The 288,358-nt window shown below is 43.6% G+C and overlaps 2 protein-coding genes, 1 non-coding gene and 1 pseudogene across 11 annotated transcripts; 2 read left to right on the top strand and 2 right to left on the bottom strand.

Moving 5' to 3' along the window:
• The first annotated feature begins 11,059 nt into the window (after positions 1-11,059).
• PDPN (podoplanin) lies at positions 11,060-45,371 on the top strand. Its single transcript, XM_054451408.2, is given in 7 exon segments — positions 11,060-11,219; positions 11,221-11,399; positions 34,644-34,777; positions 37,850-37,979; positions 41,132-41,170; positions 41,743-41,854; positions 43,333-45,371. Coding segments are annotated over 7 exon segments (711 nt in total). The 5' UTR covers positions 11,060-11,109; the 3' UTR covers positions 43,340-45,371.
• Positions 45,372-70,383: 25,012 nt separating this feature from the next.
• On the bottom strand, positions 70,384-71,740 carry LOC129009141 (histone-lysine N-methyltransferase SETMAR-like; annotated as a pseudogene).
• A 50,000-nt stretch (positions 71,741-121,740) lies between these two features.
• On the bottom strand, positions 121,741-121,869 carry LOC129023915 (small Cajal body-specific RNA 11). The gene has a single exon (XR_008496973.1). It is a non-coding gene; the product is annotated as a small Cajal body-specific RNA 11 (non-coding RNA).
• A 2,480-nt stretch (positions 121,870-124,349) lies between these two features.
• PRDM2 (PR/SET domain 2) lies at positions 124,350-250,804 on the top strand. 9 transcript variants are annotated; one of them, XM_054437854.2, is made up of 9 exons: positions 125,890-126,006; positions 141,298-141,371; positions 156,290-156,407; positions 158,091-158,194; positions 167,282-167,434; positions 174,621-174,747; positions 198,304-198,414; positions 203,668-208,084; positions 241,770-241,907. In XM_054437854.2, exons 2-9 carry the CDS (start codon positions 141,363-141,365, stop codon positions 241,888-241,890), a joined length of 5,160 nt encoding a protein of 1,719 aa, XP_054293829.1. In that variant the 5' UTR covers positions 125,890-126,006; positions 141,298-141,362; the 3' UTR covers positions 241,891-241,907. The 9 variants fall into 9 exon arrangements, with proteins under 9 accessions (XP_054293846.2, XP_063515608.1, XP_063515635.1 ...); XM_063659550.1 differs by lacking the exon at positions 241,770-241,907 and adding an exon at positions 211,897-213,471; XM_063659547.1 differs by having other exon boundaries at positions 125,955-125,997.
• Positions 250,805-288,358: the final 37,554 nt, after the last annotated feature.

Raw genomic sequence — 288,358 nt, 5'->3', positions numbered from 1 at the left:
CAACTAAGCCAAGACATGTTAAAGAAAAGTTTGAAAAGAAAGCTGTAAGGAAATACAAGGGGAGGGATTGTTAGGTATGAGTTCTAAATTTCTTTTCAAAAAATTAATATGTCAGTATGTTCAATTCTTTGCCTTCTACTTTTAAACTTAACTTCCTCGTAAAGCAACCTTTTTCGATTACCTACTCCACCCTGGCTCATTCTGATCACCTGCTCCACCCTAACTCATTCCAATTACCTGCTACCTGCTCTGCCCTGACTCCCGCCAAAGCACTCACCCCGTCATTCTCTTTAAATTAGCCAATCAGAATTCGTTTAGCCTGTGTGGCTAAATAGTTTAGCCCCTATTGGCTAACCCTAGCCAATAGGGGAACAACACAACAGCAGGGGCCATGTGCGTCAGGAATAAGAACCCCTCCCCCTCCCTTGTCAAAGTGTGCGCTCACCATGGTTCCATCTGTAAAGGCGCACCCTTCTGTAGAGCAGTAACTTGCCTTGCTGAGAATTAAAAAGAAAATTTTATATTCAAGTGCTATTTCTTTTGTGGCACCGAAACTTTATATATAACAAGATTAACAACAATAATAAAATAGAACAATTAACATACCAGCATCACTACTCTTGCGCTTTGGGGGCAATTATTAAGTAAAATAAGGCTGGAACACAAGCACTGCGATACCACGACTGTCAATCTGATCACCTAAGATGGCTACAAAGTGACTAAAAGGCAGGTAGCATTGACAATGTGAATACGCTGGACAAAGGGGTGACTCAAAGACTTTGGTGTGCTGAGAGCAAGGGAGCACAATATCGCAAGATTTCATCACGCTACACAGAAAGGTGCACAACTTAAAACTTATGAGTTATTTCTGAAATTTTCTATTTTATACATATACATTTTTTTAAAATTAAGACAGACTCTCACTCTGTTAGTGTTAGTGGTGCAGCCTCTGCCTTCTGGACTCAAGGTATCCTCCCACCTCAGCCTCCCAAGTAGTTGGGACTACAAGCATGCACTTGTAGTCCCACACCTGGCTAATTTTTTTTTTGTATTTTTGGTGGAGACAGGGTTTTGCCATGTTGCTCAGGCTGGTCTGGAACTCCTGAGTTCAAGCACTCGGCCTCCCAAAGTGCTGGGATTGCAGGCTTGAGCCACGGCGCCCAGCCCTACATTTGATATTTTCAAACCGCAGTTGACTACAAGTAACTGAAACCTTGGAAAGCACAAGTGTGGATAAGTGGGGACCATTAAATCACCAGGACTTACTAGATGACTACACATTTACCTATTATTCTTTCACTTAGAGGTCCTTAGGTTAATTGGATATACTCAAAAAATAGGAAAATGAAAACATTTCTAATCTCAAGAGAACTTTGCCAATGCATTTAAATAAATTGATTTTATCTTATCATATGCTTTACATCTATTTTCTTTCTTTCTTTCTTTTATTTTGAGATGGAGTTTCGCTCTTGTTGCCCAGGCTGGAGTGCAATGGCGCCATCTCGGCTCACTGCAACCTCTGCCTCCTGGGTTCAAGTGATTCTCCTGCCTCAGCCTTCTGAGTGGCTGGGATTACAGGCATGCGCCACCACACCTTACTAATTTTGTATTTTTAGTAGAGATAGGGTTTCTCCATGTTGGTCAGGCTGGTCTTGAACTCCTGACCTCAGGTGATCTGCCCGCCTTGGCCTCCCAAAGTGCTGGGATTACAGGTGTGAACCACCGCCCCCCCGCCCTCTTTCTTTCTTTATATGTGTTTTAGAGATGGCGTCTCAGTATATTGCCCAGGCTGGTTCCAAACTCTTGGCCTCAACCGACCCTTTCATCTCAGCCTTCCAAGTAGCTGGGATTACAGGTATGAGTCATGGTACCTAATTTACGTTTATTTTTATTTTTTTATTATTTATTTATTTATTTTATTTATTTTATTTATTTTTTGAGACGGAGTCTCACTCTGTCACCCAGGCTGGAGTGCAGTGGCACAATCTTGGCTCACTGCAAAAGCTCTGCCTCCCAGGTTCACGCCATTCTCCTGACTCAGTCTCCCGAGTAGCTGGAACTACAGGTGCCCGCCACCATGCCCAGCTAATTTTTTTTGTATTTTTAGTAGAGACAGGGTTTCACTGTGTTAGCCAGGATGGTCTCGATCTCCTGACCTTGTGATCTGCCCGCGTCGGCCTCTCAAAGTGCTGGGATTACAGGCGTGAGCCACCGCGTCCGGCCCCTAATTTACATTTATTTTTTAAAAACCCATAGAGCTGCAAATTTTACTCATTGAATTAATGGCACATCTCTCCCATGACATAATTGTCAAAGCCAGTCTTTATCAAATCATATTTCTTTCTGTCAAGAGTCTAACTTTATTTTCAATTCAAAATAACTTTATTATTATGTGAGGCAAGGTCTCCTCTGTCACTCAGATTGAGTGCAGTGGCTTCATCTCAGCTCACTGCAACCTCCATCTCTTAGGCTCAAGCAATTCTCCCACCTCAGCCTCCTGAGTAGCTGGGACTACAGGTGTGCACCACCATGCTCGGCTACTTTTGCATTTTTTGTAGAGACAGGGTCTCACCATGTTGCCCAGGCTGGTCCCAAACTCCTGGGCTCAAGTGATCCTCTTGCCTCAGCCTCCCAAAGTGTTGGGATTTCAGGGATGAACCACGGCGTCCAGCCCAAGATAACTGATTATATACCTTATTGAGAATTCAAACAGCATCCGAATTCTAATTCTAACATGGATACACGGATAAGGAAGGGAGCCTTGGCCATGACCTTGTCTCCTGTTTGAAGTGTTTGCTGCAGACTCCACGGTTTCTTGTCATTCTGTGTTCGCTTCAGTCTTTCAGGCTCTCCCTTGGCAGCAACACATCTGAGTCAAGAGCCAGGTTTTGGAAGAGGTCAAGTCATAAAATTAAAATTGTCATCACTCTGGCCGTCTGAATTCAGAATAACCCAATGAGGGTCAAAATATCCCAATTCTAAAGCTGGATTTCACACCTAACAGAATATCCACACGTGAGGAAAAGACAGAACGCTCTCCTGCTGCCCACCGTAGGGTACTCTGCTTAAGGGAGGCTGCGCACACACCGGTATTTCAAATTGTCCCTTAAATGCCCTTAGAAGGTTTTTAACATCCCTTAGGCAATGCACTATTCTAGGATTAAGGAGGACTGAGAAGTTTCTCTTTTTTTTTTTGAGACGGAGTCTCTCTCTGTCACCCAGGTTAGAGTATGGTAGCACTATCTCGGCTCACCGCAACCTCCACCTCCCAGGTTCAAGCGATTCTCCTGCCTCAGCTTCCCGTGCAGCTGGAATTACAGGCATGCACCACTACACCCGGCTAATTTGGTATTTTTAATAGAGACAGGGTTTCACCATGTTGTTCAGGCTGGTCTCGAACTCTTGACCTCACGTGATCTGCCCACCTCGGCCTCCCAAAGTGCTGGGATTACAAGCGTGAGCCACCGCACCCGGTCAGAAGTTTGTCTTTGTATAGCAAAGTGGAAGAAGAAACAATGGGATGGGGAAGTAGATCTGTGTTGAAAAGAACACATATGTTAGTGGAGAATTTGGAAACTGATGCCCTTTGAACTTTCCTGTGTGCATATGTGTCACCTGGAAGGGTCACGCTGCCTTCCCGCTTGGAAGACTGCTGCTCTACTCCGTTGACTTTTATTTTTTCTCAGAACAGTCAGCATAACCTCTCCTTACCTTTTTTTATTTCTGCTCCTATCATCTGTCTCCCACACAGAATCCAAGAGGCTCAGAAACCAGGACCTGGATGCCTTGTTCCCTGCCTTGTCCATGGAGTCTAGGACACTGCCTGGCACACAGCTGATATTAAATAGATAGTTGTCAAATAAAAGAATAAGTAATCGGTGTGGTAGCTCCCTGCTGTTGGTGCCAGTAATAAATATGTGATCAGGCTCCTTGGCCCTGCTAAAGAAAACAGTTAAATATCTCCAGTAACATCTTCCAGAAACCCCATGCCTCTCGCCTATCTCCAGAAACTCTAAACAGGCTGCTGCCATGCAAGGAGAGTTCCACCCTCTCCAATGCCCAATTCTGCCTCGCTAAAGGCAGCTTCGAGGCAGGGGCTCTGGAAATCAGATGCTAACACAAAAGCTGTTTTCTTCCAACTTTATTAACTTTTAAACCTTTTCCTGTTTTCCTGTCATGGCCAAACCCACCTCTTGGCAGCCACTGAAGTCTGAATATTTGAATTAGATTCCTGAACAGTGATTAAAACAGATTTGGGACCTCAACAAGACATTCCAAAATACCAACAAGATCCCAACTATTCCAAAGGGATTGCACCCATTGGAGGGAGGCAGGGTGGGGGCTCACCTGAGGGCCTCATGGCCTCATCTCTAGGGGGGCACCGTCTGTGCCGGGGAGAGAATTCCAGGCTGGGATGGCATGAGGCTTGTGGCGGTGGTGGTTTGCTGTCATCACCTCAGCTGGCAGGATGAAGGGAGAAGTTGCTCTCATCAAACCTCCAGCAGAGTGAAGCTCCTGCTTAGGTGTTACCAGGGACGCGTGGAGACCTTACCACCATCATTTTCACAAGCCCAGTTTCCACCCAGGGAAACTGAGCGAAAGAAAGGCTGGGACTGGGATCTGCAAGGCCACCACCCTTCCAGAGGGCAGGAAGGTAAATACCAGCCTCCCTCCTGCCCTCCCAGACTGTCCCTGTGTGACTTCCCCGTCTCCCACACTGAAACACATTCATTCAGATTGTTTTCCAAGCAGGGTACCGAGTCTTCATAATCAAGGGCTCTCTGAACACACCAATGAAAGGAGCTTTCTGTGTGTATTGGTCTGAATTGTAAAAAAAATCAACCTCCCCAATGCTTGTCTGTCCATTAAAACTCAGTATTTATCTTAAAAAAAAAAAAATCCACTCCGACTCTATGCTCCCAACCCATTAAAGACTTTCATGTCCATCAGAGATACCTGATTCAAATCTGATGCATGGGTCCAGCCAATTTTTTCTTTTGGCTTGGGGGATGGGTACTTTGTAAATAAGCAATGTGTTGTTGTGAAGAAAAATTACCAATGGTCTGAGTTCCTTTTTTGCGTTTCTTTGGTGCAGCATGGAGCCCAGCATCAGATGCGGAGTAAATAAAACGCGGCGTCTCACCTTCCCTGCGAGGGGATCACGTTCACCCCCTTGACCAGGTCGGTGCTCTTCGTTCTCCTGGAGCATGTGGTGCTCACTCTGTACACACAGCTACATCCAGCAGCGGGGCCCAAGGCTTCCCTGGGATGACAAACAACACAGAAGCCTGTTGATCTGCAGAGATGAATGTTTTCCTTTCTGCTTCATGCAAAAGCCCCATGCTTTTAATAGACCAGTGGAAAACTAAACGTCGCACCTTGTTCCTTGTCCTGAGATGCCGCAGGGCCCCGCCTCAGCCACAGAAGATGCAATTGGTGAAGACTCAACCTTTCCCTACCAAGTGAGTGGGTAGAGCTGCCCACTGAGGGGTTGACCACATGTGACGTCTGTTAGATAAGAGGACAGAGAGAAGGTGACTGGCTCAAGCCAGACTCAGGAGACATCACAGCTAGCAAATCCTGTTTGATCAAACTGAAGTATGAAATGGATGGGACGGGCGCGGTGGCTCATGCCTGTAATCCCAGTACTTTGGGAGGCCAAGGTGGGTGGATCACGAGGTCAAGAGATTGAGACCATCCTGGCCAACATGGTGAAACCCTGTCTCTACTAAAAATTCAAAAATTAGCTGGATGTGGTGGTGTCCACCTGTAGTCCCAGCTACTCGGGAGGCTGAGGCAGGAGAATCTCTTGAACCTGGAAGGCGGAGGTTGCAGTGAGCCAAGTTTGCACCACTGCACTCTAGCCTGGTGACAGAGGGAGACTCCGTCTCAATAAATAAATAAATAAATAAATAAATAAATAAAAAGTGTGAAATGGGTACAATGTGTCTTCAGCAGCTCCAGGCTTTCTATTTTGTGCGCTTACTCCTTGGCAGTATCCAAGAATCAAGTACCCATGGTACCTCATCGAAACATCCTCCTGGGAAAGGGAGAGAACCCCATGCACGTCGAGGTCTGCGAGACCAACTGTGCTAAGTGTGTGTCCTTTCCAGGTGTACTGGCAGCCTAAAAGGCATCCTTAGCCATCAGTGAGTTTGCAAGGGGGAGGGGAAGTGTACTGAGATTTGGGGAGGTGCTGGCAGGGCTCTCCCAGCAGCCCCCAAAAACACAAAAGTTACTTACTTGTTTTGTCTTTGGCTGATTGTACATTACATGTCATTGACTCCACCTCCAGCCTCAGGTTGGGCTGAGATTCTTTTATGGTGAGGGTCTTCCGGTGGGCTAAGGAAAATTACAAGCTTGACTTTCACAAGTATTGATGGAGCAGTGGTAGAGGCAGAGGCCAGACAGAGAGAGAGAGATAGCTCTCAAAGCTAAGCTCCTGGCTTTGGGAGCTTAGGATATCATCAAAGAGGGCAGAGATAAAGCATAGCTGGGAACACACTGGGCTCAATCCTTTAACTATAGTGGGGTGGCATGAGACAGCCCTATTGCTGGGAGGAGATCCAGCTCCGCAGGGGTACAGGGCAGGGGCCTTCAAATGGTAGATGCACACAGATTTCCCCAGAAGAATGCCAGCAAGGATGGGTCCAAGGGGATCAATTTCCAGTGCCTCAATGTTCCTAAGTTTTGTTCTATTTTATAATTTTTTTTTTTTTTTTTTTTTTTTTGTAGAGACAGGGTCTTGCTATGTTGCCCAAACTGGTCTTGAACTCCTGGCCTCAAGCAATACTCTTGCCTTGGCCTCCCAAAATGCTGGGATTACAGGCATGAACCACTGCCCTGGCTCCTAAGTTTTCTTTTCTTTTTTTTTGAGACAGAGTTTCGCTCTTGTTGCCCAGGCTGGAGTGCAATGGTGCGATTTCGGCTCACCGCAACCTCCGCCTCCCAGGTTCAAGCGATTCTCTTGCCTCAGCCGCCCTAGTAGCTGGGATTACAGGTATGTGCCACCACGCCCGGCTAATTTTGTATTTTTAGTAGAGATGGGGTTTCTCCATGTTGGTCAGGCTGGTCTCAAACTCCTCACCTCAGGGGATCCGCCTGCCTCGGCCTCCCAAAGTGCTGGGATTACAGGCGTGAGCCACCACACACGGCCCTGGCTCCTAAGTTTTCTACTGAAACTTCTGGGAAAATGCAGCACCTTCCCAATAACCCATCCCCAATTTACCAAAAGACAAACAAAAAAAGCAGATTCTTATCCATCCCATATCTTCTTATGGAGCATTTCCTGGGGTGAAAAAAATCTCTTTAGTCCCAGGTTGGCAGTGTGAAACTGTGTCTTTCCCTGTGTCATCCAGAAAACCACCAGGATGGCTCATATTAGAAAGGCTAATATTAGTGGCGATGTCAGTTTACAAATGAGGAAGAGACTGTCTCCAGCTGGACCAAAGTTTCTCTCTTCAAAGATGGCAGGTTGAGTTTTCTGCCTTCCAGGGCCTGTGTTCCTATTTAGCAGGTTTGAAGGAAAGGCTGTCCATTTACATGAGAGGAGCCAAGTGCGTGCACAATGGGTAAACATACTTGTAACTTACATCCCATATTCACTTTGGAGCGGGGTTTTAGTTAAAATGAGGTGGCATTTGGTTCTTTACATCAAAATGTGAACTATAGGACACAAAGATAGTTCGTATGCAGCCTCTCTTAGCTGCTGAAACTGGCTTGAGGTGTGCAGTAGCTTAACAGGAGAGAAAGTTTGTAAGGCCGGTCCTCTGTCCAGTCAGTTGTAGCAGTCTGGGTTATAAATCAGAATTTTGGTCCCACTCAAACCCATAAGTGTTACTTATTCCTGGGCCATAGAGCTGCCTTTGCTGTCAGAGATTCAGCTGGGGGTATATCAGCTCTGGAACATTGCATATTGATTTTTAAAGTTATTATTATTATTATTATTATAGAGTAAGGGTCTTGCTCTGTTACCCCAGCAGGAATGCAGTGGCATGATCGTGGCTTACTGCAGCCTTGACCTCCTGGGCTCAAGTGATCCTCCCAACTCAGCATCCTGAGTAGCTGGGATCACAGGTACGTGTCACCACACCTGGCTAATGTTATTTTTATTTTTTATAGAAGCAGGGTCTTGCTATGTTGCCTAGGCTGGTCTCAAACTCCTCGCCTCAAGTGATCCTCTCCCCTCTGCCTCTCAAAGCATTGGGATTACAGGTGTGAACCACCTCGGGTTGGGGGGCTGGTGTCCCATTGTGTGTTGAGAAGCATCTTCCCAGCCAGGTCAGCCCAGGCTGCCTGGAGCAGCTCAGCCAGGTGCTCTCTGGACTATGCAGAGCCCTCAGGAAACACAGAGCTTGAGGAGACCCTGACGTGTCATCTCCAGCATCCCCCAGGGTGGAAGGTACCAAACTGGCAGCTCTGGCTCAGATCCTCATTCCACTGCTGGTCCCACCTTTTGGGGGTCCTCTTGCTTCCTAAAAGCAATTTACAGATGTTTCCCACTCAGTCCTGCAAGGCACAGGCACAGTACTAGTAACAGGCTCAACTCCTGCTCTGCAATGGAAATGCATGACCCCACGGCTCCTACCTTGTAGGATCCCAGACAATTTGCATGGTGGCCTCTAACCCACAGTCCTCAAAGTGGGGACCCAGGACCAGTAGCTTCAGCATCACCTGGCAACTTGTTGGAAATGCAAATTCTTGGGCCCCACCCCTTAGCTATTGAATCAGCACTTTGGCAGTGGAGCTCAGCAGTCTTGCCTTCCAGGCAAGCAAGCCCTCCAGGTGAATCCACTCTCAACCTCACTTGTGTAGGAAATGGGTATCATCAATGTTCGGAAGCCAAGGGTTGTTTTGGGACTGAAAGGAGATAGTGCATGTTCCTGGCAGGAAGGTGAAGGCCAGTATGTAGCAGCTGCTGTTATGTCACCAATAACGCATCATCATTCACAGCCACGGCTTTCTGAGCTTAAGCTGTTTGCCAAGAAGGGAGCCACATACCCTCCTTCTTTCCCTCTTCCCCTCAGCTGAGCCGGGTCTCATGCTTCCAGATTCCCCTGTGTTTCACTTCAGCTCCTTTAGCTAACCGAGTCTCACCGCCCAAGGCCCATATTCCTTATCTCATGAGCTGCTGGCTCTATCTGGTCCAGGAGGGTGAGTTCTTTCTTCCCTCTGGTCTTCAGATTCCCCCTCCCAAGACCCAGCCTTTCTCCCTAGGTTTTCAGACCAACAGCACCCAGAGCCCATCCACAAACTCCTTCATCTTGGCCCCTCTCCCCACCACAGGACCCCCAGCTGAATGCAATTCCTTATTACCTCGCACTCCTCCGTCGTGATCAAAAGGTCATGTGACCAACCTTCTAGATTCTAGACACATCTGGGGGTGCGGGATAGAAGGCAGGTGTCCTTGAATCATGACCTAGCCTCAGCATCCCTCTAAATTAGTTGCATGTCACCCAATCTCCCCCACCTAGGCTTCATTGTGTTTCAATCTTTTAAATAAAGCAGGCCATCTTTCTTTCTGTGTGTGACCTTGGAGTTACACATATGCAAAATAGATGTGCATCTATTCTCCATCTAACAGGCTCAACAGACAATGCACAATTCCTCCTGTCAACAGACATTATTGACAGTAGAGTCAAAAAACTCATCTCCAAGATGGGGAAGTCAGTTCAAGAAAGAGTATCTGTATCAGGAGTCTTCTCTTTACATTTCCAACCCCTTGGCTCTAGGGGTGTTGCCGCTACCCCTCATCTTCTAGGTTCAGGTGCTCAGCTCCTGTTTGTAGCCCCAGGACAAGACGTTACCTGGGAGATCTTTAGAAATGCAGAATCTCTCCCTACCCCACAACAGAATTGCACCTGCATAACCAGCGCCCCAGGTAGATCCGACTGAGAAGCTATGATGAAGGGCAAGGTTTGCCAAATGTTCCTGGGGACAAGTTCTCCAGTGACACTGGTTTAAAATAGGAATTCCCAAAAGGTCTGATTAATGAGTTTGGGGGTGGAACCCAGGAAACTGGGCATTTAAAACAATCTCTCCTGTGATTCTTAGAAAGTAAATTTATAATGGGGCGGGGTCAAAGATAAGCATCTGAAAACAATTTTCACCCAATGTGGAGCTTTGAGACAGCATTAGTCTTCAGGTTCTTTTGTTGAATGGAATTTGTGGCATCTGGGAGTGGAGCAGAGACCACTTCCCAAACTCCTGTTCTTCTTCTTATTTTTTTTTTAAATTCCAGCAATTCAGAAGGAATTAAAGTAAAAGACGTAAGTTCTCTGGTTGCTGATATCTGGTACCTGAGATCAAGGCAAGATTGCTTAAACCAGTAAGTGAGGAATATAGGGGCAAATTCAGGAATAAAGAGGGTGAGCCGGGCCTGGAAGGAGACACAGGTTTGGCGACCAGACGGGTCACCGCTTGGCCCGGCCTAATCCAACTGCGCACATCGGTGGGCCACAGCATCGCAGCGCTGGATCCCCGGGTCGGGAGAGGCGGATGGAGTTCAGCCTCTTTTTCAAAACTGCCAAAGCCACCCGGTCTGCCAAACTCCCCCACCAGCCAGCTCTGGGGCAGCCCCCCGGAGCCCGCCCGCTCTGGTCCCCGGGACAAGGGCGCAATTGACCAGCGCGGGCCGCCTCCGGCCCACCCAGATGACGGCCAACTTTTCTTTTTTTTTTTTTTTTTAAGCCATCAAATTCAATATTTACAGGAACAACCCCATGCTTGGTTCTAAAACTACTGGCCACTCAAGGAACAGTTTACTTCTCACTTCTGCCCATAACAAGAAAAACATAGACTTGTGCCTTACTCTTAAAAAAAAAAAAAAAAGAAGAATAAATATAGGTTTTTAAAAATTTATATATAATTTTTAAAACTCCGTTTGTTGCATGTGGTTCCTTTCCCTCCTGTTGTTGAGCAGAATAAAAGCCCATTTTGCCAGGGCCCGCAGTCCTGGCGGCCCCCGCAGCTGCGGCCCTGTAACTTTAAACCTGGCCTGAGATCATCGTTTTGGCGCCGGCCAAACAGAGCCCGAGGGCGGGCCTAGCGCGCCCTGACGGAGACCACCTTGCAGCCGACCCTGCTCCCCCGCCTCCTCGGGAGAGATAAATGCTGACTCCGCTCGGAAAGTTCTCAACTGCAAAGTTTGCTGTCCGGCTGTCTGGGGTCTGGGAAGCTCGGGCACTCTCCCGCTCCGGGGCTCCTGCTCCCACTCCTCCAGCCCCCACCGTCACGCTCCTCCAGGCTGGGCCTGTGGCCGCGGTACTTTTTAATCTTCCCCCAGCTCAGAAGCTTGCTGCTCGGCCCGCAGGAGAGCAACTCAACGGGAACGATGTGGAAGGTGTCAGCCCTGCTCTTCGTTTTGGGAAGCGCATCGCTCTGGGTCCTGGCAGAAGGAGGTAAGACCCAGCAAAAGTGGCTTCCTGCGGTCGCTGATGGGGACGAGTGAGTAGAGACTTGCTGGACTGCCCGGGCCTGGTATTATTCGAGGTTGTCTCGGGGAGCGCGGGGGAGCTGAGGGTGTGTGCGTGCCAGGCGGCTGAGCGCCGGAGGAGGAGAGGCAGCGGCTTAGCCGGTGCCAGGTCCCAAAGACGCAGCTGCGCGGGTGTGCCGGGAGGAGCCCCGGAATCCACAGGCTGCGAGGTGGGCAGCAGAGGCGGCCTCCCTCCGTGTCGGCAGCGCCAGAGAGATCGGGTGGAAGGTTCACAGTAGGCAGCCCCGCTTGCTGGCAGCAGTGACTGGGGTTTCCTTCCCGTAGGGCGGTGTGTTGGAGGAATACGCACGCCTCGGGAGAAGCTGGCCCCGTAGAATCAGGAGGGACGTTCAGGAGGGCTTGGGCCAAGAGGAGGGTTCTCCGCTCTGCGGTGGCCCTGGTCCCCCTTGGGACTACCTAGTCTGGCGCCCTGCCTGTTGGACACACTCAGTACCCCGTCACTGGACTGGAAGAGGCCTCCTTTATCCTCTTTAGAGAGGATGGTGTGTGTGGAAAGGACCCAAGTGGAGGCTTCTGCGGAGTGTGAGTGCATGAGGATTGTTACGCGTTACGAACATTGAGGTTTAAGTGGGTTTGAGCCACGTGTTCATCTTGGGCAACAACATCAGTGGCTGAATGCCTGTTGGTGACTCCTTAGGCTTTAAATATATTGGATCCCATGTTGGGGTGGGGCGTCCATAGCTTCCATTACCCTTTGTCCTCTCCTGGAGCCTTACCTATTCCTGCTGGGTTGCTGTGTTGGTGGTCTCCATTGTCATCTGTCAACATTTTGTTTCTTTTCTTGGGTTTTTATTTTTATGTTTCCTCAATAGAACATATGTTCTGCAGGACGCAGCTACATCCAGCTTTGATTCCCCACGGCCAAAACAATGCCTGGCACATAGTAGTTGCTCACTAAATGTTGGTTGAAGGAATTGTAAGCTAACTCGTGATCTTTGGGGCTGGAGGTTGCTGAGCTGTGCTGTGAAAAGTAAACATTTTCCAAAAATTGTGGATCAAGGTAGGCCTAGGCCCAGAGGAATGCTTCTTGGAGAGGGAACGGTTTGAAGGAGGGGTACGCCTGACCTGGGCTCCTACAATGGTCCACACAAACTAAAATACCCAATCTCAGGGAAATGATAGAGTACTGCTCTGTGCTGGGCTGTCTGCTTCAAAGGGACTGAGCAACTCTTTTTATAGGGGCCGTGGGTTATTCGTAGCAGTCCTATCTTTGGAACTTCTCTTTCCACTGGAATATATACAGTTCTGTATTTTCAGTTACGTTTCCTTTTTGGCGAGACAATGTGCAAATGACACCGTTTTGTGCTCACCAGGGCAAAGTAAGGGCGCGCCCTCCCTTCAGCATCTCAGCCCTGCTAAAGGAAAAGCTGCTGGGTAACATCCTTTGTTTTTGCCCAGGGAAGCTTTAGCTGTGATTCCCTTCAGCCAGCTCCTGAATGTCAAAGGTACTCCTAAAAGATGGCGTTAAAACCGAAAAACCATCGTTGGTGCTGGAAACTCCACTACTAAAGAAAGAAGTGGTATGAGGGGCTGGCTGAGTGAGGGTGGGTGCTGAGTTGCCTGGCTGCCAGAGGAGCAGAGGCCCAGCAGGGTTTTTGTCTGAGAATAATGAGCGAGGCGACTTGAATATGGATGAATAACATCACTGAGCGAAGCTATTGTCGGCTTTTGTTGGGGAGCTGGGCTGGGGGGTAATTATGGTGATGAATTTTATGATCCTTTTCATAAGATCCTACGCCCTACTGGGTTTCCCTCCTCCAGGGTTGTAATCTGGTTCAGTTTTATAATCTGGTCCCATGTGTCATCCCTTTGGGTGTTAGTAGATTCAAACGAGGTCTGTTGTCCACACATCTGGTGTTTTCTTCCATTGTCAGGCCCCACCCTCATGCTGAAGTTTCATCGGGAAGGCATGTTTTGGGGGCCTCTTCATTAGAGAGTTTATTTTGTGAGATTCTGCAAGCTGCTGCTCGCTGCTAACCCACATGCGCTTTTCCGGGACCAATCCACCCAGGATTAATCATGCAGCCAACAAATTTCCCTGTGATTTCCCCGAAACGCTTGCCAGTTTGGAGGCCCTGAAATCCTCATGAGTTGTTAAGAGTTTTTGTTGCACTGAAGGCAATTAATAAAGATCAGGTCTGTTAGAGGTTTTGTGAGGGAGGCCTCTGCATTGCACTGGTGTATAAGATCCAAAATAGCATTGAATATAGAGAAGCACAATTTAAAAAAATGTGTCCGGGCATGACAAGGCTAAGTCTGGACATGGCCAAAGGGACTAAACTCCTTCCTTTCTTTGGCTTCTGTAAAATGAGCAGCACGCGAGTGACTCTCCACGGTAGAATTAGAGGACCCCAAGCCTTGGCATGACAGTGGATGGTCAGGCCAAGAAAAAAGGACACGACCATCCTCTCATTCCCATCGCCTGCCACGTGCTAGGAATGTTTCTAGCTACTTCTTTCAATCCTCATAATACCTGTAAATTACACACTGTTATCTCGGAATATACCAGAACTGGGTTTGAAAAATAGGTCTAACTTCAAACCGCAAGATCTTTTTACTACACTACTCTGCCATTTAAAAAAAAAAAAAAGAGGCTGGGCATGGTGGCTCACGCCTGTAATCCCAGCACTTTGTGGGGCCGAGGCAGGCGGATCATGAAGGTCAGGAGTTCGAGACCAGCCTGGCCAATATGGTGAAACCCCGTCTCTACTAAAAATACAAAAATTAGTTGGGCATGGTGGTGCGCGCCTGTAGTCCTAGCTACTCGGGAGGCTGAGGCGGAAGAATCGCTTGAACTCGTGAGGCGGAGGTTGCAGTGAACCGAGATCACACCACTGCACTCCAGCCTGGCAACAGAGCGAGACTCCGTCTCAAAAAAAATAAATAAAAACAAAGTAAAGAGGTTGAACTTGAAATTAAAGGTTAACCTCACTTTAAGCCTCTTAAACGTAGAAACAAAATTTTCTAAAGATAGGAGAATTCCTTTACATTTAAATGCTCCCCATAATGTCCTTTTAAGAATGAAATTGTCACAGTACATTAAAATAGGTTTTATTAATTCATTCTGCAAATAGTTATTAAGCATTTCCTGAGTTCTTGGTGTGTTACTAGATGCAGAATTTGAACTGCGTGCACTTTTGAGAGAGGCACACCTCACATTCTAAAGTGTGCCCTGCAGTCCTCACCAGCAAAGCAATGAACATGCTCTTTCAAATTCCATCGGCTTATCTGAATATTTGTCATATTTCTGGCTTTGGAAAGGAGGCATGCCAGGTTATAACTTGTGGAAATACGACGGGGGAGGAGGAGGAGGGAGAGAGAACTCAACTACAGGATTACCCTGGTGAAATTTATTTGACGAATCTGAATCAGATCCTGTAGGGCTTTTCCAGGAAGCCTTGCCACTCTTGGTGCCCCAAAACCTCTCAGAAATACCCAGTGTGCACGTTTTATTGAAGAGAATCAGAGAATCAACTGATGGAGGGTGCTGGACACTTCCAAGTGGACAGTTACTGTGATGAGTCTTAGGATTCTCATTTGCTGGGCAAGAGATAAAGCTCCGTGATTAGGCATTTTATCGGGGGCTGTGAGCTAGAGCCCCCGGTAGGGAATAACTGGAATTCTGCCAATTCCATCCAAGGCAGGAAAACAAGGTGACTGTTTCCTTCCCACATGTCTAAGCCCAGTGCCCGTCCACTGGCCTGTTGGCAGCCAGCCAGATGATGGCAAGCTCCCCTGAGTGTCAGCCGAAAGAGGTAGGAGGGCTCACCCTGTTTGTCTGGCTGAGTGTCTGAGTGTCTTTGCCTTGAGAATTGCTCAGAGATGGATTTGTCCTTTGAAGTGAATCAAGCTAAGTCCAGGGGGAAGTACGCAGGTATGGCCAACTCGTTCATGTAGTTTTCTGAGGAGCTGAAAGCTGACATTGTGAGGCAATGCTAAATTTAATGAACCCCCCCGCCGCCCAAACACACACACACCCCGGAGAAAGATGTGATGTGCTCTTGACTGCCATCCAGAGAGGCCAGGACACACACACACACACACACACACACCCACACACCCACCCACCCCCGGAGAAAGATGTGATGTGCTCTTGACTGCCATCCAGAGACACACACACACACACACACACACACACACACACACACACACACACACACACACACACACACACACACACACACACACACACACACACACACACACACACACACACACCCCCCCCGGAGAAAGATGTGATGTGCTCTTGACTGCCATCCAGAGAGGCCAGGCCACAAAGTGCTCCAGGCAGTAGAGGGAGACCAACCCTGACCCACTGGGGTAACAATCACCATCGTTAATGTTTGCAGCATGTACAAATGCCAGTTACACAGAGTGTAAATGGGAAGCAGGAAAGGGGCATGCTAGAATATTTTTAACATATTATTGATGAGAACAGGGCACTTCCCACAATTCATCAGGGTGTCTCCATCCAGGAGAACACAACACAACTCATATTAAAAAAGCTGTGATGTAGTGAATATTGTCCTGCCCCAGAGAAGGGAATCAGTTTGCCTAGAAGAGGAGAAGAATGAGAATTTGTTGATGTTTAAACCTTCCCTGCCCAAAGAATTAACTGATTTAACAAATATTTTTATTATATATAATATAAATATATATAACTATATATTATATATAATATAAATATATATAACTATATTGTATATAATATATATATAACTATATATTGTATATAACTATATGTAACTATTATATATTTACATATATATAAAATATATATATAATATATATATTTTTTTGAGACAGGGTCTCACTCTGTCACTCAGGCTGGAGTTGAGTAGCACTATCTCGGCTCACTGTAGCGTTGACCTCCCGGGCTCAAGCGATCCTCCCACCTCAGCCTCCTGAGTAGCTGGGACCACAGGTGTGCACCACCACACCCAACTGTTTTTGTATTTTTAGTAGAGATGGAGTTTCACCATGTTGCCCAGGCTGGACTCGAACTCCTGAGCCTGCCTTGGCCTCCCAGAGTGCTGGGATTACAGGTGTGAGCCACCATACCTGGCCAACAAATATTTATTGAATAGCTACTGTGTAAGTCAGGCAGTGCGGAACAAGGCAAACCCTATCCCTGCTTACAGTTAGTAGGAAAGGTGTCATATGTGGTGACTGGGGATATTCTGATCTCAATCAAGGTGGTTTTGTGATGAATCAGAGATCTTTGTTTTGTCACAGTCTGGAAATTTATTCCACCCAACAGCTCCACCCTTTGCTTTTGTTGTAAATAGGAAAAATAGCATCTTGGGGGGTATCTCACCCCTGAGAAGGGCATGCCTTGGACAGCAAATATGCATACAAAGCGTTGGAAAACAGTTTCCTCTTCTAAATAAACTATTTGGTTTTCTGGCCTCTTGTGAGCTTGGCTAATGGGAAACAGTTTGTTCTGAGCCAAATCTCCCCATAAGATTAAATGTGAATCTGTAAAGCTAAGGGATCTAGATTCTGAATGGCTGGTGTTAATAGCGCGAACAATATAATAACAGCTAGCATTTACTGAGTGCTTAGCGTGTGTGAACCCCTTTCTAAGCTCTGTTTCATTCAGTCCTCACAACAGACTACTCGGCTGGAGCTTCTTGTATTTTATAGAGGAATTAAGAGACTCAGTGAGGTTCAGTAGCCCACACACAGACACGGAGCTTGTAAATGGCAGCAGTGAGACTGAACCCAGGCTGCTCAACCCTAGAGCCCACGCCCCTAACCACTTAGCTACACAATCAGCTATGCTTGGAATAGCTTGAATCTGTGCCACTGAGGACACCCAGAAAAGGGAGAGGTTGATTCCTTCAAGTACTTCTTACCTTAAGGCAGCAAACCACTTGTATTGATTGATTGATCGATTGAGATGGAGTCTTGCTCTGTCGCCCAGGCTGGAGTGCAGTGGTGCCATCCCAGCTCACTGCAACCTCCGACCCCCAGGTTCCAACCATTCTTCTGCCTCAGCCTCTCTAGTAGCTGAGATTACAGGCATGTGCCACCATGCCTGGCTAATTTTTGTACGTTTAGTAGAGATGGGGTTTCACCATGTTGGCCAGGCTGTTCTTGAACTCCTGACCTCAAGTGATCCACCTGCCTCAGCCTTCCCAAGTGCTGGAATTACAGGCGTGAGCCACCGCGCCCTGCCACCACTTGTTATTTTTACATACATGATTTCTTTCCAGCTTGTATTAACTTTGTTGGTTGCATACATAATGCTGATGATGTGTATACCCAGTGCTGGGAGTACTGAATCGAAGGATGCTGTCCCTGTCCCCTTAAGCATTTACAGAGCACACATATTAAGTTAAAGAGGAAGCATATGCTGTGATTGCAGCTTGCAAAGAGGCAAGACAGGTGCGTGTTTTCTACACATGTATAAAGAACATACAAGCAACAGATAAAGTCGTGTCCTGCGCGGCACACGCTGTTGTCTGTTGCTAGGGATTTAGAGATAAGAGAGAATCTTGGGATTGGGAGGAGCTAGAAAAAGCCTTGTGGGGAAGATGTGACTTTATCTTGGCGTGAAAAATGGTGGGGTTGGTTGGAGCAGGTGGCAGGGACAGTTGGTCTAGGCAGAAGAAATGGCTTGAGCAAAGGCATGGAAATTGTATCAGTCCGGGTTTTTTGTGGGAATAGGCGTGGGCATTGAGGGCTGGCAAGAGTGGTGGAGGCTGGGGGTTAGAAGGGTTGAGTTGGGCAATGACAGGAAACTGGGGAGACAGATGAGTCCGTGCTGAGTGGAAGAGGCGGGACCTTTTTCTGTAGGCAGGAATAGAGAATGGGAGTGGCCCATGAATGCGGGTTGTCAGAAGATAATGAAGAAGGAGCCATAGGAGATTGAATCTCGTTTGTGGGACCAGTCTAGGGGCAGGTGCGGTGGAGGGGTGGGTGGGGGTCATCAGGAGGTAAAGAGACAAAATGTGGTGACAACAGAAAGTGGGAATGAGACCAAATTTCTTTTCTTTTTTTTTCAGACGGAGTCTCGCTCTGACACCCAGGCTGGAGTGCAATGGCGCGATCTTGGCTCACTGCAACCTCTGCCTCCCGGGTTCAAGCGATTCTCCTGCCTCAGCCTCCTGAGTAGGTGGGATTACAGGCACGTGCCACCACACCCGGCTAATTTTTGTATTTTTAGTAGAGACGGGGTTTCATCATGTTGGTTGGGCTGGTCTTGAACTCCTGACCTCGTGATCTGCCCACCTCAGCCTCCCAAAGTGCTGGGATTACAGGCGTGAGCCACCATGCCCAGCAAGACCAAATTTCTAGGAATAAAAGCCAGCAAGACTTACAGTTCAGCATTTCTTGACTTGTTACTAGTCACCTCTTATAGCACTCATGACTATATTCACACGTTTAAATTGATATGTAATTCACATACCACAAAATTAACCCATTTAAAGCAAACAATTCAGTGGTCTTCAGTAAAGTCGCAGAGTTATGCAACCATCACCACTATCAATTTTAGAACGTTTTCATCACGCCCCTTCCCCAAAAGCCCCAAACTATCAGCAGTCATTCCCATTTCCTCCTCCGCCTAGACCCTGACCACCATCGATCTACTTTCTGTCTCTATGGAATTGCTTATTCTGGATATTTCTTATCACTGGAATCATACAATATGTGGCCTTTTGTACCTGGCTTCATTTACTTAGCATGATGCTTACAAGGTTCATCCATGTTATAGCATGCACCAGAATTTCATTCTTTTTAAAAAAATTTTTTAGAGATGAGGTCTTCCTCTGTCACCCAGGCTGAATAGCAGTGGCACAGTCATAGCTCACTACAGCCTCAGATTCCTGGGCTGAAGCCATCCTCCTGCTTCAGCCTCCCAAGTAGCTGGGACTACAGGCTTATGCCACCACACCAATTTTGTTTAAGTTTTTGAGGAACTGCCATTCTGTTTTCCAAAGTGGCTGCACTATTTACAGTTCAACCAACAATACATGCTGTTCTGGTTTCTCCACATCCTCACCAACACTTGTTTTCTTTCTCTGTGTGTGTGTGTTTACGTTGTAGCCATTCTAATGCGTATGAAATGACATCTGGTAGTTTCAATTTGCATTTTCCTAATGATTAGTGATGCTGAGCATCTTTTTATGCACTACTTAGCCAATTGTGTATCTTTGGAGATATGTTTGTTTAAATCCTTTGCTCACTAAAGTTGAGTTAAATCCTTTGCTAACTTTATATTGTTGATTGAAAGCCTCTTTTCTATATATTCTAGATATTAGACCCTTAAATATATGAATTGCAGACTTTTCTCCCATCCTATGGACTGGGTTGTCTTTTCAATTTCTTGATAGCAACCATTGAATAGCGTTTAAAATTTTGGTGAAGTTAAATGTATCTGTGTTTTGTTGCTTGCACCGTTGGCGTCATCTAGGAAGCTGTTGCCTAGTCCAAGCTTACAGCGATTTACTCTTACAGTTTTAGCTCTGATATTTGATTCATTTAGATTAGAGAGCTTTGATTCATTTAGAGTTCATTTTTGTGTGGGCTATGAAGTAGAGGCCCAACTCCATTCTTTTGCATGTGGGTATCCAGTGGGCAAGGTACCATTTGTTGAAAAGATGATTTTTTTTTTTTTTTTTGAGACAGAGTTTTGCTCTTGTTGCCCAGGCTGGAGTGCAATGGCACGATCTTGGCTCACCACAACCTCCGCTTCCCGGGTTCAAGTGATTCTCCTGCCTCAGCCTCTGAGTAGCTGGGATTACAGGCATGCACCACCATGCCCGGCTAATTTTTTTTTTTTTTTTTTTAGTAGATTCGGGGTTTCTCCATGTTGGTCAGGCTGGTCTCAAACTCCCAACCTCAGGTGATCCACCTGCCTCTGCCTCCCAAAGTGCTGGGATTACAGGCGAAAGCCACCGCGCCTGGCCGAAAAGATGATTCTTTCTTCACTGAAGAATCTTGGCACCTCTGTCAAAAATCAATTACCCGTAAATGTATAAGTTTAAATCTGGGTTAAATTGATCTATATGTCTATCCTTCTACCAGTAGCACCATCTTGATTACTGCAGCTTTGTAGTAAGTTTTGAAATGGATGTATGAGTCTACCTTGTCTTTACCAAGATTGCTTTGGTGATTCTCCTGTCTGTATTTTAGTTATTTGTGTACATATCTTGTCCCTTAGAGAAGAGAGCACTTAAAAGAGCACGTGGTAGGTACATAGTAAACATGTGGCAGGAAGAAGAGGGAGGAAACAGGATAGATGAATAGGAATGACAGAAAGCAGATAATAAAAGCATAAAAATCAGGTAGGAGGGATGAGAGATTGGGAACCAACTTGGTAAGGAAAAGGCATTTAAACGCCCGGCTCTAGATATGGTGAGTTTGAGGTAAATAGTAAGACACTCAATTTGATGTATCTGATGAGTACCTGGGAAGATAGTCATCTAAAAGAGTGTCAGAGCTAAGCCCTGGAGATGAAGTTTGCTGCTTGAATTTCCCCTACATTAGAACAAAGGGAGAAAAATGGCAAGGGAAGAACAGAAGAGATCCTCTTAGCCAAAAACAACTATTTTCCAAAAATCTACCAAAGCACACTTCAAGGTCCCAAACCAGGCTTGGGATCGAGGCCAAGGGACGCTAGTGGAAACGGCCACATTCTGCACATTCCTGCAGGCCTGGTCCTCCTGGGCTCACAGCTGGGCTGTCTGAGCTGCGTGGGGTGGACGGTGAGGTCAGATGCAAAGGGGCTTCTTTTCTCACTCTTGCAAAATCAGGGCCTGCTCAGCTGACAGCCATGAGTGAATCAGCTCAGATTTCCATTCAGTTTCCGAGCAGACGGCAAGTGCTTCCCAAACACATCCCACTGAGAAGCTCTGCTCCAGGACAGCACTTCTAAAGCAGGTTTTTGTCATTTGGTACTAAGTGGCCCTCCCTAGAAAGGGAATGTTCGTGACACCAGCCCTAGCTGAGTTCCAGAAAAGTTTATTACAGAGCTGTGATTTCAGTCTACAAAACTGTGAACTCATTTCCTCTTGGACTGAGAATGTTCTGCTTTGGTCAAGAGAAAAACGTCTCCCCAGGTTGAGTAATCTTGGTTGAGGTTGTAATCAGCAGCCTCTAATGTGAACACTGAGCAGTTCTGAGCCATGTTTGTGCTTGAGGAGTGTGTTGATTCACTCCCATGAACTCTGAAAACCACGAATGTCATTCATCCATTCATTCAGGCAGCAGAGACTGTGCTAGTGGCTGGGCCATAAACTTACAGCAGGATGGGGCCTTGCCCTCAAGGAACTTGTAGATGCTGGTAGGGAGGAGGTAGTAAATGCCAAAATGTTATCAAATTCTATACTAGTTTAGAGGAGATTACTTTCTCCTGGCAACTTGGAAGAGCTCTGAAGGGAAGGGGATTTTACCTGGGCAAGGAAGGAGAGGTGGGGTTTGGAAGGGCACTGATTGAGCTAAAAGGCGAACCTGCAGGTGCCCTTGGCAGCCCCTCCTCAATAATCTCCTACAGAGATTAATCTAGGGCAGCTCAGTCTACTCCAGACCTTTCTTTAGAAGTAGAGAGGAATATAACAGGGAGCTGGTCAAGAGTATTCGGTGCCTGTGAAGACACAGTGGTTGGGAGCATGGGTTTGAGAGTCTGAACAGATGGCAATGTCTAATCCATGCATTGGCACTTGCTCATTTCATGGGCAGTTGACTTAACCTCAGCCTCACCATTGTCAGCTAAAAAATGAGGATGATACTAGTTTGCAAGACTTCTGTAAAGAACAAGAGAGCGGCCGGGCGCGGTGGCTTACGCCTGTAATCCCAGCACTTTGGGAGGCCGAGGTGGGCGGATCACCAGGTCAGGAGATCGAGACCACCCTGGCTAACACAGTGAAACCCCATCTCTACTAAAAATACAAAAAAAAAAAAAAAATTAGCCGGGCGTGGTGGCAGGCACCTGTAGTCCCAGCTACTCTGGGAGGCTGAGGCGGGAGAATGGTGTGAACCTGGGAGGCGGAGCTTGCAGTGAGCTGAGATCCCACCATGCACTCCAGCCGCCTGGGCGACAGAGCGAGACTCCTTCTCAAAAAAAAAAAAAAAAAAAAAACGAGAGCACACACCTGACGCCACAGTTTGCACATTCTCCCATAAATCCAACAAATAGCACTTGTTATTAAAACACCTCGTGGATTGTCTAAGAGGTTAAATGCAAAGATCTGTGAAAGATACACATGAGATTTCAGTTCTTTCCCTCTTGAAAGGGGAGAGAGGATAGATCTGATTGAGAGATAATGTCATACCTGTATTATGTCGTAAGGATCTTATATCCTGTCCCTTCTTGCTGGTGTGGCTGTGAGCAAAACATCAATATTCAATTTGTCTAGTGACTTAATGTGACTCCTTGCTATTGAAAGGAAAATGGAGTCCCTCTCATTGGCCCCTCTTCTTCATTGCCCAGTTCAGCTGCAGAAACCCTCAAAGTGCTGCCCTCAACTTTGGGAGGTGACCCAGAGGGGACACCTCCCCCCGACCCTCAAGACCCCAAAGCAAACTCTGGGGCAGGGGGTACTGTGCAGACTGCCTCCCAGTTTGTAGTCAGGGAAAGCGGTTTCCCATCTTCACGTGCTGGATTTCTCCTAATTTCTCCAGAGGAACTAGTGACACATGTCTGATCTCCTCAGCTTTGACATGTTTCTCTTACATTTTACAGAAGAGTCACACGCCCCCAGTGCCGTTAGCACACAGTCAGGTCTCATCTCGTCATTGGTCTCATCCCACAGGGGCTGACAGGACCTGCCACGGTGAATGGGCATGGCGCTGCTCACACGAAATCGAACGGCAGGGTAGCCAAGTTCCCCTTCGCAGGTGCCGTGCTATCTTCAGCTATGCTGTCTCTTTCATTACGGGGGAAGGCGTTTAACAACTCGCGGGTGAAGCCTGGTGGACAGCGGCAGGGACATTATAAATACAGAAGATAATTTTAAAGAAGTGTTCCGGCCGGGTGCAGTGGCTCACAACTGTAATCCCAGGACTTTGGGAGGCTGAGGTGGGCAGATCACCTGAGGTCAGGAGTTTGAGAGCAGCCTGGTCAACATGATGAAATCCTGTCTCTACTAAAAATAAAAAAAATTAGCTGGACGTGGTGGCAGGTGCCTGTAATCCCAGCTACTTGAGAGGCTGAGGTGGGAGAATCGCTTGAACCCAGGAGGCGGAGGTTGCAATGAGCCAAGATCTCGTGCCACTGCACTCTAGCCTGGGTGACAGAGCGAGACTCCGTCTCAAAAAAAAAAAAAAGAAAAAAAAAAAAAGTTCTACCTGAATGTATAAATGTACTTATGCTGTCACTCAACAGGCATCTGCTAAATACCTACCATGGTGCCAGACTCTAGGAATCTACGGGGCGGTGTGGACTTCAGTTAGCGCTATGTATACCTGGAGGAGAATTCAGTGAGGGGACATGTATGTGGGTACAGAGTGGCAGGCAGGCCGAAGCCTAGATTAATTCACAGTTCTCTAGATTTTCCAGAGCCAAACTTTTGGTCCAGTAAGCAATTTACCAGACTCCATGGAAGGGGTGAAGGGGGAAAAAAGTTCACTGGCCACATCAGTGATTATGTCGATCACGCCCAGTGGCTGCTCGAAGTTGAGGGCACACAGCTCTGGGTTAGGGAGTGGCTTTCTTCGTGTAAAGCTTTGGGACTTCAGAGGTTAGTGGTTGCATCAATATTCCACACGAGGTCAGGTGTGTTTAGGGTCGTGTGGCTGTAAGCAAAACATCAATATTCCAAAGGAAGGCTTCAACACTAGGTCAGGAGATGGGCCAGGCTATGGGACACAAGGGGCAACTCAAAAGATAAAGCTGATAGAGGGAAAATTCTAATGCCTTTCTCCTGATTGCCAGAACCCACTTCAGGATGACTGAGGGAAGCAACAGCAAACAGCTAAGTTGGGACATTTTTGAACTCAGCTGAAGGACTGTAGAGAGATATGAACACCTCAGTGACTGCAGTGGGTGGTCGGCACAGTGCTGGAAAATGTTGGAGGCTGGCACCTTTCTACTCTTTGGGGTGTGTTTACTTTCAGGCTTCTGGGCTCAGTTTGGAGACGTGATAGAAAAATAATATACAAAAGCCTGTGTTTGGGCAAAGAAACAGAAGTAGGTGTTTTTGTTTTTCAAATAGACATTTTAACATCTCTTCAAAAGCATAACTTTATCTCAAATGTAATTGGGGAGGTGCTAGAATTAATTATTAGTTATCCTAGAGTTTGTTCTATAGGGGAAAACCAGAACTTCCTAGAATATGAATTTTAAAAAAATTCTGCTTCTCAACAGCCACAAGTCATTCCAACACCATTTCGTCATCCATCTACAAAGACATTTATTTGTGCATTTAGACACTAGGGCCGCCCAAGATGCTAGAAAACACTGAGCAACATGAAAGTCCCCTTTAATCTGTTGACTAATACCCTAGATTTCCTTTGAAAATCCCGAGGGTAACTCAGCTTGTATCTTGTTTACTTTAAAAATCAGCATCACCAGTTCAAGATAAAATGCTGTAGAAACTGCTTCTCCAGCGGTCAGATTAGGGAGCTGCAGGTCCGCAGAAATAGGAGTGAAAGAAACTAATCACTCACGTCAAGATGGAAATGGCACAGGAGCTCTTTAGCTAAATTTTATATAGAGGACTTAACGAGAGGAAGTCCCCATCTAAAGACTCAGCATCACAAAGGGGCAGCCTTCTTTGTTCAGTAGATCTGTTTCTACTCTAAATGTTGTTTGTCAGTAGAGCTATAACAGGTGGTAAAATGAATTCTCACTTTGGGAGGCCAAGGAGGAAGAATCGCTTGAGCCCAGGAGTTTGAGACCAGCCTGGACAACACAGTGAGACCCTGTGGTCTACAAAAAAATAAGCCCAATTAGCCAGGCATGGTGGTACGCACTTACAGTCCCAACTACTCGAGAGAGGCTAAGGTGGGAGGATCACTTGAGCCTGGAAAATTGAGGCTGCAGTGAGCCAAGATTGTGCCACTGCACTCCAGCCTGGGTGACAGGAGACCCTGTCTCAAAAAAAGGATTCTACTGGGTTAGCATTTCTTTTCTTTTCTTTTCTTCCTCTTTCTTTCTTTCCTTTCTTTGCTTTCTTTTCTTTTGTCTCACTCTGTTACTCAGGCTGGAGTGTGTGGCACTATCTTGGCTCACTACAACCTCTACCTCCCAGGTTCAAGCAATTCTCATGTCTCAGCCTCCCAAGTAGCTGGGATTACAGGCACAAGCCACCACGCCTGGCTAATTTTTTGTATTTTTAGTAGGGAGAGGGTTTCCCGATGTTGGCCAGATTGGTCTCTAACCCCTGACCTCAAGTGATCTGCCCTCCTCGGCCTCCCTAAGCACTGGGATTACAGGTGTGAGCCACCACACCTGTCCCACATTTATTTCTGATTGTCAGTGGGTAATGACTTCAAATGCTCCCCAGCCGTCACCTGTCCAGTTCTTTCCCTCCTCACTGCCACTGTCCTGGTGTAAGGACCAACCCCTCTCCCCTGTCTTTCTTAGACAAGAGAAAGAATCTAAGCTTCTCCCTGCTTCAGCCTGATCCTGGCACCTTCCCTGATACACACACACTCTATTCACTTACTTGAGTTAGGGTGGCCTCTGGGACTCAACTGAGGTCATCCCCTCCTCATCATCTCCTGGCTTCCCTTCACACGCCAAATGCAACTGAAACCCCATCCTTAAAACAGTTCTACCGAACCACCGCTCCACACCTCTCAGCCCCATCTCTGTCCTCCTCAGCCCCTCCATCCGGCCACACTGACCACCCTCCCTCCCGTGCAGCGCCCCATGCTCGTTCTGGGCTTCGGGGTTACTTAGCACCAGCTGTTCTCCTATCTGGAACTCACCCATTCACTCAGCAGCTACTTACCGAGTGCCTGGTATGTGCCAGGGATTTCAGACATTGTGGACATTGAGATGAGGCAGGCTTTATCAAGCTTATATTCCAGTAGGACAGACAAGTAGCGAGTAGGTAGCAGGGTGGGGGTAAGCATTCAGGTATATGTGCCGTGGAAGAGGGGAGGGGTACTCGCTTAAATGGACAGTCCAAGAAAGTGCCCCCCCTCCTTTTTTTTTTTTTTTTTTTTTTTTTGAGATGGAGTCTCGCTCTGTCGCTAGCCTGGAGTGCAGTGGCGCAATCTTGGCTCACTGCAACCTCCGCCTCCAGGGTTCAAGGGATTCCTTTGCCTCAGCCTCCTGAGTAGCTGGGACTACAGGTGCGCACCACCACGCCTGGCTAATTTTTTGTATTTTAGTAGAGACGAGGTTTCACCATGTTGGCCAGGATGGTCTCGATCTCCTGACCTTGTGATCCACCTGCCTCAGCCTCCCAAAGTGCTGGTGGGATTACAGGCGTAAGCCACCATGCCCGGCCAGAAAGTTCCCTGAGATCTGAAGGCACGAGGGAAGCTATCTTGATGTGTTCAAGAAGCTATCTTTTTTTTTTTTTTTTTTTTTCAGACAGAATCTTGCTTTGTCATCCAGGCTGAAGTGCAGTGGCTCAATCTCAGCTCACTGCAACCTGCACCTCCTGGGTTCAAGTGATTCTTGTGCCTCAGCCTCCTGAGTAGCTGGGATTACAGAGGCCCACCACCACGCCTGGCTAATGTTTGTATTTTTAGTAGAGACGGGGTTTCACCATGTTGGCTAGGCTGTGTTCGAACTCCTGACCTCAAGTGATCTGTCTACCTTGGCCTCCCAAAGTGCTGGGATTAATAGCTTATCTGATGTGTTGCTTATTTTTTTATGGTGACCGCACCCCACTCCAAGAGTACTCAAGTCCTTAAGAGTGGAGATCTTCCTTACCTGTTCACTTCTCTGTCTCTAGTGCTGAGAATGTGGCCCAGCGCATAGCAGGTGCTTGGTAAATATTTGTGGAAGGAATACAAGTGCTGGGAGCTGGGGCTGTAGAGGTGAACTCATGCAGGCTTCAGTCTTGGTTTTTGCTGCTGCCTTAACTTGCACAGTTAAGAGGAGAGAGGGCTGCTGCTGCTCAAAAAAACACCTCCTTTTAGAGCGAGTCATTCCTTCCTTCTAACCTGCCATTGCTCAAAGTTTAGATTCGTCCAGATTTCTCCTAGTAAGGGGACACACTGGAGGAGGTCAAGACTGTGGTCATTAAATAAGACTGGAAGTTTCTAACAAGTTGGGATTTCATAAGAGGCAGTGAGGTGCCAGGGGAAGCGATTGTTCCTGACTACCAGGAACGTGATTTCTGGGAAGATGAGGATGGCACGTGGGCAGAAGGGGAAGGATCTCAGAACCCAGGGAGGGAGGCAAGCGGGTATTTTAGCCCAAAGCTGCCAGGAGAACACATCACGAAAATGTACAGCTGCTTTTTAGTTGTATGTTGGTGAGTCTAGGGATGTGGTCAGAACATTTGGCTTTGTGTCCGCTAATGAATCACATGAACTTGGCGCATCACTTAACTTTTTTTTTTTTTTTGAGATGGAGATTCACTCTTGTCACCCAGGCTACAGTGCAGTGGCACAATCTCAGCTCACTACAGCCTCTGCCTCGGTTCAAATGATTCTCCTGCCTCAGCCTCCCGAGTAGCTGGGACTACAGGCCTGCGCCACCATGGCCAGCTAATTTTTGTACTTTTAGTAGAGAAGGTGTTTCACCACGTTGGCCAGGCTGGTCTTGAACTCCTGACCTCAGGTCATCCACCTGCCTTGGCCTCCCAAAGTGCTGGGATTACAGACATGAGCCACCGCGTTGGGCCACATCACTTAACTTCTGACCTTGTTAAAGAAACAATAATTCTGACACTTGTTAAAACTGTACGGAAGACTTTAGTCAAGACCACTGTAATAAGGGGCATTGCAGTAGGGAGGAGAGCTCAGGTTCACCTCTGGGTGAAAGGAAAAGTGGAGATTTGTAGCCCACAAGCAGAATGAGGGGATCAGTGGGTGGAAAATTCCTAAGAGATGGGGTTGGGGGGACTCTTGCTAAACTGGCCTAACAAGATTCTTTCTGAAGGCAGGCTAAGGGCCTAGCCACCACAGCGCTGTTGTGAAATAAAGTCAACTGGGAGACACCATGTAAACCCTACATTGTGAGTAGCAAATGTGAGTGAGAGGGTATTAGGGCAATGAGGTATCTTCCACGTTAAGTGGAATTTACAATGCTGCGTCGGTGCCAGATCTTGAATGACCCCAAATGCACCTTTTGAATACTTACTTTTCCTCCTTGCCCTAGACACTGAGTTTTATTCTAGCTACTCCCTGGTCACTGATTTAACTCAGCAGCTGTCAGCTGATGTGAGGAGGAAGAGGGAGCTTACAGTGAAGAGAGCACGGATTTAGGATTTAGAAACAGGTTCTGGAGACTGCAGACAGAGGGCCATGTGGAGTGGGGATAGTTGGCAGTGTCCAAGCCACTTAAGCTGGGCCTTGTGCTAAGAAGTTTCTCCTGTAACTGTGACATAGTATTTGTTTGTTTGTTTGTTTTGGGACCATGTCTCGCTCTGTCGCCCAGGCTGGAGCGCGGTGGCACAATCTTGCCTCACTGCAACCTCCGCCTCCTGGGTTCAAATGGTTCTCCTGCCTCAGCCTCCTGAGTAGCTGGGACTACAGGCATGTGCTACCATGCCTACCTAATTTTTGTATTTTTAGTAGGGACAGCATTTTGCCATGTTGGTCAGGATGGTCTCAAACTCCTGGCCTCAGGTGATCTGCCCGCCTTGGCCTACCAAAGTGCTGGCATTACAGGCCTGAGCCACTGCCCCCAGCCATGACATAGTATTGGAAAGAAAAGATTTGTCTCAATGAGAGCTGGTTTTGAAGCAATGGGGAAAAGAGGATTTATCAGAGTGATTGGCTAATCTTTTGGGGGGAAATTATATTTCTCTTTTATTATAATACTTAAACATAAGACAAATAGAAATATTAAACGTAAATACAATACCATAAGGAAAATATAGGTGAATATTTATGTGATCTTGAGGAAGGGTTTGTGAGTGTGATGTCAAAAAAACAAGTTGAAGAAGTTTGACTACTGATCGCTTGGTCATTTGCAAAAGAAAGATGTAGGCCGGGTGCAGTGGCTCATGCCTGTAATCCCAGCACTTTGGGAGGCCGAGGCGGGCGGATCACAAGGTCAGGAGATTGAGACCATCCTGGCTAACATGGTGAAACCCCGTCTCTATTAAAAAATATAAAAAATTAGCCAGGTGTGGTGGCGGGCACCTGTAGTCCCAGCTACTTGGGAGGCTGAGGCAGGAGAATGGCGTGAACCCGGGAGGCGGAGCTTGCAGCGAGTTGAGATCGTGCCACTGCACTCCAGCCTGGGCGACAGAGCAAGACTCTGTCTCAAAAGAAAAAAAAAAAAATGCCAGCAGCGTTTAAGCCAAAGAATACATTCTTAAGCTACGAACAGTGCTTATAAGAGGGAATGCCGTGTGACCATTACAAAAACGGTCACAAAAAAAGACAAATGGATGAAACTCGTTCCACAAGTCAAAGAAGTGTAAATGAAACCAAAAGACTGAAATCACTTATTCAAAAGATTTTTATTAAGAATTTGGACTATTACAATAACAGCCTGATTGAATGTTGCATCTAAACTCAAAAGTACTCTTTTTTTTTTTTTTGTCTCCCAGGCTGGAGTGCAATGGCTCAATCTCAGCTCACTGCAATCTCTGCCTCCCGGGTTCAAGTGATTCTCCCACCTCAGCCTCCCGAGTAGCTGGGATTACAGGCGTGCACCATCATGCCTGGCTAATTTTCTTTTGTATTTTCAGTGGAGACGGGGTTTCACCATGTTGGCCAGGCTGGTCTTGAACTCCTGACTCAGGTGATCCACCCGCCTCAGCCTCCGAAAGTGCTGGGATTATAGGCGTGAGCCACCATGCCCCGCCAACTCTAAAGTATTTTTAAAGAAATGGCAGGCTGGGCACAGTGGCTTATGCCTGTGATCCCAGCACTTTGCAAGGCTGAGGTGGGAGGACTGCTTGAACCCAGGAGTTTAAGAGCAGCCTGGGCAATGTAGTGAGACCTCATCTCTACAAATATATGTATATATATCAATAAAATGAGATGTCAGATGTCATCTCTATAAATACAAAGGAGAGAGAGAGACAGAAAAGAAAGAAAGAAAGAAAGAGAAAGAAAGAAAAGAAAGAAATTCTGTTTAAAAAAGAAATGCCCACTTTGGGAGGCCGAGGCAGGTGGATCACCTGAGGTCAGGAGTTCGAGACTAGCCTGGCCAACATGGTGAAACACCATCTGTACTAAAAATATAAAAATTAGCTGGGCGTGGTGGTGCACACCTGTAATCCCAGCTACTTGGGAGGCTGAGGCAGGAGAATCGCTTGAACCCAGGAGGCAAAGGCTGTAGTGAGCCGAAATTGTACCATTGCACTCCAGCCTGGGTGACAAGAGCGAAACTCCATCTCAAAAAAAGACAAAAGAAATGCCATCCTGTAATGTATGCAATCTAATAAGTTAATAGACATGAATGCAAAGATAAAAGTTATTCATAGTGATTTCATATAAATAAGCATTGCTTAAGTTCATTTGTTCTCAAAAATTAAGAACCTCAAGAGACAGTTGATTTATCAAATCATCTTCTCCTAGGAAGTAGAAACTAAAGCCTAGCTTTTTTTTTTTTTTTTTAAGACAGAGTCTCACTTTGCCGCCCAGGCTGGAGTGCAGTGGCATGATCTCAGCTCACTGCAACCTCCGCCCCCCGAGTTCAAGTGATTCTCCTGCCTCAGCCTCCCGAGTAGTTGGAGTTACAGGCGCCTGCCACTGTACCAGGCTAATTTTTGTATTTTTAGTAGAGACGGGGTTTCACCATCTTGGCCAGGCTGGTCTTGAACTCCTGACCTCATGATCCACCCACCTCCACCTCCCAAAGTGCTAGGATTATAGGTGTGAGCCACCGTGCCCAGCCCTGCCTAGCTTTTTAAAATAATCACAAGAACAAATTTCAAAGTAAGTGGATCGTTTGCTGCCGCATTTGGAAACTTCCACTGAGCCGTGTTTGGCTGAGGCTGGGTGTGGCAGGAAAGGGTGTTTATGTGAGCACAATGGTACACCACTCCAGAACTGAACCTGCAAGCTAGGCTGTGGGTATTGGTTTATGATGGCAAATTCGTCACTCTACGCTTGTAGAAACAATTGTGTGTCTGCACATATGTGCATCCCTGAATGTGTGTGTATATGTGTGTGTGTGTGTGCGTATGTATGCCTGTGCACACATGTGTCTTGGGGAAAAGAGGATTGGAAAGTGAAGGCATCAGTACATGATTTGAATTTCACGAGGAAGGGGAAAAGACATGAGATGCTGGTTGGAACTCTAGGAACTCTTCACCCAGGGAAGCCTTCAGGCAAGATAATAAGAGGGACAATTGGGGATCTCTTGTTAAAGTTCAACTTTCCCATGGAGCAAAAAGAATGCCAGGGCGGTGAGACAAAAGACATGCATCTTAATCCTGATTGTCATTCATAAAACGCCTTTTGTCCATTCAGAGCGATTTTAGTACTTGGCTCTGTGGGCCAAGGGTGGAAAAGAACAAGAAGGAATTTTTATAAAGTTACACTTTCAGTGAACTGAGCTTTCTATGAAAGAATTCAATCTAACTTCATTGAGCACTTGATCTTTTTTTTTAAAGCAAGAATTGTTTTAAGTTAGATACACCAAATAAGTAAGTGATTGTACTAAACAGCTCCAGAAAACATTTTTAAAATTGATGATTTGTTAACTAAGTTCAAACCAGGCGAGGAAGAAATACAATGGGAAGCTTAATAAGTTTTTTAATAAGGACTACTTGTCTGGAAAGGGATATTTCCCATTGAGCTCAATAAATACACAGTAAATGTTTGCCTACACCACAAGTCATACATTTTTGTAGGAGCCAATCACCAACCCTCACCTCTACTCCTACTCCAGCAAAAGGCCACATGGAGAGGCAAACCATTTGCATGCAAAGAAATATTCAGTTATTGCTAATTGGTAAACCCCTCGCTGTACACCTACAGATTAAAATAAAATGCGTAGGTAGCTCATCCAAAGCCATCTCTACTGGATTAGGACTCTAGAATCAAAGAGCAGACTCATAGAACAAGTGAATTTACTTCAGAGGCTTCCTCCCCCTAGGCATCAAAGAAGCTATAATCAAATATTTATTAGCTGTGCCTCTGGCTGGGCTGTCTAAGCAGTGGGGAGAATAAGGTATCTTAAGGCAAGGAATGGATTGCTAATGTAAATGCTGCCTAGAGACAAACAAACATCTGCTCTTTAATTACACGAAGAAATCTCCAAGCACCTCCCTCCCCTTGCTCCTGGGATGTGTATGCTTGTTTATTTTGCAACTGTATTTAGTCGTGGAATTTCCAGAACCACTGGAGTCTAGGGAAGAAGCCCATGGCCAGTGAGTCACATTTTTAATGCACGAAGAGGGTTGTTTGGTGATTTTTTAGAGATGATGAGCACGGTCATGAGTAGTAGTTTGGGTCACTTCAACAGAAGTTGAAGAAGAGAATACTGCTGTTATCTGCTCTATCTCTCATTGTAGAATTCAGCCTGGTAGTCCACTCCAATTCCCTGCTCCAGCAGAAACCTTTTTTTTTTCTTTGAGATGGAGTCCTGCTGTGTCATCGGCTGGAGTGCAGTGGTGTGATCTTGGCTCACTGCAACCCCCACCTCCCACGTTCAAGCGATTCTCCTGCCTCAGCCTCCTGAGTAGCTGGGACTACAGGCATGCGCCCCCATGCCCAGCTAATTTTTGTATTTTTAGTAGAGATGGGGTTTCACCATGTTGGCCAGGATGGTCTCGATCTCTTGACCTTGTGATCCGCCCGCCTTGGCCTCCCAAAGTGCTGGGATTACAGGCGTGAGCCACCACACCTGGCCCAGAAACCTTTTTCATTGGCATGACACATTATTTGTCCAAATGTTAATGCAGAAAAGCCAGGGCCAGGGGCAGTTCATTAGTTTGGCTCTTTTTCTTTTTTTTTTGAGATTGAGTTCAGGCTGGAGTGCAGTGATGCAATCTCAGCTCACTGCAACCTCTGCTTCCTGGGTTCGAGCAATTTTCCTGCCTCAGCCTCCTGAGTAGCTAGGATTACAGGTGCCCACCACCACACCAGGCTAATTTTTGTATTTTTAGTAGAGACAGAGTTTCACCGTGTTGGCCAGGCTGGTCTCAAATTCCTGACCTCAAATGACCCACCCACCTTGGCCTCTCAAAGTGTTGAGATTACAGGCGTGAGCCACTGCACCCAGCTAGTTTGGTGTACTAAGTGTTCTATTGGTAACTTGGCATCCCTAAGCATATTACTGACCGTCCCCTGTAGACAGTAATCTCAACTGTAAAGTAAGAGGTAAAACTCCATGTAATCTACGAGGTCTGTGGTCAGAGCCTATGGTTCTAATTGTCCAAGTGAACAGCAGTCTCAAAATTAAATGGAGAGAGAGTTTGCTTTTAAAAAGATGGAAGTTGGATGTGGCGGTGAGTCCCTGTAGTCCCCACTACTTTGGAGACTGAGGCGGGAGGATCGCTTGAGCCCAGGAGTTTGAGGTTATAGTGAGCTATGATTGTGCCACTGCACTCCAGCCTCAGCAACAGAGGGAGAGCCTGTCTCTTAAAAAACATTAATTTGAAAAGGTAGGGAAAAAAAGAATAAAAAGATGGAGACCCCACATTGGCATGGAGTCTGCAAAGGGGTATGTTTAGAAATCTTTCCTGTTGACTCTAATTTAGAGTTTTTAGGTCTAGATGAATATATTAATTCATCATATGAAATGACACCAGGAAGAATCTGGTTCCTTATTGAAAAGGAAAGACGTACGTCCCCTGTCCAGGCCACCTCGGTGGGGCCCCAGGGAGGGGCTGGCTGCTCTACCTTTTAATGTTTTCATTTTCCTTTGCTTTGCAATGGAGATAACCAGGGTGTTGATGTACCAGAAGTGCTGCAAGGAGAATGGTTTGGTTTCTGGCACCACAGTAAGCCACAAAGAGGACCAAAAATAAAACAAAAATTTCCAAAAGAAATGGAAAAGAAAATAATCCAAATGTAGCCGACAAGTTTCAGTCTGCTTTGTAGCCGACAAGTTCAGTCTGCTTATGCAATTTCCACCTTAAGCTCTGACTCAATCTTTCTTCTTCAGCCAGCACAGGCCAGCCAGAAGATGACATTGAGACTACAGGTACGGAAGGCGGTGTTGCCATGCCAGGTGCCGAAGATGATGTGGTGACCCCGGGAGCCAGCGAAGACCGCTATAAGTCTGGCTTGACAACTCTGGTCAGTGTCCTGGGAAGAGGAATTTTTTCTGTAGGCATGTGATCACATGCAAGGCTATGATGTATATTAATTTACTTTATATAAAAATATATCTATCTATAAAACCAGCATGAGCCACCATACCAAGGAATAGTTATGTGGCTCAACAAAGAGGAATAAGTCCTCACTTAATGTTGTTGATAGGTTCTGGGAAACTGTGACTGACTTGAAGCAAAATGACTTAGAAAGAAACAACATTATTTGAGGACCCTACTGCATGTCATTTTCCTTAAAGTCGCAGTTTCCAAGAATCTATCAGCAAAGTTAAGTGAGGACTTACTGTCCTTCCCAATTTCATCCACTTAGCTGGTGTGCTGATCACAGGTGGTTTGAGAGTAGAAGCCAGAGCTTCTCAAATTGGTAAAAGCAGCCAGGATTTTACATTTCCAATCTGTTACAGCCCAACTTTCAATACAACGAAAGTTTTCGTGGGTGTTGTGGCAATGTCATTGCTATAAAGGGTTCTAAATATGTCTTCTGGGCCGGGCGTGGTAGCTCACACCTGTAATCCCAGCACTTCGGGAGGCTGAGGCAGGTGGATCACCTGAGGTCAGGAGTTCGAGATCAGCCTGACCAAGATGATGAAACACTGTCTCTACTAAAAATACAAAAATTAGCTGGGCGTGGTGGCGTGCACCTGTGATCCCAGCTGCTCAGGAGGCTGAGACAGGAGAATAGCTTGAACCCGGGAGGTGGAGTTTGCAGTGAGCCGAGATCGCACCGCTGCACTCCAGCCTGAGCAACGAGTGAAACTCTGCCTCAAAAAATAAATAAATAAATAAGTAAGTAAGTCTCAATTTCTTTTCTCACTATAGACTGGTAATAAACAGGACTAGAATCAGTCCACAGACCACAAGATTATAGACTATTTAGCCTCTCGACCAACACATTCTTAACCTGATGAATTTTAATTAACTCATATGTGTTACATACCTACCATAGACAAGACAAGGTGCCAGGCATTGGGAAGGATTGAGGAGGTCAGTGAGCCACATCCTCGACCTTTGAGGGAATCTATGATTTCCTTGGTAACAGAACGGAGGTTCCTGCCTGCCTGTCTGACCTGTACACCAGCATCTCCTTCACTTTGTCTTTTTCTGCCGTCTTGGCCTTTCTGACCTTTGAACACACTAAGCTTGTTCCAACTTAGGCTTTTGTTTTCTCTGCCTAGAACACTGCCCAGATCTTTCCATGGCTGACTTTTTCTTATAATTCTCAAGTTTGATGCCATCTCAAACAACCTAAAGTAATCTCACCCCCACATCTGTTGGAAGTAAAGCTCAGAGTCGCAGAGAAAACGAACACTTAAACAAGAGATTCTTCACCAAGGCAAATTTATTTCTGTAGAAGGGTGTTTCTCACAGGACTGGTTGTCACAAGAGCACACCGAACAAAGGAGGGAAAGAGTTTTTTTATTCTTAACGCAGTTTTTCCCTACGACTGTGTCCGTTGGCTGGAGTTGGACCGCACAATTTAAACTGAGGCCGACTGGCTAACTTGACAGACAGTTTTGGAGGGAAGAGTCCTTACAGCGGGAGGGGTAAATTACAGAATGGTGGCTGACTTTTTCTTACACTTCTCAAGGTTGATGCCATCTCAAACAGCCTAAAGTAGTCTCACCCCCACCTCCATCAGAAGTCACCTCTAGCCCTTAGGTCAGCAAACTACCCACCAGATTTGGCCCACCTACTGTGTTTATAAATGAAGTTTTATTGGAACACAGCAATGCCCATTCAGTTGAGAATTGTCTGGCTGCTTTCCTACTGTAAGAGTAGAGTTGATTAGTTAGAACAGAGACTGTGGCCTGTACAGCTGAAATATTTACTCATCTGGCCCTTTACAGAATAAATTTTCCAAAGGCTAGTCTAGTCTAGACAAGGCTAGCTTGTATTTCTTTCAAAGCACTCAAAATCATATCAAACCACCCTTTGTACTTATTTACCTACTAAATGTTCACAGTCTGCTACCCCACCCCAGAATGCCAGCTTCAAGAGAGCAGAGAATTTATATTATTCACATTATAGTACCAGGGCTTGGAACCATGCTGGGCCCATAGGAGGTGCTCATTAGCATATGTTTTTTATTGTGGTTAAAAAAGTAACATGAAATTTATCATCTCAACCATTTTTAAGTGTACAATTCAGTAGTGTTAAGTATATTCACATCATTAAACTGATCTCCAGAACTTTTCATCCTGTAAAACTGAAACTCTATACCCATGAAACTAACTCATTCTTCCGTTCCCCAGCCCCTGGCAGCCACTATTCTACTTTCTATCTTATGAATTTGACTCCTCTAGGCACCTCATGTAAGTGGGATCATACAGTACTTGTCTTTTGTGACTGGTTTATTTCACTTAGCATAATGTCCTCAAGGTTCATCTGTGCTATGGCATGTGTCAGAATGTTTGTCCTTTTTAAAGCTGAATAGGCTGGGTGTGGTGACTCACGCCTGTAATCCCAGCACTTTGGGAGGCCGAGGCGGGCGGATCACCTGAGGTCGGGAGTTCGAGGCCAGCCTGACCAACATGGAGAAACCCCATCTCTACTAAATATACAAAATTAGCTGGGTGTGGTGGCGCATGCCTGTAATCCCAGCTACTCGGGAGGCTGAGGCAGGAGAATTGCATGAACCTGGAAGGCAGAGCTTGCGGTGAGCCGAGATTGCACCATTGCACTCCAGCCTGGGCAACAAGAGCGAAACTCCAGCTCAAAAAAATGAAAACAAAAAATAAAGCTGAATAATGTTTTGTTGCATGTACAGACCATATTGTGTATCCATTCTTCTGTCCGCAGACGCTTGGGTTGCTACCACTTTTGGCTGTTGTGAATAATGCTGCTATGAACATGTGTGTACAACCGTCTCTTCGAGATCTAATTGTTTCTGTTCGTTTTCTTACTTCTACTTGCAATTCATGCCATCATATGTTCCATATTTTTATGCCACCTTAAATCCTTTTATAAGGCAGGGTATATATTTTAAAGACAGTAGGCTTTATTTCCTGTTTTTCCTCATTTACTACACCTACAATAGGTAGCAACAAATGTCAACAGTGTAACAGGCATTCGCATCGAGGATCTGCCAACTTCAGAAAGCACAGTCCACGCGCAAGAACAAAGTCCAAGCGCCACAGCCTCAAACGTGGCCACCAGTCACTCCACGGGTAAGAAAACCAGCCACCTCCATGGGGGCTGATCTACTTTTGCGTGATCGGTGCATTCCAAAGTCCATCAACAAATACAATAATCAATAGGGGACATATTGGGATGCAAGAGTGACTTCTGAACCAAGCTTTATATGGTAGGTTCAGAATTCGATTTGAATTGATACATTTGTAGTGGGTTGCTGAACATACCTCTCTACCTAGAATAACTAGTGATAACACCCGCACAGGGTGAGTTAAGTAGCTACTGAGGTTGCATGGTGGACCCCAAGCAGATAAAATGTGACGTGAACAACTTGTGTTGACATCCAAGGGCACGACACTCAGCCATCCTCTGTAAATCTTAATAGATTCTATATGACTACTTAAGTACCTTACCTTGAGTTCATGTCTGTATGCATGGTACAAGAATCTGTTCTCCGCCTGGCGCGGTGGCTCACGCCTGTAATCCCAGCACTTTGGGAGGCGGAGGCGGGCGGATCACAAGGTCAGGAGATCGAGACCATCCTGGCTAACACGGTGAAACCCCATCTGTACTAAAAATACAAAAAATTAGCCGGGAGTGGTGGCGGGTGCCTGTAGTCCTAGCTACTTGGGAGGTTGAGGCAGGAGAATGGCCTGACCCCAGGAGGCAGAGCTTGCAGTGAGCCGAGATATGCCCACTGCACTCCAACCCAGGTGACAGTGTGAGACTGTCTCAAAAAAAAAAAAGAAAAGCCTTTTTTTTTTTTTTTTTTTTGTACCTCCATGTTTATAGCAGCATTATTCACAATAGCTAAAATACAGAAACAACTCAAGTGGCCATGGATAGTTGGATAGATAAGCAAAATGTGGTATATATGACGGAATATTATTCAGCCTTGAAAATGAAAATGCAGACACATAATACAACATGGAGGAACCTTAAGGACATTATGCAAAGTGAAATAAACCAGTACAAAAAAAAATACTGTATGTCTCTACTTATATGAGGCCCCTTGAATAGTCAAATTCATGGAGACATAAAGTAGAGTGGTGGTTGCCAGGGGCTGGGGGAAGAGGAGAATGAGGAGTTACTGTTTAGTGGGTAGAGTTCCAGTTTTGCAAGATGAAAGGGGTTCAGGAGGTGGATGGTGGTGATGATTGAACAACGGTATGAATGTACTTAATACCGCTGAACTGTACATTTAAAAATGGTTAATTTAGTACATTTTATCCTGTATGTTTTACCACAGTGTTGGCGGGAGGGAGCCTTATAAAGGGCTTTGAGATAAAACCTGAAGCTCACTCCAAGCTGTTAAAGAAATGATTAACATTTAAACACCAGAGAAAGCCAAGTTGAGCTAAGCAAAGAACGAATAATCAATATAAATGATCATTGGAAAACATTTCAAAATTTTGGAGAATTGCTCATTTGTAACATGGGTTGACAGCTAATTAGCAGCAGAAAATTGTGCCATCCATGTTGAGTATTCTGTCATACTTCATACTCCTTTTCTATTCCTTTAAAAAAAATTCTCAGTTGCCTGGGAAGTAACTCATGTTACTGTTTCTTCTTGTCCCCTGCCCCACCCTGTCACAAAATTGCCCCTTCCTGTCACAAAATTTGTGACTTTGTGCACATTCCTACTTAATACAGCATTATCCCAAGACATTTTCACATGTGAGCCAAAATGTCATTATAAGCACTCAGTTTTGAAGGGGTAATTTTATTAGAGCAGCAGATGTTCAGTTTTGCTGTGAAACACCCAAATACGATGACGTGCACATGTATGATGCATGCTCATGATCACAGTGCCATTGGGAGGGAGATGGGAAATATGGCACTGATAAGCTCTAATTTAATAACAAATCCTTCACAAACTTTAGTAATATATTTTTTAACCAATGGTGTCTTTGATAATGGTATATTAAGAGCCTGGAATCAGCAGCCACGTGGTAGGACGTGATAAGCAAATGATTGACTTATCTCTGCGGGCAGTTGACCTAGCAATGACATTTGGGGAGTTGATTTGATCCCATCTTTATTCTGGGAAAGCTCAAACCCAGCCCTGTCCTATATGGTGGGGTAGCACAGTCAGCATGAGCTCTTACATGCTCTATACCCATGGGCTCAGCTTGTGCAAGGAGTGCTGGCTTCTGGCACCTGTACCCTGGGGCCATCTTGAGGAGGCGCCTTGTGCTGAGGAGAACCTTGGTACAAAAGAGATGGTTTTCAAACCCAACCATTAGAAAAAGTGGGCATCTTCTATGTGATAGTTGGCTAGTTTTACCACTGATTAGAGAAGCTACTGGATATCTGGGGTATTTTGCAAGCTGTGAACTAAGATTTTAGGACAGGGCCTGATTGATGATTAACTTCTCCAATTTCTTATTAAATCAAGGCATCTTGACTTTTTCTCTATCTGCAAACTAGTCAATAGCCACCACCCAGAGCAGTTAAGGACTCATTATATAAAGAGGTCAAGAAGAAAAGACATTTTTATTTTTAAATAGGTTATTGCATAAAATTATTCAAAAGAAACTCACAATGACAAATACTCACATGTAACTATTAGACTAGGTTTGACTGCAGATAGAAACCCCTAAAATAACAGTGGCACAAACACAAAGGGTGTATTTGCTCATGAAACTTAGCTGGGCCTATTGTTGCCTTGTAAAAATCTAGATTTTGCTACCAAAGAAGTAGCAGGAAATAATATTGAGATTTAATCACAATCTTGGTCACATCTTCCCAAACTAAAGTATTAATCTCAAAGTGAGTAATACCTCTTCACAGTCTGTCCCTTCTCTGTGATCTTGACATTGGACTCAGAATCCACAGCTCTGGATTCTTCTACTACCTTAACCTCTGATACTTCTTGATCATTCATTTAAGATCTTTGTGGCTCAGTTTCCTTTACTCTGCTTTCTAAACTATAAAATTAATACATAGAAAAGTGCTATGAACCCATTGGTGTGAATAAGGGTCCATAAATTAGATAATACTAGTTACAAAGACAGTGTCACATCGGGGCTTGTTTAAAAATCCCCGGATCCAATTTATTTAAGAAGCCATCCTCTTGGTTTATGTTTTGCTACTTTCCACTTGGGTAAATTCATCTTTTGCCAATTGTTAAATTATAGTTATTAAACCCTAATAATTCTACATTATTATATCTTTCTATTCACAGAGAAAGTGGATGGAGACACACAGACAACAGTTGAGAAAGGTAGGCTAGATTTTGGCATCAGAATACTCTTACTGGAGGTTTTTAAAATTTCTTTGAAGCTAATTGTTGAGATGAATTGCATTCTTTTCTGGATTGCAGTCAATGAGAGCAGAATAGAAAACATTCTGAGAACAGATTTCAAGCTTTTTTTTTTTTTTTTTTTTTTTAAAGAGAGAAAAGGGAATTTCTTGTATTTGAAACTAAGCAAACCTCAGATGAGTCTATTCCCTTAATGTCAGATATGGGGAATGGTATCATTTGACAGTTTATCATTACTAAGGATGAAAATAGGGGCCAACTTAATAGTCATATGTAAACAGTACCCAAAAATTAACACTGAAGCCAATGTGAGTGTTATGTTGATAGATCCTCAGGCCCAGAAATCCTCCCATTCGTAAAATAGGATTAGACTAGCCCAAATTTTCTGCTTTTGGAAGAAATGCTCCATGCTCAAATAACATAGAGCAATATTTGCTATGTGCAGTAGGGCATTGGCTTTGTTTATATATTACATATTTTCACTGATGTAATTTTTCTCTGGGGCTCATGCTTTTTTCCTCTCTCTCGTTCAGATGGTTTGGCAACAGTGACCCTGGTTGGAATCATAGTTGGGGTCTTACTAGCCATTGGCTTCATTGGTGGAATCATCGTTGTGGTTATGCGAAAAATGTCGGGAAGGTACTCGTAAGTAAATAGCTTACACCCATGTGACAGGTAAATGAAGGCCATCATGTCTAGAACTCAAATCTTTGAACTAATAGAAATCTCTAATATAAGCTGGGTGTGGTGGCTCGTGCCTGTATTCTCAGCTGCTGGGCGCCTGTAGACCAGCCTGGGCAACATAGTAAGACCCTGTCTCAAAAAAATAATCTCTGGTACAATGGTCATGTTCCAAAGTTCCTTACTTGGGGCTCTGAGTGCAGTGGCTTACACCTGGAATCCCAGTGCTTTGAGAGGCTGAGGCAGGAGGTTCACCTGTGCCCAGGAATTTGAGGCTGCAGTGAGCTATGATTGTGCCACTGCACTCCAGCCTAGGTTGACAGAGCAAGACTGTGTCTCTTAAAAAAAGAGCCTCTTAATCTTCAAAAGGACTACATCTGAAATTTCCCCAGAAGGACAAATGTCTACTTAGACCTTATAAATTTCCAAAATAAGAGAGTCAGAGCCACAGGTGGCTTGTAAGTTGACTTCTGTTGAGATCTGACCACATTTGATCTCTTGTTTTAATTTTCCAACTAACTGAACTGGGAAGAAAACCCAAACCAAGTTTTAACCTGATGCCTAATCAGCCTGTCTCCAACCATCCAAGATAGGTGGCTTCTAGAAAACCACCTGTCACAGAGTTAGCAGCCCATTCTGATTTAGGAGTTCCACTGAGGATGGGGTCTTTTTCATTGAGATCTTTTACTCTTGCCCTGCGTGCACCCACATACGTGGTCATAGACTCCTAGCTTTGACTATTGATGAAGGCAAGGAGTTTTTTCTCCTTATTAAACTTCCTTAAGAATTCAGAATATCTACACACATGGCCAGAGGGAACCTTTTTCTTTTTCTTTTTTTTTTTTGAGAGAGTCTTGCTCTGTCACCAGGCTGGATGGAGTGGTGCGATCTTGGCTCACTGCAACCTCTGCCTCCCAGGTTCAAGTGATTCCCCTCCCTCCGCCTTCTCAAGTAGCTGGGACTACAGGCATGCACCACCACACCTGGCTAATTTTTTGTATTTTTTAATAGAGATAGGGTTTCACCATGTTGGCCAGCATGGTCTCAATCTCCTGACCTCGTGATCCACCCACCTCAGCCTCCCAAAGTGCTGGGATTACAGGCATGAGCCACCACGCCCGGCCAAAAACCTTTTTCTTATATGTGTTGGAGAGATGATATATGATGGAAGGGAGGGGAGAGGACAAATGATAAACACCTGGAGGGTTGAAGGATACAGGTGACAACACAGCTGTGGACTTAGCGTGTTTGGAAAAGCCAGGAGGTTTGACCCTGCTGTGTGAGGACGAAGGCATGGAGGAGGAATGTCAGGAACAAGAGATGATCACCAGGTGTCAGAACTTGAAGATTTAGAGCAAAGGACAATAGGAAAAAGGACTCACGGGGTTACTATTCACAATGCCAGTAAGAGACACGACTGTCACCCTTCTCTATTTTCACAGGCCCTAAAGAGCTGAAGGGTTACGCCCTGCTGCCAACATGCTTAAAAAAGACCGTTTCTGACTCTGTGCCCTGTCCCTGAGCTCGTGGGAGAAGATGACCCGTGGAACACTTCCCCAGCCCACTCAGAATCCATGGTGACCTCTCCGCTTGCCAAAATAACCGAAGGAAAGACCATTCACCAGACTTGGCTCCTCTAAATATTTGCTTTTCAAACATATTTTTGAATATACATTCTATAAAAGATTATTTGAAAGACAAAATTCGTAGAAAATGGAGCAAAACTGTATAAACTGATTTGTAACTAAGACTGGACCATTGGATCGATATTATATGCTGTAACCATGTGTCTCCGTCTGACCATTGTTATTGTTAAAATGCAGAGGAATCTGGAAATATTTATATTCACGGAGTCCTTGGATCCAGTGCTACGTCAGTAAATAGCACCAGCATTTTGCAATTGCTGATCTGCTGAAATGTACACATTCTGGTCTAGTTTGGTCTATCTTTTAAAGCCTGATCTGGTGTGAATAATCAAGTAGAAAATCTAAACTTGGATAACACGTGATGAACAACTGCCTTTAGCTGGTCCAGATTAATCATTTCAAAGACATCCATTTTAGATCACAAGCAGGAAGTCTGTAGTCTCAAAGGCACTTTGTTTCTCCCAAGTAGGGCACCAGGCAGCCTCTAGAGTTGCTTTACCCAAGTCCTTCTCCAGCCATGACTTGGTGACTCCAAGCTAGCTCCCACCTGCCTCCTCCACTTCCCTCAGATGATGAGGAGCCCCAGGGCTAAGGGGGCAGCCTTCTATCTTCCCAGTGATGCACATCCTTCAAATTGGCTGCATTGTTCTGGAATATGGATATCTCAGCCTGGATGCCGAGGAAGCTGCTGCATGCTTAATGGTGCTAGAGGCTCAAGTGTTTTTGAAACCAAGAGCCAGTTGGCCCCCGTGCAGAAAGAAATCCTATGTGAGCCTCTGGTATGAGAAATAAAATCTGCCAGTTTTATAACATTCACTTTCTGCCTCTGAGGGCAGAGAATAAAAATCAATTTGTACAATCTTAATTTTAAAAGCAGCTTGACTAAATACCTGATTTAAAAATAGAAGATATCCCCAGTCCTCATGACATGCCATAAATATCTGTGGGATCCTATTGAAAAGAACAAAATAAAGGAGCCCAAAGGGGTCATTCTGTCTCAGCACCATCCAGCTTGGCACTTCTCTTCCCATATATCCATTGGATTTTTTTTTTCTAAACAAAGTTTTCATACTGAGCAGATGCTCTGTCATGATTGCGGTTGTGCAATTCTGGTATCCTCTAAATTTGTAAGCATTCATAAAACAGGAAAAAGTAAACTATCATTCGGAAGCACAGCCCATTCCTCCCATTTTTTGCAATAATGTGTGGATGTTATTTTAAACAGTGTGTCTGTGTGTTCCCAAATCCAGCTGGCCCCACCGGCTCAGATTGCATATTTTTGTGTGTGTGTGAAATGTAGTCTGCAACCCTGCCTCCCGGCAATTGTACATGTGTCAGGATGTCAAAAAGCAATTCTCCTGCCTCAGCCTCCTGAGTAGCTGGGACTACAGGATCCTACCACCACACCCGGCCAATTTTTGTATTTTTAGTAGAGATGGGGTTTCATCGTATTGGCGAGGATGGTCTCTATCTCTTGACCTCGTGATCTGCCCGCCTCGGCCTCCCGAAGTGCTGGGATTACAGGCGTGAGCCACCGCACCCAGCCTCAGATTCCATATTTGAACACCAGCTGATGGAGAGAAGGGGAATGAGAAGAGCTGGATGAGTTTAAATAACTTTCATTGTTCAGATTCCTGAACAGGAGTTGGGATAATGGCCATCTTTTCTTTCCTATCCTTTCTTCCCTCCTCACTGTGAAAAATAACGGTCCACCCCAAGTCATACACTGGACCCAGTGCCTGCGGGGACAGGACTGTGGGTTTCTTGGTCACACCTGTGTTGGTGCTCAATGCGGTGTAGACATGTTTTCAAATAAAACAAATGATTGTGTACAACAATGAGTCAGACTTTTGTTGGAAAAAGCAAGTCTGGGCCACACTTGGGAACATCTCCAGATAAGATTACAACTTAGGTAAATGCCTGCCTGTTGCCTTGCTTGAGAGTGGATTATAGATGGACAGGGGAAAGAATTCCACAGGAGGAAAACACACCTACACCTTTCAGCTAGGTCTGCCAAAGTAGAGAGGTCAAGCAGAAGCATGGGCATGGGAGACACGTGGCACCTGGGGGCGCTCTCCCTCTCTGGTCCCAAAGGGTTAATGAGGTTTTGCCTGATTTTTTTGTTTGTTTTGAGATGGAGTCTCGCTCTGTCGCCCAGGCTGGAGTGCAGTGGCGCGATCTCGGCTCACTGCAACCTCCACCTCCTGGGCTCAAGCAGTTCTGTCTCAGCCTCCCGAGTAGCTGGGACTATAGGTGTGCACCACCACGCCCACCTAATTTTTGTATTTTTAGTGGAGACGGGGTTTCACCACATTGGCCAGGATGGTCTTGATCTCCTGACCTCGTGATCTCTCCCTGCCTCGGCCTCCGAAAGTGCTGGGATTACAGGTGTGAGCCACTGTACCCGGCCACCTGATTCTTAATTTCTCAGCACTGGAGGGTAAAACCAGGTGAGGGAGCAATTTCATCTTGCCCCTGCTAGTGCTCCCTAGAAACCTCACCTCGAGAGAGGTAAATCCCTGTTGCTGGGGGATGCCCCACGGTTCCTTGCTCATCCCGACCGAGTCTGGAGATTGCCCTGGCCAGCTCCTGGGTGGGTGCTGCAGATCTGCTCCTCCCGACCCCACCTCACCGCTCCATGTGGATTTCATCCTCCTGATGCAGGTCCCTTCCCTGCCAGCTCTATCCCCACTTGTAAGGGTCAGGTGCTAGGAGCAGGAGAGTAGTTAGCCCCATGACTTTCCTCGAAATAAATATTCAATATTGTTAAATTAGGATTGTTGAATTTGTCTGTTGTCAGTAATCCTGGGTGCCCATTTGAGTTCCAAACGAGGAACCATATTGTATGCCTGTAGTTCCAGCTGTTTGGGAGGCTGAGGTGGGAGAATAGTTTAAGCCCAGGAGTTCAAGGCCAGCCGGGGCAATAAAGTGAGAGCCCCATCTCTTAAAAAATGGACCAGGGTGCTAGTCCTGTTCTGCTCCTCCACACCTGTAACCCTTCAGGGAAGTCATTTAACTTCTTTGGGCTGCAGTTTCTTCTAAGAACTTTCATGAGATTGTCAGAAAGTATCCCTTTTCTAGCAGAAAACTAACCACGTCTACCTAGTCCAACAGATTGAAAGAGAACGGACCCTCAACTGTGTTACATGTAAATTTACATTCCATTACATGCCACCCCCAGGAGATGACTGGAAACTGGGGGAGCTGCCAGCGTTCTGGAAGTCTAGGGAAACAGCTCTATCAGAGACATCTGGGAGCAGGGGGTGCTGAGGTTAGCTCTTTGCATGATATAAAGGCCTTGTTTTTAACCTCTACTTTTTCCTCTCAACCTGGGAAAACCAGTTGAAAAGCCAGGGCTTAGTTTTGCTTCATGGACCACCTTCAAGGCTTGGCTTTCATGAACAGGAAAAAGCAAGAGACTGTTAATCCCTTTGCTATCTCTATTTTTATTTTAATTCAGATTTATTTAGTATTCAGGGCATGGGGCAGTTTGTGACATGCTTCGATTGGGGAATGGTCCATGTTTTGATATTAAAACTTTTGCCAATTAAAAGTCCATTGAAAGTGGAAAAAAAATTCTCCCCGAAATATAGCTGCATATTCACACATACACTAAGAATAGAGTCATCCCCTTGTGTGCACTGGAGGACTTGTTCCCTGAAACATTGCCTTTTTCTTTGCTCTTCCTGAAGCTTAAAATTGGGTTAGAACATATAATAGATCCTGGATTTTTCAACTCAGTAAATATAAATGATGTAAGTGTGGTTATTGGTCAACAATGCAGAATGAGTCTAAAATCACACTCGTGTGAATGGGAGTTTTTTTGGCCCAGGGGCCCAGCATATAGTTACATACCTGGTACAGGCAAAGCCAGCTTGAAAGCACTAAACACTATTCCTCAGCACTGTTTCTTACTCTGAGATTATTTTATCAGACGCTGACTCAAAGCACAGCATGTTCTATTTCTGCATCCAAGGGCTCCGGGCCATAGTACAGACAGTCCTATGCGTGGTTCTGAGACCTTGCTCCTCCTCCCATTTTTTCTTTCCTACCTCCTCCTCTACTGCTGCCTCTGCCTTTCCACTGATGCAAATCTTTGAGAAAATAATCACGTGCCGGTCACATACCGGGGCGATCAGCAAATGTTTCTGAAGTGACGGCTTCCCTCTGGATGCTGCTGAAGTAGTCAAAGAGGTCGTCTGAAATATGTGCTTGAATAAATGCACTTACGGTCCTCCGCATGTAACCCCAGGAAGGTGTGCAGTTGTCCTGACCAAAGCAGAAAGTGGACCCCTTCCTCTTGCTCCCGTTCCCACCCTTCCACAGAGCATCTATAGGTGAGGCTGGATCTGTGGATGGCCCAGGGCTCACTGGAAAGGGAGTACATGGTGTGGATGCTTGTCCAGCAAGATCCAGAAACAAAAGACACTCCCTTGGGTATAACTGCTGAAGAACTTTCATGGGACAGGAGTAATCTGTTCCTTCGTTTATTTATTCATTCAAACATTTTATGTTCAGGCCCATCCCAGATGCTGGGAATCCATAGTGCATGAAACCAACAAAAGTTCCTGCTCACATAGAGCTTACATTCTAATGCTGGAGACTACCAAAAAAAAAAAAAAAAAAGTAAATCATAAGAGTGTGAAAATGAGAGACAATGGAGAAAAACACAGCAAGGAGAGGAAGTTCAAGTTTGGAGGAGCTGCAGCATGGAGTCTGGGGTGGGAGAAGGCCTCTCTGAGAGTCAAGCCATGTTCCTGAAGTGGCAGGGCGAGGAGTGATCCTGATGGGTACCTGAGGGAAAAGTATTCTGGGCAAAGGGCATAGCAAAGGTCTGAGGCAGGAGCACCCCTTGGCATGTTTTAGGGAATGCAGGGAAGCTCAGAAGGCTGGAGCAGTCAGCGCAGGGGACCATGGTAGGAGATGACATCAGAGAGATGGAGTGCCCTTGGAAATGGGGAGCCATGGGAAGCTTTTGAGCAGAGGAGTGACATGATCTGACTTACATTAAAAAAAAAAAAATCCTCACTTCTGGTTGGGAACTGGCCAGTGTGAGAATCCAAGCAAGAGATGATGGCAGTTCAGACCAGGATGATAGCAGTGGACGTGGTTTAAGGTGGTCTGGTTCTAGTGATAATTTGAATGAAGTCAACAGAATTATCTGATAGATTGGATGTGGGATATGAGAAAAATGGGAGGCTCAACATGACACCAAGGATTTTGACTTGGGCAACTGGGATAATGGAGTTGCTATCAGTTAATAGGGCAAGGATGCTGCAGGCTTGATAGGGCAGAGTTGGAGTTCTGTGTTAAACATGCAGAATTTGAGCTGAGTACAGATACCCAACCGGGGGTATGAAGCAGGCAGTTGGGCACATGAGTCTAGAGTTTAAATGAGAGATGACTGGAGACATAATTTGGGAGTTGCTAGAACCTAACAACCATGATGCTGATGAGCTCACCATGGGCATGAGTATAAATAGAAAAAGGCAAGTCCAAGAACTGAGCTCTGGTGTACCTCAAGATTAAGACTCAGGGATATGCAGACAGATCACCAAAGGAGTGTTCCACCATGGACTGGATGAAATACATTTCAGGATTAGCCATTTCGGTTGTTCTCTTCCGTACCATCTAACAGTCTTCTGATTAAAAATCCAGCTTCCGGCCGGGCACGGTAGCTCACGCCTGTAATCCCAGCACTTTGGGAGGCCGAGGCGGGTGGATCACGAGGTCAGGAAATCGAGACCATCCTGGCTAACACGGTGAAACCCCATCTCTACTAAAAACACAAAAAAAATTAGCCGGGCCTGGTGGCGGGTGCCTGTAGTCCCAGCTACCCGGGAGGCTGATGCAGAAGAACGGCGTGAACCAGGGAGGCGGAGCTTGCAGTGAGCCGAGATTGCACCACTGCACTCCAGCCTGGGCGACAGAGCGAGATTCCATCTCAAAAAAATAATAATAATAAATAAATTAAAAAATCCAGCTCCCAAAGTAGCTTAATACTGGAACGAGGGTGTCCTGGATAATGAACACAAATATTCCCACCACTGGAAAAGAATATTTGTTGAAAATTACTAACTTGGCGTTTGGGGTTATAATCAGTTTCTTATGAGTTGATTGGCATGAGTTAGGTCCTAAGACCTGCTCAACCCCAGTTACTGTTATGCAAATAGGATTTTAAAACTATAAATCTTCAGGCCAGAATGATGACCACATCAAAATACTCTTGCATGTTGGGCGTCCAACTCTTTCCCTAGACAGCACTTCTATTGTAAGTCCCAACTGTAATGGTTCCTACTGACCTCTCAGTTTAGCATCCATCCGCTGCACTGAGTTGCTCTGATCAAGCTTCCAAATGACCTCCTGTATGTCAATTCCAGGCCCTCTTCTTGGTCTTGTCTTCATTCATCCTCTGCAGCCATCAGCCCTGTTTTTGTCCCCTTCTTGAAGCTGTCTTCTCTCGCTTGGTCTGCATGACATGCTCCCATATTGGTTGCCCTTCCTGGTTCTCTGCAAGCTGTTCCACTGGCTCTTGTCTTCACTTCCCCCTCTTTGCTCACAGGCATGCTTCAGGCTTACTTTTTGCTTCTCTATGGTCTTTCCCTTGGAGAACTCATCTATTCTTAGAGCTTCAAATGGCATAAGCTCCAGAAGAGCAGGCATCTGTTTGGTTCTCGGCTACATCCTTAGCCCCTGCAGCAGTAACTGGCACATAACCAGTGAACAGTGCCTCCCCCTTTACATGTGCACCACCAGCCTCCTAATTGAGATCCTCAAGCAAAATCTCATCACAATTGCAAACTTACATGCCCACATCCCCTCCTCCAATCTGATCTGCATTCTACCAATGGGATCTTCCTAAAATGTACTTTTTTTGTTTGCACATGTCACCACATTCTAAAAATGATCCAGTAATTTCCTACAAAATAACTTGATGGTCAAGGGCTTCTATGCTTTTTTTTTTTCCCCCTTAAGAGATAGGGTCTTGTTATGTTGCCCAGGCTGGATTTGATCAAACTCCTGGACTCAAGCAATCCTCCCACCTCAGGGTCCTGAGCAGCTGTGACCACAAGCATGCACCACAGCACCCAGTGGCTGATATACTCCCATCCAAGTACCAGCCAGGTCCGACCCTGCTTAGCTTCTGAGACACGTCCAGAGTGGTATGGCCATAGGCACTGGCAGCTTCTATACTTTATCATGGGGCTGATATCACATTTGTACATCCACTGTATTCAAGTGAAAAGAGCATGGCTCTAGACCCTGGCTATTGCAGCTTTGGTTCCAGGCTGTCCTACTTCCAGTGTGGAGGAAATTGCTTAACGTTTTTACGTCATTGCACTCTTGATTTAAAGGAACCAAGACTCAGAAAGAAAGCATCCTTATGCAATGCTATGTGTTACATGTATACATGTGAAAACATGGGAAACAAATCCTATGGGAACCCCCAAGCAGCCACATAGCTCAGCCTCCAGGAACCGAGAGTTTTCTACACAGCACTGGATTCTGGATTATCTTGACACCTCTACCACTGTTCTGGACAGTTTTCCTGTGCCCTGGTGAGTCTATTCTCCCCTTTTCCTCGCCTGACTCTGTGACCTAAGAGGTTGACTTGAATAGACTACATCAACCAAGATCTCTTGCTCTCAAGGTTCTGATTGGGTTTGGCCAATGGAAGGCACTGAGAGGTGATCCAAAGGCAACAGAAGAGACAGGCTGAAGTATTTATTCTTCCAGCTTCTTCTCTGCAAGGCCACATGCTGCCAGTCATTGTGTTTTTCTTTTTTTCTTTTTTGAGACGGAGTCTCACTCTGTCACCCAGGCTGGAGTACAGTGGTGCGATCTCGGCTGACTGCAACCTCCACCTCCCGGGTTCAAGCAGTTCTCCAGCCTCAGCCTCCCGAGTAGCTGGGATTACAGGCGCGCGCCACTACGCCTGGCTAATTTTTTGTAATTTTAGTAGAGATGGGGTTTCGCCATGTTGGCCAGGCTGGTCTCGAACTCCTGGCCTCAAGTGATCCACCCACCTCAGCCTCCCAAAGTGCTGGGATTATAGGCCTGAGCCACCGCGCCTGGTCCAGTCACTGTGTTTTTCTACCAAAAACCCCAGCTCCTATTGGGTGGCCCTTTGCTTTTACCATAAGTCTCACCAGGTTCCAGGAACAAACTCCTTTTTTTGTGTCTTTAAACCTATGGATGCTAAGGGCTTCTTACAGTTGCTAACCTTCAGATGCTTCACCGTCCCTTTTTGGTTTCCTTAACCCTGTGTTGCCACTGGTAAACAGTTCCTTCCTCCAACTCTCTGCCATCACTCTTTTGAGGGTGCCATGTGTTTCCTGCCGGCACAATGACTGATAAAACCACATGGGCATGTGTTGGTGGCCAATATTAGGGTGATCTAGCCCTTCATTTTTCTTCCCTTTGTGATTCCTACCACTACCAACCAATGATTTATTTTCTGCTCTGAGCATCTGTTCTCTACTTCCTGGTTTCTGCTTATTGGTAATGTCCACTGATTCACCCCTTAAATCGCACATGGACTGGTAAGGCCCCACCCTGCCTCCGTGGCCTCTCTTTGTGTATTCTCTCAGCTTTAGCCCTGGCTATCAGCAGACTGATACACTCCACATTTCCGGGACTTCTGATGTCTAAGGAAATCTGGTTGGCCTGGCTGGTCACCACGGCCTCTGTTGGCCAGAGCTTCCTGTGCCAGGCCTCAGGTCACTGCTTACCGCAGATACCCACTCTGCCCCCGCAAGTCATTGTCCTTTCCTTGTTGACAGGGGTAGTTATGGAAAGACGAACGCCTGAAAAGGTGTGAAAAATAATACTCATATCACAAAGTTTTTATCAGCTTTAAAGTAAATAATGAATGCTTAATGCCTATATGAAAACACAGAGACTATTCTGTAATTAACACAATTATTCCAACAACCACTTCTTACTTCCATTATTATAGTCAGTTACTCTTATAGCATCCCTGTGAAGCAGGCAGGGCAGAAATTATTTCCAATTTGCAGGTGAAGAAATTGAGATTCAAACAGTTACGTAAAACTAGAGTTACCCAATGCCCGAAGTACAACCACGATGCAGGTGTCTTGATTTGTTCTCCATCCCTCTTTCGTTTAGTCCACTTGTCCTTTTCTTTTCTTTTCTTTTTTCTTTTTTCTTTTTTTTTTTTTTTTTTTGAGACAGAGTTTCGCCCTTTTTGCCCAGGCTGGAGTGCAGTGGAGCAATCTCGGCTCATTGCAACCTCCGCCTCCCGGGTTCAAGCGATTCTTGTGCCTCAGTCTCCTGAGTAGCTGGGATTACAGGTATACGCCACCAGGCCTGGCTAATTTTGTGTTTTTAGTAGAGACGGGGTTTCACCATGTTGGCCAGGCTGGTCTTGAACTCCTGACCTCAGGTGATCCGCCTGCCTCGGCCTCCCAAAGTGCTGGGATTACAAGCGCGAGCCATCGCGCCCGGCCCCACCTGTTGTCTTTAAAATCAGTTGTCTCCCCATCAGCTCAACAGTTGTGCATTTCAAAGACATAATTTCTGCAGCCAGTGGGGAATAGGGAAGTTATTTATTTATTTATTTATTTATTTATTTATTGAGATGGAGTCTCACTCTGTCGCCCAGGTTGGAGTGCAGTGGCATGATCTCAGCTCACTGCAAGTTCCGCCTCCCAGGTTCATGCCATTCTCTTGCCTCAGCTTCCCGAGTAGCTGGGACTACAGGCGCCCACCACCACGCTCGGCTAATTTTTTTGTATTTTTAGTAGAGACGGGGTTTCACCGTGTTAGCCAGGATGGTCTCGATCTCCTGACCTCGTGATCCGCCCGCCTCGGCCTCCCAAAGTGCTGGGATTACAGGCGTGAGCCACTGGGCCCAGCCAGGGAAGTTATTTTTTAAAATATAAAATATTTTAAACATATGGAAAATTACAGAGAATAATGAAAAAGCCTCCTATACCCCACCATCTGGCACTAGCAAATCTTAACATTTTCTTGTATTTTCCATATAATTTTTTTTTAGAAATAAAAACTTATTCATGTTATCCCTCAGGAACCCTCCTGACATCAGTTCCTCTCTTCCCTCCTTCCCAGAGGAACCATTCTCCTGAACTGGATGCGTTTCGTATGGAACATGCATATTTTCTACTATTCTTATTTTGTATGTATATATTGATAATCAAGATGTAGCATGAATGTGCTGTTTTCAACTTTTATATACACAAAATTATTCTCTGCAGCTTGCTTTCTCTATTCACAATATTGTTTTAGATTTATCCTTGTGGATGCAAAGAACTCTGACGCATCTACATAGCTGGTGTCATTTTTAAGTCACCATTTACTTATGTTTTTTCCTGTCAATGGATATTTATAATGTTTCTAGATTTTTGAATTACAAACAATGTTTTGACAAAGGGGGTCATAATGAAAGAACTTTTATTTCCCTAGAGAGCAGGATTTTGCCCCCTAGGAAAAATAAAAATAAAAATGATTTAATTTTTTGGATATTTAAATATCCAGTTCAGGTACAATGACTCGTGCCTGTAATCTCAGCACTTTGGGAGGCTGAGGCAGGAAGATCGATCACTTGAGGCTCAGAAATGGAGGTTACAGTGAGCTGTGATTGCACCACTGCACTCCAGCCTGAGGGACAGAGTGAGGCCCTGTCTCTAATAAATAAATAAATGAATAGTAAATATTCAGACATGACTAGGAATTACCTGGCATTTTTCTTAGAAGAGCGATGCTCAGGCTGAGGCAGGCCAACTGTTTGAGCCTAGAAGTTTGATACCAGCCTAGGCAACATAGTGAAACCCTGTCTCTACAAAGAGTTAGCCAGGTGTGGTGGCTCATGCCTGTAATTCCAGCTGCTTGGGAGGCTGAGGCATAAGAATCTATTGAATCCAGGAGGCGGAGGTTGCAGTGAGCCAAGATCACGCCACTGCACTTCAGCCTGGTCAACAAAGCAAAACCCTGTCTCGAAAAAAAAAAAAAAAGTGATGCTCATAGAAAGGTGGTTTAATTAATTGGATTTAAGTGGCCAGTAACTTCACAATGATCCTTTGTCTCGATCCATCTATTTTCCCTCAGATGACCACCTGATCTGACTTTTTTCTATATGGAGGCATATGAATAAAATGTTTATCATTTCTTTTCAAAATGATAGAAATGTCTCATCTACATTCCATGAAAACATTTGTGGAGCTAATTAATGATTTCTAATGAAAACACGACTTAGTGCAAAGTCAGCAGTTTTTATAGTATAAGGTGATTTTTTTTTTGTTAAGTACAAGGTGATTTATTAGATGTTGGAAGAGATTTGCTTAATATGTAAAAGAAAAAGAACTTGAAGATGTGAAATTGGTCCCAAGAGAAATCCTTCTGGTCACCAGAGTCCAAAAAGATTTATGAGAGATATGTCAAAAATGGAGAATTTCATAATAGGCACCTTCTCTGAAATAAAAAAGAATCGCTAGGCACACAAAATTAATTCAACATTTCTTTCTTTCTTTCTTTTTCTTTCTTTCTTTCTTTCTTTCTTTCTTTCTTTCTTTCTTTCTTTCTTTCCTTTCTTTCCTTCCTTCCTTCCTTCCTTCCTCTCTCTTTCCTTCTTTCTCCTTTCTCTCTCTCTCTCTCTTTCTTTTTTTTTTTTTGACAGAGTCTTGCTCTGTCACCCAGGCTGGAGTGCAGTGTTAAGATCTCAGCTCACTGCAACCTCTGCCTCCTGGGTTCAAGCAATTCTCGTGCCTCAGCCTCCCTAGTAGCTGGGATTACAGGCATGCACCACCACGCCCAGCTAATTTTTGTATTTTTAGTAGAGAAGGGGTTTTGCCATGTTGACCAGGCTGGTCTCAAACTCCTGACCTCAAGGGATTTGCCTGCCTTGGCCTCCCAAAGTGCTGGATTACAGGCGTGAGCCACCATGCCCAGCCTTTTCTTTTTTCAAATAGGAAAGGAATATTCTTGATGTTGATTGGGAATTTCTCCACATAACATTTTATTCATTTTATTTTATTTACTTTTTATTGGTGAATGGTAGATGTACATAATTTTGCAGTACATTGAATACATTGATCTTTGAATACATCATTGGATACATTCATTTAATGTGTAAAGATCAAATCAAGGTAACTAGGATATCCATCCCCTTGACACGTATCATTTGATCATCATCACTTTCAGAAAGTAACTGGAGCCAACCCCACTTGTAATGGGTTGAATGGTGGCGCCTAGAAAGACAGGTCCAAGTCCTTACCCCTGGTCCCTGGGAAGTTGACCTTATTTGAAAAAAGGGCCTTTGCAAATGCAATTAAGTTAAGAATTTTGAGATGAGATCATCCTGGCTTAACCGGGTGGGCTCAAGTCCAATAACAAGCATTCTCAAAAGAAGAGGAGACACAAACAGGAGAAGAGAAACACAGGGAGAAGGCCACACTAAGAGGCAGAGAGACTGGAGTGATGCTGCCACAAGCCAAGGAACACTTGGCACCCCTAGAAGCTGGAGAAGGCCAGAAGTCCCCCCTAGAACCTTCAGAAAGAGATGGCTCTGCTGACACCTGGATTTCAAACTCGATGCAAGAATACATTCCTGTTGTTTTAAGCCACCCAATTTGTGGTCATTTGTCACAGCTGCCCTAGGAAATGAATGCGCCTTCCAAACAACCATCTGTGAAGGCAGCTTCCCGCTACCCATCCAGCCCATCCCAGATGGAAAGCAGCACTGACCTTTGCGTTCTGACCCCACACCATTCCCTTGATCCTTCCAAACAATGGATTGGCAGCCAGCATGCTTCCTTTGTGACAGACAGATGTTACCAGATCCTTCCATACTGTCATTCCAATTTGTCACTCATGCTGGAGGAATCGATGGTGAAAGAAATGTGGCCGAGAACAATAGGCAGAGCCCACCCTTGCATGACGAGCGGAACACACAGGCAGACCTTGCTGCGTTAATTCCTCCACCCCATGATGACTAACCCTGATTAACTTCCTTATCCAACATTCACCTTCAGTGGTCAGAAATACTTTGATGAATGAAATCGCAATGTCTAGTTATTTAGTGAGCATTGAACAGATATTCACTAAGTGTCTCCTCTAAGTTAGACACTATGCCATAGATGCTAACATTGAGATGAAAATACTCTAGGCCGGGCGCAGTGGCTCACGCCTGTAATCCCAACACTTTGGGAGGCCGAGGTGAGCAGATCACTTGAGGTCAGGAGTTCGAGACCAGCCTGGCCAACATGGTAAATCAGCCGGGCAAGGTGGTGGGCACCTGTAATCCCAGCTACTCGGGAGGCTGAGGCAGGAGAAGCACTTGAACCCAGGAGGCAGAGGTTGCAGTGAGCCAAGATCGTGCCCCTGCACGCTAGCCTGGACGACAGGGTGAGACTGCATCTCAAAAAAAAAAAAAAAAAAAAAAGAAAGTATTGTAATAATCCATAAAGCATGCCAGTAAAAATATTCCTCTGGGTCTGTTGCTAAAGGAGAAATTATTTGTTTGGTCTTGGAGTATTGTTCATTTATGGAGCACCAGTGGGACTAACTTACATTATTGATGCTGCTTGCAGATTACAATCAGGCAGCCAACCACGCAGCAGCACAGTTTCAAAATCGAGGGCTTCTTTGCCACCTGCCCACCTCCCGTTTTTTCCCCACTCACCCCTGGCTCCTAGTCTCTGCCCTATTCCCATGGGGTCTACCCTCAGCAGGCTGCCAACTGATCTCCTGAGAAGAGAAAACCATGCAGTAGCAGCAGTCAAGTGTGAGAAGACCTGATTTGCAGTTCACGTACAGAATATTACCTGTCTGTTTCTTTATCTGTAAAACAGAAATAATAATACAGTCCGGTTTAGCTCAGAAGACTTCATCTGGAGCAAACAGATAGTGCTTGTAAATGTTTTGTATATTATAAAGCAACACACAGCAGCAATACAAGCTACTGTTTGGCAACCATCACGTCTAGGCACCATGGGTTCTCTACACACATTGCATCCGATTCTTAAAGCAACCCTGAAATCATTTTTGTCCTTCTTCAGGTGAGGAAACCAAGAGCTGGAATGGTTGAATTACCAAGGCCACCCAATAGTAGGTAGAGGGGCTGGGCCTTCAACTATGCCACTGTGTCCCCAGTATAAGATATTATATCTGCAGAGGCTCACTCAGATGAAATACTGTGTCTAGTCTAGAGAAATAAATTGTTTTAAAAATCCAAGAATCAAAGGAATATCACCAATGGTGGAATTTCAGGCACTGGGACTGGTAGTAAAATATCTTTTTAAAAGAGGCCCTGCCGGACGCGGTGGCTCACGCCTGTAATCTCAGCACTTTGGGAGGCCGAGGCAGGCGGATCACGAGGTCAAGAGATCAAGACCATCCTGGCTAACATGGTGAAACCTTGTCTCTACGAAAAATACAAAAAATAGCCAGGTGTGGTGGTGGACGCCTTTAGTCCCAGCCACCTGGGAGGCTGAGGCAGGAGAATGGCGTGAACCTGGGAGGCGGAGCTTGCAGTGAGCCAAGATCGCATCACTGCACTCCAGCCTGGGCGACAGAGTGAGACTCCGTCTCAAAAAAAAAAAAAAAAAAAAAAAAGAGAGGCCCTGTGGGACGTGGTGGCCCACTGCTATAATCCCAACACTTTGGGAGGCCAAGGTCAGGAGTTCAAGACCAGCCTGACCAACATGGTGAAACCCTGTCCCTACTAAAAATACAAAAATTAGCCAAGCGTGGTGGAGCATGCCTGTAATCCCAGCTACTTAGGAGGCTGAGGCAGGAGAACTGCTCGAACCCAGGAGGCGGAGGTTGCAGTGAGCTGAGATCACGCCACTGCACTCCAGCCTGGGTGACAGAGCAAGACTCTGTCTCAAAAAAAAAAGAGGCCCTCCCAGAGTCACCGATTTTATGGCATGGAAGTGGCCACCTGCCCTCTGTATACACTTGATGTCTATGTCAGACCTGGGATGTGGTTTAATGCAGTCTTACTCTTTATTGCAGGCCAGTCCACCACTGCCACCTCTCCTGTTTTTGATAGTCAAGTCATTGCTATAGTGAATGTGTATTGTGCAGCCATGAAGCCTCAGGCGGGCACCACGGCAGGGCACACAGGGGAGTGTCCCTACTCATCACTCACACCCCAGCACACAGCAGCTACCCAGAGCATATATCTGTAGCATGCCATGCACACTTGGTCTCTTAAAGTCAGGTGGAGCTTTTAGGGTGCCTTTAAAATGTTCCTATTTTTCCTATTTAGTGGGTATGGCATGGTTCCTCCAGGGAAGGGCCTGACAAAGGGCATGGCAGATGGTAAGGAGGGGACAAGAGAAATTCTGGGGAGGAGGGCTCACTTTGCTAGGTTTGGGCTCAGATTCTGTTCCCAAAATCATCCATTCCCAGCTCAGTGCCCCAAATCATGATAATCCATATTTTCCAAGTCTCCAAGAGACTTGCAAGAATCAAAACACAAACTTATTGAGCTTCTGCATGTGCCCTGGGCTAAACTAGGTAAGAGTGTCAAGTTTGATTAGCCAAGCATGGTGGCTTGAGCCTGTAGTCCCAGCTACTTGGGAGGCAGAGCTGGGAAGATCGCTTGAGCCCGGGAGTTCAAGGCTACAGTGAGCTATGATGGTGCCACTGCACCCCAGCCTGGGCAACAGAGAAAGACCCCATCTCTAAAAAAATTTAAATTTGATTATACTAATCCAACACTTTTAAAAAAAATTGAGACAGGGTCTCACTTTATGGCCCAGGCTGGAGTGCAGTGGCATAATCTCAGCTCACTGCAACCACTGCGTCCCGGGCTTAGATGATCCTCTAACCTCAGTCTCCTGAGTAGCTACTGCAGGCATGCACCACCATGCCCGGCTAATATTTCTATTTTTTTGTAGAGATGGAGTTTTTCCATGTTGCCCAGGCTCTGATAAAAAAAAAAAAAACTTTTGACCACATGTCCCTAGGAGTAAAAGCTCTGTGAGCACTCACTCCTAATATGCTGTTAGGTCGAACCATATGAAACTGACATTTTTGTAGGGTGAAAAAGAAAAGTCCAACAATGACAATTCCATATTGTCCAATCCAATATATCGGGGGAAATTCAACCCCAATATTTCACGTAGGTTCTTTTCTATTTTCCCTAAGTGTCGGCTGGTCTGAGAAATAAAGGGACAGAGTATAAAAGAGAGAAATTTTAAACCTGGGTGTCCAGGGGAGACATCACATGTTGGCAGGTTCCGTGATGCTCCACAAGCCGCAAAACCAGCAAGTATTTATTAGGGATTTTCAAAAGGGGAGGGAGTGTACGAATAGTTGTGGGTCACAGTTATCACGTGCTTCACAAGGTAATAGAATATCACAAGGCAAATGGAGGCAGGGCGAGATCACAGGACTGGGGCAAAATTAAAATTGCTAATGAAGTTTCGGGCACACGTTGTGATTGATAATTATCAGGAGACAGGGTTTGAGAGCAGACAACCGGTCTGACCAAAAATTTATTAGGTGGGAATTTCCTCATCCTAATAAGCCTGGGAGTGCTATGGGAGACTGGGGCTTATTTCATCCCTACAGCTCGACCATAAAAGACGGCTGCCTCCCAAAGCAGCCATTTTAGAAGCCTACCCTCAGGGACGCGTTCTCTTTCTCAGGGATGTTCCTTGCTGAGAAAAAGAATTCAGTGATATTTCTCCCATTTGCTTTTGAAAGAAGAGAAATATGGCTCTGTTCCGCCCGGCTCACTGGCGGTCAGAGTTTAAGGTTATCTCTCTTGTTCCCTGAACATTGCTCTTATCCTGTTCTTTTTTCAAGGTGCCCAGATTTCATATTGTTCAAACACACATGCTCTACAAACAATTTGTGCAGTTAACACAATCATCACAGGGTCCTGAGGCGACATACATCCTCCTCAGCTTACAAGATGACAGGATTAAGAGATTAAAGACAGGCATAGGAAATCACAAGGGTATTGATTGCGGAAGTGATAAGTGTCTATGAAATCTTCAGAATTTATGTTCAGAGATTGCAGTAAAGACAGGCATAAGAAATTATAAAAGTATTAATTTGGGAAACTAACAAATGTCCATGAAATCTTCACAATCCATGTTCTTCTGCCATGGCTTCAGCCGGTCCCTCTGTTCGGGGTCCCTGACTTCCCACAACACCAATATATGTTTCTAAATTGTAAGTACAGTAAATACATGGACCGCTGCTAATTTTCCTGTTGAATATTAGAAAGGCTTAATTTCTTTCTTTCTTAAAGATACAAACTAAATATAAAGAATTCTTGGCTGGGCATGGTGGCTCACACCTGTAATCTCAACACTTTGGGAGGCCAAGGCAGGAGGATCACTTGAGGCCAGGAGTTTGAGACCAACCTGGGCAATATAGTGAAACCCCATCTCTACAAAAAATTAAAAACTATTAGCCAGGCATGTTGACACACACCTGTAGTCCCAGCTACTAGAGAGGCTGAGGTGGGAGGATTGCTTGAGCCAGGGAGGCCGAGGCTGCAGTGAGCTATGATTGTGACACTGCACTCCAGCCTGGGTGACAGAGCAAGACCCTGTCTCAAAAAAAAAAAAAGAATTCTCACATCTTCTTGTATTCCAAAGAACCATGGTGTGTGCACTCCACGCTGGAGATCACTGCTTACAGATGTAGGAGTGCCATGGACGCTATGACATGAAGGAGGGATATTTGAGCTGAGCCTTCAGAACGGGTGGAATTGCCTTTGTCCAGTGGAGGGACTTCCTGAAAACAGCAGAACCTAATCACAGAGGCGTGAAAGGGAGGTAGGCTGAGGGGTGATGGCAATTGCGTATCAATATCCTTAGGGCCAGCCAACCACTCACCAACATAAACACAGCCAGGACAGAGCCCCTTTCTGGAAAACCCTATTTGGCAGGATAGATAGCAATTAGATTTTTTTCCCCATATTCTGCTCTCTAACATTCTCGGACTAAGAGCACAGAAGAGAATGTGTCTGGCTATAATGGGTTCCACGGTGGCCACCCCAAAAGCTATGTCCATGTCCAAGTCCCTAGACGCCTTAAATGTGACTTTATTTGGTAAAAGGGTCTTTGTGAATGTAATTAAGTCAAGGATATTGAGGTGGGGAGATCATCCTGGATTACCCAGGTGGGCCGTAAACCTAAAGACAAGTGTCCTTCTAAGGACAAGACACAAGCAGAAGAGGAGGAGGCTATGTGACCGTGGAGGCAGAGACTAAAGTGATGCAGCCACAAGCCAAGGAATGACCAGTGGCCACCAGAAGCTGGGAGAGGCAGGAGCGATTCTTTGCTAGAGTCTCCAGAGGCAGTGCGCACCTTGATTTCAGACTTCTGGTCTCCAGAGTCATGAGAGATTAGATTTCTTTTCTTTTTTTTTTTTTTTGGAGTCTCGCTCTGTCTCCCACGCTGGAGTGCAGTGGCGCTATCTCAGCTCACTGCAAGCTCCGCCTCCCAGGTTCACGCCATTCTCCTGCCTCAGCCTCCTGAGTAGCTGGGACTACAGGTGCCCACCACCACGCCCGGCTAATTTTTTGTATTTTTAATAGAGACGGGATTTCACCATGTTATCCAGGATGGTCTCGATCTCCTGACCTAGTGATCCGCCCGCCTCGGCCTCCCAAAGTGCTGGGATTACAAGTGTGAGCCACCGCGCCTGGCCGAGATATTAGATTTCTGTTTTGTCAGGCCACTGGGCTCGTGGTACCTTGTTATGGCGCCTCAGGAAACAGTACAGTAGGCAAATGCCCTTCAACCCCCTGAGCAAAGATCATCTACCTTTGCTATGTTAATGCAAAACTGGGAGGTGGAGAGAGGAGATCTATCTTTGAACAGCTCCAATCCAGCCCACAGAAGACCCTCCAAATGCAACCATCTTAACATCACATTCAAGCCTCTGATGGAGCCTGCTCTTCCTGTTCCCCAGTGCTTTGCACCAGAGCGTAACTGTTCATTGGGGGAAAAGCCTTGCCGCCAGGCAGCCCACTGGGGGTCAGACCATGCTCAGTAATCTGAGCTCTGAAATCAGCTCCGGCTAATCCCAGCCCACCTTGGGAATCAATCTGTGGTTCATGAAGGACTTCCACGGTGGGCAACAAGATGAAGAGGGGACACATAGCTGGGGCATGGGGAACCATCAGAGTGGGTGCTGGTAGCAGCAAGGATCTAAATCACAGCCTTGGCTGCCCTCCAGCTGCAGCAGAGCCCACTCAGTAAATGAACCCCGCATCACACCAGCTATGTGTCTCTTTGCATCTGTGGATTTAGGCATGGAACCAATCTTACAGACCCCTCTCCATAACAAACAGTTGGGTGAAAGTACAACCTCCTTGCTTGTTAAGCTCTCGATGCTTGCACCAGAGGAGAGAGTTAAACCCCTGTGCAAATCACATTTGAAGGCATTTCTATTTCATACCTTTGCTGGCATATGTTTCCAATATCCAAGGGAGTCGTTCCCATCGCTTCTGCCTGGAGGCTGTCCCTCATGGGAACGGAGCATCCTGGGCATGGAGTGGGAATGAGCATGAGGGAAGAGGAGCTGGTGTTTTTTAAATTGAATCAGGAAGGTTCTCTGCATTCAGTAAACAGGTAATATGCTTAAAGCACCAATCCCCTGCGGTTGTTGAAATGAAAACATCCTATCACATTGAATGCATCTTTCAGACATCTTGATATGGAAAGCAAAGATCTGCTGGAGAGAAAGCCCTGGGTCCTTTAAGACTTCCAGGATCACTTTGTCGTGACTGGAGGGAAGCCAGAATTTGTGTGTAGTGTGAGTGATCTGAATCCTGTGCCTGATCAGGTATACCGAATTCCTTCGGAGACATGGGTTTGTACCCCCCCACCACTTGCTCGCCAAATGGTTTCCATCTTCCACACAGGACTCTCATCTCTTCCTCAATCCCAGCTTCCTTCAACAGAACTCTCCAAGCTCATTCACTTTCTTCTTCAAAGCTTTAGTGAGGTTTTGTTTGCTAGAAAATTCACTGTGAAGACTTTTGGAAATTAAAACCCCGGGATCTGAGCTGGGCCCCGGGATCTGAGCTGGGCTCCGGGATCTGAGCTGGACCCCGGGATCTGAGCTGGGTCCCGGGATCTGAGCTGGACCCCGGGATCTGAGCTGGGCCCCGGGATCTGAGCTGGGCCCCGGGATCTGAGCTGGACCCTGGGATCTGAGCTGGGCTACGACCCTAGCAGAGACAGCACTCAGGTTATTTGAGGCTCTGAATAGCTAGGAATAGAGAAGCAAGAAGCAGAGCATTCCGCACCCATAAGGAAAGAAAGGCAGCAGCGGAGAATGTGAATGAAGAATCTGTTCACTGCTTCGTGAACTTCAGGCAGGAGCCACCATAAATAGCTCGTTTCACATTAATGATGACTTCTTGAATTTCTAAGGTAGAAAATACAAATGAACAATTACAGTATAAAGAGTGCACTCTTTGGTGGCTTCAAAAATACTTAAAATTCTATTTAAAACATTACATACATCCAGTGGAATCTTGTTTTAGATAGCAGCTTGAGAAAATACAATTTTGCATCCAAATACTATAGTCCAGAGAAAACCTCAAAATCTCTTTTGATGACACATAATTTATTCTGGCACAACACTGAAATTTGAGCTTTGGATTCTGGGCTCTCTGGCTTTTTTTTTTTTTTTTTTAAGACAGGGTCTCACTCTGTCACCCAGGCTAGAGTGCAGTGGCATGACCTCAGCTCACTGCAACCTCCGCCTCCCGGGTTCAAGCGATTTTCCTGCCTCAGCCTCCAGAGTAGCTGGGATTTCAGGCATGTGCCACCACACCTGGCTGATTTTTGTATTTTTAGTAGAGATGAGATTTCACCATATTTGCCAGGCTGATCTCGAACTCCTGACCTCAGGTGATCTGCGTGTCTCGACCTCCCAAAGTCCTGGGATTATAGGGGTGAGCCACTGCACCCAGCCCCATGACTGTCTTACATAAGAGTCATTCCACCTCATTCTCTGAAAAGAAAGATAAAGTCTTGACCTAAACCTTCAGAGTCAGGGTATATATTGCAAAGGACACGGGATACAAACTTGGGATATTCATTTTATCTAAGATGAAGCAAGTAATGCTGTAATTTCAGAATTTATCTTTAATCCTTCATCCGTCATCATTTATCCTGAAAAACTGTAATTGCATTTAAATAATTGTTTCAGTGGCAGAAATGGGATCTGGATTTGATACACTTTTGGATCAAAGCTGACAAGCTAACTTTAAAATGGGTGATATTTTAAAGTTAGCTTGTCAGCTTTGATCCAAAATTGTATCTAGATTCCATTTCTGCCATTGAAAAATTACAGATGATTAGTTTGTGGGATGTGCTGCACGTGGTTCACCATACAAGTTCAACACACCCAAACTGGTCTATAATGGAGACTTTTTACTGGCTTCAATAAGATCAGTCACTGGTCATAAGCTTGGATGTCACAGTAATGTCAAAGTGCTATTAAAAAAATTTCTCAATGTTTACTCTCGATTTCTGTTTTTTTTTTTTTTTGAAAAGGAGTTTTGCTTTTGTTGCCCAGGCTGGAGTGCAATGGCGTGGTCTCAGCTCACTGCAACCTCCATCTCCCAGGTTCAAGAGATCCTCCTGCCTCAGCCTCCCAAGTAGCTGGGATTACAGCCACCTACCACCATGCCCGGCTAATTTTTGTATTTTTAGTAGAGGTGGAGTTTCACCATGTTGGCCAGGCCGGTCTCGAACTCCTGACCTCAGGTCATCCGCCCACTTTGGCCTCTCAAAGTGCTGGTATTACAGGTGTGAGCCACCACATTCAGCCCTGATTTATGTACTTTTTGGTCTTGAATGAGTAACAAACAGTTCTTAGGACAGCACTAGTCTACAAACTGATCTAGTCCAACCTCTCATTTTTTGCAGATTTATTTATTTAATCATTCGTTTATTCAGCAAATAGCAGTTGAGTATCCAGATTGTATTAGTCCATTCTCACACTGCTATAAAGACATATCTGAGACTTGGTAATTTGTAAGGAAAAGAGGTTTAATTGACTCATGATTCTGCAGGCTGTATAGGCTTCTGCTTCTGGGGAGGCCTCTGGAAACTTACAATCATGGTTGAAGGCAAAGGGGAAGCAGGTACACTTCACATGGCTGGCAGGAGAGAGAGAGAAGGGGAAGCACTACACACTTTCAAACAACCAAATCTCGTGAGAACTCTATCACGAGAACAGCAAGCAGGGAGTCTGCCCCCATGATTGAATCACCTCCCACCAGGCCCCTCCTCCAACAGTGAAGATTACAATTCAACATGAGATTTGGGTGGGGACACAGAGACAAACCATATCAAGCATCTACCAGGTATTGTTCTAAATACTGGGGCTAGAGCAGGGAACACTTCAGAGATGGTCCCTACCCTCTTTGTTGAGGTGGAGACAAATTATAGAAACAACAAATATGCAATATAATTTTAGGTTGTGACAACTGCTATTCAGAAACATCAAGCTGAGCAAAGTAATAGTGAATGGGGTGGAATTGAGTGCTAGTCCGAAACACAGTGGGGATGAAAGGACTCTCTAAGGAGGTAGAAGAGGTGAACATCTAACCTGAGCCATAAAATAAAAGCGGGGAGGGAGTCATGCAGGTGCCTGGGAGAAGAAAGATCCAGATTGAGGAAGCAGCAAATGCAAAGGCCCTGGGAGAGGAATGAGTTTGGTGTCTTTGAGAAAGAATAAAGCCAATGTGGCTGGAGTGGAGTGAGTGAGAGAGAGGGGAGTTAAGAGATGAGGATAGTTTAGTAAGGAAGGGCTGGATCACATCAGGCATTGAGGCAAGAAGTTTGGTAAGGACTTTAGATTTTCTTCTATGTGTTATGGGAAGACTAATGGGGATTTGTAGGCAGGAAAGTGAATTTTCGATTTGCAAAAAAAAAAAAAAAAAAAAAAAAAAGCTGGATCCAGTTCATGGGAATGACCCCAGTGATTCTCACCTTGTGATGGTCACACCCTCATGGAGACCCCTTCAACATTAAATAGGTCCAATCTCTGTAACCAACAGAATATTGCAGAAATGAAGGAGTGTGACTTTGAAACCTAGTTCATAAAAGACATTATGGTTTCCTTTTTGCTTTCACTTTTAGATCATTTGGCCTAGGGGAAATCAGCTGCCATGTTGTCAGGATGCTCAAGCAGCCGTATGGAGACATGCACATGAGAAAGAACTGAGGCCTCCTAACAACAACCAGCACTGACTAGCCAGTCATATGAGTGATGCCACCTTGAAGTGGATTGTCTGGCCTCAGTCAAGCCTTCAGCTGACCATCAGCTGACCATAGCCCAGGCTGGCATCTTGACTGCAACCTCATGAGGGACCTTGAGCCAGAAACAGTTGCTCCAGAATTCCTAATTCACAGAAACTATAAGAAAATAAGAACTTATTGTTCTTTTAAGATGCTAAACTTTGGAGTAACATGTTATTCAGCAAACAGCAGTTGAGGCTAGAGCAGGGAACACTTCAGAGATAGTCCTTATCTTCTTTGTTGTGGTGGAGACAAATTATAAAAATAACAAATATGAAATATAATTTCATAGTAACTTGTTATGCAGCAACAGATAACTTAGTATGGGGAACAGTTTTGAATCTTGGATACTAGTTTACCAATGCAGCTTGGAGGATAGAGATCCTAAAAGGAAAGTTTTTTGGTACATGAAGGTAAAGATGAATAGTGAGTGTTTAGAAAAGCGCACTAAGCTCAACCCCTTGTCAGTGAGAGTCCTACAAAGCAGGATGAAATGTTCATTAGGGAAGGTGGAGGAGAATGCATACTTTGGCTATCACACAAAATACTTGGGACAGCTCAGTGAAGATCTATTTCCCAATATAAGCAATCTCTGAAAAGAGACTAATCAGCTTTTCTGAAATAAGACAGGAGAATTGTGAAGATGACTTCATTCATCCATTCAAGAAATATTTATTGGTAGCCAACTCTGTGCCAAGTGCTGTGATAAGTATTGGAAATCAAGCAGGAAATACCATTTTGGCTCATGTTCATATGAATATTTCTGTCATGGGATAGGAAGACTAACAGCAATCAAATAATCACACTAACAACTAGTTGGTGCAGTGGGGTAAGTACATTGAAGGAGAAGGAGGTAAAACATGCCAGTGTCTTAGTCTGTTCGTGCTGCTATAACAAAATGCCCAAGACTGAGTAATTTATAAAGAACAGAAATTTATTTTCATACTGCTCTGGAAGCTGGAAAGTCCAAGATCCAGGAACAGGCAGATTCAGCGTCTGGTGCAAGCTTGCTCTCTGCTTCTAAGATGGTGCCTTGCTGCTGTGTCCTCATGTGGCCAAAGGCAGGAGGGCAAAAGGGACAAATGTTGTGTGCTCACATGGCAGAGGAAATAGTAGGGCCAGGCAGCTCTCTGAAGCCTCTTTTATAAGAGCATTAATCTGGCTGGGCACGATGGCTCACACCTGTAATCCCAACACTTTGGGAGGCCGAGGCAGGTGGATCACAAGGTCAGGAGATCGAGACCATCCTGCCTAACATGGTGAAACCCCATCTCTACTAAAAATACAAAAAATTAGCCGGGCGTGGTGGCAGGCACCTGTAGTCCCAGCTACTCGGGAGGCTGAGGCAGGAGAATGGTGTGAACCCGGGAGGCGGAGCTTGCAGTGAGCCGAGATCATGCCACTGCACTCCAGCCTGGGTGACAGAGTGAGACTCTATCTCAAAAAAAAAAAAAAAGAAAAAATTAAAAAAAAAAGAGCATTAATCCCATTCATGAGAGTGGAGCACTTGTTGACTTTTAATCACTTCCCAAAAGTCCCTACTTCTTAATATTATTACCTAGGGGTTTAAGTTCCACCACATGAATTTTGGGGGGACATATACACTCAAAACATAGTACACAAGGACATGAAAGCTAGTTTAGGGGGTTATAGAGGTCTCCCTGAGGAAGTGATGTTTACATGGGGTCTGAGGGGCTAGCAGGAGTCAGGCCAAGACAGGACAGATGGAGGAGCATTCTCAGCAGAGGAAATAGCATGTGGCCAGGCTCTCAGGCAGGAAGGAGCCAAGGAAGGCCAACGTGGCTGTAGTGCAGAGACCAAGGGGAGCAGCAGGAGAGGAGGCCGGGCCAGTGAGTGGAGTCAGGTCATGCCCAGCCTCACAGGCATGTGAAGGATTTGGGTCTTGATCCTAGTGTCAATGGGAAGCCTGATGATTCCAATTCTGCCATTGGGCCTCTGTAATATCAACTTAAACCCCTTCTTATTGACTCTCCAATTTGTTTTTGTGTGTTTTCCTAACAAGGTAACACATCCACACAGACCATTGGCCAAGTCCTAAAAATGAGAAGAGTGTTAGTTGATGATGGTAGCAGCTGATGCCCAAAGGATGCCCATTTGCCTTCAGTTATAGATCAGTGCATGCTCTGAGTTATCCACACCACAGCTGCCCCAGAAATAACACTGCAAAGAGTCAATTTGTGGTCTGGCAGCATTGCTCCAGCTTGAGCTTTGGATGAAATTCAGTCCATTTATCCATATTTTAAAGAGTCTCCTTTAGAATAAAGGCTAAGTGTCTCCAGCTTTGCATTCAGCCCTGAAAACACAAACAAATATTTGCATGTACTGACCTTCTAAATTTGTCAGATGACTTTTCACATAACCTGTGATTACTGCTAATTTTTCTTCAAAGCAAACACAGTTTTCTTACCTCTGAACATGTATTCATGATCATTTCTCTGAACATGAAAACATGACCATTTCTTCAAGTGAACTGTTGCTCTAGAAAATTACATTTTGTGCTGTTGTGAGGACAGTCAACAGCTATAGATTAGGAGGCCAGGGCAACACCATTAATACATCTATCAGAGTTGTATTAAAAGGACTTTGATATGTCCAGCAGTCATTAAAGTACCAAGCCTGGCTGTCAAAGGAAGAAGAGGGACATTGAGCCTGCTCTATAGGGCCCTGAGGCTGCCGTACCTGTGCCCAGCTCACCTGGTGATAGTCTCCAACCACTGAGAGCTGAAATCATGGAATGAATTTTGCTATTCAGTGAGAATGGTCTAATCCACAGTGAGATGCTGCACCTGTCTCTGGCCATTATTGCTGTACAGACTTGTAATTCATGAAGAGAGGTGACAACCTGTCGTCAACTCCCCAACATCCATTACTCCCAAGCAGTCAATATAATTCAATCTGGATCTCATTTCCCTTGCCAGTGATTGATTTAGAAGAGGCATGGGGACTAATCCCGACCATGGAGAAGAGAAGAGAATTCTGTTGTGGGTGGGAGCCTCTGGGAAAGCTTTTCTTATTCCTAAAAAGAGGCCCAAGAAAAAGATGGCTTTTTTCGTTTTAGAAGTGGTTATTTCTGAGTGTGCTGCCTGGAACTACTGCTCCCATCTGGCATCCACCCATGGGACTCAGGCTCAGCCAAAAACAGAAGAGATGAGAGAGACAGAGAAACAAGGCCAGAGCCACAACAGACTAAGCCTGCAGCCTGCCTTACCTGTGGACTTATTGCTATGTATGATAATTCATTCCCTTATGTTTGTCTTAGTCCATTTGTGTTGCTATAAAGGAATACCTGAGCCTGGGTAATTTATAAAGAAAAAAAGTTTATTTGGCTCATGGTTCTGCTGGCTGGAGGACTGGGCATCTGGTGAAAGCCTCAGGCTGTTTTCGTTGACAGCAGAGGGCAAAGAAGCAGGGCAGGCATGTGCAGAGATCACATGGCAAGAGAGGAAGTGAGAGAGAAGGGAGGTGCCAGGCTCTTTTTATAGGTTGGTGCAAACGTAATTGCGGTTTCAAACCATGAATTTTAAATCATTATAACGGCTCAAATACATCTTTATTAATCAAAATAGAAACCATTACAATCAACACATTTTTGCCGATGAGAAATAAGTTTGTACATTCCTGTAGCATAAAAATTCATGCATCAGGATTCAACAAACTCTTGGAAAGTGTTTTCTGCATCCTGCCGGTTGTGGAAGCATTTTCCCTGCAAAACATTGTCGAGATGTTTGAAGAAGTGGTAGTTGGTTGGCAAGAGGTCAGGTGAATACGGCAGAGGAGGCAAAACTTTGTAGCCCAATTCATTCAACTTTTGAAGCATTGATTGTGCAACATGCAGTCAGGCATTGTCGTGGAAAAAAGTTGGGCCCTTTCTGTTGACCAATGCCAGCTGCAGGCATTGCAGTTTTTGGTGCATCTCACCGATTTGCTGAGCATACTTCCCAAGTGTAATAGTTTCACTGGGATTTAGAAAGCTGTAGTGGATCAAACGGGCAGCAGAGACCACCACACAGTGACCACGACCATTTTTGGTGCAAGTTTGGCTTTGGGAAGTGCTTTGGAGCATCTTCTCGGTCCAACCACTGAGCTGGTCATCACTGGTTGTCGTGTAAAATCCACTTTTCTTTTCTTTCTTTTTTTTTTTTTTTTGAGATGGGGCCTCGCTCTGTCGCCCAGGCTGGATGCAGTGGCGTGATCTCGGCTCACTGCAACCTCCGCCTCCCAGGTTCACACCATTCTCCTGCCTCAGCCTCCTGAGTAGCTGGGACTACAAGTGCCCACCACCACACCTGGCTAATTTTTTATATATATATATATTTTTAGTAAAGACGGGGTTTTACCGTGTTAGCCAGGATGGTCTCAATCTCCTGACCTCGTGATCCGCCCGCCTCAGCCTCCCAAAGTGCTGGGATTACAGGCATAAGCCACTGCTCCCGGCCTTAAAATCCACTTTTCATTGCACGTCACAATCCAATTCAGAAATGATTTGCTGTTATTGTGTAGAATAAAAGAAGATGACACTTCAACACGATGATTTTCTTGATTTTTGGTCAGCTCATAAGGCACCCATTTATCAAGCTTTTTCACCTTCCAATTTGCCTCAAATGCCAAACAATCACAGAATGGTTGATGTTGAGTTCTTTGGCAACTTCTCGTATAGTTGTAAGAAGATCAGCTTTCACGATGGCTCTCAATTGGTCATTGTCAACTTTCGATGGCCAGCCACTATGTTTCTCATCTTCAAGGCCCTCATCTCCTTTGCAAATCTTCTTGAACCACTGCACTGTACGTTCGTTAGCAGTTCCTGAGCCAAATGCATTGTTGATGTTGTGAGTTGTCTCTGCTGCTTTATGGCCCATTTTGAGCTCGAAAAAGAAAACTGCTCAAATTTGCTTTTTGTCTAATATTTCCATAGTCTAAAATAAACGTAAAATAAACAGCAAGCAATAAGTCATTAGCAAAAAAAAATATAAAGCAAGAAATGCCCATTAAAATGATGTATAACATAACCACATTTATTTAAGAACGTATTCCAATATCAAATGGCAAATTCCAACAATGCAAAAACTGCAATTGCTTTTGCACTTACCTAGTAGCAACCAGGTCTCTCAGGAACGAATAGAGTGAGAACTCACTCTCACCCCCACCCCTGAAGGGTGGGCATTAACCTGTTCATGAGAGATCAACCCCCGTGATCCAAACTCCTCCCATTAGGCCCCACCTCCAACACTGGAAATCAAATTTCAACACGAGATTTGGGGGCAAACATCTAAACTACAGCACTGCTGGTCCTTGCAACTGAAGACATGGTAACTGATACATCATGCAAATTTCTTACTGATTTAGCAAACGACTGAAATGATGGGGAATCCGTTGAATCAACTTGGTATGTGGAGAACAAGCAAGGATTTCAGTTCTGATCACAGGTTAAGTTTGGATGGGTTTCAGCCAGGGTTTTTTAGTGTGTTTTAATGTAATCAGATCGAGTCGCTAGTCAAAAACACATCCTTGGGAAGAAGAGCTTTGGCCATTTTGGTGGCAAGCATTGCCTGGTGGTTAATAGGTGAAGCCATGCAATCAGGCTGGCCTGGATTGAACTCTGGTTCTACCACTTACCCTTTTTGTGTCCCTGAAAATGGAGCTTTATTTCTCTGAGAGTACATTTCTTCATCTGCATCTTCCCTAAAGAGCTGTTGCAAAGATTCAGTGTCATGCTTATGAAGATGTTTTGCTTGACATGACCTCAGGACGTTTTTTTTTTTGAGAAGGAGTCTCCCTCCGTCACCCAGGATGGAGTGCAGTGGCGCGATCTCGGCTCACTGCAACCTCCGCCTCCAGGGTTCAGGTGATTCTCCTGCCTCAGCCTCCCAAGTGGCTGGGACTACAGGCACATGCCACTATGCCTGGCTAATTTTTTGTGTGTTTAGTAGAGACGGAGTTTCACCGTGTTAGCCAGGATGGTCTCGATCTCCTGACCTCGTGATCCACTCACCTCGGCCTCCCAAAGTGCTGGGATTACAGGCGTGAGCCACCACACCTGGCCTGGACCTCTATACACATATATTATTAAGGCCCACAGAGAGAGCTTTTGTTTATGTGGCATATTTGCCAATAGTTAACATACTAGAAGTTAAAACTGAGAAAATTAAAAATATGTGTTTATCTATTCATTTTAAAATGACAATAATAAACCCATTGCATATTAACATAATGAATTTTATGAAAAATAACTATATCTTCCAAAACAAAAACAATTTGTGAGAAGAGTGGCATTGTCTTACACTTTTGCAAACCTCCTCCATGTCTGGCATAACAGGGGATAGCAGGATGCTCATATCTGCTTCTGTGTTCAATTAGTTAGCTTTTGGTTAAAGTATATGAAGAAAATCTTGCCTCACACAGATAGGTTGGAAAAGGGAAAGGAAGTCCTAGGTTCTCTTCCTGGGACTCCATTTCTTCATCTGTGTCTTCCCTAGAGAGCTGTTGCAAGGATTAAGTGTCATGCCTAAGAAGAAGGTGCTTTGCTTCTGTAACATGATCTCATGTTACAAGCAAACATTTACTTTACATGCAAACAACTCTTGGCCCCAGAACCCCTTAGAAATTCTTGGACCAGGCTTTCTAGTGTGCTCTAGAATCATTGCTGTAGAAAACCAAACATTGATCAGTGGATCCAGAAACAAGCTACTGTCTTTCGTGGAAAGTAAGTACTCCAGATAGAAGAGGTATGATGGGCCGGGCGCGGTGGCTCATGCCTGTAGTCCCAGCACTTTGGGAGGCCGAGGCGGGTGGTCACCAGGTCAAGACATCGAGACCATCCTGGCCAACATGGTGAAACCCCGTCTCTACTGAAAATACAAAAGTTAGCTGGGCGTGATGGCATGCACCTGTAGTCCCAGCCACTGGGGGACTGAGGCAGGAGAATCACTTGAACCCAGGAGGCGGAAGTTGCAGTGAGCCGAGATCGCACCACTGCACTCCAGCCTGGGGACAGAGCGAGACTCCGTCGAAAAAAAAAAAAAAGAAGAGGTATGATGACTGATCCAGTCACAGACAGGACACCTGTCGGCCTTCAGGGCTTTTTATTTGTGAACATGCCTCTGTGATGTATTTTGGCCTGAAACATACATTTGACATTTTGATGGGCAATGCATGCATTAAACTGGCAACTGAGTCAGAGAATCAAAAGGTCTCAGAGTCAAAGGGAACCTACGAATGACCTTGTAGCTCATGTTCTGTTCATGAATCTCTTGGAAGGACAAACTCCCTGCTGCATGAGAGAGTGGTGTGTTCAAAGAAGCAACGAAGTTGGGAATCCCCTCAATGCCATCTCACACACCATGAAGCAACTTGCTGCAGGCCACACAGTCCGTGATTGGCACAGCTCAGCTCTTCTTATTCCCAACCCAATGTGTTCACTGGTTTTCTTATGTTCACTTTTTTTTTTTTTTGAGTCCAAATGATAAAAACATGTCTTTTTATGTGCTTGCACTAAAGAAATATTTCTTTCTGGGAATGAGCAAACCAAATTGCTTGGTTTTGTTCTATATATTTTAGGCAGCCAAGGCAAGTCTGGGGACTATGGGACACGTTTACTAAATGAATTGCATCATCCTGTTCCATTGAAGTAAAGGAGGGTTTGGAAATAAAATGTTTCTTTGGTACATAATGAAGACAGAGCAGTTCCAGAAGAGCCCCTCTCACTGACTCTTACTGTGTGCCTCTTTTTTTTGGCCTGTATGGAAAAGCCATTATCAGCACAGATGTGACCAGATGGTCCATCTGGAGGTGATACATTGATCATCTGAAATATTTTTGGCAAAGTGCCGTAAAGATTGACTTTTTCTTCTTCTTCTTCTTCTTCTTTTTTTTTTGAGATGCAGTCTCATTCTATCACCCAGGCTGGAGTGCAGTGATGTCATCTCAGCTCACTGCAACCTCCACCTTTCTGGGTTCAAGCTATTCTCCTGCCTCACCCTCCTGAGGAGCTGGGACTATAGGCACCCACCACCATGCCCGGCTAATTTTTGTATTTTTAGTAGAGATGGGGGTTTTTAGTGGACATGTTGGTCAAGCTGGTCTTGAACTCCTGACCTCAAGTGATCCGCCCACCTTGGCCCCCCAAAGTGCTGGGATTACAGGCATGAGCCACCATGACCAGCCAATGATTAACTTTTAAAAAACATTTTATTGGCTGGGCGCGGTGGCTCGTGCCTGTAATCTCAGCACTTTGGGAGGCTGAGGCGGGAGGATCACAAGGTCAGGAGATCGAGACCATCCTGACCAATATGGTGAAACCCTGACTCTACTAAAATACAGAAAAAAAAAAAAAACTAGCCAGGTGTGCACCTGTAGTCCCAGCTACTCAGGAGGCTGAGGAACGGGAATCGCTTGAACCTGGGAGGCGGAGGTTGCAGTGGGCCGAGATCGCACCACTGCACTCCAGCCTGGTGACAGAGTGAGACTCTGTCTCAAAAATAAAAAAATAAAAAAATAAAAAAACATTTTATTGTAAACATTTTCATCACAAAAATATAGTAAGTAGGATAATTAACCCCATAGACCCATTCCTCAAATTGAACAATTTCAATGTTTTGATTTTCATTACACTTGCTTGATCTAACCATTCTTTTTCTCTTTCCCTGCCTTTCTTTGTTTTCTTTGTTTGCCATTTAAGGCACATCCTTGACACCATGTCATTTCACCTCAAAATACTACTTCACCTCAAAATATTTATGCCTTTGTTTGTTTAAATTGCTTTAAAAAATTTTTATTTTAGGTTTGGGGGTACATGTGAAGGTTTGTTATATAGGTAAACTCGTGTCATGAAGGTTCGTCGTACAGATTATTTCATCACTCAGCTATTAAATCTAGTACCCAATAGTTATTTTCTTCCTTCAAGTAGACCCCAATGTCTGTTGTTCTCTTCTTTGTGTTCATGAGTTCTCATCATTTAGCTCCCACTTGTGAGAACATGTGGTATTTGGTTTTCTGCTCCTGCATTAGTTTGCTAAGGATAATAGCCTCCAGCTCCATCCATGTTCCCACAAAAGACATGATCTCATTCTTTTTTATGGCTGCATAGTATTGCATTCACCTTAAAATATTTCTAAGAAATAAGGCCATTTCTCATATCATTATCACGTCTAACTTACATTAAAAAAATCCTAAATAAGAATGATTAGTCAGTTTATACTCCAATTCCTCCACTCATTGCATTTGATTATTATGGCTCTTAAGTCTTTTTATAACCAAGAACATCCCCCACTTCTTTTCCCCCTGTTTTCCTTATGTCCTTGACTTGTTTTGAAAATTGGATCCGTTTTGCTGTAGAATGTCCCACATTCTGCATTTGTTTGATTACTTTAACTTACTGGTTTGACCCTTGTTTCTCCCATAATCTGAAAGTGAGGTCGAAAGTCTGAATTAGATTTGGTTCAACCTCTTCGACAAGCGCATGTCATGAAAAAATCCTATTTATGCATCAAACAGTGCATAATCTGGTGCATACATTTAGTGAGGTGAGATGAGTCATTTGGTTCAGGTGATGACAGTCTGATCCTTCCACTGTAAATTTCCCTGTCCACCATTTTCCATTAGGTTTTGCATTAATCTCATCTCTGGACCTATTATTCAATAAGGGCTAGAAAAAGATGATTTTTTTTTTTTTTCAGACGGAGTCTCGCTCTGTAGCCCAGGCTGGAGTGCGGTGGCACGATCTCGGCTCACTGCAAGCTCCGCCTCCCGGGTTCACGCCATTCTCCTGCCTCAGCCTGCCCAGTAGCTGGGACTACAGGCGCCCGCCACCACGCCCGGCTAATTTTTCTGTATTTTTAGTAGAGACGGGGTTTCACCGTGTTAGCCAGGATGGTCTCGATCTCCCGACCTCGTGATCCACCCGCCTCGGCCTCCCAAAGTGCTGGGATTACAGGCATGAGCCACCGCGCCTGGCCAAAAAGATGATTTTTAACCATTTTTGTTCTATTATTCCTTCTAAGTATATTAGCTGGAATTCCCCTGTAAAGAACTTTCCTTGATCAAGTAGACCTTTTTGGTAACCTGGAAATACAGTTCAGATGTAACAGGCAGGATAAATGTTAAATTCTTTTTCTTAAATTACCAATTATCAGAGTAAGGAGTTGGTTCCCTAGCTTCCTTCAGAGTAAGGAGTTGGTTCCCTGTGATTTTTTTTTTTTTTTTTAGCTGCTATTATTTCTGTCTCTATTTCAATTTCTTTCTCAATCTCACCTCAGTTATCATTATAAATACATTGATTTTGTATATACTTGCTATGTTTTAGTCAATTATGGTCATTCTTCTTTTTGATGCTCTAATTATTTTATCTTAGGCCAGGGGAGCCTCACAAATTGGCTTTTTGATGTGACTCCCATTAATCTTTGATATCATCCTTGCTTTCTAGTACAAGAAGCCCCAGGATCAACTCATACTTCGCCTGCCTCCAGTTTGTGCTTAGCCATTTCTCTAAGGAGCCCTAGCTTGTTTTAGTTGGGAATGGTGTATTCATCATTGTTGTTATTGCTTCTGTTGACTAACCTAGAAAATGAATATTTTTAAAGCCTCAAAAGTTAATAATAATATCTCCATCTCAAATCTGACATCATTAAGTTTTGACTGAACTTGTTTTTTTTTTTTTTTTGAGATGGAGTTTCACTCTTGTCTCCCAGGCTGGAGTGCAATGACATGGTCTCGGCTCCCTGCAACCTCTGCCTCCCGGGTTTAATCTATTCTCCTGCCTCAGCCTCCCAGTTACTGGGATTACAGGTGCCTGCCACCACGCCCAACTAATTTTTGTAATTTTAGTAGAGACAGGGTTTCATCATGTTGGCCAGGCTGGTCTTGAACTCCTGACCTCAGGTGATTTGCCTGCCTCGGCCTCCCAAAGTGCTGGGATTACAGGCATGAGTCACCATGCCTGGTTTGATTGAACTTCTTTAATTTTATATGTATGTGTCTTTTCTGTTACACACACAAAAATCTTGATTTCTAACAATAGTTTTTATTGCTATAATGCATTAATCTTCAAAACGTATATAATAATTCAAAAATTATAGTACCAACATTGCTACTAACAGAAAGACTACTGAATGAAGTTTACATATTTTTGCAGTTCTTTTTTTTTGACCTTAGAATATATTCTACTAATGATGTACAGTCCAAATGCAGCATCCAAAAGTAACTTGAACTAGCTCTTTTATCTTTGTGGTACACCATCAATCTGATACATAATTTAGTACCTATTTTGATTCATTTTCAAGTTTTAGGAAATGCTTTATTTCCTATCTTTTGACTTAATTTAATTTTTGAATATATAAAATATTTAAATGATTTCAAAGTCAAAGCTTTAGAGCAAGATACATTCAGAGAGGTCTCATTTCCATTAGTGTTTCTGCCTCTCACTCTTTCCTGCCTTGTCCCAATATTTCTCCCACTGGTTTATCCTTCTTCTGTTTTCATTTGAAACTATGAGCAAATTGTGTGTGTGTGTACGTATGTGTGTATTTCCCCTCTTTTTTACTGATAAGGTGGTGCACTATATACACTGTTTTGCAGGTGATATTTTATTTCCTTTACTGATATACTCTTTTTTTTCTTTTTTTTCTTTTTTTTTTTTTTTTGAGAAAGAGTCTCCCTCTGTTACCCAGGCCGGAGTGCAATGGCGCAGTCTCTGCTCACTGCAACCTCTGCCCCCTGGGTTCAAGGGATTCTCCTGCCTCAACCTCCCGAATAGCTGGGACTACAGGTGCGTGCCACCATGCCCAGCTAATTTTTGTGTTTTTCATAGAGACGGGGTTTCATGACGTTGGCCAGGCTGGTCTTGAACTCCTGACCTCAGGTGACCCACTGGCCTCGGCCTCCGAAAGTGCTGGGATTATAGGCTTGAGTCACTGCTCCTGGCCTTACTGACATATTCTGGATATCACTCCACATCAGTGTCTATACAGATTTCTTCTTCTTTATTTTTTACAGCTTCATTGTGCTCCATTATGTAAATTATTTTATTACTTTAGTCAACCATTTCTTACTGATGGATGTTTGGGTGGTTTCTAGTCTTTTGTCATTACAAATAATGTTGGAATGTATAACACAAATATGTCATTTTCTTGTGGTTTTTGTTTGTTTGCAAATGTATCACCAGATTACAGTCCTAGAAATAGGACTACCACATCAAAGGATAAATGCATATGGAATTTTGCCAGATATTGCCAAATTCTCCTCTAGAGAGTTTATATTATTTTGTATCACCACTAACAATGTATGAGGGTTCCTGTTTCCTCCACAGCCTCACTCCAGGCATTTGACGTCAAAGTTTTGAATTTTTGTTAGTCTGTTGGAGTCTGAAAGAGTGTCTTAATGTAATTTTTCTCATTTCTCCTATGAGTGAGGCTGAGTACATTTTTCATATCTTTAAAGATAATTTGCTTTCCATTTTCTGTGAATTACAACTTCCATCCCTTTAAAAAAAATCAGTCTTTTTTCAACTTTTAGGAACCCTCTCTATAAATTCTTTAACATAAGTGGCAAATATTTTCCCGGTTTATGATTTGCCTTTTCTCTTTGCCTATAGTATTTTGACTATTCAGAAGACTTTGTTGTTGTTATTGTTAGGCAGTTCAATTTACAATCTTTTAAAAAATTCCTTCTAGATTTCAAGTCATTATAAGATTTTTTTCCACTCCTAGACTACAAATGACCTTTTTTCCTGCTATTATGTAATTTAACTAATAACATTTAGATCTTTGGTCCGAAAATCATCTTGACTTGCTGTGTGATTGATAATTTTTTTCCTTTTTTCTAAAAATCTATGATTGATTGTGCTTTTGGTTCAGTTAATTAAAAGGATTGATATTCAGATCATTAATATCTTCAGTGAGAGTAAAATATTATCTTTTTCAAATTTTCAGCACATTATGATTGACAGGCTAACACTGAAGAATTTTCTAAAGGTCACAAGTCAAGATCATAGGAAATTGTTGTTACTTTCAGCCCTGTTGTTTTGGAGTTCGCTAACTACACCACTCACATTCCTCTCACCATATCAGTGTGGTACGTAATGTTATACAGGAAATCAGGAAGAGTATATTCATGATTTTTTTGTGTGGTTATCTTTCAACCCCACCACTAATGCCTACTTATGATATGATTGACATTTAAATAGTGAGTCAAGCTGACAAGACTGTGTGCTTCCTCTCCACTTCTTTTTTTATTTTATTTTATTTTTCGAGTAGGAGTCTCACTCTGTCACCCAGGCTGGAGTGCAATGGCACAATCTCAGCCCACCGCAACCTCCGCCTCCTGGGTCAAGCAATTCTCCTGCCTCAGCCTCCCGAGTAGCTGGGATAACAGGCACCCGTCACCTCGCCCAGCTAATTTTTGTGTTTTTAGTAGAAACAGTTTCACCATATCGGCCAGGTTGGTCTTGAACTCCTGACCTCGTGATCCATCTGCCTTGGCCTCCCAAAGTGCTGGGATTACAGGCGTGAGCCACCACGCCCAGGCGCCCTCTCCATTTCTGATGCATATGACACACCAGATATCGTGAAGGATAAGAGAATCTAACACTTGCTGTTGACAAAAACAGTAACTCACATGCATCACAAAACATTGCCCGTGGGAACACTCTCTGTCTCTGATCGCCACCAGAGCGGACCACTCTAAGTAACTCTTAGAAATGCCATAGCTGACACTTTAGGTAAATTAATTACGCACATTGCAAATAATGATATCTCTGACCTATTTTAGTAATTTTTAAAGCAGAATGTATAATCACAATAGTATAATAAAACAAAACTCAATTTGTGAAAATTTCTTAAGTATTTTGAAGGGTAATAATATACATGCAGCTCAAACAGAAATGGAATTATCAGGATATTTTTACCAACAGATAAACCATTTCTTCTGTGATTTTTGATCATAAAATCTTCTTTCACTTGTTGAAGATAACAGAAGTGGCCAAAAGGTAGTAGAATGTAAACTTCTGTATTTTTTTCCCTTCAGTAATAGTGAAACACTTACAATGCTCCAAAGCTATAGCAGTATTTTCATTGACCTCTGTAAAGTGGCTGACTGTAGCCATGGGCTCAGAGGAACTGCACCAGACCAAGAAAGAATCAAAATTTTGACTTTAGCCTAATTAGTGGTATACTCTAGTCAACCAAACCAGTTATATTCTAACTGGAATTACAGTTAAGCAACTATTATCTATTACCAGGAAACTGATCACTATTTAAATGTCAATCAAATCATAAGTAGGCATTAGTGGTGGGGTCGAAAGATAACCACACAAAAAATCATGAAGAAGAAAATAATAATAAAGAACAGAAATAAGAGGTAATAACTATACATTAGAGAGAATCAATAAAGTCAAAAATTAGTTCTTTGACATTATAACATTGACAAACTGCTGTGATTCAAATGAGAGAGAGAATTCACAAGTCATTAATGCCAGGAATGAAAAAAGGGGTATCATTATAGGTGCTACAGTCATTCAAAAGAAAATAAAACATTATCAAAAACTATATGACAATAAATTTGAAAATTTAAACCTAATGGACAAATTCTCATGAAAAATGACTTAGCAAAACTGATTTCAGAAGAAATAAAACACCTAAAAATTCTAAAGTTTCCTCAGTAGGGTAAGTCTAACCCTATTGAAGAAACTGAATTGGTAATTTCAAAAGATTTCTATTAAAATTCCAGCCAGCCTGCACATGGTGTCACACCTATGATCCCAGCACTTTGGGAGGCCAAGGCAGGAGGATCACTTGAGCTCAGTAGTTCAAGACCAGCCTGGGCAATATAGTGAGACCTCATCTCTATAAATTTTTTTTTTTTGAGACGGAATTTCCCTCTTGTTGCCTAGGCTGGAGTGCAATGGTGCGATCTCGGCTCACCGCAACCTCCGCCTCCTGGGTTCAAGCGATTCTGCTGCATCAGCCTCCCAAGTAGCTGGGATTATAGGCATGCGCCACCACGCCTTGCTAATTTTGTATTTTTAGTAGAGACAGGGTTTCTCCATGTTGATCAGGCTGGTCTCGAACTCCCGACCTCAGGTGATATACCCGCCTCAGCCTCCCAAAGTGCTGGGATTACAGGCATGAGCCACCACACCCAGCCAATTTTTTTTTGTTTTGTTTTCAGACGGAGTCTTACTCTGTAGCCCAGGCTGGAGTGCAGTGGCGTGATCTCAGCTCACTGCAACTTCTGCCTCCTGGGTTCAAGCAATTCTCCTGCCTCAGCCTCCCGAGTAGCTGGGACTACAGGCGTCTGCCACCATGGCTGGGTAATTTTTTTTTGTATTTTTAGTAGAGATGGGGTTTCACCGTGTTAGCCAGGATGGTTTTCATCTCCTGACCTCGTGATCAGCCTGCCTCGGCCTCCCAAAGTGCTGGGACTACAGGCGTGAGCCACCGCGCCTGGCCCAATTTTTTAAAAATGAAGCAGGAGGCTCGCTTGAGCATGGGAAGTTGAGACTGCAATGAGCAGTGATAGCACCACTGCACTCTCACATGGGTAACCAAGCGAAATCCTGCCTCAAAAGAAAAAAGAAAGAGAAGGAAAGAAAGGGAGAAAAAGAGAGAGAGAAAGAAAGAAATCCAGACTTAGATGATTTTACCAGTGGTTTTCACCAAACGTTCATACGAGACATTATTCTAGTTTCACATATACTCTTTCACAGAAAAGAGATTTCCCAACTCTTTTTGTGAGGTTAGCATAACCTCAATTCTACACCAAAACAAGGTAGCCAAGAAAGAAAAAATAAGCAGTCAGTCTCACTTGTGAACATGGCTTCAAAAATCCTGATAGAAAAGTTAACAAATCAGATCCAGCATTAGATAAAATGGATAAGCTATGTGTTGGGTTTATACCAGGAATGCCAGGTTGTTTTATCATTTAAAAATTTCGTTAATGTTATTCACAATATTCAGAAATTAAAGGAAAGATATCATATGCTTGCTTCAATAGATGCAAAAGAAGTATTTGATAAAATTTCACACACATTTATGAGAAAGCTTAGCAAAATAAAAACCTACACCAAATACATTAGTGGCAAAAGCTCTTCCTTTGCTATCAGGAGCAGGACAAAGATTGCTGCTATCTATCACCATCACTACTCATCATTGTAAAGGAGGCCAAGAAAATACAGTATACGAAAAATAAAACACAGTTTTATTTTTCAGGAAAATATAAATAGGCAACAGAGGAAGAGAAGAGCTTGTGTGTCTAGTTGAGGGTATAATAACACATTTATCAGAAAATGTATCATGTAAATATCACAATGCAAAATAATAAATAGTGGTAAATAGTAAGTAGTAAAAGAGAGCTCTGGCTAGCTAGTTCTGTTGGCTTTTTTTTTTTTTTTTTACGGAGTCTCTCTCTTTTGCCAGGCTGGAGTGCAATGGTGCGATCTTGGCTCACTGCAAACTCCGCCTCTTGGGTCCAAGCGTTTCTCCTGCCTCAGCCTCCTGAGTAGCTGGGATTACAGGCATGAGCCGCCACGCCCAGCTAAGTTTTATATTTTTAGTAGAGATGGGGTTTCACCATGTTGGCCAGGATGGTCTCAATCTCCTGACCTCGTGATCCGCCCACCTTGGCCTCCCAAACTGCTGGGATTACAGGTGTGAGCCACCGTGCCAGGCCAATTCTGTTACTTTTTTTAGGGAGGACTTTTAACAGCACAAATTTGGGGATTAGTATTTTTGTTATTATTTATTTATTTATTTATTTTGTTTTGTTGGGGAGGGTTAGTATTTTTATTCAGATACCTTTGTGTTTAAGCTCTCTACCCAAAAATAGGTACCATTTATATTATAAAATTCAAGACTAATAAAAAATAAGTTTATGTGTTCGAGGTGGAAACAATACGAAAAACAGAAAATTCTTGTGTCGAAAGAGAGTTTAAAGAGCATCCCATTCAAAAGGACCTCTCTTTGGTGTTTGTAAGTGAAGCTACAGGCTGCAAACACCTGGGCAGGAATGTGAGAACTGCTTCCTCTCTACTGATAAGCCAGACCGTGGACATGATTTAAGGGCATCATGCCAAACAAAGAGGAACGACCCACACAGGTTGACAAATCGTGGCCAGTTCAATGTCACTGCAAGCTTACTAAATGGTAGCCTAGCACCAGCTAGTAGCAAGAATTAATGAAGACATTATTTGCCACGAAAAATAAAGAGAACATTTGTCATAGGGAAATCTTGTATCTCAATGCCTTAACCTCTTTTTAGGTGCCTTCCACAGTACATAATTTTTACCCTCTTGACTAAATAGTAGACATCTTCATTTAAAATGGTGAAGGATGCTATTCAGCTGAAAAACCAATGAGCAACTTGAGTGACATGGTTGTCAGAATCCTGGGAGGATAGTTGAGGATGGGGTGGGTAACGAAGGAAATAAAAGGTCCTCGTGTTTGGAAACAAACAAACAAAAAACTGCCCTTTAATCTGTGTAGCTTTCACAGATCTTGTTAGCACATTGCAGTTTCTCGGTATTTCACCCTAATTTAGCCTGAAGGACACTCTAGCTGTCCTTGATGGCTGCTAGTAACCATCAGACCCCAGCCCATTTATCACATCTAATACTATGATGGAAAAGCTGGAATTTCAAGCAGACTCACCAATCACAGTCTATGAGCCAGCTCTGACAATGTCTTGCTGGGTCTATACAGACAGAAAATTAAGGACTTCTATGGTGCACTTGACATTGGTGGCTATATTGGCAGCTAACCTGCTTTGCCATTATTACTGGGTTTACACACCCAGGATATCTAATGAGTTGATACAAGTACACCCAGCATTAGTTCATGATGATTATGAGCTAGGATTAAACTGGATGCAATATCAATAGCTATTTTTTGTGGCTATAAAGAAAAGGATTGGAAAATGCACTTGCTATCCAAGAAAGGTTCTTTTATTTTTATTTTTTAACAACAGCAGGAAGTTTTATTCCATAAAGCTTAAGATATTTTAATGAGAAAACAAAAACAAAACCTGTTGGGAGAAAAGCTGAGTGTTGGGAGAGAAGCTGAGGCAGGGCTTGCATGTCTGCTAGACTTGCTGGCTCCTTGCTTTTCAGCACTCCCATTATCTCAAGCAGCCATATGTTTCTCATTCACTTGATACACTGTTTCCTTTCAACCCCCACATCCTCACCACCTGTTTCTTTGTTTGATCATCAATAAATAGCATGGGCTCCCAGAGCTCTGGGCCTTGGCACAGCATCCACATTCGCAATGGCCCCCTGGTCCCACTTTCTCTCTCATACTGTCTTTTTCTTATTCCTTTGACCCCGTCGGCTTTCGTCACCCCCATGACCTGGTGTTGGGGCTGATCACCCCAACAAAACCAAACCTTAGTCTCATGTTTCTATCTAAAGACACTCAAAACTAGTTTTTTTCTTGCCCATCCCTTTCCTAGCTGCAACTTTATTTGTGACCATGTAATAAAGGCCAGTTTAAAGATTAAAAAAAAAAAAGTTTAAACCTTTTTTTAAAAAATTAAACAATCAGGCTAGCAAAAAGGTACTCTACATATTTTCCTTATATCAAACAAGCTAATACTTCAGTACAATATAACTATACAGAATATATACAATACACTTAACGTTCAGAAAGCAAACACTGTAGGCTCAGAACAGATTTGAAAAAACATGATATTCACATTGACTACAATAACTCTAAAAATAACTGCAACATTGAAACGGCATTTAGTTTACAAAAAAAGTCGTATATATGTGACTATATATATACATACATATAGTCACCAAGAACTATGGTTCCTGTAAAATACTAATAGCCAGATACTAGTCTATAAAATGTGAAGTTTTGACATTGTAGCCATATTTTGGAAATAAAACAAAATCCAAAACCATTTTTGTTATTGTTAAAAGTCAAACATGCCAAGTAACTTAGCTATGGCCAGTGTCACCAAGTAAAGCCATACTTGAATGAGATGACAACTGGATACAAAGCTGGTGAACTGGGGCCTGGCACAGTTAAGAGTTGTACTAGTTCTAGGAAAGGGGTAGAATACATAAAAAGACTCATCTATGTAATTTAATTCACATTTTCTCCCCTGCATCACCTTCCCTTAAGGGTTTCAAAAATGCCAGTGCCCAGAAAGAATCATAATGCTATAAGTGGCAGGGTAAAAAAAGTCCCCCCACCCCGACTTCCTTGCTGCCGGGCTACAGGCAAATATTAAAGCATGCATCAGCTACACAAAGCCATCAGTCACCTGTCTGGGAGACTGTAGTGTACAGTTTCCACCTAGGCTGCTTGTACTTTTAAAACTAAAATCCCAGGAAACAGAATTATCTTGCTAAACTTAAAACTTGCATTTTAAAAGGTCATTATCAAAAAATTAAAACTTTACTGGTAGAGCATTTTGTTCTATAGTATTTCTAAGATCTGGCATATATTTTAAAAAGAGACATACAAACCCACAGAGTAATGTGTTTGTATTAAGAAATTATATATGTGTGTCGGCTGGGCATGGTGGCTCACGCCTGTAATCCCAGCACTTTGGGAGGCCGAGGCGAGTGGATCGTGAGGTCAGGAGATCGAAACCATTCTGGCTAACACAGTGAAACCCCGTCTCTACTAAAAAATTAAAAAAAAAAATTAGCCGGGCGCAGTGGTGGGCACCTGTAGTCCCAGCTACTGGGGAGGCTGAGGCAGGAGAATGGCGTGAACCTGGAAGGCAGAGCTTGCAGTGAACCGAGATCGCGCCACTGCACTCCAGCCTGGGCGACAGAGCGAGACTCCGTCTCAAAAAAAAGAAAGAGAAATTATATATGTGTGTCTATATGGATATATTTATAAAATCCCAACACACAGTGAAGTTCCCATTGGTGTGCTCTGGCCTCTGAAAAGTAATTGACTCAATGGTAATTGGCCTTTAGTGACAATGTACTTTAATGATAGTGGCTTATGTGATCTGCTAATGTTAAAGTCCCATGTCTTGCTGAGTTCCTTTGTGATAGTGAGTGATATAGTTTGGTTGTATCCCCACCCAAAATATCATCTTGAATTGTAATCCACATAATCCTCATAATCACCATGTGTCAAGGGGACCAGGTGGAGGTAATTGGATCATGGGGGTGGTTCCCCCATGCTGTTCTCGTGACAATGATTTTTCATGAGATCTGACGGTTATATAATCGTCTGGTACTCACTCCATCCTGTCACCCTGTGAAGAAGGTGCCTGCTTCTCCTTTGCTTTCTGCCATGATTATAAGTTTCCTGAGGCCTCCCCAGAAATGTGGAACTGTGAGTCAATTAAACCTCTTTCCTTTATAAATTACCAGTCTTGGGTATTTCTTCATAGAAGTGTGAGAACGGACTAATACAGGTTAGTTCTTCTGCAGCTCACCTGCTACTTACAAGTGGAAAGAAGCAGCTCACAGACTCTTCATCTCCAAGACTCAGACTTTCAGGGCCTCCCTCAGCAAACCTGCATGGCTTCCTCCAAGGCAGAAGTCCAGGGAATTACTTATGACTAATGCGGTCAGACCCAAAGCAGTCACTCCACCCAATCGGAGGGAGTCCTACGCTGGCTGCTGCCTCCCCACCTTCCTCACTCCCATGCTCAAAACCATGACACCCAGGTCATTGACACCTGTGTCTGCAGCTGGCAGGGCCACAGTTCTGATCACATTCACACATTCCTTCATTCGTCATTTCATTCATTCACACACCCTTATTTGAAAACTGACAAATGGTGGATACTGATGTTTCTGAGATAAAGTACCCAGTTTGCTGTTAATGCAAACTAAATACGGCCTGAGAAGGACTCCGTACTTCTATATTCGAGTCCCTGTGGATGAACTGTGACCTAGCTTAATAGGCAGACAAGGTTGAAAACCTAATTTAGGAGTATACACCTGTAACAATTACAATAGTTGAGTCTTGACCAATCCCAGCGGCCGTACTTCAACCACTCAGAGACTGCTAAGTGTTCGAACTGTGTTCAAATAAGACAAACACCAGCCTGTAACCAATCCAGCTGTTTCTGTACGTCACTGCCGATTTCTGTATGGCACTTCCCTTACTTTGTCTATAAATTTGTTCTGACCAGGGGGCATCCCTGGAGTCTCTCTAAATCTGCTGTGATTCTGGGGGCTGCCTGATTGGCGAATCATGCATTGTTCAATTAAACTCATTTAAAATTAATTCAGCTGAAGTTTTTAACACTGCCCTTACTAACTTTGCAGCCGTGGGGAGAAGTCATGTGACAAATACAAAGTGAGGAAAATACTCCTTAAATTCCTAAACTGTGCTACCAATGTGCTAATAAAAGATTTATGGGGATTATTTCATTTAATCCTCACAACAACATGAGGAGGTTGATACCATTATTATCTTCATTTCGCATAGGCACCTCACCCCCCACAAAGAAAAGAGGATTCAGCAACAGGCATAGCAATTTGCCCAAGATGACAAAGCTAGAAATGGTGGAAATTAGCCAGGAAGTCACGCTGACTCCAGACTCTGTGTAATTTACATGTCTCAGGCATCTTTAAAAGAAAAAAAAAAAAAAAAACAGGCACAATGTCTCATGCCTGTAATCCCAGCATTTTGGGAGGCCTCAGTGGGAGGATTGCTTGAGCCCAGGAGTTCGAGACCAGCCTAGGCAACCCCATCTCAAAATAAATAAATAAATAAATAAATAAATAGCTTTTTAATCCTCTAACCTAGCAATTCTGCTTCTAGAGGAATTGTTTTATAATTGTTTATAATGGCAAATAAACTGTCCTACATTTCCATCAAGGAGAGAGTGTTTACAAGACTGTAGTATGCTCACCCCGTGAAGTATTTTACACACAGTGATGAAAATGCACGCACGAGGGCTACATTCGTAAATGTTAGAAACATAAGACTGAATTTTTAAAAGCCAAAGACCACACACCATTTGATGACATTTTGGAAGCTCAAACCCAGTAAAAGAAGATAACACATTGTTTTGACAACACACAGCTTAGGTAAGCAAATTTTTTTTTTTTAAGTCAGAGAATGATAAAGACAAACTTTAGGGTAACGATCATCTGGGAGGATGGATCTAGGGAAACAGAAGAAGGAATTAGGGGGGTGGGGATTGTCCAGGTAAATGTGAGGCTTTTTGTAATGGTTTAGTTCCAGGATTGACAAGCTAGAGCCTGCAGGCCAAATCTGGCCCTTCAGCTGTTTTTGTAAATAAAGTGGGTTTTTATTGTTTTGTTTTGTTTGAGTTGGATTCTCGCTCTGTTGCCCAGGCTGGAGTGCAATGGTGCGATCTCACCTCACTGCAACTTCCACCTCCCGGGTTCAAGCAATTCTCCTGCCTCAGCCTCCCGAGTAGCTGGGGTTACAGGCACCCACCACCATGCCTGGGTAATTTTTATATTTATAGTAGGGACAGGGTTTCACCATGTTGGCCAGGCTGGTCTCTTTGGTCAGGCTGGTCTCGAACTCCTAACCTTGTGATCCGCCCACCTCAGCCTCCCAAAGTGCTGGGATTACAGGCGATAAAGTTTTATTTGAACACAGACACACCAATTTATTTACATATTGTCTCTGCCAGCACTCACTCCACAACAGCAGAAATGAGTAGTTGCAATGGAAACTATATGGCCCATAAAGCTTGAAATATTCGCTATCTGACTCTTTACAGAAAAAGTTTGTTGTGACCTCTGTTCTTGCCTTAGATTGAGTAATAGAGTTCTCTCTTTAATAGCGGTAAGACATTCACCTCTCTGGGTCTCAGCTGCCCTATCTGTAAATGGGATGATACTACTCTGTGAAGTAAGAACCTGTATCATCCTTTAATGTATGGAAAGTGGATTAGCGGTTTTTTAGGGCCAACGGATGGTGCTGGGGGGAGATGAGAATATGGAAATAGGGACTGACTACTAATGAGTAAAATGTTTCTCTAAGGGGGATAAAAATGTTGTAAATCAGACTGTACTGATGATTGCACAACCCTATCAAAAGATCCATGGCTTCCTGCGGGATTTCTCAACCTCAGCACGATTGACGTTTGGGGCTGGGTACTTCCTTGTTGTGGGGCTGTCCTGTCAATGTAAGATGGTGAGCGGCCTCCCTGGCCTCTGTAGCACTCACCAAGTTGTGAAAACCAAAATGTCTCCAGACATTGCCACATATCCCTGGAAGCAGCAAGAGGGAGTAAAATCACCCCCAGTTGAAAAACCACTGTCCTGTAATAATAACCTGAGAAATTTCCTCTGCACAGCATTACCACAGAAAGGAGAGTCAAAAGTCTTGGAGTAAATAGTAGGACCTTTTTACCATGGAATATGATCAGCTTTGAATCACTGGGTAGGGACTGAACTGGGCAAGTCTTTGCAAGGGCAACTTCCAAGGAGCAACAAAGGTGGCATTTGAGTAATTTGGAAAGTGATACTAAGCAAGTTGGAAGGCTGCTGTGTTCCGCTCATGAAAACATCTGCACCTAAGTGGTAAGAGTTAGCTGTGTGGTCCTGGCCAATTTCCAGCTCAGGTGACTGCAGTCTCCTGTTCTTAGTCTTCCCTCCAATTTCTGTAGGGCATGGTGCTTTTCCTTCCTTCCTGTTCCATACCTGATGACTAAGCCATCATTAATCTCTTCTAGTGATTAGTTAGGAAATATTAATTTTAAATCAGCAAAGCACTAGGGGAAGAAAAGGACAACTTGGGTTTCCCTTTTCATCCCCAAGGGATGTAACAGTGCACCTGTCAAATCCTTGGTGGAGAGAGAAACCTCCTTGAAATTATCTTGCCAAAAGAGAAAAACGGATTAGTCAATAGTTCATAAATTTGAAAGCATAGCGCTTTCTTTTGATGAAGGCCAATTCCTAGAGGAATGGAGAGGAAGCTTGATCACAGAGTTTAGACACAGTTGAAGAACCCAGTGCTCCCCATTTCCCCTCCCACACATGTCTCTAATCTGATGGGGCCCTTACACCCCATCCTTGCAGGAAATTGATTCTCCTTCCAGCCTTTGCTCAATCCTTGCTCACATTTATTTTTTTTATTTATTTACTTTGAGACGGAGTCTCTGTCACCCAGGCTGAAGTGCAGTGGCGTGATCTCGGTTTACTGCAACCTCCACCTCCCAGGTTCAAGTGATTCTCCTGCCTCAGCCTCCTGAGAGCTGGGATTACAGGCGCCTGCCACCACACCCTGATAATTTCTGTATTTTTAGTAGGGATAGGGTTACGCCATGTTGGCAACGCTGGTCTCGAACTCCTGATCTCAGTTGATCCACCCGCCTCGGCCTCCCAAAGTGCTGGGATTACAGGCGTGAGCCACCATGCCCGGCCCCTTGCTCCCATTTAAACGTCAACCCCGAGCTTCAACCCTTAGAGGCCTGGTTTCCGCCCAGCATCAGAGTGAATGGGATAGTCCTAAAGGGACCAACTTGTCTAGATTGGTCCAAGACTTGGTGGATTTTAGCACTGAAGGAGGTCCCGGGCAATCTTTTGGTCCCCAGCAAAACGAAAGGGTTGGATAGCTTAACTCTCTGAAGGCCTCCTCCATATTTCATCTCTTGTAACCTCACAGCATCCAGGTCAACAAGTGATTGTGCGTCTTAAAACAAAAAAACAGAGCAAACCACTTGAATGAGACAAGCAAATTGCAAATTAACTGCACCTCTTCCTGATGACCACCAGAGGGCTCCTTCTTCCACATAAACAGCCCTGCTGTGCCCAAAGGAACAGAACATTCCGGATTAGAGCAATCAAGACGCCTCTGACAGTCACTGCCTCACAGCAGAGGTAAAAGAAGAGGGCTACGTCAATGCCATTTCTGCCTCTGTTAACAAACAGAAAACACTGCTTATGAAATGGGTTCTCCATTCATGTTCCAGGAATAGCCTTTATTCCAGATCCTCACCAGAACCTTGCAAAGTGGGAATCGCTGGTGAATGGCCTAAGGTCACAAAACCATCAAACTTCAAAGACCGCAGTCTTTCCACTGTACCAAGTTACCTTGTTATTTCAAAGAACAGTGAAATGAGAGCGTTACAAGCTGTTCCCCGGGCTTCGGGCTGTGGGTGTGGACAAGGGAGGCTGGATGTGGACCCAGTGCCTGAAGGGGAATTTGGTCAACAGCCATAATGAAGAGCAGGAATAGGGGTGGGCGTGCAAGGGCATCGCTTCACAGTGTGGACACCAACAGGAGCGAGAGAGTAATAGGGAGGCAGGGACAACCAGCCCTTGTAAATTCCCAACTCTAAAACAGCTGACAACAGCAGCTACCATGGCTGCCCCATCTCAGGGAGCTCAGAGCACGCAGCAGATGGGATGCAGGCAGAGAGTTCAAGGCTATTAGGCCTCAGCACTAACCAGGGAGTCCTTAAGGGAAGCAGGTGGGACTGCATGTGCCCCAGGCTCCAGGCCACCTGTGACTGCCATCTGCCAAAAGAAACTGACAGAGTCAACCCAAACCAAATTAAGAACCAAAGTGCCAAGAGTATCCATAAAAAGAAAGGGTATCTGCCAGTTGTTCTTAAAGCAAAGAAAAAGGAAGAACATGGCAAGTCTACAAATGAACCATGGTATGTGTTAACCCTGGAGTCAGTGCAGAGAACACACAACATTCTGGAAAGGGTTGGGGTAGTTGAGTGGGGAACTTCTCTTAGAACCGAAATCTTGCAATTCAGTTCGATTTCGACTCCTCTGCTGCTTTCACACTTTACAGATAGGCCCAGCAGCCCTGAGGCTTGCTTGTTCTCACTTTCTTCTTTTTTGGAGAAAAATTCAGCATTAGGTTTCACTATGGCATAGAATAGTTTTTTTTTTTTTTTCTTTTTGTTTGTTTGTTTGTTTTTTAGTCAGTCCCTACCATTTTGACAATCACACTTGGAAGACCAGCTGAGCTGTCAGGAAAAGGACTCCTCTCTGCATTACTTTAACCAAAACAACTATGGTTTTTAAAACTATACATTAGGGCAGCTGAGCGTGGTGGCTCACACCTGTAATCCCAGCACTTTGGGAGGCCAAGGGGGTTGGATCGCTTGAGGTCAGGAGTTGGAGACCAGCCTGGCCAACATGGTGAAACCCTGTCTCTACTAAAATTACAAGAATTAGCTGAACGTGGTGGCGCATAACTGTAGTCCCACCTACTTGGGAGCCTGAGGCAGGAGAATCGCTTGAACCCAGGAGACAGAGGTTGCAGTGAGCCGAGATCGGGCCACTGCACTCCAGCCTGAGCAACAGAGCGAGACTCCGTCTCAAAAAAAAAAAAAAAAAAACCAAAAAAAACCCCCTATACATTAGATTACTCTATCAGCCCTAGCTTGCCACCAAACGAACTAGGTTATCATTTCTGAGTTGCAAATAATCCTTTCCCCATGGATATATTTTTATCCACAGTAACATCTCTCTAATTCAAGACTTGAAAAATAAAGCCCACGTGATTTCAAGAAGATGTGCATTTTTAAGTCGTGAAGCATGTTGTAGCCTAAAAAAGAAAAACGTAGTCTTCCAAGAGAACCATCTCTCCAGTAAGAAAAAAAGTTCTTTGACTGACAGCTCTTTTCAAGTGCAAATGAGAGTGACAGCAAGAAGAGGTTTAAAATTCTCATTGGGTTTGAGGGTACTTTTGCTTTTTTAATGTAAATATTGATATGTAATCTGGGTTTGCCCTGTCAGAAAGCATTCATGCATACAAACATGCTCAGGTTTTTTTTGTTGTTTTGTTTTATTTTGTTTTTTTGAGACAGAGTCTCGCTCCGTCACCCAGGCTGGAGTACAGTGGCATGATCTCAGCTCACTGCAATTTCCACCTCCTGGGTTCAAGTGATTCTCCTGCCTCAGCCTCCCAAGTAGCTGGGACTACAGGCACGCACCACCACACCTGGGTAATTTTTGTATTTTTAGTAGAGACAGGGTTTCACCATGTTGATCAGGCTGGTCTCTAACTCCTGACCTCGTGATCCACCCGCCTAAGCCTCCCAAAGTGCTGGGATTACAGGAGTGAGCCACTGCACCCGACTCATGTTCAGGTTTTTTGTTTTTTTTGTTTTTTTTTTTTTTGAGATGGAGTCTTGCTCTGTCGCCCAGGCTGGAGTGCAGTGGTGTGATCTCGGCTCACTGCAAGCTCTGCCTCCAGGGTTCACGCCATCCTCCTGCCTCAGCCTCCCAAGTAGCTGGTACTACAGGCGTGTGCCACCACTGGCTAATTTTTTGTATATTTAGTGGAGACAGGGTTTCACTGCGTTAGCCAGGATGGTCTCGATCTCCTGACCTCGTGATCTGCCTGCCTCAGCCTCCCAAAGTGCTGGGATTACAGGTGGCAGCCACCGCATCTGGCCTCATGCTCAGGTTTTTATACATATGCTCCAGTTCCTTCCCTAGGTAGACCCTGTATTCTTTTCTTTCTGTTTTGAGATGAGGTCTCACTTTGTGGCCCAGGCTGGTCTCAAACTTCCAAGCTCAAGTGATCCTCCTGCCTCAACCTCCCACATAGCTGGGATTACAGGCACGTGCCACTGTTTCTGGCCTGTTTTCTTTATAATGCCCTTCTGGGAAGGCAGAGAGTGTGCATTATGGCTGATTTCAAGAAGGCAACTCTAAAGACTTGCACCCCAAAAACTTGCCCATGAATCAGTGAAAGAGCCAATATGATTTTGTAAGTGACAATCTCATTGTTTTTCCGTCTGGTTAAAGTTTTTTCACCAGACTTGTGAAAAAAGGAGTTGAATATACCGATGTCCAAAACACACCCTTCCATATAGCACGGGAGGGAGTGTCGTGAAGTCACCGTGGACAGAAGGGGTGGCAACACGAAAACCTCAGTGTTTCTCAGACTAGCTGCATCTGTAGGGTATTTAATGGAGCTTTGCTGTATAGGCAGCTATCTGCATTTAGGTCAACATATTTTAAACTTCATTATAGTTCTTTGATATTTAAGCACTATAACAAAGGGGCATTTTAAAATTAAGAATAATAATTGTTTATATTAGTGAGCAGGATAATACTGTCTCTTCTCTTTTAAGAAGGCGTCCATCTTTTTGTTTTTTGCTTTCTAGTTAACACATAAAGTTTATTTTATTTATTTATTTCTCAATTTTACTTTAAGTTCTGGGATAAATGTGCAGAATGTGCAGGTTTGTTACATAGGTATACGTGACATAGTGGTTTGCTGCACCCATCAACCCGTCATCTAGGTTTTAAGCCCCACATGCATTAGGTATTTGTCCTAATGCTCTCCCTCCCCTTGCCCCCACCCCCCGACAGGCCCCAGTGTGTGATGTTCCCCTCCCTGTGTCCATGTGTTCTCATTGTTCAACTCCCACTTATAAGTGAGAACATGCAGTGTTTGGTTTTCTAGTCCTGTGTTAGTTTGCTGAGAATGATGGCTTCCAGCTTCATCCATGTCCCTGCAAAGGACATGAACTCATTCTTTTTTATGACTGCGTAGTATTCCATGGTGTATATGTGCCACATTTTCTTTATCCTGTCTATCATTGATGGGCATTTGGGTTGGTTCCAAGTCTTTGCTATTGTGAATAGTGCTGCAATAAAGATATGTGTGCATGTGTCTTTATAGTAGAATGATTTATAATCCTTTGGGTATATACCTAGTAATGGGATTGCTGGGTCAAATGGCATTTCTGTTTGTAGATCCTTGAGGAATCCCCACACTGTCTTCTACAATGGTTGAACTAATTTACACTCCCACCAACAGTGTAAAATCGTTCCTATTTCTCCACAGCCTCGCCAGCATCTGTTGTTTCCTGTCTTTTTAATAATCAAGAAGGCCTACATCTTTCATTGATGATGGATAGGTTGAACCAAAATCTGGTTCCAAATCCAATTGGTTTTGTCTAGTATTTCTTACTAGTTGCTATATTGGTCAGTCTGCTTTCTGCTGCAAGTGATAAACCTCAAATTAGCTTAATTTTTAAAAAAGGAATTCATTGACTTGTGTAATAAAAAAGTTCAGGGATACATCTAACTTCAGGCATGATGTCATCAAGAAAGGGTCCCTCTTCATCTCTTGACTTCCTATTTTTGTTTTTGTTTTCTGTGTTGCCTTTATTCTAGGCCTCTGTTCCTGTGACGGCAAAGATGACCCCAAGCTGCTCCAGACTCACGTGCCTTACTGCCTATGATTTGAAAACGACAGAGAGTGTTCCTTTCACAAAAAGCCCTGCGGCCGGGTGTGGTGGCTCATGCCTGTAATCCCAGCACTTTGGGAGGCCAAGGTGGGCAGATCACCTGAGGTAGGGAGTTCAAGACCAGCCCAATCAATATGGAGAAACCCTGTCTCTACTAAAAATACAAAATTAGCCGGGCATGGTGGCACATGCCTGTAATCCCAGCTACTTGGGAGGCTGAGGCAGGAGAATCGCTTGAACCTGGGAGGTGGAGGTTGCAGTGAGCCAAGGTCGCACCATTGCCCTCCAGCCTGTGCAACAGGAGCGAAACTCCGTCTCAAAACAACAACAACAACAAAAAACAACCCTGCAAAAATCTCCCACAGGGCAGATGAATCACTGATCCATCTTCCCAGATGTAAAGCCATCACCATGCCCTAGAAATGCTGAGCTCATTGGACAAGTAGCCATCCCTCAAGCACGGGAGGGCGTCTACATGGACCACACAGCTTGGAAGCAGGGAGGGGTAATTTCCCAAGAAAAATGTAGGAGGCTGCTATCAAAAAAAGTGGGGCATGTCTGGGTGTGGTGGCTCACGCCTGTAATCCTCTCACTTTGGGAGGCCGAGGTGGGCAGATCACCTGAGGTCAGGAGTTTGAGACCAGCCTGGCCAACATGGTGAAACCCTGTCTCTACTAAAAATACAAAAATTAGCCGGGCGTGGTGATGTGCGCCTGTAATCCCAGCTACTTGGGAGGTTGAGGCAGGAGAATGGCTTGAACTCGGGAGGAGGAGGTTGCAGTGAGCAGAGATCGTGCCACTGCACTCCAGCCTGGGCAACAGAGCAAGACTCCATTTAAAAAAAAAAAAAAGTGGGACATAATGCCTGGTAGGTAAAAACAATACTTGTCCACTTAATATACTAACTTAAAAGTTCCTAATTCATAATTTGTGACATTGAGAATGGCAGCAAGCATTTGGTGGCTCTCCCACGCAGTTCTGAAGATGCAGCTAGAACAAGGACTAGAAATCACAGACAGATCTCTCAGGGAAGTCTCCTTCCCATGCTCCTTCCCAGGGTCACCCAACCAGCAAGTCCATTTGAAGCTGGAAGATTCTGTGTCCATTTGGGAGGTAAGTCGGCTGTGAATTCCTCTCTCCTCTTTGGCTGCCATTGTCAGGTAAGCATTCGTTTTTGTTGTGTTGCATTTAAATGTGTTACTAAGATTATTTCCAATAATACTTCAGTGAGTTACTTCTTCATGGAGTATAGAAAATTCCTGATTTATTTTTTTTTATTTTTATTTTTAGTGGAGATGGGGTTTCACTGTGTTAGCCAGAATGGTCTCAATCTTCTGACCTCGTGATCCTCCCGCCTCAGCCTCCCAAAGTGCTGGGATTACAGGCATGAGCCACTGTGCCCGGCCTTTTGTGTGTGTGTGTGTGTGTGAGACAATGTCTCGCTTTGTTGCCCAGGCTGGAGTGCAGTGGTGCGACCTCAGCTCACTGCAACCTCTGCCTCCCGGGTTCAAGCAATTCTTCTGCCTCAGCCTCCCAGGTAGCTGGGACTACAGGTGCCCGCCACCACACCTGGCTAATTTTTGTATTTTTAGTAGAGACAGGGTTTCATCGTGTTGGCCAGGCTGGTCTTGAACTCCTGACCTCAGGTGATCTGCCCACCTTAGCCTCCCAAAGTGCTGGGATTACAAGCATGAGCCACTGCACCCAGCCTGAAAATTACTGATTTTTAAGGAAGAAGAAATCAAACTCTTTATGATTAGACCAGGTGCATCACAGTTTGATCTTAAAAATCCGAACCTCTTATAGCTTCAGTGCTAAAATCATGCAGTGTCATCCCTTGAGTAGGAGGCTCAGGTTGGCTGTGAAACTCAACACACACAGCACCAGTCTTGGTAGAAGTCGTTCTGATTGTATTATCAGAGCAAGGAGGAAATATTTTTATTATCATTCAGTGTTGAGAATGTTGTAGTTTCCCTTTTGTTTCCTTTACAGTCTATGAGTTGTTTCTTTCTTCTTTTTTTTTAAATTTTTTTGAGATGGAGTCTCGCTCTGTCGCCCAGGCTGGAGTGCAATGGCACGATCTCGGCTCACTGCAACCTCTGCCTGCTGGGTTCAAGCGATTCTCCTGCCTCAGCCTCCTGAGTAGCTGGGATTACAGGCATGTGCCACCATGCCCGGCTACTTTTGTATTTTTAGTAGAGATGGAGTTTCTCCATGTTGGTCAGGCTGGTCTCGAACTCCCGACCTCAGGTGATCCACCCGCCTCAGCCTCCCAAAGTGCTGGGATTAGAGGAATGAGCCATCGTGCCCGGCCAAGTTGTTTTTTTAAAGTTATTTAGTTTTCCAGACATATGGTATTGCTGTGGTCATCTTTTGTTATTAAATCCTAGTTTTATTGCATTGTAGCTGAAAAACCTGGTCAATATGTTATATATGATCCTGTTCCCTTGGAATTTATTGAGGTTTCTTTTACGGCCTAATTTACGGTCTATTTTTATCAATATTTTTTCCATATGTACTCAAAAATGTGCAGAAAAAGATGATATACTCTGGCCAGGCACGGTGGCTCATGCCTGTAGTCCCAGCACTTCAGGAGGCCAAGGCAGGAGGATCGCTTGAGCTCGGGAGTTCAAGACCAGCCTGGGTAACAGCAAAATCCCATCTCTACAAAAAGTATTCATAAAAAAATTAGCCAGGCTTGGTGGCACATGCCTGTGGTCCCAGCTACCCAGAAGGCTGAGGTGGGAGGATGGCTTGAGCCTAGGAGGCAGAGGTTGCAGTGAGCTGAGATCACACCACTGCACTTCAGCCTGGGCAACAGTGTGAGACTCTGTCTCAGAAAAAAAAAAAAAAAAGGTATATTCTGTTCTTTAATATATAGAGTTTCTTCTCCCTCTCACAACTGTATACATACATATTATACAAACCTATATTAATATAAGTAATATGTATTCTCTATAAACATATGCATGTGTTCATATGTTTATATATGTATATTTATGTAGCTTGAATTTATTAATTATATTTTTTAGATCTTTGCTATCTGTGTTTTTTTCCCAAAGAGAAGTTTTTGTTTTTCTTTAAGAGACTATGGGTCTTGCTGTGTTGCCCAGGCTGGACTCAAACTCCTGGACTCAAGTGATCCTCCTGCCTCAGTCTCTAGAGTAGCTAGGACTAGAGGTGGGCACCACCATGCCCAGCTTTTATCTGTATTTTTGATCTCCTTGTCCTATGAGTTTCTATGAAGGTTTGTTGACATCTCTAATGATACCTCTTGATTCATCTATGTTTTAAAACTCATTACTCATTGCTTGATAAATGTCGGAGCCGTAGTTAGCAGCATGTATACTTACAACTGTACACTCTCAGTGAGAAGCAGGATGAAGAGGAGGCAGTGTCTCTGGGCTGAGATCCACGAACCCTGGGAATCTGGAGGCAGAGGGTATTGTTGAGATGACCAGAAAGCAGCCAGTTGGCCCATATCTATTTCATCAAGTCCTCAGCCCAGTGGAGGTTTGTGCTGCCCTCAGACACTAGTGACCTGGGATTTCTGTAGTCAAGAGGCAGCTAATAATGGTGCCAGGGTCACTTGGGGGAAGAAGCAAGAGCAGGACTTAAGATCTTTCCCCAGTCTGAGCTGCTTCTGCCCCGGCTGGAATCACCAACATCACACAGCCCCTCCTGGGCAGCTTCAGTTAGGATGTCTAACTTCAGTTCCTGTTTTTGTTTGTTTGTGGAAACCATACTCTCTGTTTTTTAAGAAATCGTTTCTCACAGGAGGCTGAGGCAGGAGAATCTCTTGAACTTGGGAGGAGAAGGTTGCAGTGAGCTCAGATCATGCCATTGCACTCCAGCCTGGGCAACAAGAGTAAAACTCCATCTCACACGCACACACAAATAAATAAATAAAATAAAATAAAAATCGTTTCTCCAAGGTTGATTTTGGGGGGAAGGAAACTGCAACCTGCACTGGTTTGCCATTTTGACACAAATCAGAAAAATTACCCCTGAATCCAAAAAAAAAAAAGGGTTCCCTTAGTTTTCCCTTCAGTCATCTGTGGTACTTTCCTTCTCAGCCTATGTATTCAAAGTGTTCTTACAGCTTATTTTATTGCACCACATGCTCAAAGGATGTAATTCAGATAGAGATTTGATTATCTTTGCAATTTTAAAAATGAAGGTAGAGTTGGCATATCATAAAATCACTCCATTAAACTACACAATCCAGTGATTTTTAGCATATGCACAAAGTTGGACAGCAATCCCCAAATTGCAGAAAATTTTCATCACCCCAAAAGAATTGCAGAAAACGTTCATCACCCCATTTGCAGTCATTTCTTTCTGTCCTCAGCCCTGGCAACCACACATCTATTTTCTGTCTCTATGGATTTGGTTTGGTATTTTGGCTAATTTGTATACGTGCAATCATACAATATGTGGCTTTTGTGTCTGGCTTCTTTCACTAGTATAATGTTTTCCAGGTTCATTCTTACTGACTATTAGTGCTTCATTCTGTTTTACAGCTAAATAATTTGCATTTTTTGGGCTATTAGAAATGATACTGTATTGAATCTTTGTGTGCAAATTTTTGTGTGAACATATGTTTTCAATTTTCTTGGATATGTATCTAGAAGTAGAATTGCTGGGTCACACAGGAACTCTATGTTTAACTTTTTGAGGACCTGCCAGACTATTTTCCAAAGCAACTGCATTATTTTACATTCCCATCAGCAATGAATGAAGGTTCCAGTTTCCCACATCGTTGTCAACATTTGCTATTGTCTGCCTTTTTGATGATAGCCATGTCAGTGGTGTGAAGTAGTATCTCATAGTGGTTTTGATTTGCATACCCCTAAAGACAAATGAAATTGAACATCTTTTCATGTGTTTATTAGTCATTTGTATATCTTCTGTGGTGAAATGTCTATACAAATCCTTGGCCCCTTTAAAAATGGGGCTATTATTCTTTTTATTGTTGATTTGTAACAGTTCTTTCTATATTCTGGAGATCGGACCCTTATCAGATATGTGATTTATAAATATTTTCTCCCATTGTCTGGGTTGCTTTGTACTTTCTTAATAATGTCCTTTGATGCACAGGAGTTTTAATTTTTTTTTTTTTTTTGGACTAAGGTCTTGCTCTGTTGCCCAGGGTGAAGTGCAGTGGTGCAATCTTGGCCCACTGCAACTTCTGCCTCCCAGGTTCAACTGATCCTCCCATCTCAGCCTCCCGAGTAGCTGGGACTATAGGCACCCACCATCACACCCGGCTAATTTTTGTATTTTTTGTGAAGATTGGGTTTCGCCATGTTGCCCAGACTTGAACTCCTGAGCTCAAGCAATCCAGCTGCCTCAGCCTTCAAAACTGCTGGGATTACAGGCATGAGCCACTGCTCCCAGCCAAGAGTTTTTAATTTTGATGAAGTTCGAGTTGTTTGTTTTTTTCTTTAGTTGTTTTTGCTTTTGTTATCACATCTAAGATACCATTACCTACCAAATGCTATAGAGATTTACTCCTCTGTTTTCTTCTACAAGTTTGATGGCTTTATCTCTTACATTTAAGTATTTTGAGTTAATTTTTTTTTTTTGAGATGAAGTTTTGCTTTTGTTGCCCAGGCTGGAGTGTGGAGTACAGTGGCGTGATCTTGGCTCACTGCAGCCTCTGCCTGCTGAGTTCAAGAAATTCTCCTGCCTCAGCCTCCCGAGTAGCTGGGATTACAGGCATGTGCCACCATGCCCAGCTAATTTTGTATTTTTAGTAGAGACGAGGTTTCTCCATGTTTGTCAGGCTTGTCCCAATTGAGTTAAATTTTATGTATGGTGTGAGAAGTAGGTGTGTTGTTCCATTTTGCGTTACTATAAAGGAATACCTGAGGCTGGGTAATTTATCAAGAAAAGAGGTTTATTTGGCTCATGGTTCTGCAGGCTGTATAGGAAACATGGCACCAGCATCTGCTTCTGGTGAGGAGCTCAGAAAGCTTCCACTCATGGTGGAAGGTGAAGAGGGAGCAGGTGCGTCACAGGGTAAGAGAAGGAGGTTGTTGGAGGATAGTGCCATACTCCTAAACAGCCAGATCTCCTGTGAACTCAGAGCAAGAACTCACTCATTACCATGAGGATGGCACCAAGCCATTCATGAGGGATCCACCCCCAAGACCCAACACCTCCCACCAGCCCCACCTCTGACACTGGGGATTACATTTCAACATGAGATTTGGAGGGGACAAGCATCCAAACCATATCAGTTGGGGGTCCAACCTCACTTTTTGCATGTGGCTGTGCAGTTGTTCCAGCACCATTTGTCGAAAAGATTATTCTTTCTCCATTGAATTTTCTTGGCAATGTCAAAAATCAATTGTCCATAACTCTATGGGTTTATTTCCGGTCTCTGGATTCTATTCCATTGATGTATGTCTGTTCCTATGCCACCATCATACTTTTTTTTTTTTTGAGATTGAGTCTTACTATATTGCCCAGGCTGGAATCAAACTCCTGGATTCAAGCAACTCTCCCACCTCAGCCTTCTAAGTGGTTGAGACTACAAGTGTGCACCACTGTGCCAAGCTTTTATTTTTAAATTGTATATATTTAAGGTGTACAATATGATGTTCTGATATACATATACATAGTAAAATGATTACTATAGTCAAGAAAGGATTACTACAATCAAGCCAATTAACATATTCCTCATCTCACATAGTTAACTTTCTTTTTTATGGTAAGAGCACCTAAAATGGTCTCTCTTAGCAAATTCTCAGTATATATAATACAAAATTATTAACTGTAGTACTCATGGTGTACATTGGATCCCTAGACTTATAGTCATAACTACAACTGTGTGTCTTTGACTTGTATCTCCTCATTCTTTCCCTCAAATCCTGCCTCTGGTAACGACTGTGTTACTCTCTGTTTCTATGTATTTGACTTTTTAAAAAAAGATTCCACATATGTGAGAGACCATGCAACATTTTTCTTTCTGTATCTGGGTTATTTCACTTAACATAATGTCTTCCAGTTTCATCCATGTCCTTGCAAACGGCAGGATCCCCTTTTTATGGCTGAATAATATTCCATTGCCTATATATGCCACAAATCATTATCCAGTCATCCATCAAATGACACTTAGGTTGTTTCCAGTACTGCACTCTTGATTGCTGTAGCTTTGTAGTAACTTTTGAAACCAAGTAACCAAGTATGACTCCTCTACCTTTGTTCTTTTTCGAGATTGTTACATCAATATTTGATATTTGAATATTTCATGCAGACAGCATGGATTACAATGATATCTGTTTCTTTTTACTCTTTCAGTAATTGCCACTAGAAAATTTAAGATTATGTATATGGCTCACATTCTATTTTGATTGGACAGCACTGATCTGAGGTAGGGCAGGTTCCTGGGATTGGATGTTCAGGGCTGGGATCTTTTGTGATTCTCTCGGCCCTTCTCTCTTTTCTGTGTAAGTGTTATGCTCAAGCTGTTTCATGTAATGTCACAAGTGACTGCAGGTAAAATTGGGGTGACATTCTTTTTTGTTCATGTCTAACAGGAAAGAGGAAGAGAGAAAAAGAGACTATCAACTGTGGGATTTCAGCTCTTCCCTTCACTTGAATTATCTCCAGAAATAATCATACATCCAATCCCAGTACAATAACAGCTTCCAGGAGAATGGCACTGTATTAGTCCATTCTCATGCTGCTAATAAAGACTTACCTGAGACTGGCTAATTTATAAAGGAAAGAGGTTTAATGGACTCATAGTTCCAAATGACTGGGGAGGCCTCACAATCATGATGGCAAAGGCAAAGGAGGAGCAAAGTCACGTCTTACATGGTGGCAGGCAAGAGAGAGCATGTGTAGGGGAACTGCCATTTATAAAACCATCAGATCTCTTGAGACTTATTCACTATCATGAGAACAGCACAGGAAAGACCCACCCCATGATTCAGTTACATCTCACCAGGTTCCTCCCACAACACGTGGGAATTATGGGAGCTACAATTCAAGATGAGATTTGGGTGGGGACACAGCAAAGCCATATGAGGCACACACTGATTGGCTGCATTCTGATTTTCCCACCTATTATAGAAAAAGGAGTGGGATTATCATGATTAGATTAGCCTATTCCAGCTCCACCTCCAAGACTGGATATCCTCTTGGGGAGAACAACTGAACAAAATATGGCTTCTGTTATGTAAGCAAAAAAGGTGAAGACAACCTGGGCAGACGAACAGCAGAGTCTGCTCCATCTAATTTCCAACTTCTTTCTGTTGGTGTTTCTCTACTTAAAGAAGCAGGGTTATTCATTCAATTCATCTTTATATCCCTAGCAGCTAACATGGAACTCATGATGGTGGAGGTCATCTGACTCTCGTGGTAACAAAGCTTCATTGATAAGTTTTGGGGTTCCCATGGACAACAGGCAGATCTCATATAACTGAAGATCCTAACTTCTTTCTCAGGTTTCCTGCAGTGTTTATTTGGAATTTAACTTCTAATGCAGACAAGAAAATAGAATCAATGGGCCAGAGCTAAAATGTCTTCACGTTGTATCTTTTTTTTGGTGTTTCTAACTGGATCTGTGATTTAAAGTTAAATCGTTAATCTGTAAGTTCATACAGACCCTGGTTCCATAGTAAAAAGCTGATGGCAGGTACAGCTTGCTTTCTAGATCTTACTGAGGTTAGGCACAGAGTTTAGCTTTGATAACCAACTTCTCCATCTCTAGTTCATTCTGCTGTCATGTGACACTATACCTTCCCACAGGCTGGCTCCTCTCTACCCCATAGCCATGTTACTTGACTGCTTTCTTCCCAACTTTATTGCCACCAAACTCATTTTCTTCTAATTGGAAAAACAGTTTCTGCGGAAATCATTTTTTCTGCCAAGGATGGTGTCAGTTTCATTTTCCTGCATACTTTCCATGGGTTTGTTTGAATTACAGATGGCTTAACCTCTTATCTCAGTCTCTTCCAGCATCAGTACCTCGGAGCTCTTGAAAATAACTTGATCCTCGGAAAAACAAAACTCCACTTTCTAGTCTGACTTTCAGTATCATTCATAAATTGCCAGTGTTGCATGGAATTTTCCTGCCTGATCTCTAAATGGAAAAGAGAGTCATGGTATTGGGAACAATAATTGGCAATTTGATTTTGAATTTTTTTTTTTTTTTGAGACGGGGTCTCACTTTGTTGCCAGGCTGGAGTGCAATGGTGCAATCTCGGCTCACTGCAATCTTCACCTTCTGGGTTCAAGTGATTCTCCTGCCTCAGCCTCTTGAGTAGCTGGGATTATAGGCGCCTGCCACCATGCCTGGCTAATTTTTTGTATTTTAGTAGAGACGGGGTTTCACCATGTTGGCCAGGATAGTCTCGATCTCCTGACCTCATGATCCGCCTGCCTTGGCTTCCCAAAGTGCTGGGATTACAGGTGTGAGCCACCGCGCCCGGCCTTTGATTTTGATTTTTAAGAATTTTTTTCCTTTGTAAAGAATTTTAGGCCAAGCATGGTGGCTTATGTCTGTAATCCTAGCACTTTGGGAGGCCGAGGTGGGAGGATGGCTTGAGCTCAGGAGTTTGAGATCAGACTGGGCAACATGGCAAAATCCCATCTCTACAAAAAATAGAAAAAAATCAACCAGGCATGTGCTTGTAGTCTCAGCTACCCAGGAGGCTGAGGTGGGAGGATTGCTTGAGCCTGGAAAATCAAGGCTGCAGTGAGCCATGATTATGCCACTGTACTCCAGCCTGGGCAATGGAGTGAAACTTCATCGCATAAAAATTTTTTTACCTTTAACATAGTTTTATCCCTGAAATGCTGAGAGAAGTAATAATCATGAGATGCTTTCATGTATTTTTATTATCTTGGCAAGATTCAGCTTAGCTTCAGCCTTGTTCTGGCTTCTGGCTCTCTGCCAAAGTGAGGGGTGCTCTTCACTTTCATATTCAAGAAGATACAATTTTTTTTTTTTTTTGAGATGGAGTCTCACTTTGTCGCCCAGGCTGGCATGCAGTGGCATGATCTCGGCTCACTGCAAGTTCCGCTTCCCAGGTTCACGCCATTCTCCTGCCTCAGCCTCCCGAGTAACTGGGACTACAGGCGCCTGCCACCACGCCCGGCTAATTTTTTGCATTTCTAGTAGAGACGGGGGTTTCACTGTGTTAGCTAGGATGGTCTCAATCTCCTGACCTCATGATCCGCCCGCCTGGGCCTCCCAAAGTGCTGGGATTACAGGCGTGAGCCACCGTGCCTGGCCAAGGAGATACAATTTTTACAGCATACTGAACTCATAATCCCACCCGTCCCATATTCAATCCACAAACATGTTGAGTACCCGCTATGGGTAAGGCACTGTGGCAGAGGTAGAGGCGATATCCCTTTTTAATGAACACCATGCCACCATGTCCTACTATGTGACAGAGATTTCATCATAAATGGCTTATTTTTATGCGCATTGTCTCTAACTTCATAACCTCCCACTGAGGCAAGTATTATTATTATTAAACCTTTGGCATTATCATTGTTATTCATGGAGAGCTAGTAAGGTTTAGTGACTTGTCCAAGGTCACACAGCTAGTAAGTGGTGGAGGCAGAATTTAAACCCAAGACTACTAAGTGCAGAGCATAAAGCTGATTTTCACACTGCTATGAAGAAATACCCAAGACTGGGTAATTTATAAAGGAGAGAGGTTTAATTGACTCACAGTTCTGCATGGCCAGGGAGGCCTCAGGAAACTTACAATCATGGTGGAAGGGGAAGCAAACACATCCTTCTTCACAAGGCAGCAGGAGAGAGGAGTGCCAAGCAAAGGGGGAAAAGCCCCTTACAAAACCATCAGCTTTCATGGGAACTAATTCGCTATCATGAGACCAGCATGGGGGAAACTGCCCCCATGATCCAATTACTGCCCACTGGGTCCCTCCTATGACACATGAACTACAATTCAAGATGAGATTTGGGTGGGACACAGCCAAACTATCTCAGGTACTAATTAAAAAGTGCTTTAAAGAGATGCCCATTGCAGGAGACCCAAGAAGGAGGGCTTCCACCTGGCAGGTCAGGAAAGGTTTCTCAAAGAAAAAGGCAGTAAATTGAATTGTGAAGGCTAAGAACATATTTAGGAAGCAGAAATAGAGGAAAAGAATTCTGAGGAGCAGTCATATTCTGAGCAAAGTTATGCAAGTCTGTGATGGGTTAGAGGAAAAGTGTGAACTGGAATTTGATGCGTCTGGATGTGTAAGGTGTCAAATCTGGACAGGGAGGTGAAATAGATCTGTGGAAAGATCACAAAAGGATTAGGAAAGCATCAGAGTAGGGGTGATTTGAGATGTGAGGGAAGGGAAACGGGAGGAATAGATTTCTGCTCCCGAGGAAGATGACTGGCAAGACTGATATTGTCTGACTGAAGATTGGTTGGGTCTGAAGAAGGCAGGGACTGAGAGCCAGAAAACGTTTCTCTACATCCTTTAAAATCAAGGTTATGGATCCAGATTTCTATATAAGATTGAGATATTAATTATATCCTTGAATATTTAAGGGGAAGTAGGATGGAAAGTTGTCACTGCAAACATTTCTAGAACTGGAATGTTGATGTTTGCACCCCAACTCACTTTTCACATCAAACTAAATGAGTTTAAGTGATTTGCCCATACCCGTTCATTAATGTATTTGTCCCATAAGCATCTATCACATGGAGGGTGCTGTGACAGGTACAGTAACAGGAATAAATAGCCTTGGATCCTGTCTTAAGGGAATTAACAATCTAGGGGTGGAGGTAAGTCATGCGTGCAAATACAGCTGGTCCCCCATTTACAGTGGTTCGATTTACGATTTTTGACTTTACAATGGTGCAAAAGCAATAAGCATTTAGTAGAGACCATATTTCAAATTTTGAATTTTGATCTTTTCCCAGGCTATCACTATGTTTCACTTTATTCACTTCATTATAAAATAAACTTTGTGTTAGATGATTTTGCCCAATTGCAGACTAAAGTGTGTTCTGAACATGTTTAAGCTAGGCTAGGCCAAGGTCTGATGTTCTGCAGGTTAGGTGCATTAAACGCATTTTCTATTTATCATATTTTCAGCTTAAAATGGGCTTATCAGGATGTAACCCCATGATAAGGAGCATTCATAATGAAATTATAAGACAGAAAGTTTTAAATGTGATCAAAGAGGACTGATGAGCTCTAGGAAGAGTAGACAGTTTAGAAATGGAGGGGGACATTTCTCCACACTGTTGGGTGAGGAAGAACCAGGAATGGCTCACAAAGAGGCAGGTGGGCAGGGTCTTGAAGAGTGAAGAGAATGTGAACTCGTAGACAGGGAGAAGGGCTTCCCTGGAAACGGGGAGTTAGGAAGAGAAGTCATATGCCAGGGGCGGGAATAGAGTGAAGGGAATAAAGGCAGATGAAGCTGAAAGGTAAGTTAATGTGATGGCGTGCGAGGCCTTGACTTCCAGGCGGAATACACCGCCTTAATCAGCAGATTGTAAATCCCAGTCCCATAAAGGCAGGGCCAAGGTCTGTCTTGCTCACACTAAATCTCCCAAACCTTGCACGGTGCTCAATAAATCTACACTGAATGAATGAATGAATCTGGAATAATTGAATCTCACTTTGACACCTAGTTAATTTAGTGATACCCATAACAATTTTTTTCACAACTCTGGCTCAATTCATCTAAACCTGAACAGTGGGTTAAAAATAGGTAAAGGATGGAAGGTGGAAGGAAAGCAGCAGATTCTGTTCTTCCAGAAACCTCAAGAGAAAAAGGTTATTTAAGAGAAATAATAATTTTGACACTTGATGATGTTACATTTGCATTCTTCTTTTTGCTTTTAGTAACATCATTATAAATTTTTTTCCAATAAATGCCGTGCGTGCATACGTGTGCGTGCACTAGAACATAAGCATATTTTGTGTGAGAAATATACTTATACATATTTCTAACACAAATATGTATATCCTTTAAAAACATTATCAACCAATAAGAAATGTATGTGCATATTTGTATATGTAAATATATTTACATTAGTATATGTAATTACATTTACATTTGTAAATGTATTTTTATATACAAATACATTTCTGTCTATTGGTTGATAATGTTTTAAAAGGTGTTTGTATTAAAAATAAATACTTTATGTTATATAATAGTACTGAAGCAGTAACAAAAATTTCACTAGACCTCATGTCAAGACTCATCTGAGGCCGGGCATGGTGGTTCACGCCTGTAATTCCAGCACTTTGGGAGGTTGAGGCGGGTGGATCACCTGTCATCAGGAGTTTGAGACCAGCCTGGTCAATATGGTGAAACCCCGTCTCTACTAAAAATACAAAAATTAGCCGGGCATGGTGGCGGGTGCCTGTAATCTCAGCAAGCTGAGATTGTGCCATTGCATACCAGCTTGGGCAACAACAGCAAAACTCCATCTCAAAAAAAAAAAAAAAAAATGACTCATCTGAATGCCACACAGTAATCTGCAGCTAAAGACATGAAAATACTAAAATATCTATAAACATGATCACACTTGTCTTTACTGTAATGTATTTTTTTCATAGTAAGAATCTTTACTGGAAATTTTACACGCACAGGAAAAGAACAAAGTGTAACCAAATGCAGATTTGGCAGCAAGTATTCAGTGCTACCCTTTCAGATGAAATATTGTAGATCTGAAAAGCCAATAAAACCAACTTTATCTACAAGCATGGCCTCCAATACAGAAATCATTGATAGCAGGTATATATCAGATGCCATTTAATAGTATTACTGTATCATTGTTTTGGTTTATTTATTTATTTATTTATTTTGAGACGGAGTCTTTTTCTGTTGCCCAGGCTGGAGGGCAGTGGCGTGATCTCGGCTCACTGCAACCTCGCCTCCTGGGTTCAAGCAATTCTCCTGCCTCAGCCTCCCAAGTAGCTGGGATTACAGGTGTGCACCACCACCCCTGGCTAATTTTTGCATTTTTAATAGAGACAGGGTTTGCCAGGTTGGCCAGGCTGGTCTCAAACTTCTGACCTCAGGTGATCTGCCCATCTCAGCCTCTCAAATTGCTGGGATTATAGGCGTGAGCCACTGCGCCCGGCCTGTGTTGGTTTATTTTATGTATCAACTTGGAGGGTGTTTCTGCATGAAATCAACATTTAAATTGACAAATTTAGGGTAAAGCAGATCGTCTTCCATAATGCGTGTGGGCCTCATCCAGTCAGTTGAAGGCCTGAATAGAACAAACAAACAAACAAAAAATGGCCTCCACGAGCAAGAGAGAATTCTCCAGCACACTGTTTTCAGACTTCATCTGCACCGTCAGCATTCCTGGGTCTCAAGTCTGCCAACCTTTGGACTGGAACTGGACTGTTGGCTTTCCCGGATTTCAAGCCTGCCAGCCCATACTGCAGATTTTAGACTTGGCAGACTCCACAATCACATGAGCCTATATGCAATTAGCATATATACATATATATTATCCCATTGATTCTGTTTCTCTGGAAAGCCCTAATACAATCTTTTTTATTTTTATTTATTTATTTGAACATGTTTAAGGAAGGCTAGGCTAAGCTCTAATGTTCAGTAGGATAGGTGAATTAAACGCATTTTCTATTTAGGATATTTTCAACTTAAAATGGGTTTAGCAGGATGTAACTTCATGATAAGTCAAGCAGCATTGGTAATGAAATTATAAGGCAGAAAGTTCTAAATGTGATCAAAGAGGACTGATGAGCTTTAGGAAGAATAGAGTTTAGAGATGGGGATAGTTTCTCCACAATGTGGGATGGAGAAGAACCAGGAATGGCTCTTCTCCATCCCACAGTATCATTGAGTAGCAATGTTTATGTGATTTTAATGGTAGCCCTTGGCAGAACTGAGTTCTCTGATCTTAACTCTGTTGTTATGCTCCAGCTTGGGGAGGTTACAAAAATCAGGTGTAGGACACACAGTGTATTCAGACTATAAGGATGCTGCTGAGATAATGATATAGAAACATCTGTTGTATTCACTTCTTTTTTTTCTTCTGTTTTGCTTTCTTTACTTATTTTCACCCTGTCATACTGTATGTATGTGTGTCAGCCAGCCAGGTTATTTTAGGAATTAGATGGAATAGGAAAAAAACCCCAAATGAATGTATTAATGACTTTTCCTTATACATTTAGCTCAGAAATCTTGGCAGAAAATTTTCAGCGAAACTAGCAAAATTTAATCACCATTACGATATTGACTAGCCTCATACATACCACTCTTATAATTATATTCAGGCTTTTTGTATTGTAACTGCTTGTTAAATATACATTACAGACCTAGAGAAGATTTTTTTTTTTTCTGTTTTCAAGTCAACTTTTGTTCTATTATTTAGTAATCTTCCAACTCAGGGAGAGAATATGAATTTTTTGAATTAAAAAGGATGTTATATCACACTCTGGGGACTGTTGTGGGGTGGGGGGAGGGGGGAGGGATAGCATTGGGAGATATACCTAATGCTAGATGACGAGTTGGTGGGTGCAGCGCACCAGCATGGCACATGTATACATATGTAACTTACCTGCACATTGCGCACATGTACCATAAAACCTAAAGTATAATAATAATAATAATAATAATAATAAAAGAAAAAAAATAAAAAAAAATAAAAAAAATAAAAAGGATGTTATAAGTGACAGTACTTTTGTTCTCTGATTCAAAATAGTGACTATATATAACATATATTTTACGTTATATAAATATATTTGCCTATTTCATATTATACTTTCATATTATATTTATATGTTTTTATTTTGTATTTTACATATGTATTTATATGTATATTTTTATATATCCCTATACATATAAAGTAATGAGGTTTTTTTTTGTCATTGAAAGAACATCCTCATTTAACTGCAAATGTAGTTAAAATTTCGTAGAGACATCTTAAGAGGATTCAACATGAAGTCTCACGTTATATAATTGTGGTTTTCTTTGTTTTGCATTGTCCCCCATATGTCACCTGTGATAATAAAGCTGAACTGCATGTGATTTTTATTTCAATAGTTTTGTTGAAAAATACCAAAAGTTTTTAGAAAATGTTTATAAAATGTGTTTTTTAGAGTGTTTCTCGCAATGTAAGAGACAGCCTAACTATTACTCTATTTCTAACTCAAAATATCTCTCATTTTCAAATATTGCTGGTTTAGTTTTCAATTATAAAGCAGTCCTGGGGTAGTTTATATAAATACAACCAGAATAATAGATTTTAGAACTGGAAGGGATCATAGGGGTTTAGTCTAGCTTCTTAATTTTACACATATAAAAATCAGGCCCAGAGATGTTAGGTATCATAATTAAAATCATACAAATTCTTAAACCATGAATTCTTAAAAACAAAAAACACTAAAAAAGTTTTTAGAGGCTGAAAAAAAGTTTTAAAAAGAAATACAGGAGCCAATTTTACAGGTAAGAGTCATTTATAATGTTACATCAAAGATGGGTTTATTCCCTGCTAAACAATTTGTTTGCTCTCATCTAACTATAGCCGTCACATTTCACCATGGTCAACTATAAAAAGCAGTTGAGGTATTGTGATTTGTCAAGCCATGTGGGATATAAGAAACAATTCATAAGAATGCCTATTGCTAATTTTAATCATGTCAGAAGAAGGAAAGTTTAACAACATTGTCCAGGGAGTGCGGCTTCCTCTGGCATTGGTTTCTCTCTCTGAAAGTAGACATAATCCTGACTGGCATAAGAGAATGTTAATGAGGCTTCAGTCTTGCCAGTAAATTTTTTTGACATTTGCTCTCAGAATAGCATGCATAAAAAGAGTATTATTAATATTTAGCTTTCCATAGTGCCATCATTATGCATTGCATCATGAAATCAATCTAGAAGGAGACAAGGTCCCCATCCAGTCTGCATGGAGCATGAGTTTGTCGATATTTTTAGATCAGGTACTCGCAGTAAGCAGAAGTGAAGCTCTGGTTTTCTCATTGTAAGGGGGTTTTAGTTGGTTGTTGGGCATGCTGCCTCTTTGGCTCTGCTAAGCACAGTCTTCACGGATTTTATAATGACGAGCCAGGTGGCATGAAGAACATTCATTATTAAGAATAATGAGAAAATGGTATAATACCGAAAAATAAACTACAACATCCCTATTTTGACCAATGTATTTAGCCTCTGCACTAATCAACTGTTTTCTCCCTTAATCAGAATGTTATTGATCAGAGTTCATGCACTTTCAACAGGGGCAAAAACTGGTTCTTGAGGGTCACAAAATCTTAACCATAAAACAGTAAAAAATTCCTGGCCATAAATTCTTATAATAAAAACCAAACACCAAAAAGTTCTCAAAGGCTGAAACAGATATTTTAACCAGAAGCACAGGAGCTAAACTTATATTTTAAAACTGTTTATAAGTCCAGAAGTAAACCCACCCACATATGGTCAAATGATATTCAACAAGGGTATCAGGATCATTGAATAGGGAAAGACTGTTTTTTCAACAGATGGAGTTGGGAAAACTGGATATCCACATGTAAAGGAATGAAGTTGGACTCTTACCTTACACCATAAACCAAAGTTAACTCAAAATGGCCAAAGTTAACTCAAAATGGATCAAAGATCTAAGCATTAAGAGCTAAAAGTACAAAACTCTTAAAAACTTCTTGACATTAGATTTGGCAATAATCTCTTGGATATAAGAATAAAATCACAGGCAACAAAATAAATTATAGATACACTGGTCCAGATCAAAATTAAAATCTTCTGTGCATCAAACGACACAATCACCAGAGTGAAAAGGCAGCCCACAGAATAGAAGAAAATATTTGCAAGTCATATATCTATCAGATATATGGATTAATAAAGGATCCTACCATCCAACGATAACAAAAACAACCCAATTAAAAAATGAGCAACAGACTTGAATAGACCTTTTTCAAAGAATATATACAAATGACCAGTAAGCACATAAAAAGATACTCAACATTACAAACCATTAGGGAAATGAAAATCAAAACCACAGTGCAATAGCATCCCACACCTATTAGGATGGCTACTATCAAAACCAGAAAATAAGCATTATCGAGCATATGGAGAAACTGGAACCTTTGTGCACTTCTGGTAAGAATGTAAAAATGGTGCAAACCCTGGCACATACCTGTAGTCCCAGCTACTGGAAGGCTGAAGTGTGGGGATCACTTCAGTCTAGTAGTTTGAGTCCAGCCCAGGAAACAGAGTGAGACTCCCATCTCTAAAATAACTAACTAACTAACTAACTAAATAAATAAGGTGCAGTCACTACAGAAAGCAGTATGGCAGTTTCTCAAAAAATTAAAAATATAATTATCATATGATTCATCAATTCCACACCTGGGTATATACCCCAAAACACTGAAAGCAGGGTCTTGAAGATATATTTGTGCACTCATGTGCATAGCAGCGTGATTTACAATAGTCAAAAGGTGGAAGCAACCCAAGTGTCCATGGGCCAATGAATGGATAAATAAAATATGGTATATACATTCAATGTAATACTATTCAGTCTTTAAAAGGAAGAAAATTCTCACACATGCTACAACATAGATGAACCTCGAAGACACTATGCTAGGTGAAATAAGCCAGTCCCAAAAAGACAACTACTATATAATTCCATTTACATGAGGTAACTCATCAAATTCATGGAAATAGAAAGTAGAATGATGGTTGGCAGGGATTGAAGGAAGGGGGAATGGGAAACTATTGTTTAATTGGTATACATTTTCAGTTTTGGGCCGGGTACATGGGCTCACGCCTGTAATCCCAAAATTTTAGGAGGCCAAGACAGTAGGATTGCTTGAGTCCAGGAGTTTGAGACCAGCCTGGGCCACATAGTGAGACCCTGTCTCTATAAAAAATAAACAAAAATTAGCTGGGCATGGTGGCACGCTCCTGTAGTCCCAGATACTTGGGAGGCTAAAGTGGGAGGATCACTTGATCCTGGGAGGTCAAGGCTGCAGTGAGCCAAGATCATCCACTGCACTCCAACTCGGGTGACAGAGCAAGACTGTGTCTCAAAAAAAAGTTCGTTTTTTTAAGATGAAAATAATTCTAGAGATGGATGGTGGGATGGTTGTACAACAATGTGGCTGTACTTAGGTGCCACTAAACTGTACACTTAAAAATGGCTTAGATTGTAAACTTTACATGACATGTATTTTTGCCACAATTTTTTTTTAAAAAAGCTCTTTATAACCTTACATAAAAGATTAGCTTATTGCCTGCTACAATATGTTTGCTCTCCAGTAACTGTAGCCATTACACCTCACCAAGGTGTCTAAAGCACAGATATTCTATTAGTCCGTTTATCATGCTGCTGATAAAGACATACCTGAGACTGCGCAATTTACAAAAGAAAGAGGTTTAATGGGCTCACAGTTCTACATGGCTGGGGAGACCTCACAATCATGGCAGAAGGTGAAAGGCACGTTTCACATGGTGGCAGACAAGAGAAGAGAACTTGTGCAGGGAAACTCCCCTTTATAAAACCATCAGATCCCATGAGACTTATTCATTATCACAAGAATAGCATGGGAAAGACCTGCCCCATGATTCAATTACCTCCCACAGGTTCCCTCCCATAACATGTGGGAACTGTGGGAGCTACAATTCAAGATGAGATTTGGGTGGGACACAGCCAAATCATATCAGATATTTATACAGTACATAAGCAGATATATAGTACATCTATGATACTCAAATTTCACGGCAGCAGGAGGAGCAATTAGGGAAAAACTGTCTAAAGAAGTCACTAGGGAGGGAAGGTAAGGGAAGAAGGGAGATATACTTCCTTTCCTTGATGAGTCTGCAGTCCATACTCCAATTGAGTACACAAATGTCTAAAGGTGAGACTTGAAACTCACATACTGAATAACCTATAGCAGGGTTTTAAAAAAGACATTTTTGGCCTGGTGCGGTGGCTCAAGCCTGTAATCCCAGCACTTCGGGAGGCCGAGGCGGGTGGATTACCTGAGGTCAGGAGATTGAGACCAGCCTGGCTAACACGGTGAAACCCCGTCTCTACTAAAAATACAAAAAAAAAAAAATTAGCTGGGCGTGGCAGCGTGCACCTGTAGTCCCAGCTGCTTGGGAGGCTGAGGCAGGAGAGTGGCGTGAACCTGGAAGGCGGAGCTTGCAGTGAGCCGAGATCATGCCACTGCACTCCAGCCTGGGTGACACAGCGAGATTCTGTCTCAAAAAAAAAAAAAGGCTGGGCATGGTGGCTCAAGCCTGTAATCCCAGCACTTTGGGGGGCCGAGGCGGGTGGATCACGAGGTCAGGAGATCGAGACCATCCTGGCTAACACGGTGAAACCCCATCTCTACTAAAAATACAAAAAATTAGCCGGGCGAGGTGGCAGGTGCCTGTAGTCCCAGCTACTCGGGAGGCTGAGGCAGGAGAGTGGCGTGAACCCAGGAGACGGAGCTTGCAGTGAGCCGAGATCGCACCACTGCACTCCAGCCTGGGCCACAGAGCGCGACTCCATCTCAAAGAGAGAGAGAAAAAAAGACATTTTTGATATCTGGGGCTGAATAATTCTGTGTTGTGGAAGGGGACTGTCCTGTGTATTCTAGAATACTCAGTGGCATTTCTGATCTCTACCTGCCAGAGACCAGTAGCAGCCCCCACCCAACTAGGACAACTCAGACTCTCTCCAGATTTTTGTTTGTTTGTTTGTTTGTTTTGAGACGAAGTCTTGCTCTGTCGCTCAGGCTGGAGTGCAATGGTGTCATCTCGGCTCACTGCAACCTCTTCCTCCTGTGTTCAAGCGATTCTCCAGCCTCAGCCTCCCGAGTAGCTGGGACTACAGGCGCCTGCCACCACGCCCAGCTAATTTTTGTATTTTTAGTAGAGACAGGGTTTCACCATATTGGCCAGGCTGGTCTCAAACTCCTGACCTTGTGATCCACCCACCTTGGCCTCCCAAAGTGCTGGGATTACACGTGTGAGCCACCGTGCCCAGCGCTCTCCAGATGTTTCAGAATGTTCCCTTGGGGGCCACTGCTCTCCAATTAGTTAAAGTTAACTATAACTTGGCCAATGAATGAGTTTCAAGTAGAGGCTCATATAGGTTGGTTAGCAGGCTTATGAACCTAGCTCAGGTGTCTCAGCTCTGGCAGGTGTTGGCAGGTGTTCGTCTTGGCTGTGACACCTGTATGGCTCCCTCAAATTGTCTAAATGATGACTTAAATGTGACAGAGGAATGCCATGCGTTTTTGACCCTGTTTGTGCAGCTTTGGAAAGGTATTGTTATTCTACTGTTAGCCAAAACATCTTATAATGACAATACAGTTTGAATTCTTAGGGAGGGGTGGAGGAGGGAAACATAGAGTCAAGTTAAATTGGAAGAAAAATGAATTCAAAGTGCAGGCCCTGAGTTCTTACTTAGCTATGGCTAATGTGTTTCTATTTCAGAGATCATATTTAAATTACAAAATGGTTGTTATCAATCAACATTATTGATGGAGGAGAGACTTGTACTTACCACTGTTTGGATGGTGGAGATGTGTACAACTCTGTTCACACTCTCAGGGGCTTAAAATATGTTTGGGACTTAAGATACACACATACAGGCCGCGCTCGGTGGCTCACACCTGTAATCCCACACTTTGAGAGGTCGATGTGGGTGGATTGCTTGAGCTCAGGAGTTCGAGACCAGCCTGGGCAACATGGCGAAACCTTGTCTCTACAAAAAATACAAAAATTAGGTGGGCATGGTGGCACATGTTTGTAATCCTAGCTACTTGGGAGGCTGAGGTGGCAGAATGACTTGGGCCTGGAAGGTTGAGCCAAGATTGCACCACTGCACTCCAGCCTGGGGACAGAGTGAGATCCTGTCCAAAAATAAAAAATAAAAAAAGAAGAAAAATAAAAAAAGATACACACATACAGCAATCAGACCCTGAGGCGACACAGTATATGGACAATTGCTGATGGAGGTTATCCTTGGATTCATAAAATGAGGAAAAAATGAATGTGAGCTCCACTCCTGTACTAGGTTGAACACTGTCCTCCCAAAATCCATGTCCTCCTGAAATCGCAGAATGTGAACTTATTTGGAAATAGTGTCTTTGAGATGTAATTAGTTAAGATGAGAATGAGGTGTGGTCGCAGTGGCTCACGCCTATAATCCTAGCACTTTGCGAGGCCGAGGCGGGCGGATCTCCTGAGTCCAGGACTTTGAGACCAGTCTGGGGCAACATGGCAAAACTCCGTCTCTATTGGAAAAAAAAAAAAAAAAAAAAGATGAGGTCATACTGGACTAGGGTGGGCCTTAAATCTAATGACTGGTATTCTTATAAAGCAAGCCATGTGAAGACAGAGAGACACAGAGAGAAGATGGCCAGACGAAGACAGGGACAGATTGGAATAATTTATCTACAAGCTGCAGAATGTCAAGGCAACCACCAGAATCTAAGACAGAGGCATGAAACAGATTCTCCCTCAGACTGCAGAAGGAACCAACCCTGAGGCACTTCTGAGGCTGTAAGACAACACATTTCTGTTGTTTTAAACCAGAGGTCCTCAACCTTTTGGGCACCAGGAACCGGATTCATGGAAGACAATTTTTCCACCGACTGCTGGGGAGGGGTGAGGTAGCAGGGATGGAGGGATGGTTTTGGGATGATTCAAGCACATTACGTTTATTGTGTACTTTATTTCTATTATTATTACATTATAATATATAATGAAATAATTATACAACTCACCGTAATGTATTAGGCTGGTGCAAAAGTAATTGTGGTTTTTGCCGTTAAAAAGATAGCAAAAAGCACAATTACTTTTGCACCAACATAAAACAATCAGTGGGAGCCCTGAGCTTGTCTTCCTGCAACTAGATGGTCCCATCTAGGGGTGATGGGAGACAGTGACAGATCATCAGGCATTAGATTCTCATAAGGAGCTCACAACCTAGATCCCTCGTATGCACAGTTCACAATAGGGTTCTCGCTCCTGTGAGAATCTAATGCTGCCACTCATCTGACAGGAGGCGGAGCTCAGGCGGTAATGCCAGTGATGGGGCATGGCTTTATAAATACAGATTAAGCTTCCCTGACTTGCCCGCTGCCCACATCCTGCTGTGTCGCCCAGTTCCTAACAGGGTATCGGTTTGTGGCCTGGGGGCTGAGGACCCCTGTTTTAAACCACTGAATTTGTTTTGTGGCACTTGGTTACAGTAGCCTTAGGAAACTAATGCAACTATGGGAAGATTTCATCAAAAAGCTGGCTTCTGAGGAAAGGCAAAATTTGGGTGCAGCAGAGAAGGGGTGAGGAGTGAATCTTAGACAGAAAGCAGGGTGAAGAAAAATGGAGAGCACAGCATTTCTAGAATGCAGATGGGGATGGTGAGAAGCACAGATCCAGGGTAAGAGATTGTTCATCTTGGTGATGAGTGAGCACTGACTGGGTAGGTAGGACGGGTCATCTCATCTACAGATGCCCCTGTAAGGCAACACACTACAGCTTCAAATCTGGGGAAACAAATCCAGGCTTAGGGTTTTACTATCTCAGTGCAATCTGCTCATTTCTGGACCTGATTTATTTTCTATTCCTTCTCATGCTGCTTGCTATTTCCAGCTGAAAAATATTTTCACTTTATGTCTCTGCTGTCAATGTATATGTTTTATTCATGTTCTCAGGGTGGTGTATTAGTGAATTCATTCTGCCTTCAAGGAAGGCTTAAACTTCCCTTTGTATTCTCTGGAACAAACTACATGAGCCTTTGAGCTTGTTACACTAAAAGTTTTGAAAGGAGTGACATCTGTTTGGGAAATTCTGAACTTTTCACCTAATTTATTAACATGTTTGGTTCTAAAAAATGTGATATAAGAAATACAATGGAAAAATCTAGAAACAGTGCTCTGGATTTTTTTTTTTTTTTTTTTTTTTGTAGAATGGAGTCAAGTTATCTCTAGAGCCACATATTTGAATTGGTTAGAAATTTTAGCATCTTGGGTCAGCTGTGGTGGCTCATGCCTATGATTCCAGCACTTTGGGAGGCCGAGGCAGGCAGATCACTTGAGCCCAGGAGTTTGAGACCAGCCTGGGCAACATGGCAAAAACTCATCTCTACTAAAATACAAAAATTACCCGGGCATGGTGGCATGTGCCTGTGGTCGCAGCTACTCTGTAGGCAGGACTGCTTGAGCCTAGGAGGTCAAGGCTGCAGTGAACTGTGATTGCACTACTGCACTCCTGCACTCTAGCCTGGGTGACAGAATGACACAGTGAGACTCTGTCTCAAAAAAGAAAAAAAAAGAAATTTTAACATCATCAAGTCAGTTTTCTTTTTTTTCTTTTTGAGACGGAGTCTCACCCTGTCGCCCAGGCTGGAGTGCATTGGCGCGATCTTGGCTCACTGCAAGCTCTGCCTCCTTGGTTCACGCCATTCTCCTGCCTCACCCTCCCTAGTAGCTGGGACTACAGGCGCGCGCCACCACGCCCGGCTAATTTTTTGTATTTTTAGTAGAGACGGGGTTTCACCGTGTTAGCCAAGATGGTCTCGATCTCCTGACCTCATGATCTGCCTACCTCGGCCTCCCAAAGTGCTGGGATTACAGGCGTGAGCCACCGTGCCCGGCCTTTTTTTTTTTTTTTTTTTTTTCTTAAGAGTAATACTGGAAAGGAAAAAGGTGTGGGGAGCGAGCCATCACGGAGGACGCTGGGAGCACAGGAACGCGGTTCTGGTTTCACACCAGGCTAGCCTGCTTTGTAAATCCTGTCTCCTCCACTGGATCCTAAGTTCTTGGAGGACAGGATGGCGTCTTTGCCCATAGTGCCTAACAGCATCTTGATGACCTGAAGCAGAATGAACAGCGACTCATCATGGACTTTGACATCAGACAAGTCCTTCAATCCTGCTTCTTATTCCAGCCAGCTGTGTCTCTCAACAATCTGAGCTTCAGTTTCTTCATCTGCAAAATTAGCAGCTGTTGTTGCTGTCGAGAGGATGAAAAGACAACGTAGGATAAAGTGCTGGCTCAGACTTGGGGCTCAGTAAAGGTCACCCCCTTTCCCTTTCTCACATAACTACATTTCACCACTGCCAAGATCTGCCTATACATTTTGAGGCTGCGGGGTTTTTCTCACAGAAACTACGCAGCCAAAAGTGTCTATGACACGGTAAGATGTATCTTTAGCCCCCAGAGTTGCTATGTCTGGACTTCATGCGTGAAGAGTGCAAGCTTCAGATCTTTTAGTTGCTGGCGTGCTTGCTTGGATGCCATTCCTTGCTCAGGTAAATGACGTGGTAGAGGGATGGCGGGTGGGGAGAGTGAGGTGATGTAACAGAGAAGAGACGCTGGATCTCACGGAACATGATTTGCAGTCACAAGAAAAGGGTCTCATTTTTTTTTTTTTTTTGTTAAAGGTAAGCGATGTGTTATCTGAACAAAAGGTGAGTTCATTTGATTCAGCTGCACTGGATTCTCTTCCTTTGCCCATGCCTATGATCTTTTAATAGCTGTTCTTGCCTGACAGTCCAGGGACAGGATTTAGAATGGTGGCTTTATGTATCCAATGTTTTCTAATAATTCTGGCAATGAATAAAAAAAAATGTAAAAAAAATCCTTCCCAGCCCCTACCCTGAGTATGTCGATGGAGGAATGACTAGTTAGGTGCATGTAGTAGCATGGTTGTGTGTACCAGTTCCTGGTCTAGCTCTCAGGCTTGTGTGTGTGCGTGTCTGTGTGTGCATGCTCTGGGGGTGGGGAGGTTGCTTACTAGAGAGCTAAATGGTCTAGGTTCAAAACCTGGTTCCATTGTTTTTTTTCCATCTTAAATAGTCCTTCTCTTTCTTGCCTTGCAGAGCTAGTCCTAGTCTTATGACGGCCTTCCTAAGCTGAGAGGGAAATGGCTGTGTGTCCTGCCAAACTACCCTATTAGCTTGGTTGTATTACTAATGAGGCAAGTCCTTTTTTTTTTTTTTTTTTTTTTTTTTGAGACAAAGCCTCGCTCTGTCGCTCAGGCTGGAGAGCAATGGCGCGATCTCAGCTCACTGTAACCTCCACCTCCCAGGTTCCAGCAATTCTCCTATCTCAGACTCCTGAGTAGCTGGGATTACAGGTGTGCGCCACCACTCCTGGCTAATTTTTTGTATTTTTAGTAGAGACGGGGTTTCACCATGTTGGCCAGGCTAGTCTCCAAGTCCTGACCTCAAGTGATCCACCCACCTCGGCTCCCCAACGTGCTGGGATTATAAGCAGGAGCCACTGCGCCCGGCCAAGGCAGGTCCTTGAACCCTTCCTAGCTTCAGTATCCTCAGCTGTAAATGAGGATAGTGCTTATCACACAGGTTATGAGGATGAGTGAGAGAGTGCATGTAAAATACCTAGAACAGAGCCCAGCAGAGAATAAGTATTGTTATCATTCGGGGAATTTGAAGTCCACTTATTCTCATTGGCAATGTACTGTAAACTCTTGGATCTCAGCTGTAAGATGTGCAATCTTTTTGGAAGTGCTACAGGCATTCCAGCTGCTATGCAGCGCAGGAGTGCTGTGGTTCTTATTATAATAATATGAACAACATACTGTCATTTACATGCACAAGGTGCAGTCTACAACATACTTGCTGTAATACATCCACATTGAGAGGGCCATGGAGAAGCCTTTTTTTCCAATTAAAAATACCTGTTTAGCATTTATCGTGTGCCAGACACTCTTCTGGGTAGTGGGATGTTGTGGTGAATGATGATCATGTCTTCCATCACGGTACTGCCGCAGCAAGGTACAAAACCGGCCAGAACCGGTACCAGATGTACTGGGGTAGAGTGGAGTTTGATTCATGTTGTCGACTTGGACAAAGAGTATATTTTTATACTTCCATCCCCATACAGAAACAGCCTGCAATACATTTCACCTTTTCAAAGGGGCAAAAGAGTAATATTTAACATATCGCATGGATAATAAGTGCTCATTAAATTGTATTCTTGATGGCTCTCATCTTTTTTGGATTACAGAAATTACATATAATTATTTACCCTGAGAAATAGCACAGGTTGAAAAATAGACATATGTTCAAGAAATACACAGATGAAAACCACACAATGGCTGATTAAGGGTGGGGGGACCTTAGAGGAGACACCCAGCGTGGTAGGCTAAACAATACATTTTACCTTTTCAAAGAGGCAAAAGAATGATATTTAACATATCACATGGATAATAAGTGCTCACTAAATTATTGTATTCTCGATGGCTCTGATCTTTTTCGGATTAAACAAATTATATTTAATTATTTACCCTGAGAAATAGCACAGGTTGAAAAATAGACATATGTTCAAGAACTACACAGATAAAAACCACACAATGGCTGATTAAGGCTGGGGGGACCTCAGAAACGCTGAGGAGACGCCCAGTTTGGTAGGCTAAATAATGGCCCCATACCTAAGTCCACATCCCTAATGTCCAGAATCTGCAAATGCTACTTCATATGTAGTCTTGCAGATGTGATTAAGTGAAGGATCTTGAGATGGCCAGATTATCCGGGTGGGTCCTAAATCACATGTATCATTATGAGAGGGAGGCAGAGGGAATTTGACCACATACAGAGAAGATGACATGAAGATGGAGACAGAGATTTGAAGATACTGGCCTTGAAGATAGAGTGATGCAGTCACAAGCCAAGGCATGCTGGCAGCCACCAGAAGCTGGAAAAGGGAAGGAGCAATTCTCTGCTAGAGACTCCAGAGGGAGCCCGGCCCTGCTGCCACCTTAATTTTGTCCTAGTGATAACTGATTTTGGACTTGTAGCCTCTAGAGTTGTGACAGAATAAACTTCTGTTGTCAGGGTTGGGATAATTTGTTACAGCAGCCACAAGAAACTAATATAGCCAGTCACTTTGGATTAATGAATTAATAACCGGAAAGACAACCACTGGCTACTCTGTTAACCAACCATCTAGTATCCATTCTGGTTCACCCTGCACTTCTGATTTAACGTCCTTTATTTTCCTTTTGCATTCTATTGAATGCCAGGTGGCCCATAGCTTTTCTCTTAAAATGCTGATTTCTATGTCAGTGTTTTGATGGTGGATGGAACAGTGGGGCCTCCCTATTTTCTTCATAGATACCCCAGATAATTTCGATGCATGGATCCAGTTGAAAGGTATTAATCTAGGTAAGGGGTGCAGAAGTCTGATGACTTTGCTCCACAACACAGAATACTACTTTGATGACAGGCACGTGGTATCTCCCAGATCTAGGGTCTCTTTTCCTTGAATAGCGGAAGAAATAAGCAAACCCTTGAGGTTTGATTTCCTTTATTTCCTTATTTTCTTATGCCCTGTCACTTCTCAAGGCCTTAATAAAATTTACTCTGATGAGGTGATCTTCATTTGTTTACTATAACTGACTAGATCATCAGCTATAGCCTCATTCTTTTTTTTTTTTTTTGAGACTGAGTCTCACTCTGTCGACCAGGCTGGAGAGCACTGGGGCAATCTTGGCTCACTGCCAGCTCCGCCTCCCGGGTTCATGCCATTCTCCTGCCTCAGCCTCTGGAGTAGCTGAGACTACAGGCGCCCGCCACCACACCTGGCTAATTTTTTGTATTTTTAGTAGAGACGGGGTTTCACTGTGTTAGCCAAGATGGTCTCGATCTCCTGACCTCGTGATCCGCCCGCCTCGGCCTCCCAAAGTGCTGGGATTACAGGCGTGAGCCACTGCGCCCGGCCTAGCCTCATTCTTTTACAATAAGATAACATGATATATGTTGATACAACACGTTTTCTCTCTTTTTTTTTTTTTTTTTTGAGACGGAGTCTGTCTCTGTCGCCCAGGCTGGAGAGCAGTGGGGCGATCTTGGCTCACTGCAAGCTTCGCCTCCCGGGTTCACGCCATTCTCCTGCCTCAGCCTCCCGAGTAGCTGGGACTACAGGCACCCGCCACCTCGCCCGGCTAATTTTTTGTATTTTTAGTAGAGACGGGGTTTCACCGTGTTAGCTAGGACGGTCTTGATCTCCTGACCTCGTGATCCACCCGCCTCGGCCTCCCAAAGTGCTGGGATTACAGGCGTGAGCCACCTCGCCCGGCCAACACGTTTTCTTAAGATTAAAGCTGTTACATAAATGATCGTTCATAATTTTGGGAAGCACACCTGCCCTTAATATCCTGTTTTTCCACTGGGTGCTTTCTGCAGAGGGCCAACGTAGCCATCACATTCGGATTCTTCCTGACTTCATTCTCAGAGGATTACTCTATCTTGAAGTGCTCAAGGCTCCAGGCACCATCTATAACGACAACTCCCAACTTTCCAGCTCATCTCCAGCCTGTGCTTCTCCCCGACTCAACTCATTTTCAACCACGTGCTAGGCCTCCACCCTTGGATGTCGAAGAGCCATCTCCAGTTCCACCCAGTTCATCTTCATCAGAACATCTGAGTCGTCGTCTCTGCAGTCCATTTGTTTGCCCGCTTGGGAACAGTAAGCTCCTTAAGAACAGGGCTACTACCGCGCTCTCAGAGGCGCTGCACTGGAACAGCGCGGGCACAAGGCAGCGTCGGTCATTGCTCCTGGGTACTAGGGCAGCAAATAAACCCAGCAGCTGCGTCTGCCTGCCTGGAGTTGGATCTTTTTGGGCGAGGGTGTACTGGTCCTTCTGACACCAGCGAAGTATAAGGTCTACGTTTATGTACTTGCCAGATATTTAATGACCTCCAACGATAGACATGCCCCCCCAACACCTCCTTCAGTCTTTTTGATTCTTTGAGAACCTTTGAACCACGCAGGATCCTAGCCCTAGGGTGCGGTCGGACCTGCCGCGAAGCCAGCCGCCGGGGCTCCTTCCCGAGGCGCCGCCATGGGATCCGCGGTGACCTACGAGGGGCGGCTGGGTGGTGGCCATTGGGCGACGGTGCAGGGTCAAGGGCTGGGCTCCGGGATCGTGGGGAGACCGGGGGTCCCGGAGCCCCGCAGCCCCGTAGGCCACTGCCTCGCCGCCCGACGTCACTTCCGACTGGAGCCAAGATGGCGGCAGCGCGGCCTCGGGCGCCGGGGCCGGCGGAACGGCGGCGGCGGCGGCCCTCGGCGCTCTGAGGCGCGGGCGCGGCGGGCGCGGGTAAGGAGCGGCGTGGGTGGGCGGCCTCTGGGCTGGCGCCGGGACGCTGGTCCCTCCCCCCGAGGAGCGCGGCGGCGACGGCGGCGGCGACACGCTGGAGACCCGGCGTCGCAGGGATGGCCGGGCCGGCGGACGCGCCCCCTCAGAGGTCCCGGGCGTGCCGGGGGCCCCGGGACGAGGCGCGGGCCTCCGGGTCGGTGGCTCCGCGGGTGGGTGGCGGCGCCGGCCTCCTCTCTGTCGGCCGTGGGGTCCCTGCGACGAAGTTCGGGATTCGCTTTGTCGCCGTGAAGAGCCGCGCGCCCCGAGGGGGACGCGTGCGGGCTGCAGAGACTGGCCGGGTGCGGGCGGCGGTGGGGCCACCTGGGACCCCACGTGGGGCCGGGCGCCGTCCCAATTGTCAAGCCGCTGTGCTTTTCTCTTTTGTGTTCCCACTGAGTGTGTCTTGCACATTTGCACTCCTAATTTGTTTTGTGTCTTGCGTCTTTGTGTTTCCCAAATAGTTTTTGTGTGGTTTTAACCTGGAGATTGTCTCCCTCAATGTTCCCATAGACCCACGGGTGTGTGTGTGTGTGTGTGTGCGCGCGCGCGTGTATGTGTTACAGACGTGCAACTCTATGTTACTAATTTTGCTAATAAAGCTATCAATGAACCTCTTTTGATGGTGGCAAGTGAGACATGAAGTAAACCTAACAGGTCAGTGTTATTCCCCAAACCGTCGTGGTTCCTTCGATCCACGCGTGAGCCACCGACCCTCCGGGCTTGTAGCCTTGTGTCGGGCTGTGAGCTGCGGCAAAGACCCCACAGTTAACCGGGAAGTCCTGATTTCCTTAACTACGCAGCTGAAATTTCCCCCGACAGAAATTTCGTGCTGGCCCCTCACTTTTCTTTTAGTGTTGTATTGAGATTTTGGGTGTATTTGAGACGTGGAACGTCTTTTGCTGAATCCCAGTAGGTCCTTAGATCCCTTTAACCAGACACTAGAACAATCATTTTTACCCCAGAACTCGACTAAAATGTTTAAGTTTTTGTTTACTCCAGGTTTATTAAAAGTGACCGAAACTTTTAACAACAAATGGAACTCTTCAATGATTTCTTTTATAATGGTACAGACTTCGCCTCGGTTTGATCAGTTGTGTCCAAGTATTAGAAAAATGTAGGCCTTTTAAAAAAAACATGATACGAAATTTACATATATTAAGGAGAGGGAACTGAGACACACAGTCATACGTTCTTTTTTAGTAGGGTTCTGTGTTTTTGAGATGGTCCAAGCTGCCCCATCACTCTAGAGGCTTCCGGACTAACACTTATTGGCCAAACTTTTACATGTAGAATCTTAGTTTAGCCTTGAGATGACCTTTAAAGATCATTTTTATTAAACCCCCTCATTTCGAGCTATGGAAACAAATCAAAATTCATAGTGGAACTAAAACTCATTTACATTTTCTGTGATTCCAGGGCTCTTTTTACTCAACACATCTGTTTTGGTTTGATTGAAATAAGTTAATACATTTTAAGTGCTTAGAAAAGTGCCAGAACATGATAATACTGCTCAGTAAATATTTGCTTTTGTTGATTCTGAAGGTGGTTTCTTTAATTGAAAGGTTGGTATGTTCAGGTTTGTTTTTTCCTTATTTTGTGGACAGGGCCTGAAACAGTACAGTTTAAATCTGTAAGAATGTATTAGTTTTGTAAGTACAAAACATAACAAAAGATTCTCACTGTAGAAAATTGGAAAGTAGAGAAAAGCACAAAGAAGAAACAGAAATTGGGCATAACCTTCCCCTCTTCAGATAACCATTGTTAACGTTTGGCAGATCTTCCTGTCTCTCTTGGTGTGGGTATGTGTATTTCTTTCCTTATTTTACAATTCATTCACACATATATATATATATATTTACATTTTATACAGGATTGATAATATAGTGTATATATTGTTTGCAACCTGTCTTACCTTATGATACGGTGAGCATGTATCCATGCCACTAACTAGTCAATATTATATTTAATGGCTATTTAATATGTGGATGGGCCGTAAGTTATCAATCAAGTCCATATTGATCTGTAAGGTTTCTCAAGCCTGAGTTTTCTTTTCATTAAGATTTGTTTGAAAGTTTTTTTAAAATTTTGGGTTTTAAAGTTCTGTAATCTTTTGAGATTACAGTGAAAAATATAAATTCTGCTTTTTAGCATCTAAATATGCATTTTTCTTGCTGGTGCAGTCATAAGAAGTAACACTCAATTTCAGCTTCCTTTTTTCCGTTCTCGGCTGTGGCTGTGCAGTTATGTACATATATCTGCACATATTCTTTTGATGATTATTTTACGTTAGATGTTTATTTATTCATGGGACTGTTTCTTTAAGCAGCCTGTCTCTTTTCAAGTTCCAAACCTGATTTACAAACCCTTTTTAAGTCCTGTTAAATCATAGACTTTCCAGGATGGAAAGCACCTTAGGTTATTTACTATTTTCATGTCTTCTGAGTAGCTTTTCATGTTATTTTTAATACTCATGCAGAAAAAAAACCAAAACAGCGGACTTCTACTAGGAAACTCCATAATGGGGAGTGGAAGAGGAGGAGGTTGATGGTTGGGGGAAAATCGTCAAACTTGCATGACGATGGGTAGCTAAGGGAGTTTCCAGATGATGAGGGACATCACCTGACCGTCCTTACCACAGATAACTGCCGCCCTGTGTCTAGGGTTTCATGCTTTGTGCGCTGATCATCAGCTATACTGTCACCTATGGTTACAACATTTGGTTAGAGGCCTGGGGTGGTGGTCCATCTCTCTGTTTTTGAAGCTACAAGTTTCTAGTTAGAGCTGTAAAAACCACCTTTATGGAGTGTCTGAAAGCTGTGAACTCCGTTACTGAAAACAATACTTAGCTTCCATTAAAGCAGGGTTTCTCAACCTCTGCACTTATTGACATTTGGGTTAGATAATTCTCTGTTGTGGAGGACTATCCTGTACACTGTAGGATGTTTACTAGCATCCCTGTCCTCTATCAAGGAGATGCCAGTAGCACCTCCTTCCAGTGTGACAGCCAATAAAATCTCCAGACATTTCCAAATAGCACTTGAACCGCTGCAGTGAAGGAAGGCTCATCTAACTGTATGGTTGAATTATTGAAACAGATTATTGAATCTCTTTAAGAACTGTAAGGATAGACTAGATGGTTTACACTTTGAAGCCAAGAAATGGACTTCAGGTCTGTCCACGTTCCTTTCCACCTTTGGTTTTGTGACTTTATTGAATGGTGTTTCAGCACTTTTGCTTTGGCATCAGTTTTGTGGCATGAGGTAAAGCAATGTGAGGTATCCTGGAGATCATAAAGGAGTTTTCATGATGTGGAATCAGCATTCTTAGTATGCAGATTAAATTATGAAATTTGAATAAATTTGCATAGAGTTGATGCGTGGTAAATAATTTAAGCATATAGACCATTATGCAGAACAGCGCAGAAACAACTGTCTTCTAGAAAAGCAACTTGGTCCAGCAACCCCTTGAAGATTGATGGTAGAGGCTATGCTGTAGTTTTTCCGAAACCGGTTTTTTTTGAAAACAAACAATTTGAGGTTATGCACAGAAATGGTGAGTTTGCCCTGAGGCAATAAGGCTTACTTTTGAAGTGCTTACCTAACTTTAACTTAATACATTATAATTTAAAGCTAGTTCATTGATCTTTGTGGAAAACATGCAGCATTAATGCAGCTTTCCTCTAGGGGGAAAAGTATAAGTTGCCAAATCCTTATTTGTAATCTTTCTAAGTGTAGATAGTATTGATTGAATTTTTATTGTGGCATAAGTAATCTTTAGTCAGAATGTGTTGATAAATAAAACATGTGAAAAGAGATGTGCTTTTGGAGCTACATTTGGTAGGGGTGGTTTTCTGAATTACAGAACATCTGTATAATTTCACTGGAATGAATGCATGTGTCGCTTAAATATTCTTTCTTAAAGAGAATGCCTTCATTCCCCACCCCCACCTTCCTGAGGCCTGAATTAGAGTTATTGTGTGTAGTAAATCTGGCTCATTTGGAATGAAATATGCTTACAGTATTTTTCTTAGTACTGTATAGTATTTATTCTTAGAGTCTTGGTTCATGTCATGCCTATACTATGTTTTCATTTATTAGTCCTTTGGAACATGCAATAAAGGAGATTTTACTGAATACTTATTATTTTCCAGCCATTTTGGTGAAAAGAATATTTTGTAGCTCTTGCAATAAATCATACTCTGGGTTTTGCTTTGAAAGAGCTGAATTACTTCTTGGCACAGCTTGTCTGAAATATGTAAAGCTAAGTGCAAGTGTTAGTTTGATTATAGGGGGCAGTCTGTCTGGAAATTGGTAAAACCCACACATTTTATATGTGCTTATATGTAGTTTTACTAAGACCTATGTTAAACTCTGGTGGGATAATTCCGTGGCACTTTCACATAATTTAAATGATGCCATGTAATATTCACTAAACCCTTATATACTTCAGTATGAATCCTGTACATTGCCCAAGACCTTGTTAAGAGAATGTAAATAAATGTAAATTGGAGTATCAGTGTAAAAGTGACATTCTAAATGTTCCTCACTCTGTGAGGCTTATTTTTTAGGGACTTTGCTATAATTCTGAAAGACTTAGTTTTACAGTACATCTGAAAATAGGAGTTTTCAAAAGGATGGCTCTTGGGATAAATTTAGATTCTTAATTGTGAAGCTCTGTTACCACTTGTTAGAAGGCAGGTCAGCTCACCTGCTTGGGGAGATAAATATATGAATGCACTCTCGAGTAATTTAATGGAGCCCTACCTCAATGTACAGAATGACAGTATCATAGATCAAGAATGGAGTACGAGTGATTTTCGGCTGTGGTGGGGGTAGGTAGGTCACTTGTCCCCTGTTGTCTCTTCCTGTTTGTAAAGTGAAGACTATGATTAGTCTTTTTCATCGAGATGGTTTGAGATGAATAAAGAATAGGCAGGCAATTTGAGATACTTTAGGTTTTTCAAGAACATTAGTAACATTTTTTCTTAGATATTTCTCCTAATACCATGAGTGTTGTGAAATAACATGGCAGTTATTGTTGAGAGAAAAGCCTTCCCAGTTATCTTTTGAGTCCTTAGGCGTTTTGACCTTCCCTCCACTCTTACAGAATTTGGTGGAAGGGGCCACTATTTTTTCTAGCTCCTTCTGTGCCTTTCACAAAGCCACATCCTGCACCGTCTACCCTTCTCTGTGGATATTTTTCCGCTTGGCAATTTCCTTTCTGAGGCACCCACTTGAGACTTCTGAATCTCCATCCCCATGTTGATGGCCTGTTTGTGCTTGGACCCGTTCTTCCACTTGAGACTGATGTACTTTTCCCTGGAAGGTCGGGCATCTCCTTAGAGTCAGTAAAATGGAGCTCACTGGCCAGGCGTGGTGGCTCATGCCTGTAATCCCAGCACTTTGGGAGGCTGAGGCTGGTGGATCACGAGGTCAAGAGTTCGAGATCAGCCTGGCCAACATGGTGAAACCCCATCTCTACTAAAAATGCAAAAATTGGCCGGATGTGGTGGTGGGCATCTGTAATCCCAGCTACTTGGGAGGCTGAGGCAGAAGAATCGCTTGAACCTGGGAGGCGGAGGTTGCAGTGAGCCGAGATTGCGCCACTGCACTCCAGCTGGGAGACAGAGCGAGACTCCATCTCAAAAAAAAAAAAAAAAAAATGGAGCTCACCACCTTTTACTTAAATATTGTCCCTACTCCTGACTGCTCTGTCTTTAAAATATATTCACATCACCATTCCTGCAGTCACTCACATTCCAATTTTGGGACTCATCTTTGCCATTTCTTTTTTACCTCCTGTTCAGTTAGCTAACATTCTACCCATTCCTTCCCTCTGCAGTGTCAATCATATTTTTGTTTCAGCTCTTGACTGCAGTTCAAACCCTAATTGCCTGTTCTCTTGGATTCTGAACCGACTTGCCTGGCCCCAGTCTTTCTGGCTGCCCTTTCCTCACCTACTTTCTTATTTTTTTTCTGTCAACTTAATCTTCCTAAAATATTCAATTTTTCTTGTCGATGGTGACTTCTTAGTCCAGAACTCCTCATTGCCCATCCCAGGTGCTAAAGCTGCCTTCCTAATGGGCTGCCATGAAACCAGGCTCCTCTTACAGGTGATCATAGGCTCTGCTTCTCAGTCATTCTTCTTCCATCTTTCTCCACAGACCTTTTGGAATAGGGTGTGGAATAGGATAGTAACTCCTCACACGGTATCTGAGAACTCTACCACAAGGTCAAGTTTAGATTTAACCTGGAACTAAGAGCCCCCTAGAACTGCCCATCTGTTCTGTCCTTGCTCTGCACTGAGGCTCACTTGAGTTGCACTGTTTTACAGACTAAAGCAGACAAACATCAAAAGACAGTCTTTCGTCTTTTTTTTTTTAATCATAAATTGTTAGGCATTTATTTCTCTTTACCTTGAAACAAGAACTAATGATTTATTTTGAGGAAATATACATTTTTTTTCCAAAAAAAGCTTGTGTGTGTGTAGTTTTAAGGGTCTCTTAAACTGTAGAATAGTGTACACACTTTGCTCTGCAAACAGTAGGCATTGCCATTATTTTTAAATATTTGTGAGAAGTAGTAACATATTTAGAGAATAAATCTCAAATCTCAAATTATTTAAAATAGAAGAGTCACTTTCTACCAAAATTAAAAAAAAAACTTAATAAAATCTTCGGAGAAGACCTATAGAGTCTTGTAGTAATGTAAGTGTGCCTGACACCGTAGCAAAAGAGTTTAAGTTGTCGTTTTATCTGTTATGACTTCCAGTTTTGCTTTAGGTTGTTCACCTGTGAATTCAGGAAGCCTCCCCATCATTTATGTGCAGGTTGTATGGAAGATGAAAAGAGCTCCGAGCAGCTCCTTGTAAGAAGCCTCTGTTGCTCAGAGAGTCTTCATGTGAGACATGAAGACTTCGGTGCCAGGCCCACTACCCTGTCCGTGCTGCTGTAGCGTTCTTCCGCTTTTCAGGAAATTCACAAATCTTTTGCAGGATTCCTAGACGTCTCTTAATTTTAAAAGTAACATCTGCATTGGCAACTCCAGTGGAAAAACGGTACACAGGGGTCAACTGAGGATTCATTTTGTTTTGGGAATTGTGAAATGAGCTGTTATATGGCATCTTGCTTTAGAAATTTTGTCTGAGTTAGAAGCTTGGCATTTGAGCGTTAGTCAAGAATTGATTTAATTTTCCTTTTATAAGTTAAAGTTTTTATACATCTAATGTAGGGAAAATGTCAGAAAAGAATCTTTCATGGAAACTTCTGTTACTTTAATACTGTTTTGCAGGAGGTAATAATGGCCTTGAATCTGAAGCATAGTTCTCATCAGAGAGCAAGGACTGATTGGAAAACTCTTGTATTCTGACCTGCCCCCAGATTTTTACATTTGTATTCTTGGCAATTAGTCTTAAAAATAAGGAAAGGAAATTAACATTTTAATTCAAGAGTGCTTTGATTGGATGGAGTTACTTCATGCAGGAAAATTGACAATAATTCTTTTTTTTTTTGTACCGTTGGAGGGGAGGAATATCCTATAGTGAGAGCTAAGATAATATGTTTTAATTTCTTCAGAGAAACTGGGTAGTTTTAATAAGGGGGTTACAGGGAATTATTGTAGGAACCCTAAACAAAGCTTGAGATTTGTGATGTAATAAATTACATGTTCAGTGGAATATGACTTAGGTGTGTAAATTTAATTAAAAGTATGAGGGAGAGCATATATTAATAGCTGTCAATAACAGCAATCAATAATAAAGAATAAATAATCAGCAACTGCCATACGTTTACTTCTGAGCTGGCTCATTATTAATGGATGCTTGGAGCAGTAGCTTTTGAAAATTTCCCCTTTAATCTTTTTTTTTTTCTTCCCAAGTAAAGGAAGAGATATTCTGACAGGGAAAGAACCCTGGAATGCCACAATCTAAATGCGGATTTATAGTCCTTTCCTAGCATATCAGCAGGTCCCTTATTTGACATTTTGATATGGTGTTATTTAATTGCTCGAGGCCCATTGGAGCCGGAGGGCTGTTGACCTCAGAGCTCTATAAACTTAAATATTTCAAACAAAAGCTTGAATCAGTCTCATTTTCTCACTGGAGCTTTGCAGCTCTAAAGCCACTGAGAACAGCAGACCCTTGGTTTTTCTAATCTGTTACATGGAAACTGTGTTATTAGTATCAGATCCTCCCACCTGGAGTAAACTCGATACACTCCACTTCGCTATTTAGGTTTCTCTGCTCTATGCATTCGGGGAGTCAGGGCCTGCGATAGTTGTCTGTCGTGTTCTAGGCCTCACTGAGGAAACTGATCATTGAAATGGGAGAAATTACTGGTTTATTTGTGAACATTCTATTCTTGTATCTCTTATATATTTGTAGGTAGGGAAATTGCTGTATGTGATATACTCTGGGTTAACCGTTGTCTTTTGGTATTGGGAGAAATCCTTCGGTGGGTGAGGGGCGTGAGTGGTTTCAAGCAGAAGGAATTCATTGCCTCTGGTTCAGCAGCTTGCCACAACTTTCCTGTCTGCGCAGTCTCTCTCCACACACATAGAATCTCCTTATTCTTAAAGTATCAGGTTTGATTTTTCACTTTATTTAATTTGGTAATATAGTCTGCATTTTAATACCAAGGTTGGGGCTGTATTTTTTTAGTACGAAGCTAGATGATTACTCTTGTGAAATCGTATTATTTTAGAAAACGAAAACTGATGAATTTGCTTTTAGCAAATTCCTGGGCAGATTCAATATCTGTGCTTTTGTTTAATCTAACAAGTGGATACTACATGTTTTCATATTGACATGTGAAGTTTACAGATTTTTTTTTTTTTTTTTTTTACCCAAAGTATTTTTATTGCTATATTGGCAATGAGTTTTTTGGATGTTTTTAAGGGCCACATAAAAATAGATTCAAGGAACAAATTAAATTGAAGTCCTAGATTTAAATGTTTGGTTTAAAGAATTTTCTACAACAAACTTCAACAGATTCTAATTGTGGAGTCTTTCTGAAGAAAAAAAGTTCGCAGATTGTAATTTAGGAATTGTGTGTGGTAGTTTTCTATGACAATGAATACCTTAATAGCATTTTAAAATCAATAAAAACTGTTTTTGAGAAGTTGGCATATTTCAGACATTTTTATTATTTTTCTAGAAGTTTCAGGATTGCAAGAATCTTTTGGTCAGAGTAAGATCAGTGTTAGACGACACTACAAATCTACTCTGCTAAAAGCTGAATGATCTGTGTATTTGCTACAGTGTTTATTTGCCTTGAGAACTACTTTATGTGGTGATTAGCTTTAGAATTTTTTTATGTTGGCCATGAACTTTCTAAGCCTCCCTTCCCAAAATGGCAACTTTTTTTCTTGTGTCTAGTCCATGTTTTCATTCTGGTCTTTTAAATTTGATAAAAACATATTCTCCTACTTATTTCTGTTTTACTCTTTATCCATAAACTTCCTGAATCATAAAAGTTAAAGTTTTTTGTGATTCTTGATGTCACAATGTAGAATTTTTTGTAACTTAAAATAATTATAAAATAGTATAGGTGACCTCTATGTGTCTATTGCAAAGTTAATTATTTTCCAGTTACTCCTCCCTCGCTGCCAGAGATCTAAAGTGATCCTAAAGAAAATTGTAAAAAATAATATCAGTGATTTAGAGGTGAATGTACAAATCAAATATGTATTTTCCCAATTCTGTCCCTTCCCCCACAGATGTAAACTAATCTTAAAAAAAATCTGTTGCTCCTACTTTGTCTTTCATATAGATTTGTAGATTTTTACAAGTCCGTAAAGGGCAGATATGAAGACAGTTTAAGTGTTACACGTATTACATTAATGCTAGTTTGTGTCTTTGTTTAGATACACCTGCTTTATTTCAGAGGATTGGTAATAGAGAGTGCTGGGGCTGCAGGGCTGGTATGACCCAGGAAAAGGGCTGTCCCACATGTCTCTAGATTTTCTGGTCTCTGGACTTCCCGTGTCAGAAGACAGCAGCTTAACAGTTGTTGAGGTTGTGTTGACACTTTATGGGACTAGTATCTTAGTAATGACCCAGATTATTTTATTGTGGTTATATTGATACTGATCATTAATCATCAAATCATCTTTATGCTATTAATAAATGTTTCTAAGACCGATTTGTCTAGAACCTGAAAGCAATATCTTGAAAAGTTAAGTGCATATACTCATATTATTAAGATCTTAGATATGTAAAATAGAGATCAAGCTCTTATCTTCTAAGAGTGCATGCTCTTCTAGGACTGATAAATATTAAGGTGGGATAGAAGGGATATGTTAGACTTATTCAAGGGGTGCTGTAGAAATATTCAAGAAGGTTTGATTAGGTGTGGAAATGCAGAAAAGAAACTAAGGCATAAGCCAAGGTCAGAGAAGTCCTAGGGATTTAAAGATTTTCAGTATCTGCTGTTAGCAAAGCAGAGGCACTTAATTGTTTAGCACTTCAAAAAAGAGCATTTGGCCGGGTGCAGTGGCTCACGCCTGTAATCTCAGCACTGTGGGATGCTGAGGCGGACAGATTACGAGGTCAGGAGATTGAGACCATCCTGGCTAACACAGTGAAACCCCGTCTCTACTAAAAATACAAAAAATAGCCGGGCGTGGTGACGGGCGCCTGTAGTCCCAGCTACTCAGGAGGCTGAGGCAGGAGAATGGCCTGAACCCGGGAGGTGGAGCTTGCAGTGAGCTGAGATCACGCCACTGCGCTCCAGCCTGGGCGACAGAGCGAGACTCCGTCTCAAAAAAAAAAAAAAAAAAAAAGAGCATTTGGTAGAATTGTTAGGGTTTCAGTGATACGCTTGGAAAGATTTTTCTCTGCCTCTGCACTGCTGGATTGATCATTCCATTTCTCACATTTGATAAAACCTTGGCCTGGAGATACCATGTATAAGTTAAATGGGTGTGTAAAGACAGGACTGTTGAAGTCAACACTGAATATGAAGGTTATGTAGGATTGCCATGGCACTTCCACAGGGGTTTTGAGCAGTGCTGGAGGAATCTTAAGGAAGTTATTCCAAACATTTTTAGATGCTGTAGTTGCTTTAGAATACATTATTATCCTATTGCAGCTCGTCACATGGTTACCACATTCAGAGGTTCTCAGTTGGAAGGGCATTTGAGAATGTGTGTACGTATTTTCGATTGTCAGAATGATTGGAGGCACTGCCAGTGTTGATTGCTCAAAACAATGTTAAGTGCCCATAAGGAAAGGGACCGTCTTGCTCAAGGAGTTGGCCAGTCCAAAATGCAGAGTTCCTCTGTTGGGAGACTCCGCCCAGGTCTTACTTCTTTTCCTTTAAGACCCCTTGTTTTTGATATAGTTGAATAAATAATTAAGTTTTAAAAATAACATTTGAGAATTCACTGTCAGATTTACAGTGCTTTTGTTGTTGTACAATATTTTATGTATATAGCTTGACAATTTTGTGAGTCCAAGAGGGAGAGAGGAAAAAATGAGAGTCTGGTTTTTAGCAATTAGAATTTGGAAGTAATAGGGAGGAGGCTCTCCCCACGCAGATATATAGTGAATCTTTAAGAAAAAGATGTTATGATCTTTCTTTTCTCTGGAAAGAAATAATAAGTGCATTCTCATTTGGACAGAGAGGAAACAGGTAGTGTAGAAAGAGAAGATTATTAATTATGTAGCAATCTGAATTATATTCTAACCTTTTTTTATTAAGAAAAAGATGATAGCCTGGGCAACAAGGTGAGACTCCGTCTCTACCAAAAAAAAAAAAAAAAAAAAATAGCCAGGCATGGTGGCGCGAGCCTGTAGTCTTAGTTATTTAGGAGGCTGAGGTGGGAGGATCACTTGAGCCCAGGAGTTCGAGGCTGCAGTGAGCTATGATTGTGCCATTGCAGTCCAGCCTGGGTGACAGAGTACTACACCATCTCCAGAAAAAAAGAAAAACATGAGATTCCTTGAGATAATCAAAGAATGCAATGTTTTAAGTACTATTTTAGTTATTCAATATCAGATGTTAGGATATCTCAGTTGTCTGAATTGTGCCTATGAGCTAGCAATGACAAAAGGTGAGGAAAAGAAAAGAAGTGTTAAATAAAGAGGGAAAACATGAAAAGCAGATGGTAAGAAGAAGGCAGCATCTCAGAAAACAGCAGCTCCATCCTCCCCTGCCCTCAGGACCAAAACCTCAGTGCCATCCCAGACTTCCTTTCTTTCTTTCATGCCTAAGATCTAAAACTGCAGCACATCTTGGGTACTCGAGACCATCATGGCCAACATGGTGAAACTCCGTCTCTACTAAAAATACAAAAATATTGGCTGGGCGTGGTGGCGCGTGCCTGTACTACTAGCTACCCAGGAGGCTGAGGCAAGAGAATTGCTTGAACCCGGGAGGTGGAGGCTGCAGTGAGCCAAGATCACACCATTGCACTCTAGCCTGGTGACAGAGCGAGACTCTGTCTCAAAAAAAAAAAAAGAAAGCATATCTATCCATCCATCCGTCCGTCTGTCCGTCCAGGATCCAGTTACTTTTCACATGTCTTGTACTGGCTGAGCCATGCCCCCATTGTCTCTTGGTTAGACTGGGTATCAGCCTCCGACATCACCTCTTCATGCGCCCCTCACCAACTGTGCACCAGCCACAACAGCATCCTGGCTCCCTCTCCGCTTCCCCAGGCTGCAGCCTTGTGAGGCTTCTCGCTTTTGCTTCCACCTCCACCTCCATATAACATTTCTCCCCATACTTTCTTGGTTTGAAGCTCGTCCCTTTCCTGGCTTTTATGTAGACCGCTCCTTCTGAGTCCTTCTCTGACCACATTGTTGAATTTGCACACGTAGAGGTAGAGACAGAGATTGTAGTAACTATCTCCCTCTCCGTAACTCTTTATTTTTTTCTAAAGCACTTTCATTTTCTGGCATGCCACATATTTTACTTATGTATTTACTGTGACTGTCTTCCCCAGAAGGGCAGCGATCTTCCTCCTTTCCGCTGCTCAAGGGCAGTGCTTGACACATAGTGGGTGCTCATGGGGAGGCAGGAGTAAAAAATTGGTGAAATGTAGTTAAGACGCATTAGCAGAAACCAAAATTATGAGACCTTGACCGAATTATCTTAAGCTATTGTTAATTGAGGATGCTAGTGCTGTGCTTATTTTGGTGAAGGGGACCTGAGCTGGTTCACTGAAGGCAGCACAGTGCCTGCTAATCCTTGGAAGAAGCTTCATAAATGATAGTGATGATGATGATACCGATGATTCTTGTGAGAGGGAAAAGGCAAACAAAGGGAAATGGTAAAGCATTATAGCTCTTTCCAAACATCTTTTATTAAAACATTTGCATTTTACCGCGAATGTTTTTTGTTCTGTTCCTCAAAGAGAACTCCCCTGAGCCAGTGTTAATAAATCTACCTATAAAAGCTTTGTCAGAGGACACGTGAAACCCCTAACATCTTATTCACCTGGGGGAATAAGGTGTCACGCAGGGCTACCACGTGGAACTGGATAGTAGTCAGTAGGCATTTCTGATCGAGGGTCAGGTGTGCACATCTGAGGGATCATTAACCTCATCACTGTTTAATACCAAAATATACATTTTTTTTTTTTTTTTTTTGAGACGGAGTCTTGCTCTGTCGCCCAGGCTGGAGTGCAGTGGCGCGATCTCGGCTCACTGCAAGCTCTGCCTCCCGGGTTCACGCCATTCTCCTGCCTCAGCTGCCCGAGTAGCTGGGACTACAGGCGCCCGCCATGACACCTGGCTAATTTTTTGTATTTTTTAGTAGAGACGGGGTTTCCCTGTGTTAGCTAGGATGGTCTCGATCTCCTGACCTCGTGATCCGCCTGCCTTGGCCTCCCAAAGTGCTGGGATTACAGGCGTGAGCTACTGCGCCCAGCCCAAAATATACATTTTTAACTTGATAACAATCTTACGTCTTAGAGAAGAGGGTTGATTATGTTCAATATATGATGTTTACTAAGGCAGGACATGTAAATATAGATGAGAAAGATGCTCAGTATTAAAATTTAAAGGAATGGACTTCATGGTTTAACTTGCAATTCTCTGGCTTTTTTTTTTTTTTTCCTCCGAGTACTTGCTTACCAAGAGTTTATATTGGTTTGGCTAGCAGTGAGCTGTCTAACAAGATGCAATCTCATGGAATACATCCTTATGCCAATTATGAATAAAAGTAGTTCAGACGGCCAGGCCCTAACTTAAATACAGTGCCTTTGGTGGTTAAGGGTGATCAGGTGAGTGGTTAAATAGATCAAGAAAAGGAAAGAAAAATCCAACTACCTTATTAAAAAACAAGGGTAAAATGTCAAAACAGTGGGTAGGCAGTAGGAAGAATGTCACTAAATTATGTATTCTTTGGGTTATTAACAATTAGAACATAACGTTACAATGTAAGCAGAGGCTTGTGGGTCAAGGAAGGAAAGATAAGTTATAAGCAAGTGCATAAAGAAATAGGAGAATTATGCCTAATGGTGTGTGTATGTAAACGTGGGAAATGTTTAGAACCTTACAGTGGAAGTTCTACTTAAAGTGTCATGATTTAATATATTATGAATTACATCAAATGACTCTTAAGGCATACGTTGCAGAAAGGACCATTTTCAGAGATTATTATTTAGAAACAAGTATGTCACATGCATTTACAAGAAATAATTTTGTCTTCTTATTTTACTATGCTGTGAATACATGGAACATGGGTTTTTAAAGGGACAATGTAGCTGTTTCCCAACATCTTTTATTAAAACATTTGCATGTTACTGCCAGTTTTTTGTTCTTTTCCTCAGAGAGAACTCCCGGTGGCCAATGTTAGTAAATTCAACTTTCTAATTCAGGAACTTGAAAAACAGAATAATGTAATGGGGTCTAATGGTGTTTATGTTCAACACAGTATTGGTAAAAGAAAAAGAAAGACACTTATATTGCATAATAAGGTACTCAATAATGCTTTGTATTTCTATTAACAAAGCTAATTTATTTCTTCTTAGGAATGATGCAGTTCCAAAGCAAAGATTTGATGTCATCCTAATGAGTCTGCTTTCAGTTGTAGAGTACAGTGAAGCCCTAGTAAAGAGTAGTAAGAAATCTATTTTACTGGAGATAATAAATCTGACAAGGAAGCTCTCAGCATAGATTGAAGTTGATTTGGCATAGAGTTGCTTTATAAATAGCCCTTTGAGCAAACTCTACAGTTATGTATGTGGTTTTAAATCCCTGTAAATTTTTAGGCAGGTACATATTACAATTGTCTGTTTTTCTTTTTAGGGTTCATGTAATCAAAGAAGTTTCTTTGTTGTGTGTATCTTTACAGAACACAACAGGAATTGAAAATGAATCAGGTGAGTTTAAAAATCAGAATTTATACAAATACATGACCTAGATGTTAGACCAGCTCTTGATTTTTACAAGATAGTAGCACACACATTCATTTCTCCTGGATTCTCATTTTTGTTTCTTAATACCATTAATTAGTTCATTGCGTTCATACCGTGCATTTGTTCGTGCAGTGGAATATGCATTGTTTGGGCGTGGGTTGGCGTTTCTGTGGTTCCCTGAGGAGAGGACTCATTCTTAGGGATTTTCATTAAGACTTTCTTTTTGACCTCTCCCTTGCCACACTCTAGTGTGAGTTTTTTGTGTGTGTTTGTTTTGAAGCTTATTAAGCTTTCATTTTTAGCATTTTTTATTTTGTGACTATTTGTTGGTTGAAAAGAGAGGATTAAAAGTTATTTATAGAGACTGCAAATGATCAAAGAAGAAACTTTAAGCATTTGTCCTTGAAAAACCTGTTCTCAGAATAAAAAACAAGAGGGCAGATATTGAAATGTAAGATGTGTTTCTCTTTACAGGAGGTGTGGGATTACCTGGTGATTAAATTATTCTGCTATGGATATTTTCATAGCTTCAAGGGTGTTCTGATAAGTAGAGCCAGTTATATGGATCTAATAATATATTCTAGAGGAGGATTCTTATTTTCTGGTTTCAATATCATCTCACTTGTAGTTATAGAAATACGTGGGTGTCAGAAATGTTTTCTTTTTAAAATCTTCATAAGCACTTATTTTTAAAATATGAAGGACAAAACCCAAAATATGAAGTATGTAATTTTTTTTTTAGTCCTTAGCATAAAACTCTCAGACTTGAAAACATTTTGTATCCCTCATCAACTGAAACTTTAGACACCTTTTTATCATGTACAGGTGATTCTAACTAGAGATCACAAGTTCAATTTAATTAGCTGGGCCAAGTTTAATACATTCAGTCGTGTGCTGCATTGAGAGATGTGAAATTTTTGGATTCTTTTGATTTCTTTTCATTACTTTCTTTATCAGAAATGTTTACTTTAATGCAGAGGACATATATCATAAAAAACGAATCTGGCGAACACATGGGGCACATGCTTTCTATTATTTTAAAACTTGCAGATTTATTGACATGCTTTTGAAGGCAAATTATTTTTGAAGTGGTGAGGTGGGGGAGGGAAAAGAGAACAGAGTGGATTTTCACAGTCATCGTCCATCAAAGTTATACTCATATATATTTCATAGATTTCATTAATTTTCCTATTTTAAGATTGATTCTTAATACGAACCTGGTCACCCAAAGGAGCTCGGTTCTCTGCGGTCTAGGAACTGTTTTGTTGGAGGAGTCTTGATCCTGCGTTAGAATGGTTGTGAGTTCTTCCAAAGTGGAATCTAAATGTTGATATTGTTCTTGTTGCATCGCTGTTCAGAAATCATTTATTTGATATGTCTACACCTTTAACCTTAGGATTAATTATGCCTTAATTCTTGTACAGTATTAGGCTTGTAATATTTCTAGTGTATTGGACTTGACACTTATATTTCAATTATATCAAACTTGTGTTTAAAAAAGTCTGCATGCCAGTCAAAAAATGGTAGCAATAACTACTACTTTTTTTTTTTTTTGGCTCTTTTACAATTTCATTTTGCTTTTGACAAGTTTTAATATCAGATCTGCAGAAGACCGCCTTTGATCCCAAATGCCAAGTATCAGTGGAAAAGTGTCCTCTTATGTTTCTAGTGGTTAACACATTTCTGATTTGGGTGTAATTTAAATGGTCTGGTAGTAATGAAACTTTTATTTGGATTATAAAAATTGCCCACTTTTTATGAGTAAAATTTTTAGCATCTTTTGTTATATTTTCATTATTAGAAGAATATTAGTTATATGCTATTTAGACCTGATTGTTACGGCATAAAATCTATCAGTGTTTTTCAACAATCACCCCAGTAATTCTTCAGGGTTAAGACTTATTTCAGGATAATTTACAGTTTTCCCTTCTCATATTTATTGCTGTCATTTTCAGACAGTGAAAATGAGCAGTAAATGCTTGAAAAACTGAAAAATAACTCTACACAACAAAATTCAGATATAAAAAAGTTTGAACTTGAAGAAGATTGACTTATAAATAAAATCCTGATGGTTATTTTAGGGTGAGGTTATTCTCCCCGGGAACGGATCAGCATTGCTTTGATGGGTTTAGTTGTCAGTTCTGTTTCTTATGATGGGTATGGTCTCGAAGACAATAGCATAGAATAATTTGTTGATATATGCCTGACAGTTGAGTTTCAGGGACTGCAGGATCCTCGTCATGGGCATATCATATTGTTTGTTATTGATTCCTTTAGAAGAAGCAATAGAGTCCACAGCCTGCCAGTATTTTCAGCACTGACTACTGAGGCTACATTCTGAACTGTTGCGCTCACTTGTATCAGTGTGTTCCAAGTCGGTCCTAGTGTGATAGCTCCCTCTGAGCCCAGCTCTCACAAAGCTCCCCGACCTACATATTCTTTGCTTTCTTTCTCTTCCTTTCTGTTCTTCACTCAAAACTCACCCCTGTCTTAATATCTCTTAACCTCTCAATTAGAGCCCAGCTTGCTTTGCATGTGAGTCTTCGATCCTTCCACTTGAGCCCATGCCTGGGTGGCAGCGAGAGCAGTAGTCATTGTGCCTCCTCCCCTGGCTCTCCATGCTCCCTTCTCTCCATTCTCAGATCGTAGGTATCCTACTTGCTTCGTTAACATTCCACACCCATCCTGATACTTAACTTTTGAGATATTCCACTGTTTTCCTTCTTATTTTCCTAGACTTATCTAGGAATGGCTTTATCTCAGGAATGGTTCCATTATCTCAGTTGTCCCTAACATTTATTCATTCCTTCCCTCATTCATCGTGCACAGACTGTATCCCCGCATGTTATGGGTTCTGCAGTGAACTAGGTGGGCAAGGGCTCTGCCAGTAACATACTCCAAGAGGGAGACAGTTAAAAAGCAGGAAGACAAGCAAGGTAATTTCAGATAGTGAAAACTGCTGTGAAGACAATTAAACAAGATCTTGTTATAAAGGATGATGGGTAGAGGTGAAAGGAGGTCTTTGGATTACATGGTCAGAGAAGGCTACTCTGTGGAGGTGATTGCTAGTAGAACTGAAACTTAGGTAATAACCAGGAACCAGATAGACACATGAAGATCTGGAAAAAGAAAATTCCAGGCAGAGTGAACACACAGTAGTACAAAGGCCCTGGAATGGAAATGAGCTTGGTAGTTCACAGAACAGAGAGCAAGCCATGGTCTGGAGCGTGGCCCTATCAGGGGCTCTGGGATAAGAGGACATTGGTGTGAGAGGCAAGGTTTGTAGGGCCTTTAGGGCTATGGGACAGTGACACAAGCTGATTTTCATTTTTAGGATGTCCTCCCCACTGTGCTACAGAGACTGGATTGTAAGGGAGCAAGAGTGTGGTGATAATGTGCGTTCACTACTGAGATTAACAGCATGGTTTAGGACAGTTTCTTCAGTTGGACAACTTAATGGACCTGACAGCTTTTTGAAAGAGGGTCCTTTTTTGTATTTCAGAACTAATTTGACTCTTGTTCTTTTTCAAAAATGGTGTATAAGCATTTCTTGGTTTGTGTTTTCATCTGTTTATTGTTTATAGCAGTCCTGCTCATTTCTTAACCAAATATAATTTAATGCCATTTCAGTAAACTGAAGCTTGTTTGATTTTTTTTCCCATTGTTTGTTGCAGCATAGTAGTTTAGATTCTTGTTTGCAAATCTATACAAAGGTGGGTTCATAGAATTTTAGCGATTTTAATATGGCATGATTCTAAGCTGTTTTTTGCTTGTAACAGTTACTTTGGTGATTATTATTAGTCTATCATAGCAATAATATATATTTTAGTATGAATATACTATGAATTGTTCTTAATATTAAGGAAAATTGGTCTAATCTATTGCGTCATATATTGCTGTCACCTAGTTAGTTTTGATCAAGTCAGTATTTGAAACTAGGTACTTGAATTAAATAGATTAAACTGATATAATAATTGCTGATAATTCTCTGGGCAAAGCATGTAAAAGGAGTTACTTATATAAATTTAAATGAGACACTAATAAAATTTGCTTATTCTTATATATTTTTAAAAATAAAAACATTAGTATGTGTTGATCATGTAAGATGGTACATGCAGCTTTATGTAACAGCAGCCAATGCCAATGTTATGCTGTAGAGCAGAGTTACCTTGCTAATTACAGTCAACATATGTCTAAAGAGTATGGACAGAAGGGCTGGGTAGGGAGAATGGAGGAGGTTGGTTCTGTGGTTCACTCACGTACCTGGAGCAGACCTGAGGAGGGTGGAGTAAATGGTCAAAGAAGTGTGGGCTCAGCTCCGGGGTCGCCAGAAGGACAGAGTAGACTTTGCCAGTGAGGTGGGGAACCTTTGGAGGGTTTTGAGGAGAGGGCTGTTAGAGTTGAGTTAAAAAATTCTTAATAAGTACAAATAATGAAACTGTTCTACAGGGCAGAATCAGGACTTGGTTACTGGTTGAAAATAATAATAATAAAAAATAATAACTTACCGTGTTTCGTATATGTCAGGCACTAGCCTAAGTGCTTTCCATTCAGTAAGTCATTTACTATTGACTGCAACCACATGGGGTGGGCACCATTACTATCCCTATTTAACAGATAAGAAAGTGAACACAATCGAAAATATTTTCTTAGTCCATTAAAGTTTCATTTTAACATGATTTAAAGATGAGAATTTAGGATTTATTGACCTGTTTAGTCATTTGACTTTAAAAATCAACTTTGAGGTATAATCTGCATACAGTAAAAGGTAACTGTTTTAACTATATAGTACAAGTTTCACACCCATGTAACTATCACCGCTGTTGAGTCATAGGACATGTCCGTTACCCCAAAAAGTTCTTTTCTACTGCTCTGAAGTTAGTCTTTCCCTGCCCAAGGTCACTACTGATCGGCTTTTTGTTCCTACACATTGGTTTTTCCTATTCTGGGGTTTCATAGGAGTGGAATACATATAGTCCTTGCCCTTTGGTGTTTGTCTCGTTTTGGTCTTTATACTGTTTCTGAGATTCAGCCATGTTGTTGTATGTATCAGTAGTTCATTTCTTTACAGGAGCTGTTTTATGGGAGACCATCTGACCATCTAGATATGTCTGTTCATAATCTTAATTCCAAAGAGTTAGCGAAATCTTGGGATGGCTTTCCATCTCTCATCTTAGTTAGCTCTCTCCCTTTTTTCTAATTCTAAAAATATATATGATATAAAAAGTTGAAACCACTTTCACTGTTTTATCATATTATTAATATAGAAGTATATTTTTTATAGATAATTATAAATATGAATCTGATTTTTTCACTTTAAAAAAAGACTTCTAAGTAAGGTGGTTGCTATCTGTTTTGACTTAAACCTCAATTAATAAATGTGTAGTTTAGGAAATTAGCATGTTGAATGAATAGTGGTAGCACTTGAAATCTCATTTTGAATCATGTATTCTACCAGATAAATTAGCAAATTTTAGAAAATCTGGGATCTTGTCTTTCTGAATGAAAATATTATTTGTGAAATTCAAAAAAAAATTAACAACCTGAATAGCATTTCCTTAAGTCACTGGAACGAGCTTGTGGCAAGAAGCCTTTCCTCTTAGGTTAGGATAGTAACACTTTGGCAGAGAAAAAAGCCGTGGGACTGTTTTTCTCTGCCTCTCCTTTGATGCCCTCTAACTCACTCTCCTTGGTCAGTTCTGGCAATGTCATTCCAGCTGTGTGACCTTGGGCAAGTCCTTGGCTTATTTGTGTTCGCTTTCTTATCTGTTAAATGGGGACAGTAATGGTGCCCACCCCATGTGATTGCAGTCAATAGTAAATGAGTTTCTGGATGTAAAACCCTTAGGCTAGTGCCTGACATATAGGAAACACCGTAAGTTATTATTTATTACTGTTATTTTTCAGCCGGTAACCATGTCCTGATTCTGTCCTGTAAAATAGTTTAATTACTATTACTGCTTGAATTCAGACCCAAACATACCTTCTCTGGGCTATTACAGAAAGCTCCTGATTGATTTCCTCGCCAACAGTTTTCCTCCCTACGGGACCATTCTCCATAGGCCTTACAGGACACGCAGCTCACTCTCTGGGAAATCAGAAAAGCCAGCGGTCGTTGCAAGTTGTTGGGAATGTTTTCGTGGAGGAGCTGGGATTTGAACTTGACCTGGAAGGATGTGGAGGATATTGATCATCAGAAGAATTGAGGGCCAGGTGAAAGCCTAAATTGAGAAAGGCCCAGAGTAGCAAGGGGACTTAATGTGGTGAGGGTAGGAGGGGCCAGAGGGTGTGCCAGGAACCCAGATGCCTGTAGGGACCAGGGATGACCTGTAAGAGTAAAATGGGGATTTTTCTGTGATTTCTTCCAACAGAATTTTTTTTTTTTTTTAATCCATGGGTAGACCGAACAAACCCCATGTGAGATGAAAGGCTGTAGCCCACAGTTTGTTGCTTTGGGTGAAGATAGCTTGAGAAGTTAAAACTCAGTCTCACCAGTAACAGCCTCAGTGGGAGGCAGTAGAAAGCTCCTCCTGCTTACCAACTCCCTGTCCCCACCCTCACCCATTCCCATTCTGTATTAGAATCTTCTGGACAAGAGGAGGGGATGAGCCCTCAGGTGTTTTATTTTCTTTGCTTCTCTTGAACGTTGACAGTCTCTAAAGCCAGCAGACCAACTACTAGATTTTATTTAGAAAGTTTAAAAAGCGTTTTGAATCAGATACTTTGTAGATTGCTTATTCAAGAAGACAAAAGGTTCAGAGAAGTTGAATGTAGAGTAGCCTAGAAGCCAGAAAGCCTCACCCCATCTCGTCACTCTCCTGCCCAAACCCTCTTGTGTCATCCCACCACCCTCTGAATTGAGTCCAGCTCTGCCCTGCCTTGGTTTTTTTTGCATGTTCCAGTGGTGGCTGCCTCTGCTTTCTTCCCAGCTCTACTCTGGTGCAGCCGCGGTGGCCTCTTTTTATTCCTGAACAGCCCAGGCCCCTTCTCTCCTCGGCATGTTTGCCTGGACTGCTCAGTTCTTAATACATGACTCATTTTCATCTCTCAAGTCCAAGTCCCTGTGTGACATCTTCTCTGAGAGGCCTCCCCCTGCCATCCTAACTAAAGCACTGCATTGTCCCCTCCTCATCTCTCTTACATTACTCTTTAGGTCACTGAGACGTTGAACACCGCTAGTCTGCCACATTAGCTTGGGGCACAGGTGGGCAGGACCTGCCCCTTCTCTTGGTTGCTGCGTTCCCCAGGTAGTGCTGCTCCAGCACACGGACACTTGCTGCTAATATGTGCAGGATGATTGGAGATTCCTGAGTAACTTCAGGTTGGAAGATGTCAGTGGCAATGGGAACTGGAGAAAGGGATTGGACGTGACAGATTTTGAAGGATCAGCAGCAGGGTTTGGCTCTGTTGACCACCCTCACTTCCCGGAGTCTTCCCCAGCTTTGGCGATGCCATGTGCTTGGTGCCTCTTTGGCTCTGCGATGACTTCTAGGACTGGGACTCATTTGCTGTGCTTTTTCTTCCGTTTCATTCTTTGATAAGGGCATTCTGAGGGCTTTGTTTTCGGCTGTTCTCTCCTTCTCTGCTTTCCATCGAGGACTCTCATCCACTTCCATGGACTCCATGGCCAGCTGGGGCCGTACTGCTCTTACAGCCATCTCTCTGTGCCCAGACCTCTGGGCAGTTGATTGCCAGGCATTTGTTTGCCCGTTCGCAGTGACCACTGCTCTGAGCTGGGCACTCTGTGCCAGGCTGTATCGAGGCGAGTAAGCAGAGCCTGCCTGTCTACAGCCCTAAACTTGTCTCTCTGGAGAGAGGCAACCAGGAAGGGCTTTCACAATACACAGGGCACACTGTTGCAAGTTGTGGAGAGTGTTGTAACTGAGCCATAGGGGAAATCCTACTAGGTTAGAATAGTGGGGACTGGCTTCTAGGAGGCTAAAGTGTTCTCTGGGTAGAGCCCAGGCCTGGAATACAAATGCAAATTGGCCCCTTTTGGTAACCTCACCTTGCTGGGGTCTCAGCTTCACCACCCTGTGGTTTAAAGTATTGGGAACTTTCTTCTGCTTTTTTCTCCATTTCCTGCAGGAGCCCAAACGGGCATTGACAGTAAGTTGTTGTGTTTAATACTCTGAAGCCATTGCAATTTATCTCAGTTTATTCTGGTATATTTTGCTTTTTCTCCTTTAGAGATTGGCAGTGAAACCCTTCAAATGAAAAAGACTCTTGTGCCTGTTTGGGGAAAGCAAACGTCACAGCCATGTTTTGTCCCCAACTTTGCATACTTGACACTGCTCACTCTCTTTTCACATGTACATTGATGTAGAAAGTTATAGAAATTCCTTTTCATGGCTTTTTTTTTTTTTTTGAGACAGTCTCACTCTGTCCCCAGGCTGGAGTACAGTGGCACGATCTTGGCTCACTGCAACCTCCGCCTCCTGGGTTCAAGCAATTCTCCTGCCTCAGCCTCCCGAGTAGCTGAGACTACAGGCACGCACCACCATACTCAGCTAATTTTTGTATTTTTAGTAGAGACGGGGTTTCACCATGTTGGCCAGGATGGTCTCAATCTCCTGACCTCGTGATCCACCCATCTCGACCTCCCAAAGTTCATGGCTTATTTTTAAGGGAAAATATATAAAACAAAGTATGGAAGAAAAAGATATTGCAGGGCATAGAGGGAGAAAAAGGAAGGAGGAGGAAGAGGGGAGAAAGCTTACAGTTGTAACGCTTGTAGTTTTTAATGTTAACAGTTGTACTCAGGAAGTGGGGGAGGTGCCCAGGAAGGGGAGAAGGTAGGACATGAATGTTTGGATTAAGGCCCCCTGCCTCCCTCCACTCTTGCAGGTTTGGTCTCTAGGAGTCGGTCCTGTCTTCTTCTCAGTCCTGAGAGGGGAGGTATGATGGAAGACTGGAGGCGGTCTTAGTGCAGCAGCAGCTTGAGCTTTTTGATGATGTTTGTTGTATCTATGGATGTTTACCATATTGGAAATTATAACAAATTATTTTGAAACAGTTATAGATCCACATGAAGTTATAAGAATAGCATAGAGAGTCCTATGTACTCTGTTTATTTTTGAGAAGGAGTCTTGCTCTATCCCCCGGGCTGGAGTGCAGTGGCATAACCTCAGCTCACTGCAACTTCTGCCTCCCGGGTTCAAATGATTCTCCTGCCTCAGCCTCCTGAGTAGCTGGGATTACAGGCGCGCGCCACCACGCCTGGCTAGTTTTTGTTTTTTTAGTAGAGATAGGTTTTTACCATGTTGGCCAGGCTGGTCTCAAACTCCTGACCTCAAGTGATCTGCCTGCCTCGGCCTCCCAAAGTGCTGGGATTACAGGCATGAGCCACTGCACCCAGCCCAAGTCCTGTGTACTCTTTACCCAGCCTTTTCTAGCAGTAACATCTTACAAAGCTTTAGTACAATATGAAAGCTAGGAAATTGATTTGGTATAATAATGCTAGTTAGACTACAGGCCTTACTCATAAATCAGAAAAATTTAAAACATAAGATTAAGCAATCACACATTTCATAAGCCACCAGAATGATGACATTTTCACACATGATAGCCTCCAGAAAACTCCACTCTACACACCTGAGAGTGAAAAAGGCAGACAACATCTTAGTGTTGTTATAGCAATAGTTCTGACCTTGTGGGCCCCAGAAAGGGAATTCTCAGGTGTCCACGGACTGTGAGGTATGAGACCCCACTGGGTTGGTGGTTAGAATGTAGACTCTGGAATCTGTCTGGATTTTATCTTGGCTCCACTACTTCAAAACTATGTAGCTTGGGAAAGTTACTCAGCAGGGCTGCTCTGTGGCATAGTATTTGAGAATCCAGACCCTGAAGCGAGATTGTCTGGATTGAAATTACCTAGCTCTGCCACCTGCTGGCTGTGACTATGGGGAGAGTTTAGTTTCATCGGTAACATGGAGCTCATAGAAGTGCCTATAGCAATTGGTAGTGTGCAGATTAAATGAGGTGATAAGTGCTTAGAATTGTCTGACACATCTCGAACGCTCCGTCTGTATTAGTTGTGATTGTTACTGTTGTGATGATTAAATGAGGTAATGCGTGTAAAGTGCTTAGCACAGATCTTGGCCCAGAGGATGGAATAAATGTTATACTCCCTAAGCTCCTCACCCCGTCCAGCAGAGGAAATGTATCAGGAAAGCAGCAGAAGGGCCCTTCAGAGGCTCCCCAGCAAGGTCAAAACTCGTGAATCAAAATCTCTCCAAAGTTTCTTGTCTCAGGTAGCAGGAACAGAGAAGTTCTTCCTCTAGCCAGTGGGCTTCATGAGGAGGGGGTCCTTGATCCTTACCACCTAGCATGGTGCTAGCTCAGAGCAGACACTCAGGGAGTATGTGTTAATGACTGACGGATGGGCTGAATGAAGGAGAGAGGATTTGGCGATTAATTGGGGGAAGAGAAGCGAGTAGTGACTTTCTTTGAGTTTGAGGTAGGAAGTTGGAAACATCGGATTAATGAGATCAATTAATAGTTAATAACTAAATGACATTAAATTGACTGAAATTTAACATGTTAAGTTTAATACATACTGTTCCAGATCTGTTCATTGATACATGTTTACAGACTGTACTTCATTAAGCAGTCAAATAATGAGTCCTCATTGAGGTCAGCTAATAGGGAAGCAGAGAAGTCCTTTAGCTTCTTTCGTATCACAGTGATCAGTGTTAAAAACCCATGAGACAGGAACATACTTCTATTCAGGGGCAGCAAGGACGGGGCGTACTGGGAGACACCAGCAGCTGGGGTGCCTTGCAGAGCTTGCGATCTGCTCTCTGCTCTCTGCTTGATGACTTCTACTCTGCTTATTCTGGGTAGATGAGCGAATGGCGATGAGTGTTTCTCAGAGGCCTTACCCCTGCCTGCCCCTCCTGCCTCAGTTCTAGCTGCTTCTCCTACCTTCTCTGCTCTGGACACACGGGTCTTTTTGCCTGGATACTGCGTTTCCTCTTAATTTGAGATTTGGTCCTGGCTGTTTTCTTTTCCTGACATGTTTCCCTGATATTGTCACAGACTCCCTTTCTACTTCTAGAGAGGCCTCAGCATTCTGTCTGAAGAGGCATCCCCATCCCTACTCCATGACTGTGTTCCCTTTTTTTTTGAGACAGAGTCTCGCTCTGTCAGCCAGGCTGGAGTGCAGTGGCACGATCTCGGCTCATTGCAACCTACACCTCCCGGGCTCAAGCAATTCTCTTGCTTCAGCCTCCTGAGTAGCTGGGATTACAGGCATGAGCCACCACGCCCAGCTAATTTTTGTATTTTTAGTAGAGACGGGGTTTCACCGTGTTGGCCAGGCTGGTCTCAAACTCCTGACCTCAGGTAATCTGCCTGCCTTGACCTTCCAAAGTGCTGGAATTACAGGCGTGAGCCACCACGCCCGGCGTTCCCCTCTTTTTTTTCATTCGCCAGTGATCAGAAGGCATGTGTCCCCTTTTTTATGCTTGAGTTTTCTACAGGGCATCAGCCATTGTACGTATGTGTTTAATTTTGTCTCTATTTCTTACCAGAGTGATGCCTTGTTGAGGCAAGTGTGCTGCCTAGAACATTGCCTGGCCCGTAGCAGGGATTTGGAAATATATAAATAAATAAATAGAGTAGATGGTGCAACTTATTTTAGACAAGATCAATCTGGGAAATAGTGCCAGGATCAAATTGTGATTCTTTAGTGTAAGAATCAAGATGAACCTGTTTAGATATGATATTACATCTTATCCTGTCAGGATATGTACCAAGAAGAGATCCCAGTTTATGAGTATGTGGGGGAGAGAATTTTTTGAAAACATTCCTTTGTTCCTAAGGTTCACTTGTACATTGGTTGCTTGGAATTAATGGCATACCACATTTTCTAAAAAAGGGTTCTTATATTGATCCAGAAGAATACCTACCTCAAATTCAAGAAATTCAGGCACATGTGGAGGAGATATTTCCTGATAGATGACCCAGCTCTTTTATTTATTTCTATCCCTCCTTTTTTAAAAATGCTTTAAGTTAGCTTACAAAGAGCCATGTACTCATTCAAGTATTTAAGTGACAACAAACATTTGAAATCTACTGCTAAGCTGGGGGAACACAACACTGAATAAGATAGACACCATCTGTCTTCACTGCAGTCTCACAGAGGAGGCACACAGTAAACACAGAGCTATACAAATAAGCGTTTAAAATTGTGGTAAGAGCTATGAAGGAGAACCAAGGAAGAAAAGAGGGTGGTTCTATTTAGGAAGTCTAGCCCATGAGTCTACCTTCTATTTCTCAAATCATTGATTTTCTAGAAATGTTCTAGGCAGTTTGCGGCCATAGCCAGGGCCATGGAGAGTCCAGCGGGGCTGTGGGGGAGAAGGGAGGGAGGGCCCTGGGGCTGCCCAGCGTCTGGGTTGTGCTGCTGTGAACTGAGGTGCTCCTGTTGTAGTTCGGTCCTTTTGTAACGTGAAGGATACGACAATAACAGAAAAAGCTTTCCTCTACTGGATGTATGAGTCCAAAAGGAAAACCAATGGGTCTAGTGGGACAAGATGTGGAATCAAGGAGTAATTTAAAAGAAAAAAAAAAGACAAAAAGTAATGGGTTGACTTAAAACAGATAAACAAATGCATAGGATTTTTTGGTATTTCTTTTTCCCATGGCATCTCTGCTGAGGTCCTTCATGTTCTCGGGCGCTTCAGAAATTTTAATACACGTGGTCTCTAACTTGTACTCAAGTTACACATTTCCTGTGGGAGTGACCATTCCTGCTTTAAGCGCCATCTCCTGCTGACATTTCCATGGAAATATGGAAGTTTTAGGGCAGAGGTTCTTAGATGATATTCCAGCAAAGTCTTAAGTGAAAACTCTGTGATGGTTAGGACTGACTATAGGCACTCGAATCAGACAGATATTCAGATCCAGGCTTTGAGCCATTTAAGCAATGTCCCTAAGCTCTAATTCCCTGCTCTGTGTGGAGAGGGGGAGACACTGATAATACCTGTCTCTTGGGCTATTTGGAGTACATTCTACCCAGCATGTAAGACAGCACAGTGCCTCGAGTGAGGAAGTTCTCAGTAAATATGAAGTTGTCATTAGAATTACTGTGAAAGTGCCTGGAAGTATCCGTTTAGGTTAGCAGACACAGTGACTTTTCAAAGCGGATGTGCTCCTGGGGAGGATAAATGGTGCTGAGTGTTTGCCTAGGGTCCCAACTGAGACAGAAGAAGAAAACCCCCTTTTACTTTACTAAATGGCCAGTGCTGATAGGACGTCACTCTGGCTAATATTTGTTAATGCCACTTACTTTATCAGTGTTATTAAATAATCATTATGTAGCTTAGGATGCCAATGCCAACTACCAATGTAATACCTTTTCCCTCTTTGGAAATAAATTGTTCACATTTCCAAAAATCCAGCTTATAGATTAAGAATTTAAAAATGGGGACACTATATTTAGTAGTGAAAAACGTCTATGGTTAATTTATTCACACTTTAGCTAATTAAAAGTACCATAAGACCATTTTCTGGGGCTAATTGGCTATCTTATATTTGGAAAATGTTTCGGGGATATTGTTGGGACAAAGGTGTAAATCAAGGAGGAACAAAGCATTTGTGTGTCTGAAATGTAGGCTCAGTTGGCTCGGCTCTGTACAAGAGACAAACCTGTCTCTAGATGCCCTCTCTTGGGCTCTCGAACTTGAAGCAGGCCAGAGAGTAGATGATCATGTTTATAATGACTGTGAGATTTATTTCTCTTGAAGTAGACTGTTGATAATTAATAAGCCAAAAATTGAAATGCCGAGAGTATGCCAGTTTGGATGATATTCTTTTCTTGGTACATATATTCTTGAAGACCACAGGAGCTTCCCTCTTGTGGGAAAAATTAATCTTTTTTGTTTGGGGTTTACTTTTGCCTGTGTTGGTTCATTTAAAAGTCCTGGAGAAATGTTTCCCTGTGCAGTGAAACGAAACACACTCAGACTACAAAGCCTGTCATTCTTAGCAGTGCCATGGTATGCACATCAGTTAGACTTGATCAGCACATCAGCTCCGTAGGATATGTGATGTACTGGTTACTAGACCCTTGGTTTTCCTTTGATTTGAAAGTTGATGAGAAAATCACAGTCATATTCTCCCAGTTGGCTCAAATGTCTCCCTTCCTTACATACATATCTAATAGTAATCTTTTCTTAAGATTATGATGAATTCCAGCCTAAACTTTGATAAATAATTTCTAAAAATTCTCTGTTTCTTAGCAACTCTGGGATATCCTGGTGACTTTGCTGTTTAGTGACTTGGTAAACAGTGGTAAATTACTGTTTCCTGGAAAGGTGGCACTTGCAGTAAGGGACCACAATAAGTTGTCGTGTTTTGGGGTGGAATATTCAAGCCCCATCCAGTTAGGTAGGGGTTGTTGCTGGAGGGCAACATGGATGGGGCAGGGTTGGAGGGCCCCAATAGCCTTTGTGGTGTGTGCTGAAAGCATTCATTGAAGTGGGCAGTGTTGATTTTTATTTTTTAAATGTGCTAAGGTACTGATGGTAGCCTTTGATTTAGAAGTAAGCTTATGATATATTTTGCTGCCAGATTCTATTTGAGTTTAAAGCAGTATGGTGGCAGAGATGATCATATTTTGGAAATGGCCACAGGTGGCTGGAACAAAATAGAGTAACACAGACATGCTTGAAGGTTGCAGTGGTTTCCTTTGGACAGTTACAAACAAGCATCAAAGCAGCTCCTCAAATGCTTGACATCATCGTTTTGGTCTGTCTTGCCAGCTTCAGGTTTCGGTTACATTTTTGCATATTTGCTTATTGAACCAGAAAAAAAAAAAAACCCATGATTTGAGTTTTCTTTCTTTTGCTATGATCCTTCTATTTCTTGACTTGCAGAGCACTACTGAGCCTGCGGCGGCCACCGAGACCCTGGCTGAGGTACCCGAACATGTGCTGCGAGGACTTCCGGAGGAAGTGAGGCTTTTCCCTTCTGCTGTTGACAAGACCCGGATTGGTGAGTGCTCATTCTGTCACGGAGCAAGTCAGGCAGTAAAGAGCAGGTGGCAGTGAGGCTTCCTGCAGGGGCATGTCACGTAGGGAGCGCACCATAAAAGCAGCGATTTGCTCTTGACTTAGAAGATTATATGGTATTGATGCATTTTCCAGTCAAGAATCCAGGTTGGACATGGGTTGTAAAAATAAAACCAGGAACACACACACACACACACACACACACGTGCGTGCGTGTAGGTCCCATCCCTCTTGCCCAAGTGTCCTCCTCCTCTGAGTCTCCCTGCTGAGCCTCACCCCACAGAACGTGTTGTTCCCTTCTCCCTGATTTCACCATGAGGAGCATGATTGTACCATTATATTCACTTCATTGTTTTGTAATATTTTTACACTTGGCCCTGTTGTTGCTTGTGAGTGCCTTTATTTCTTATGTATCTTTGTGCTTCCAGTACCAGCTACTTTCTGGACCCTCTGTAGATACTTGAATGAATGACAAGCTGTGAGTGTATCTAAATTCTTCTGGCTGGGATTTCTCCTTGAATACACACCAAGCTTGTGTGTGTTTGGTCTTTTTGTGGCCTAATCTTTAGACAGAAGCTAAGGAAGTAAATTGTAAAACTTTAGTCAAAATACAGTCTTGGAGTATATCATATTTATATCCCTGTTTCTTTTTTTTTGATGTACTTCCGATATTCCAATTTATATGTACATATGTATGAAAAAATTTTAATACATGCTTTTAAAAATTCTCATTGGAAACTTATTCATTGAGCAGTTTGAACATATTGTTCAAATGAAAGTGGTTGATTTTATAGCTCAACTGATTGTTAGTAGTGTTGTCAAATGCAGTTCATAGCGGACTTACAGAGAAGTGGAATTTGTACATCCTAGCAGGATAGGACTGGCCCAGCCTTTACCCCCCATTCTGTACATGAGGAAACTGAAGCCAAAAGGTGAGGGAACCGATCTAAAGTGATGCTGTGTGCCAGTTCCTTGACTGCCGGGCCAGACTCCTGCCATTTTACTGCCTGCTTGCTCATTATATCGCTTTCCGTTATGGTCAGTGCATAGTAAATAGAAATAACCCTAAGAATACTGTGGATGAAGAGCTATTTTGGCTGTTAGAAACTCTGAAAAGTGAGCCGTTCCAGTAGCTAAGTTTTCAGGAAGCTTAGTTAGGCAGGAAAGGGTTTTCTACTTTAAGCAAATGAACTTCAAAAATATTTATTCATAAAACTGTATTTCTAACCCTTTATAAGAACAAGTCATGTTCATTAGAGACAATTTGAACTTTATAAACAAGCAGACAGAGGAGTTTAAAAATCAGTTGTAGTTTCACTCCATTCCAATATTTTTTCTCTTCAGTTATTGTGACTGTGTTATTCAAGTATTTGTGATCCTACTGTATGGGTAGTGTTACACGTAAAACATTTTAAAAGTATATAAAACATTTTTTTCTAATTATAAAACAATATAGGTTCTTTATAGAACAGAAGAGTATAAAGAAGAAAAATAAAAATCCCCATTGAGGACTTGACTTAATTTAACTTGATCTCAGGCTATTTAACATTAGCTTGATTTAGGCAGTCTAGCCTTTTAACTATTTTGTGAAACTTAATCGATTTTAATGGTTTCAATCTTTAAAATAACCATGATACATTATAAAAATACTGATTTTATTTTCTAGGTGTCTGGGCCACTAAACCAATTTTAAAAGGCAAAAAATTTGGGCCATTTGTTGGTGATAAGAAGAAAAGATCTCAGGTTAAGAATAATGTATACATGTGGGAGGTAAGAAGTAATTCTGATTGTTTTTCAGAGTTTTATGAAATAATTATTCTGTTCTCTCAGAATTTGACATTTTGAATTTAAAACAATCGTTTTAATGTGTTCTTTAAAATCAAGAATATTTTTATTAAAGAGAAAATGTGTTTCCCTGGATACAGACTGCTATTTATATATGCTTTTGTATTTTGAAACTGCTTGGCTGTCCTCAACAATAAATGTCAAATCCATGTTTTATATTGCTGTGTCCAGGGTGTTTTGCTTTGCAACTAAGACCTTGACTTCCTGTTTGATGGTTTGTCACTTCACAGGCCGCCACATAAACCCCATAAAAGACACTCTATGGTGGCTGCAAAGAAAGCACTGTTAGGTTCTTCTCTATATTTTAGAAAGTAATTTCTGTGTTGCTAGGATATTCAGTTGGATATATTTAGCATATGGCACATATATAGAGCTTGTAATTTTTCAGGAGTTTTTCATCTATTAATTTCATGTTTTCCCAGCAATTCTGGAAGACAGCAGGGCATCTGCACACTCCTTTGAGAGGAGAAGCAGTCAGGAGACAGAGCTGAGCTCTCCTTCCCTGGGGGGCTCCACCCGGGAGGCCTGTAGATGCAGAAGTAGAATGCATCTCTCCTGCCTTACTGGGAGGCAGTTAAGGTTTTCATTGCATTGCCTGAGTTCAAATCCTACCTCTAGCTTCGTGACTTGGAGCAGGGTACATAACCTCTGGGCTAGAAAACCCTCAATTTAAAAAATATAGATAGAAGATATCTCCTAGGATAGTTGTGAAGATAAAATTTGTCGTTGTTGCTTTTGTTGTTCCCTGGGGTATTGCATAGGAATTCAGCATTTGTGATGAATTTAGTTCACGTCAGCGCCCCCTGGAAGCCCCCCTGAGTTCTTATAGGAGCTCCATGGTATGACTCCTTTTCAAAACAAGTTAAGTTTTTGGATGGTGAGGAAAAGCATTCCTGTCAGATTGTCTGAAATTGAATCACATCTGTATTTTCACACATTAACATATAAAAGCCTAAAAATAAAATATGGCTAGGAAGTGTGTGGACACTTTTCATCAAGAAGTTCTGTGGCATTTGTATGGTTGAGGTACGCTGCTATTTTTCTTCATGCTCTAAGCTGTTTCCCAACTTGAAACATCTGACAGTTTCTCCCAATAATTTTGAGTTCTTTGTTTCTTATGAATTTGTTATAATGTATCTTCTGACTATTAAAGGGGGGTGTCTTAGGAAATGAGGATTTACCACAAGAGTCATTGCATTCTGTTATTTCACCACTTTTGAGGTGTAAGAGTTCTGCATTTGTAGAAAAACTGCCCGGCCAAAAAATGTTAATTGCTAAAGATAATGCCTGCATGATTAAAAATGTGTTGACCACAAAATTATGCTCCCAAATAAACTGCATTTTTAATTTTAGATGTTTCCCAAGGGAAACTAGCAAATTAGCTCACCAGGTTTAGCACTACGTTTAGTGAGAATAATGTCAAGGAACCAGAAACTGCTTACTCTAGTGCTGTGTTGATAATGCTAATCTTGAACAAATGCCATCAATATTAAACTTAAATTAGTAGTACCTATTTTATCCCATGTAACAACTTGATGTTATTGGGCATATTGTATAATTTATTAATAGTGCTTTTTGTAAATTAAGCTTCATTTGCATTGAGATTCATACATAGTATGACTTGATAGTTGTTGAAAATTTGGAACCATGACTTATTAGAATTTCTTCTATAAACCTGTTAACATCCCATTGTTAATGTGAGATGCTTCTTATATACTGTACTACTAGAGTTTGCAAATCCTTGATAAGAATCCTAGTTCTTATCAAGAGTGGCTTTTGTCTTCCTGCAATTAAAAAAAATCTCATTCAAGTAGTTCTGACTACAAAATATACATTTGTAAGCCTTTTGCTCTGTTAAAATAAAAGTGAATAGATATGACATACATGTGTAAGTATGTATATGGCAAAGGAAGTATCAATTATAATGTAAATATTTCTCAGAAAGAAGAAAATGAACATTGAGGTAAGACTTAGTAGTTTCCCATTAACTTATTCCAACTCTGCTCTTACCCTCAGACCTGCATCAGAATGCCTTGTATTAATGTAACAGAAATGGCTTATCATCAGAATCTCATCTTGGCATTTGTTCTTCCATCAAAGCCCCTAAGACCAGCTTATCTTTTAGCAGCAGGGTCTTAGACCCCAGACAGAATTCCATTTTAAAGCTAATCTAAGACAAAGTGTTAAATTGCTCTCCTTGAGCCCTTGATTATCTAACCCAGTCTTAAGTCCTCTAAGCTTTCACTGAAAACATTCTGTTAAATCAGAAATAACGGGAGAGAAACAGTAGAGTATCCTCAGGGTGAATGCACAAAATAGGTTCTCACAAGAATAGAGCGTTCTTCGATGGGTTTCTGGCAGGGAGCCGCTAGTTAGCTGGCGCTCGGGACTTGGTGTTTTCGTTCTCTTGACTTTCCCCATCCGCGCTGAGTAATCTGCCGTATTTTAAAACCACCTCTGATAAAAGCCTTTTAGATGTACTTTTATGGGATTCAAATTGCTTCTAATTAACAGAACTTTAGAGTTGCTTGGATAAGAATTATTTTAGTAAGCTTTTTTCTTTCTTTTCTTCTTTTTTTTTTAAATACACTTAGTTGTTTTTGGAGCAGTTTTAGGTTCATGGCAAAATTAAGCAGACAGTACAGATAGTTCCCAAATACCCACTGTCCCCACACATGCACTGCCTTCCCCATTATCAATATCCTACAGCGGAGCGGGGCAGTGGTCAGCCCATGAACCTGCACTGACACATCATTATTACCCAAAGTCCATAGTTTACGTTAGCGGTAACTGTTTCTGTTATATGTTCTAATAAATCTTTTAAAATGTAAAATTAATACATGCTCACTGCAACATAATAGAAACAACACAGAAAAATATATACAAGAACATAAAAATCATTGAAACTCCTACCATCCAGGCGCAACCACTATGAACATCTTCCTGAACATTCTTTTAACTCCCTGCTTCGCTGCTTCTCTATTTTCAGCCTCACACATACACTGGTACATTTACAACCTATATGTAGAAATTGATGCAATTGAGCTCAAACAGCACATGCAGTTTTTAATGCTTTTTTTTCTTTCAGTATCTTGTGGACATATCTATGTCTACTACTTATTTACGTTATTGTTTGTTTCTTTTTTTTTGAGACAAGGTCTTGCTCTGTCGCCCAGGCTGAAATGCAGTGGCATGTTCACAGCTCATCCTCTGCCTCCTGGGCCCAAGTGATCTTCCTGCCTCAGCCTCCCGAGTAGCTGGGACAGGCCTGTGCCACTATGTCCAGCTAATTTTTGTATTTTTGGTAGAGATGGGGTTTCACCATGTTGCCCAGGCTGGTCTTGAACTCATGGACTCATGGGCTCAAGCGATCTGCCCATCTCAGCCTTCCAAAGTGCTGGGATTACAGGTGCGAGCCACTGCACCTGGCTTATTTACATCATTATTCCTATGCCTACGCACAATTTCATTGTATACCATTCATGATTTATTTAACCAAGCCTTATGTTGGACATTTAAATTGTTTTAATGTTTTTATGATTATAAATACTTCTTCAAAGTATAAAACTCATTGTATATAAATATGTGTTGACTTGTCTGATTATTTCCTTAAGATGAATTTCTAGAAGTATAAATGTTGTCAAAAAGTTATATACATTTTAACTTTTTATAAATTTTGCCGAACGTTTTCTCTCCAGAAGGACTGTACTATTAATTATTTATACAACCACCAAGAGTATATGTTTCTTGCCAGCCTTTTAAAATCCAGTATTGTTAATCTTTTTAATATTAAATTGTTAAAAATATCAATTTTTCTAGAGGAAAAGCAGTGGTCACTGCTTCTGTTAATATTTACATTTTATTCATTCAGGCAACACATTTTGAGGTCAGGAGAATAGAGGGAAGAAGTAGAATTGCATGTCAGTTAAAATTGACAGATAAATTGTCTCTGTATAATGAGAAGACTTTAATGTAATTTTTAAAAGATATGTAAACTTTTTTATCAGTCAGTGCTGCTATGATTAAATATTAACAGGTGAGTTTTATAGTCCTCGCTATCTCAGTTCTTCTGATTTCAAATTATTTGTAAGTTAAAATTGCAGGCAAGAAGAAGAGAAGTCAACCAGCTGATTCTGCAGAGCCTTTTCTCAGAAAGTACTTTTCAGCTCTCAGTGCTGCTTTCTAGCAGTAGGGAAAGGTGGATCACCAGGATCCAACCTGCCACCTGTTTATTACAGCGCTGGAGCTAAGAATGGTTTTTACATTTTTAAATGGTTGGAAAAATAAAAATGTTTTGTGACATGTGCAAATTATATGAAATTCAAATTTCAGTTCATGAGTAAAGTTTTACTGGAACACAGCTCTGGTCATTCATTTAAATATTATCTATGGCTTCTTTTGCCCCCTAATCACAGAGTTGAGCAGTGGTGATGGAGACCATATGGCCTGCAAAACTGCAAATATTTGTGTGCGGCCCTTTACAGAAAGTTTGCTGAGCCCTGGTCTTGATGTGTAGGGAAGAGTAGCAGTAGGAGTGAATGTGGTGATGTCTGGTTTCAGGTTTGCTGAGAAGCTGAGTGGTTAATAGCAGTGCATAGGTTTTGAATGAAGTAATTAAAGGTGTGGGATGGCTGTAGAACTGGTTGTCATAGAAACAGATGAGCCAATTACATTCCTCTTCTCTCAGGAACTGTAGGACAGACAAGGAAGGACATTGAAGTACAGAGAATTAAGTGATCTTTTTGAACAGGTTAACTTGTACTCAGATTGGCAGCTTGGTCTGGTGTAAAAAAAAAAAAAAACTCTCTGAGAATTTATTTGTTCATTCATTTAACCTCTATGAAGCTTTTAGCACGTACCAGGCACTGTCTTAAGTTCTTGAACACCATGCTTGGCATAAAATGTTTGTGGTGTTATAAACTACTGGTAATACCTCATGGAAATTTTTATTTGTGGAATAAAGATATACTAGAAGTGACCTAGATCTTTCCACAGGTGAGAAATCTGAGTTCTATGTGGCTTCATGAAGTTCCTAACAAATCTGTTAGGAACTTACCCTCATTTAAAAGTAGGAATAAAGAAAAAAAAGATGATCTCACTTGGTAAAAAAGTGTTTCAATGAAAGCCTTTTTAAAATAAAGGCCTTTTTAAAAATAATATTGTTAGAATATTAGTCCTGGAATCAGCCCAGGAGCCCATTTCTTGGTTGCTTATTCAGTCTTCTTCCTGTTAGCAAAGCCCAGAGACTCTTACACTTTTTTTGTGTTGTGGACCTTTTTGAGAATCTCCCCTGAAAGTACACAAATGCACATATGTGCACAAAATTTTGCATGTTACTTATAGGGTTATATGGGATTCTTAAACATCTGTGGTTCATAGATAGAATTTCTGATTTAAGAGTGAAAATAAATTATTTGTCCAGTGGCTGTTCATTGGGGGTCTACCGTGAACCAGTCAACATTTGTCGTGCATTTGTTGCTGGGAGATTTTCCAGAAACATTTGTGTAGTTGTAGTATAAAATCTAGTCAGTCTAATTTTAAAAGATAGGGTCTGTTAGTGCGGCTTCAAGGGCTTGAGAGGCCAAGCTATTTATTTTTTAAACTTGTATTTTAGTATCTCTATAAAAGTAACCTGTGTTTTGGGAAATGTCCTCTGACAAGTGGGCTTATTGAAATAAAATGTGCTATCAACTGTTAGATTCTCTTTTATTTCCTTATTCTAGAATTTTCAGAACATTTTCGAATACGGTGATCTATTAGAATAGTTCTTAAAAGAAGTCTCTGATCGCCTAAAGTAATCTGAGGAGTGAAGTAGTTGATACTGAAGACCCATTTTTGTCTGTAGTCACCAGAAAGTTAATTCTCTAGGATGTCAGTTTTATAATCTTCAACAAACCCTTCAGGTATCTAATTCTGTAACTGAAACACAACTGGAATTTGAACATACCAAGAAGGTATAGTATTTTCTAGGTAGCAATGTCAATAAAATCCTTTATTTCTTAAAAAAAAGGCTTTCATTGAAACACGTTTTTACCAAAGTGAGATTATCTTTTTTTCTTTATTCCTACTTTTTTTTTTTTTTGAGACGGAGTCTCGCTCTGTCGCCCAGGCTGGAGTGCAGTGACGCGATCTTGGCTCACTGCAAGCTCTGCCTCCCGGGTTCACGCCATTCTCCTGCCTCAGCCTCCCGAGTAGCTGGGACTTCTGGCGCCCGCCACCACGCCCGGCTAATTTTTTTGTATTTTTAGTAGAGATGGGGTTTCACCGTGTTAGCCAGGATGGTCTCAATCTCCTGACCTCGTGATCCGCCCATCTCGGCCTCCCAGAGTGCTGGGATTACAGGCGTGAGCCGCCGTGCCTGGCCTATAAATGCTTTATTCAGTCATCAATGTATTATGAATGCCTTTATGCTGATCAATGTATTTTCACAACATCTGGTCATCATTGCTGTCTTCTAATTACAGAAATAATGCATGTTTATTGGAAAAAATTTTCAAGTATATAGGTATATCTAACAGGAAATAAATCTTGCCATATAATCTAATTAATCATTTGCACCACAGTACTTTTTAGTGTCTAAGGTTTCAGCTATATGGATGGACCATAATTTACTGAGTTAATTCCATATTGTTTTCCATCTAGCCATGAATTGGAAGCAGTTTACAGTAAACCACACTTCTGTGAACATTTTTGTATATACATCTGGGTACAATTGTCCAGTGATCTCATTAGAATGAATTCCTACAAGTGTATGTGCTGGTTAGTGTGTGTATATTTTAAATATATATATATATATATATTTTTTGGTCAGGTACTGCTAAATTCTTCACAAAATCAATTTGTTTTCTGTTCAGAGGTGTTTGGGGGAATATCAGTTTTTTCACACCCTTTCCTATCTTTAAGAAATTTTTTTTGTGTGCCCATTTAAAAGGTTAAAATTGTTTTGCTTTCAAGTTATTTTTTATTAACTAAGTTTAGTATTATGAGGTTTTGGCTATGTGTATTCGTTTGTGAATTACTTCTTGGCCTATTTTTAAAAATTGAAGTGTCATCTTTTTCTAGAAAAGCAAGTATTCTCTTTTTGTACATCAGTCAGTATGACTTAGAAGATGCCTTAGTCTCCTTTGAAACAAAATGAGTTATGTATGAATAAAAATTGTACTCAACTGTAACACTTTGCTTTTTGCAAATGGCTGTATTGACCTGAGAGCCAGGAAGTTGTGGCACAACCTATATTTTTATCCTGAGGCAGGTAGATAGACTCCAGCTACCTTGTGAACTGTGCGGTTTTTTTGGCAACTATCTCTGTGTTTGTCTCTGTAGTCTCATCAGTCTCGGTAGCTGTGCCAGTATTCGGGTGGGGAGTGAGTGGGACTTTGCCATCACTGCAGTAAATTAAAATGAAACTTATTATCCCTGAGCCCAGGGACAGTTTATGTTGCAGATGGGGTAATAATGTAAGTTACTGTGTACAGATACTCTCCTTGGTGCCTATGATGATTAAAGTAACTACAGTGCACCTTCTAGCATGGTACCTATTACGCAGTAGGTGCTCATTAGATGTTGGTAGTTCAGTTAACTAGGATGGTCAAGGAAGGCAGTGATACATAGAAGACAAGCAGATCTGAGTCGAAGCCCTTCTTTATGACAATTAAACAGATGACTTTGGGAAAGTTATTTAACTTTTGAGCCTCAATTTTCACATGTTGAAAGGAGAGCTAATAAGCCTGCAAATAGGGTTAAATGAGATAATATGTCAGGCATGTAGCATTATGCCTGATGTTTGACTTTCAAGAGGAAGAAGGCAGTGTTAGGGCCCGGTAAGGTGGATGCTGCCCCTTGGCAATCCCAGGCCTAGACACCCAGGCATGCCCAGAAGAGCAGCATCCTCACCATCAGCGGGGGGAGTGGGAGCTTTGTTCCAGAAGGAAAGTTGCAGTAAAGAGAGGTGATTAATGTGGGTAGGGGAGGGAAGAAGGCATGAGTGGTGGGAATAATGAGAAAGAAATGGAAACATCTAGATTATATCCTTTTCTTCCTAAAAATAAAGTAAAAGACTTATTTCTTTTGCCCAGCACGTCTGTCAGCCAGTTGATTCTACAGTTCTGTTTCAGTGCCTACTCGAGTGTTTTGTAGATTGGTTTTGGGAAAATGTGTATATGTATGCATGTATATACAAAATTAAAGTTAAAAATAGTTGCCAAATAGATGTTCTTTTAAAATGAAGGATGATAAGTGCTGGAAGCATCTGTGGGAGGAATTGGTGTGGGTGAGAAGGGAAGGCTTCTTGCAAGAGGAGATTTGATTTGATTCCTGAAAGGGGTTGAGGTTTTGGTCCTTTTCTTTTTGAAGGCCACTGATATTTCCCAGAGTCTGTTCCATCACCCCTTCATCCTTGCAGATGCTCTGGATGGAGTATGTTTTAAGGGTCAGTTGAGTTTGCAGAAGCATCATATCCTGTCACCCATGTGCCTGGTTCACAATGCGTGTTCACTCCTGAAGTCCCTGCCAACCCTGCCAGAAAGGGACCTGCTGAATTGTATAGCCCTGCAGGGCCAGGTGCCATACTCGATTAGCGGAGCAACCCAGAAAGCTTGGGATTTGGGTGCTGCTGAACACCACTGCAAGCTGTTTTCCTTTCTAAGTCACACTTTACAGAGCATAGTTGTCATTTGTCTCTGTGTATGTATTTGTAAAGCATTTGGAGATCCCAAGCATGCTGACTATAGCTCTTTGTGTGTGTGTGTGCGTGTGTGTGTGTGTGTGTGTGTGTAGGGGTGGGGGGCGCGGGGCAAACAAGCCTAAATAGAAAAATAATGAGAATTACAGTTTTGAATTTCAGTTTTCACCTTGTATTTTTCTTTTCTCTGTCGCTTGTTTTGTTTTTATGAAATGCTTTATATAGAGTACTTGCATATAATGAAAAAGAATTATCCTTAAAAGTTAAAAATGGAGGCATTTTAAAGATACTCCTATTTTAACAAAAGTTTTTTACTTTTCTCCATTTTCAAGGTGTATTACCCAAATTTGGGATGGATGTGCATTGATGCCACTGATCCAGAGAAGGGAAACTGGCTGCGATATGTGAATTGGGCTTGCTCAGGAGAAGAGCAAAATTTATTCCCACTGGAAATCAACAGAGCCATTTACTATAAAACTTTAAAGGTAACAGTGTTAGAATTAATTTACTGTTAGTTACTCTGCTTATGTTTTCCTTTTTCTTTTTTTTGAGACAGTCTCATTCTGTCGCCCAGGCTGGAGTGCAGGGGCTCCATCACGGCTCACTGCAGCCTAAGCCTCCCCAGGCTTGGGTGATCCTTGGACCTCAACCTCCCGAGTAGCCAGGACTATGGGCACAGGCCACCACACCCGGCTGAGTTTTGAATTTTTTGTAGAGACAGAGCTTTGCTATGTTACCCAGGCTGGTCTCAAACTGCTGGGCTGAAGCGATCTACCTGCCTCAGCCTCCCAAAGTGCTGGGATTACTGGCACAAGCCACAATGCCTGGGCCTGCTTATATTTTTCTAATGCTGTCCTTAGTTGTGACTGACAATGACTTTGCAGACCTGGGAGGGATTATATTTGGAAGTGCTTTATCCACACTCTTAAGGTTCTGTGTTTTAATATATGGTTACCTGTGTGTGTCATGGAGCTAAAGCATGAAGATCGTGTTAAGTAATTACACACTGCATCTTTAAAGATACTGATGAGTTAAGCATGTGGCAGCTGCTTCCCTTCTCCTATGACACAGAGGCATTAGGAACTGTCTGGCAGATTTATCCTACTGTAAGAAACTATCAGTAGGTATGGTGGGTCTGTGTTAACTGAATACACACTGTTAGTCTCTGATATTAATGCAGCCTTGGACTAGCTTTTCTTTTCCCTAAATTTTACTCAGAATAGAAATTGAACAGAACATGTTTCTTCCCTTCTGCCAGATTTTTCTTTGGAGATATTAATTGTTGAAAAGAAGAAGAAAGTCATGTTTTAGGATTGGTAATGAGGTTATGGAGCACATTCAGGGACATGAGTGTGAGGAAGCGTGGAGCGTTGCTGCATTTCTTCGTTGAGCGAAGGCCGTATCTCCCTCGTTTTCATGGGTCACATTCTTTAAGAAGACAGATCCAGACAGGCGCAGTGGCTCACGCCTGTAATCCCAGCACTTTGGGAGGCCGAGGGGGGCAGATCACGAGGTCAGGAGATTGAGACCATCCTGGCTAACATGGTGAAACCCCGTCTCTACTAAAAAATACAAAAAATAAGCCAGGCATGGTGGCAGGCGCCTGTAGTCCCAGCTACTCGGGAGGCTGAGGCAGGAGAAGGGCGTGAACCTGGGAGGCAGAGTTTGCAGTGAGCCGAGATCGCACCACTGCACTCCAGCCTGGGTGACAGAGCAAGACTCTGTCTCAAAAAAAAAAAAAAAAAAAAAAAAAAAAAAAGACACATCCTCACATTATACATGGAGATATTCTAAGGCAGAATTTCCAGCCTGTTAAGATGGATGGTTGTTGCTTTTTGCAATAGATAGCAAAATTGCTATAAGGCAAATTTCTCTTTATTCAGTTACTTCCATTAAAAATGTCATAAGTTGGAGAATAGTCTATGGAAAAAATGATCTCCATGGAGTTGAACACTTTTGATGAGCACACATTTCAAACTGTGGCCAGCTTTGCAGTGTGCTGTGTTTTGTTAGTGTAGTGGCAGTAGGCCTTCTGGAAGTTTAGTTAACCTGTAGCTGTTTAATTTTGCTTCATCTTTCCTGACATTGTTAGCCAACTAGACTGCCTTTTATCACGTTTATACCCAGGTCCTTGTATCCAATCCCTGCAGATTTTTTGTTACACTTTCTTATTTAGGACTTTAAAAACCTTGTTTTCCGTTTTTATTCTGCTGGATCGTAGTAGCATGCTTTTCTAGTAGGTATTACTCTACAATTTTCTTATATTGGAGTTTGAAGTTGGATTCAAGAATGCATTCTGTTTCTCAAAAGTATTTAAAGTGAGAAATACATATGGTTGAATCAGTGAGGTAGAATCCTGGTGGAGATGAAATACTAGCTAGGGGATGAATATGAGACAATCAAGGTAATAGGAAGGAAGTTTTGAAGGCATGCAAGCTCGTGTAGATATTAGGACACTGCAATTCCTTCGTTGTACTTCAAGTTAAAATGTGTTCATCTCTGATGCAAATTCACAGAAACACTGAGAATCAAGATAGAATAGTGGTTGGGAGAGTGAACTCTGAAGCCAGACTGCCTGGATTAGATCTTGACTTGCTGTGACCCAAGGCAAGTAGGTGTGACCTTATTAGCTTTGTAACCTTAGCTAAGTCCCTCTGTGTGCCTCAATTCCCACATTGTAAGATACAGGTAATTATGGTATTGACCTCATAGGGTTGTTGTGATGATTGCATGGGTGAATACGGATACAGCTCCAGCACCTAGTAAGTGCTTATAAATGATTGTTGTTATTTTTCACAAGGTGGTATGGTGTCATGGTCAGGAGTGGGGACTCTGGAGCAGACTGTCTTGTGAGCAAATTTTGGCTTCTAGATATGTGACCACGCAAAGGATCTCTCTGTGTCTTAGTTTTCTCATCCATAAAATGGAGGTAATAATAAAACTGCTTCATAGTTTGTTGTGAAGGTTAAACAAGCCAATATATATAAGGTTCTGTGAACAGTTCTTAGTTCAGTGTAAGTCCTCAAGTGTTAACTAGCTATACTAGTACTATTATTTTTACCTTTGTCCGAAATAACATAGTTCTGATTTTTGCAGACCTCTCCCAGTCTTTATCTTTGATATCTGCTCAAGTATGTACAAAGCCTTTCAGATTTTTTTACTAGTGATTATCTAACTGTTCTTCTAGATTAAGTGTTCCGTGGGTTAGGTTTTGTGAAGAAGTTACATATGATGCTCTGTGGGCTCTGTATCTTCTCACCTTATTATTGTACCCAGATAATTGGGAAATCTCAACACTGGTTTTGTTTGTAATATGATTAAAAATGATTTAAAATTCCTGAAAGTTAGCTGTTAAATCTGCTATCTGTTCATTTCTCTGTTCATTAGTTTGGTGAATATTTATTGAGAGTCTACTGTGTACCAAGTACTCTCCTATAGTAGTGAACAGGACAGACAAGGTCTCTGGTCTGGTGGATGTTCCGTGTTATAGGGGAAGAGGCAGATAATAAGTAAATAAGAAAGTAATTTCCGGTAGTGATCAGTGTGTTAAGACAGGGAAATGTGATAGAGACTAGCTAGGTAGGAGAGGGCTGCTTTGTCTCCAGTGAGTCAGGGAAGGCCTTCCTGAGGAAAGACGTTCAAACCCCACTCCTTGGATAGGAAGGAGCCGGCCACGCAAAGGTCTGCTGGAAGAACAATCCAGGAAGAGGAGTGGTAGGAGCAAAGGCCTTGGAGTAGGAATAAGCTAATGGTTTTTTTTTTTTTTTTTTTTTTGAGACGGAGTCATGCTGTGTCGCGTAGGCTGGAGTGCAATGGCGTGATCTTGGCTCATTGCAACCTCCGCCTCCCAGGTTCAAGCGATTCTTCTGCCCCAGCCTCTTGAACAGCTGGGACTATGGGCGCATGCCACCATGCCCAGCTAATTTTTGTATTTTTAGTAGAGACGAGGTTTCACCATATTGGTCAGGTGGTCTCGAACTCCTGACCTTGTGATCTGTCCACCTCGGCCTCCCAAAGTGCTGGGACTTAACAGGCGTGAGCCACCGCGCCCAGCCTTTTGTTTGTTTTTTATTTTAGAGGAATAGAACAAAAGCCCATGTGGCTGGAGGGAGGAGGAGAGGAATCTTAGGAGATGAGGCTGTTGAGGTCTGCAGGGATGGATGAATTTTAGGCTTAAGTGCTGTTCACCCATTGGAGAGTTGAGGCCGAGATCTGACCTATGATTTTTTAAAAGACCGTGCTGGGGACTGGATTGTAGGTGGGTATGAGTGGTTGTACTGTGTGTGTTCAAGTGATTCTGGAATCCTTCTCTAATTTTCTAATAGTTCTGACACATTTTTCTAATATTCCTTACCCAGTATAAGGAATATTAGAACCTTGCTTCTTCCCGATTTGTTTGGTAAAATTTCAAGTTTTATTTTATATATGCTGATGTTTAAAGGAGAGAATATGGAGCAGATTCTTGGTTTTATACCTGTCTGAACCCAAAGAGAAAGTGGGAAGAGTTTAAAATCTTTGTTGTTGTTAATTTTTTTAAATATTAAAATATATTTAAAAAGAGGTTGTTTGGTCTTTTGACTTTTTTTTAATGTGGATTTATATTTCCTTTGTTGAAGGTAGTAGTTTTTCTTTTCTTCTGAACTTGACTTAAAAATGCTAACCAGTACAGAAGAAAAAACCAATATATTGTAATATGGAAGAAAACAAGCCTTGGTTTAAAAAAAATACTATTATTTTTCTTCTTCATAGGGTCTATTGGTGTAGCTGTTTTAATATAAAGTTGTGAAGCATATATCGCTCCGTAATATAACCATTTCAAGTTGCTAATAATTTTTGTTTTGTTTTCTACTACTTATTTATTTTTATTTATTTATTTATTTTTTAAGATAGGGTCTCACTCTGTCTTGTGGGCTGGAGTGCAGTGACACAATCTTGGCTCACTGCAGCCTCCAGCTCCCAAGCTCCAGTGATTGTCCTACTTCAGGCTCCTGAAGCTGTGACTACAGGCACACACCACTATGCCTTGCTAATTTTTGTATTTTCCGTAGAGACAGAGTTTCGCCATGTTGCCCAGGCTGGTCTCAAACTCCTGCGCTCAAGCAATTTGCCCGCCTTGGCCTCCCAAAGTTCTGGGATTGCAGCCATGAGCCACTATGCCCGCTAATAATTTTGAAGGCTGTTTAGCAGATAACGAATGTGTTCCTCTTGATCTAACACTTCACCAGGGCTAGAAATTTTATATTTGATTTGTGATACAGATTCTGGTGTGTTTTTACTTTGTGTGTTTTGCAGCAACAAGAATATCTTAGGACATGAGTGCCCTCCCAAGTAGAGTTTGTGTGGATATTTAACTTCACCAAGTTGCTAGTTCAGTTAGCACTTCACTGACAACTGCAGTGGAGTGAACAGGGAAACTTAAGTTCTTATTCTTAGAGGTATCTTGAAAATGTCCGGTGGTATCTTCTAGCCAGTTCTCTGGTTATGCCATTTCAGTGGGGGAATATATGGGGAATACATTTGTCTTCACTCCTTCCCATGCTCTTTTTTGCATTGGTTTGAAGACTTTACATATTTCTGAGAACTCTAGTTATTTCAAATATTAGTTGATACCACCATTTCTTCAATATGTGACTTATAACAAAAAAATAGAGAAACTATACATTTGGAATTTACATAATCTAGAAACAGTTTACTTTAACATAAGCCTGTTCTTTCAACAGATTAGCTCATCAGAATGCCAAAAGGCGTTTGTGATGGCTGTTTTAACTCATTAATATATATTAAAATAAGTTTTTTGGTTAGATTTAACTGGTTCAAGAACGGAAATCATGTATTGGTTCAAAAATAAGAAAAAGGCAGATTTTAGCCTTCTTAGGGCTGGGGGAGAGCCAAGGAAACAGCTGTCTTGTTTTAATTTAAAGAATTTAGAATATTTTTAAATTTGGACTGTGTAGACAGTGAGAGTTCTGCAGAGAATTAAACGAAGTAATATTTACTTTTAGGGGCTTTATCTAGACTAGAAGGTATGTTGAAGTGAGGAACTATTTTGTTTCTAAACTGTAGGTGGAATCTCCCTCCCCGCAAAAAAAAGAAAAAAGAAAAAAGAAAAAAAAAGGATCACTCTCTTGGATAACCATTGTGCAATGATCCAAATCAGGAAGCTAACAGCAACACATTATTTTATTAGCTAATATGTACACCTTACTCAGGTTCTGTCAATTGTTCCAATCATGTATTTGTAGGAAAAGAAAACGTTTTCACATTCAGTTGTCATGTCTCATGTGTTTGGCTGGTACCTTAGTCTTTGTCTTTTGTAACCTTTCAGTTTTGAGAACTGGTTGGTTATTTTATAGAATGTCCCAAAGTTTGAGCTGCTCTTATGGTTTCATCATGATTAGATTCGACGTATGCATTTTGGGCAGAAATCTACCAGAAGTGATGCTCTGTTTTCTGTGCATCATATCAGGAGACATATGATGTTGGTATGTCTTATTACAAAAGTGTTGTTTTTTTTTCTTTTGTAATTAATAAATATTTTATGGGGAGATATTCTGAGGCTATGTGTTTTGTTACTCCTCAAACTTTTACCTACTTTTAGCATCCATTTATGATTCTTGCCTGAATTAATCATTACTGTGATGATTGCCAAATGGCGCTTTTCTAATTCCAACATTTCTTTTTTACTGATTAGTTGGGATCTCCTTTAAGGAAGAGCTTTCCTTTTTATTTACTTGTTCATTCCTTCCTTTCTTCATTCATTCACATCAAGGCTGGACTCATGGATTCTCATTTTATTCAGTGGGTTTTAGATAGAATTTTACTAGTATTGATACCTTTGTAACTTTTTTTAACAGATCATTCGTTGTGAGAGAAACCAATAGGCTGTTTCCCCAAATTCTAGGGGTGTGAACTTTGCACTCAGTGGATCTTTTCTTCGGGATCTTGTTCTGGGTGGAATCAATTTGATGGTGGCCCTCACTACTTCCAGTCATACGTGGCTTAAGAATGTGATGGTTTAGGAGCATAATACATGGGAGATACTTCCTGCTCTATTTAAAAGTTAAAATGTGGAAGTTTGATGTCCGGTCCGAAGGGCGAGGCACGGACCTCCCTGGACCAGAGCAGGTTGGTGGCCCCGGGCGGCCTCCTGTTGGCGGCTCTGGGATAGAAACCGCGGCGCATTTGTAAGTGCTTGCGCGTGGTTCCTTCTCGTTGTCCTGTTGAAGTTGCTCTTGGTCTGGAACGCGCGCTGGTCGTCGTCTTTCAGCACTCCGCTTTCCACGCCGCACGCTTTTCAGTTATGCTTTACGTTTCTCCTCGACTTAGATTTCGTGAGCAAAATGGTCCCATATTTTATTTTTTCTCGTGCGTGGGCCGTCGTGAGGCTTTAAACAGGAAGCTAAGACAGCACCCGGGCTCCGCTACCCGTCACCGGGCCTTCCGCGCCCCTCGCCCCATGCCGCGGGTGCGGTCCTCCCTCCAGCAGAGGGTTCCGGGCGCCGGCGCGGCCCGCACGGGGCCGGGAGCCCTTCCTGCCGGCCGGGTGCGCGCGGCGCCGCCGACAGCTGTTTGCCATCGGCGCCGCTCCCGCCCGCGTCCCGGTGCGCGCCCCGCCCCCGCCAACAACCGCCGCTCTGATTGGCCCGGCGCTTGTCTCTTCTCTCCCCGCAGCCAATCGCGCCGGGCGAGGAGCTTCTGGTCTGGTACAATGGGGAAGACAACCCTGAGATAGCAGCTGCGATTGAGGAAGAGCGAGCCAGCGCCCGGAGCAAGCGGAGCTCCCCCAAGAGCCGGAAAGGTAGGAGCCCCCCGGCCCGCCCGCCCGGCCCCGGCGCCACGCCCGCCCAGGACGCCGCCCTGCCGCCCCCGCTGCTGCTGGCCCGACCGCGAGGCGGGTCGCGGGCTCGGGCGGCGGCGCCCGCGGCGTCTCGGTGACCTTTTCCGGACTCGGCCCGGCCCCGGCCCCGCTCCCGCCCCGCGGTCCCGCTCGGGCCCTGCGATCGCTGCCCTCCTGCCCTGCCGGCCTGGCCCCGCTGCTGAATCACGGCCGCCGCGCGCTCGGGCTGCTTCCTAACTTGTGACTTAGCTCCTGGGAGGCAGAAAGTGCGCGGACGGCGTTCCAGGGCCGGACGTTCCCCCGCTGGCACCCCGAGCCGCGCTCCGCAGCCGCGCACCGCAGCCGTGCGCACGGCGGGCGCCCCAGCTTTCTCGCGGCTGGCTTGACAGCCCCGGCTCCGCAGACTTGGGCCCGCCGCGCAGGACGCGGGCCGCGTCGGCCGCGGAGTCGGGGTGTGGGAGTCGGGGAGGCAGAGACAGTGAGAGACAGAGACAGGAGGCGGCGGGGAGGGCAGGGAGACTGCGGGTGCGGTGGGCTTCCGAAAGGATGCCCAGGGGGATGTGGAAGTTAGAGAGCGTGTTGTTTTGTCGTTTTGACTCAATTCTCATAGTTTTACGACTTCTGATGATTTCGAACAAAAGGTAAAGTGTAGTCACACTTAAAAAGGGAGGGGATAATTTCTGGGTAGGAAAATAGTTTGGTTGGCTGTATCGTATTTCCAGCTGGCATACTGACACGTTGGGGCTTTTTTTTTAAATGAAGAATTTTAATGTGAATTCGGGAATAGTTCGTAGATCCCAGTTTGAAAATATGCCAAGGCACAGTGTGGTAGTTTCTTATTGATACAAATACAGGTTTGTGTTTTTTGTTTTTGTTTGGGTTTTTTTTTTTTTTTTTTGTTCGCCCTAGGTCTTAAGTAGATTTCTTTTTAGTCATCTGAACGAACGAGTCCATCCTTTACCCAGAACATTGCAAAGTGCGTTGTGGAAGTCATACTGTAAATAAAATCATATCGTAAACTAGATTTGGGAAAATGTTAAAATCGGCATTAAGGAATGTAGGCAAGAAGTCTTCCGATTTTTCAAGTATGTATTCTTTGTATGTCACCACAAAATGGAAATAGAATTAATTCCCGCGTGGAACAGTTAGTAGGCCTATTACTGAGTATGCATAGTCTGTTTATTGAATGTGATGTAGTCACTGCTTCAGAGCATTAAATGCTTTTGATCCTGAATCAGACGATCAGAGTCTAGAAAATTCCCAGTTTTTTTTTAACTTTTAACTGAGTTCCGGGATTTTGTTGATATTAGGCTTAGTGCTTAACTGTTTGCGGTGAAAACTTTTTATGTAATTCAACTTGTTCCTTTATTTAGTATTCATTTTGTTTAGAACTAATGTTACCAGCCTTCCAGGTAAATTATTTGTAGGGGGCTGGAGATGGGGAGGACAGGACCCTCTTTACTGTGCCACTAATCATAACTAACTCCTGTACTTAAATAGATTTGTAGTTTAATAGCAACCTTATTTTAACGCTTTTCTCTGTTTGGCATACTTTGGTGTGCATGTTTAGAACATATGTCATTACTGTTTTGCTTTTTTATCTGTTTATTTTTCTCTTAGTTGGATTTGGGGAAAAACTTGAACATGTACTTTTTGTTTTATTAGTGATACATGAACTTAATAGCTGCATTTTTATACCTGCGTAGACTGTTGGTGTTTCGTATTAAATAGTTCATATTTCTTATTATCCTTTTATTTTGTACTACTCTGGGCAGCCTATAACCCAGAATCCTAGGTTTTAATTAATTAAAAAACTTAAGTTTATGCAAAGCTCTCTCTTGGAACTTACAGTCTGTTTTTAACAGCTTACTGGTAAGGAGACCTATTTGCTCTCTAAGACTTAAACTTTGGAGAGTTTAAATAATGAGTCAAACCTTTTTTACTTTTAAATTAATTACTCAGTTAAAACCAATTTATAGCTTGCAAAGACCTGAAATTGAGTCTTTTTTTTTTTTTTTTTTTTAAATTAACTCAGTTCTGTTTAGGTCTTATGTGTGACCTCAAACATTTAAATAATATCTTTTCAGGCAGTGATGTCAGAGAGTGAATCAACATAAATGTCATTCAGAGGCAGTGTTAACTTAGTATTGCTGAAAGCCGCATGTTGAATACATAGAGCCGACAGGTAGATTGACAGTGGGCTTGACTTCATTTTCGTTATGAGACAGAGAGAAAAACAAAGGGCTGAATTCTTCATAGTTCTGGACCTCAGCTCCTTTGCATGACAGCTGCTGTACTTACAGCTGTGCATTGCATGTGGTGCCTTTCAGAATTCATCAGATCGCTGGTGGATCGTAAGGCGTGTTTGGGTAGAGCAAAGCCCTGATTTCTTTACGTACAAAGTAGTGGCCCCTTCTCCTCTCTCCCCTCATCACCTCTCCTCCCTCCTCTCCTCCCCTCCCCATATTCATTCATTCATCTAATGTTTATTGAGCCCCTGCTGTGTACTAGGCACTCTGCTGGGTTGTAGCACACAGTGATGAGCAACAAAGCAGCAGTAACTCTTCTTATGGCGCCGACGAACATTAAATCAGTAAATAGCTGATCAGTGCCTAGACGGTTGGCATGTAGTAGGCCCTCAATAAATATTCATTGATTGTCAATGACTCACACAAATGTGTTAGGAAGGAAAAGAATGCAGTGCTTTGAGAACACAGTTCATATTGTCTGCGACCTTGGAGCATGCATTTTTGCCATGGGCCAAAGATGGATATACATCAGTCATTTTAAACTGGACTTTAATTTGGATTCCCAGATTTGTAATTGAGCTTCACTTTTTACATATCTGAGCAGCCTCTATAAAATGGAAAATAAGTTCCTTAGATGGAATAGATTAATCTTTCAGGTAGAGAGCAAGGAGGGTTTTTAGTGTCAGGTGTTTCAGGCTATTTTAATGTGAACCACAGAAAAATTATAATTATAAAATAGCATAGAAACGGTCAAATTTAGAAGTATTTCTCATCTTCTTGATCTCTGTCCCCTGTTTGTATTGGTGAGAAATGAGAAATTGAATTTGCTTGTTAGCAGTAAGCAATGACTGTTGGCAAATGCTCTTCCAGAGTGTAGATTATAATAGCAGAGTGTTTTCCCTGCTTTCTCAGTTACATAAGAGCCTTACCTGAAGTTCTTTTACCTGGAGAAACAACAGTGGCTTTCTACAAATGGGCTTAGTGGAAGGAATGAAAAAGACGGGATGCCTGGGCGTTTACCAGGTGTGCCATCTTGGACAACTCATGTCACCTTTCTGAGATGAAGTTTCCCTAGCCTTAAAAATGAATATCATCATATCGATGATGCTTGTGCCACCTAACCTCACAAAGTTGTCAAGAGCAAGTGAGATAATAGAAACTTGCTCTGTGAAGCTGTGGGCTCTTGGGAACTGTAAGTACCACTTCTTAGAACATGGCTGGCGTTTACTTCCCTGCTACTTGCGGAGGAACTACTGAGTTGGTGACTCATTTAATCAATGGGGATTTATGGAGCACCTGTGTAAGCCTAAAATAAGCACTGGGTCTCTTCTTTCCCTCTTCCTTCCTACGTCACAGCCTCATTCTGTGCTGATTCACCCTTATTTTAGGTTCTAACCTATTGACCTCACTGTTCACAGCAAATTAAGAGAGAAGAGTTTATAGCGGCAAGAAGTTTTTATACCTGAAAGCTGGACAGTGCAGAAGACAGAAAGTTTATAAAAAAATCGGTGATGAATTGTAAAGAACAAGTTCCTTAAGGTCAGTTAGTAGGTTCAGATAGCCCTTCCTAAAAACCGTCAGTAGTGCCTGAGAATATCAACTAGTTTATAAGTATTTATCTCAGCGACTTTTAGTCACCACAGAACAGTTAAATTATAATCAGCTTAGCAAAGTAATATTTTATCTGTCTCTACGATCAGAATTGTTTAAATTAAAAACCTTGGTACTGTGAAGACACTCAAGTGTTTTGAAATTGTACATATTTGAAATTCTCTAAAGGTGCTAAATAACAAGCCTTTAGAAACTTAAAATATAGGGAGGTAAGACAGCCACGTGCAAAGATAACTCAGTCTAAGGTAGTCTAAAAAAAGTGCAACGCGGATGGTATAGGCAGTAAGGACTATTGACCCTCCCTAAGAGAAGGAAAAAGGGATGCTGAGCTGGGCTGGGCTGGCCAGGGAGCCTTTATGTAGAAAGAGTGGCAGGATGGGGACATTTCAGAACAGAGAGAGGAAGGAGGAGGACGTCAAGAGAAACCTTGTGGGCTGAGAAGTTGTAACTGTGTGGATGGTCTTCCCCTCTGTTATTTAGCAAGTATTCCTTGCATCTGTGTCAGGCACTATTCTGGGTGCTGGAGTTCCAGCAAAACTAAAATGACAAGGGTCCCTGTTCACTTGGAATCACATTCTGGAGAGTGGGGAGTACAGGCCAACAGATGAAGTAGGTAAACCTTGTCATGTCAATAGTGTTTTGTAGGGTGGGTGGGGGAGGTGTGGCCTGACTGTAGGTGGGAGGTCAGGGGTGACCATTCTGAGGTTGTGACATAAATGACACGGGAAGTTCTAGGGGCTGAGGGCTCCAGGAAGAGGGACCTAGTTCTATTAGCAGTTCTACTCGTGTAGAAACCTACATGAGTATTTTTGGATTATGAAACTCAGTTCTGCAAATGGGCATATATTGGCCCTTTTTCTGCCAGGCGCTGCACCAAGTGGCTGGGTTGGTTGTTGGGGGAGATGAGAGAGATGACTACAGCAGGCAGCATCCTCCTGCAGTGCGGAGTCTCCAGTCCGTTTCATGACAGCCACGCGCAGGTCAGACTTAGTGGGTGTTCTGGTTGATGTGGGAGAGAAGGAAAAGGACACTTTCCAAAACTGGATAACTTGTCCAAGATCACCCTACCAATGAGTGTCACAGTCAGAATTTGAACCAGGTTTCCCATGCCTTTTCTTCTACATAATGTGGAGCTTTTTGTCCACTCCTACATGCGGTTGACAACAACAGAAGTGACAGCATTGGTTCGATTTAAAGTTGAACTTAGAGAATACATTTAATAAATGCAGAGAGTGGACGGGCTTCCATGGAGTTTGATCTCCTAACCTTTCGTAGCAGCCAGCAGCTCTGTTTCAGGCTCTAAGCTGAATGACAGAGGCCTGGCTGTGGTGTTTGAGGATGATGGTAGATGGGCCCTATGCCTACTATGCCTACTGGGTGCCTGGTGGGCAGGTCCTGTGCCCACTGACTTATATAGGGCACGGGCCCGTGGTTCCTGTTTGCAGGTGCTGGAGCAGGATGTGGAGTGCTTGGACATGGCAGTGTTCCTGTGTCTGGCTTTATGCTGGCAAGCTTGTGGCATTAGACACAAATGAGCTGTTTCTGGGTTGGTCAGTCTTGGAGGGGCCTGTCTCTGCTGTAGCTTTCTGGCTGCCTCCTAGCTGAGGGTGCCTTTGCTGAGCATTGAATGTTCCGTCTCTGGTGGTTGCCTGCCAGGATGAACTCTCTGCTGCTGTTGTGGCGGTGGTCTGTTTTTAAAAGCTCAGTATGGTTTTAATTAGTAGTTTTTCAACAGTAGGAGTTCGGGAATTATAAAAAATTTGCAGTTCTGCTGCTGCTACTGAATTGCTCCAAATTTAGATGAAAATGTTGGTCAATATTTTCGTTTTGTGCCTTTGATTCTTATGTCTATCCTTGTTTACAGGGAAATTATCTGGATTAACTTAAATTTTTCAAAGCATTTTGCAATTTTTTTGGCTGTATTTTAGTGGGTGGATTTGCAAAAATCCTAACATATGCCATGATTAAAAAGTCTTAAATATCATAATTGAGTGTATTGGGAACCATGCTGTGCCCTGTTTTTAGGTGGTTATTTTGGTTCTCTTGTCCATATGTAAATTGGAAGGTAAGACTTGCCTAATACAGAAAAAAAGTTTGATTATGATTAAATTTTCTAAACTATATAAAAGAGGTAACAAGATCCTTATAGTTAGTTCAAAATACTTTAGTTGATTTTTACAAATCCACTTATAATTTGAAAGTAAAAAACCTAATTTCCTGTGTTTTCCTTAAATATGAACACTAGGTTATTTTTCTAAATGATGAATTTTTATTGTTTTTTTAAACTCCTGCAGTGTTTTTTTTTCCCTAGACAATTTCACGTTCCAGTTTACAGATAGCTGTTACGATATCCAAACCTAATGTTTGTGGGAGCATTATAGAGAGGAGGGTGTAGTTATTTTATTTTTCAATAAAATAACTTTTAAAGTTTATTTATTTTGTAGAGACAGGGTCTTTCTGTGTTGCCCAGGTTGGACTCCTGAGTTCAAGCTGTCTTCCTGCCTCAGCCTCCCTAATAGCTGGTATTACAGGCATGTACAGGGTGTAGCTTTGTATTTAAAGTTGCCTCTAAAGAGTTGAGGAATTGGAGGCCAGGCGCGATGGCTCACACCTGTAATCCCAGCACTTTGGGAGGCTGAGGCGGGTGGATCACAAGGTCAGGAGATCGAGGCCATCCTGGCTAACATGGTGAAACCCTGTCTCTTCTAAAAAAAAAATACAAAAAAATTAGCTGGGCGTGGTGGCGGGCACCTGTAGTCCCAGCTACTGGGGAGGCTGAGGCAGGAGAATGGCGTGAACCCGGGAGGCAGAGCTTGTAGTGAGCCGAGATTGCGCCACTGCACTCCAGCCTGGGCGACAGAGCGAGACTCCGTCTCGAAAAAAGAATTGAGGGCTTGGATAAATACCCCAAGAACACCACTGTGGAGGTTAAAAGTAGACATTTCTTTTAGTTAAATGTTGTATGGAGAACTGAAGTTGAAGTTTCAGGTAGACTGGCATGGTACTTTGTTGGCATTCAGATGGCTTGTTTATATTTCACATGCTGCCAGGTACAGGCCTAAAGTTGTATTTTGGCCACATCCATCTGGCTCAGAGTGTTTTATTAGTATTCATAATTTGGTTGAAATAGTTCAGAGGAGCTGAATGACATGGAGAAACAAAAGTTACTTGAAAATGCTGTTGTTTCTCTAAGTGAAAAAGAGAAATACTGCAAGTAGCTGTTTTTCTTTTTGCCACTCAGATTAAACCAGTTTTCATACATTATAAGAGTTCTTGGCTGAATTCCTTTATTACAATGTATTTTGATATGGACATATGTCATGACTTGACACTTATTTGCACATCATGTCATTATGCCATGAGTCACTCGTTTCTATTGATGGTGACAATGACAGCAATTACACTTGTTTCTAGCATTGTGTTGGTTGCTCTGTGTATACCATAGCTAATCCTCCCAATAACCCTGCAAAGTTGAGATCCGTATCCTCATTTGTAGAAGAGGAAACCGATGCTCCGAGGGGTTATGTGCTTTGGCCAAGTTCACACAGGTCCTAAATAAAACGCTCTGTCTAAATCCAGTTTTTATGCATAATGTTTCTAAGTAGGACAGTTATACTGTATAAATTGCAGTGTTTTATTTGCTTTACTAACTAGCCAAGGTGAATTTTCACTGCTCACTGTAAGAAGTGCCCACTTTAATCCTAAATACCAAGACTATGATTAAGTGAAGTGTTTGGTGTAGGAAAGACCAGTCATGGTGACACCTTCAGCTGTTTTTGCTTTGGAGGTTTATGGATTGCATAGGTATATTGTATTCCTTCAAGCACCCCAAATAGTTTTTAAAAACACAGATTGCATTTTTACCCCTTTCTCTAGCTGTTGTCTTTCAAGTGTTTTTTAAATGACATATTTGTTGGTTTAAGTTTCTAATGAATATTTTCTTTCTGTTAGGTTTTATATTATTTTGGCATTCGTTTTGAAACCAAAAGAGCACAGTAAGACATTGCTTTTGCCTAACTCCCTCTGCAGTGCAGAGGATCGAGTTTAGGATTATAGAGCTCTTTCATTTTGTCTTATTGATGAGAAGCTTTAGCTTCCAGCTCTGCAGCACTGGTCTTGTGTTGAGACTGGGTTAACAGTCTGGTTGTTCCACCAATAAAAATACACATTTTAAAGTTTTCTTAAGCTGAGTGTTATAGACAATGAACATGCTTTTTAATTAATGTGTAGTCTAAAGATTAATTACAGAAACTGTAAGTGCAGTTCTGATTTGTTTGTGGATATAATTGAGTTACATCATGCTTGTTAGTCTTTTCAGCTTTAGGTGGTGACGTTTTGTTTTTTATTTGTTTTGCCAAAATGTTTATTTGCAGAGGTGGATAGCTTTTTTTTTTAACTTTCGTTTAAGAGGAATGCACGTGAACTATTTGAAGCAGTACCTTCTTAAGAGGTTTTGTTTGCTGATAAAGCTTCCTATTCTAGCTGCTCGACTCATGCCAGAGGAGAAGCATTAAAGGAGACCAGAAGGTGAAAAGAGTCACCCTAACCTATCCGTGTGTGCTCTTGAATTTTCCTAAGGAGGGGCACGCATTGATTTCCTCATTGTCTTTATGCCACAATAGATTCTTAGAATATGTATGTCTATATAAAATTTTTAAAACTGCTTGAGTTTGTAGCCAAATGTAATGTGGCTTTTTCTTCTTGGAACTTTTACTGAGAGTACTTTATTCGATTGTTAAGACTTAGTAAGTAGTGGCCAGGCGCGGTGGCTCACACCTGTAATCCCAGCACTTTGAGAGGCAGAGGTGGGTGGATCGCCTGAGGTCAGGAGTTTGAGAACAGCCTGGACAACATGGTGAAACCCTGTCTCTACTGAAAATACAAAAGTTAGCTGGGCGTGGTGGTGGCTGGAGCCTGTAATACTAGCTACTTGGGAGGCTGAGGCACAAGAATCGCTTGAACTCGGGAGGCGGAGGTTGCAGTGAGCGGATATCGCACCACTGCACTCCAGCCTGGGCAGCAGAGTGAGACTTTGTCTCAAAAAAAAAAAGATATAGTAAGTAGTTAACACCACCCCCAACCACCCAAACATACTGTAGGCAAGGCAAAACTGCAGTTTGTAATCTATGCTTTCAATTTTCAAAGGTCTTTAGCATTTTTCTCTCTGTTCTAACCTGTTCTGTGAAAAATAGGAGAAGGTAACTTTAAAAGATTAAAACTTGGTGCGTATATTAAGAAAATATCCTAAGGGATTCTGGGTAAGAGACTAGAAAATTCTCAGTGTTCTGGAGCATTTATTGTAGCTGCTTGCTATTCCTGCTTCTGTGGCCATGATCCTGAAATTTAAAAATATTTTGATGAAAGTTTTAATAATCTAGTCAACGTGTAGTTATTTTAGATGCTTATATATTAAAAGTACATACCATTTTTTATTTTTAACAGAATATTTGAATAGTTTCAGAGGCAAGAGATTTATTGTAATGAATAAGATAATGATACTGTGTGTGTGTGGTATATAAAAACAACACAGTTTATAAGATAAGAATATAACATCTAAAATACTGCTAATTTGATACTTTCATGACTTTCAATTTTATATGTTCTTGTTAGTTTAACCAGTGTCTGAATGATGAAAAACTAATTTCACTCTTAGTGAATTAGCTGTCTGTTACCAGTTATGGACAGTAGCAAAGGATTGACCGGTTAAAAAGAAAACTAATACAGCATTGCTTAGGCTAAAATTCCCCTGCCCTTTTTTTTTTTTTTTTTTTTTTGAAATTAAAACTACAGCGATAAACAATCTTTTTTCTTGTATTTATAATCCTACCTCTTGGGGCAGTCTTTTGTAGATTTCCTAAGACACCACATGCCACAAAAATGAAGGCAAACTGGTTTGTTCACCCATGTTTAGAACCCCAAAACGGAATTATGTGCAATGTTTGAAGTTGCAATGCCGTTTAGAATGGGCAACAATGCAGTTTCTGAGCCTTTTGTTATTCTTTTTACCATTTGGCCTCTCAGGTTCAGTTTTCATTCTGTTGCCAGTTTGAGATGTAGGATATGCCTTTCTGGTTCTGTTGGCTGCATTTTTGTCTTTCATGTGTGGGATTATCAGAACCTGCTTCTCTGAAATAAAGAGATTACTGGCCATAAGCAGAATGTCTAAGGGCCTGTGAGAAATGAGGGTTCCTACTGGCCACCTCTTGTCTTGGTACTTTTGCCATAAGGATGCTAATGTTGGTCATAGCTGGGTCCCAAGTCTTCTAACCTTCTGTAGCAGGTTTACGCTGTGGGCCAGCACCGTGATGATAATAGTTGTAGTTTTGATCTTTTATATGTGGAACAATCTCCTTGACTATTTACACACGATGGACTGTAATTTTTGTAGGATTAGCACTAATGTTGAAATTATAATTTCCCTCTGACATCCAAGAAAATAAGGAAAAAGTATCAATAATAATAATATCATATGTTGTCAGTGGTCTCAATCTTGGATTTTTGGACCAGGGCTTTAAGATTCCAAATCTACTTGATTTTAGGAATTTTGCTAATTGCTAAAGGTGTGATCCACAGTGTCCTTCCGTGGTTAGATGGGTCATGGGCATGTTTGATAACAAGATCAAATTTGAGTGGTAAGCTTAATACCTATTTTTAGTTGTTATAAATCCAGGAATTCAGGATAGAAGATAATGTAAATTACTGTCTGCATGCCAAGATAAAATTTGGGGTTGTAGTAGAGTGCAGAAAATAGTAAATCAAGAAAAAGTGATACTTATTCAATTTTTGTCTGACCCTTTTAAGTTTTAAAGACAGGATCCTATAAATCTCATGGGCGATTGTCAGAAAGTACATGGAATTGGTGAACTTTGCTTTCATAGCGAATGATTCTTGTGCTTCCCCTACCTTCAGTTTCTATGCTAAGCACAGTAAAAAAAAGAAAAAAAAACCTGCCTAAAAATTTTTTTTTAGTGGTTGGGAGTATACTGCTTGGGCTTCAGTGTTGCTTTTGCATTAGATGCAGATTGATCAGTACTTTGAAAATGGATAGCTTGTTTAAAATGAGCCTGGAGTGTGCGTGTGTGTTGGCTGGAGGGGAGAGGGGGAAAGTTGCTGACCCAGCTATACCTTGAGTGTTAGGAGATGTGCAGTATGCAGAATTTATTGTGATACACCAGAACATAGCCTTGGAATTAAGAGACCAGATTCACATACCAGCTCCACCAGTTAATCGCATTGTGACTTCGGATGGGTTACTCTCCATGTTTTGGTCTTTAATTTTCCTGTCTATAAAATGGGAATATGAGCTACCTACCCTACAGGGTTGCTGTGAGCATTAAGTGAGAACATTATAGGAACATTCCTGGCACACCAACCTTTGGTTCATCCCATTGTAATGGTGGGCACCAGCAGAATTCATTCTCTGGTAACTGCTGTTCTCTGGCCGGTTGGCACACTTCTAAAAAAAAAAAAATGAACAGTTTCACCTTCTTGTGTAACATGTTCTCTTAAAATCCATATATTTTCCTTTTGCATCGTGGAGTGAATTAAGTTGGTTTCAAATTAGGTAAGAGTAAAGGGCCTCTTTGGATCTGCACCTAAATAGCTACATCGTGGCACTAAGGAATTCTTCATGTGCAAGAAACCTGCTTCTCTCTTAAAAGCTGTCTTGTTTCACTGTTAACCAAACGAGAACACCTGTGGTGACATAGGTTGGTGCATTAGGTGACTCTTGGAATTTGATTTGTTCCATTTGCCTGGGCAGAAGCAAACACGTCTCACTGTTGGCTCGTGTTACCTTTATGTGGTCCAAAGCACTCATGACAGGATTTTATGTGAATGAATTTTTCTTAACATTTTCTTAGGTATTAAATTATCAGACAGCCCTGAAAGTAATTGTGTGGGAGCAGTGTCAGGGCTGTATATGACAGATTTTTTTTTAACAGTCTTTCTGGATGTGAAATCAGGAAAAAACCAAATGGACGAAAGGACCGTTTTCTTAGAAGGTGCTAATTAATTTGACGATACCCGTTTTCCGGGAAGAAATGTCCCGATCATCTGTGCAGCATCTTGACTGGGCTTTCTGAGGAGTTGCAGTTCTTTTTCAGCAATCGCACAGGTACATTCCTTCTGTTGATGCACAATGCTTGTACAAACTCACAGCTTAACTTTGTGATAACACAGGAGTCCCTGACCCCCAATGTTGTCTACCAAATGTTGTGTTTACGTCCGTTTGTGACTGGGGAGAAGGGCCTTAGGTGTTAGTTGATACTCAGAAGTCTCCTCTCTGAAAGATTAAGAACCACCACAGTGAACCAGTATGTTCAGTTTTCAAACTCAAGCAGAGACAGTTAGAAGCAATAAAATCAGTAGGTTACAGACTTCAAAATTGAAATACACTCACAGCTTACACTGTTAGAGCATTAGTATATGCTGCTGTGGACGTGAGTGAGTGAATGACAGAATTCTCTCAAACTTCTGTCTTCATTGGACTTGTACATTTTTATAATAATATCTGGGTGGGATCCTGTGAATCAGCGGAGAACAAATGAACAAAACAAATGGATGAATTAGGAATTGTTAGTGGAAGCAGAACGCCATTGTCTTCATATGAAGGAACATATGCTGACAATTTAGATTTGTAGGCGTGCACTTTCTGTAATTTGTTTAGTAGCATCTGTGGATACTCCTTACAATCGATTCCATTTATTGAGTCTGTGCCAGGCACTGTGTGGCATTCGTTTTGTGCATTACCTCATTTACTTCTCTTTGACGACAGTATCCGATCAGTATTACCAGTATATATCAGGGCTGGTTCCCATCTGCCTCGAATGGGATTATTTCTTGTTAATCAAATCATGGCCCAAGGGCCGCGCAGCAGCGTTTCATGCTATTTCACTTTTATGGGTTTCTGTTTTTGAGGACCAAACTTACCTTGAGGACCTACTTTATTCTGAGTGCCACCACCACACTGGGGAAGGGGACAAGAGCCTAGCCCACTGTCTCACCTCAGTTAGGGTCAGCTCTTTGCAGGGAGCACAAGTAACCTTGGAGACACAGGAACCTGCTGGGAGCAGGTGAAATGAGTGCGTAGGTTGAGAGACCCTTTCCACCAGCCACTGGACGCTGGCCTAGGAAGGACTCCTGTTTGAAGCCCTAGTCCTCTGTGAGCCTTCCTCCCAGGTTCAATTTGTTCCCTGTGGGCATTACTTTACCCCTATATTGGCAAAAAATACAAAAGCCTCAGCTCAAGGACAATGTGGGATAATCCTTGGAGACCAGCACCAAGGAAGATTGCGTGCTTCTGAAAGGCTCCATTCTCAGTGCCAGAGCCTGTTAGCAAGGCCAGGTCCACAGCACGCGCTCCTCAGGCTTCCCGGCTTTACCTGGCTCCCTTGGTGGATGGTACTTTACATCCTCCCCTGCGATTATGTGGATGATGTGTCGGTCCCTAAGTGCTCATAGAGGCACAGCTGCAGGCAGGAGGTGGCCGGGGCACAGTTGAGATCTTCCACAGCAGTGGGATCTGGTTGATCAGCAACAGTGGAGCTGAGTCTGAAAACCTGTGCTGGAATAAAAGTGCCTCATTTCATGGTGGGCCAAGTGATTATGTAGCTTAATATCTCTGTAAATGCTCTTGTTTTTATAAACCTCTGCTAAAATGTGGCATATTCAAATGCCGTTGCTTAATCTTTGCATTTTTAAGAGAAGCAAAATAAAAGTTGAGGTAAGAATGATGATCACAGCCAACTGCCAAGACATCGACCCTTAGGTTAATACCGGCAGGCATTCAACATGATTGTTTAAATTTGATATTTGATTTAAATAATGATGGGTATAATAACCAAGTGCGGTGAACAGGAAAAAGAACATGGGATATGTGGCTGTTTGGAAAGAGGAAACAGATTAATTTTTTGTTTGAAGTGATGATCTGTAGCATAGAATTGAAAGATGTCTACCAAAAGGTTAACAGGGGTAACTTGAATGCTAAGCATTTTTGCCTATTTAATAGTATCTGTTGTATTTTTAATCCCTTTAAAGTCTTTATAACTGTGTGTCCATGGTGGGTTTGATGTTACTGGGGATCGTGGTTTTTTTCCTGAACGGTTTTCGTGAGTCGTACGGGTAGGCAGTAGACAACAGAGAAACACTTGAGCAGTACTTTTTGCCGTCCAGGCCAAGTAGAAAGTAGAGGCTTTTTCCAAATAGCACTTGTAAAACTGCGTATTTTACAAAATTTTAAAATGTTATATTTTATCTCAACCAATAAAAACATTTTCAATTATCTCAGTAATTTTACTTTTGTTGGCATTTTCTTTATGAAAAATCATGTATTCACTTTTTGTGTGTAATATAACCAAGTGCTCATCTGAGAAAATACAATCAGATAGAAATATCATACCCTTATCAATACTCTCTCACTGGGAGCCACCTGCCAAAATCTGAATGTATATCCTCTTGATTTTCCTTAAATTTATCTCTGTGGATACACATCATAACCTGATTTGATTAATTAGTCATGTGGCTTGACCATTGTTCATATGGGCATTTCTGTAACCAAATGTGAAGAATGAATTTTGAGTGTTTTCATTGTATCTTGTTTCATATTTATGTCAAATTTTTACTCCTTGAAAATATTTTAAAACAATGTTGTAGTTAATTCATCAAGATGCAGTATTGTAAAATTTGTCATGGGCTTTAAAGGGGGAAACATGATTTTCTTCTCAGCTGAGAGTAAGCAATTCTCGAGGGTGTGGCTGTCTCTTCTGTTTTCAGGGTTGCCAGGCACTGGAAATGCACCTCCTCTACAACACCTCCCACTTTGGTTTTTTCGGCCACGGGGGGCTGAGTCCATAACTTGAATTAGGTTCTTTATTTTGTAGTTGCCTCTTCACTATTTATATGTAAGGTTTTCAGATTTTAGGTTTATTTTTCAGGCTACTAAAAAAACATGAGAAAGAAACCTAGAAATTGATTATGAAGTAGAACAGGTCAGCATCTTGTTTATATTTAATTATTCTCCCAAAACATTTTGTTCATGCCACAACACTTTTTGAGGCTCCAAAGAAGGTAAGGAAACTTAATGCTTTCTTATCTTGAATTTGGTGAAGTTTGTTTGGGAAGCCCTTTCTTAAGATGTGGAATTATCCGGTCAAAACCACTGAAAGCCTTTTTCTGACAACATAAAAGCTCGGACTCCCTTCCGATGGGCCTTTGCTGTTCTCCCATCAGCCTGACATTTGGAAGAGTTAGGGGAGCCTGCAGCCTCCACAGCTGCAGAGGCTGTGCAACAGCCCCCCTGGTGGGAAGCAAGCATTTCAGGAATTTATACTGCAATCTGCAGAACTGCAAAATCTAAAACTTTTCCATTGTTTCTGTTGGAAGCGAAACCTAGAGTTGCATTTTAATACCATGAGCTCCTTAAAACCAGAGAGGTTTTATTTTTATAATTTGCCTCCAGGATTACAGATAGTTCTTGGTGAGTTTAACTGCAGAAAAAGATTTGAAATTATGCCAAACGAGCTTAACAGAATTTTTTACTGTCAGATAAGTTTCAAAGTTATTTTAAGTGAAAAAGGAAACTAGAAAATGCATGGCATGTTAACTTTTATAAAAACTAACTGTTGCAACGTCTTACTACTTCAGATCTGTGGGGCTTGCTTTGCCACTGATCGCACCTTGACCAGTTGTAACAGCCACTTGTGATCCTCTGATAACCACACCCACCCCCCTGCGAACCTTTCTGAAAGCATTTCTGGTTGAGGCACACTGGTGCCCCCATCAGTCCTTCTGCCCAAGTCTCCCAGTTCTTTTGTTAATGACATTTGGTGACTTCCAGAGTACCAAGTCATTCTCTTACATTAAAGCATACATTAAGAATATTGAAATGAACTGTTAATTCCTTATGGAAAACTTAATTTTAGGTATCCATTTCCAGCTTCTCTCTTCCTCTCTATCATCAACCCAACTGCAGAACGTTAAACTACTAGGCACATATGCAGCAGAGCTGAGGTCTAATTCCAGTCGACCTTCACCATCTCACACATAGCATCACTTGGCTATTCTTTTGTTTTTTTGAGATGGAGTCTGTCTCTGTCACCCAGGCTGGAGTGCAGTGGCGTGATCTAGGCTCACTGCAGCCTCTGCCTCCTGGGTTCAAGCGATTATCCTGTCTCAGCCTCCTGAGAAGCTGGGATTACAGGCACGTGCCACCACGCCTGGCTAATTTTTGTATTTTTAGTAGAGATGGGATTTCACCATGTTGATCAGTCTGGTCTCGAACTCCTGACCTCGTGATCTGCCTGCCTCGGCCTCCCAAAGTGTTGGGATTACAGGCGTGAGCCACCGCACCTGGCGTGCACTTGGCCATTCTTAAGATAACAACTTTGCCATTATCCACTGATTCCCCTTCCTTACCAACACAATCTATTACAGATGGTAATTTTTAAAAATTTTATAGGAGTCATTTAACATGTACTTAACATGTACTTTATACTTTTCTCCTCCCAGTTAAGCCTTTTCATCTTGCTTTGAGAACTCTAACTTTACTCCAAACCAGATGTATCCTGAGTGATACTAGTGCCACAGCTGGCCTGCTGTCACAAAAGACACCTTTGACTTTGAAAAATTTGAAAGGCTGTATATTATAATGCATTGCTCATTCTTACCTGAAGTGCAGGTGACGGAGATGACCTTCAAGGCTCTTTTTGCTCCAGAGTGTTCTGGTTCTTCTCTCAGCCTTGAGCATAGTGAGTTCAACATCTACCCTGTTCCTTAGGGTCTGTGCCCTCAGCTTAGTCATATGCTTTTGTGAAAGCCTTTCTTCAACCTAGTGTGAAAACATGGTTCCAGTCTTCAGTTTCCTAGGAAGGCCCTCTTATCTAGGGGCAGGAAGAAAAGGGAGACTCTGCAAAAGGGTGAGATTCTAGATGGTAGTGTCTTAAGGCTGGGAGGAGGAATTCTAAGAATGAAAGAAATACCAGGTTGTCAAATGTGAAGGAGAAATGGGGCAAATAAAGCCTGAAGCACTGTTGGGTTTTGTAATTATGGTATTAGTGATAGCCATGGGAATTGGATTCCTGTAGAGTGGGTGGAAATTCAGTTGCAAGGATGAAGGACTGATGGAGGGCAGAGGAACTGGAGGCATCAGGCACAACCCACCTTGGTGAGTTGGTATCAGCCCTGTTGGGAAGCCCGTGTCCTCGATGACCGTTCATGGTACAGCTGTGGAAATCTCCCAGTTGGAGTCTTGTCTGATTTGGAACCAACTGTGAAGCTCCCCAAGTGAAGATCGGATGGACCTAACTTGTGTACACAGATATTTAATTCTGATTTTATCCTTCAGAGTTGGATAGCTCCCCAGTGAGGAGGCAGCACATCTAGAGTTACATATAGTTTTAAATTTAATTCATTTAAATCATCAGATGCATGCGCCTTCACTGTTGTGATGAATTTTTCATGTAACTTGAGCAAGGCTCCCAGAATTTTGCATTCTCTCTACTGCCTGAACATTTTACGGTGAAACATTATTCTCTAGAATTTCCTAGTGTGTCTGTCCAGTTTATTAGGATAGTAGAACATAGTCCAGACCTAGGTTAAATTTTTCATGTGATGCTTTAGGCAATTTTAATTTTGTAACTCATATCCCAGGCATCAGCAGTGTAACGCTATACGTAGTCTTAGCAAATAGTCATTATGGCTATTGAATGTCTTTGTATGGTAACTATTTCACTACAAAATCCAGTTTTATTGATACTATTCAGTGGTGAATCATACTTGTTCAGATCAGGGTTCTGTGCTGTTGACTTGTTTCTGGCCCAAGATAAAATAGAAATAAAAGCATTCCAATTTGATTGTTGCCTTTTTTTTTTTAACAACTATAAATGCAGTTCAAGTCTTTGTTTTGTTTTTGAGACATTCTGTTGCCCAGGCTGGAGTGCAGTGGCACGATCATGGCTCACTGCAGCCATGACCTTCTGAGGTCAAGTGATCCTCCCACCTCAGCCTCCCAAGTAGCTGGCACCACAGGCATACACCACCACGCACAGCTAATTTTTTCTATTTTTTCTTTTTTTGGTAGATACAGGGGTTTCACTATGTTGCCCAGGCTGGTCTTGAGCCCCTAAGCTCGAGCAGTCTGCCTACCTTGGCCTCCCAAAGTGCTAGAATTACAGGTGTGAGCCACTGTGCCTGGCCAATGCAAGTCTTTATGCAACTTGTTTCACTTGCCCTTGAAACCAGTGAAATAATGGATGTAGAGTGCTTTGTAAAATAAGGTATGCTGCTGGATGCCGTGACTACATCTGTAATCCCAGCACTTTTGAGACGCCAAGGCAAGAGGATTGCTGAGCCCAGGAGTTCGAAACCAGCCTGGACAACATAGCAAGATCTTGTCTCTACAAAAAAGAAACGAAATTTAGTCAGGCATGGTGTCACATGCTTGTAGTTTCAGCTACGTAGGAGGCTGAGGCAGGAAGGATCACGTGAGCCCAGGAGGTCAAGGCTGCAGTGAATCGAGATCATGCCATCGCACTCTAGCGTGAATGACAGAGTGAGAGACAGAGTAAGACCCTGTCTCAAAAGAAAAAGTATGCATATTAAGTCATTATTGATATTAAGAAGTAACTATAAGAGAAAGATCATTTTTAACATTTTGTCCTTGAGTTTTTTTTTTTTGAGACAGAGTCTCGCTCTATTGCCCAGGCTAGAGTCCGGTGGCGCGATCTCGGCTCACTGCAAGCTCCACCTCCCGGGTTCATGCCATTCTCCTGCCTCAGCCTCCCAAGTAGCTGGGACTATACTACAGGCGCCCACCACCATGCCCGGCTAATGTTTTTGTGTTTTTAGTAGAGACGGGTTTCACCGCATTAGCCAGGTTGGTCTCGATCTCCTGACCTCATGATCTGCCCACCTCGGCCTCCCAAAGTGCTGGGATTACAGGCGTGAGCCACCGCGCCCGGCCTTCTTTTTTTTTTTAAGGTGGAGTTTTGCTCTTGTAATTCAGGCTGGAATGCACGATCTCGGCTCACTGCAACCTCCACCTCCCGGGTTCAAGTGATTCTCCTGCCTCAGCCTCCCAAGTAGCTGGGATTACAGGTGCCCTCCACCATGGCTGGCTAATTTTTGTATTTTTAGTAGAGGTGGGGTTTCACCCACCATGTTGGCCAGGCTGGTCTCGAACTCCTAACCTCAGGTGATCCACCTGCCTCGGTCTCCCAAAGTGCTGGGATTACAGGCATGACCCACTGCTCCTGGCCCTTGAGTTTTCTTTCTGGCTTTACAGCTACTGTAGTCGTGTGGCATTGGGCAAGTTATTTCACATCTCTGCCCTTTGGGTGTCTCCCTTGTAAAGTGATTTATGCGTTGGGACTTTGGGGGCTTCTAGCAAAATTGATCCATTAAGTGGTAGGGGCATCAGTTTTACAATCAGGGCACAGTACAGGCCCAAGAATGAATATACTACATAGGTCTTATTCTCAGCAACTAAGTACACAGTTAAACATTATTTTTGGCACATGAGCACCTTGATGCAGTAGATAACTGCTGTTTTCCTTCTGTTGTATTCAATTTCTCATCTTGATGTATTCATTTCTTTTCCTCATGCACATAGTGTTCTCCTGTCCCTCTGCTGTTCTTTGTCATCATTTCCATTTCACTTTCCTTGTGTTTCATTCCTCTTTCTTGTCTAGACCAAGCGGAGCAGCCAGCTGGCAGTAGCGCCCTGTAGGACCCCCAGGACCCGATGGTAAGTGCACTTGTGTGCTTGCCAGGCCTCCCAGCGTCTCCTGCTCCTCTGCCTCACAGAGAGAAGCTCACAAATGCCGTCTCCCCTCTGTAAATGTCCTTATGGGTTTGGTTTTTTCTTTTAATTTGATGACAATATAGGACAGAAATCAGGTGTCAGAAGAAATCAGTACTGGTTTAAGGAAAATGTAGCAGGTTCCACCACCTGTTGCTGCAATATTCGGCGGTTGTGAGGGACACCAAGCATGTGTATGTGTGGGCAGGAACCCTGGTTCTGCTTTCTGTTCTGCCATAGACTAATTAGTTCCCCTCTGGCCCTGGCCTTCACTTTCTCCCATAAAATTGAAGGCAGGACAGGTGATTTCAATAGCCCCTTCATCTCTAGTCCAAGGCCCTCACGACGAGACTGAACTTAACAGATGGTTCTCATGAAGATTGAGAACACTGTTCCAGGTGTCAGATAATCTCAATTCCATCGATGAATGATAGACTCCTGGTAGACTCATTTCCTTGATAAACTAAGTGTGTTGGTATTCACCAAATTTAGTTTGGTGGTAAATTTAGTTCTTCATCGCTCCATTTTTAGAATTGGCTTATTAGTGTTATTCAAGTACTTTTTGTAATTTTTAATACATGTATAGACTGTCGAGTTTCATATGTCTTTAGTGATCCAGAAATGCATTGATCTAGTCCAGTGGTTCTTAACCTGGGGAAATCTTCTCCCCGGGGGACATCTGGCCATGTCTAGAGACTTTGGATTGTCACAATTAGAAGGGGGGTGCCACTAGCATCTAGTAAATAAAGGCTACAGGTGCGCTTAAACATCTTCCAGTGCATCAGACAGCCCACCCCACAGACATGGATTATCTGGCCCAGATGTCGTTCATGCTGCGGTTGAGGCGCCTTGGTACCCTGTAGCGGTCTGTGGCGGGATACCCTCCTTCGTCCTCTGATAGGATACTGGAGATGTACCTACTGCAAATGGCTTCTCCTCACAGTGGATTAGGTTTCCAGGGTCATGGCTTTTAAAGAGGACACCTGGAGAGAGAAAAGGGAGTTCTCACTGATTAGGTTTTGTTTGTCCAAAAAAGGACATTTGACATTTAGTATCAGCTAGGTGCTCTAATGTTCTTTTAGGTAGGGAATAAAACTTAAAATAGCACTTTACATTTTAGACGGTTATGTGATTTCATTTTGAGTGCATCTTTTTGAGTACAATCTTAAGATTGTACTTCCTTTTGTTAAAATATAAATCTAGACATTTTACTTATTTAATACTCTATTTACATACAGAATAGTGTACTTTGCTTTTTATATGACCTACAGACTGGGTTTGTATAGCACTGGGGAGGTTGTAGAAAAATCTTTGCATTTCTTTTGCAAGTGACTGTATTACAAGAAATTGACATCTGTTTTTCTATTAAATTTTACAATGTGGCCCTTCTTTAAATGTATGTAAGGTTTATGCAAGGAGTGAAGGTTTAGATTACACCTCTCCATTTAAATTTATTTTAAAAGCTCATACTAAGTAAGTACTAGGTAAATGATCAGTAAAAAAAAGGCCACATTCCTTGGCCTGTTTGGGGGTACCTGAGGGGTATGTCTTATAAAAATGTCATTGTTCGGATTCAGGGAAAAAGGTTTCTGAATATGATTTTTGAATCTGTGGGCTACGCCAGGAACTCTCTCTTCACATGGTAATAAAAGAAGCCATGAATTTCCTCACACATCAGTTGCAGCACAGAGAAGTTATGTCAGTAGTCATTTATATTTGCATTATGGATGTGGGTGGGCAATAAGCATTTTGTTTGCTCTTAGTAATCTAATACGGGCTGAGCATCATACACAGGCAGAACTAGCTTATGTCATAAACATAAGAAAACTGATGGAAGGAGGTAGAATCCAAATTCCCTTAAACAAAACTGGATCCCTGAAGAACCTTTGTCATTATCTGATTTAGACAAAATGCTGTTAAGTTGACAAAGGGAGAAAGAGTCGCAAGAGGAGGTTATGCCTGTGGAAAGGTACTTAGATGTTTGTGCCCCTTATGGAGGGGATTGGCTTATAATTCTTCACCTGGAGACGCATGTTGGTCATCTCCATGCAGATCCTTCACTCTTGTTACCACCAGAGTGTGGTCCCAGTGAAGTGTGTGCTCTTTTCTTGAGTTCCATTTTAAGTGCCTTTGGAAATGAATGGATAGACAGGCTATCAGGAATTTATTTGCTCAAACCCTTACAAATGTAGTGGCAAAAACATCGGATTTCCTATGCGCTGAAGAATTAGGTATGTAGGCCGGGCATGGTGGCTCATGCCTGTAATCCCAGCACTTTGGGAGGCCGAGGCAGGTGGATCACGAGGTCAGGAGATCGAGACCATCCTGGCTAACACGGTGAAACCCTGTCTCTACTAAAATACAAAAAATTAGCCAGGCCTGGTGGCGGGCACCTGTAGTCCCAGCTACTTGGGAGGCTGAGGCAGGAGAATGGCATGAACCGGGGAGGCGGAGCTTGCAGTGAGCCGAGATTGCGCCACTGCACTCCAGCCTGGGTGACAGAGTGAGACTCCGTCTCAAAAAAAAAAAAAGGTGTTTAAAATGGTATTTTAGAATTTGCATTTTAAGACTAACAAGCAAAATGACTGTTAAGGTTGTGTCTCAAATTTTTGTCAAAATCTGGTGCTGTTTTTTAGGATTTGTTTTTGCTTTGTATTGTGCTTGATGTTTCTACTTTTAATCTAGATGTTTTCAATGATGCTATTTTATGTCTCTGACCTCATTTTTGTCTGTTCACATTTTTAGCTAATTATGCTTCCCGGTAGTGATTCTCTGTTATGGAGTATATAACTTTACGTGTGTATAGCAGCTTTAAGTCGTTTTTAGTTTGATTTTACTAATGCAGAGGTAAAAGGTGTCAGAGGCTTGTAGTTCTGGAAGCTGGTGGAGGTTTGTCTGCGGGAGAGCAGTGGAGAAAAAGGAGGATTGTTAGGGAAGAATGGGGATCTGTCTGGATCTGAAGACTGAAACACCAGCTTCCAGAAAAATAGAAATCTGGTAATTAAAAAATGTAAAAGAAAAGTTACAAATTCTGCTTCAATCCTAAAGAAACTGGGCTTCTGACTTCTTTAGTATTATTACTCCTATAGATAATTGTTTCTTACCTTCATGACTTTAGTTCCGTTGTTCCAGCTTATCAGAACAATGTTGCAATTTAATCTTACCTTGTAAACGTATGGTATCACTTGGAATGCAGTCGGTGTTTCTGAATTCCATCCTCTGAATTGTTAATGAAATATTGACCTGGACTGGACCTCCAGTCAGATCCCTTAGGGCTCTCAGAGTGCCATGCTGGTGGACAGTGAATTATTCATAATTACTCTGCATTTGGTATTTGAGCCATTGTGAATGTGTATCTTTTGAAATTCAGCAGAATCTCTGCTTCTCTTGTTTTGCTTCCAACAATTATGGATAATCATGTCTTAGCTAAAAGGGCCCCAAGTTATAACATACTGTTTTTCTCTAATATGCTTCTTACAAATAGCCAATCCCTATTAGCTGTGTGGCATTGAAATTCAATGCTATTACTAATTTTCCTTTGACATCAATAGTAACGTTACCTCATAATTTGATAGTCATTATAGCTATGAAGGGAACTAATGCCCAAGATTCTCAAAAATGCAAGATTGATGTGTTTCTTTCTTTTCCCCTCTGTCATAATTTACTTATATAACAGAGTATTTACAGTCATCATTCATTCCTTTCTTTAGGAATCCAAAGTGGTAATTGGGCAGGAATATACAGTGTTCTTGATTGGATTAATAATTGTCTTTTCAGTAATTCAGAATAACACATGAGGGAATGAAAGAATGAATGAATAAATAAAAAAGAATGAATAAATTAAAAAAAATTGTGTTTCAGGGAAGAAAAAATCCCAGGAAAATAAAAACAAAGGAAACAAAATCCAAGACATACAACTGAAGACAAGTGAGCCAGATTTCACCTCTGCAAATATGAGAGATTCTGCAGAAGGTAAGCTTGCGATATTGGCCTGGTCTGAATTGGGTGTCTATGTACCCAGTGAATTTAACTTTGTATCTCTTTCTGTTGTCCTTCTGAGAATCATTTAAGATCTTTACGAGGTTAAACAGCAGAAAAGCTGCCTAAATTTAATATGGTAAACTGAGCCTTCTATATGCTACCTTCCCTTCAAACAATTGTGAAAGACTTTTCTTCTTAAAAATGAACTTGTTCCCTTGTTAAAATAAAATGAGACCAAGTGTGGTGGCTCACGCCTGTAATCCCAGCACTTTGGGAGGCTGAGCCAGAAGGATCTCTTGAGGCCAGGAGTTTGAGACCAGCCTGGGCAACATGTGAGACCCTATTTCTACAAAAGAAAATAAAATAAGAAAATTCACTAAGATGATGGCATGTGCCTGTAGTCCTAGCTACTTGACAGGCTGACGTGGGAGGATCACTGGTGCCCAGGAGTTTGAGGCTACATTGAGCTGTGATCCCCCCACTGTACTCCAGCCTGGGTGACAGGGCGAGACACTGTCTCTAAAAAAATAAAAATAATGATAATAAAATGAAACATATGATTGCATTTAAAAATAGCATAAAGTTCAAAACCATCAAAAAATAGTGATAGCAAGGACATGAGGAGGCACCTGGGGTGCTCGTTGTTTTCTATTACTCATCTGTGGAATGGTCACATGGGTATATATATTTAGTGAAAATTTTATCTTGCTATATACTCAACTATTTGTACACTTTAATACATGTATGTTTTATACTTCAAATTAAGCATTTACTTACAGTGTCAAACAAGACTTTGATTTTTGTATAACAGAACAAAAAGTGTACAGAATGAAGTGTGTTTATGTTTCTTGTTAGAATTTAAATTCTTATTTTCTCTCTTCGTGTTTCTCCCCTTAAAATTTTCTCCTTTATAGTCCCTCTGATGATAATATTCTAGGCCTGTCATGACGTAGGAATCCAACCAAGAGGCATGGATTGAAAGTTAATCAGAAAGACAGCTTGCCCTGTGCTCATTGCAGTTGGGCCGCCATATTGAGACTATTGATACAGAAGGGAAGGAGGTGTGTCTTAATTTGCCATGGGCAAATTTTTGCAGATTGCAGCTTACTTGAGTTGTTTATAGTGACCCAAGTAGGCAAATTTCAGAAGACAGGTTTGCGACTCTTTTAAGAAATATTTGTAGAGGAAAATAACCAAAATATTTTGGATGCCTTTCATAACCATTTTTAAGCACTGTTTGTGATGATAACATTCATAGAAGATTATAATTTTCTGTGCCATTTTATGAAACAAGAATAGTCAAGTTCATTTCCCCAGAGTCTTAAAACCCAGTTCTGCCTCCTCATTGCAGGTGTGCCGAGAGGTTTTTTGAACAACAAAAATTACTAAGGAACCTCACTACCTTTGGTGGTAGAATTAGAAAACAGATTCAGCAGTCATCTACTCCCCTTCAGTAATTCAAGGCAATTATTTTTCTCCTGATACATCATCAGGTCCCATGAAAAATGACACTTGCTGGCCCGGCGCGGTGGCTCATGCCTGTCATCCCAGCACTTTGGGAGGCTGAGGCGGGTGGATCACAAGGTCAGGATATCGAGACCATCCTGGCTAACATGGTGGAAACCCCGTCTCTACTAAAAATACAAAAAAATTAGCCAGGCGTGGTAGTGGGCACCTGTAGTCCGGGAGGCTGAGGCAGGAGAATGGTGTGAACCCAGGAGGCGGAGCTTGCAGTGAACCGAGATCATGCCACTGCACTCAGCCTGGGCAACAGAGCGAGACTCCATGTCAAAAAAAAAAAAAAAAGAAAAATGACACTTGCTCTTTATCTCCCAGTATGTGGCACAGCTGGTCAAAGTGGTGTCGTAGGCTTCCCCTGAATGTTCTGCGTTGTCCTCAGCAAATGGTCTATACCATGAGCAAACAGTTCAGACTCTTCTTTGTGCTCCCAAACCTCCCTTTATGTTCAGAACTCCACAGACCACGTAAAGTGCGTGGACCCACTCTGGCATGGGCCGTGCTTGTTAATGGAGCTGTGCAGACTTCGGTTTACATTACTTTGGACAGTTTTATATCTGGGATTGTTTACCAGTCTTGGGGAAAGACATTTTTTTCCCCATCAAAAGAAGCCACAGATTTTGACTGAAAATGAAGTCTATTAGGAAATTTCTGAGCCTTAGAGTTGCATTTTCTGTTGTCTCATTTCAACTCCTTGGCAGTATTCTGGGTCTCTATTGACAATGTCTTTGAAAAGAGAGGTAGCTCCTAATTTGAAATACGTTACTACCGTCGAATGACTGGTTTCCCACTTTGTGGAAAGCTCATGGAATTTATGAAATTAGTCTCGGGGGAGAGAAGGCTGTTTCTGTTCGGAAACAGAAACCTCATTGCTAGTAAATGTAGTAGCAGATGGGAAACAGTAATTCCCGATATTCCTGGGAAACAGCAAGGGGGCTAGGACTGAATAAGTGAGCTTGTATGAGTAATACCTGGCATTGACCTCTTCCCCACTGTATCCACGCAGTCCCCATGAGCAGTAGCAGGCCTCTCAGATCGTGAGGGTCTGGCTGCTCTTTTCTGCCTCCACTGCCTCTTCCCCTTTCCTTCTTAGCACAGCAGCCAGCATCTCCATTCTCATTCTGCTCTGCCAGTCTTGCTCCTCGGCCTCCAGTGATGACCTTCCCCCATCCCTTCACCCACCCTACAGCCGAATCTCCCAGATGGCAGTCTCCTGCTTTCAAATACCTTCAATGGCTCCCCACTGTCCCCAGATAAGTCCACATTAGTTTACAGTGTTCTCTGTGTTTTGATTCTTTTCTGCTTGCTTTTCCTCTTCTGTCCTTAATTCTTGTGTTCTTCAGGTTCAGTCTGCTTAGTCCTTTCTCTAAGAAGCCTTTCCTGATTATGACATGAGATGCTTCCGTACCCCACTCACTTCCATAAACACAGCCATTAATGTTCTGTAGTTTCGTTGCCTTCCTGCTTGTGTGTGGCTTCTATTAAAGTGAAGCTCTCTATGGGTAAGGATCTTGACAGTCTTGTTTACCTAGTACTGGCAGATAGTGGGTGGTAAGTCAGTATTTGCAAGTGATTGGGGGAACAGCCAGGTAATGTAGCCTGGAGAAGAAGCCAGAATAGCTCTGCCTCCTCCGTGGAGCCTTTCTTAACTCTCCTAGTGCCTGCAGTAGAGGGGCCCGCTTCTGCAGTGCAGCAAGTGGGACTGTCGTGACAGCAGCATTGGGGACCATTCCTACTAGCACGAAACCGCGATTACAGCTTCTGTCTTTAAGAATCCCCTGTTGTCCCAGTGTTTTCTTCCAGTCTCTTCTCCATTTCTTTTTCTTTACAGGTAAACTTGAAAGAGTGGCTAATAGTCTCCCTGTCTCTCCATCTCCTTCCAGTCTCTTAGGAACTCTGTTAGACATTTGTCCCCACTACTCCACTTGCTGTCACAATCACAAGACCTCTGCCTTGGCAGATGGAATGTTCCATTCTCAGTCCTCATTTTATCTAACCTATCAGGAGTTCTGGACACAGCTGATCATGCCCTCCTTGAAGCAGTTTCTTTACTTAGCCGAAGGGCCACCACTCTTGGTTCTCCGGACACCTCACTGGCCTTTCCCCCAGCCTCAGTCGGGGAGTCATCTGGGACACAATCCTCTCATCCCTCTTCTGCCTGCGCTCACTTGCCAGGTGACCTCATCCAGTCCAGTGCTCTGAATACCTTCTCTGGCCTTTTCTAGGACTTTGAAATTTCTAGGCCAGCCTCTTTGTTGAATTCCAGATTCATATAAAGCTGTCTACTTAATATATTCACTTGGATGTCTATAATCAGGTACCTTAAACTTTAGCACGTCTGAAGTAAGCTTTTGATTTCCCCCACAACCTGCACGTGCACACAGACCACAGTTGCTTCTCTTGTGGTCTTCCAACATTTTATTAGCCAGGATTATCGCAGTTCCGTGGAATCTCCTCTTCTCTCTCCCCACAGCCAGTCAGCAGGCACGTTGTCAACTTCATTGCCAAAATATATCCAGAGCACTTGTAGTCCCGCCCTGCTGCCACCCCTGTGCCACCATCCTGCCTCTCCTGGAGGATGCAGTGGGCCCCATCTTGTCCATCTGCCTCCACCCTTGTCACCTAGGGTTCACTATCTTCCTTGTAGTAACCAGAGTGATTCTCTTGAATACAAGTCAGATTATATATTTCTGTTAGATCTTTCTGGTAGCTCCCTGTTTTCACTCAGAGTAAAAGCCAGCAGCCTGCAGGGGCTTGTGTAAGTAGGCCCCTGTTTGCATCTCTAGTCTTACCTCCTGCCCTCACTTTGCCCAGCTTCCCCACCTCACCTCACTGACGTCTTTGCTGTTCTTTGAACGCATCTAGTATGTTCTTGACTCATCGCTTATGCATTTTGAGGGTTCCTCTATCCAGTAGGGCTCCTCCTCCCACCTCCCCTCCCCAATATGTGCATGCCTCATTTTCCTTAGGTCTCTCCTCCACTGTCACCTTCTAAGCAAATCCTTCCCTGACCGCCTTCTACCACCCCTCAGGTGGGCTAGGCCTAGGGACTCTGAAGTGACTGCAGATTTCTGTTCCCTTCAGTGAGATGCTCCTGAGTTTTTAATAACTTGGCTGGGCTTAGAAGAGATGATCTCCAAAGATTGTCTAGCTCGAAAAACTTGTGATTACATGATTCTGGAAAATGTTCTAGCTTCTGAGTATAACGTTTTAATTAAGAGAGAGAGAGAGGATCATTTACTCCAGACAGACTTCCAAGGATCTAACCTGGTGATATGTCTGGTAAAGAACTGTTTCCAGTTTGGAATCATGAGAAATTAGAATTTACAACTACTCCTAAAATGTAGTATTGACTACTCCAACACAATTTTAAACACTACAGTTTCTGTAAACAGAGTTGTATCTATGTGCAACTAAACACAAAACCCCACTCCACATGGACATCCTTGTCTGTTGCGTTCGTGTATGTATCCTCACTGCCGGGAATATCGCCTGGTACGTAGCTGGTACTCTAAATACTTGTTGAATGAATGGATGAATGAAATGGATTCATATCCCATACAACTTTGTCAATTAAGTATATAAAGTAGAAGTAATTTATTGTTCATCATCATCTCCCTTATGTTTTAGGTGGTAAGAGAAATAACTTGAATCATTCAAATTGTTCACCAAGTAGCTGGTTTCCCATGCTTCACTTCCATGCTTCTGTTTCCATGTGCTTTCTAGGTCCTAAAGAAGACGAAGAGAAGCCTTCAGCCTCAGCACTTGAGCAGCCAGCCACCCTCCAGGAGGTGGCCAGTCAGGAGGTGCCTCCAGAACTAGCAACCCCTGCCCCTGCCTGGGAGCCACAGCCAGAACCAGACGAGCAATTAGAAGCGGCAGCTTGTGAGGTGAATGATTTGGGGGAAGAGGAGGAGGAGGAAGAGGAGGAGGATGAAGAAGAAGAAGAAGAAGAAGAAGATGATGAGTTGGAAGACGAGGGGGAAGAAGAAGCCAGCATGCCAAATGAAAGTTTTGTGAAAGAGCCAGAAATACGGTGTGATGAGAAGCCAGAAGATTTATTAGAGGAACCAAAAACAACTTCAGAAGAAACTCTTGAAGACTCCTCAGAGGTAACACCTGCCATGCAAATCCCCCGAACTAAAGAAGAGGCCAATGGTGATGTATTTGAAACGTTTATGTTTCCGTGTCAGCATTGTGAAAGGAAGTTTACAACCAAACAGGGGCTTGAGCGTCACATGCATATCCATATATCCACCGTCAATCATGCTTTCAAATGCAAGTACTGTGGGAAAGCCTTTGGCACACAGATTAACCGGCGGCGACATGAGCGGCGCCATGAAGCAGGGTTAAAGCGGAAACCCAGCCAAACACTACAGCCGTCAGAGAATCTGGCTGATGGCAAAGCATCTGGAGAAAACGTTGCTTCGAAAGATGAATCGAGTCCTCCCAATCTTGGGCCAGACTGTCTGATCATGAATTCAGAGAAGGCTTCCCAAGACACAATAAATTCTTCTGTCGTAGAAGAGAATGGGGAAGTTAAAGAACTTCATCCGTGCCAATATTGTAAAAAGGTTTTTGGAACTCATACTAATATGAGACGGCATCAGCGTAGAGTTCACGAACGTCATCTGATTCCCAAAGGTGTACGGCGAAAAGGAGGCCTTGAAGAGCCCCAGCCTCCAGCAGAACAGGCCCAGGCCACCCAGAACGTATATGTACCAAGCACAGAGCCCGAGGAGGAAGGGGAAGCAGATGACGTGTACATCATGGACATTTCTAGCAATATCTCTGAAAACTTAAATTACTATATTGATGGTAAAATTCAAACTAATAACAACACTAGTAACTGTGACGTGATTGAGATGGAGTCTGCTTCGGCAGACTTGTATGGTATAAATTGTCTGCTCACTCCAGTTACAGTGGAAATTACTCAAAATATAAAGACCACACAGGTCCCTGTAACAGAAGATCTTCCTAAAGAGCCTTTGGGCAGCACAAATAGTGAGGCCAAGAAGCGGAGAACTGCGAGCCCGCCTGCACTGCCCAAAATTAAGGCCGAAACAGACTCTGACCCCATGGCCCCCTCTTGCTCCTTAAGTCTTCCTCTTAGCATATCAACAACGGAGGCAGTGTCTTTCCATAAAGAGAAAAGTGTTTATTTGTCATCAAAGCTCAAACAACTTCTTCAAACCCAAGATAAACTAACTCCTCCTGCAGGGATTTCAGCAACTGAAATAGCTAAATTAGGTCCTGTTTGTGTGTCTGCTCCTGCATCAATGTTGCCTGTGACCTCAAGTAGGTTTAAGAGGCGGACCAGCTCTCCTCCCAGTTCTCCACAGCACAGTCCTGCCCTTCGAGACTTTGGAAAGCCAAGTGATGGGAAAGCAGCATGGACCGATGCAGGGCTGACTTCCAAAAAATCCAAATTAGAAAGTCATAGCGACTCACCAGCGTGGAGTTTGTCTGGGAGAGATGAGAGAGAAACTGTGAGCCCTCCATGCTTTGATGAATATAAAATGTCTAAAGAGTGGACAGCCAGTTCTGCTTTTAGCAGTGTGTGCAACCAGCAGCCACTGGATTTATCCAGCGGTGTCAAACAGAAGAGTGAGGGTACAGGCAAGACTCCGGTCCAGTGGGAATCTGTCTTAGATCTCAGTGTGCATAAAAAGCATTGTAGTGACTCTGAAGGCAGGGAATTCAAAGAAAATCATTCAGTGCAGCCTATGTGTAGTGCTGTAAAGAAAAGGAAACCAACCACCTGCATGCTGCAGAAGGTTCTTCTCAATGAATATAATGGCATCGATTTACCTGTAGAAAACCCTGCAGATGTGACCAGGAGCCCAAGTCCTTGTAAATCCCTAGAAGCTCAGCCAGATCCTGACCTCGGTCCGGACTCTGGTTTCCCTGCCCCTACTGTTGAGTCCACACCTGATGTTTGTCCTTCATCACCTGCCCTGCAGACACCCTCCCTCTCATCCGGTCAGCTGCCTCCTCTCTTGATCCCCACAGATCCCTCTTCCCCTCCACCCTGTCCCCCGGTATTAACTGTTGCCACTCCGCCCCCTCCCCTCCTTCCTACCGTACCTCTTCCAGCCCCCACTTCCAGTGCATCTCCACACCCATGCCCCTCTCCACTCTCAAATGCCACAGCACAGTCCCCGCTTCCAATTCTGTCCCCAACAGTGTCCCCCTCTCCCTCTCCCATTCCTCCCGTGGAGCCCCTGATGTCTGCCGCCTCACCCGGGCCGCCAACACTTTCTTCTTCCTCCTCTTCATCTTCCTCCTCCTCTTCGTTTTCTTCTTCATCTTCCTCCTCTTCTCCTTCTCCACCTCCTCTCTCCGCAATATCATCTGTTGTTTCCTCTGGTGATAATCTGGAGGCTTCTCTCCCCATGATATCTTTCAAACAGGAGGAATTAGAGAATGAAAGTCTGAAACCCAGGGAAGAGCCCCAGTCTGCTGCTGAACAGGATGTTGTTGTTCAGGAAACATTCAACAAAAACTTTGTTTGCAATGTCTGTGAATCACCTTTTCTTTCCATTAAAGATCTAACCAAACATTTATCTATTCATGCTGAAGAATGGCCCTTCAAATGTGAATTTTGTGTGCAGCTTTTTAAGGATAAAACGGACTTGTCAGAACATCGCTTTTTGCTTCATGGAGTTGGGAATATCTTTGTGTGTTCTGTTTGTAAAAAAGAATTTGCTTTTTTGTGCAATTTGCAGCAGCACCAGCGAGATCTCCACCCAGATAAGGTGTGCACACATCACGAGTTTGAAAGCGGGACTCTGAGGCCCCAGAACTTTACAGATCCCAGCAAGGCCCACGTAGAGCATATGCAGAGCTTGCCAGAAGATCCTTTAGAAACTTCTAAAGAAGAAGAAGAGTTAAACGATTCCTCTGAAGAGCTTTATACGACTATAAAAATAATGGCTTCTGGAGTAAAGACAAAAGATCCAGATGTTCGATTGGGCCTCAATCAGCATTACCCAAGCTTTAAACCACCTCCATTTCAGTACCATCACCGTAACCCCATGGGGATTGGTGTGACAGCCACAAATTTCACTACACACAATATTCCACAGACTTTTACTACCGCCATTCGCTGCACAAAGTGTGGAAAAGGTGTCGACAACATGCCGGAGTTGCACAAACATATCCTGGCTTGTGCTTCTGCAAGTGACAAGAAGAGGTACACGCCTAAGAAAAACCCAGTACCATTAAAACAAACTGTGCAACCCAAAAATGGCGTGGTGGTTTTAGATAACTCTGGGAAAAATGCCTTCCGACGAATGGGACAGCCCAAAAGGCTAAACTTTAGTGTTGAGCTCAGCAAAATGTCGTCGAATAAGCTCAAATTAAATGCATTGAAGAAAAAAAATCAGCTAGTACAGAAAGCAATTCTTCAGAAAAACAAATCTGCAAAGCAGAAGGCTGACTTGAAAAATGCTTGTGAGTCATCCTCTCACATCTGCCCTTACTGTAATCGAGAGTTCACTTACATTGGAAGCCTGAATAAACACGCCGCCTTCAGCTGTCCCAAAAAACCCCTTTCTCCTCCCAAAAAAAAAGTTTCTCATTCATCTAAGAAAGGTGGACACTCATCACCTGCAAGTAGTGACAAAAACAGTAACAGCAACCACCGCAGACGGACAGCGGATGCGGAGATTAAAATGCAAAGCATGCAGACTCCGTTGGGCAAGACCAGAGCCCGCAGCTCAGGCCCCACCCAAGTCCCGCTTCCCTCCTCATCCTTCAGGTCCAAGCAGAACGTCAAGTTTGCAGCTTCGGTGAAATCCAAAAAACCAAGCTCCTCCTCTTTAAGGAACTCCAGCCCGATAAGAATGGCCAAAATAACTCATGTTGAGGGGAAAAAACCTAAAGCTGTGGCCAAGAATCATTCTGCTCAGCTTTCCAGCAAAACATCGCGGAGCCTGCACGTGAGGGTACAGAAAAGCAAAGCTGTTTTACAAAGCAAATCCACCTTGGCGAGTAAGAAAAGAACAGACCGGTTCAATATAAAGTCTAGAGAGCGGAGTGGGGGGCCAGTCACCCGAAGCCTTCAGCTGGCAGCTGCTGCTGACTTGAGTGAGAACAAGAGAGAGGACGGCAGCGCCAAGCAGGAGCTGAAGGACTTCAGGTAAGCTCAGGAGCTGGTGGGAGGGAAAGACCGGGAAGGCGACAGTATCCTTGCCTACGGGCGTTTTTTTTTTGGTTTCTTGTTGCTTTTTTTTTTTTTTTTTTTTTCCACTTAAAGGAAATAGCTGTTGTATAAGTTAAAGGCATGAAGGGTCATTGCTTTGGCTGCTTTTAGAGATGAATAAATAGTTCTAATTTCAGACTTAGGACTCACAAGGTAGTGCTACTTCTTTAATATGGCCAGATGTAAATTGAATTTAAAACTATAGAAAAGCTCTCAAAAATACTCTTAAGAAAAGATGAAATCCTCTCAAACTTCCTTTAGGTCTTGGGTGATAGCTCAGTGTCACGTGTCTTATTTTCCGATCATAGAACATTTCTTAGATTAAGACGGGTCACTGAGTTCATTAGTAAACCATGTTACAATCTTGTTTAATATTTCTGTGACTTCAGCATAGATGTAGTACCTGAGACTTTCTTTCAGAATTGCCAGTGCTTAAATTTTAACAATTGATTGCATTGGTCAAAACAAAACAAAACAAAACATAGTCCTTTAAAAAGGCCTTATGCACTGTCCCCCACCTCCTGAGCTCAGCCATAGGACAGTAAACAAGTCAGGTTCTGGATGGGAAGCAGAGCAGGGGAGACGTGCTTGGAACTCCAGGCAGGACCCTTGTGGCCGTTTCAGGCCTGTGTGTTACCCAGGGCATGTCAGCCTCATTTGTCAGTGCCTTTGTTTCCCCAGTAATGATAGCAGGATTTGTCTTAGATTTGAAGTGACTTTACTGCTTTATACCCTGTGCTTCCTATATTAAGAACTGTTCTCAGTGACAGATGAAGAGAGAGGGCAGTGGTTAAATTTGTTACATTGGATTCTCAAACTTTCTAAGTCCTTTGTCCGAAGTGGATGTGCATTGGAATTCCTGCTGTTTCTGAATAGTTCAGTCTTGTGAAAATTACTCATCAGATAGCATTTCTGCAAAATACTTTTAAGTCTTGTAATTTCACGGTATGCCACCTGACTCTAGGCTTTCATGCTATAGCTTTTGGTGTCTGAAAATTCTTTGGTGTTTTAAGCAAGCAGAATTTTAGGGATCCTAAGTGTGGACACGACTGCCATTTTGTAGAGGTCACGAGGACACAGAGGTGCCATTAGCCCTGCATAATTGATCAGGTAGAATTTTTAATGCTGGTGTGCCTTAAATCACAGCTAAAGATAGAGAAGAATCATTAAGTAAGGCTGATTTGAATGATTTACTGTAGGATTAATGGATCAGATTTTTAAAAAGCTACTTCATAAATGTGTTAAATATTTAGTTGCCATAGGTCTGACCAATGCTCGGTCTCTGGCCACGGCACATACATAGGTAGCATCTTGGAGGTTAGCTCTGCTGAAAATAAGCACCTGTGTTATCAGCTGTCAAAGCTGCTTGCCTTTAGTAATTGAATTGTGCACCTGTTTGTGCTCAGTCTGTGTTCTGGAGGCACCACACCAACAGGACATGATCAAATTGAGTCCTTTTCAAGTTGCTTATGTCTTCAACAAGCAGAATGGGCCTTCATTTTCACAGATTGTACTATAAAACCCCTCCCAGGTGGTTGATGCTTTAGAATGTACTGTTTCTATCCCTTTTGTCTTCAGTATTATCTAAAAGAAATGCTTGTTTTGTACTGGGCCCCACTTACACAGTTCAAGGTTAAAGTTGATTTGGAAAAATTAAGTTCTGCAAAGAAAAGCTGTCAGATTGACTATAAATTTATGAAGCCTATTCAGATAGCCTCTACCCAGTGTCTTTTGAGTAACCTTTAAGGCTAAAAGTTGATTTGGAAAAATTAAGTTCTGCAAAGAAAAGCTGTCAGATTGACTATAAATTTATGAAGCCTATTCAGATAGCCTCTACCCAGTGTCTTTTGAGTAACCTTTAAGGCTACAAAGGACTAAAGGGCCTTAAAAATCATGTCTCTTCTTTGCTCCAGTTAATTTTCATTATTTTGCTTTGTTTGATAGTTAACAGAGGGTTACCTTGCTGGAGTGAAATTTGGCCTAAAAGGAAGCACAGAAGAATCAGATAAGAAAACATTGGTATTGTCCTAACCGTAGATGGTAATGACAGGCATTGGTGGCAGCTCTTCCTCCTCTGTGTGAGGTGCTGGAACTGTGCTGTGGACACATCTGTAGGTCAGCAATGTGATCCAGGGGTCCACTTACCAAGTCACCATAAACCTGTGATGTGTTCTTGGGAATTAGAAAACAGATGTTCATCAAGATATATTTTGACTCTCTGGACACAAAAGTGGGCATTTCTTTAAAGTGTTTGTTTTGGTGTTAGTACTTTGTAGTGAGTTTAGCACAAAACTGGGATTCCTAAACTTAGACCTGGGTAATACGATGATTGTCACTAACGTGTCGCCCAGGGCTCGTAGAGAGGAGGCCTCAGCCTCAGTGCATATTTGTTACATTACACTAATGAGTTTGAACTACAGTCGTCTTCCTGTTTAAGTATAGTTCTACTTGTAAATTTTGTGTAGGGATGATTCCTGACACAAGGAATCATCACATCTGTTACATGTCGAGGAATACTCACTTTCACTGTGTTTGCAGCTTGCTTTACTTACCCTGTTGGGTACACAGGGATTTCTTACAGAACAGGCAGCACATCATTGTCCTGTGTGTTTCTTTACAATAAGCTGTGATTAAGAGCTAGTTTTCGATACTCAGATATTTTACATGTGAATGCCACTTTAGGATTCCACAGTTTTTCAAGTATATGCTTGCAATCAGCCATATGATTTTTCCATGAGTTTTCTACTTAACACTGAGGGTCATTTCCTGGAACACAAGCCATGGTGCCAGACAAGGTGTCAAAAAGCCATGTGCTCCAAATATTTTTCTTAGGACAAAACACAGGAAAGCAGACATGCCACAGTCATTCAGGTTCTCCTGCTGCAGCTCTTACTACAGTGACCCACCCCTCAGCCCTCACCATGGCTTTCTGGAGTGCTGCGTTTAAATCTGTTGCTAAGGGTTCATTTCCATGGGCTCCAATAAAGCAGAAAGGGAAGGAAAGGTGTATTCTTTACTCACCTCCTACCCATCTTTCATCTTTGTAAACCCCACAGTGTTTTTGGGTTCTCTTTTTTTTTTTTAATGAGATGGAGTCTCGCTCTGTTGCCCAGGCTGGAGTGCAGTGGCGCAATCTCGGCTCACTGCAAGCTCTGCCTCCCGGGTTCACACCATTCTCCTGTCTCAGCCTCCCGAGTAGCTGGGACTTCAGGGGCCTGCCACCACGCCCGGCTAATTTTTTGTATTTTTAGTAGAGATGGGGTTTCACCGTGTTAGCCAGGATGGTCTCGATCTCCTGACCTTGTGATCTGCCCGCCTTGGCCTCCTGAAGTGCTGGGATTACAGGTGTGAGCCACCGTGCCCGGTGTTTTTGGGTTCTTTAATGCTTCTTTTAGAGCCACATTTTTCTTTTCAAACCGAGTTCCCATCGCAGTCAAGAAAACAAAGGTAGAGAAGCAAAATGAAATTCTAGACCAAGTTTTTCCATTTACCAGGAATTGATTAAAAAAATAAAGTGCTAATTTCTCATGCCTCCATCTCTGCTACACCGCTTGGAAATAAATGCGTGTAGTTCCTTGCAGGGTGTATCTTTCTGGGTAGGACGCTCGTTCCTAAATGCCTTCAGTCATGTGTGTGTTGTCGTCTTAATAACATTTGTCTTATAGTCTATTCACCTTTTTCTTTAACATGGTCAATTCATGTAAGGTTATGTTATGTTGTCATTTATCTTCAGTTTTCTTATTTTCTAGGAACTTCCTGTAGAAAAGCCCCCAAAACAAAACAAACCTTAATTGACTAAAAGGTATTGCATGCTCAACTTAGGATAAGCACTACGGCAAAGGATACGAAATCTACCAAGCTTGCAAGACCAGTTGAAGCTGACTCAAAAATCCTAACATTCAACTGATTGCCGGCAGGCTTAGAGTCAGGCATCTGCTGCTTCGGTGGGGGCCCAACGCGCATGCTGGGCGCCTGGGTGATTGAGATCCAAAGAGAAGGGCACTGTAAGACAGGCCAGATGAACTGGCTCCTCGTCATGGGACTGGTACCTCAGATCTGAGCATGGCCCTTGTTTTTGGCACGTAGCGGAGAAAGGATTGATTTGAACTTAACCTTGCAAAGCAAGTTCTCTGTTTTAGCAGTAGTTTGTTGTAGGTTTCAGGGATGACAAATTTGGATGCACTCATTTAAAATGTTTTGGTCACATATCAGCTCTTGATGCCTTTCTTTTAAATTAATTATAGACAGAGAGAGGCATTTAGCTGATCTCTTACTCTGGTATTTCTTTTTTTGTTGTTTTCGTTTTTTTAAATCACAAGTAGATTGCCAGCGTAATGGAGAGGAAACCAGATTGGATACGGACTCTTTTTTATGCCTATTCTGGTGTTGCGTTTGTATATCCAAATGGACGTTATCCTCTCAGATTCTTATCTGGCACTAATTTATAACTATTATATTATCAGAGACTACGTAGCAATATATCAATGCACAGGCGCATCCCAGGCCTGTACAGATGTATGTCTACACGTAAGTATAAATGAATTTGCATACCAGGTTTTACACTTGCGTCTCTAATAGAGATTAAAAACAACAAATTGGCCTCTTCCTAAGTATATTAATATCATTTATCCTTACATTTTATGCTCCCCCCCCCAAATTAATGACTGAGTTGGTGGAAAGCGGCTAGGTTTTATTCATACTGTTTTTTGTTCTCGACTTCAAAAGTAATCTACCTCTTAAAAATTTGTAGTTTAATATTTGTTTGGTGAATTTGTGCCACTTTAATCCTTCCACTATCATTCCCATTTTGTTACATTTCTGTTATGGGGACTTTATGTTGAAATATTGTATAAAGCATTTGTAGCAATTTAAAAATAAAATATTTAAAATTATTTAAATTGTTTTGGACGCTTCAATTGTATTATATGTGATTTACATTTCACTTTTTTTGTTGGCGTTGTTAACCCGGAGAGTGCTCCTGTATTGAACTTTGCTGTTAGTTATTTTATTTGCTTCTTTTTGGAGAGTGCTATAAAAGACTATTCTAATGAAAACATTAAAATTTACAATTTGACATACAAAAAGGGGTTGTCCATTGATTTTAACCAATGTAGCACTGAGAGAGAGAGAGGTTAATTATAGATAGACAAGAATGGTGTTTGCTGTTTTTCCCCTCCCAGCATTGAAATCACTGGGGCTTGTCAGATGTATTCAAAAAAGATTTTTTGTGCTATTGCTGCAAACACTTAATAACTAGAGGAGAATTTAAACAATGCATTTTATATTATTGTAACCAATAAAAAACTTTCTAAACATCTGTGAAAGGACTGCATTTTGTACATAATTGGGAGCAGTTAGGGGGTGAAACAAGGTACGTGGAGGATTGTTCAGAGCCCGCACTCTAATTTAAAAATGCGGCATCTACTCAGCCCACCTGGCGTCTGTTCACTTGTTTCTATTTGACAGTAACTGAATATGTGCTCATTCCAGTTGGAATTCTATGTAGAGGGTGGACGTGTAGTCAGACAACGGTGCCGAGAAGTACCTTGTGAACTCACTCGGGTAAGAGTAAAATACAAAATAATTTCATCTGTGGGGTCTCTGTGCTTCCTAAAAGTTTACTCTAGTTTGTGGATTGATGTTTATTTCTATGGGCTTCCAAAGAATGAAACCAAAAAGTTGTGACATACTCAGATTATGTGAAATTGCCGGGGTTTTTTAAGATTAAAAATGGCTGACTATAAGCGGTTTCCTACAGTTCATCATCATAGCACTTTGCTAACCACATCTGTCTGTCACTCCTCAGGGAAAGGTGGTGAAGGGATAGCCAGCTTCCCTTGGCCAGATGTTCTGGCATACGATATTCCTCCCTTAGAAAAACACGGAGGAGAGAGGTTGGTGGGAATCTGGAAGTGGTCTTCGATATTAGTAGTTTTAAACAAATGAGGCTTGAACACACAGCAGTGCCCTGTGAGGAGTTGAATGTTGTGAGAAAGAGCACAGTCTTGGGGGAGAACTGGATTTCCATCCTAACGCATCTGCCGGCTGTTCATCCCTTCCCTGTGCCTTCAGTAAACGGGCCTCCAACAAGCGCCCTCCATGGCTGCGTCTTTGGTGTTTTAGCCTTGGGCAAGTTCCTTTACATTCTGGATCATAGTTCCCAGTCTGCAAAAAGTGGGGAGTGGACTGGCTGGTTTCTGAGTGTGCCTTCTAGGAGGAGATCTTTTCTCCTGGATCTAGATGCTGTCAGACACAAGCACTGGACTGAAAGGGTGGGATGATGGCTCGGTCTCCACAGTGTCCCTGGGTCTGCCTGGAACATGACAGGGACTCAGATGTTTACTGGAGGAGTCACCAAGGAACCACATCACATCCATCTCACCAAGGGAGAAGCTGCCCTGTTTGGGCTGCTTTGGCTCTTTTATGTTAGAGTTAAACATTTTAAAAAAATCAAAAGCTAATTAAAGCCTTCCGTCCCTGTTACCATTGAAACATCTCACAGTGTTTCTGGTAAATGCCTTGCTAGGCTGGCTGTCTTGTCCTGGTTGTTATAAGTACTTTCTAGCAAGATATTTTACAAATTCAACTTAATGTATTGAGTACTTAATGTATGCCTGGCTGTGTTGTAGGTGCTTAGGATACATCTCTGAACAAAATGGACAAAAATCCTGACGTCTGTGGGGCTTGTATTTTCATAGTGGGTTTTTCCCCCACTTTATACTTCATATTCCAAACCTCCTTGCTGTCACAATTCCCCAAAGGCTAGGTGGTCAAGGAGATGCTTCTAGCTTAATATCTGAATGGCAATAATCTAGGTGACTGCCGGCTTTTAATACTTAGGTTAAAATGACTCTACTAAAATTATAGCTCACTTAATGCATTTAATATTTTATTCATGTGTATTTTGATTTGATATTGAACCTCGCTTTGAATATATTGACTTGAATCCATAAAAAAAATCATAAAGGGCAATTTACCTTGAAAGTGGATTAGAGCACAGGCAGATGAGAAAAGGGTTGACTCGGATATAAAGGCCACATTTAAAGTGCTTCAAAGACCAGGCTGGTAGTTACAGAAAATGATTTGTCGTTCCCCATCAGCCTTTACAGGCCCAGCTGTCACGGCCTCTTTCCTGCCTGATGGCACCACTCCTGCAGCTGCCGCTTCAGGCAGCCTCAGTGAAGGTTCTGGTGAAGCACTGCTGTTGAGCGTATGTTTGAGGGCCTTGGAGGTGTGGATGGGCCATTCTGCTAGACTTAACAAAACGGGGAGCCACAAGCCCTGCCCTTCAACACCGTGGGTTCCACACTTCTTCTGGGAAGCTTGTCAAAACTACTAGTTCCAAGGCCCTACAATGAGTCCATTTAGGGCAGGGTCCTGCCTGGGTAATATGTACTTTAAAGACCCAGGTAAATTCAGGGCACAGGAGAATTTCTGAATTTAATATGGGAAAAATAACAGATGAGTGTAGCTCTCAATTGCTAGAGGATTGTGTGCGCTTTAGGCCTCGCAGTGCCGCATGTCATCCTTATAATCATCCTGCAAAGTGGGCACTATTGTTTTCCCATTCTTTCTAAGGCTGGTGGGGGCGTGCATCTGGCGTTGGGGCATCAGGGTTATTCTGAAGCTAATCCTGAGCCGTGTCCACTTGGTGGAAAGAGGAGGTGGTGGGCTTTGAGGGTGAAGGAACCACCGGCCTAATGTGTAGTTTCTCTCTGGCTTATGTTGATGCCAAGGCCCAAGCCCCCTTGGGCCCTGCCCTTCTGGTGGCTTGACCTTTCCTGAAGGGTTTGCCTCACAAGCAGAACCTTGAATACACAGTATTATGGGCTAAGAAAAATAAAGGTCCAGATTGGTGGGAATGATGACATGTGACCATTAAGATTTTAGACAAAACATCTAATGTCAAAATAGAAGTTGAATACGGTTTGAGGTTTGAGTGGGTGGCATGTAGGGAAGAAAGTGCGAAACTGCTCCTTGGTGGTGCCATGGATCTCTGTGCTGCAGCCCCAGGCCCCAGGCCCGATCCTTGCTGCCACCTACACAGGGTCATGTCACTTCCTCCCTCCCCCTCTTCTGCCCTTGTGCCGCTTCCTCTGAGTGGTGGTGGAAATGATCTGAGAAGCTTTGGGGTGGATTCAGCCTGGCTTTCCAACGCCTGCTGTGCGCTGGGTACTCTGCTGAGCCTCTACAAGTCTTGGCAATGACAGCCTGAGGTTGGTGTCATTTACCGATGGAGAAACAGATTTGGGGAAAGTGATTTTGTTCCAAGGGCACACAACTCTAAGGTGGCAAGTTGGGATTTGAACTCCAGGCTACACTGTGCAGTCCATCATTTTTATAGGTAGAGTTTTTTTTGTTTTTGTTTTTGGTTTTTTTTGAGGAATCTTATTCTTCTAAATGTAGAAAACAAGATGCAGTACCTTCTCCATAAAAGCTTTTCCAAGCATTAGTGAGCAAGTGGAACAGTCATTTGTGGGTAAGGAAATCTTCCTGGTGCAGTGACGCTTTATTAGTCAGGAGTTGCTCCTGGACCCATTTGCTTTTAGTTTCCCTCTCACTGTGGAATAAACTTCTACCCCCATCACAGGCCAATTAGTTCAGGTCAATCAAGCTGGCATAGAGCCATCTGCTTCATCAATGGCAACGTGACTGTTTAACAGAAGCCAAGCTCATTATAGTAATACCCTTTGATTTTGGAGATGATTCTAAAGGCCCTGGGATCCTCAAGCATCTCCTCAGATACCGGCGGAGAACCTTGAGCTGCTGGGCATTAACCCAAAAAGAAAGTTGGTCTAGGCTGCCTCCCGACTTCAGCAAATAGTGTGTTTGTTACATGCAAAACAAACAGGTATTTACGTTCTGCCGATATGTTATTTTTAAAGTATAGGATTAGAACCTGGAGGGGGTGTGTAGGTTTCAGTTTTCTAGATTAAGAATTGAGAAAACCATCATGACTCTAAATTACTTGCAGTTGCAAAAATTACATTCAATTGTGAGTCATTAAAAGGTACCCAGAAATACTTTTATTAGAATAAACTTGTTGACCTGTTGCGGGTAATAGGATTTGCACATGCTTGCATTTCTGCCTCCCTTATACCAGCTGGATTTCTTTTCAACTCTTTTTTAAAATAGAAATTCAGGTGGACATTCTGGAGACCATTAACATTTTACGGAAGACTGGTGCCTAAATGTGCCTTCCCGTGTCCAGCCAATAAACCATGGCAGGAAGTCAACAGAACAAGCCATGTTTCTGAACACCCTTTCACAGGTGCCACCTGAGTTACTCAGTGAGGGGAGAGAGAACTGGAGTGTCATTTCAGCAACCACAGAAAGCTACAGGTGGATTTTAAAGCCCAGGTTTGTGTTCTGATTCAGAACATATTTAAGCTAAGAATATTTCCTTATTCATGTTTAAACAGGAGCCTATGATACAATCTGGAGTCCTACATCTACTGAGTCTTAGCATTAAATCTAAATGTACATTTAAAATAGGACTCACTTTAAAAAAACCTGGAATTTGTTGCACAGGTAAGTTAACAAAAGGGCATTTAGGCCTTAGGAGACAGTTACGGGTATTTTAATTTTTTAACTTAAAAACAGTTTCAATGTACAGCAGTTGAATTTGTCGTAGCATTTAAGTATTGGCCCAAAATATATTGTAATTTTTTTTATTGGAATGAAGTTATTTAAAACTCATGGATTCAATTTTCCTTGCAGTAACATTCTCTTCTCACTTGCTTTTTATAATCGCATCTAATCCTTGCCAACCCAGCTAGAGTTTAGAACATTTTCAGATGGCTTCTATTTCCAGGCTATTATTGGACTTGTGAATTCAGGCACATTCTCCTGTTGTGATTCAGTCAGCCAGCCATTCAGAAAACATCTTTCAACAGCCAGTCTGAATCATCAAAGTGTCAGGCTGTAGATCTGAAGGACTTTGTCCTGGGACTCTTAGAGGACCCTCGGGGTGTAGCTAACCACCATGGAGGGAGTTGAGGATGCGCCTGGAGTGTCACTGGCTTTTCCAACGCGTGGGGCACTTTTCTGAGTGCTTTACATTTTGAGCTCTTCCCACATCTGACGGAGATGATATTCTCATTTACAGATAGATTAACCGAGTCTGAGAGAGGCAACATCACTTGAATTATGTCCCATGGCTACAAGTGGGGACCCCAAACCCAGCCATCTGGTTCCAGAGCCAAGTTCAACTACAATTTGAAACCACCTAATCACTGTGCCCTTGGGTTTTAGAGAGACTTGCATGTACATAACTGTTGTGTCCCCCAGATGAGATGCTGATGGCCAGAGAGCAGTTTTACTGCAGAGAGCGCGTGTAGGATCATGGGAAGAACGTGGGCATTGAATGCCTTCCCATCTGGGTGTTCCTTACCTGGGCGCTGTTAGTTACTGAGAGGCAGGGCATGCTGCCCGCTGAGTGACCAGCTTCCTGGCCTGCAGGGGAGCTCTGTGCCCCGCACCTGCCACGTGCCGTGCACGTTGTAGAAGGCAGCATGTGTTCCCAGTGAGGATCCAGTGGCTGATGGCTGTGGTGGCGCTGGTGATGACAGTGGACGCTTAATCCGCGTCAGGTGCTCAAGTCCTCACAAAAACAGACCTAGGGAGGCACCGCTAAGGAAATTGCCAGGTCTTAGTAGCCGGCCCCGGGTGGAAAGGGGCAGCATGTGGGGAACTTGGATGATGGTGATCACTAAAGAACTTGGGGAAGAGGCTGTTGCAGAAACGACTCACTTTTCAAAAGCCCTGAAAGAGAAAAAAGCCCTTCGTGGAAGCTGAGAAACATAAGTTTCTATTAATTTCATGAGTAGGTGGTTCTATCCTTTGGTGAGGCTAGAGCTTTGTCAGAATTTTTAAAACACTCCTAAAGGCTTCTAGAATGATGTATTCTTCTCTAGGTAAGTGCGGAGCAATTGAGTCACGGCTCATGGAGAGCATAGAGCAGGGATGTCCAATCTTTTGGCTTCCCTGGCCCACGTTGGAAGAATTGTCTTAGGTCACACATAAAATACAGTAACATGAAAGCTGATGAGCTAAAAGAAAAATATCACACACACAAAAAAACCCTGATAATGTTTTAAGAAAGTCTATGAACTTGTGTTGGGCTGCATGCAGCTTGTGGGCTGCAGGCTGGACAAGCTTGGTACCTGGGGAGCTCTCGACATTCATTCTCCTGGGATCCCCGGAGCCTTTCTCAGTCTGAGACCAGGGCCCCTCATGGGAGCAATGCAAGTTGAGACAGAGCTTCAGTTCAGCCTGGTCTGCCATGATTACATAGAAATGGAAATTCAAAGTTCAGAATTTCCTGAAGGCCACTCGCATTCCGCAGAAGAGATGGTGAGGTGCAGGCCAGCACTAGCCGGGGTTGAGGTTCTGCTGTTTTCATGACAGGCAGCGGAATGTAGGTACGGGCATTGGCTCTGGACCTGGAAGGCTGATAAGCTGGCACCTCCTCCAAGAAGCCTTTCCTGACCATCGATCTGTCACACTGCCTGGTCCCTCATTCCTCTCCTTGCTGTGCTTTACCGTTCAAGCCCCTTAAGCCTTCTGTACATTCTGTTATGGACTCATTATGTTTGTTTATGTCTCCCCCTTCTTAGATGAGAGTTCTACCCAGGCAAGAGCTTCGTTTTCTTCACTGCTGTATTCCCAGCATCTATTAGTAGAATGGAGCCTGGCATGTAGTAGCTGCTCAGTAAATATTTGTTGAACAAAATATTTGAATTCTGGCTTTATCACGTATAGTTCTGTAAGCGTAATCTATGCAAGTTACTCAACCTCTCTGAGCCCCAGTTTTCCTTTCTGTGGAAGGGCAATAATCAATCTGACCACAAAGAATTGCCACGAAGACACTTTAGAGCAGCCTGGAAGGACCACAGATGCTGTTCACCCCAGTGAGTGCCATCAGTGTCAGCTGCTGTCAGCATCATTATTATGACTGAATGATGTCCTCTCTAATCTCAGTTTGAATCTGATGAAAAGTTCAACCTGGCATGCCATGTATAAGATTTCATAACAGCGTGAGTTGTAGTGGCCAGAACATTCCCTCATTATCTCCTGCCTCTGCCCAGAGAGGAAGCTCTCAGGTGGCCTGTAACTAACTCCTGGTTTGGCCACCAGTGACACACCAAGGACCTTTGCTGTGTCTTTGCCAGGCCAGAGCTGTTCCTCTGTGGACCAGAGCTCCTTCCTTTTTATAGCAGGTGCTCCCACCCATCAGAGCTAAAGAGAAGTGAGCTGTAAGACAGGAAATCATTTTTCAATTCAAAGTGAGAAAAAAGATGATTCATTCTTATTCTATCACCCCCTCCCTGTAACTTTCTATTTCTCTTGGTTTTGAATTTCAATGTCAATTTTTAAAAGGTAAGTTAAGAAGAAAGCATTTCATTAGCTCTGTAAAACCATGAAAACCAAATAACCTCGCTTTGCTGAAACAATAATAATGTAAGGATGATCACCGATAATGCTTGCTGGCCACGATGTTAAGGGCTTTCCATGTATTACCTCATTTAATCTTCAAAAGAGCCCTATGAATACTTTCATGTTCTCCCATTTTACAAATGGGGAAACTGAGGCACAGGGAAGTCAAGCAATTTGCCTGAAGTCACAGATGGTAGGAGGTGGAGCCAGGAGTCAAGTCCAGGCAGTCTGGCTCGTCTCTTAATCACGAGTTTGTTCTACCTCTCGTCTGTGGGTCTAGGAATGAGGAGGTAGAAGGGAGCCCCTGGTCACGCCCCTGTGCTGCCTTCTAGTGGCATTGCCTTTAAGCAGCAAAGAATGTGACTTGTAAGCACGTTGTCTGCTGGACAAGAAGCACCAGCAGATTTGAAGGAGCTGAAAAGTGTGTTGCGGGTGAATGGATGTCTTAGTTCTTCCCGGGATGAACCCGTTTTGTATGTTCTTGGGAAACCAGCATGTCTGAGGTTTCGGCCAGGACTCATTTTTACCAGGGATGGAGCCTCATCCCTCCAGCTTTGTTAGCGAAGGAACAGATCTAGATACTGAACAGCCCAGAGGATGGATGAGCCTACTCTCTAGGGTCAACTTCTCCCCCTTCTATTTTCACAGAAGTCTTTCCAAGCCAGGGTTGACAAGCAGGTTTCCATTTGTGTAGGGGGAGCAGTTGCCCAGGGTGCTGCATAGAACTGGATTGTGAAGCTGGGTTCAGACTTGGGGAAAGAGGGCTGGTGACCCATGTCTGCCTAAGTGACCCATGTCTGCCTCGTATGCAGGAAGGCGAGTGGTTCAGGAGTGCCAGGTATTTGCTGCCTGTGATCTCATTGTGTCTGCTACTTTTCTGCTTTTTAAAACTACACTGGACTCAATTTCACCCTTCTTTGAGGGTTCAAGGTAACCATCAATTAATACTTTGTTGTAGAAAAGATGATTCTGGCATATAGGAGATCCTGACCCCACACTAGAGGATCCAGAAGCTTGCGATGTGACTTGAGAAGAGCGTACTCCTCAAGATCTCCTTTTCCATCTGTCACTCATGGATACTGTCTGTACTTCCTGGCATCCTTCAGATATGCTTCTGTTAATTGTGGGCTGGGAAGCTAGATTGTGGTCCTGTTAATATCATATGTAAACAAAGAGATGGTCGGCCCTGAGAGACCTCACAAGGACCTCCCTTGTAAGCAAAGTGCATTAATTCCAGAACATGGATTTGTGGACATGGTTTGCTCACTCATTAACAATAGGTCTTGACCAGATGCGGTGGCTCACACCTGTAATCCCAGCACTTTGGGAGGCTGAGGCGGGACGATCATTTGAACTCAGGAGTTCAAGACCAGCCTGGGCAACATAGTGAGACCCCATCGCTACAAGAAATAAAAAAGCGAGGTAGAGTGGCACACACCTGTAGTCCCAGCTACTCAGGAGGCTGAGGTGGGAGGATTGTTTAAGCCCAGGAAGCCAAGGCCGCAGTGAGCTATGATTGCACCACTGTGTTCCCGCCTGGGCAGCAGAGCGAGACCCTGTCTCCAAGAAAGCCAAAAACCAAAACACAATAGACTTTGGCTCTTGGTTCTGTGCTGCTAAGTGATGTTGCTGGGACAAGTGACCTAGATAGGAGAGTATTAAGTATAACACACATAAAATGGACTGCTTTTTTTCTTTTAAGCTCCCAAAACACATGAGTTAAAGAAATGATTTGTGGAGAGAATGAAACAAAAGTTTGGGTAAAAGTGCAATCAGTTCCTTTCTCAGCAAATATTTGTTGCCAGGTGAAGTTCCTTAGTTCTGAAACAAGAGTTTCCTTCTCTTTACCATCCTATATCCTTTAATTTATGTTTAGAATAAATAATCTATTTGGTGCCAAGTGCTTTAATCTTGATAGTTTTAGAGAGCTGGTCCTTACAAACCCATGGAAGTACCTGTAGTTCACTACCTTTAGCGGAGATGGATGAACCTGCCCATGAAATGGATTTCTCTTATGGATTCAGGATGTTACTCTGGAATTGTTTTGGAATTTCTCTAATAGCCAATGTTTGTTTACGTTTACAGGTGTGAGTTTTATACTCTTACTGTCTTCATTCTTACGTTAGGCTCCTGTGATTTAATTTTACGAGTGAGTTTAGTGAAAACAAATCTGTGTTAACTTTACCTTCACGTAGGAGCCAACCATTTGATAGGCCTCAATGAACTGGTGTCAGATATTGTAGTTGAAATATATGCTGTGCCAGATTATTTCAACATTGTAATTAATGATAGGTTTATATCCTTTGAAAGTATTTTTTAAAATTACAGACACAGCTCGTGAGTGCCAGCTAACAGCAGGTGTTTTATTAAAGTGTTGTTCCGAGTTGTGTGTGGCACATGGCGAGGTAAGAGCATTTTGTGGTTTGGTTTGCATTGTTAATTACAGCTTTAAGTGCCATTTCCTGTCTGTGTTCCTGGGTGTGTGATGGGGCCCTAGTTTGGATCATCTCCCCGGGATGTTTGCTCAGTGGACCACCTACATTAAAAAATCACCTGGGTGATTAAAAGTTTCAGACCTACTAAACCATAATCTCTGGGGTGGGACTTTGAAATCTTCATTTTTATCAGCTTGTCACATGAGTCTTACCCAGACTTCAGAGGGCTTTTAAAGTATTATTATTTTTTAATGACTTGGTATCACTCGTCTCATCACTTAATTTCTTCTGATTTTGATTTTAAATTCTTTTCCTTTGCTTGTTTACCATCTCTTTGATATACTTACAGCAACATTTCAACTCTCAGAACACTTTGAATTATGTTTTTCCTTAATTCTTATAACAACCCGGTGATAGATGAGTCAGGGGCAGCTCAGGAGCTGGAGTCAGGGAATTGGGGGTTCGCCAACACAGCGCCCTGCATGTGTGTGTTCACCTGCACCCACCTTAGGCCTGAGCATGTGGTAGGAACTCAGTATTCGTGGAAGAAAAAGAAAAAGAAATCCTCAAGGATAGTAGAGCCAAAGCTATCACTCCGCCTCAGTGACCTACTTATGTGACCCTAACTCATGTCCTCTTGGTTTAAAATGTGAATGTTGGGGCAATTAACTGCTGGTGATTGAACAGAGAATGTCCGTTCATGGGTAAATGATCCATTAAAATCAAGCCGAAAGAAAAGGCTGGTGATAGCTAATTAAAATTAGTGTTACTGCCTCTGGGCATAGTTCTTAAGGTTAAGAATGCATAATGAAAGCCAATCAGTAAGCCATAGAGACCAGTATAAAACTGTGCTAGAAACCCACTACAGCACAGTTTATTAATTCAAAGGTACTGGTGGAATTATAGTCTCCCCTCCCAGTCTACACTGGTACACACACCAAAGATTCGAGTCCTTACAGGCTGTCTTTGACTATAACTGAACATCATGGGGGTAGAACTATTCAACTATTCCTTCAGATTTCTAGGTTCTTTTTTCCCTATTTTTGGACCTGAAAATAGGGTCCCCCTTTCTGTGGCACCAAGCTTGAATTCCACCTCCGGACACTTGACATCTCTTAAGGGGCGGGAATGCGGGGATCCTTCCCTAGTAGAGCCTCCCAAAATACATAGCAATGGATGACTTTTCCTTGCACATTTTCTGACTTTTGCTCAAAATAATGAATCATCTTCTTAGGGTTTAAACACTGATGGGTTTCATGGTGCCATGTGCATTTGAATGGGCTGTGTTAACAAAGCTGTTCCAAAAACCGGATCTGCAACACAGTATCGCTTGCCTTGGAGATTTCTCCTTCACCCTCATGAGTCAGAGCTGCTGGGTAACGTGATTTAGTCAGCTGGATCAAAGGGTAACAAACACAAGCACTCCAGGCAAACACAGAGTTCTCCACCACTTACTTAGTCACTAAGTCCAGCATGTTCACCATTGCCTAAGGAAGAACAGAGAATTAAGAATTGTGAGATCGGGCACGGTGGCTCACGCCTGTAATCCTAGCACGTTGGGAGGCCAAGTCAGGTGGATTACCTGAGGTCAGGAGTTCGAGACCAGCCTGGCCAACATGGTGAAACTCCGTCTCTACTAAAAACACCAAAAATTAGCTGGGCGTAGTGGCGGGCGTCTGTAATCCCAGCTACTCAGGAGACTGAGACAGGAGAATCACTTGAACCCAGGAGGTGGAGGTTGCAATGAGCTGAGATCGCGCCATTGCACTCCAACCTGGGCAACAAGAGCGAAACTCCGTCTCAAAAAAAAAAAAAAAAAAAAGTGAACATTTTGCAAAGCACAGGGCCTTGGAAAGTGGAATAGGACCAGAAATCCTTCTGAACTTTTGTTGGAACACCAACTGTGGATAAAACATACAGTTGAAACCCAACTGACTTTAGTTTGAGCAACCCACCATATTAATGCATGCTCTTCATTGCCTCTGGAAATTCTGACCACTGCTCGTGGGGAGAGTCCGTGTGCTTCCATTCCCAGCAGCCAAGTGAAATGCATGCCAAAGGTCAGTTGCATTTGTTCCCAAACCTGTTTATGCCACTTGTATTTATTATCACACTTGCACAATCTAATTAAATATTATACAAGCCAATGAATAGCATAGAGCTATTTATGAAAAACAAGTTGAATACTTAGAAAGGCACATAGTAATTCGCTTAAAAATTGCAGTCCAACAAGGTGTGGGTGAGAAAATTAAACATTTGCAGGGCCCAGGGCAGAGATCATAAACGCATAGGAGGGTTTTGTACTCAGATTCCCTTTATAGGTGTCTTAGGTTCTCTCTGCACTTTTAACAAAAACTGGAAGTTACAGATGATGTAATGTGGGTGTGATTTAGTCCAGAAAGGCAATGCAGATCTTGGCCATTCATTCATTCATTCATTCATTCATAAATGCAGGGCCTATGTCTGCTGTTACATGCCTGGCACTGTTCTAGGTGCCAGGGGATATAGCAGTGAACAAAACTGTCACAGTGTCCTACTCCACGGAATTTATGTTCTAGTTGGTGGAGGGAGGAAAGCAAGTAAATAGATAGCGTGTCAGATGATAAATGCTAGGGAGAGAAATAAAACACAGAATGCAGGAATACAGACTTCTGGAGTGGAAATGGGGAGTGCCTTGATTGCATGAAAAGAGGATGGGGCCTGGCACCCATGGGAGGAGTGGGGCTCAGGAGGGGGCATCCCGCCTTACAAGGAAGAAGGCAGCTGGGAAGGGAGGCAGGGCGCAAACTGTGGAAGTCTTGTTCCACCATCAGTGTGTGCCATAGGGAGCGAAATTGTTGGAGGTGAGTGAGGATGGGGAGATGTGGAGGAAGAGGGGAGACGGTGAGCAGCAGACATGTGGGTAATCAAGGGAATGGCACCAGGGAACAGAGAAGGGCTGCCAGGAGGCATATGCTCTGGGAGCCGACTGGAGTTTTGGGGTTATGAATTTAAAATGTGGTCAGGCAGCATGTTTGTGTGCGTTTCTCCATCAAAAAGGTTGGTGAACACACACACATCCCTCTATTTCTAATTAAGAAATGCTTAATTGTACCCATACTGATTCCCTGCTTTGAGTGACCAGCTGCTGGGCCAGCTCTCACTGAAGGAGGGTTGAGGGGTCTCCTCTCATAAGAGCCTCTCTGGATTGAGCTCCATTGAGCTCCTGCTCTGTTCCAGGCACCATGCAGGCAGAGTTGGGAATGCTTCCCCAGCTGTACAAAGTTGGCGTTAGGCCCATTTCATAAAGGAAACTGTACTGAGGGGGCAGGTGACCCACTTAGGCTGCTGGTGAAGTTAGGACTGTCAGACTCTAAACCTCATGCTCTCTGCCTCTCCAGGAGCACCAGGTCAAACCAGATAGGTCAAAAGCCTCCAAGTACCTAGTGTTCCAGTAGTGCCTCCTGGGGCTGGGGAGGAGGCCATGGTGGGGAGGGCACTGGAGGCAGGGACATCGACGTGAGTGAGGACTGAAGTGACATCCTATGGAGGGGCAAGGGGAGGGTTCAGGCCAGGGTCCTTGTGTGCGGGAGGCCACTCTCCTGGAACTAAGTAGGGATAGGCTTTGACAAAGCCATCCCTTGCAGAATTCCCCTTGTGCGTTCACAGCGTATGTTTGCTTGGCTCAGCACTGTAACCCACAGTAACCGGCAGAGTGAGCGGTCAGTGGCTATCAGATAACTAAGGGAAATATGTTTGGGGTAGATGACAACCTGTCTCTTCTTAGGAATTTACACTGCCTGTCAGCACATGAAAGGCCCAGAAATTCTGCAAAGACACGCCCGTTTGGTTTCACAAGCCTGTGCACTGGAGGTAAATGGCTCGGGCTTCCATCCCAGTTCTGCCGCCTGCCAGCTGTGTGTTCTTGGGCAAGTTGCCTAGCTTCTCTGTGCCTTAGTTCCTCATCTGTAAAATGCAGTGGTGCCCGTCTCCTAAAGTTCTTGGGAAGATTAATTTCATTATTCCGTATCAAACACTTGGCAGAGTTCTTGGAACACAGTAAGCAGGAAATGTTAGCTGCAATTATGCAAATGATTATGAGGACAAATACAGCGTCTGCGGGAACCAGTTCCACTGAACCTGGTTTTGGGAAATGCTGGTAACATGGGAGAAACACTGGGAGACTTTTCATTCCACATGCGCCACCTGGCTGTCATTCTCTGTTCTCCCCAAATAGTGCCTGGCTGGGCTGGGTGTCTGTTTGAGCAGCTCTCAAACTAAATGGAGTGCAGGATCCTGGGAAGGTCTGAGCAGCCCAGGGTGGGGCCAGGCGGCCGGGATCAGAGTCATCTGACACCTGCAGGCCTCCGTAGGCTCCTCACGTGTAAGGTAGATGGAGCTGTCCCATCCTGGCCACCTTACAGCCTGTTTGAGGACTTTGGGGATCACGAGCAGAAAGGGAGAAGGCACGAGAGCAGACTTTACTGTTCAACCTCGGACCCTGGGCACATTCTGAGGATGAGACCTCCAGCCCCACAGCCCGTGGTGCCCTTGGCCTTTGGGCAGCGTCATCCCCGTGTTGACCAACACCCGTTCAGGCACCAAGTGAGCGTGCCTTTCCCATGAGAGTGCCAGCCCTGCGTCTGGGACGCCCTGTCAGCCAGGCACACCCAGGCCTCCCGAGACAAGCTGGTTTTGACCTCTTGGGTAGCAAAGAACCCCAAGCTCCCACAGGCTTCTTGAGCAACAAGGCAGCAGCAGAGAGCGCCACAGGGAGCAGCTGCCTCTCATTGTTAGCATCCCTGGACCGGCTCCGGGTCGTCCAGTGTGGGCATCAGGCATCATGTTCTAGAAATTCTGGGTCCAGGGCAGATGCCACATGAGGCTTCTGAGACTCTCAGTCCCAGCAACTCCAAACCACACACGGGGTGAGCTCTTCTTTTCTTGGTCCTTGGGGTTTATGTAATCCCTTTGACTTCTTTGACCTGGATCATCTTTAAAAGATGGAACAGTGGCAGTAATGAAGTTTTAGTGTCCTTACAGAATCTTACCATCTAAAAAGGGCTCTTCCGCTGGATCTCATAAGGGACCATCATCTCTTACTTCCCAAGTTGGGAATCTGCTTTTTATATGTTCATCAGTCTTCACACACTTTGTGTTCGTGTTTTCTTTTTGGCTTCCCTCCTACTCTTAGAGGTTGCCTTTTGAAGAAAGCAATCTGTTTCAGCTCCACAAGAGAGGAAAGAAGGGACATGATTTGAGGCAGCCTAGAACCAGGTGGCTGCAAGGGAGTGTGTGATGGGAGGTGTGAAGGCAGAGGAGGGAGGAAGCTGTGAAGCTGGAGGAGCCGCTCTTCCACCCTGCTGGGCTTCTCTCACCCGGGCTGGTCATGTCACGGGCAGTGACGGTGTTTCCAGCCGAGGTGACATTCTCCAGACTCGAACCCCTGTGCTGAATGGAGTGGGGAAGGTGGGCTGGGGAGGCCTGAGGGCTGTAGGGTTAGGTTCACAGAACTGTCGTAAAAATGGGGACCTTGTCCCCTGGTTTGGGCGGGACCTTGGCAATGGGAGAAACCTTATGGGAAGCCACGCTGGGAGGATTTGGTTCTTGAGCAGCATGGACAGGCACATTTCAGGGTTGAACCGCACCAGGAGCCTGGCTTTGCCATCCATTTGTTCAGGAAACGTTCTCTGAGCACCAGCCTTTGCTAGGCCCCGTAGTAGGTTCGATGGGTGAGAAGTGAATAGACTCCAACTGTCCTCTCCTGGTGCTCCCAGTCCAGTGGGGGAGCCAGGCGGGTAGAGCCAGTTACAGAGATCTGAGTGCCCTCAGCGGGTCCTCGGGGGCTTCAACTACCCTTCTTCCCATCATCAATGTCCCAAAATAAGCAGTGAGCCTAGTCCTGTCCCCTCGCTGCTCCCAAGAACAACCTGGCGTGTGACTGTGAGCGAGTGCCTTGCTCGCTCTCCTCGGTTTCCTCGTCTGTAAGGGAAGGGCTTCTCCCTGTGGCCTCTGGGGTCCCCTGCACTTCTCGGGTGTTGGCAGCAAAAGAGGCAGCCACAGCTGGGGCCTTTCCCCGCGGGCAGGTTTTCTGGGCCGAGGTCACTGCAGGCCAGGCCCGGCCAGCCTCCCTATCAACTGGGTCAGGTGTTACGAGCTTCTCACATGCTGGGTATTTAGAGTTCAACCCAAACAGGTTTGGGGAATTCACGGCCTCTGAAGACCTCAGAACCTGGCTTAGAAGCTCCACAAAGCAGGGGCGTGATTGATCTTTCGGGAGTGTGGAGGCCACATTGGGGGCTCAGCAGTGGGCCCGTGGCCTCCCTCAGGGCTGATGAGAAGGAAGAAAAATGTGTCTGCTGAGGCCGACTTCAGCCCTGAAATCAGATCTGGGTATGAATCTTCCCTCCCTTTGTCCTTCTATTCACACCTCTTAAGTATACTTAACCTCTCTGTGTTGCTGTCCCCTCTGCCATAAAAAGGGTATAACAGCCCATCTCCTGGGGCTAAAGGGAGGATAACATGAAGACAGTGCATGGGCCTGCGGTACTCGGTACTCGAGGGCTCTGTCTCTCCTGAAGGCACCCCAGCGACTCCTTGGGCCGGTGGCGTCAAACCTTTACCCCTGCCCCCCAAGGCCCACTTTCATTCTCTCCTCTTTGGCCCCCTCATTTGGAGACTGTCTACAGAACTTCACCAAGCAGCAGCTCCTCTCCAGGCTTCAGAACGGGCCGCTGCTGGCCACTGCAACCTAGCATGCTGCCCACACTTGAGACGCCGCTGAAGGTGTCCCCCAGCCCCATGCTCTTGCGGCGTCCGCATGCAGATGCCTCTCCCAGGGATCTTCTTAAACTGCAAATTCTGACTTGGAGTGGGTGGGAGCTGAGAGTCTGTATTACCAACAAGCTCCAGGGGAAAAATGATGCCGCTGGTCTGGGGACCACACTTCGAGTACAAGGATCTAGACCAGTGGCCTGCAAAGGCACCTTTTAAAATTCCCAATGCCTGGGCTGTACGTGAAACCAACCAAATCAGAACTTGTTGGGATAGAAAGCAGGCATCAGGATTGGTTTAGTATCCCCAGGGGATTTGCAGTGAGCACCCAAGTTTGAGATTCTCTGTTCCAGTGCCCTCTGAGCGAAGGTGGGTCCAGTCCAAAGCAGACTGCCAGAGTCTTGGGTGGTCAATGCAGCTGCTCTATGGGCAAAAGCTCACCCCCACCTGGCTTGGGGATATTGGAAAGAACTCTTCAATCCTCACTACTATGGGGACTGTGTCAGGGAGTGGGGCATGGGCTTTGGTGTCAAATGGTCCTGGATTCAAATCTTGGCTGCTTCTCTAATTGGCCGAGGGAACTTTACTGTCCAGCTTCTTTATTTCTCTGAGCCTCAGCACCCTCCTTTGTGAAACCTGGACCATCACAGGCCCAGCCTTATAGGACTGCTGGGAATTTGAGGAGTTCCCAAAAACTACCCAAAGTAGCTCCTGGTGCATAGAAAGTGTTCAGTGGATGATACGATTATGTTTTTTTTTTCCCCCTTGCCTGACATCCTCATTTTACAGGCAAGATTTCTATGGCTCAGTGAGGTAGAGGCATTTGCCACTGGCCACACAGCAAGTCAGTAATGGAGCTAGGATTCCAGCTCTGGGCTCTGGAATCCCCACCCCATTCTCCTTTGGGTTCCTGCCCTGCTTCTTCTCTGTCTTCTCAGCCCTTCCCCCAGGCTGGGGGCTTCATTTGAATGGGTGGGGGCTCCCTGGAGCACCTGGGCCTTCCCACTTGGGGAAGGTGGGTCCTGCAGTGGATGTTGACTGTTCCTGGGAGTGGCTGAGGGCCGATGGCTCCCACAGCTCCCACCTGTGGGCCCTCACCCAGCCTCCAGGGAATATCAGCATCATCACAGGCTTGTCTTACCTTTGCACCATCTCCCCACCCTCTGCTTCTCCCCTACCTTCAGCAAAAGTGCAGAACATCAGACACTGACGTCAAATGAATTGCACTCTGAGAATTTAGAGAGACTTGTGTAAGACTTCTGCGGCCAGCGATGTGGCCTAACCAGCTTTCTGCATGGCTGTCCCAGGAGATCCCTCCTGAAGACTGTGAGAAAAAGGTGCAAGGAGGGACCAGGGCAGGCAGAGATCCCAGCCCAGGATGCCCATGGCGGTCTGGCAGGGAGCTTGGAAGAGCACCGTGGCCAGGTGGGGACCCTGGAGCCCTGGAGAGCCCATGTCCTCTGAAAGCCGGCAGCTCCTTCCCTCCCAAACTCCTTTCCCTCCACCCTTCTTGAAGTGTCCTCTGGGTTCCTGCCTCCAGTGTCTCTCCTCCCCTTCTCTCTTGAACTCACTTTCAGGGATTTGGCTCTTCTCCAGGAGCCATCAAACCAAGATTATCAGCAGCCCCCAGGATGCTCAATGCAGTGGTTGGTTTCCAGTCCCATCTCCCTTGGCCCATCTGCGGCGGTGGACGCTGTTAATCCTTCTCTTCCTTGAAATACTCTCCACCTGGACACCGCCCTCTCCCAGTCTCCGCACATTACCAGCTGCTCCCCCTCATCCCGCCTCCATCCCTGGGCTCTGTCCCCTCACTCTGTCTCCGCTCCCCCTTGGTGATCTCATCCAGTCACATGCGTTAAATATCACCTGGATGCTGACCAATCCCGGGTTTCCACCCTCATCAGAATCTCCATTCAGCCGCCCACCTGACATCTCCCTTGGGTGTCTAGATTCAAATTTAATCTTTCCAAAATGAAACTGCCTCTCCATGAAGCCTCCCTCTCCTGCCATCCTCCCTATGTGGGCTGAATGGAAATGGTCCTGCTTGGAGTCCAGCTACCAGCTAGACTCCAACCTCTTCCTCCATCCCCATATCCAGCTCATCAGCAGATCCCCAAACGCACCCGGAATCCACAGCTTCTCCCAGCTCGGCCTCCTCAGCTGCCCTGAGGTCCAAGCCACCATCATCTCCCTGGATGGTGGCAGCCACCTCCTTGCTGGTGTCCCCAGTTCCTTCCCTGTCAACCCACGGTCTGTGCCCAGCACAGCAGCCACTTTGGGTCATGACATTCCTCTGCCCAGGACAACTCGGCTGCCACCTCACTTGAAGGCCTATGAGACCCTCCCCTCTGCCCACATCACCTCTGACATTCCTGATGGGTCTCACCTCAGGGCCTTGGCACCTCCTGTCCCCACTTCCTGGAACGCACAAGGCCTAGTATTGATCCCCCCAATACTAGGCCTAGTATTGATCCCCCCAATCAGGACAGATTGATCCTCCCACCCCAGGTTGTAGCCCACGCGCTGCTGTTTCCCATGTCACCTTTCCCTGTCTTCTCCTCCACTCTGACCTTCACTTCTGTTTCTTCAGTTTCATTTTCTCTTGTATATTTCAGTGCATCTGGATTTCTCCCTTATCCAAAACCACTGGGGGCTGAATAAGAATGTGGTCATTTGGGAGCCAGGAGGCCTGAGTCTTGGCCTCGTACGGGCATCAAACTCCTTCTGAAATGAGTATCTTTCCTCTCTAGGCTACACTAAGTGACATGTAAAACTACGTTATATGTAGAGAACTTGACTTGTTTTATTCACCAAAACTCCCGTTGGCAAAGCACCTGGCACAGAATAGACACACCGTTCACCCGACAAATAGTGGATGACTGCCTACTGTATGCCAGCCAGCGGCCGGGGTGCTGGATGTGCCTCCATGACAAACCAGCCTCCAGTGTCCCCCCTCATGGAGTCTACTAGGCAGACAGTAAACAATAACCAGTAAACGCAGGTCTATTGATGGGGAGAAGCACAACTCAGAAAGTAAAAGGGAGTCGAGATGGGGAGTGTCAGGGGGATTTGCGATTTCAAATAGAGTGGTTAGCGAGGCTCACTGGGAATGAGATATTTGAACAGAAACTTGAAAGGGGGCCCAGGAGTGAGCCACAAGACCACCTGGGGGAAGAGCGTTCCAGGAACAGCCTGTGCCGAGTCCCTGATGCAAGAATGGGCCACCAGAAATCTGAATGACTGAATGAAAGAATGAATGCGTCCTTGAGGCCAGGAATAGAACAGATGTTCTATTTCTAGACATGTTCTATTAGACGTTCTATTGTATAGACAATGCCCTTGCATTATCTTCAGACTAGCAAGGGATTCTGACAAGTAAGAAATTAGGATCCACAGGAGACGATGCTCTGAGGCACCATTTCTGAGCCTTCCTATGAGCTGGGAGTGGACTAGGTGTTTGAGATCTGCCCTCTGCCCAATCCTTCCGTCTGTACAGATTGGATGGTGTATGACATCCCCCTGTGCTTTCAAAGTCCATTAGTTTTTGTTCTAAGTAAAATGTCCAGAAATTTCCCTCCTAGGGTAGGCAGTAGAGCACACTTTGCCAGAGGCCAGACACTCTGGGCAAAGTCTGTGTGGGGCACACAGCAGGTTCCTCCCCACCCTGCTACTATGTTTAAAATGTTCAACCACTGTGTATGAAAATCTTACCAAGGTAATGCTACACTGCCTTGCTTTCTAAAAACAGTTGATGCTGGGCCAGGCGTGGTGGCTCATGCCTGTAATCCTAGCACTTTGGGAGGCCAAGGCGGGCCTGACCATGAGGTCAGGAGATCGAGACCATCCTGGCTAATATGGTGAAACCCCGTCTCGACTAAAAACACAAAAAATTAGCCGGGCGTGGTGGCAGGTGCCTGTAGTCCCAGCTACTTGGGAGGCTGAGGCAGGAGAAAGGCGTGAACCTGGGAGGTGGAGCTTGCAGTGAGCGGAGATCGTGCCACTGAACTCCAGCCTGGGCGACAGAGTGAGACTCCATCTCAAAAAAAAAAAAAACCAGTTGATGCTGAACTTGTTTAACCCTTTCTTGATGTCTAGGATTTAGGACTACGTATCTCATTAATTTTGCCGGGATTTTATGGAGGAACATCTTTGGAAGCATAGTAAGTCCATTTTTCCTCCCCTGCACTGAACAGATTTCTTGGTGTCTGAGAACAGCTGTGCAGTGGGAATATCACGGAGTCTTGAATCACTCATTTCTTCCTTCCTTACATGTTGAGGGTCTATATTCACTCACTCACAATTAGGTACTAAGAATACAAGGATGAACAAAACTCAACCACGTTCTGCCATCAGAGACCTTACGGCCCCCTGGGGAGACCTGCATTTATCAGACACAGATGCATGAGAAACTGCCCGTGTGGGGGCAGGTGCCGTGGGAACCTGACCAGGGCCATGTTGCCTCAAGAGGGCGGCCACAGAAGCATCTCCAGAGCAGTGGTTCTCAACCCAGCTGCATGTCAGAATCACTGAAGAGCTTAAAAATACCATTGCCCAGTCCTGCCCCAGAGATCCTGATGTCATGGCCTGGCGTGCAGCCCAGGCCTCTCTGGATGAATCTAGTGAGGAGCCGGGGCTAGAGGCCACTGGGAAATGGGGTCTACCCAGATTAGCTGGAGTAAACAAGAACGGAAGGGGAGAGATGGGCTGGGAGGGCAGTGCAGGCTGGACTTGATGTATCAAGGAACTTGGACCGCGTCCTGGGAGCATGGGGTTTTGATAGGTTGCAGCAGGGGCGTGTCATGGTCCGTTTTGCCTTTTGGGAAGATGGTCACACTTCTGTGGAACAGATGGGAGGGAAGCCAGTGTGGAAGTGAGAAGTCCAGTGAGGAAGGTGCCTTGCAGGCCTCCAGGCGAGAGGTGGTCCCTGACAGTGGTAGAAGAGGAAGGAAGGCGGACTAGATGGAGCCAGTGGCAGGTGATGTGTAGCAGGAGAGGGTGACGGAGGGACCATGTTGACTCTCAGGTCTCTGGCTTTCAGGGCACAAATGCAGTGCTGTTCACCAAGCACAGGAGCAGGGTGGGGTGGCAGGCATGAGGTGGGGTCATAATTTAAATTCAGGAACTGATTTAAGGGGCCTTCTAGATGTCCAAGAGATGTCACGTCAGTGCGTGAATGGAGTTCAAAGGCCAGATGTGGGCTGGGCGTGGGCGCCGGTGAGTCATCTGTGTGAGGCTGGCCATGGACGCCAAAGCCATGGATGCATCGCCTAGGGAGGGAGTCATGTGCAGAGATGACAGGCTGTGGTCCAGACTCCGTGTTCAGATCCTAATCTCACCAAGCACGACTCTGGGCAAGTTGTCTTAACAAAATTTGGGCTGCCATAACAAAATACCACGGACTAGGCGGCTTAAATGACAGAAATTTTTTTTCTCACAGTTCTGGAGACTGGAAGTTCAAGATTAGGGTACCAGCATGGTTTGGTTCTGGTCGAGGCTCTCTTCCTGGTTCACAGACTGCCACCTTCTGTCTGTGTCCTCACATGACCTTTTTCGAGCACACGCATCTTCTTACAAGGCACATGCGCTAATCGCGTCATGAATGTCCCATCCTCATGACCTCATTAAACACAGTCACTTCCTGAAGGTCCCACCTCTAAATACGATCACACTGGGGGTTAGGGCTTCAGCATATGAATGGGGTGCAGGGGACACAAAGGTTCCATCTATAACATTAGTTAACCTCTCTCAAGTTTGTCGACCTCTCAGGTTCCCCGAGGACAAAATTAAGCGTGCATGGAACCCGGAACATCACGGCACACACATGGCCTGGCACATAGTATTTCCCTGCCCTTGAACTTGCCCTCCTTTCCCGCTTCCAGGGAAGTGTCTGCTGTCTGCTACAGACTCTGTATTTGCCTCAATCTAATGGCTCTTTTCTTCCTCTTCTATTCATTTTGCTGCTTCTGATTGGCTGCGGACTTGTAAGCCATCGGCCGTATTCGTTTGAATTGTGTGTACAGTAAGAACAGCGTGCACTGAACATGAAAGCTTAAGTTCTTTTTTCTTTTTTTTTTTTGTTTTGAGATGGAGTCTCGCTCTGTCACCCAGGCTGGAGTGCAGTGGCACGATCTCGGCTCACTGAAAGCTCTGCCTCTGGGGTTCACACCATTCTCCTGCCTCAGCCTCCCAAATAGCTGGGACTACAGGTGCCCGCCACCACGCCCGGCTAATTTTTTGTATTTTTAGTAGAGACGGGGTTTCACCGTGTTAGAAAGGATGGTCTCGATCTCTTGACCTCGTGATCCACCCGCCTCGGCCTTCCAAAGTGCTGGGATTACGGGCGTGAGCCACCGCACCCGGCTGAAAGCTTGAGTTCTGTGTGACTTTGTGCTCCTTAGGGACAGGCTGCAGGCCCAGGCATGAATTTTAGTGCCTGCATGCAGTGAGCTTCTGTCAGAGTTTACAGATCAGTGCCGGGCGTGGTGGCTCATGCTTATAATCCCAGCACTTTGGGAGGCCGAGGTGGGTGGATCACCTGGGGTCAGGAGTTGAGACCAGCCTGGCCAACATGGTGAAACCCCGTCTCTACTAAAAATACAAAAATTAGCCGGGCATGGTGGCAGGTGCCTGTAGTCTCAGCTACTCAGGAGGCTGAGGTGGGAGAATCGCTTGAACCTGGGAGGTGGAGATTGCAGTAAGCCAAGAAAGCATGACTGCACTCCAGCCTGAGCGACAGAGTGAGACTCCGTTTCAAAAGAAAAAAAAAGAGTTTACAGATCAGTGGGCACTGGTTGTGGATGGCTCAGACTTTCCACAACGTTCTAGGCTGTTCTCTGGATTGTAAAGGTTAAGGGGCCTCTGGATAAGTGAGGCACTGGCTCGTTAACGCTCACTTGCACAGTGACCATGCCATCACCATCACCCACAGGAAGCATCCTGTGACACTGTGCTCACCCCCTACTGGCTGATGGGGCATCCCCTTGTAACTGGAGGCAGTGCTGGGAGCGTACAGGCTGTCCTTGTGCCGGAGACTCTGGGCTCTGCTGTCCCTGGACAGGGGCTGGGCCTGGGGAGGGTGTGTGGTCCTAAGACCATGTTTCCTCCACCAGCAAACCAGGGGCATCCCTCATGGCTGCCTCTACCCACCCACCCAATATTTCCTGTGCCAGGGCCTGTGCCTGGGGACACAGGGGATTGCACTGTCAGCAAGACTCAGTCCCCGCCCTCAAAGACATCCTCTTCTAGTGGTGAAGGAGTAAGCAACTCGACAGGCAAGGTGATTGCTGTGGGAAAAGCTGTGATCAAAAGGCCCAGAAAGTCACAGAAGGACATAAGGAAGACAGAAGGGAACTCCAGAGGCTATGGGAACAGGGCTGGGGTTGCCACTAAGGTGGGGAGGTTGGAGAAGGCCTCTTTCAGGAGGAGACACTTAAGCTGACACCCACAAGGTGGGAGGGAGAGAGCTTCGGGCAGAGGAGGGCAGGGCAGGGGAAAGCCAGGCGGGGAGCAACCAGGTAAGTAGGGCTTGGCCTGGCTGAGAGACAAGTGCACAGGGTGAACACAGAGTGCGTGAGGGGACTGGGAGGGTCGCGAGCAGGCGCACAGCACTCTGTGTGGGAAGGCTTGGGCCGCTTTTGCTCTGGGCAGTGATGTGGTCCAGTGTCGTGGTCATGTCCGGTGGCCCTTATAAAGGCCTCTCTTGTTGCTTAGTGGAGAATGGATTGGTGGGGGGGGAGGGTGCAGCGTCAAAGTGGGGACAGTGCAGTGGCAATTGCCACAGTCCTTGTGGAACGTGTTGATGCCACAGGTTGTGCTGGGTGGTGGCAATGGGAGTGGAGAGAGGTGTGTGGATTTGGAGGCAGAATTAAGGGACCCGGAGATGGATCAGCTTGAGGGTGAGCACAGCGGGGGTCTCACAGGCCCCATGATCACAGCACACTGCTTGATGGTGCGCCTGCTTCAAATGTGTGTCGTTTCTAGGTCTATGGCCAATCTGAAGCAGCAAAATGAATAGAAGAAGAAGAAAAGGGCTGTTGGGCTTTAGTTGTAACAACAACACATTTGGCAGTGCCATTTCCTGAGAAGAGTGGCAAGAGTCCAGTGTGCCTGGAGCCTGGTAGGGGCGGGAGCAAGGTGGGACCCTAGTATGTCCCACTTGGCCGTGTTAAAGTGAGATGCTCATTAGACATCCAAGTGGAGGGGCCCGGCAGGCAGTGGATGTGCGGGTCTGGAGCCCTGCCCAGGAGTTTCAGCCAAAAGTCTGACCGAAGTGTTGACACAGATTTAAGGACCAGTCAGGACCCTGGCTCACCTCCTGCTCCAATGCTTCCTGGGGTCACATCCACTAGGAGCGTCTCACTTGTGCTGGATTCTTCCCAGAAAGCAAAGTGCTCTCAATCCTGGTCACCAAAATTCTTCCAGCCCTGCTCTCTGTTGGCCGGCTGGCAGGGACTGTCTCTATTTTACAGAGGAGGAAACTGAGGCTCCAAAGCCGAGCAACAGGGAGTGGCTTACCCTGAGCCATACAGTCAATGAGAATGAGGATTGGAGGCCACCCCCAGGTCTCCAGCGGCCATACTGCATCCTCCTGGGGTGATGACTTTTCCATATGCGTCCACCACCCGCAACTGCCACAGTCACGACACTGTGCTGATACCTACCGGAGTGCCAGGATGCCCTGCATGGAGACCTTTCTCCAAAGTTAATCATTACTGTAACCCCAAATTGGTCTTCCCGCTTTGCAGAAGATCAACCTGGAACTGACAGGTCCATGACTCGCTGAGGTCACACAGCTAGTGGGTGGGAACCAAGAATCATGAGGCTCTGTGCTAACTGCTACTGTGCCCTGGAGAAGCACCCAATTCCAAAGCCTTGGTCCTTGGTATTTAACATCTCGGGGCTGGGGGCACTGTGCTCTCATGAGTTCTTTGACAGTGAAGCACTTCTTGATCAGGAAGGACAGTCCCCCACGACATCCTGTCCCTGTCCTAACAGGAAACACCCAATTAGTGACCTGGTGTTTCTTCAAAATGGTGGCCTAAGGAGCTGAAAGCCCTGGGCTCTGCTGCCCTGGGAAAGTCTCCGTATCCGTCTGAGCCTCAGTTTTCTCATCCGTGAAAGGGGTATAAAAGCACTTGTTCTTCCTACCTCCTGGGCTGCTGGGAGGGTTCAGAGAGAAAGCTGAGAAAGTCCTCGGGAGTCATGGAGGCCATGTTCATGTTGGCTGGCGTGGTCCTCCATTAGGCCAGGCAGTGGATGAGGGGTGGCAGAGGGGCCTCTGCCTTCAGGGGTTTTGCCCCCGACCTACTTGCTCCACCCAGGTGGACGCCCTGAGCCGGGGAGGAGGCGCGCCCCCTGGTGGAGACGCTGTGGTTGCTGCATCCGCAGGAGCCCAGGCGGAACAGATGCTAAAGGGAGACGTACTGGCTGGCTAGAGAGGCCTGGGAGGTCGGGGTGTTATTTTTGTGTGATTGATCTGGCTTTTGGATATTTAATAGCAGAGAGAGGGAGAAGCTGGATACTGATGATGCAGGGCTTGTCTGTCTCCAAAGCTTCTGCTGGTCTTGCTACACCACTGTAGACATTTCCCTGGGAAGGGGGACATCGTAGGGAGGGGACCTGCTCTTTGCCAGCTCTGTTTCCTATTGCCCAACAGGACACAGGAGTCCATGTCTCCAGCAGCCTCCCAGCTGGCTGTCTCCTCCCAGGTTGGGTCTCCTGGGGCACCAGCCAGCTAGAATGGGGTTGGGGTGGTGGCCACTAGCTGCAGAGACAACCCCCCACTCAGGCCCCCTCATGGGCCTTCGTGGCCTGTCAGGAGCACAGTTGTATGAAGCATGGGTCCTCCGTTTCCTCCTTAACTCTTGCACAGGCGAATAGACTGAGCTGACCGTGGGCCTTGGCTGCACAGCGCGCGGGAGGAATTCAAACAGGGGCAGCCCTGAGCTTGACAGAGAGCCAGGCCCTTGGGGGAGGCTCACTTGTGACAACAGCAGGTCTCTTAGTCTTGTCTAAGGCTTTTCTCCAGCACCTTCTACATTTGCTCGTCTGTTGATGCATTTGCTTATTTTAATATCGATTGAGGGCTCCCTTGTCAACACTGGCACTGTCAGCATTTGGGGCTGGTTAAATCTTTGTTGCCGGGGCTGATCCTGGGCACTGTAGGTTTAGCAGCACCCCTGGCCTTACCCTCCAGATGCCAGTAGCAGCACCCTTCCCTCAAGTATGAAAGCCAATGATGTCTTCACAAATTACCAAGTGTGTACCCTGATTGAGAACCACTGATGTGAGCTCTGCCACGTGCCAGCTTTGAGCTGGACTCCACTCCCATCTCCTGTTCCCGCAGGCAGAGCTGGCTCTGCAAACACCTGGAGCAGGTGGGGTTCCGGGCGTGTTTGTCCCTCCTGCTTTCCTACCTGCCTGGCCTCCCACCTCCTCTGACCTGGGCCACCTTGTCCGGAGGCCCCCCTCACTTTCCATTCTTCCATCTAGAGAGGCAGACAGGTGACAGGCTCTCTGTGCCTCAGTTTCCTCATCTGTAAATTAGGGATAATAACAGTATCCACCTGAGTAGGTTTTGTGAAGAGTTAGATTGTTTGTCTATGGAAAATACCTAGCACAGTTCTGGACATGCAGTGAACCTGTATGTATCACTGTTACTTAGTGGATGTTTGTTTGTTTGTTTGTTTATTTGAGATGGAGTCTTGCTCTGTTGCCCAGGCTGGAGTACAATGGAACAATCTCGGCTCACTGCAACCTCTGCCTCCCTGGTTCAAGCAATTCTCCTGCCTCAGCCTCCTGAGTAGCTGTGATTACAGGCATCCACCACCACGCCTGGACAATTTTTTTGTATTTTTAGTAGAGACAGGGTTTCACCATGTTCGCCAGGCTGGTCTTGAACTCCTGACCTCAGATGATCCACCCGCCTCAGCCTCCCAAAGTGCTGGGATTACAGGCATGAGCCACCGCACCTGGCCGGATGCTTATTTTTATTGTGCCAAGCTGGGGATGCAACAATGAACAAGACAAAGATCCTGACTTTGGGATCTCAGAGCTCATGAGAAAGGCAGACACCTTGTTCTGGGCTTTTAATTCAGGTGGGATGGGGACACCTAAGGGGCCTGTTGGAGGAACACCCCACCCAGGAGTTAAAGAAGGAAAGCTTCCTGGAGGAGGTAGCATCCCAGCTGGGATATGAAAGAAAAGTACGAGTTAGCTGAGTGAGGAAAGGAAAGGAATAATGGTGTGAGTTATCTATCTTTTAAATAAATTTTTTAAAAGCCCTTCTGAAAAAATCAAACCCATTTACTGGGGGCGGTGGTGGGGGGTGCTTTTCTGTACAAATAGGGCAAAACCATGCCCCCAAAATTCCTAGGTTCACCTCTTTGGGAAGCCACGTCACCCCTGTGAGATACTCAGCATGGAAGTGCTTGGCACAGGATAGATGTGGAGTGTGGGGTTAAGGGCAGGGAGGGGACCTGCCTCCATCCCCCACAACCCAGCCCATGTGCAGGTGTGTTCGTACTTTGATAATAGTAACCTCCCCAGATGCTTTCTGCCTTATGGGTGTTGGGGCCTGGCAGGAGGGGAGAGCAGGGAGGCAGGTGGGGAAATGGAATCAGAGAAGGGCACAGCCGCTGTTTTGATGCAGTCGGAGTCATTCTGGCTCACCTGCATGTCCACTGGGGGTCACCAGACGGCACTGCCCATCGTGGCGTCTCAGAACCAGCCCAATGGACACTCCTCTCGCCCGTGCTTCTGCGATCGCCTCCGAGGGGAGAGAATTGGTGGATGCGACATGGAGAAGTGCACATTGGTGGTTAAAGCTCATGTCCTATTAGCCGATGCCAGGCACCTGGCCTCAAGGTGTCCAGGAAGTGCAATCCTGTCCGGGCCTGGGAAGTGGTGACCAGCACTAAGGAAGCCCCCCAGAGCAGTGTCTAGGGCACCGGGCTGGGCTCCTGGTGACAATGTGTGTTGTTCCTCTTCCTGCACAGCTACAGCCTCCGCTTGGCGTCCCGATGCTCTCCACCAGCGGCCCCGTACATCACCAGGCAATATAGGAAGGTCAAAGCTCCGGCTGCAGCCCAGTTCCAGGGACCATTCTTCAAAGAGTAGACGCTCTGCCTGCTCCCTGACAGGTACGAGGCAGGACGGAACAGCTTCTGGCACTGTTTGGGTGGGTCAAGGGGGTGTGGGCTTGGGTCTTGGGTGGGGAGGGAAGGAGAGAAAGCGGTGGGTGTGATTGCTTGTGTGTACCAGGCACACAAGGCAGGGCCTCCCTCCAGGAGGGCACTTAGCTGAGTGCAGACTCTGGACCACCTGTTTCACATCCCAGCTCTGCCGCTTGCTGGCTACGAGCTTCAAGCAAGTTACTTAGTCTTTCTGAGCCTCAGTTTCCACATTTGTACAGTGGGCACTACAATAGTACCTACTTTATAGGGTGTTTGTGACAATTACAAATGTCAAATGTGCAAAGCACCTAGAAGAGTGTCTGTCACATAGTAAGCACTAGGTAAGTCATTACTGGAGTAATAATGATAAAAATAGTAATTATACTCAGTTCTTAATTGCCTCAGAGGCGTTAAGCCCAGAAAAGATGACCGAGTTCCTGTTCTCACAATGTATTTGAAAGTAAAAATAATACAGGTGGAGTAACCCTAATCCAAAAATCCAAAATCTGAAATGCCCCAAAATCTGAACTTGAGTGAGGACATTCAAAGGAAATATACTCGAAGGAAATGCTCATTGGAGCATTTCAGATTTCAGATTTTTGGATTAGGGATGCTGAACCAGCAAGTATGTAATGCAAATATTCCAAAATCCAAAAAAAATCCCAAATCAAAAAATTTCAGGTCTCAAGCATTTCAGATAAGGAATATGTAATCTGTCCTAATCCATAAAATATAAAACTCAGATTTATTCTGGACTAAAACAGCCTCTTCCTAGGTTTTCTGATGGTAAAAACCTGGAATTACTCTACGATTTCTGTTGGATAAAAACATGGAAACCAGACTTTTCATTTTTGGAGTACCTGGGTTCTGCTGGTGACCCACGAGCAGGCTTGGCCCTCCCTGTTGGTGACACCACACAACTGCATTCATTGTGTCCCCAAGGCCAGCATCTCAAAGTGATCAGAGGACCTCATACATCAGAAGATCTAGGATGCTGTTATAAATACAGACCTCAGAGTCCAGTTCCAAATGTACAAAATGGCCAAAAAGGCTCAAATCCCATTTACTGGACTATAGTACGAATAGGGCCAAACCCCATTAAAAAATCCCGAGTTCAGCCGGGCGCGGTGGCTCACGCCTGTAATCCCAGCACTTTGGGAGGCCGAGGCGGGCGGATCACGAGATCAGGAGAGCGAGATGATCCTGGCTAACACAGTGAAGCCCCGTCTCTACTGAAAATATAAAAAAATTAGTCGGGCATGGTGGTGGGCGCCTGTAGTCCCAGCTACTCAGGAGGCTGAGGCAGGAGAATGGCGTGAATCCAGGAGGTGGAGCTTGCAGTGAGCAAATCCCGAGTTTACATCTCTGAGGGAAGTCACATCACCCCTATGAGATACCCAGCATGGAAGTGGTTGGCACAGGACAGTCGTTGAATACGGGGTTAATGGGAGGGAGGGGACTGGCCACCACCCCCCACAGCCCTGCTTGTATTGGTGGGTGGGTATTGATGGCACGGGCCCATCCTGGTGGGTGTGACCAGGGAACCTGCATTAGCAGATGGCCCCCTGGTTCTGGGACACACTTAGGTTTGGGAACGCGTGCTTAACACAAGGCAGTGGTTAAAACACAAGCCAGGGTTGTTTGGAATGAGTTTGTAGTTCAAGGCAAGAATGGGCTGAATTCTGAAACTCTGAGGTCTTTTGTATTATGCCAGGAAGAGAAGACCCTTTCATCCTTCCGCCTGCCCTCCAACCCCAAGACCTCACTTCTCTCTTCCCTTTTTTTTTTTTTTGAGACGGAATCTCGCTCTGTCGCCAGGCTGGAGTGCAGTGGCGTGATCTTGGCTCACTGCAACCTCCACCTCCCAGGTTCAAGCGATTCCCCTGCCTCAGCCTCCTGAGTAGCTGGGACTACAGACACCCGCCACTATGCCTGGCTAATTTTTTTTTTTTTTTTTGTATTTTAGTAGAGACGGGGTTTCACCATGTTGGCCAGGATGGGCTTGATCTCCTGACCTCATGATCCACCTGCCTCTGCCTCCCAAAGTGCTGGGATTACAGGCGTGAGCCACTGCTCCCGGCTGTTTACTTCTCTCTTTCTTAAGCAGTTGGAGTTTCCGGCTTGGCTTTATTCCTCTGGGGTTTGGGGAGGGGAGCAAAAATAAAATCCACTCTTGCTCAGAGAGTCTGTTGTCTGCTGCTGGAACTGAACCTGTCTCTCTGGGGCCAGCTGCTCCCTGACAGGGGAACCTGGAGACTTGACCCTGAGCTGGAGTCCCGTGGAACAATGTTGAAATGGACTCTAAGATAGTACAGAGCTGGGAGGCCCTGGAAGATGTACCTCCCATTTTACAGACGGAAAAGTTGAGGCCCCAAGAGAAGAGACATAGGACGTGGCTAGAGTCTTCTGGAAAATGAGAGGCCATGCCATGATGAACAATTCCGACTCTGGGAACCATTTGTGTCCAGCATCCTCCTTGTGGCCAAGGCTGCTGCATGAACCTTCTGTGTTGATGGGCACCCGGGACTTGCTTCCACCCCAGAGCAGGTGTTCTCTGCAGCCGGAGGGAGAGCCAAGTGCAACTGGGCTGGCTTCCTAAACAGACTGGGCCATTTCTGTTGGCCACTGCAGGCTTGGCCATGACGAAGATGAAATGTATGTAGCATTTGCCAAGCCTTATGAATTTAGGCTCTGCCCCAGCACCAAGCACTGTCCTAGGTGGTGGCCTTCTTTTTCCTTCTTTAAAGACACATACAGTTTCCCAAGCTAAGCGATCAAATGAAGAGAGGCCTAACGTCATTTGCCTCTGCATCTTGTGGTCTTTGTTTGCTCACCGACAACGAAGGCTCCAGACTCAGCAGTTTCATGTCTAAGTGACTGAAACTTCCTCCTTAAAATCTTTTGTAGCTTTTTTCCCACTTTTTAAATTGGTACTTACACCAAGCATGTGCTACTTATATTATTTTTAAAATAATTTTTTTTTTTAAATTTTTAATTTATTTTTTATTTTTTATTTTTTATTTTTATTATTATTATTATTATACTTTAGGTTTTATGGTACATGTGCACAATGTGCAGGTAAGTTACATATGTATACATGTGCCATGCTGGTGTGCTGCACCCACTAACTCGTCATCTAGCATTAGGTATATCTCCCAATGCTATCCCTCCCCCCTCCCCCACCCCACAACAGTCCCCGAAGTGTGATGTTCCCCTTCCTGTGTCCATGTGTTCTCATTGTTCAATTCCCACCTACGAGTGAGAATATGCAGTGTTTGGTTTTTTGTTCTTGCGATAGTTTACTGAGAATGATGATTTCCAATGTCATCCATGTCCCTACAAAGGACATGAACTCATCATTTTTTATGGCTGCATAGTATTCCATAAAAATCTTCTTTATACTGTTAGCTCAGGCTGCTATCACAAAATACCACTGACCGAGTGGCTTAAATATTGAACAGAAATTTATTTCCTGGTGGTTATTGAGGCTGGAAGTACCAGATCAGGATGCCACCATAGCCAGGTTCTGGTGAGGGCCCGATTCCTGGCTTGCAGACGGCCACCTTATTGCGGTGTCCTCACGTGGTGGGGACCTGGGGAAGAGCAAGCTCTCTGGTGTCTCTTCTTAGAAGTCCACTCATCTCATCCTGAGCCCTACTTCATGATCTCATCTAACCCTAATCACCTTCCAAAGGCCTCCCCTCCAAATACCATCATGTAGAGGGGTCAGGGCTTTGGCATAAGGGTTTTAGGGGGACGCAGTTCAGTCCATAGCACTGTTTAACACAGCTCCAGATTTATGAAAATGCCACAGCGAAGTATTTTAGTTCAGGAAGTTGTGTGCAGGTCAAAGCCCTCATTTTACAGAGACGGAAACTTACACGGAGGGGCGTGTGGCAGAACTGGCATCAACACTCCGGTCTTCTGATTCCCGGGACGGAACCTGGACTTCTAAATGGGCTGTGCCTCCTTGTAAAACTGTGTGTGCATGTGGGTTTTGTTCAGGGAAAAGGATGCCCTTCTCGAAGGACCCATGGCCTTGGCTGCTTTGCCTGCTCTTGCCCATTCCGGATTCAAGGCTTCGTCACCCGTCTCCCGGACAGTTTGAATGCAGCGAGAATGAACACAGAGGAGCTTGGTTTCTGGCAAGCCCTGCCTTTCACCGGCCTCTGCGTCACCCCCTTTACTGTGACTCACACAAAGCCCAGAGGTTTCTGTTCACTTTTAAGTGCAGAAAAGTGCCACACTGCCTAGTCTAGAGGGAGGCTTCCTTTGCACATCCTGTCTTCACCCCGCGTCTTTCCCACCCCAGGGCTTCAGCGAGAGGCCCAGGGAAGGGACAGCCTCTCACCTGTCTGGCCACCATTGTGATCCTTCTCTCGGCTGTTGCTGCTTCTTTGGCTAAGACCAGCGACCTCAGGGCCCTCTGTGGGCAGGATTTCTGACATGGGCTCCCTCCTGGGGTCCTGGGAGTGGGGAGTGTAGAGGTCGCCCATCCTGGCCCATCTCCCTTGTATGAGAGCTCCCCTCCACCTCAGGTCCAGCCCCCAGCTCCTGCTGCTGTGGCCTCCCCAGAGGGCTGCCCTCTCGGTGGGGGCTGGCAAGATGGCTCCTTTAATGGATCCCACGTGACCCAGGGGAGCCCCACACTTGCTGGCCGCGCCAGGCCAAGGGAATGCAGCCACTCCATGGCTGGCCCCGCCTCTGCTTCCTTTTCTTCCCCGTGACCTGGCTCATGGGCACAGGCAGACAGGCCAGTCTGCTGCATAAGCAGGCGTCCTCTGGGAAGGGACGCCTCCTCTCTTGAAGATATCCCACTCCCCCGCAAACAGCCCGTTCCAGCCCCATCAAGACATTTCAGGGAATTGAAATGAACATGCGTAGTGGTTAGGTGCACAGTGTCTGGAGCTATCCCTTCAGTGGCTACTTCACTCCTCTGTGTTTCAATTCACGCATCTGTGAAATGGGTTAATAATAATAATAATAATACCTCTCTCATGGGTTTGTTGAGAAGATTGCATAGGTTAGTGAATGGAAAACCCTTAGCAAAGTGCGTGGTATGCAATAAGCCTTCCATAAACAACTGGTATTATTATTATTATTATTGAAATATTACATTATTAGTGGTAGTAATAATAATAGCAGTAGTTATTTTTAATAATAGTAATGGTGACCAGGTCCATTGGGCAAGAGAACTGTATCCCTGAACTTGGCCCAGCCCAATTCAACCCAATGCAGTGCACATTTATTTATTTATTTATTTTGAGACAGGGTTTCACTCTGTCGCCCAGGCTGGAGTGCAGTGGCACAATCTCAGCTTGCTGCAACCTCTGTCTCCCAGGTTCAAGGGATTCTCCTCCTTAGCCTCCTGCGTAGCTAGGATTACAGGCACCCACCACCACACCTGGCTAATTTTTGTATTTTTAGTAGAGACGGGGTTTCATCATGTTGGCCAGGCTGGTCGCGACCTCCTGACCTCAAGTGATCTGCCCACCTCAGCCTCCCAAAGTGCTGTGATTACAGGCGTGAGCCACCGCGCCCAGCCTGCAGTGAACATTATTAAGGATTCACTCATGTGCTCAGCTCTGGACTAAGCACTGTGAATGTGGTTTCTGCGGAGGAAGCATGCAGGAACAGCCATCCCCTCCCGACTGGAAGAGCACACAGATGCTGGAGTGAGTGAGCCTGACCTGGGTTCAAGTCTCACTTCTGCTGCTCATCATCGGCAGACTTGTAAAAGTTATTTCTCCTCTCTGAGCCTCCACTTCTTTCCTGTAGAATGGGGATCTGTGTTGCCTGCCGTGAGGGTTGTTGTGAACATCCAAAGGAAATTAAGCAGGAGTACAATCACTTTGGAAAACTGTTTGGCAGTGTCCACTGATGCTGAACATGTGGGTACCTCAGAACCCAGCAGTCCCACTGCAGGAGACACACTCAGCAGATATGTACCCACGTGTACCAGGAAACACCTATGAGAATGCTGATATGTTATCTATGGACATCCTACGACCCAGCATTTCCGCTCAGCAGAAATGCATACGTATATGCACCATACGTGTCCTCTAGACACATACGAGAATGTTCTAGCAGCATGACTCACATGGCACCAAACTGGAAGTTCCCAGTTGTGGATCAGCAGAGGAATAGATGGATAGAGGTGGTGTATTTCTTTTTCTTTTTCTTTTTTTTTTTTTTGAGACAGAGTCTCGCTCTGTTGCCCAGGCTGGAGTGCAGTGGCGCAATCTGGGCTCGCTGCAAGCTCCTCCTCCCGGGTTCACGCCATTCTCCTGCTTCAGCCTCCTGAGTAGCTGGGACTACAGGCACCTGCCACCATGCCTGGCTAATTTTTTGTATTTTTGGTAGAGACGGGGTTTCACCCTAGCCAGGATGGTCTTGATCTCCTGACCTCGTGATCTGCTTGCCTCGGCCTCCCAAAGTGCTGGGATTACAGGCGTGAGCCACTGCGCCTGGCCGAGGTGGTGTGTTTCTATAGTAGCACACTACACAACAGCAAGGTTGAAAACATCAACCACATGTACAGAACGGGTGGCTCTCTCAAACACTCAGTGGAAAAAGCCAGATGCAGGAGGAGATGACTGATTGACCCTATTTATTTAACTTAAAAAATGGGTGAAATCAGTCTACGGCGTTAGAGGTGAGGACAGTGGTTCTTCCGGAGGGCAGGAGGGTTCATGTATCCTTAAAGGGGTCACGGGTCGGGGGCTGATGTGCGGCTGTCACGTTCTGATTCTTCATCTGGGTGCCAGCTCTGCAGGTGTATTCACTGTGAAAATTCATCAAGCTGTGCTTTTTGCTCTGTGTGTGGTATGTTTCAACAAACAGTTTAGTTACAAAATTAAGTGCAGTAACACATGGACCACCATGGTCGGCCCTGAATGTATGCTTACCATTATTATTTTTATTTTCTTTTTCTCTTCAGCACCTGAAGTGACCTGGAATCAGTGAAGCCAAAGGGACTGGCAGTCTGCCCTGCAGGGAGTACCGACCTATCCCAGTTGTGTGAGCCTGCGAGAGAAAGGGAGTGCATGTGCGTGCGTGCATGTGTGCGTGCGTGTGTGTTCACGTGTTCTCGTGCGGGTGCGTGAGTGGTCTTCAAACAAGGGTCCCGAACCCCGGGGCAGCAGGAAGGCGGCCGACTCCACGCTGTCCTTTGGGATGATACTTGGATGCAGCTCTTGGGACCGTGTTCTGCAGTTCAGCCTTCCTGTTGGGATGGGGCCTTTCCTACTATGCAATTTTTCAAGAGCTCCTTGACCCTGCTTTTTGCTTCTTGAGTTGTCTTTTGCCATTATGGGGACTTTGGTTTGACCCAGGGGTCAGCCTTAGGAAGGCCTTCAGGAGGAGGCCGAGTTCCCCTTCAGTACCACCCCTCTCTCCCCACCTTCCCTCTCCCCGAAACATCTCTGGAAATCAATAGCATATTGACACGTTGGAGCCGAGCCTGAACATTCCCCTTGGCCCCAACACATGGAAAATCCCCTTCCTTGCCTAAGGTGTCTGAGTTTCTGGCTCTTGAGTCATTTCCAGACTTGAAATTCTCATCAGTCCATTGCTCTTGAGTCTTTGCAGAGAACCTCAGATCAGGTGCACCTGGGAGAAAGACTTTGTCCCCACTTACAGATCTATCTCCTCCCCTGGGAAGGGCAGGGAATGGGGACGGTGTATGGAGGGGAGGGATCTCCTGCACCCTTCATTGCCACACTTGGTGGGACCATGAACACCTTTAGTGTCTGAGCTTCTCAAATTAGCTGCAATAGGAAACAAACAAATTGGGAAATGAAAAAAAAATGGGAAGATTAAAAAGCACAGGGGGAAGAAGAAGAGATGTCAGAGGCCATCCTTCCAGGGGCGGACGGGGCTGACTCCTGCTCTCTGGAGGACAGTCAGTCCATGTCTCGGAGAAACGGGTGAGCTGAGCTTGGCGTTTGGACCCAGTTCAGTGAGGTTCTTGGGTTTTGTGCCTTTGGGGCAGACCCCAGACAAGGATGTCTGAGACCACTTGGGTGCTGTTTTCTCAGCTCCAATTTCAATAGTGAGCTATCAAACCCAGAGCGGAAGGAGGGAGCTCTGATGAGCACGATTTGTCACACAATAAAGGGATTTTTTTTTTTTCAGGGCTACTATGGTTGATCTTGCAACTCTGTAAATATGTATGTAGACACTTTTAAAAGCACGTATTTATGTCCCTGACTGTAAATGCTCCATTTTTAAAGTTTTATAACTTGTGTTATTTAATGAGTCAATCGGCTGCAGTATGGGATCTGATAAGGATCTAGGAGAAGGGTCTCATGCGGACCCTCACATGGGCAGAAAAATGGCGATCATTGGCCGACATCACAGTTTTCCTGTTTTCCACCCAGCTAAAAACCGTTGTTTGCTTTAAATTTTCATAAACTGGAATCCTTTCACCTGCTCCTACAGTTAACCCTCACAAGCATGAAGTGCTGTGGCTGTTCCTTATCCTAATGATGCGCTTTTGTCCCGTAAATGTTGACACTCATGAACCATACCCCGGCCTCTCAGTTCTTGAGGGCCTCCCCCCGCAGCAGCGAGGAAAGCTCATGAACCCCAAACCTGGCAAGTCACCTGCAGCCCATGGTGAGCTCTGGGAAGTGCGGTTGAGGCCTTGGGGTCACTCCTTTTTTGCATGTGCAAATGTGCTGGTCACCCTTCAATGCTACCAGACGGTCAGGAAAACTGTTCCAATCATGAAAAGGGGAGATGATTTTGTAACAGTGGCGTTTGCTGGTCAGTGGTGGTCTTTAAGACGACAGCTCTGTATCTGCCCTGTGAAGAGAATTAACAATAAAAGTGTGAAGAACGATTGTGAGGAACAAGCGTGGGAGTGATCATTCTGGTTTCTGTGCTCTGTCTTCTGTGTTGGTGGTTTCGGTGGGAGTGGGGTGGGGGGTCCCTGAACGCTCCCTCCCAGCAATGGGAGGAACCAAGGGCTCAAGGAAGCTCACTCTGGAAATGTCCCACCTGGTAAGTAAGGCTACTCTGCCAGCTGCCAGCCAGTGAGTTGAACCACATTACTAAGACCAGAAAGACCTCTTTTGATTGCAAATATATTCTCGTCTTTAAACAGCTTTATTGAGAGCTAATCCACAGATCATACCACTTACCCACTTAAGCGTACACCAGGGGCTTTTAGTATATTCAGTGTCATGCAGCCATCTCCACAATCAATTTTTTTTTTTTTTGAGAAGGAGTCTCGCTCTGTCGCCCAGGCTGGAGTGCAGTGGCATGATCTCGGCTCACTGCAAGCTCCGCCTCCCGGATTCACGCCATTCTCTTGCCTCAGCCTCCTGAGTAGCTGGGACTACAGGCGCCCGCCACCACGCCAGGCTAATTTTTTGTATTTCTAGTAGAGATGGGGTTTCACTGTGTTAGCCAGGATGGTCTCGTTCTCCTTACCTCGTGATCCTCCCGCCTCGGCCTCCCAAAGTGCTGGGATTACAGGTGTGAGCCACTGTGCCCAGCCTCCACAATCAATTTTAGAACATTTTCATCACCCCTAAAAAGGAACTGCATGCCCATTAGCAGTTACTCCCCATTTCTCCCAAAGCCCCTACCCTTAGGCAACCACAGATCTACTTTCTGTTCCTATGGATTTATCTATTCTGGACATTTCATAGAAGTCAAACCAGATAATATGTGGTCTTCTGTGACTGACTTCTTTTACTCAGCATAATGTTTTCAAGGTTCGCCAAGGTTGCAGCACGTGTTAGTACTTCATTCCTTTTTATGGCCAAATGTTCCATTGTAGGAATAGACCATATTTCACTCACTCATTCTTCAGGTGATTTAGTTTGGCGTTGGTTCTGCTTTTTGGCTATTAAGAATGCTGCTGCAATGAACATTTGTGTGACAGTTTTTGTGTGGACATAGATCTTCTTGGATATATAGCTAGGAGGGAACTGGGTCATATGACAACTCAATAGTTCACATTTTGAGGAACTGCCACACTATTTTCCAAAGTAGCTGCATTATTTCACATCCCCACCAGCCACACATAAGGATTCCAGTTTCCCCACATCCTTTTCAGCACTTGGCACTGTCTTTTTAAAATTTTAGCCACTCTACTGGGTGTGAATGTAAATGAATTATTTGAAGGAACAACCATCCCTCTGATCACAAATCCTGGCAGAGTTAGGTGTCAGAGTCCCAAAAGGATGGGGATGGGCACAGGGGGATTCTGATGGGAAGTGAAAGACAAGTGTATTCTTGGGTTTGGGTGGAAGGAGACCCCAAAATGGTCTTTGTCCACATCCCAATGGTGCAGAAAAGTAGGAGGAAGAACCCAAAGTTCTAGCTTTTCACTTAAACACTTCCTCTAAAAAGGAGAAGCGGTGATGTGTTAGAGTTCTCCAGAGAAACAGAACCAGAAGGACATATGTATATATATGTGTATATATATGATTTATTATGATGAATTGGCTCACATGATTGTGAAGCCTGAGAAATCCCAAGATCTGCTGTCTGTAAGCTGAAGACCCAGCAAAGCCAGTGGTTTGATTGAGTCCAAATCCAAAGGTCTGAGAACCAGGGGAGTTGATATAAATCCTAGTCTGAGAGCAGAACGTATGAGACGTCCCAGCTCAACAGTCGGGGAGGGGAAAAGGGGCGAATTACTCCTTCCACATTTTGCTCTATCCAGGTCCTTAATGGATTGGACGATGCCACCCATACTGGGGAGGGCCATCTACTGAGTCCGCAGACTCAAATGTGAATCTCTTCGGGAAATACCCTCACAGATACACCCAGAAATAACGTTTAATCTGGGTACCCTGGGGTCAACTCAAGTTGACACATACAATTAACCATCTGCTCTTTGGAGGACAGTTATCTAGAAAGTAAACAAAGTAGACTCCCAGTGAGGTGAAATCCATGCATTCAACTCATCAACATTGGCTGGTCCCCTAGTCTGGGCAGACAGAGATGAATTTCACACAGGCCTTGCTAATGGGGGACTCACAGTGGGTGGTGATGGCTGGGGGAGGTGGGGAGAGTAGATGGAGGAGAAAGTGAACAATTTCAGGGAATGAAGAGTGTGGAGGCCAATCCTGGGTGCATTGAGAGCATAGCAGTGGGACCTCAAATCCAGCCTGGGGCATCTGGGAAAGCTTCCTGGAGAAGGAGGGGACACAGGGGACTCTTGCAGATCCCAATGAGGTCTCCCCACCTAACCTCCACATTAGGCTTTAGAAAGATTCATGAAGGGAAGAGAGGTTTTCTTAGTATTGCGAGTAGCCTGGAATTAAAATGAAAATGACAACATCCATCAACGGAATACTTTTCAGCTTCATCAGATATTCCCACAAATAATTCCATCCCATTCTTCCAACGGGCTTTAAGGTGGGCAGGGCAGGTCTAATGTCTGTTCTGCACTGATGTAGCTCAGTGAACTGGGTGACTCTTCCAGGTCACACCTACTCAGCATCAACCTGGACCCAAGCCAGCCCTTGCCTCCAAGACCATACAGGCACCCTTTACTGAGCACTGTGATGTGCCACGTATTTTCTCCACATCCCCTCTCATCTCACAACCCAGCAGTGTGAGTATCTCAATAGCTGTTTCACAGATGAAAAATGTGAGGCTCAGAGACATTTGATGATTTGGCTAGGGTCACATAGCTGGTAGATGTGGGCCAGGTATTGGACGCAAGACTTTCAGGGCCCCAAGGCCAAGATGTCCTACTCACACATCCTTGTCCCTCGCTGCACCCTTTACCACTGTTTTAGCAATTCCTCATGATCTCAAGCCTCCTTGCAAATGGAAACATTATAACAGAGGTCAGTCCCTGACTCCCAGGGTACAGCAATCAGCTCCTGGGCTTTTGCTTTGCCCAGATTTGTACCCATACAAGACACACAGGTTTAAAAGGTGTTGGAGCACCAGCCCCAGGTTAATCTCAGCTCTGCTCCATACTGGCTGTGACCTTGGGCTGGTCACTGGCCTCAGCTTGGTTCCTTGTTTGTACAAGGGGATGGTAGTTACTTCCACCTTCCTATGTTTCAGTGAGGATAAAAATTACCTACTACTGGGTCTCTTTAGGGTAAGTAAACTTACCTGTTTCTGGGGTCACCTGGTCCTATTGTTAAAAGAGAGATTCTTGGTTTCCACCGCAGCAGGTGTTGAATCAGAATGGGGTTCAGGTTGTTGTATTGTCAACAAGCTCGGCATGTCGCACCAAGTTGAATGCCCGCTGTTTGAGGATTATGGCCATGGCAATGATTGAAAATAGCATTCCAGCCTCCACCAGAACAACAAATCGAGGTTGCCAGAGGCTCTGGAGTTTGCATTCAACAGCGTCTCTGGTGACTCTTTAGAACATTGCACTGGGCCGCTCCTAGGAAAGAGGAGACTGGCTCCAGCAACGCCCACCTTCCAGGTGCCTCACAGAGCCTGCTGAACCTGATCACCTGTCTTCAGTGGAGAAGCAGGACAGCGGTACTGAGACAGGGGTCGGGAAACAGGGAGCCCCCATAGACCTCTGTGGCAGCAGCACGCAGAATGCAGACAGCCTCGACTTCCTTGGGGCAGGTTAGAGGGAACCCAGTGGGGATTGCAATGGAGGATCCAGCACTTCGGTGAGGTCTGGGATTTGGCAACCTGCTGAGTGACCAGGACTGTACGTGTGTCCACCAAGGGAACGCGAGGAGGCCACACACACAGCTTACCAAACACATCAGCTGTGGCTGGGACAGAGTCTTCTTGGGTACCGCAGGTGGGAGCGGGGCAGAGGAGGGACCCGGCAGCTCACCTGGGGCTGTGATGCCACCTCCCGCCAGCAGATGGGGTCCTCCCTCAAGTCCAGGCTCCAGGACATCTGGCTTTTGCAGAGGCAGGGGTGGGTCAAGTAGGTGAGCCGAGTGCTCCTGGTTAAGGCTCAAGTTATAAGGAGCCTTGGGGGCCACAAAGCTGCTCAGCTGAGGGGTTGGAAAGCAGTCCCTGAGCTCCCTACTCCAAAGAGGCAGGCTTGAGGTCCCATTCTGGCGTGAGGTAAGGGGAGAGATGCAGTGATGTGAGGTGGGGTGCCCAGCTAAGGGTGAGAGTCTGCTGGGCTGGAGGACCAGAAACTCAAACTGTCCTGACAGCTTTGCTGGTCATGGCTCAGCTGAGAAGACAGAACTGCCGACCCCCAGCTCTAGGAAGCCTGTGCCCAAGACGAGAGCCTGGCCTGGAGTTTCCCCCTCATTACAATAGGCTGGTGGGGAGGGGGCAGGGGGCCAACCCATAGCAAATGAAACCTTCAGCTGGTCCCCGATGGGCTGAGTGCAGAGTAAAGCTCTCCCGTGCCCTCCTATCCTTCCTTCTAGTCCAGAGCAGATCAGACAGGGAGGGCGGGTTTGCTGAGAGGGTGAGGCTGGTCATGTGACTCAGTCATCAGGTGGCTTCTATGCAAGGTTTGGGAGAGGGGACTGAGTGTCAGTAAGAGTCAGCACGTAGACAGATCTGAGATTGAGGATCTCCTTGCGTTTCGCACCCTGACCACCTTACTTGTCTGCCCCTAGTTCTGGTCCTGGCAGCTTAGGATGCTGTGTGTTTCTTTGGACTGTGTGCACATCTCTGAATCCAATCAAGTCATTCTAAAAATGCTCCAAAGTCTTCCCATGCACTTAGAATAAAATTCAACTCCCCTTTCTGGTTTAGATGCCCCCATAGCCTCACCCTGCACCCTTCCCCGCACTCCCATTGCCCTCTTCATCGCAGCCACCGTAGTTGTCTTTCTGCTCCCGGGCTACATAAGCTCTCTTCTGCCACAGGGCCTTTGCACAAACTAACTCCTCTGCCTGCAATGACTTTCTCTGCTTAGTCACGTGGCTCTCTTCTCAGCATCCTTCCCTGAACACTCAGTCCAAAGTAGCTCATCATCTCTCATTTGGGCCTGTTGGTTTATTCTTCCCACTTCTCATTACCTGAGAATTTCTAGTCTCCCGGCTTCTCCTGAATGTCAGTCCTATGAGAGCAGAGGGACCACATCTGTCTTGTTCAATGCTGTATCCGGTGCCAATGACAGCACCCAGCACCTGTCAGTGGGGACCTACCTGTCAGTAAGTCCTCGGGATTCATTATGGGGCACATTGGGAGTCTTCCCTCGGAGAAATCGACCTCGGAGGAGACCTTGCTGACTCAGGGATCTAGTGCATTATGTGAAAATAGCTGATTTGCAGCTTCCAGGATTGGCAGAGCACTTTGCTCAATTCTCAACCATGACCTGCTTCTCTGTGTGGGTCTCTCTTGTCCACCTTCAGGACCAGGGGGAAAAATGAGGAAAATTTTGCTTTAAACATCACTACTTCACAGGTAGGGTACAGGATGCCCAGTTCCATTTGAATTTCAGATAACAAACAGATTTTAAAGTACAAATATGTACCCAATATTGTATGGGATGTATGTATGCTAAAAAAAAAAAGTTGTTTATTTGAAATTCAAATGGAACTGAGAATTCTGTTTTGTTATTTGCTAAATCTGGCAACCCTATTCAGAGGGCCAGGCCTCTCTACGATGCCCTTCTCTTCTTGGTCATCTTGAGGGGTTCCAGCTGGTCACTCTGAAAGCTCTCAGCCAGCCCTGGCCCTCCGCCCGGCAGCCAGGAAGCGGCTTCCTCTGCTCTTAACAGCAGCTCATGCCTTGGATGCGAAGGTCGCCAAATGTCAAGTGGGGCCCTGAGGACTCTAAAGAGTGTTCAAGTGGCTCTCGACTCCTGCCTACATCTTCGGATTGTGGCGCTGATCTTTATTTGATGCATAAAATAAAAAAAAATTTTAAATAAGCAGCCTCCCTTTCTTGCCATCAGATATAAAGTTTGCATGACAGAAAGGCAAACAAGTAGACTGATTTTGGTATCGGCTGGTAGGATTTTCAAAATAACATCATTCTCGGGCATCTGTAGCTGTAGGTTCCCTGCCCCTTCCCAGGGCCATGCTGGGTGAGCACTTCCAAACTGGCTGTTGTGGAAATTTGGGCACTGGTGTGGTCCATATATGTCTGTCTTACCCAAGTGCCATTAGGTGCTACCAGCAGAAGGCTGAGGCTGAGAGCGGAGGGAAGGCAGGGGCCTGGCACACACCAATGCCCACCTTGAAGCCCAGGACGAGGAGGCCTCCACTTTGAGCCATCTCTCCCTCTGTGACATCTTAGGCATGGGGTGTGCCCTATGGAGCTCATAGCACGTGTGTCCTACCTCAGCACTGAGGCATGGGGAAATTCTTGTGTGTGATTACTTAAACACAAAACTTTCTATTTTCTAATTAGAAAATGTACATGGTTATTAACCCCATAAAAATAGAGAAAATCCAAAGAAATCCTGCCACTGATGGCCCTTTTTTTTTTTTTTTTTTTTTTTTTTTTTTTTTTTTATGAGACGGAGTTTCCCTCTTGTTGCCCAGGCTGGAGTACAATGGTGCAATCTCGGCTCACTGCAGCCTCCTCCTCCCAGGTTCAAGCAATTGTCCTGCCTCAGCCTCCCAAGTAGCTGGTATTACAGGCATGTGCTACCACGCCCAGCTAATTTTGTATTTTTAGTAGAGACGAGGTGTCACCATGTTGGCCAGGCTGATCTTGAACTCCTGACCTCAGGTGATCCACCCGCCTCGGCCTCCCAAAGTGCTGGGATTACAGGCGTGAGCCACCACACCCAGCCTAATGGGCCCTTTAGTGCCTAATCCCTTAGGTTTTTATGATACAAATATTAGCAACTGGCTGTGCCATCGACCTGCTGTGTGACCTCAAGAAGTTGTTGAACCTCCTCATGCCTCAGTTTTCTCATCTGTAAAGTGGGCGTGATCATAGTTCCTTCCTCATAGGGTTATTACGAAAATTGTTTGTTACATCAAAGCACTTAGTGCCTGGTTTTGGATGTGAACTGTAAGTGTTAGGTATGATGTTAATCACGCTGGGCTTTTAAACTTTAAGATGATTATTACTTCCACATTACCTTTAATGATGATGTTTGTGGGGGTACATAATATAGGCAGAATTTAGGTTACTTCTGTTTTCACACAGACACTGACAGTTTGGTACATATTTGCTCACACTGTGATTATTTGCTGAGGGAGTGGCGTGACCATGTCGAGAGGCAATGATAGATCAGTCTTATCGGATACACACCATGTGCCTTGCACTGGCAGTGTTTGCCTTAGGGAACCCTCTTGGAGGTGGGCTCCATTTTTGCTCCTATATTTATGGAGGAGGAATCAGGCTTAAAGGGTTGACCTCCCCTGAGGTCACAAACGGTGGAGCAAGCCACTGGTCTGGTTCTTGAAGTGGAAGATGCCGCATGCTCAAATCCCAGTGGAGCATCCTCCAATGGCTGCAGCTGTCTGTGGTCCAAGGCTCTTCTCTGGCTGCCTAAGGCTCTGTGGTTTGCCTGATAACACTCCAGTTTCATCTTCTCTAAATTAGGGGACATTGCAATGCTCCTGCTGGGAGAGGAGGGTAGGAGAAACTTGGAGAGTGTCTAAGAGCAAGGCCCTCCTGGCACAGGTAGGGATCCAGATGCAAACCAGCTACCCTGAGGCCTGCTCGGCTGGGTTCCACTGTCTTGTGGAAATTACATTTTTACCAACGTGCCCTTTGTCTTCTGGGCACAGCCACGTGGAAGAGAGGCATGGGGAGGATTTGTATGCAGAGAACAAGCATGGGCAATCTTTTCCCTTCTGGTTTGTTTGTTTGTTTTGTATTTAGATCTTTAACGATGCACACCTAATATGAAACCGAAGAACCTGATTTCTATGACAAGGTGCTGCCCACTGCGCCATCCTGAAGCCGTGGACTTGAGGGAGAGGCTGTTGTCCAAGCAGAGCAGAGGTAGAGATGATGCTGGGTGACTCAGCTGGGGGCTGTGCCCACCATTCCCCATTCATTGTGCTGGGAAAGGGCCAATCATTTCTTAACATGGGCCTTCCGAGCCAGGCATTCTAGGTGGGCTTATCTGGCACCAGCTCTGTGTACATCTGTTCTGCAGAGACCCTGCTGCTCCTGAAGGTCAAATCCAAACCTTGCGGCACAGCATCCCTGTGAAGGCACCTGCAGGGAGCAGGATCCTCAGGCAGGAGGGATGTGAAGAAGGGAGGGAGTGGCAGAAGGTGCCATCAGTGCTGCTAAAAAGCTGTGCCTTGGATGGCCAGGGTCAGCTTTGTTTGCTTATTCCAGCTTCCCCCTACCCTGCCCTTTCCAAAATCATACACCTACTCACTGCTCCTTGTGGGATCTTTTCTGTGCTTGTGCAAGCTGGGAACAGGTATGTGCTCCACGCTGCACCTGCTGAGCCAGTGGTTGGGATGGGGCCTGGGCTGGGTACAGCTCCTCGGGGGCTCCATCCCCTCTTCTTGACATGAAGCCTATTCTCTGTTATGTCTCTGTCTCTTATGAACACCTTCCCTCCCTGGGTCCCCAGTGGATGCTGTAGGTCCGTGCAGGAGCAGCCACAGTGCACAGCCCTTTTCCTTAAAAGGAGGGAGATCTTTTTAACCTGGAGAGTGTGAGGCTGTGTGAACAGGAAGAGAGGGGATGGGAAGGGCAATAGGAGGGTATCATTGTCCCCAAATGCTTACCATGTTTTCCCCCAATACAGGACCCAATGTGTGGCCTCAGGACAGAGCTATGACCTGTGGCATAGAAGATACAAGGGAACAGATTAGCCTAAGTGAAGGCTTGATTACTTTTTACTTTTTTCTTTTTTTGAGACAGATTTTTGCTCTGTTGCCCAGGCTGGAGTCTAATGGCACCATCTCTGCTCACTGCAACCTCTGCCTCCCAGGCTCAAGCGATTCTTTTGTCTCAACCTCCCCAGTAGCTGGGATGACATGTACCCACCACCATGCCCGGCTAATTTTTGTATCTTTTTTTGTAGAGATGGGGTTTCACCATGTTGGCCAGGCTGGTGTCAAACTCCTGACCTCAGGTGATCCACCCGCCTCGGCCTCCCAAAGTGCTGGGATTATAGGCGTGAGCCACCGCACCCAGCTTCTGATTGCTTTTCAATTTAAGAACATTTCAGGGATAGAGTCTTTATGATGGCCCCATTGAGCTTTTCCATCCTTTCCGTGCCACACTGAGGTCAGCACTATTGTACGGCCCACCTGTGACGTGGGAGGACAAAGGTTCAGAGCCAGTCCCTTTCTGGCTGCAGGATGCTGGGTGGAAGTGGGGGCTGAATGCAGGGCCCTTGGGTCTGTCTGCAGCAGTGAGGAGGGGACAAACAGCAGCTTTGCATTTCTTTTCAGCCTTTCATGTTTTGCCAATTTTTCCTAAATTGGGCTCATTTAGCATAACGTTTTGTGAATCTCAAAAGTCTGTAACAGGTCTGTCAATTTAGGAAGTTTATTTCGCCAAAGTTAAGGACGTGCACCTGTGACACAACCTCAGGAGATCCTGACAACACTTGCCCAAGGTAGTCCGGGCACAGCTTGGTTTTGTACATTTTAGGGAGACATGAGACACCAATCAATATATGTAAGATGAAATTGGTTTTGTCCAGAAAGGCGAGACAACTCGAAGCAAAAGCAGGACAACTCGAAGGGGGGAGCGGGCTTCCAGGTCATAGGTAGGTAAGAGACAAATGGTTGTATTCTTTTAAGTTTCTGATTAGCGGTTCCAAAGGAGGCAATCAGATAGGCATTTATCTCAGTTAGCAGAGAGATGACTTTGAATAGAATGAGAGGCAGGTTTGCCCTAAGCAGTTCCCAGCTTGACTTTTCCCTTTACATTGGTGATTTGGGGGCCCCAAGATTTATTTTTCTTTCGCAGTTTGTTGCAAATGTTTTATATCTGGGATGCATTCAACCCTATGAAAAATGAAAGGACCTCTTTGTAAAGGTGTGCTTGCATTCTCCGTACAGACAAATGACAAGAGCTGGATGATTGCTTTGGGAGATAGGATAGGGATGTGAGAGAGTCCCTTCTGAATCCAGGAGGACACTTGCGGGCTGGGAAAACTGTTCTTCCCGTGTTCACAGCAGGAGACTGTGTCCTGGACCGCCCTCCCCAGACCTTGGTAGACCTGAAGGGTCCCCTGTAGATTTAAGAACCCTTGAAACTTTCCAGGGCAAGCTGGGTCACCCCCACTCTAGAAGAGCAGTCTTCTGGAATCTCATCTGTTTGGAAGGTGGTAGCACCACGCAGGCTGCTGGACAAGAGACACACGCAGCCAGCCACCCTCTGACACTGCCCACGTGGACCAAAGTGACTGATTTGTGCTTGCACCTGCTTGTCACCCCTGTTGGAAGCAGCCGTATCCCTTGCAGGTGAGGGTAGAGGTTCAGGGAGATTAGACAGTGGTGGCAGAGGTGTGTTCTCTGCTGATGGAGCTGCCACCACACCGAAATCCCCAGTCCTATCCCTACTGAAACAGTGCTTATGTTCAGCGCTGGTTCCAGGCTTCCTGTTTGTCTCCACCTCCACTCTGTAATGTGCTGGGCATAGGTAGGCAGCGACCTGCAATGGATGGTCAGCACAGCTGAATGAAACGATCTGTTCTATTGGTGCAAGATCATCATCTGATGTTTTAGTGGACAACTTGTGTCATGGGGTGTGCTAGTCTGCTCTGGTCACCATAGCGAAATACCTTAGAGTTCTGGAAGCCTAAAATCAAAGTGTCAGAAGGCATGGTCTCTCCTGAGTCCTCTCTCTTTGGCTTACAGATGGTTGCTTTCTCACTGTGTCCTGACTTGGTCTCTCTTCTGTGTGAAGACACATCCCTGGTGTCTCTCCCTCTTCTCATGTGGGGACCTGTCCTATTGGATCAAGACCCATCTATATAATCTCATTGAGCCTTTATTACTTCTTTAGAGGCCCTATCTCCAAATGTGATCATATTCTGAGGTGTATGTGGGAGTTGGGCTTTCAATAGATAAATTTGGAGGAGTGGGGGCACGATTTAGTCTGAAACCTATGCAGGGAATTTGTCTTAGTCGTTGCTTACTTAACATCATCAAACAGTCCTCTCTACCCCCCACTGCCAAGGGCACACTGCCATTCCTTGCTAGGTTCACTGGTTCTAAGTGACCCAATGGGCCCTGGAATTCAGACGACTTATTTATAAACTGTCCTACTGCATAAGTATCAGTCGGGATGTGCTGATTACGCTGCTGTAACAAACAACAGAATCTTAGTTGCTGAAGATAAATGCTTAGTTCTTGCTCATAATACCTGTCAATTGTGGACTGACTAGGAATACTTTCTCCTATTTGCTAACTCCAGGATCTAGACAGACAAAGTAGCTGCTTTTTTTTTTTTTTTTTAACATATTGTAAAACCAAACACAGGTACAGAAAACCACACAAAACAAATGTATAGTTTGGTAAATTATAGAAACTCCCTTGTAACTACCTCCAGATCAGGAAGGGAATGTTACCAGCTACTCATTCCCAATCACAGCTCCCACTTTCCCTCCAGAAGTAATTGCCGTCCTAACTTTCATGGGGATCACTTCCTTGTATTTTTTTAATTAAACTTTTTAATTTTAGGATAATTGTAGATTTGCATGTAGTTGTAAGAAGTGTCTTACATTTCTTTGCCCATATTCTAATTGGATTGTTCACATCTAATTGAAGAAATAATGCAGAGGTTCTGTGTACCTTTGTCCAGCATCGCCCAGTGGTAGCCATAATCCAACATTACAACCAGGATATTGACAGTGATGAAGTCAAGATACATGACATTCCCATCACCATAGGATCCCTCATATTGCCCCTTTATGGCCACACTAACTTCCCTCCCACCCCACCTTCCCCTGAACCCCTGACAACCACTAATCAATTCCTCATTTCTATAATTTTATCATTTCAAGAATGTCATATAAGTGGAATCATACAGTATGTATCCTTTTGGGGTTTGCTTTTTTTTTTTTTTTTTGAGACAGGGTCTTACTCTCTCACCCAGGCTAGAGTGCCATGGCAGGATCATGGCTCACTGCAGCCTCACCCTCCTGGGCTCAATTGATCCTCTTACCTCAGCCTCCTGAGTAGCTGGGGCCATAGGTCCCTGCCACCACACTTGGTTAATTAAAATTTTTTTTTTGTTTTTTTTTTTGTAGAGATGGTGTCTCCCTACGTTGCTCAGGCTGATCTTGAACTCCTGGGTTCATGTGATCCTCCCACCTCAGCCTCCCAAAGTGTTGAGATTATAGGTATGAGCCACTGCGCCCAGCTGGGGTTGGCTTTTTAACTCAGCATCATTCTCTGGGGATTCTTCCAGGTTGTGGTGTGTATCAATAGTTTGTTCCTTTTTATTGCTGAGTAGTGTTTAGTGTTTCATGTTAGAGATGTTCCACAGTTTGTTTAGCCATTTACCTGTTGAAAGGCATTTATTTCCAGTTTTTGGCTATGATCAGTATTGCAGCACTATTCACAATAGTAAAGACATGAAATTAACTTAGATGCCCATCAACGGTAGTCTGGATAACCCCCCCTCCCTCCCTCCTTTCTCTCCTTTCCCTCCCTCCGTCCCTCCCTCCCTCCCTTCCTCCCTTCCTTCCTTTATAGAGATTGCCAAACTGTTCCAGAGTGGTTGTACCATTTAATGCTCCCATCAGCAATGTGCAAGTGATTCAGTTTCTCTGCATTCTCGACAGTATTTGGTGTTGGCACAATTTTTTTTTTTTTTGCCATTGTGGTTTTAATTTGCAGTTCCCTCATGGCTAAGGGTGCACATCTTTTCATGTGATTATTTGTCATCTGTATCTCCTTCTCAGTAAAATGTCTGCTCATGTTTTTGCCCACGTTTTGATTGAATTGTTTTCTCACTATTGAGTTTTGAGAATTCTTTATATAGTCTGCATATCAGTTGTTTGTTGGATATGTGGTTTGTATATATGTTTCTAGTCTACAGCCTTTTTATCTTTTTAGCAGGGTTTTTCATAAAACAAACATTTTGAATTTTGATGAAATCTGATTTATCAATTTACGCTTTTATGGATCATGCATTTGGTGTTGTCTATGAATTCCCCCTAGCCCTAGGGTTTTCCTATTTTTTTCCTACGTGATTTATAGTTTTACATTTAAGCCTATGATCCATGTTGAATTAATTTTGTGTAATGTGTAAGACTTAGGTCAAGGTTGTTTTTTTTTTAACCTATAAATATCCACTTACTCCAGCATCATTTGTCAAAAAGGCCATGTTTCCTCCATTGAAATGCTTTTGCATCTTGTCAAAAATCAGTTGGGCATATATGTGTTGGTGGGTCTATTTCTGTATTCCCTATCCTGTTTCATAGGTTGTCTTTGCTTTTGTCTTCTTATGGCACTTGGAAATTGACTGTATGCCAGTATCATGCGGTCTTAATTACCGTGGCTATACAATAAGTCTCGTCGTTTCCTTTCCTTTCCGTTCCTTTCCTTTTTCCTTCCTTCCTTTCTGAAATCTCACTCTGTTGTCCAGGCTGGAGTGAAGTGGCATGATCTTAGCTCACTGCAACCTCTGCCCCCCGGGTTCAAGCAATTCTCTTGCCTCAGCCTCCCGAATAGCTGGGATTACAGGTGCCTGCCACCATACCTGGCTAATTTTTTGTATTTTTAGTAGAGATGGGGTTTCATCATGTTGGCAAGGCTGGTCTTGAACTCCTGACCTCAGGTGATCCACCCACCGTGGCCTCCCAAAGTGCTAGGATTACAGGTGTGAGCCACTGTGGCCAGCCTTAAAATAAGTCTTTCTTAAAAAAACTTTTATTTTGGGGCCGGGCGTGGTGGCTCATGCCTGTAATCCCAGCACTTTGGGAGGCCGAGACGGGCGGATCACGAGGTCAGGAGATCGAGACCATCTTGGCTAACACGGTGAAACCCCGTCTCTACTAAAAATACAAAAAATTAGCCAGGCGTGGTGGCATGCGCCTGTAGTCCCAGCTACTCGGGAGGCTGAGGCGGGAGAAGGGCGTGAATCTGGGAGGCGGAGCTTGCAGTGAGCCTAGATCGTGCCACCGCACTCCAGCCTGGGCGACAGAGCGAGACCCCGTCTCAAAAAACAAACAAACAAACAAACAAAAAACCTTTTATTTTAGGTTCAGGGATACATGTGCAAGTTTGTTATACAGGTAAACTGTCTATCACAAGGGTCTGGTGTACAGATAGTCTCATCATCTGGGTAATAAGCATAGCACTGGACGGGTATTTTTTCTGATCCTCTCCCTCCTACCGCTTTCTACCCTCAACTAGGCCCCAGCATCTGTTGTTCCCCTCCTAGTATCCATGTGGTCTCATTGTTTAGCTCCCACTTATAAGTGAGAAAATGCAGTATTGACTTCCTGTTCCTGTGTTAGTTCACTAAGGACAATGGCCTCCAGCTCTGTCTATGTTGCTGCAAAGAACATGATGTTGTTCTTTTCTATGGCTGCATAGAATTCCATGGTGTATATGTACCACATTTTCTTTAGCCAGTCTACTGTTGATGGGCATCTAGGTTGATTTCATGTCTTTGATGTTGTGAATAGTACTGCAGTGAACACACAGGTGCATGAATCTTTATGGTAGAATGATTTATATTTCTTTGGGTATATACCCAATAATGGGATTGCTGGGTTAAATGGTAATTCTGTTTTAAGTTTTTTGAGGAATTGCCACACTGCTTTTCACAATAGCTGAACTAATTTACACTCTTACCAGCCATGTATAAGTGTTCCCTTTTCTTCACAATTTCGCCAGCATCTGTTATTTTTTGATGTTTTAATAATAGCCATTCTAGCTTGTGTGAGATGGTATCTCATTGTGGTTTTGATTTGCATTTCTCTAATGATTAGTGATGTCAAGCATTTTTTTAATATGCTTTTTGGCCACAGGTATATCTTCTTTTGAAAAGTGTCTGTTCATGTCCTTTGCCCACTTTTTAATGGGGTTGTTGTAAATTTGTTTAAGTTCCTTATAGATTCTGGATATTAGATCTTTGTCAGATGCATAGTTTGCAAATATTTTCTCCCATTCTGCAGGATGTCTGTTTACTCTGTTAGTTTCTTTTGCTGTACAGAAGGTCTTCAGTTTAATTAGATTCCATTTGTCAACTTTTGTTTTTCTTGCAATTACTTTTGGCATTTTTGTTGTGAAATCTTTGCCAAGTCCTGTGTTCAGAATGGTATTTCCTAGATTATCTGCCAAGGTTCTTATAGTTTTAGGTTTTATATTTAAGTTTTTAACCCATCTTGATTTGATTTTTGTATGTGGCGTTAGGTAGGTGTCCAGTTTCAATATTCTGCATATGGCTAGCCAGTTATCCCTGTACCATTTATTGATGAGGGAGTCCTGTTTCTGTCAGCTTTGTTGAAGAACAGATGATTGTAGGTGTACGACATTATTTCTGGGCTGTATATTCTCTTCCAATGGTCTATGTGTCTGTTTTTGTACCAGTACCATGCTGTTTTGGTTACTGTAGCCCTGTAGTATAATTTGAAGTCAGGTAACATGATGCCTCCAGCTTCGTTCTTTTTGCTTAGAATTGCGTTGGTTATTCAGGCTCTTTTTTGATTCTATATGAATTTTTAAATGTTTTTTTTCTAATTATGTGAAGAATGTCATTGGTAGTTTGATAGGAATAGCATCAAACCTGTAAATTGCTTTGGGGAGTATGGCCATTTTTATTATATTGATTCTTCCTATCTATGAGCATGGAATGCTTTTTCATTTGTTTGTGTCATCTCTGATTTATTTGACAAGTATTTTGTAATTGTTGTGGAGATTTTTCATCTCCCTGGTTAGCTATATTCCTATGTATTTTATTCTTTTTGTGACAATTAAGAATGGGATTACATTCTTGATTTGGCTCTCAGCATGGATGTTGTTGGTGTATAGGAAGGCTACTGACTTTTATACATCGATTTTGTAACCTGAAACTTGCTGAAGTTGTTTTCAGCTCAAGGAGCTTTTGGGTAGAGACTATGGGGTTTCCTAGATATGGATTCATTCATTTACAAACAGAGATAGTTTGACTTCCTCTCTTCCTATTTGGATACCTTTTATTTCTTTCTCTTGTCTAATTTCTCTGGCCAGGACTTCTAATACTATTTTGAATTGGAGTGGTGAGAGAGGGCATCCTTGTCTTGTGCTGGTTTTCAAGGGGTGCTTGTACTTCTGGCTTTTGCCCATTTAGTGTGATGCTGGCTGTCGGTTTGTCATAGGTGGTTCTTAATATTTTAAAGTGTGTTCCTTCAATGCCTAGTTTATTGAGGGTTTTTAACACAAAGGGATGTTGAGTTTTATCAAAAGCCTTTTCTGTATCTGTTGAGATAATTGTGTGGTTTTTGTTTTTACTTCTGTAAATGTAAATGAATTACATTTACTGATTTGCACATGTTGAGCCAATCTTGTATCTCAAAGATAAAGCCTACTTGACTGTGGTGGATAAGCTTTTTTATGTGCTGCTGGATTCAGTTTGCAGTGTTTTGTTGAGGACTTTTGCATCTATGTTCATCAAGGACATTGGCCTAAAGGTTTCTTTTTTTGTTGTGTCTCTGCCAGGGATTGGTATTGGGATGATGATAGGTAATTTACAAAGGAACTCACTCCTGATGGGAGACGATTGGATCATGCGGGCAGTTTCCCCATACTGTTCTCATGATAGTGAGTGAGTTCTCACGAGATCTGAGGGTTGTAGAAGTGTTTGACAATTCTTCCTTCACATACTTTCTCTCTCTCCTGCAGCCTTGTGAAGAAGGTGACTGCTTCCCCTCCTGCCATGATTGTAAGTTTCCTGAGCCTCCTCAGTCACGCAGAACTGTGAGTAAATTAAACCTCTTCCTTTATAAATTACCTAGCCTCATGTATGTCTATAGCAGTGTTACAATGGACTAATACAAGAAGGGACTCCTCCCACCTCATTCTATAAGGCTAGCATCATGTGGGGATTATGGGGATTACAGTTTGAGATGAGATTTGGTTGGGGTCACAGAGATTAACCATATCACTCCTTCTCAATTTTTTAGAATAGTTTCAGTAGGAATGGTATCAGCTCTTCTTTGTACATCCGGTAGAATTCAGCTGTGAATTCATCTGGTCCCCGACTTTGTTTTGGTTGGTAAGCTTTTCATTACTGATTCAATTTTGGAACTCATTGTTGGTTTGTTCAGGGGTTCAGTTTCCTCCTGGTTCAGTCTTGGGAGGTTGTATGTGTCTAGGAAATTATCCTTTTCTTCTAGATTTTTTAGTTTGTGTGGATAGAGGTGTTCATAGTAGTCTCTGATTTTTTTTCCTGTGGGATCAGTGGTAATGCCCTCTTTGTCACTTCTAATTGTGTTTATTTGAATATTCTCTCTTTTTTTCTTTATTAGTCTAGCTAGCAGTCTATCTAAATAATCTTTTTCAAAGAACCACCTTCTGTATTCATTGATCTTTTGTATGGTTTTTCATGTCTCAGTTTCCTTCAGCTCAGCTCTGATTTTGGTTATTTCTTATCTTCTGCTAGCTTTAGAGTTAGTTTGCTCTTGCTTCTCTAGTTCTTCTAGTTGTGATGTTAGGTTGTTAATTTGAGATCTTTCTAACTTTTTGAAATAGGGATTTAGAGCTATAAACTCCCTCTTGATACTGCCTTAGTTGTGTCCCAGAGATATTAGTATGTTGTATCTTTTGCTCATTAGTTTCAAAGAATTTCTTGATTTCTTCTTTGATTTCATTGTTTACCCTGAAGTCAGTCAGGAGCAAGTTGTTTAATTTTCACTTAACTGTATAATTTTGAGTGATTTTCTTAGTATTGATTTCTATTTTTATTGTGCTGTGGTCAGATAGTGTGGTTGGTCTGACTTCATTTTTTTGAATTTGTAAAGTACTGTTTTATGTCCAATTGTGTGGTTGATTTTGGAGTATGTGCCATGTGGCAATGAAAAGAATGTATATTCTGTTGGCTTATAGGATTTCTGCTGAAAGGTCCACTGTTACCTTGATGGGGGTCCCTTTGTAAGTGACCTGCCCCTTCCCTCTAGGTGCCTTTAACATTTTTTTCTTTCATTTGGACCTGTGGGGGTCCAACCCACAAACCCTGACCCAGCAATGGATGAGAGACGTACACTGACACAGATATTTTCCCCGTCAGTCTGGCTAAGAGGCTCTGCTCTGAGTCTGGAGCATCGCCTCGATAAGCCGGTGAAGTTCACATTTATTTAGTACAGATTAAATGACAAAGGTCTCAAGTAAACACCATTAGAGGGTAATTAACATTGCTGACCCCCCCGCCGAGTAGAGAGCAATTATGCACCCACGGTTGATCAAAGGTTGGTCTTAGGACCACATGAATAAGCTATTTAGATAAACACCCCATATTCCCTTGTTATTTGCTTTTTTTGCTATCAACTAAAGGTAAAGAGGATTAGGCTGCCTTCAGCCAAATCTGTTACTGAAGCTATGCAAACCCCTTGGCCTTCCAAGAAAGTGTGTGTCTGTTCCCTATATCTACAATTTTTTCCAACCACACTGATTGATCCCCTACATGGACCCTTGAGGGGGGTGTCTCACTCACTCACCCTTTCCTATATGGATAGGTTCTCCTGGCTCTGTGCTGAGCCCAGAGAGACTGGTGCCCAGCTTTGCTCTTCTCTGCTTTCTGGGTTCCCTTGCTGCCTTGATGGAACCCACCATGGTTTCTCAGATGATCTGCCTGTAGGGTCAGTGTTCATTAGTTCTTTTGTTTACACTCCATGACAGCAATACAAGAAGAGCTGCTTCTAGTCCACCATCTTGGCACTGCCCTACAATAAGTCTTAATTCCTCTAGCTTTATTCTTTTTTTCCGAGGATTATTTTAACTACTACAGTTCCTTTGCATTACTATAAAACTTTGGGATGGTCTTGTTTATATCTATAAAAAATCTTGCTGGGATTTGGATAGGAATTGTGTAAAACCTATACATCAGTTTAGGAAGAATTGTCATCTTTGCTATGTCGAGTTTTCCAATCTGTGAACATGGTATCTCTTCATTTATCTAGTTATTCTTTGATTTCTTTAATGAATTTTATGTAGTTTTCAGAATAAAAGTCCAATATAGACTTAGTTAGATTTACATCTGAGTATTACGTTTTCTGAATGATTGTAAATGGTATTATATTTTAAATGTTGATGTCCATGCATTCCTACTGAGTATAGAAAATGCAATTGATTTTTGGGTGTAGATCTTGTATCTTTTTTTCTTTTTTTTGAGAAGGAGTCTCACACTGTTGCCTGGGCTAGAGTGCAGTGGCACAATCTCAGCTTACTGCAACCTCTGCCTCCCAGGTTCAAGTGATTCTCCTGCCTCAGCCTCCCTAGTAGCTGGGATTACAGGCATCCGCCACCATGCCCAGCTAATTTTTTGTATTTTTTTAGTAGAGACAGGGTTTCACCATGTTGGCCAGGCTGGTCTCGAACTCCTGACCTTGTGATTCGCCTGCCTCAGCCTCCCAAAGTGTTGGGATTACAGGCGTGAGCCACCGCGCCTGGCCAGATCTTGTATCTTGTGACTTTGATAAACTCACTTTGTAGTTCTAAGAGTTTTTGGTAGATTTTTTGGGATTTTCTATATATTATAGGAAATCATGTTATCTGCAAATAGAAACTCCCTTCCTTCTTTCCTTCCTTCCTTCCTTCGTTTCTTCTTTCTTTCTCTCTCTCTCTCTTTCTTTCTTTCTTTCTCTCTCTCTCTCTCTCTCTCTCTTTCTTTCTTTCTTTTTCTTCTTACATATATGCTTCTCTTTTCTTTTTCTTTTTCTTTTTTTTGGCCTTATTGCACTGTCTAGAACTTCCAGAACTATGTTGAATAAGAGCTGTGAGAGCATATATTCTTGCCTTGTTTCCAACCTTAGGGGAAAAGCATTCGGTCTTTTGCTATTAAGTATAATGTTAGCTGTAGGTCTTTTGTAGATGTTCTTTATCAAATTGAGGAAGTTCCTGTTCTTCCTACTTTCTGAGAGTTTTTTGTCATAAGTAGATGTTGACTTTTGTGAAATGCCTTTTCCTACATCAATTGATATCATCATGTGACTTTTACTTTTTAGCCTGTTAATAATGGCATATCACATTTAATAATTTTTGAATCAGAAATCTGCCTTGCGTTCCTGGGATAAACCCCACTTGGTTATGTTGTATAATTCTTTTAGCATATTTGCTAATATTTTGTTTGTTAAATTTTTTTGTCTATATTCAGAAGGAATATTTACCTATAGTTGTCTTTTTTTGTACTATCTGTTTGGCTTTGGTATCAAGGTAGAGCTAGCTTTATACATTTAATTGGGAGTATGCTCTCTTTTTCTGTTTTTTGGAAGAGATTGTGTGGAATTAGTGTTAATTCTTCTTTAAATGTTTGGTAGAATCCTCAAGTAAATCTATTTGGGCCTGGAGATGTCCTTTTTGGGAGTTTTTTTTTAACATTATGAATTTCATTTATTTAATAGTTTTAGGGCTATTGAAATAATCTATTTCATATTGGATGAGTTGTGGTAATACATGTTTTTAGATGAAATAGATCACTCCCTCAAAGTTGTCAAATGTATGTGTGTATTCATAGTATTCTGTTATTCTCCTTTCAGTCCCCTGTATTATTCCTGATGTTTCTAGTTCCGTCAGTCTAGTTGTGTTTATCTATTTTCTGATCTTGTCAAAGAACCAACTCTTTTTTCATTAATTGTCTATATTATTTTCTGTTTTAAATTTCATTGATTTTTAAAATCTTATTATTTCACTCCTTCTCTTGCTTTGGGTTTCTTCTTCCTTTTCTAGGTTCTCGAGGTAAAAGATTAGATTATTTACTCGAGAGTTTTTCTTTCTTCAGATATATTCATTTAGTGCTATAAGTTTCCTTTTCAGTTTTAGCTGTGTCCCAGAAATTTTGTTATGTTGGATTTTCACTTTCATTCAGTTTAATGTATTTTTAATTTTTCTTGAGACTTCCTTTTTTGATTTATGGATTATTTAGATGTATGTTGCTTAGTTTCTAAGTATTTGGAAGTTTTCCTCTCATCTTCTGCTTTTGGTCCTCTGACCACATGCATATTCTGTGTGATTTTATTTTTAGAAACTGTTGAGGTTTGTTTTATGGCATAGGACATAGCATATCTTGGTGTATGTTCGGTGGGCACTTACAAAGAATGTGTATTCTGTTGTTGGGGTGAGTGTTCTGAAAATGTCAGTTAGAACTTATTTGTTTGTAGTTGATATGATTTGGCTCTGTGTCCCCACCCAAATCTCACCTTCAATTGTAATGCCCATAATCTCCACTTGTCAAGGGCATGACCAGTTAAGCGTAATTAAATCATGGGGGTGGTTTTCCCCATGCTGTTCTCATGATAATGAGTGAGTCTCATGAGATCTGATGGTTTTATAAGCATCTGGCATTTTCCGTGCTTGCATTCACTGTGTCCCGCCATCTGTGAAGAAGGTGCCTGTTTCTCCTTTGCCTTCCACCATGATTGTAAGTTTCCTCAGGCCTCCCCAGCAATGTGGAACTGCGAGTCAATTAAACCTCTTTCCTTTATAAATTATCCAGTCTTGGGCAGTTCTTTATAGAAGTGTGAAAACAGACTAATACAATAAATTGGTACTTCAGAGAGGAGGCTGCTGCTACTTAGATATCTGAAAATGTGGAAGTGACTTCGTAACCGGGTAATAGGCAGATGTTGGAACAGTTTGAAGGACTCAGTAAAAGACAGAAATATGCGGGAAAGTTTGGAACATCCTAGAGAATTGTTGAATGGCTTTGACCAAAATGCTTATAGTGATATGGACAATGAAGTCCAGGCGGAGGTGGTCTCAGATGGAGAGGAGAAACTTGTTGGGAACTGGAATAAAGGTGACTTTTTCTATGCTTTAACAAAGAGACTGGTGGCATTTAGCCCCTGCCCTAGAGATCTGTGGAACTTTGAACTTGACAGAGATGATTTAGGGTATCTGGTGGAAGAAATTTGTAAGAAGCAAAGTGTTCAAGAGGGAGCAAAGCATAAAAGTTTGGAAAATTTGCAGCCTGGTCGTGATGTAGAAAATAAAAACCAGTTTTCTGGGGAGAAATTTCAGCCAGCTGCAGAAATTTGCATAGGTAATGAGAAGCCAAATATTAATCGTCAAGACAATGGGGAAAATGTCTCCAGGGCATGTCAGAGGTCTTCAGGGAGCCCCTTCCATCACAGACCCAGATGTCTAGAAGGGAAAAATCATTTTGTGGGCCAGGCCCAGGGCCTTGATGCTTTGTGCAGTTTGGGGACTTGATGCCCTGCATTCCAGCTGTGGCTAAAAAGGGCCGATATACAGCCCAGGCCATTGCCTCAGAGGGTGCAAGCCCTAAGTCTTGGCAGCTTATATGTGTTGTTGGTCCTCCAGGTGCACAGAAGTCAAGAATTCAGGTTTGGGAACTTCTGCCTATATTTCAGTGGGTATATGGAAATGCCTGGATGTCCAGGCAAAAGTTTGCTCCAGGGGCAGAGCTCTCAGGGAGAACCTCTGTTAGGGCAGTGTGGAAGGGAAATATAGGGTCAGGGCCCCCACACAGAGTCCCCACGAGGGCCCTGCCTAGTGGAGCTGTGGGGAAGAGGGCCACCATCCTCCAGAACCCAGAATGGCAGATCCACTGACAGTTTGCACTGTACTCCTTAAAAAAGCCACAGACACTCAACACAAACTCATGAAAGTACCTGGGAGGGGGGCTGTATCCTGTAGAGCCACAGGGGCAGAGCTGGCCCAAGACCATGGGAGCCCATCTCTTGTATCAGCTTGACATGGATGTGAGACATGGAGTCAAAGGAGATCATTTTGGAACTTTAAGCTTTAATGACTGCCCTATTGAATTTTGGACTTGCCTGGGGCCTGTAGCCCCTTTGTTTTGGCCAATTTCTCCCATTTGGAACAGGAGCATTTATCCAATGCCTATACCTCCATTATATCTAGGTAGTAATTAGCTTGGTTAATTTTACAAGCCCATAGGCAGAAGGGACATGCCTTGTCTCAGATGAGACTTTGGACTGTGGACTTTTGAGTTAATGCTGAAATGAGTTAAGATTTTGGGTAACTGTTGGGAAGGAATGGTTGGATTTGAAATGTGAAAAGACATGAGATTTGGGAAGGGCCAGGAGTGGAATGATATGGTTTGGCTCCGTGTCCCCACCCAAATCTCACCTTGAATTGTAATCTCCTGATATGGTTTGGCTGTGTCCCTACCCAAATCTCATCTTGAATTGTAACTCCCACAATTCTCAAATGTCATGGGAGGAACCTGGTGGGAGGTGATTGAATTATGGGGGCAGGTCTTTCCTGTGCTGTTCTTATGATAGCAAATGAGTCTCATGAGATCTGATGGTTTTAAAAACAGGAGTTTCTCTGCATAAGCTCTCTCTTGTCTGCCACCATGTGAGACATGCCTTTCACCTTCCACCATGATCGTTAGGCCTCCCCAGCCACGTGGAACTGTAAGTCCAATAAACCTCTTTCTTTTATAAATTGCCCAATCTTGGATATGTCATTATCAGCAGCATGAAAATGGACTAATACAGTAAATTGGCCAGTAGAGTGAGGTGTTGGTGAAAAGATGCCTGAAAATGTGGAAGTGACTTTGAAGCTGGGTAACAGGCAGAGGTTGAAACAGTTTGGAGGGCTCAGGAGAAGACAGGAAAATGTGGAAAATTTGGAACTTCATAGAGACCTGTTGAATGGCTTTGCCCAAAATGCTGATAGCGATATGGACAATAAAGTCCAGGCTGAGGTGGTATCAGATGGAAATGAGGAACTTGTTGGGAACTGGAGCTAAGATGACTCTTGTTATGTTTTAGTGAAGAGACTGGTGGCATTTTGCCCCTGCCCTAGCGATTTGTGAAACTGTGTACTTGAGGGAGATGATTTAGGGTTTCTAGCAGAAGAAATTTCTAAGCAGCAAAACATTCAAGATGTGACTTGGGTGCTGTTAAAGGCATTCAGTTTCAAAAGGGAAACAGAGCATAAAAGTTTGGAAAATGCATGGCCTGACAATGCAATAGAAAGGAAAATTCTATTCTCTGAGGAGAAATTCAAGATAGCTGCAGAAATTTGCATAAGTATCAAGGAGCCAAATGTTAATCCCCAAGACAATGGGGAAAATGTCTGCAGAGCATGTCAGAGACCTTTGCAGCAGCCCTGCCCGTTACAGGCCTGGAGGCCTAGGAGGGAAAATTGGTTTTGTGGGCCAGGCCCAGGATCCCCATGCTGTGTGCAGCCTAGAGATTTGGTGCCCTGTGTCCCTGCCACTGCAGCCATGGCTGAAAGGGGCCAATGTGGAGCTTGGACTGTGGCTTCAGAGGGTGCAACCCTCAAGCCTTGGTAGCTTCCATGTGGTGTTGAGCCTGCGAGTGCACAGAAGTCAAGAATTGAGGTTTGGAAACCTCTGTGTAGATTTCAGAAGATGTATGGAAATGCCTGGATGCCCAGGCAGAAGTTTGCTGTAGGGGTGGGGTTCTCATGGAGAACCTCTGCTAGAGCAGTGCAGAAGGGAAATGTGGGATGGGAGCCCCCACACAGAGTCTGTACTGGGGCACCACCTAATGGAGCTGTGAGAAGAGGGCCGCCATCCTCCAGACCCCAGAATGGTAGATCCACTGACAGCTTGCACCATGCTCCTGGAAAAAAACACAGACATTCAATGCCAGTCCATGAAAGCAGTCAGGAGGGAGGCTGCCTGTCTGCAAAGCCACAGGGGCGGAGCTGCCCAAGACCATGGGAACCCACCTCTTACATTAGTCAGACCTGGATGTGAGACATGGAGTCAAAGGAGATCATTTTGGAGCTTTAAGATTTGACTGTCCCTAGGTTCTTGGAGGCTGCAGCTTTAAGTGAAATTGTATACCCTATAAAGAAATCAATTTACCATAGGTTAGTTGATATAAACAAGAGTTAAGTTCTTACAGCAGATAGTGTGTTGTTTCACTTAAAAGTCTCAGTTTCCGCGAACCTATTGACACCATTAACTGAGGACTTATTGTACAGTGGGTTTTGAATGTGTTATCAAAATGGTAAAGAATATTTAATAAATTATCAAAGGCAAATGATGGTCATAAAAAGAGACATATAAATAGCTAAATGCTACAAATATTTTTGTATGACTTTTGGACTAAACTAAAACAATAAGTATAAAATGTATTAAGCACAGCCAAAGATGTACTTTTTTTCCATCTGGATCTGTGAATTTTAGGAGGGATCTTTTTTTGCTGTCATAGCCATTAAATCCAAGTACTTGTATATCATGCCCTTAAAACTAAGACTATGAATCACTGTGTCACAAAGTACTAAACCAACGTTTCAAATATAATGAAGCACATTCAATAATATTGCTATGTTTAAACATATGAATACTTATAGTGTTTTTCATAAAAATAAAAGGGTTTATTATTACTAAATTAACTTTAAATTACTCCAACATATAATAAAATGAAACATCTGTTAAAAAAAAAAGATTTGACTGTCCCTTTGGATTTGGGACTTGCATGGGGCCTGTAGCCCCTTTGTTTTGGCCAGTTTCTCCCATTTGTAAGAGGGGCATTTATTCAATGCCTGTACCCCCATTGTATCTAAGAAGTAGCTAATTTGCTTTTGATTTTACAGGCTCATAGGTAGAAGGGAGTTGCCTTGTCTTGGATGAGACTTTGGACTGTGGACTTTTGAGTTAGTGCTGAAATGAGTTGAGACTTTGGGGTACTGTTGGGAAGGCATGATTAGTTTTGAAATGTGAAGATATGAGATTTGGTTGGGGCCAGGGGTGGAATGATATGGTTTGGCTCTGTCCCCACCCAAATTTCATCTTCATTGTAACTTCCACAATTCCCACATGTTGTGCGACGAACCTGGTGGGAGGTGATTGAATTATGAGGGCGGGTATTTCCTGCGCTGTTCTCATGATAGTGAATGACTCTCATGAGATCTGGTGGTTTTAAAAATGGAAGTTTCTCTGCACAAGCTCTCTCTTTGCCTGCCACCATCCACGTAAGATGTGACTTGCTCCTCCTTGCCTTTTGCTGTGATTGTGAGGCCTCCCCAGCCATGTGGAACTGTGAGTCCAATTAAACCTCTTTCTTTTGTAAATTGTCCAGTCTCAGGTATGTCTTTATCAGCAGTCTGAAAGGGGTCTAATACATCCCCCTAATTTCTACTTGTTAAGGGCAGGACCAGGTGGAGGTAATTGAATCATGGGAGCAGTTTCCCTCATGCTGTTCTCATGATAATGAGTGACTCTCATGAGATCTGATGGTTTTATAAGTGTCTGGCATTTCTCCTGCTTGCACTCACCCTGTCCTGCCACCCTGTGAAGAAGGTTCCTGCTTCTCCTTTGCCTTGCACCATGATTGTAAGTTTCCTGAAGCCTCCCCAGCAATGTGGAACTGTGAGTCAATTAAAACTATTTTCTTTATAAATTATCCAGTCTCAGGCAGTTCTTTATAGCAATATGAGAACGGACTAATACAGTAGTGTTTTGATTTTTCATATCTTAGCTGATTTCTTTCTGGTTATTTTATCAATTGTTGAAAGAAGGGTGTTAAAGTTTCCAACTATTTTTATGGATTTGTCTATTATTCTATCCAGTTGTGTCGGTTGTATTTCACATATTTGGAGTTCTTTTGTTTGGTATATACATGCTTAGGATTTCTATGGGCCATGTAAAAAATACTTTGCCAATTTATGCCTTTTAATTCATATAATTAGATTTTTACATTTAATGCAATTGTTGATATGTTGGAGGTTAAGTCTATAAATTTTGTTTTTTCTTTCCATCATCTTTCATTTGTTTTATTTACCTTTCTGTCAGTTAATTGACCATTAAAAATTCAATTTTAATCTATTGGTAGTGTTTTTGACTGTATCTCTTTGTATCTTTTTACAGGTTCTTTAGTGATTGCGCTAGGCATCATATTATACATACACGACTATCAGAGTCTACTGGTATCATCATTTTACCACTTTAAGTGAAGTGTCAAAATTTTACCTACCTTATGCTCTTTTACCTTCCCCTATTTATAGCATAATTACATTAAATATTTCCTTCATTTACATTCAGAACCAGATCCGACTGTGTAATGTTTGCTTTATCGATCAAATATAGTTTGGAAAACTCAAAAGAAGGAAAGCCTATTATATTTACCTATAATTTTGTTTACCCCCTTTTTTCTTTATTTCTGGTTGTATTAGTTGCTGCTGTAACAGATTGCCCCAAACTTGATGGCTTAAGACAAAGCAATTTTTTATTATCTTATAGTTCCGGAGGTCAGAAGTCTAAAGTGGGTTGACAGGGCTACATTTCTTTTGAAGAATTTAACAGAGTATCTGCTCCTTTGCTGATTGTTGTAATGGAGCGAATCTGTTCTCTTGCTTTTTCTAGCTTTTAGAGGCCACCTGTATTCCATGGCTTATGATCCCTTCTTCCACCTGAAAGCCATCAGTGTAGCATCTTTAAATCCTCCTCTTTCTTTCTGCTTCCATTGTCACAGTTTTTTCTATTCTCTCTCTCCTGCCTCCCTCCTACAGGGACCTCTATAATTACATTAAGCCCATCTGGGCAATCCAGGATAATCTCATCTCAATATCCTTAATTTAATTACATCTGAAAAGTTCTTTTCATTATGTAAAGTAACATGTTCACAGGTTCCTAGGATTAGGATGCAGACATCTTTGGGAGGCCATTATTCTTTTTACCACAATGATATTCCAAGTGTAATCTTTTTTTCATTTCCTTTCTGTTTAGAGAACTTTTAGCAGAGAACGGGTAGATTACTGGTGACAAATTTTCTTACTTTTCCTTCATCTGAGAATGTCTTGGTTTTCCCTTTATTCCTCAAGGATATTTTCACTGGCTGTAGGATTCTAAGTTGACAGTTCTTTTCTTTCAGTGGTTGAAAACTTTGTCACTCCTTTCTGGCATCCATGGTTTCTGAATGAAAAACTCTCTGTCATAGAAATTGCTTTTCTGCCATAGGGTATACTTTGCTTACTATCTTATGTGCCCAGGCACTTTTTGTACATTTCCTGCCCCAGACACACCTGGAATCAGCTATTTCTCCAAGAAACCCTGGTTTCTTCTAATGAGGAATGTTGCTTCACAGTGACAATTGGGTGCTGGGGAATGCTCCTTGCCACTGGTCCTGGAATACAACCAACGTTTTCTCTTTTTTTTTGTTCATTTTTTTAAAAAAATTCATTTTAGGTTTTTGGTGTACACGTGAAGGTTTTTTACATAGGTAAACACATGTCACAGGTTTGTTGTACATATTATTTCATTACCCAGGTATTAAGCCCAGTACCCAATAGTTGTCTTTTTTGCTCCTTTTCTTCCTCTCACTCTTCCCCTTCAAGTAAACCCCAATGTCTGTTGTTTTCTTCTTTGTGTTTACAGGTTCTTACCATTTAGCTCGCACTTATAAATGAGAACATGCAGTATTTGGTTTTCTGCTCCTGCATTAGTGAGATGGTTTGGCTTTGTTTCTCCACTGAAATCTCATCTTTAATTGTAACCCCATGTATTGAGGGACTTGGTGGGAGGTGACTGGATCATGGAGGAGGTTTCTCCCATGCTGTTCTTGTGATACTGAGGGAGTTCTCGTGAGATCTCATATTTTAAAAGTGGCAATTTCCCCTGCCTGTTCTTTTTCTCCCGCTGCCATGTATGAAGCTGCTTGCTTCTCCTTAGCCTTCCATCATGATTGTAAGTTTCCTGTGGCCTTCACAGCCATGTGGAACTGTGAGTCAATTAAGCCACTTTTCTTTATAAGTAACACAGTCTCAAGCAGTATCTTTATAGCAGTATGAAAACAGACTAATATAGAAAATTGGTACCAGGAGAGGGGTACGCTCTAAAGATAACCTGAAAATGTGGAATTGACTGTGGAACTGAGTAATGGGCAGAGGTTGGAACAGTTTGGAGGGCTCAGAAGAAGACAGAAAGATGTGTGAAAGTTTGAAAGTTCCTAGAAACTTATTGAATGGCTTTGATCAAAATGCTGATAGTAATATGGACAGTGCCAGGCTTAGGTGGTCTCAGATGGAGATGAGGAACTTCTTAGGAACTGGAGCAAATGTCACTCTTGCTGTGCCTTAGCTGGTGGCATTTTGCCCCTGCCCTAGAGATCTGTGGAACTTTGAACATAAGGGAGATGATTTAGGGTATCTGGTGGAAGAAATTTCTAAGCAGAAAAGCATTCAAGAGGTAACCTGGCTGATTCTGAAAACATTCAGTCATATGTGCTCACAAAGAGATTATCTGAAACTGGAACTTTTATTTAAAACAGAAGCACAGCATAAAAGTTTGGAAAATTTGCAGCCTGTTCATGAAATAGAAGAGAAAAACCCATTTTCTGGGGAGAAATTCAAGCCACCTGCAGAAATTTGCATAAGTAAGAGGAACAGAATGTTAATCCCCAAGACAGTGGGGAAAATGTCTCCAGGGCATTTCTGAGATCTTCATGGCAGCCCCTCCCATCACAGGTCCAAAGGCCTAGGAGGAGAAGATGGTTTTGTGGGCTGGTCCCAGGGCCCTGCTTCTCTGGGCAGCCTGGGAACTTGGTGCCCCGTGTCCCAGCCACTCTGGCTCCAGCCATGGCTAAAAGGGGCCAATGTATAGCTCAGGCCATTGCTTCAGATGGTGCCAGCCCCAAGCTAGGTGGCTTCCATGTGGTGTTGGGCCTGTGAGTGTGCAGAAGACAAGAGGTGAGGTTTGAGAACCTCTGCCTAGATTTCAGAGGATTTATGGAAATGCCTGGATGTCAAGGCAGAAGTCTGCTGCAGGAGTAGAGTCCTCATGGAGAACCTCTACTAGGACAATGCAGAGGGGAAATGTGAAGTTGGAGCTCCCACACAGGGTCTCCACTGGGGGACTGCCTAGTGGAGCTGTGAGAAGAAGGCCACCATTCTCCAGTCCCCAGAATGGTAGATCCACTGATATATTGCATTGTGCACCTGAAAAAGCTGCAGGCACTCAACGCCAGCCCATGAAAACAGCCTTAGGAGCTATGCCCTGCAGAGCCACAGGGGCAGAGCTGTCCTAGGACTTGGGAGCCCACCCCTTGCATCGGTGTGCCCTGGATGTGAGACATGGAGTCAAAGGAGATTATTTTGGAGCTCTAAGATTTAGTGAATGTCCTGCTGGGTTTTGGACTTGCGTGGGGCCTGGGGCCCTTTGTTTTGGCCAATTTCTCCTATTTGCAATAGGAACGTTTGCCCAGTGCTTGTACTCCCATTGTATCTTGGAAGTGACTAACTTGTTTGTGGTTTAATAGGCTTATAGGCAGAAGGGACATTTCTTGTCTCAGATGAGACTTTGGACTTGGATTTTTGAGTTAATGCTGGAATGAGTTAAGACTTTGGGGAACTGTTGGGAAGGCAAGATTGATTTTGAAATGTGAAAAGGACATGAGATTTGGGAGGGGCTGTGGTGGAATAATATGGTTTGGCTTTCTGTTTCCACCCAAATCTCATCTCAAATTGTAATGCCCACATGTCAAGGGAGGGACCTGATGGGAGGTGATTGGATCATGGGGGTGATTTTCCCCATGCTGTTCTTGTGATAGTGAGGCAGTTCTTATGAGATCTGATTGTTCAAAAGTGGCAGATTTCCCTCTACTCTCTCTCTCTCTTCTGCCACCATACAAGAAGGTGCTTGCTTCTCTTTTGCCTTCTGCCATAATTGTAAGTTTCCTGAGGTCTTCCCAGCTATGTGGAACTGTGAGCCAATTAAGCCTCTACCCAGTCTCAGATAGTATCTTTATAGCAGTGTATGGACTAATACAGTTACTTTGCTAAAGATGATAGCCTCCTGCTTCATCCATGTTCCCACAAAAGATACAATCTCTTTCTTTTTTTATGGCTGCATAATATTCCATGGTGTATGTATACCACATTTTCTTTATCCAGTCTGTCATTGATGGGCATTTAGGTTATCCCATGTCTTTGCTACTGTAAATAGTGTTGCAGTGAACATTCGTTTGGATGTGTCTTTATGCTAGAATGCTTTATACTCCTCTGGGTAAATATCCAGTAATGGAATTGCTGGGTTAAATGGTACTTCTGCTTTTAGCTCTTTGAGGACGTGCTATACTGTTTTCCCCAATGGTTGAACTAATTTACATTCCCACCAACAGTGTATAAGTGTTCCCTTTTCTCTACAACTTCATCAGCATCTGTTATTTTTTGACATTTCAATAACAGCCATTCTGATTGATGTGAGATGATATCTCATTGTGGTTTTGATTTGCATTTCTCTAATGATCGGTGATATTGAGATTTTTTTCATATGCTTGTTTACTGCATGTATGTCTTCTTTTGAGAAATGTCTGTTTATGCCTTTGCCACATTTTAATGGGGACTTGCCTTGTCTCGGATGAGACTGAGACTGTTTTTTTCTTGTAAATTTGTTTAAGTTCCTTATAGATGTTGGATATTAGACCTTTGTCAGATACATAGTTTGCAAATATTTTCTCCCATTCTGTAGGTTTTCTGTTTACTCTGTTGATAGTCTCTTTTGCTGTGCAGAAGCTATTAAGTTTATTTAGATTCTACTTGTCAATTTTTGCTTTTGTTACAACTGCTTTTGGTGTTCTTGTCATGAAATCTTTTCCAAATCCTATGTCCAGGATGGTATTGTCTAGGTTGCCTTCCAAGTTTTTATAGTTTTGGGTTTTACATTTAAGTATTTAATCCATTGTGAGTTGACTTTTGTATATGGTGTAAGGAAAGGGTCTAGCTTCAATCTTCTGCATATGGTTAACCAGTTATCCCGGCACCATTTATTGAATAGAGAGTCTTTTTCCCATTGTTTGTTTTTGTCAGCTTTGTCAAAGATCAGATGGCCATAGATGTGCAACCTTATTTCTGGGCTCTCTATTCTTTTCCATTGGTCTATGTGCCTGTTTTTGTACCATTACCATGCTGTTTTGGTTACTGTATCCTTGTAGCATAGTTTGAAGTCAGGTAACGTGATGTCTACAGCTTTGTTCTTTTTGCTTAGGATTGCCTTGGCTATTCATGCTCTTTTTTTGGTTCCATATACATTTAAAAATATTTTTTCTAGTTCTGTGAAGAATGTTATTGGTAGTTTGACAGGACTAGCATTGAACCTGTAAATTGCTTTGGGCAGTATAGCCATTTTAATGATACTGATTTTTCCTATCCATGAGCCTGGAATTTTTTTTTATTTGTGTCATCTCTGATTTTTTTGAGCAGTGTTTTGTAATTCTCATTGTAGAGATCTTTTACTTCCCTGGTTAGCTATATTTCTAGGTATTTTGTGTGTGTGGCAATTATAAATGAGGTTGCCTTTCTGATTTGGCTCTTGGTTTGACAGTTGTTGGTGTATAGGAATGCTAGTGATTTTTGTACATTGATTTTGTAGCCTGCAATTTTGCTGAAGTTGTTTATCAGCTGAAGGGGCTTTTGGGCTAAGACTATGAGGTTTTCTAGATACAGAATCATGTCGTCTGCAAACAGAGATAGTTTGACTTCCTCTCTTCCTATTTGCATGTTCTTTATTTCTTTCTCTGATTGCCTGATTACTCTGGCTAGGACTTCTAATACTATGTTAAACAGAATATAACCAGTGTTTTCAGTGGGGCATGTAGCTACAATCTTGAATTTTGCTATTCACCAATGCAGAGAAAAAGGGGACTCTGGAGGGTTTTACATCTGCAACTAAATGCTCTGTCATAGAGTGATGCATGTTACTTCCATTCCTAACTCATTGGCCTTATCCAATCATAAGGGGCCAAAGAAATGCACTCCTATCGTGAATCTTGGAAGCAGAAATGGAGAATATTTGAATGGTAGTAATGTACCTCACAGTACGAGAACCCCATATACAGCCTGGTCTAATCAATTAGACATCAAATTAGTGTTTAGAAAATGTATTGAATCAGAATTGAAAGTGGTAGGGACAAACACAATTTTTGAAGTCTGATCTATGTTTGAATCTTGATTCCTCTGCTACCTAGTTCTGTTTCCCTGAATGAGTTATATATTGTCTCTTTCCATGTTTGAACTGGAGATGATGATTGCATATTATTTTGTGGGATTATTTTAACGAATAATGGAGAATGCATGTAAAGCTTCTAGCCTATCTGGAACATAGTAAGTGCTCAATACTTAGTAACTCTACTATTTCCTCTTGGCGGAAATTTCTACCTATATTTTTTGAAACTTAAAAAATCTTTGTTTCTTACTACCTAACCTGCCATCGTGAAACTTAATTTTTTAAAAATAAAGTAATATGCATTCATAGTTTAAAAGTTAAATTATCATGTCTGATAACAAAATAGCAGAACCCTTGCCAACCTTTTTACCCCAAATTTTCATTTCCAGAAGAAACTACTTTTAGTTGCTTCTGGTATTACCCATTTATAGACAGTATGCTAATGTCACCTAAAATTGAAAAAAATCAATGCATATTATCTATTATAGTTGGCCCTGCATATCCATGGGTTTTATATCTGTGGATTCAACCAACTGTAGATAAAAACCTGTGGATATGAGGGTTGACTATACTACACCATTTTATATAAGGGACTGGAGCATCCCCAGAATTTGGTATCCACAGAGAATCCTGGAACCAATCCATCATGGATACAGAGGGCTGACTATACACATCTATAAGAGAAAATGAGGATTAAGCTTCCATACCAGTCTCTCCCACTATAACCCATAAATTACAATTTTGCATTGCATTAATAGTCAATAGTCAGTCTCTGTCGTGATTATGCAAACATGTTCTATGCTGAGCCAGTAATACATTGTGATTGCTTTTTTTTTTAACTTCTCCACCCCTGCATTTTGTTTTATTGGCTTAGTTATTTATTTGCCTTATTTTCTGTACCCATCCCCAGAGTCTTTGCCAGAGCTGTAAAACACCTCAGTATGGTCAAACTGGTTCTCTTGCTTTCTTGTTCTTGCTGTCTCTCTCTCTCACTCTGAGATATTCCCCCTAAAGCCCTAATCCTTTTGTTACCAACTAGACTGGGCACTCCCTAGGTGACTCAACAGCTGCCACTCTCCTTGGTCTTCCTTTTACTATCATTTCAAGGATTCATGTCATATCCTCTTGTGTTAGGATCTCAGAAGCAGGAGTTCCATGGGGCCACCTTTCTTGGTTTATTCCCTTTCTTTATTGGATTCTACCTTTTAGTAGCTTCCTGAAAAGGGTGCATGGGAATGAAATTTGAGTCTCTACTAATCTAAAAATTTTTTTGTTGTACTTTCAAGCTTCTTTTATAACTTTACACAGTAGAATTCTAGGTTGAAAATTACATTTTTAAGGGCTTTGTTTCATCCTTTTTCAGCCTCCAATGTTCTTGCTGTCAAGAAATCCAGTATGCTGGATGCCATACCTGTTTTTCTTTAGACGCTTTTAGGATCTTCTCTTGATCTCTGATGTTCAGACAGAAACTTCACAATATGGCTAGGTATGAGTCCCTTTATATTTGTAGTACTTGTTGGGTACACTGCTGGGACTCTGAAATGTTGTTATAATTTTTGAATATTATGAAAGAAGTGTTTCTTTTCTCTTTCTGGAACATTTATTATTTAGATATTTAGCTCCTGGAATGATCTATCTGTTTTGCTCTTGATTCGTTTGTTCTATACTTTTTTTTTGTGAGATTTTCTCAGTATTAGACTTCAAGTCATCTCTTAAAAATTAAATCTTTTTTTTTTTTTTCTTTTTTAAGACAGAGTTTCACTCTTGTCGCCCAGGCTGGAGCACAATGGCACAATCTCAGCTCACTGCAACCTCTACCTCCTGGGTTCAAGCGATTTTCCTGCCTCAGCCTCCCCAGTAAGCTGGAATTACAGGTGCCTGCCACCATGCTTGGCTAATTTTTGTATTTTTAGTAGAGATGGGTTTCACCACGTTGGCTGGGCTGGGCTCGAACTCCTGACCTCAAGTGATTCACTCACCTCGACCTCCCAAAGTGCTGAGATTACAGGCATGAGCCACCATGCCTAGTCTCATTTTTATTTTTTAAGATGTCTATTCTGTTATCCCTTTGTATTAACATCTCACAATTTCATGGGTACAAAATCATCTCTAACTCATCTTCTTTTTTTGCAGTCATCTGATATATAATACATTGACTATTTTTAGAGAGCTTCTTTTTTTAGCTTTTATTTAAATTATGTAGTTCTTTTGTATTCCAGTAACTATTCTAGGTGGTTTTACAAGCATTTACTTATTTGATAATCTACCACTTATGAGGAAGGTATTATGAAGTGATCCAAAGTCATTTGTTCAAGTCCCACGGATTGCAAATGGCAGAGCAGGGATTTGAACCCAGGCCTTTGGCTCTAGAGCCCATGCTCTTAGCCACAATAACTGGGAGCTACATGCTTCCCTCAGGGGTCAGTCATGTCAGAGTGGGCTGTTTTGTCATACTTCAAGAGACACAAATGCTGGCAGGAAGCCTTGTATGCATGGGTGATTCTTGTCTACTGGTGAGTCTCTCACAGGATGTTTGGATAAAGACCTAGACATTCAGCAGGGACTCCTAAGTGTCAGTATCTCAGGAGTATCCTGAAAGGAGATGTATCAGGGTGATAAAGAACTGGCTTTAGCATTCTGATTGCTGAGTGGAGAAATACAATACATAGGCTTTTTCTTAATTTCCCTGTTTTTATTACAGCCTTGCTCTTGCCTTTAGCTGTGCTTGGCATTCATGAGTCCTGGGACTTTCTGGCTTAGCTACTCTCTGCATTGTCCTTACCATTTTAAAAAATCACATTGCAGGAAGGAGGATGGGCAATCTAAGTGTTCCTTACAAATTTTCAATTCATTTTCCTATTTTTCAGCCCTCTTCCAATACCTACCTTCAGTTCCGAGCCTTTCTGGATTTCTACGATGTGTGTTGCAGCTTTCTGTTGACTGCCCACAACTCCTCCTTGCCACCCCACTCCGCTTTCAGCTTTCTCTGCCTTACGATGATCATCCCTTAGACATCTCCCTTCCAGCTCTCAATGTTTGTCGACAATTTATCTTCTCCCATCTCCCTTCTTCTTGTTGCCTTAGTGGGTTTCTACTCTTTTATTTAAAAAATTATCATTCTGCCCAGGCATGGTGGCTCACGCCTGTAATCCCAGCACTTTGGGAGGCCGAGGCAGGTGGATCACCTGAGGTCAGGCGTTCAAGACCAGCCTGGCCAACATGGTAAAACCCTGTCTCTACAAAAATACAAAAATTAGCTAGGCATGATGGCGGGTGCCTGTAATCCCAGCTACTTGGGAGGATGGGACAGGAGAATCGCTTGAACCCAGGAGGCGGAGGTTGCAATGAACCAAGATCACGCCATTGCACTCCAGCCTGGGCGACAAAGTGAGACTCCGTCTCAAACAAAAAAAAATATCATTCTATTGGAGTTATGGGAAGAGATTATTATAAATGCATGTTTAATCTATCACATTTAAACTATTTATTTATTTATTTTTGAGACAGGGTCTTGCTCTGTCATCTAGGCTGGAGTGCAATGGAGCAATCATGGCTCACTGCAGCCTTGACCGCCCAGGCTCAAGCGATCCTCCCGCCTCAGCCTCCCACGTAGCTACAGGTGTGTGCCAACGTGCCCTGCTAATTTTTAAATTTTTTTTTGCAGAGATGAGGTCTCACTGTGTTGCCCAGTCTGGTCTCAAACTCCTATGCTCAAGCAATCCTCCCACCTCAGCCTCTCAAAGTGCTGGGATTATAGGCATGAGCCACCATGCCCAGCCTGAAAAACTACTTTTAAAAGAGGGAAGCACTTTATCCTTACAACGATCCAGACCTGAGCCTGTAGGTGAGGACCCCTTGAGAAAGAAGGCACAATAGAAGGGCAAGGCATTTGGGAATGATGGCTTTGTGCAGTACCTGATATGTGATAGCAAGTCATTTGTCATCTGTATGAAGAAGGTGTCACTTCGCATTAGAAAAGAGTAAAAGAAGGATAAGAAATGACTCTGATCTGGGAGAAATAAAAGATAAGACAAGTTAGGATTAGGGAATTCTACTTCTTGTAGCTTTTCCATTTTCTAGCCTAGCCCCCTGGGAACCTGTTTCTGGCATAGGATATAATCAATGTCTGGAGTCCTTTCTGCATGTGAGGTCAGTTTTTATGTGTTGCAGCTATTGAAATATGTTTTCAGCCCAGAGTTACCTGGAGGATAGAGCACCTGTCTTTGCTTGGATACTATAGGGAGAATAATTGCTTCATAGTCTTTCAAAGGGTGAACTTTCATTATGTGTAATAGACTCTGGCAGTTGTGCTAGCACAGCACTCATATTCTCTTCCTAACAATTTCTTGATATTTTCAGGGATTATTTCTTCCCCTGTGTGGGTGCTTTAGCCAGGACAAGTCAGGTCAGGTCTTCCCATCCTGTTTAGTTGCTGAGAGGGCATTTCCTTCCTCATGCCATCCTAATACAGCCTGGGAGTAGACAGGGGACCCAAGCTCTGTCAGTCCGATGCCCTTGTCTGAGACTTTGAATTCTGAGAGTGATGC

The sequence above is a fragment of the Pongo pygmaeus genome, chromosome 1, assembly GCF_028885625.2.
Source record: "Pongo pygmaeus isolate AG05252 chromosome 1, NHGRI_mPonPyg2-v2.0_pri, whole genome shotgun sequence".
Lineage (NCBI taxonomy): Eukaryota > Metazoa > Chordata > Mammalia > Primates > Hominidae > Pongo > Pongo pygmaeus.
The sequence above is the reverse complement of the archived record's forward strand: the minus strand, read 5'-3'. Positions and strand labels throughout refer to the sequence as shown.

What these genes read in the sequence shown, in the direction of transcription:
- PRDM2 (XM_054437871.2), top strand. Translation starts at nt 125,749, where the DNA reads ATGGGATCCGCGGTGACCTACGAGGGGCGGCTGGGTGGTGGCCATTGG. An exon ending in TGTTGACAAGACCCGGATTG is followed by an intron (nt 156,408 to 158,090) that starts GTGAGTGCTCAT and finishes TTTATTTTCTAG; the next exon opens with GTGTCTGGGCCACTAAACCA. An exon ending in CAGGAGCTGAAGGACTTCAG is followed by an intron (nt 208,085 to 241,769) that starts GTAAGCTCAGGA and finishes CTTCCTGCACAG; the next exon opens with CTACAGCCTCCGCTTGGCGT.